Source organism: Scyliorhinus canicula, chromosome 24 (assembly GCF_902713615.1).
Source record: "Scyliorhinus canicula chromosome 24, sScyCan1.1, whole genome shotgun sequence".
Classification (NCBI taxonomy): Eukaryota; Metazoa; Chordata; class Chondrichthyes; order Carcharhiniformes; family Scyliorhinidae; genus Scyliorhinus; species Scyliorhinus canicula.
Window position 1 is genome coordinate 26,239,906 of NC_052169.1, and position 230,000 is coordinate 26,469,905.

Below are 230,000 nucleotides of genomic sequence, written 5' to 3' on the forward strand. Positions count from 1 at the left end.
AGCCTCCCTCTTCAAGCGGCTCCCACTCTCAAGGCGCCCCACTCTCAAGCCTCTCCCACTCTTCACGGCGGCTCCCCCACTCTTCAAGGCGCTCTCCACTCTTCAAGGCAGCCTCCACTCTCACGGCAGCCTCCACTCTTTAAGGCAGCCTCCACTCTTTAAGGCAGCCTCCACTCTCACGGCAGCCTCCACTCTTCACGCAGCCTCCACTCTTCACGGCAGCCTTCCACTCTTCAAGGCAGCCTCCACTCTTCAAGGCAGCCTCCACTCTTCAAGGCAGCCTCCACTCTTCAAGGCGCTCCGACTCTTCAGGCAGCCTCCACTCTTCAAGGCAGCCTCCACTCTTCAAGGCAGCCTCCACTCTTCAAGGCGGCTCCCACTCTTCAAGGCAGCCTCCACTCTTCAAGGCAGCCTCCACTCTTCAAGGCAGCCTCCACTCTTCACTGCAGCCTCCACACTTCACGGCAGCCTCCACTCTTCAAGGCAGCTCTCACTCCTCAAGGCAGCCTCCACTCTTCAAGGCAGCTCTCACTCTTCAAGGCAGCCTCCACTCTTCAAGGCAGCCTCCACTCTTCAAGGCAGCTCCCACCCTTCAAGGCAGCCTCCACTCTTCAGGGCAGCCTCCACTCTTCAAGGCAGCTCCCACTCTTCAAGGCAGCTCCCACCCTTCAAGGCAGCCTCCACTCTTCACGGCAGCCTCCACTCTTCAAGGCAGCCTCCACCCTTCAAGGCAGCCTCCACTCTTCACGGCAGCTCCCACTCTTCAAGGCGGCTCCCACTCTTCAAGGCGGCTCCCACTCTTCAAGGCGGCTCCCACTCTTCAAGGCGGCTCCCACTCTTCAAGGCAGCCTCCACCCTTCAAGGCAGCTCCCACCCTTCAAGGCAGCTCCCACTCTTCACGGCAGCCTCCACTCTTCACGGCAGTTCCCACTCTTCAAGGAGGCTCCCACTCTTCAAGGCGGCTCCCACTCTTCAAGGCGGCTCCCACTCTTCAAGGCAGCCTCCACTCTTCAAGGCAGCCTCCACTCTTCAAGGCAGCCTCGACCCTTCAAGGCAGCTCCCACTCTTCAAGGCAGCTCCCACTCTTCAAGGCAGCCTCCACTCCTCAAGGCAGCCTCCACTCTTCAAGGCAGCCTCCACTCTTCAAGGCAGCTCCCACTCTTCAAGGCAGCCTCCACCCTTCAAGGCAGCCTCCACCCTTCAAGGCAGCTCCCACTCTTCAAGGCAGCCTCCACTCTTCAAGGCAGCCTCCACTCTTCACGGCAGCCTCCACTCTTCAAGGCAGCCTCCACTCTTCAAGGCAGCCTCCACTCTTCACGGCAGCTCCCACTCTTCAAGGCAGCCTCCACTCTTCAAGGCAGCCTCCACTCTTCAAGGCAGCTCTCACTCTTCAAGGCAGCTCTCACTCTTCAAGGCAGCTCCCACTCTTCAAGGCAGCCTCCACTCTTCAAGGCAGCCTCCACTCTTCAAGGCAGCTCCCACCCTTGAAGGCAGCCTCCACCCTTCAAGGCAGCCTCCACTCTTCAAGGCAGCTCCCACTCTTCAAGGCAGCTCCCACCCTTCAAGGCAGCCTCCACTCTTCACGGCAGCCTCCACTCTTCAAGGCAGCCTCCACCCTTCAAGGCAGCCTCCACCCTTCAAGGCAGCCTCCACCCTTCAAGGCAGCCTCCACCCTTCAAGGCAGCTCCCACTCTTCAAGGCAGCCTCCACTCTTCAAGGCAGCCTCCACTCTTCACGGCAGCCTCCACTCTTCAAGGCAGCTCCCACCCTTCAAGGCAGCCTCCACTCTTCAAGGCAGCCTCCACTCTTCACGGCAGCCTCCACTCTTCAAGGCAGCTCCCACTCTTCACGGCAGCCTCCACTCTTCAAGGCGTCTCCCACTCTTCAAGGCGGCTCCCACTCTTCAAGGCGGCTCCCACTCTTCAAGGCAGCCTCCACTCTTCACGGCAGCCTCCACTCTTTGAGGCAGCCTCCACTCTTCACGGCAGCCTCCACTCTTCAAGGCAGCCTCCACGCTTCAAGGCAGCCTCCACCCTTCAAGGCAGCCTCCACCCTTCAAGGCAGCCTCCACCCTTCAAGGCAGCTCCCACTCTTCAAGGCAGCCTCCACTCTTCAAGGCAGCCTCCACTCTTCACGGCAGCCTCCACTCTTCAAGGCAGCTCCCACCCTTCAAGGCAGCCTCCACTCTTCAAGGCAGCTCCCACCCTTCAAGGCAGCCTCCACTCTTCAAGGCAGCCTCCACTCTTCACGGCAGCTCCCACTCTTCAAGGCAGCTCCCACTCTTCACGGCAGCCTCCACTCTTCAAGGCGGCTCCCACTCTTCAAGGCGGCTCCCACTCTTCAAGGCGGCTCCCACTCTTCAAGGCGGCTCCCACTCTTCAAGGCGGCTCCCACTCTTCAAGGCGGCTCCCACTCTTCAAGGCAGCCTCCACTCTTCACGGCAGCCTCCACTCTTTAAGGCAGCCTCCACTCTTTAAGGCAGCCTCCACTCTTCACGGCAGCCTCCACTCTTCACGGCAGCCTCCACTCTTCACGGCAGCCTCCACTCTTCAAGGCAGCCTCCACTCTTCAAGGCAGCCTCCACTCTTCAAGGCAGCCTCCACTCTTCAAGGCGGCTCCCACTCTTCAAGGCAGCCTCCACTCTTCAAGGCAGCCTCCACTCTTCAAGGCAGCCTCCACTCTTCAAGGCGGCTCCCACTCTTCAAGGCAGCCTCCACTCTTCAAGGCAGCCTCCACTCTTCAAGGCAGCCTCCACTCTTCAAGGTAGCCTCCACTCTTCACTGCAGCCTCCACTCTTCACGGCAGCCTCCACTCTTCAAGGCAGCTCTCACTCCTCAAGGCAGCCTCCACTCTTCAAGGCAGCTCTCACTCTTCAAGGCAGCCTCCACTCTTCAAGGCAGCCTCCACTCTTCAAGGCAGCTCCCACCCTTCAAGGCAGCCTCCACCCTTCAGGGCAGCCTCCACTCTTCAAGGCAGCTCCCACTCTTCAAGGCAGCTCCCACCCTTCAAGGCAGCCTCCACTCTTCACGGCAGCTCCCACTCTTCAAGGCGGCTCCCACTCTTCGAGGCGGCTCCCACTCTTCAAGGCGGCTCCCACTCTTCAAGGCGGCTCCCACTCTTCTAGGCAGCCACCACTCTTGAAGGCAGCCTCCACTCTTGAAGGCAGCCTCCACTCTTCAAGGCAGCTCCCACTCTTCACGGCAGCCTCCACTCTTCAAGGCAGCTCCCACTCTTCAAGGCAGCTCCCACTCTTCACGGCAGCTCCCACTCTTCACGGCAGCTCCCACTCTTCAAGGCAGCTCCCACTCTTCACGGCAGCTCCCACTCTTCACGGCAGCTCCCACTCTTCAAGGCAGCTCCCACTCTTCAAGGCAGCTCCCACCCTTCAAGGCAGCCTCCACTCTTCACGGCAGCCTCCACTCTTCAAGGCAGCCTCCACCCTTCAAGGCAGCCTCCACCCTTCAAGGCAGCCTCCACCCTCAAGGCAGCCTCCACCCTTCAAGGCAGCTCCCACTTTTCAAGGCAGCCTCCACTCTTCAAGGCAGCCTCCACTCTTCAAGGCAGCTCCCACCCTTCAAGGCAGCCTCCACTCTTCAAGGCAGCCTCCACTCTTCACGGCAGCTCCCACTCTTCAAGGCAGCTCCCACTCTTCACGGCAGCCTCCACTCTTCAAGGCGGCTCCCACTCTTCAAGGCGGCTCCCACTCTTCAAGGCGGCTCCCACTTTTCAAGGCGGCTCCCACTCTTCAAGGCGGCTCCCACTCTTCAAGGCAGCCTCCACTCTTCACTGCAGCCTCCACTCTTTAAGGCAGCCTCCACTCTTCACGGCAGCCTCCACTCTTCAAGGCAGCCTCCACCCTTCAAGGCAGCCTCCACCCTTCAAGGCAGCCTCCACCCTTCAAGGCAGCTCCCACTCTTCAAGGCAGCCTCCACTCTTCAAGGCAGCCTCCACTCTTCACGGCAGCCTCCACTCTTCAAGGCAGCCTCCACTCTTCACGGCAGCTCCCACTCTTCAAGGCAGCTCCCACTCTTCACGGCAGCCTCCACTCTTCATGGCGGCTCCCACTCTTCAAGGCGGCTCCCACTCTTCAAGGCGGCTCCCACTCTTCAAGGCGGCTCCCACTCTTCAAGGCGGCTCCCACTCTTCAAGGCAGCCTCCACTCTTCACGGCAGCCTCCACTCTTTAAGGCAGCCTCCACTCTTCACGGCAGCCTCCACTCTTCACGGCAGCCTCCACTCTTCAAGGCAGCCTCCACTCTTCAAGGCAGCCTCCACTCTTCAAGGCAGCCTCCACTCTTCAAGGCGGCTCCCACTCTTCAAGGCAGCCTCCACTCTTCAAGGCAGCTCCCACTCTTCAAGGCAGCTCCCACTCTTCAAGGCAGCTCCCACTCTTCAAGGCGGCTCCCACTCTTCAAGGCAGCCTCCACTCTTCAAGGCAGCCTCCACTCTTCAAGGCAGCCTCCACTCTTCAAGGCAGCCTCCACTCTTCACGGCAGCCTCCACTCTTCACGGCAGCCTCCACTCTTCAAGGCAGCTCTCACTCCTCAAGGCAGCCTCCACTCTTCAAGGCAGCTCTCACTCTTCAAGGCTGCCTCCACTCTTCACGGCAGCTCCCACTCTTCAAGGCAGCTCCCACTCTTCACGGCAGCCTCCACTCTTCAAGGCAGCTCCCACTCTTCACGGCAGCCTCCACTCTTCAAGGCAGCTCCCACTCTTCAAGGCAGCTCCCACTCTTCAAGGCAGCCTCCACCCTTCAAGGCAGCCTCCACTCTTCAAGGCAGCCTCCACTCTTCAAGGCAGCCTCCACTCTTCAAGGCGGCTCCCACTCTTCAAGGCAGCTCCCACTCTTCAAGGCAGCTCCCACTCTTCAAGGCGGCTCCCACTCTTCAAGGCAGCTCCCACTCTTCAAGGCGGCTCCCACTCTTCAAGGCGGCTCCCACTCTTCACGGCAGCCTCCACTCTTCAAGGCAGCCTCCACCCTTCAAGGCAGCCTCCACCCTTCAAGGCAGCCTCCACTCTTCAAGGCAGCTCCCACCCTTCAAGGCAGCTCCCACTCTTCAAGGCAGCCTCCACTCCTCAAGGCAGCCTCCACTCTTCACGGCAGCTCCCACTCTTCAAGGCAGCCTCCACTCTTCAAGGCAGCCTCCACTCTTCATGGCAGCCTCCACTCTTCAAGGCAGCTCCCACTCTTCACGGCAGCTCCCACTCTTCACGGCAGCCTCCACTCTTCAAGGCGGCTCCCACTCTTCAAGGCGGCTCCCACTCTTCAAGGCGGCTCCCACTCTTCAAGGCGGCTCCCACTCTTCAAGGCGGCTCCCACTCTTCAAGGCGGCTCCCACTCTTCAAGGCAGCCTCCACTCTTCACGGCAGCCTCCACTCTTCAAGTCAGCCTCCACTCTTCACGGCAGCCTCCACTCTTCACGGCAGCCTCCACTCTTCAAGGCAGCCTCCACTCTTCAAGGCAGCCTCCACTCTTCAAGGCAGCCTCCACTCTTCAAGGCGGCTCCCACTCTTCAAGGCAGCCTCCACTCTTCAAGGCAGCCTCCACTCTTCAAGGCAGCTCCCACTCTTCAAGGCAGCTCCCACTCTTCAAGGCAGCTCCCACTCTTCAAGGCGGCTCCCACTCTTCAAGGCAGCCTCCACTCTTCAAGGCAGCCTCCACTCTTCAAGGCAGCCTCCACTCTTCAAGGCAGCCTCCACTCTTCACGGCAGCCTCCACTCTTCACGGCAGCCTCCACTCTTCAAGGCAGCTCTCACTCCTCAAGGCAGCCTCCACTCTTCAAGGCAGCTCTCACTCTTCAAGGCTGCCTCCACTCTTCACGGCAGCTCCCACTCTTCAAGGCAGCTCCCACTCTTCACGGCAGCCTCCACTCTTCAAGGCAGCTCCCACTCTTCACGGCAGCCTCCACTCTTCAAGGCAGCTCCCACTCTTCAAGGCAGCTCCCACTCTTCAAGGCAGCCTCCACCCTTCAAGGCAGCCTCCACTCTTCAAGGCAGCCTCCACTCTTCAAGGCAGCCTCCACTCTTCAAGGCGGCTCCCACTCTTCAAGGCAGCTCCCACTCTTCAAGGCAGCTCCCACTCTTCAAGGCGGCTCCCACTCTTCAAGGCAGCTCCCACTCTTCAAGGCGGCTCCCACTCTTCAAGGCGGCTCCCACTCTTCACGGCAGCCTCCACTCTTCAAGGCAGCCTCCACCCTTCAAGGCAGCCTCCACCCTTCAAGGCAGCCTCCACTCTTCAAGGCAGCTCCCACCCTTCAAGGCAGCTCCCACTCTTCAAGGCAGCCTCCACTCCTCAAGGCAGCCTCCACTCTTCACGGCAGCTCCCACTCTTCAAGGCAGCCTCCACTCTTCAAGGCAGCCTCCACTCTTCATGGCAGCCTCCACTCTTCAAGGCAGCTCCCACTCTTCACGGCAGCCTCCACTCTTCAAGGCAGCCTCCACTCTTCACGGCAGCTCCCACTCTTCAAGGCAGCCTCCACTCTTCAAGACAGCCTCCACTCTTCAAGGCAGCTCCCACTCTTCAAGGCAGCTCTCACTCTTCAAGGCAGCTCCCACTCTTCAAGGCAGCTCCCACTCTTCAAGGCAGCCTCCACTCTTCAAGGCAGCCTCCACTCGTCACGGCAGCTCCCACTCTTCAAGGCAGCTCCCACTCTTCACGGCAGCCTCCACTCTTCACGGCAGCTCCCACTCTTCAAGGCAGCTCCCACTCTTCACGGCAGATCCCACTCTTCACGGCAGCTCCCACTCTTCAAGGCAGCTCCCACTCTTCAAGGCAGCTCCCACTCTTCAAGGCAGCCTCCACTCTTCACGGCAGCTCCCACTCTTCACGGCAGCTCCCACTCTTCACGGCAGCTCCCACTCTTCAAGGCAGCTCCCACTCTTCAAGGCAGCCTCCACTCTTCAAGGCAGCCTCCACTCTTCACGGCAGCTCCCACTCTTCAAGGCAGCCTCCACTCTTCAAGGCAGCCTCCACTCTTCAAGGCAGCCTCCACTCTTCAAGGCAGCCCCCACTCTTCAAGGCAGCTCTCACTCTTCAAGGCAGCTCCCACTCTTCAAGGCAGCTCCCACTCTTCAAGGCAGCCTCCACTCTTCACAGCAGCTCCCACTCTTCAAGGCAGCTCCCACTCTTCACGGCAGCCTCCACTCTTCACGGCAGCTCCAACTCTTCAAGGCAGCCTCCACTCTTCAAGGCAGCCTCCACTCTTCATGGCAGCCTCCACTCTTCAAGGCAGCTCCCACTCTTCACGGCAGCCTCCACTCTTCAAGGCAGCCTCCACTCTTCACGGCAGCTCCCACTCTTCAAGGCAGCCTCCACTCTTCAAGGCAGCCTCCACTCTTCAAGGCAGCTCCCACTCTTCAAGGCAGCTCTCACTCTTCAAGGCAGCTCCCACTCTTCAAGGCAGCTCCCACTCTTCAAGGCAGCCTCCACTCTTCAAGGCAGCCTCCACTCTTCACGGCAGCTCCCACTCTTCAAGGCAGCTCCCACTCTTCACGGCAGCCTCCACTCTTCACGGCAGCTCCCACTCTTCAAGGCAGCTCCCACTCTTCACGGCAGCTCCCACTCTTCACGGCAGCTCCCACTCTTCAAGGCAGCTCCCACTCTTCAAGGCAGCTCCCACTCTTCAAGGCAGCCTCCACTCTTCACGGCAGCCTCCACTCTTCAAGGCAGCTCCCACTCTTCACGGCAGCCTCCACTCTTCACGGCAGCTCCCACTCTTCAAGGCAGCTCCCACTCTTCACGGCAGCCTCCACTCTTCACGGCAGCTCCCACTCTTCAAGGCAGCTCCCACTCTTCACGGCAGCTCCCACTCTTCAAGGCAGCTCCCACTCTTCAAGGCAGCCTCCACTCTTCAAGGCAGCCTCCACTCTTCACGGCAGCTCCCACTCTTCAAGGCAGCCTCCACTCTTCAAGGCAGCCTCCACTCTTCAAGGCAGCCTCCACTCTTCAAGGCAGCCCCCACTCTTCAAGGCAGCTCTCACTCTTCAAGGCAGCTCCCACTCTTCAAGGCAGCTCCCACTCTTCAAGGCAGCCTCCACTCTTCACAGCAGCTCCCACTCTTCAAGGCAGCTCCCACTCTTCACGGCAGCCTCCACTCTTCACGGCAGCTCCCACTCTTCAAGGCAGCTCCCACTCTTCACGGCAGCTCCCACTCTTCAAGGCGGCTCCCACTCTTTAAGGCGGCTCCCACTCTTCAAGGCAGCCTCCCCCCTTCAAGGCAGCCTCCACTCTTCAAGGCGGCCTCTACCCTTCAAGGCAGCCTCCACTCTTCAAGGTGGACACCATTCTATAAGGAGGCCTCCACTCTTCAAAATAACTCCGCTCCACAAGGCGGCCTCCGCTCCACAAGGGAGTCGTTGTTCATTCCTCAAATAGGCTACTTTCTTAGCAATACTCTGCTGATATTGCCTGATCAAACTGCAGAGCTGATGCTCATTGCACCCAGTCCTCATCAGTTTGCCATGTGACTTCTTTTGGCCATTCTGAGAGGGGAAGCGCTTGTCCAGAAAGTAGAGTCCCTGCTAATACCACAATGGACACCAGCACGTACCCGTTGGACTGAATTTCCTGTTTATATGTTGTAAATATGTAATTTCTTTGTAATCCTCATACTCTGACAAGTGTGGTTTCTTGTGTATCTCGGGTTTCTGTTTCTCCTCTATTGTACTCCAGCTACCAAAGTTCTAAAATCGATAATTTCCTCCCTGAACCAATTTGCTCTATCTCTCTCTCTCGCTTCTCCTTCAAAGGACAGGGGCTGGATTCTTCGTCAGGGGGATCCTCCGATTCAACGGGAGCACACTCACCCCGCAGATTTCCCGACGGCGTGGGGGTGCCCACAATGAGAAACTCCATTAGCCGGCTGCCGGGATGGAGAATCCCGCAGCTGGCGGGAGCGTGTCGCACCGGAAAATGTGTGCAGTAGAACGGAGAATCCCGCCCCATTCACCAATCATTTCGCCAGTGTAGCAGATTAAGTTTATTGTTATGGTCATCAGATAGTGATGTGTATCATTGTGTAAAAATGTGGGATCAGCCTGTACATGAGAGAGATGTACTTATCCACTTTCTTATTGTATATATAGTGGCAATAACGTCATTTTGAAGTAATGTATCTGACTCAGACCTGAGTCAATTCATGAGAAGAGGGTAATTTTCCGAGTATAGATTAGGCCACAAGATAAAGGTCACCAGTCTAACATCAATGTGACGTCATTAGCAGAAGTGGAAGAAGACTTAATTGAAGGAAGAATCTCAAGATTTACCTTGGTGGAAGGCACACTGGAAATTGTTCGCGATGAACTTTGAGCAGATTTTCCACAGACACGATCAAGATTCCTTCGCACTTGCGAAGACCATACGGATACCTTAGTGTCCAAATTGCCCTTAGTGTTGGGTTGGGTTATGGGGATAGGGTGGAGGTGTTGACCTTGGGTAGGGTGCTCTTTGCAAGAGCCGGTGCAGACTCGATGGGCCGAATGGCCTCCTTCTGCACTGTAAATTCTATGATAATCTTTGATAATCATGGCCATCCAGACCCACCATCATTGTGTGAATCTGTATTCATCAAGCTTATGAACTCGGCAACTCACGTTTGAGGTCAGTTTGAACAACACCATGTTGCCCAAATAGATGGCGGATTTATGGCCCCTCGAGAACCAGCTATCACATATAACTTCGTTGAGTTCCATGAGAAACATGTCTTTGATGGACTGGTACCTAACTTCCTATCCCTTGCATGTTTCTGATATGTGATATGTTTGCTATATTTAAATCTGTAGCAGCATACGATAATCTCCTTGTGATGCGACCATCAATTCACTTGAGACATGAGTAGAAGTAAACCGTGGCTTTAATCAACTTAGAACAGTGCCTGCCTGTGACTGAACCAATGCTGAGAACTGCCTACAGGTCTTTATCCCTCCCTTCAAGGGGAGGAGCCATGGGCGGAGCCCATACATGCCCCAACATGTGCCCCTATGGATAATCCCATACAATGGTCCATAGGAGAAGCTCACAAGGGCAACAGCATATCACAGATACAAATACAAGGGCAACAGCACAATAACAATACACTGGTGGGTTATTGGTATAATACATTCACCACATTCACCCCCTGTTAAAAAAATGACGTCCGGTGGGGGTGACGGGTTCATAAGTTCAGTCGGTCCGGGGTACGGATTGTGCGCCGTGATCAGCGGAGCTCTGGCGTTGTTGCTGGCCCGGGTGTTGAACTCGTCCGTGCTGGCATCGGTAGTGAGGGCGCCGGTGCAGGTACAGACATCGACTCCGGGAGCGTCTCTTCTGGAGCTTCTTTCCTGTGGATCGGTGAAGGGGGGTTGGGCGGGAGGGAGCGCGGGAGCCATATATGGGCGGGGGCGCTGGTCGTGGTAGGTTGGGCGGGATATGGTGGAGTGGCGGTGGTGGTGGTGGTGGAACCGGCGGGCGCCAGTTCCCGGAGGGAGACCATATCCTGTCGGCCATCGGGGTGTTCGATATAAGCGTACTGGGGCTTGGAGTGTAGGAGCTGGATCCTCTCTACCAGAGGATCGGTCTTATGGCTCCTGACGTGCTTTCTGAGTAGGATTGGCCCCGGTGTCTTCAGCCAGAGCGGAAGCGAGGCCCCGGAGGTGGATCTCCTAGGGAAAACAAATAGGCGGTCATGAGGGGTCTCGTTTGTGGCCGTGCAAAGTAGGGAGTAGAGTGGAGCGCATCGGGGAGGACCTCCTGCCAGTGAGAAACTGGGAGATTCCTGGACTGCAGGGTCAGCAGGACGGTCTTCCAGGCCGTCGTGTTCTCCCTCTCCACCTGCCCGTTTCCCCTGGGGTTATAGCTGGTAGTCCTGCTCGAGGCGATGCCTTTACTGAGCAGGTACTGACACAGTCCGTCGCTCATGAACGACGAACCCCGGTCACTGTGGACATAATTGGGGAAACCAAACAGGGTGAAGACGCTATGTAGGGCTTTAATTACGGTGGACGTGGTCACGTTGAGGCAAGGGATTGCAAAGGGGAAGCAGGAAAATTCATCAATAATATTGAGGAAATATGTATTGCGGTTATTGGAGGGGAGGGGCCCTTTGAAATTGATACTGAGGCACTCAAAGGGCCAGGATGCCTTTACAAGGTGGGCCTTATCTGGTCGATAGAAGTGCGGTTTACACTCCGCACAGATCTGGCAGTCCCTGGTCATGGCTCTGACCTCCTCGGTGAAGTAGGGCAGTTTGCGGGCTTGATATAGTGGATAAGCCTGGTGACCCCTGGGTGGCAGAGGTCATCGTGGATAGCGCGTAGTCAGTCATCGTGCGCACTGGCGCATGTTCCGCTGGACAGGGCATCTGGGGGCTCGTTGAGCTTCCTAGGATATATTATTTTGTAATTATAAGTGGAGAGTTCGATCCTCCACCTCAAGATCTTATCGTTCTTGATTTTTCCCCACTGCGTATTGTCGAACCATGAAGGCTACCGATCGTTGGTCGGTGATGAGGGTAAACCTCCTATCAGCGAGGTAGTGCCTCCAGTGCCGTACGGCTTCCACGGTGGCTTGGGCCTCCTTCTCGACTGAGGAGTGCCGAATTTCGGAGGTGGTGAGGGTGCGCGAAAGAAACGCTCCCGGTCTGCCTGCCTGATTGAGGGTAGCGGCGAGAGCAACCTCTCAGGCGTCGCTCTCCACCTGGAAGGGGACGGACTCGTCCACCGTGCGCATCGCGGCTTTGGCGATGCCCACCTTGATGCAGATGGTGAGATTGGCCAAGTACGGCAATGTGGCCCGCAGCCCGTACTGGTCCACCATTCGGTCCATTGTTCTTTGGAACACCGAAACCCCATTCGTGACACCAAAGGGGAACCGGAAGAAGTAAAAAAGGCGGCCGCCTGCCTCAAAAGCCGTGTAGTGGCGGTCCTCCGGGCGGATTGGGAGCTGGTGGTATGCAGACTTCAAATCCACCGTGGAGAACACCCGGTCGTGTGCGATCTGGTTAACCATGTCTGCAATCCAGGGAAGGGGGTACGCATCGGGTTGCGTGTACCGGTTTGTGGTTTGGCTATAATCTACAACCATCCGGTTCTTTTCCCCGGTCTTGACGACCACCACCTGAGCTCTCCAGGGGCTATTGCTGGCCTCTATGACTCCTTCACGCAAGAGTCGCTGGACCTCGGAACTGATAAAAGTCCTGTCCTGTATGCTATACCGTCTGCTTCTGGTAGCGACTGGTTTGCAGTCAGCGGTGAGGTTTGCAAAGAGTGGGGAGGGTCGACTTTTGGGAGGCAGCATATGGTGAGTGGGGGTAGGGGCCCCCCGAACTTCAGGGTTAGGCTCCTGAGGTTGCATTGGAAATCTAGTCCCAATAGGAGAGGAGCGCAGAGGTCTGGGAGCACATATCATTTAAAATTGGCGAACGCGGCACCCTGTATTACTAGGGTTGCAGTAGTGCACCCTTGGATTTTCACCGAGTGCGGCCCAGAGGCGAGGGAAATGGTTTGGTGCGCCGGGAAAATTGTGAGTGAGCAGCATCTTACCATGTCCGGGTGAATGAAGCTCTCTGTGCTCCCGGAGTCAAAAAGGCAAGGTGTCTTGTGCCTGTTTACCCGGACGGTCATCATAGAGCTCCGGAAGTGCTTGGGTTGCGACTGGTCCAGGGTGACCGCGCTGAGTTGCGGGTAGTCGGCGTGGTCGGAGGTGCTGGGGCGGCTCCGCGATGGCTGCTCTTGTTGATCGTATGCGTTGAGCGGCGTAGCAGACGGCGGCCAATATGGTGGCCCCTGTTGGTCGAGCGTGGTGGTTGGTGAAGAAGATGACGTCCAAAATGGCGGCCCCCATGGATTGTACGTGGTCGGCTGTGTGGGGGAAGGATGGCCAAGATGGCGGCCCCTGTGAGTCGCATGTGCTGTGAGGGCTGGAAGATGGCTGCCCCCGCAGATAGAACGAGGCTGATGACATGTCTGCAGGGGGCGGAGTCTGCAGACACGCTGTCACATTGCGGGGTCTACGGCCTGTGAGTCTGAGGATCGGGCCTGTGTGTTAGAGTTCTTGGACATGACCAGGCAAACTTTGGCGAAATGTCCTTTTCTCCCACAGCTGCTGCAGTTCGCATTACGGGCCGGGCAGTGCTGCCGGGGGTGTTGGGAATGGGCGCAGAAATAGCAGGGTAGCCCCCCATGATGGGCGGGCGGCTGTGTCGCACAGGCCTGGGGTAGTCTTTGGTCGGGGGTCCACAAGGGGGTCGCGTGGTCAGCCGGGAACGCGTTAAGGCTCTGGAACGCTACTTCCAGAGAGGAGGCTAACTTTACCGTCTGATCCAGGTCCAGGACTCCTTTTCGAGTTGGCGCTGTCTCACATAGTTGGACCGAACTCCCACCACGTAGACTTTTCGGAAGGCGAGTTCCATATGTTGAGTGGCCAAAACAGCCTGGTAGTTGCAGCTGCGTGCGAGGACTTTGAGGTCGCGTAGGTAGTCGTCTAGCTCTTCCCCGGGACGCTGGCGGCGAGTAATGAGGATGTGTCGCGCATAGACCTCGTTCACGGGCCATACATAGAGGATTTCAAGCATCACGAGGGCGTCTGCGTAGGAGGAGGCCCCGTCCAGTTGAACAGAGATTCGATGGCTCACCCGTGCGTGGGTGAGGCTCAGCTTCTGTTCGTCAGTGACGGAAGACGTGGAGATAGCTGTGAGATAGGCCTTGAAGCAGCGGAGCCAGTGCGAAAAAATTTCTATCGCCTCCGTGGCCTGTGGATCGAGTTGCAGTCGGCCAGGTTTGAGGGCCAATTCCATAGTTGCGTTTAAATTGATTAAATTGATGTGACCATCAATTCACTGGAGACATGAGTAGAAGTAAACCGTGGCTTTAATCAACTTGGAACAGTGCCTGCCTGCGATTGAACCAATGCTGAGAACTGCCTACAGGTCGACTGCTCTTTATACCTCCCTTCAAGGGGGAGGAGCCATGGGCGGAGCCCATACATGCCCCAACATGTTCCCCTATGGATAATGCCATACAGTGGCCCATAGGCGAAGCCCACAAGGGCAACAGCACAGATACAAATACACTGGTGGATTATTAGTATAATACATTCACCACACCTTGTATGTCTTCATTTTTAACAAACAATTTTATTGAGGTATTTTTGGCATTGTAAACAGTAACAATATACATGAGTGTGCAAATATCAATGACAAAAAACATAGTGCAAATAACAACTCCGCTCTCGCAAATAGAGCCGCCTATTCTTCCCGCCTACTCTACACTATTGTACCCCACCCCCCCGCTGATGATTAGTTCCCTGCGAAGAAGTCGATGAATGGTTGCCACCTCCGGGCGAACCCCAATAATGATCCTCGTAAGGCGAACTTGATTTTTTCCAAGCCGAGAAAGCTTGCCATGTCCGACAGCCATACTTCGGTCCTTGGGGGCTTTGAGTCCCTGCAACCCAACACTATTCGTCGCCGGGCTACCAGGGAAGCAAAGGCCAAAATGTCGACCTCTATCCCTTCCTGGACTCCCGAGTCCTCCGAAACCCCAAAATTTGCCACCTCCGGACTCATCGCCACTCTTGTTTTCAGTACCCGGGACATGACATCCGCAAATCCCTGCCAGTACCCCCTGAGTTTTGGACATGCCCAGAACATGTGGACATGGTTCGCCGGTCCTCCCCCACATCTAGCACACTTGTCCTCCAGCCCAAAGAATTTACTCATCAGGGCCACTGTCATGTTGGCCCGGTGGATGGCCTTGCACTGAATCAGGCTGAGCCTGGCACATGTTGCGGTTGCGTTTACCCTCCCCAGAAGCATCTGCCCATATGCCGCCCTCTAACTCCCCACCAAGCTCCTCTTCCCACTTGAGTTTCAGTTCCTCGGTCCCTGTGTCCTCCGCTCCCATAAGCTCCTTATAAATATCCAACACTCTCCCCTCTCCTACCTCACCCCTGGAAACTATCCTGTCCTGGATCCCCCTTGGTGGAAGGCGTGGAAAGGACGGAACCTGTAAACGTACGAAATCCCGCACCTGCAAGTACCGAAAGTCATTTCCCCCCCCGCCAGCCCGAACTTCTCCTCCAGCGCCCTCATGTTCGAGATGCTCCCTTCCAGGAACAAGTCGTCCTTGTTCCTACGCTCAGCCTCACCTTGGAAATGAAGCAACCAAATGAGCTGCATTTCCTTGATGTGCTGCTTGAGGAATCTCCCAGTGGGGTTCTCTGCCATGGTCTCTCGCAGGCCCACCCTCACTGCTCAATGCGTATGTTAGGATTCCTACAATATGCCATGGATAAGAGCATAAGAACATAAGAACTAGGAGCAGGAGTAGGCCATCTGGCCCCTCGAGCCTGCTCCGCCATTCAATTAGATCATGGCTGATCTTTTGTGGACTCAGCTCCACTTTCCGGCCCGAACACCATAACCCTTAATCCCTTTATTCTTCAAAAAACTATCTATCTTTACCTTAAAAACATGTAATGAAGGAGCCTCAACTGCTTCACTGGGCAAGGAATTCCATAGATTCACAACCCTTTGGGTGAAGAAGTTCCTCCTAAACTCAGTCCTAAATCTACTTCCCCTTATTTTGAGGCTATGCCCCCTAGTTCTGCTGCCACCCGCCAGTGGAAACAACCTGCCCGCATCTATCCTATCTATTCCCTTCATAATTTTAAATGTTTCTATAAGATCCCCCCTCATCCTTCTAAATTCCAACGAGTACAGTCCCAGTCTACTCAACCTCTCCTCATAATCCAACCCCTTCAGCTCTGGGATTAACCTAGTGAATCTCCTCTGCACACCCTCCAGTGCCAGTACGTCCTTTCTCAAGTAAGGAGACAAAAACTGAACACAATACTCCAGGTGTGGCCGCACTAACACCTTATACAATTGCAACATAACCTCCCTAGTCTTAAACTCCATCCCTCTAGCAATGAAGGACAAAATTCTATTTGCCTTCTTAATCACCTGTTGCACTCGTAAACCAACCTTCTGTGACTCATGCACTAGCACACCCAAGTCTCTCTGAACAGCGGCATGCTTTAATAGTTTATCGTTTAAATAATAATCCCGTTTGCTGTTATTCCTACCAAAATGGATAACCTCACATTTGTCAACATTGTATTCCATCTGCCAGACCCGAGCCCATTCACTTAACCTATCCATATCCCTCTGCAGACTTCCAGTATCTTCTGCACTTTTCGCTTTACCACTCATCTTAGTGTCATCTGCAAACTTGGACACATTGCCCTTGGTCCCCAACTCCAAATCATCAATGTAAATTGTGAACAATTGTGGGCCCAACACGGATCCCTGAGGGACACCACTAGCTACTGATTGCCAACCAGAGAAACACCCATTTATCCCAACTCTTTGCTTTCTATTAATTAACCAATCCTCTATCCATGCTACTACTTTACCCTTAATGCCATGCATCTTTATCTTATGCAGCAACCTTTTGTGTGGCAACTTGTCAAAGGCTTTCTGGAAATCCAGATATACCACATCCATCAGCTCCCCGTTATCTACTGCACTGGTAATGTCCTCAAAAAATTCCACTAAATTAGTTAGGCATGACCTGCCTTTAACGAACCCATGCTGCGTCTGCCCAATGGGACAATTTCTATCCAGATGCCTCGCAATTTCTTCCTTGATGATAGATTCCAGCATCTTCCCTATTACCGAAGTTAAACTCACTGGCCTATAATTTCCTGCTTTCTGCCTACCTCCTTTTTTAAACAGTGGCGTCACGTTTGCTAATTTCCAATCCACCGGGACCACCCCAGAGTCTAGTGAATTTCGGTAAATTATCACTAGTGCATCTGCAATTTCCCTAGCCATCTCTTTTAGCACTCTGGGATGCATTCCATCAGGGCCAGGAGACTTGTCTACCTTTAGCCCCATTAGCTTGCCCATCACTCCCTCCTTAGTGATAACAATCCTCTCAAGATCCTCACCTGTCATAGCCTCATTTCTATCAGTCGCTGGCATGTTATTTGTGTCTTCCACTGTGAAGACCGACCCAAAAAACCTGTTCAGTTCCTCAGCCATTTCCTCATTTCCCATTATTAAAACTCCCTTCTCATCCTCTAAAGGACCAATATTTACCTTAGCCACTCTTTTTTGTCTTATATATTTGTAAAAACTTTTACTGTCTGTTTTTATATTCTGAGCAAGTTTACTCTCATACTCTATCTTACTCTTCTTTATAGCTTTTTTAGTAGCTCTCTGTTGCCCCCTAAAGATTTCCCAGTCCTCTAATCTCCCAGCAATCTTTGCCACTTTATATGCTTTTTCCTTCAATTTGATACTCTCCCTTACTTCCTTAGATATCCACGGTCGATTTTCCCTCTTTCTTCCGTCCTTCCTTTTTGTTGGTATAAACCTTTGCTGAGCACTGTGAAAAATTGCTTGGAAGGTTCTCCACTGTTCCTCAACTGTTCCACCATAAAGTCTTAGCTCCCAGTCTACCTTAGCTAGTTCTTCTCTCATCCCCTTGTAATCTCCTTTGTTTAAACACAAAACACTAGTATTTGATTTTACTTTCTCACCCTCCATCTGTATTTTAAATTCCACCATATTGTGATCGCTCCTTCCGAGAGGATCCCTAACTATGAGATCATGAATCAATCCTGTCTCATTACACAGGACAAGATCTAGGACCGCTTGTTCCCTCGTAGGTTCCATTACATACTGTTCTAGGAAACTATCGCGGATACATTCTATCCGCGATCAGTCTTATCAGCAAACTGGCCTGAGCTATTTGATCACCGTACAAGCTGATGCTGAATAGCTGCACCACAGACATCCTGTGGGATAATGGCTAACCTGATCAGATTATTTTGCTCTGTCTATCACTCAAACTCATGAATAGGCCGAAAGCCGCCATCTTTAGCCCTGAAAAGTGTCCAGTTTACCTCAGATTACCCTGTGAAGGGCAAAATATCTCAAATGTTTGGGCAACAGGTGAAGCCAGCTGCGCTAGCCGCTCCTACTATGCAATAGTAACACGAGTGGGGTTCGCCACCAACAGGATACTGCAAGTCAAAAAGACGTTCTGCCTATCCCACAAATAAATAATGTGCTCTATGAATTTCAGTGACAGCGTGATGCAGATTTGGAGGCCATACATCATAAAGATTGGCTGATGATATCAAACAGCATATCCCAACTGCTACTCAGAACGGGCAAAGTACAGACTGTACCCAGCCAGCTCGTGCTTCCAATACTAAAAAACAGTGTCCAACATTTGATGTGTTTCTGTGATTGGAAACATTTGCTCTATGTGCATAAATTACACTGACAACCAGTCAAAGATTGTCAGTCGGGCCCAAGGGCAGCAGGGTAGCATGGAGGGCAGCAGGGTAGCATGGTGGTTAGCATAAATGCTTCACAGATCCAGGGTCCCAGGTTCGATTCCGGCTTGGGTCACTGTCTGTGCGGAGTCTGCACATCCTCCCCGTGTGTGTGCGTGGGTTTCCTCCGGGTGCTCCGGTTTCCTCCCACAGTCCAAAGATGTGCGGGTTAGGTGGATTGGCCATGCTAAATTGCCCGTAGTGTGCTAATAAAAGTAAGGTTAAGGGGGGGGTTGTTGGGTTACGGGTATAGGGTGGATACGTGGGTTTGAGTAGGGTGATCATGGCTCGGCACAACATTGAGGGCCGAAGGGCCTGTTCTGTGCTGTACTGTTCTATGTTCTATAGTGTTGCTCACGTACACATACTAGAAGCTATATATTAATAAACAGGACGCTGCTGTTTGCAGACAGAAAGAACATAGAACATAGAACCTAGAACGATACAGCGCACTACAGGCCCTTCGGCCCTCGATGTTGCACCGACGTGGAAAAAATCTAAAGGCCATCTAACCAACACTATGCCCTTATCATCCATATGCTTATCCAATAAACTTTTAAATGCCCTCAATGTTGGCGAGTTCACTACTGTTGCAGGTAGGGCATTCCACGGCCTCACCACTCTTTGCGTAAAAAACCCACCTCTGACCTCTGTCCTATATCTAGTACCCCTCAATTTAAGGCTATGTCCCCTCGTGCTAGCCACCTCCATCCGCGGGAGAAGGCTCTCGCTGTCCACCCTATCTAACCCTCTGATCATTTTGTATGCCTCTATTAAGTCACCTCTTAACCTTCTTCTCTCTAACGAAAACAACCTCAAGTCCATCAGCCTTTCCTCATAAGATTTTCCCTCCATACCAGGCAACATCCTTGTAAATCTCCTCTGCACCCGTTCCAAAGCTTCCACGTCCTTCCTATAATGAGGCGACCAGAACTGTACGCAATACTCCAAATGCGGCCGTACTAGAGTTTTGTACAACTGCAACATGACCTCATGGCTCCGGAACTCAATCCCTCTACCAATAAAGGCCAACACACCATAGGCCTTCTTCACAACCCTATCAACCTGGGTGGCAACTTTCAGGGATCTATGTACATGGACACCGAGATCCCTCTGCTGATCCACACTACCAAGAATTTTACCATTAGCCAAATATTCCGCATTTCTGTTATTCTTTCCAAAGTGAATCACCTCACACTTCTCCACATTAAACTCCATTTGCCACCTCTCAGCCCAGCTCTGCAGCTTATCTATGTCCCTCTGTAACCTGCAATATCCTTCCGCACTGTCTACAACTCCACCGACTTTAGTATCGTCTGCAAATTTACTCACCCATCCTTCTGCGCCCTCCTCTAGGTCATTTATAAAAATGACAAACAGCAACGGCCCCAAAACAGATCCTTGTGGTACGCCACTCGTAACTGAACTCCATTCTGAACATTTCCCATCAACTACCACTCTCTGTCTTCTTTCAACTAGCCAATTTCTGATCCACATCTCTAAATCACCCTCAATCCCCAGCCTCCGTATTTTCTGCAATAGCCGACCGTGGGGAACCTTATCAAACGCTTTACTGAAATCCATATACACCACATCAACTGCTCTACCCTCGTCTACCTGTTCAGTCACCTTCTCAAAGAACTCGATAAGGTTTGTGAGGCATGACCTACCCTTCACAAAACCATGCTGATTGTCCCTAATCATATTATTCCTATCGAGATGATTATAAATCGTATCTTTTATAATCCTCTCCAAGACTTTACCCACCACAGACGTTAGGCTCACCGGCCTATAGTTACCGGGGTTATCTCTACTCCCCTTCTTGAACAAAGGGACTACATTTGCTATCCTCCAGTCCTCTGGCACTATTCCTGTAGCCAATGATGACCTAAAAATCAAAGCCAAAGGCTCAGCAATCTCTTCCCTGGCTTCCCAGAGAATCCTAGGATAAATCCCATCCGGCCCCGGCGACTTATCTATTTTCACCTTGTCCAGAATTGCCAACACTTCTTCCCTACGCACCTCAATGCCATCTATTCTAATAGCCTGGGTCTCAGCATTCACCTCCACAATATTATCTTTTTCTTGAGTGAATACTGACGAAAAGTATTCATTTATTATCTCGCTTATCTCCTCAGCCTCCACACACAACTTCCCACCACTGTCCTTGACTGGCCCTACTCTTACCCTAGTCATTCTTTTATTCCTGACATACCTATAGAAAGCTTTTGGGTTTTCCTTGATCCTACCTGCCAAAGACTTCTCATGTCCCCTCCTTGCTCGTCTCAGCTCTCTCTTTAGATCCTTCCTCGCTTCCTTGTAACTATCAAGCGCCCCAACTGAAACTTCACGCCTCATCTTCACATAGGCCTCCTTCTTCCTCTTAACAAGAGATTCCACTTCTTTGGTAAACCACGGTTCCCTCGCTCGTCCCCTTCCTCCCTGCCTGACTGGTACGTACTTATCAAGAACATGCAATAGCTGTTCCTTGAACAAGCTCCACATATCCAGTGTGCCCAACACTTGCAGCCCCTATTTCTCCAACCAACACATCCTAAGTCATGTCTAATGGCATCATAATTGCCCTTCCCCCAGCTATATCTCTTGCCCTGCGGGGTATACTTATCCCTTTCCATCACTAACGTAAAGGTCACCGAATTGTGGTCACTGTTTCCAAAGTGCTCACCTACCTCCAGATCTAACACCTGGCCTGGTTCATTACCCAAAACCAAATCCAATGTGGCCTCGCCTCTTGTTGGCCTGTCAACATATTGTGTCAGGAAACCCTCCTGCACACATTGTACAAAGAACGACCTATCTAATGTACTCGAACTATATCTTTTCCAGTCAATATTTGGAAAGTTAAAGTCTCCCATAACAACTACCCTGTTACTTTCGCTCTTTTCCAGAATCATCTTCGCCACCCTTTCCTCTACATCCCTAGAACTATTAGGTGGCCTATAGAAAACTCCCAACAGGGTGACCTCTCCTTTCCTGTTTCTAACCTCAGCCCATACTACCTCAGAAGAAGAGTCCCCATCTAGCATCCTTTCCGCCACCGTAATACTGTCCTTGACTAGCAGCGCCACACCTCCCCCTCTTTTGCCCCCTTCTCTGAGCTTACTAAAACACCTAAACCCCGGAACCTGCAACAACCATTCCTGTCCCTGCCCTATCCATGTCTCTGAAATGGCCACAACGTCGAAGCCCCAGGTACCCACCCATGCTGCCAGTTCCCCTACCTTATTTCGTATACTCCTGGCATTGAAGTAGACACACTTCAAACCACCTACCTGAACACTGGCACCCTCCTGCGAAGTCAAATCTGTGCTCCTGACCTCTCTACTCTCAATCTCCCGTACCCCAAAACTACAATCCAGGTTCCCATGCCCCTGCTGAATTAGTTTAAAGAACATATACACACATTGCACTTGTTTCAGCGAAACAAAATAAGTGATAGTTCATTGCTCAGGGCCATACTTTGACTAACCAGAGTCAAGCTGCCTGGTTTAAATTTCAAACAATGCTTGGTAATTAATGTCAGTCACGATGAAATGGCGCATTTTCCATGCCAACACCTCTGCCAATCAGAGTCCACTTGCCAACCAATCAGCACTCTCTTCTCGTATAATGTAAAGTTGTCTCTGCTGACATCAGTACTCTTGCGATTGTCTGGATGAGTGCATGATGAAAACCTTTGACAAAATGTCATTTTTCAGCAATACTCAATCAATGTTACTGAAGTCCAGAGGTTCCTTGGAATGGTCAGTCAGCTTGGCAAATTCAATCCACATTTAGCTACTATTACTAAACTTTGAGAGACTTTTTAAAGGAAGGGCCAACAGTAGTTTTAGGTAATTGAACAAACCAATGCATTTCAGAGGACATACTGGAGTATTGTAATCCCAAATTTCACAAGGGTGGCCAGCGATGCATCCTTACTGGGCCTTGGAGCCATACTCATTCAGACCTAGAAGGATAATAACAGAAAGCCAGTCTACTTTACACCCAGGGCATTGGCACAAACGAAGCAAAACTATGTGACAATAGACCATAGTATTGGCAGTGACCTGGGCATCAGAGAGGTACTCAGATTATTTGATGGGATTACCATTTCAAATTGAGACAGACCCTAAATGCTTGGTCCCCCTTCTGAATTCCACAGTGATCATCAAAATGCCTCGCTGCATCCAACATTTCAGAATTAGACACATTAGCAAAGCAAAGCTATCATGTGCCAAGGAAAATGCAGAGCGTAGTGGACGCACTATCTAAAGTCACAGTTGACCAAGCCGTAACCCATGACTTAGTGCTTGCTTTCGAGGTGAAGCATTCTCATCAATCATAATAGGTTCCCTTCCAGGCTTTGAGGAAAAATTCTAAGAAGTCAGGGAAGCACAAAAGTGAGATGGGGATTGCACGCAGGTGATGAAGGTTTTGCCAATGACCAGTTTTTCCATAAGTACCACAAACAGAGGAATCATCTGATGATAGAGGATGATTATTCTAATATTCAACCGGCGCTTGGTAATATCCAAGAACGTGAGAGAATAGATTTTTCATAGAATCCAAGGTGGTCACTTAGATGTGGCAAAGTGTAGAGCTTGTACACATCAATCTGCCAAGCATTTCAAAGGTAATTTAAGACTTTGTCTTGTCCCACCACATTTGTATAATTAATATCCAGCCACCCATTGAATCTGTCTAGCTTTCCAGATAGGCTTTGGAAACAATCAGGGCTAGATCTCTTCAACTTTTGAACAAAGACGTATCTCGTCACAGTAGATTATTATTTAAGAAGGTGTCATGTCCATAAGATGTGAAGAAGATCATAAACTGTAAATCAAACATTACATTCTGCTTATTTAAAAATTGACTTTGTTTGACAGGGCTACTGTAGGTCACATGTTTTGCATGTTGGTTACAGTTCTGGAAACTTCCAATAGTAATTACAGATCAACCCTCAACCTTGTAGAATCTCACACCTATCATTGTGTGGATGCATTACAAGCCATGAAACAAGGGAGCAGCTGGCGGCTTGTTGCCCCAGCCTGGATTTACAACAAAGAGAGTGCCACTGAAACATGTTATACCTACAGAAATAATAAAAGCCATCATCTATCTCCAATGGTGAGCATTGGATTTTTACCACAGACACAGAAACTGTTTTTTAACATGAAACTGGCTCATCAATGGGCAACTACGCCACAAGACCCAAGCCACTTTGGTTCTTGGGCAGCATGGTAGCACAGTGGTTAGCACTTTTGCTTCACAGTGCCAGGGACCCGGGTTCGATTCCCGGCTTGGCTCACTGTCTGTGGGGAGTCTGCACGTTCTCCCTGTGTCTGCGTGGGTTTCCTCCGGGTGCTCCGGTTTCCTCCCGCAAGTCCTGAAAGACGTGCTGTTAGATGAATTGAACATTCTGAATTCTCCCTCTGTGACCCGAACAGGCACTGGAATGTGGCGACTATGGGCTTTTCACGTCATTGCAGTGTTAATGTCAGCCTACTTGTGACACTAATAAAGATTAGAATAAAGTTTTAGTGTTACATTCCTGGATTCTCAGGGAAGATTGCTGCTAAAATCCAGTCTGTCAACACCAAAGCAGAATTCCAGGCTGAAACAAAGTCTAGCTTCAGTCTAAACCTCCTTAATGGCTGTGTAAAGATCTTTCCTGTTTATTCCCTTATTTATTCTTTCTTTTATTTTGGCATTATTATTTTTGATCCATCTGCAAGTATAACTCATCTAGTTCTGATCTGTGTTTTTTTTCCCATAGTCCTGCATTTTGTTTATCCTCAAATAACTGTCCAATTCTCTTTCGAAAGGTACAGTCCACATCAATCCTGGGTAGTGAATTCAAATCCCCAACCACACGCTGCGGAAAAACCTTTTCCTTCTGTTGCCTCTGATGCCAATCACCTTAAATTATCGTCCTCTGGTTTTCGATCCTTCGGCCAACAGGAACACTTCCCCCCCCCCCCCTCCCCCCCTCTGCTCTATCTAGATCCTTCATTATTTTGAACACCTCTATTAAATTTCATTTTAATCTTTTCTCCAAAGAGAACAGCCCCAACTTCTCTCATCTATCTATGTAACTGAAGCTCTTTATCCTTGGAAGCATTGTCGCAAATCTTTTCCGATGCCTGCACAAGTTTCCAAAAATGTAGTGCCCAGAACGAGACACAATACTTCATTTGAGGCAAACCAATGCTTAATAAAGGTCTATTGTGACGACTGAGAGATGTTAGAAAATTGGATCGAAGATGTAGTGAGAAATTTAGGGGTTAACAGCCTGAGGATAAAACTCTAGCACTGAGTCAGAGGTATACTCATACACCTGGCCTGAGTTACATGAATGAAATCAAAATGAAAATCGCTTATTGTCACAAGTAGGCTTCAATGAAGTTACTGTGAAAAGCCCCTAGTCGCCACATTCCGGTGCCTGTCCGGGGAGGCTGGTACGGGAATCGAACCGTGCTGCTGGCCTGCTTGAAAAGCCAGTGATTTAGCTCAGTGAGCTAAACCAGCCCCTGGTACATTGTCCCTTTCAGACAAAAACTTGTTCATGTGGATAACAGAATATCCCTGTTTAGCTGGGGTGATTCACTCAAGATCCATTGTCCTCCAGGACACTCTTGGCTGACCAGCTATTGGCTCATTACAGAGTCTGATGGCTTTTTTGGAGGTTAGTTCATAGCATGGCCCTGTTCTTGTGTGTTCGGCAGCATGTAATCAAAAGTCCAGATAGCGATGATAAGTTCAAGTCGAGACACATCTGGATAGAACCATCTTTGAGGGGATAGGCGGAGCTCAGAGAGTTAAAAAAAGTCCTGTCCGAATTGGTGGGGGCAGAAGGATTTGGAAAACAATCAGGAGAGGCCATGAAAAAAAGCTTCCACAGAGACAGGCTTTTGGACAGGTCTGACAGAGCTTCACCACCAGCAGGAATATGTTCTGTCATGCAAGTGTCATTTTTGCCGTACTGTGTAAGTGGAGTTGAGAGCTGTATGTTCATTTTACGTACAGTCAGTGAGGTTGCCCTCCTTGCTCTACGTACCTATATTGTATTGCTCAGAGTTGCCAGGTATCAAATGATACCACCACAAGGTTCAACCGGCTATCGATCAAAGAGGCAAACACCAGTTAGTTACTTTCTTACTGTGCTCACCCCAGTCCAACGCCGGCATCTCCACATCACCAGTTAGTTAGTTCAAGGTCAAGGGTACTTTATTTACACACACAACTAGTCATGCAACATAAACACTACTAGTTAACTACACCTATCGACTAAGACAACCTGTACTTAACTTCAGGCACCCGGCTTAGGTCAGAGGAGCAGTGGCCGTTGTTCGAATCTGGGTCTATCAGGTCTGTAGAAGTAACTGCTGCTCAGCTGGGCCCATCCGTCTGGTAGCGGGCGTTGAACTTGAAGTTGCTTCTGGTGTTGCTGCAATTGGAGGTGGACGTTGCCGGAGCGCCAGGTCCAAGAGAGGCCAAACACATAGTGGACTCTCTTTTTATTCTTGGGGATTTTCGCGCTCTTTTGGGCAGCCCTTCAGTTTGGACGCCACTAATTGGGCGATTCCTGATCACTGTGTTTGATTCAAACCAATAAAGGGGCGGGTGCCTTGATGGCTGGGCATGTCCCAAGCGATCATTGACCCTGTTGTTTACGCTTCCCTAGTGCAGGGAGTGGCGCCAAAATGTCTGGGACTGTACCGGTCATTCAAGTATCAGTCCTTTGTCTGGCGGAGATGGGCCATCAAAATGCTATTTGGTGGGAGTTTCGATACCTTCTGGATTCCTCACTCGCAAATATACATTTCAGGCTCTGAGCCGGCCAGAATCTCACATTGTCCATTTTTCCAGCTATGCTTTGCGACCTTCCCTGTTCCTGGTTGTAAGTGGCCATCCCAGATGGCTACACTGTTTAATGAAACCATGCATTAGGGTTAAACAATACGTGTAAGCTGTTCTTCTTCGGTTCGAAGTTTAAAAGTTTAAATAATGATTTTCTTTTGTTAGAATAAAGTTTTTTTTGCAATCACTCCTGGAACGAATCAGTCCTTCCGCAGTCTTAAAAATAATTTTTAAAAGTTGCAATTCTGGTCTAGTATTTTAGCCACTGTTGGGTCCTTGGTCTGGCTTCCCTAACACTAATGGAATTTGTTTCCTTTTGTATTCTATGCCACTACTTATAGAGCCAAGAATGCTGCATGTTCCCCCAGGTTGCTCCGCTCCAAAACCCTATTTTGAATTGCACCCTTCACTTTATATTGCTTTTCCTCATTCTTTCGACCAAATTGTTACATTTCACACTTCTCTGCATCAAATTTCATCTGCCAATATGTCTTTCTGAACTTTATCACTATCGTCCTGACACATTAGAAGATAAAATTTTATGTCATCCACACATTTTGAAATTTAGGACATTTGAGTATATGTCATTAATATAGAACATAGAACATAGAACAGTACAGCACAGATATATGTATATCAGGAAAGCACGGGGGCTAATGCTGGGGAATCTGACTGTATTTCTTCCCCTGGTCTGATGAAATGTACAGCGTTCAATACGTTGTCTGCACTAGATTTTCGTTTCAATCACTAACTGGACAGAAAAAAACAAGAATTCAGATCTGGGAAACTGTGGGGAAGGTTGGAGTTTGGAGGGAGAATGGGCAGGGGCTAAGCATGGATTTCTGGCTGTGACATCAGACTTCCAGGAAAAAAACCTCAGTATAGAATCATAAAATCCCTACAATGCAGAAGGCAGCCATGCGGCCCATCGAGTCTGCACTGACCCTCCGAAAGAGCGTCCTACCCATGTCCACCCCCCTGCCCACACCTGTACTATTCCCGCAACTCAACTTGCACACCCCTGGACACTAAGGGGCAATTTCGCACAGCCAATCCACCTAACCTGCACATCTTTGGACTGTGGGAGGGAATTGGAGCACCCGGAAGAAACCCACACAGGCACGGGGAGAACGTGCAAACTCCGCACAGATAGTCACTCAAGGCGTGGATCGAATCCAGGTCCCTGTACTCAGAGGCAGCAGTGTTAACCACAGTGCTTTTGTTAGGGAACTGGAAGCTGAGTTGGAAATCCCCCAGGATTATTGCTGTACCAGGGGCTGGTTTAACACAGGGCTAAATAGCTGGCTTTGAAAGCAGACCAAGCAGATCAGCAGCGTGGGTTCAATTCCTGTACCAGCCTCACCGAACAGGCGCCAGAATGTGGTGACTAGGGGCTTTTCACAGTAACTTCATTTGAAGCCGACTTGTGACAATAACTGATTTTCATTTCATTTTTTCATTTTCCTTTCTGACAAGCTCTCACATGCCTTCCTACTATGTGGTTACTGTTAGGGTCCCATACGCCTCCACCACAAGGTGATTCCTTGCATTTCTTATTTTAAAATTTTTTTAGAGTACCGATGTGCTATCAATGAATACACGACGAGTGGTGAACGTAACTGAGGCTTTAACAGACTAAACTGAAAGCCTCTTGGCCTCAGATCCTGAACTGGATCGCAGGCGGAGACCAGCCACCTTTATACCGGGCCCGAGGAGAGGCGGAACCATCGGGCAGTGGTTTACCACATTATCTATAATACAGTGGCCATTTACCAAAATCCACGTATTATACATTACAGTGGTTTACTACATTCACCCCCTGTTAAAAACAGAGTCCAGCGGGGGTGAAGTGGACTTAAAGATCAATTCTGTCGGGGCCTTGACATTCCGCCGTGATCGCCTCAGTCCTGGTGTGGGCACCGGTGTTGAGACCCACGCGTCCGGGAGGGTGTTTTCCTCTTCGTCACCCCGTTGTTGAGTCACTGGAGGGGGGGGGGGGGGGCGGTGTATGGGCGGGGGTGGTGGTGATGGTCGCCGGTGGGCCTGCGGATGCCAGTTCTTGAGGTAGTGGGCAGAGGCGGGGGAACACGGTGTAGGGTCGGGGGTGGGGGTGATGGTCGCTGGGGAACCTGCAGGTGCCAAATCCCGGAGGGAGACTGTGTCCTGTCGCCTGTCATGATGTTCCACGTAGGCATATTGTGGATTGGCATGACCTTTTTGACGAGGGGGTCTGATTTATGGCTCCTCGCATGCTTCTGGAGGAGGACGGGACTGTCAGCTAGGGAAGGCAAACATACGTTCGTGCGGGGTCTCGTTGGTGGCAGTCCACAGGAGTGACCGGATGGAGTGGACCGCATCGGGAAGGACCTCCTGCCAGCGGGAGACTGTAGGGTCAGGAGGATGGCCTTCCAGACCGTCACGTTTCCCTCTCTACCTGTCCGTTTCCCCGGGGGTTGTAGCTGGTTGTCCTGCTGAAGGCGATGCCCTTGCTAAGCAGGTACTGACGCAGCTCATCACTCATGAAGGAGGAACCCCGATCGCTATGGATGTAGGTGGGGACCCCGAACAAGGTGAAAAGACTGTGCAGGGCATTGATGAAGGTGGCAGAGGTCATGTCAGGGCATGGGATGGCAAAGGGGAATCTTGAGTATACATCAACTATGTTGAGGAAGGGGGCAGCATGGTGGCACAGTGGTTAGCATTGCTGCCTACGGCGCTGAGGACCCGGGTTCGAATCCCGGCCCTGGGTCACTGTCTGTGTGGAGTTTGCACATTCTCCCCGTGTCTGCGTGGCTTTCGCCCTCACAAACCAAAGATGTGCAGGGTAGGTGAATTGGCCAGGCTAAATTGCCCCTTAATTGGAAAAAATAATTGGGTACTCTAAATTTAAAAAAAAAACTATGTTGAGGAAGTACACGTTACAGTCGTCGAGGCTGAGGCGCTCAAAGAGGCGAGAGGCCTTTACCAGGTGCACTCTTCTGGCCGATAGAAGTGCGGTTTGCACTCCGCCCCGACCTGGCAGCCCCTGGTCACGGACCTGACCTCCTCAATGGAGTAAGGCAGGTTGCAAGCCTTAATAAAGTGAAAAAAACAGGTGACCCCCTGACAGAGGTCATTGTGGAGGGCCCGGAGACGGTCTACTTGTGCGCTGGCACATGGATAGGGCATCTGGGGGCTCATTGAGCTTCCCAGGTTGATACAAGATATCGTAGTTGCAGGTGGAGAACTCGATCCTCCACCTCAGAATCTTGTCGTTCTTGATCTTGCCCCGCTGTGTGTTATTGAACATGAAGGCAGTGAGGAGAGTGAATTGCCTGCTGGCCAGGGTAATGCCTCCAATGTCGCACAGATTCTACAATGGCTTGGGCTTCCTTTTCGACGGAGGAGTGTCGGATTTCAGAGCTCTGGAGGGTATGGGAGAAGAAAGCCACTGGCCTGCCCGCCTGGTTGAGGGTTGTGGCCAGAGCAAAGTCCGACGCATCGCTTTCCACCTGGAATGGAATGGACTCGTCCACAGCGTGCATCGCGGCTTTGGCAATATCTGCCTTGATGCAGTTGAAGGCCAGGCGGGCCTCAGCCGTCAGGGGAAAAATGGTGGATTTAGTAGGCGGCCGGGCCTTGTCCGCATAATTGGGGACCCACTGGGCATAGTAGGAGAAGAACCCCAGGCATCTCTTCAGGGCCTTGGGGCAGTGGGGGAGTTCCATGAGGGGGCGTATGCGGTCGAGGTCGGGCCCTAGGACCCCGTTTTCCACAACGTAGCCAAGGATGGCTAGGCGGGTTGTGCGGAAAACGTATTTTTCCTTACTGTAGGTGAGGTTCAGGAGTTTAGCGGTGTGGAGGAAGTTTTCGTCATGGTCCTGCTGGTCATGGCCGCAGATGATGACATTATCTAAGTACAGGAACATGGCCCGCAGCCCGTACTGGTCAACCGTTCGGTCCATTTCTCGTTGGAAGACCAAGACTCCATTGGTGACGCCGAAGGTAACCCTGAGAAAGTGGTCGAGGCTGCCATCTGCCACAAGCGTTGCATCGTCACCCACCAATTGTGAGCTGTAGACTGGTTAGTTATAACGACGTGTCCGGAGACCGTCTACCCTTTATGTACAGACATAACAGTCATCATATGATCACAAAAGGTTTTTGAAACGGAACGTGTATTAACTACTAACAGTCACGAACTAACTATATACAATAGGATCGATAGATCGTCTCGCACATCCTGGGAGAAGATCTTCCATCGGTCTTCACCCGACCTTTCGGACAGTGACCTTGGGTTGGGAGGGGGAGGAGGGAAGGAAGAGGGGGAGGGAGGAAGGAGAGGGGGATGGGGAGGAGAGTGGGGAGGGGAGGAGAGGGGGGATGGGGAGGAGGAGCGGGGGAGGAGGGGGAGGAGGAGCGGGGAGAGAGGGGGAGGAGGAGCGGGGAGGGAGGGGGAGGAGGAGCGGGGAGGGAGGGGGAGGAGGAGCGGGGAGGGAGGGGGAGGAGGAGCGGGGAGGGAGGGGGAGGAGGAGCGGGGAGGGAGGGGGAGGAGGAGCGGGGAGGGAGGGGGAGGAGGAGCGGGGAGGGAGGGGAGGAGGAGCGGGGAGGGAGGGGGAGGAGGAGCGGGGAGGGGGGGGGAGGAGGAGCGGGGAGGGAGGGGGAGGAGGAGCGGGGAGGGAGGGGGTGGAGGAGGCGGGGGGAGGGGAGGAGAGGGGGATGGGAGATGGGGGGAGGAGAGCAGGGATGGGAGGGCAGGGGAGGGAGAGGGCAGGGGAGGGGAGGGGAGGAGAGGGGGGGATGGGGAGGACGAGGGGGGGATGGGGAGGAGGGGGGAGGGGCGGAGAGGGGGGGGGAGGAGAGGGGGGATGGGGAGGGAGGGGGATGGGAGGGGAGAGGAGGGATGGGGAGAGAGAGGGGGGGAGGGGGGATGGGGGAGAGGGGGAGGGGGAAGGGGAGGGGGGGAAGGAGGAGGGGGAAGGGGGATGGGGAGGAGGGGGATGGGGGAGGAGGGGGAAGGGGGATGGGGAGGAGGGGGATGGGGAGGAGGGGGATGGGGAGGAGGGGGATGGGGAGGAGGGGGAAGGGGGAGAGGAGGAGGAGGGGATGGGGAGGAGGGGGAAGGGGAGGGGGAAGGGGGGGGGATGGGGAGGAGGGGGGATGGGGAGGAGGGGGGATGGGGGGAGGGGGGGGAGGGGAGGAGGGGGGATGGGGGAGGAGGGGGATGGGGAGGATGGGGAAGGGGAGGGGGGATGGGGAGGAGGGGGAAGGGGGGGGGGGATGGGGAAGGGAGGGGGAGAAGGGGGGGGAGAAGGGGGAGGGGAGAAGGGGGAGGGGGAGGGGAGAAGGGGGAGGGGGGAGGGGAGAAGGGGGAGGGGGGAGGGGAGAAGGGGGAGGGGGAGGGGAGAAGGGGAGGGGGGAGGGAGAAGGGGAGGGGGGGAGGGGAGAAGGGGGAGGGGAGGGGAGAAGGGGGACGGGGGAGAAGGGGGAGGGGGAGGGGAGAAGGGGGAGGGGAGAAGGGGAGGGGAGAAGGGGGAGGGGGGAGGGGGAGGAAGGGGGAGGGGGAGGGGAGAAGGGGGAGGGGGGGAGGGAGAAGGGGGGGGGGAGGGGAGAAGGGGGAGGGGGGAGGGGAGAAGGGGGAGGGGGGAGGGGAGAAGGGGGAGGGGGAGGGGAGAAGGGGGAGGGGGGGAGGGGAGAAGGGGGAGGGGGAGAAGGGGGAGGGGGAGGGGAGAGAAGGGGGAGGGGGGGAGGGAAGAAGGGGAGGGGAGAGGAGAAGGGGAGGGGGAGGGGGAAGGGGGAGGGGAGAAGGGGGGGAGGGGAGAAGGGGGGAGGGGGAGGGGAAGAAGGGGGAGGGGGGAGGGGGGAGGGGGGAGGGGGGAGAAGGGGGGGGGGAGAAGGGGAGAAGGGTGGGGGGGAGAGGGGAGAAGGGGGAGGGGAGAAGGGGTGAGGGGAGGGAGAGAGGGGGAGGGAGTAGGGGGAGGGAGGAGGGGAGAAGGGGGAGGGAGGAGGGGAGAAGGGGGAGGGAGAGGAGGGGAGAAGGGGGAGGGAGGAGGGGAGCCAAGGGGGAGGGAGGGGGGGAGAGGGGGAGGGAGGAGGGGGAGGGAGGAGGGGAGAAGGGGGAGGGAGGAGGGGGAGAGGGGGAGGGAGGAGGGGAGAGGGGTGAGGTGGAGGGGGAGGGGAGGAGGGGGGAGGGTGGAGGGGAGGAGGGGGGGAGGGGGAGGGGAGGAGGGGGAGGGGGAGGGGAGGAGGGGGGAGGGGAGGAGGGGGGAGGGGAGGGAGGGGAGGAGGGGGAGGGGGAGGGGGAGGGGAGGGAGAAGGGGGAGGGAGAAGGGGGAGAAGGGGGAGGGGAGAAGGGGGAGGAGGGGAAGGGAGAGGGAGGAGAGGGTAGGAGGGGGAGGGGGACGAGGGGGGAAGGGGAAGGGAGGAGGGGGGAGGGAGGAGGAGGAGGGGGGAGGAGGGGGAAGGGGGAGGGGTGATGGGATGGGAGGATGGGGAGGAGCGGGGGGAAGGAGGGAGGAGGGAGGGGGAGAGGGGGAAGGAGGAGGAGGAGGGGAAGGGAGGGGGAAGGAGGAGGAGGAGGGGGAGGGGGAGGAGGAGGAGGGGGGAGGGGGGAGGAGGAGGGGGGGAGGAGGAGGGGGAGAGGGGGGAGGAGGAGGAGGGGGAGGAGGAGGAGGGGAGAGGGGGGAGGAGGAGGAGGGGAGAGGGGGGAGGAGGAGGGGAGAGGGGGGAGGAGGAGGGGAGGAGAGGGGGGGGGGAGGAGGAGGGGAGAGGGGGGAGGAGGAGGGGAGGAGGGGGGAGGAGGAGGGGTGAGAGGGGGGAGGAGGAGGGGAGGGGGGGAGGAGGAGGGGGAGGAGGAGGAGGAGGGGAGAGGGGGGAGGAGGAGGGGAGGGGGAGAGGGGGAGGAGGAGGGGAGAGGGGGAGGAGGAGGGGGGAGGAGGAGGGGAGAGGGGAGAGGAGGAGGGGAGAGGGGGAGGAGGAGGGGAGAGGGGGGAGGAGGAGGGGGGAGGAGGAGGGGAGAGGGGGGGAGGAGGAGGGGAGAGGGGGAGGAGGAGGGGAGGGGAGGGGGGAGGAGGAGGGAGAGAGGGGGGGAGGAGGAGGGGGAGAGGGGGGAGGAGGAGGGGAGAGGGGGGAGGAGGAGGGGAGGAGGGGGAGGAGGAGGGGAGAGGGGGGAGGAGGAGGGGAGAGGGGGGAGGAGGAGGGGGAGGAGGAGGAGGAGGGGAGAGGGGGGAGGAGGAGGGGAGAGGGGGAGGGAGGAGGGGGAGAGGGGGCGGAGGAGGGGGGGGAGGGGGAGGGGAGAGGGGGAGGAGGGAGGGGAGAGGGGGGAGGAGGAGGGGGGAGGAGGAGGGGAGAGGGGGAGGAGGAGGGGAGAGGGGGGAGGAGGAGGGGGGAGGAGGAGGGGAGAGGGGGGAGGAGGAGGGGAGAGGGGGAGGAGGAGGGGAGAGGGGGGGAGGAGGAGGGGAGAGGGGGAGGAGGAGGGGAGAGGGGGGAGGAGGAGGGGAGAGGGGGGAGGAGGAGGGGAGAGGGGGGAGGAGGAGGGGGGAGGAGGAGGGGAGAGGGGGGAGGAGGAGGGGGAGGAGGAGGAGGAGGGGAGAGGGAGGAGGAGGAGGGGAGAGGGGGAGGAGGAGGGGAGAGGGGGAGGAGGAGGGGGGAGGAGGAGGGGAGAGGGGGAGGAGGAGGGGGAGAGGGGGGAGGAGGAGGGGAGAGGGGGAAGGAGGAGGGGAGAGGGGGAAGGAGGAGGGGAGGGGAAGGAGGAGGGGGAGGGGAAGGAGGAGGGGGAGGGGGAGGGAGGGGGAGGAGGAGGGGGAGGGGGAAGGAGGAGGGGGAGGGGAAGGAGGAGGGGGAGGGGAGGGGAAGGAGGAGGAGGGGGGAGGGGGAGGGGAAGGAGGAGGAGGGGGATGGGGAGGGGAAGGAGGAGGAGGGGGGATGGGGAGGGGAAGGAGGAGGAGGGGGGATGGGGAGGGGAAGGAGGAGGAGGAGGAGGGGATGGGAAGGAGGAGGAGGAGGGGGATGGGGAGGGGAAGGAGGAGGAGGAGGGATGGGGAGGGGAAGGAGGAGGAGGAGGGGGATGGGGAGGGGAAGGAGCAGGAGGGGGGATGGGGATGGGGAGGAGGAAGGGGGATGGGGAGGGGAAGGAGGAGGAGGGGGGATGGGGAGGGGAAGGAGGAGGAGGGGGGATGGGGAGGGGAAGGAGGAGGGGGGATGGGGAGGGGAAGGAGGAGGGGGGATGAGGAGGGGGGATGGGGAGGGGAAGGAGGAGGAGGGGGATGGGAGGGGAAGGGGAGGAGGGGAGGGGAAGGGGAGGAGGGGAGGGGAAGGGGAGGAGGGGAGGGGAAGGGGAGGAGGGGAGGGGAAGGGGAGGAGGGGAGGGGAAGGGGAGGAGGGGAGGGGAAGGGGAGGGAAGGGGAGGGAAGGGGAGGAGGGGAGGGGAAAGAGGGGAGGGGAAGGGGAGGAGGGGAGAGGGGGAGGGAGGGGAGAGGGGGAAGGAGGGGGAGGGGAGGAGAGGGGAGAGGAGAGGGGGAGGATGGGAGGGGAGGGGGAGGATGGGGAGGGGAGGGGGAGGATGGGGAGGGGAGGGGAGGATGGGGAGGGGAGGGGGAGGATGGGGAGGGGAGGGGGAGGATGGGGAGGGGAGGATGGGGAGGGGAGGGGGAGGATGGGGAGGGGAGGGGGAGGATGGGGAGGGGAGGGGAGAAAATGGAGGGGAAGGGGAGGATGGTAGGGGAGGAGGGGGCGGATGGTAGGGGAGGAGGGGGAGGGAGGGGGGAGGGGAGGAGGAGGGAGGAGGGGGGAGGGGGAGGGGGAGGGGGGAGGGGGAGGAGGGGAGGAGGGGGGAGGGGGAGGGGGGAGGGGGAGGGGAGGAGGGGGGAGGTGGAGGGGAGGATGGGGAGGGGAGGGGGAGGATGGGGAGGGGAGGGGAGAAAATGGAGGGGAAGGGGAGGATGGTAGGGGAGGAGGGGGAGGATGGTAGGGGAGGAGGGGGAGGGAGGGGGGAGGGGAGGAGGAGGGGAGGAGGGGGGAGGGGGAGGGGGAGGGGGGGAGGGGGAGGAGGGGAGGAGGGGGGAGGTGGAGGGGAGGAGGGGGGAGAGGAGGGAGGGGGAGAGGAGGGGGGAGAGGAGGGAGGGGGGAGAGGAGGGAGGGGGAAGAGGAGGGGGGGAGAGGAGGGAGGGGGGAGAGGGGAGGAGGAGGGAGGAGGAGAGGGGGGAGGTAGATGACGAGGCATTTGGCTATTTAAATACATTCATATGAGTGCCTTGTCCGAGTCTTTACGTCACTCGTCGACGGTTTGTACTACCACCTAGTATGAAACCGCAGCCAAGGGCTGTGTGGTGGATCAGTGGGTCTATCATTCATCCTCAGGTCAACAAGCGTTGTATCGTCACCCACCAATTGTGAGCTGTAGACTGGTTAGTTATGCGACGTGTCCGGAGACCGCCTACCCTTTATGTACAGACATAATAGTCATCATATGATCACAAAAGGTTTTTGAAACGGAACGCGTATTAACTACTAACAACAGTCTCAAACTAACTATATATAGGAGCGATAAATCATCTCGCACATCCTGGGAGAAGATCTTCCATCGGTCTTCACCCGACCTTTCGGGACTCAGACAAATGGGATTGTCAAAGCAATATTAATGCTCAGTGAGGTTAACGAAACCTCTCTGAATGTTGGAATTCCTGCCACCATCACTGAATATTCGCATTAGTTCCAGCGTCAGTGAGATGGTGAGTCGTGCTGTCATTTGGGCGAATGACCGGTATCTTTCTATGCCGAAGAATTTGAACAAGGTGTTATTTAATTCCAGCCACTCATCGCACCATCACAAAGCCAAAGTGTTTGAGTTCAGAGCCTCCAGTAAGTTTCGTAATCTCTGACCCAAGGTGTCGGTACGTCAGTCTCTTTTCCTGCCACACCTTTTCGAGCGACAGGTTATCGTCTTCAAAGCGTACTGTGACATCTACCACGGCAACTTTATTATCCTTCTGGAAGATGATGTCAGGCTTCCAAAGGGTTCCGTTTCCAGCCACTAGTCTTGGCTCTAGGTAAGACGTCCAGTATTTTGAAACAAATAGGCGTAATTGGTCTAGGACTTTATTATGTCTCTTGATCCTAGCCATTTTCACGAAAGGGCAACAACCAGAAATGTGAGACAGTGTTTCCCTTGGTGCTTCGCATCTTCTGCATATCTTAATGAAATTCGGACGTCCCCTTGATAGGGTAGTCCTTGTGGGGTATAAATTTGCTCTGAGCAATAAATTATTTATTAAGTGGCGAGATTTTAGTTTGCGAAATGGTTTGATCCATGTGCTAGAAATCTTATCATTGCGATAGTAAGAAATTCCAGCTCCTTGGCTCATCAAATTTTTCCACTCATGGAATTCCCACTCCCTCCACACAGCGTATCTGTTCACCGGTCTTTCAGCTGCCTGATTTTGTGCTCTTAGTCCCGGCCATGCAGCAGCAATCATGTTCATAGAGTTATCCTCATCTTGGTTGTTATTAGAGGTATCCTCGTCCTGGTTGTTATTTTGAGTACTAGGAGAGAATTCCTCAATCTCCTTAAGCACTTTGAGCATTCGCAATTTACCAATGGTATCGGTGTTATCTTCGTTTCCGTACTGAAACGATGCTCTAATGATCGTATCCGAGGACTTTTCCATTGCTTCACGCTTTCGGATGACCGCAGATGGAATTAAAACTTCGAGCTTCGGCATGCCGAGTCCACCATTCCTGTTTGATGAATACAGGATCCCATCAGAAACGTGCGGTGGAAGGTGTAGGATCTCCTTCGTGGAATTTCTGATTAGTTGATCCAGTTTGCAGGCTGTGTTCTGCAACACTTCAGACAGGAGCAAATGGAAGTACATCCTTGGGATGACATGGGTCTTTAAGACCTCTATTTTCTGTGCTGGTCGGAGAGCCACCGCCTGCAAAGCAACAGTCCAGGTTTTAAGTTTCTCCAACCACTCCCCTTCCGTCAGTCCAGCCCATGGATCTATTCGGGCTCCCAGGTATTTTTCGGTGTCACCTGGAGGGATGTAGGTGATAATATCGTTCCCGAGTCTCCAATTCTCACGGTGATTGTATATAAAGGTCTTCGATTTATACGTAAAATGGAAGCCTTTTGTCTTTTTGACGTTGATAGCCAAATGATCGGAGAATCTTCAGGTTTTGATTCATCCCAGCGTGCGAGTCACTTAGAAGGGCAATGTCATCTGCGAAGGCCAAAGCAGAGCAATTGACTCAATTCTCTCCCAGGGGTAATACAACTCCTGAGTTGGCCTCCTCCAGGGTGCAAACCAGTGGGCCCAATGCGATGTTAAATAGAATTGGTGAAAGCAGGTCTCCTTGTTTGACCCCTCTCTCAATTGTTATTGCCGAGGTTTTGGTATTTCTACCTTCAACCATGGTAGTGTTACCGGTGTATAGGTGTTATCATTGAAATAAAGAGGGGGAGGGGAGGGGGGGGGGAGAGGAGAGGGAAGGGGGGAAGGGGGAAAGGGGAGGAGGGGGGAGGGGGAAAGGGGAGGAGGGGAGGGGGAAAGGGGAGGAGGGGAGGGGGAAAGGGGAGGAGGGGAGGGGGAAAGGGGAGGGGAGGGGAGAGGAGGGGGAAGGGGGGAGGGGAGGGGGAAGGGGGGAGGGGAGGGGGAAGGGGGGAGGGGAGGGGGAAGGGGGGAGGGGAGGGGGAAGGGGGGAGGGGAGGGGGAAGGAGAGAGGGGGAAGGGGGGAGGGGAAGGGGGAGGGGAGGCCAGACACCTCCCAGGGGCCACGTGATGCTGTGGTAAAGCGGAGCTTCCGGTACGTCAGATGCTGACCAATCGGCTGGCGGGGCCGGGGTGGACGTCATGCCCCGACCCTCCAGTGGCACATGCGCAGACCGCCTCCCCTCCCCTGGTGGCAGCAGCGACATCCCGCCGCCATGGCCAAGACCTACGATTATCTCTTCAAACTGCTGCTGATCGGGGACAGCGGCGTCGGCAAAACCTGCCTCCTGTTCCGCTTCTCCGAGGATGCCTTCAACACAACCTTCATCTCCACCATAGGTCAGTGCGGGGCGGGGTCCCGGCGGGGCGGAGAGGGGGGGTTTCCGGCGGCGGGGCGATGTGGGGGTGGGGGTCCCGGCGGGGCTGCTGCTCCCTTCCCAGACGACCTGACTCCATGAGCCGAGAGTAACATTCCGCGCAGAAAGAGGCCCTTCGGCCCATCGCGCCCCTGCTCCTCCCTATTCTCCATCCCATTTCCCGCACCTGTTGTGGGTGACCTGCCGCCTTTCCAGGGCTCAGTTTGGTGAGGGTTCCCGCCCCCCACCACCTTCTGCCTGGGTGAAAAAGCCTCCACTCAAATCCCCCTCAATCCCCCTTCAAATCCCCCTCAATCCCCCTTCAAATCCCCCTCAATCCCCCTTCAAATCCCCCTCAAATCTCCCTCAATCCCCCCTCAAATCTCCCTCAAATCTCCCTCAATCCCCCCTCAAATCTCCCTCAATCCCCCCTCAAATCTCCCTCAATCCCCCCTCAAATCTCCCTCAATCCCCCCTCAAATCTCCCTCAATCGCCCATTAATCTTCCTCTCCCTCCCGTAAATCCCCGTCTCCCTCCCGTAAATCCCCGTCTCCCTCCCGTAAATCCCCGTCTCCCTCCCGTAAATCCCCGTCTCCCTCCCGTAAATCCCCGTCTCCCTCCCGTAATCCCCGTCTCCCTCCCGTAAATCCCCGTCTCCCTCCCGTAAATCCCCGTCTCCCTCCCGTAAATCCCCGTCTCCCTCCCGTAAATCCCCGTCTCCCTCCCGTAAATCCCCGTCTCCCGCCCGTAAATCCCCGTCTCCCGCCCGTAAATCCCCGTCTCCCGCCCGTAAATCCCCGTCTCCCGCCCGTAAATCCCCGTCTCCCGCCCGTAAATCCCCGTCTCCCGCCCGTAAATCCCCCCCTCCCGCCCGTAAATCCCCCTCAATCCCCACCTAAATCTTCCCCCCCCCCCCCATAAATTCCCCTCAAATTCTCCAGAATGACGTGCCTGTTGGGTGAATTAGAGTTTCTGAATTCTCCCTCTGTGTATCCAAACAGGCAGCGGAATGTGGCGACAAGGGGCTTTTCACTTTGGGCTGCCCAAACTGGGCTACCGTGCAGCACGGTAGCATGGTGGTTAGCATAAATGCTTCATAGCTCCAGGGTCCCAGGTTTGGTTCCCGGCTGAGTCACTGTCTGTGCGGAGTCTGCACGTCCTCCCTGTGTGTGCGTGGGTTTCCTCCGGGTGTTCCGGTTTCCTCCCACAGTCCAAAGATGTGCGGGTTAGGTGGATTGGCCATGCTAAATTGCCCGTAGTGTCCGAAAAAGTAAGGTTAAAGGGGGGGGGGTTGTTGGGTTATGGGTATAGGGTGGATACGTGGTTTTGAGTAGGGTGATCATTGCTCGGCACAGCATCGAGGGCCGAAGGGCCTGTTCTGTGCTGTAATGTTCTATGTTCTATTGCAGTGTTAATGTAAACCTACCTGTGACAGTGATAAACCCCATTTAAACCCCCACTAATATCCTGCCTCCCTTCCCTTAAATCTATCCACCCACCCTGCAGTTACTGTATAAACCCATGCGCCCACCCTCAGGCTCAGTCTGTATTTAGAGAGGAAATTAAAGTGCTGGAAGCTGTCAGTAGGCCTGACAGCACCAGTGGAGGGAGAGCCAGAGCGTCTGTTTCCAGTTGCAGACAGGTCTTCATTTGATCGAGTGCATTCCACTGGGATCAGCCCATCCCAACAGAAGCTCCAGGAGTGGACCTACTGGATTTGGTTCAATCAGATCAATGGCTGATTTGTCTCCAGTCCCAATGAGAGAAGTGTTGGCGATGCTGCAAAGCAGAGAGATGCAACAAGGTCCCATAAGCAGTGCGGATTAATGTTTTCTTGTTTGCGAGATAAAATGTTGGTAAGGACATGGATACGCAATAAAGGGCAGCATAGTGGTTAGCACTGCTGCATCTTAGTGCCAGGGGACCCGGGTTCTATTCTGGCCTTGGGTGATATGCTTGTGGAGTTTGCACGTTCTCCCCGTGTCTGCGTGGGTTTCCTCCGGGTGCTCCAGTTTCCTTCACAGTCCATCTTTGTGCAGCTTAGCTGGATTGGCACGGGTAAATTGCTCCCAAGTGTCCAAAGGTTATGTGGGGTTTCGTGGATAAGGCGGATGTGTGGGCTTAGGTAGGATGCTGTTTCAGAGGGTCAGTACACACTCGAAGAGCCGAAAGCCTCTTAGAGCGTAGGGAATGTTGAAAATTATTGCAACGTAGGTGGAGGCCATTCACCCATCATGTCTGCATTGGTTGTTGAAATGAGCAATCCACTCAGTGTGCTCTCTCCTTCTTCCTGTATCCTTGTACATTCTTCCTTTTTAGATAAATGTCAAATTTCCTTTTGAATGCCTCACTTGAACTCCACCATGAACTCGGGCAGTGCATTCCAGACCGTAACCACTTAAAGTTGGGTGACAGTGTTTTTCCGTTTGTCGCTTTTACTAATTTCTTTAAATTTGTGCCCTCCTGTTTTCGATCCTTTCATGACTGGGAACAGTTTCCTTCCCATCAACTGTGTCTGGATCCCTCATGATTTTGAGCACCCCTACCAAATCTCCTCAACCTTCTTTTCTCCAAGGAAGATAGTCCTAATTTCTCCAATCTATCTTCATAGCTCTTCATCAAAGAACAGGAACAGGCCCTTTGGCCCTCCAAGCCTCAAGCCATGATACCACCCTTGGCCAAAACCCTCAGCACTTCCTAGTGCCAGATCCCTCTATACCCATCCTATCCATGTATTTTTCGAGATGCCTTTTGAACGCAGTTAATGTGTCTACTTCCACAACCTCTCCTGGCAGCGCGTTCCAGACACTTTTTGTGAACCTTTCTCATGAATCTTTTCTGCACCCTTTCGAATACCTTCACATCCTTCCTAACTTGCAGCACCCAGAACTGGACACAGTACTCCACCTGAGGTTGAACTAGTGTTTGCACAGCCTTCTCTATGCTGCACAAATAAAGCCCAGACTGCCATATGCTTTTTTAACTGCGCGCTCAACCTGGCACATGCACCCAGGTCACTCTGCTTCTGCACAGGAATTGCGCCCCTTTATGTTACATTGTTTCTCCACCTTCCGATGAAAATGAACCCCATCCCATTTTTCACACTGGACTTTCATCTGCCACCTGTCCGCCGATTTTACCAACCTGTCCTTTTGAAGTTTGACATTATCCTTCCACAGTTCATAACATTTCCGTATCGTTCGCAAACTTTGAAATTGTGGCCTGAGCACCAAGGTCTCGGTCGTTGGTATGTATCAGGGAAAGCAAATGAAGCAACAGTTATATCTGGTGTACTCTACTACAAACCTTCCTCCTGCCTGAAGAACCTCCATTAACCACCACTCCCTGTTTCCTATTCAATTAGCTAATTTGCTATCCATGTTGCTCCCGTTTCTTTTATTCTAGGAGCTTTGCCCGCAGGTTTGTCATGCGGCACCGTAACAAATGCCTTTTGGAAGGTCATATACATCACACTCTTCAGCAACTCCCTTCTGGCTTCAAAACAAAAGCCAGCAAGCGAGTTAAATATGATCTTCCCTCGCTGGCTTTTAAAAATTAAGCCATATTTGTCCATGTAACTATTAATTGTGTCCTGAATTTACCCCCACTGAAGTTAAACTATAATTGCTGGGCTTGAACAAGGGTGTAACATTTGCAATTCTCCGGGCCTCGGGCCATAGTCTAGTCCAAGGATGGCTGGAAAAATATGATCATTGCCTCTGTAATTTCCACGCTCACTTCCCTGAGTATCCTTGGATGCAATCCACAGGATCCTGGTGCCTTATACGTTTCAATACAATCTATCCGTTACCACCTCCATATCCATTTTAAACCATTCTAGTGGCTGGATTACCTCCTCTCTGTGGTCAGGGTAGCATCCTCTTCCGTGGTAAAGGCAGATGCAAAGTGTTTGTTTAATAACTCAGCCATGCCCTCTGCTTTCATGTGTAAATCTCCTTTTTTGGTCTCCAATTCTCCCTACTCTTCCTTTGGGATTCCCTCTTATGTTGGTTACCAGTATCTTTTTGCTTCTCTTATTTGCTTTTTCACTTCCCCTCTGAACCTTCTATGTTCAGCGTGGTTCTCAATTGCATATTTTACTTTATATTTATATGTAGCACACCGTTTCTTTATTTTAATTTCTGTGTCCTTTGGGATCCAGAGAGCTCTGGCTCTGATTGCTCTACCTTTTCCTTTCGAGGGTATATGCTTCGACTGTGCTCGGATCACCTCTTCTTTGAAGATAGCCCAGATCAGCTACTGATTTTTCTGCCAACTTTTGACTCCCAATTTATTAGGCCCAGTTTCATTCTTACTCATTGAAGTTGGCTTTCCCCCAGTTAATTATTCATAGAATCCCTTACGGTGCAGAAGGGGGATGGGAACCAGATTAGGAAGTTAGAGGGCAGTAAAGAAGCAGCAACTAAAGCCAGTAAGGTATGAGACAATAAACTCAATGTGACTAAGGGGAAGAGTAGACAGGGAAGAGATGATGAACGCAAAGGGACAGGTGGTCTGAGGTGCATTTGTTTTAATGCGAGAAGTGTAGCAGGTAAGGCAGATGAACTTAGGGCTTGGATCAGTACCTTGGAATATGATATTGGTATTACTGAGACTTGGTTGAGGGAAGGGCAGGACTGGCAACTGAATATTCCAGGGTATAGTTGCTTCAGGAGGGATAGAGAGGGAGGTAGAAGGGGTGGAGGAGTTGCATTACTCGTTAGAGATGATAACACAGCTGTGATTAAGGAGGGCACGATGGAGGATTCGAGCACTGAGGCAATATGGGTGGAGCTGGGAAATAGGAAGGGTGCAGTTACATTGTTGGGACTTTACTACAGGCCTCCCAAAAGCGAGCATGAAGTAGAGGTACAAATATGCAGACAGATTATAGAAAAATGTAGGAGCAATAGGGTGGTTGTGATAGGAGATTTTAACTTCCCCAACATTGAATGGGATTCGTGTAGTGTTGGAGGCGTAGATAGAGCAGAGTTTGTAAGGAGCATCCAGGAGAGTTTTTTACAGCAGTATGTAAATAGTCTAACTCTGGAAGGGGCCATACTGGACCTGGTATTGGGGAATGATCCCGGCCAGGTGGTTGATGTTTCAGTCGGTGATTACTTTGGGAAAGCGATCACAATTCCGTAAGTTTTAGAATACTCATGGACAAGGACAAGAGTGGTCCGAAAGGAAGAGTGCTAAATTGGGGAAAGGCAGAGTATAACAAAATTCGGCAGGAGCTAGGGAATGTGGGTTGGGAGCAGCTGTTTAAGGGTAAATCCACATTTGAAATGTGGGAGTCTTTTAAGGAAAGGTTGATTAGAGTGCAGGACAGACATGTCCCTGTGAAAATGAAAGATAGAAATGGCAAGATTAGGGAACCATGGATGACTGGTGGAATTGTGAGACTAGCTAAGATGAAAAAGGAAGCATACATAGGATCGAGGCACCTCAAAACTGATGAAGCTTTGGAGGAATATCGGGGAAAGTAGGACGAATCTCAAACGCGCAATAAAGAGGGCTAAAAGGGGTCATGAAATATCTTTGGCTAACAGGGTTAAGGAAAATCCCAAAGCCTTTTATTCGTATGTAAGGAGCAAGAGGGTAACTAGAGTAAGGATTGGCCCACTCAAAGACAAAAGAGGGAATTTATGCGTGGAGTCAGAGGAAATGAGTGAGATTCTTAATGAGTACTTTGAATCGGTATTCACAAAGGAGAGGGACAAGACAGATGTTGAGGCTAGGGATGGATGTTTAAATACTCTAGGTCAAGTTGTCATACGGAAGGGGGAGTTTTGGGTATTCTAAAAGACATTAAAGTGGACAAGTCCCCAGGACCGGATGGGATCTACCCCAGGTTACTGAGGGAAGCGAGGGTTGAAATAGCTGGGGCCTTAACAGATATCTTTGCAGCATCCTTGAGCACGGGTGAGGTCCCGGAGGACTGGAGAATTGCTAATGTTGTCCCTTTGTTTAAGAAGGGTACCAGGGATAATCCAGGGAATTATAGACCTGTGAGCTTGATGTCAGTGGTAGGCAAACTGTTGGAGAAGATACTGAGGGATAGGATCTATTCACATTTGGAAGAAAATAGACTTATCAGTGATAGGCAGCATGGTTTTGTGCAGGGAAGGTCATGACTTACAAACCTAATAGAATTCTTTGAGGAAGTGACAGAGTTATCTGCATAAGATAAAGATGCATGGCATTAAGGGTAAAGTAGTAGCATGGATAGAGGATTGGTTAATTAACAGAAAGCAAAGAGTGGGGATTAATGGGGGTTTCTCTGGTTGGCAATCAGTAGCTAGTGGTGTCTCTCAGGGATCAGTGGGCCCACAATTGTTCACAATTTACATAGATGATTTGGAGTTGGGGACCAAGGGCAGTGTGTCCAAGTTTGCAGATGACACTAAGATGAGTGGTAAAGCGAAAAGTGCAGAGGATACTGGAAGTCTGCAGAGGGATTTGGATAGGTTAAGTGAGTGGGCTAGGGTCTGGCAGATGGAATACAATGTTGACAAATGTGAGGTTATCCATTTTGGTAGGAATAACAGCAAACGGGATTATTTTTTAAACGATAAAATATTAAAGCATGCTGCTGTGCAGAGAGACCTGGGTGTGCTAGTGCATGAGTCACAGAAAGTTGGTTTACATGTGCAAAGGTGATTAAGAAGGCAAATGGAATTTTGTCCTTCATTGCTAGAGGGATGGAGTTTAAGACTAGGGAGGTTATGTTGCAATTGTATAAGGTGTTAGTGAGGCCGCACCTGGAGTATTGTGTTCAGTTTTGGTCTCCTTACTTGAGAAAGGACGTAATGGCACTGAAGGGTGTGCAGAGGAGATTCACTAGGTTAATCCCAGAGCTGAAGGGGTTGGATTATGAGGAGAGGTTGAGAAGACTGGGACTGTACTCGTTGGAATTTAGAAGGATGAGGGGGGATCTTATAGAAACATTTAAAATTATGAAAGGAATAGATAGGATAGATGGGGGCAGGTTGTTTCCACTGGTGGGTGAAAGCAGAACTAGGGGACATAGCCTCAAAATAAGGGGAAGTAGATTTAGGACTGAGTTTAGGAGGAACTTCTTCACCCAAAGGGTTGTGAATCTATGGAATTCCTTGCCCAGTGAAGCAGTTGAGGCTACTTCATTAAATGTTTTTAAGGTAAAGATAGTTTTTTGAAGAATAATGGGATTAAGGGTTATAGTGTTCGGGCTGGAAAGTGGAGCTGAGTACACAAAAGATCAGCCATGATCTCATTGAATGGCGGAGTAGGCAGATGGCCTACTCCTGCTCCTAGTTCTTGTGTTCTTATGTTTAGTAAGGCGTTTGATAAGGTTTCCCATGGCAGGTTGATGGAAAAAGTGAAGTCGTATGGGGTTCATGGTGTACTAGCTAGATGGATAAAGAACTAGCTGGGCAACAGGAGACAGAGAGTAGTGGTGGAAGATAGCGTCTCAAAATGGAGAAGGGTGACTAGTGGTGTTCCACAGGGATCCGTGCTCGGACCGCTGTTGTTCGTGATCTACATAAATGACCTGGAGGACGGTATAGGTGGTCTGATTAGCAAGTTTGCAGATGATAGTAAGATTGGTGGAGTTGCAGATAGCGAGGAGGACTGTCAGAGAATACAACAAAATATAGATAGATTGGAGAGTTGGGCAGAGAAATGGCAGATGGAGTTCAATCCAGGCAAATGCGAGGTGATGCATTTTGGAAGATCAAATTCAAGAGCGGACTATATGGTCAATGGAAGGGTCTTGGGGAAAATTGATGTGCAGAGAGATCTGGGAGTTCAGGTCCATTGTACCCTGAAGGTGGCAACGCAGGTTGATAGAGTGGTCAAGAAGGCATACAGCATGCTTGCCTTCATCGGACGGGGTATTGAGTACAAGAGTTGGCAGGTCATGTTACAGTTGTATAGGACTTTGGTTCGGCCACATTTGGAATACTGCGTGCAGTTCTGGTCGCCACATTACCAGAAGGATGTGGATGCCTTGGAGAGGGTGCAGAGGAGGTTCACCAGGATGTTGCCTGGTATGGAGGGTGCTAGCTATGAAGAAAGCTTGAGTAGATTAGAATTGTTCTCGTTGGAAAGACGGAGGTTGAGGGAGGACCTGGTTGAGGTCTACAAAATTATGAGGTATGGACGGGTGGATAGCAACAAGCTTTTTCCAAGAGTGGGTGTGTCAGTTACAAGGGGTCACGATTTCAAGGTGAGAGGGAGAATGTTTAAGGGAGATGTGCGTGGAAAGTTTTTTACGCAGAGGGTGGTGGGTGCCTGGAACGCTTTTCCAGCGGAGGTGGTAGAGGCGGGCACGATAGCATTTAAGATGCATCTAGACAAATATATGAACGGGTGGGAACAGAGGGAAGTAGACCTTGGAAAATAGGAGACAGGTTTAGATAAAGGATCTGGATTGGCGCAGGCTGTGAGGGCCGTAGGTTATGTTCCTGTGCTGTAATTTTATTTGTTCTTTGAGTCTGCACCCTACTTAGGCCCACTCCCTCCTGCCCCACCCTCGTAATCCCACCCAACCTTTGGACACTTACAGGCAATTTAGCATGACCAATGCATTTAACCTGCACATTTGTGGGACAGCACGGTAGCAAGGTGGTTAGCATAAATGCTTCACAGCTCCAGGGTCCCAGGTTCAGTTCCCGGCTGGGTCACTGACTGTGCGGAGTCTGCACGTCCTCCCCGTATGTGCGTGGGTTTCCTCCGGGTGCTCCGGTTTCCTCCCACAGTCCAAAGATGTGCGGGTTAGGTGGATTGGCCATGCTAAATTGCCCTTAGTGTCCTAAAAAAAAATAAGGTGGGGGGGGGGGGGGGGGGCTGTTGGGTTACCGGTATAGGGTGGATACGTTGGCTTGAGTAGGGTGATCATTGCGCGGCACAACATCGAGGGCCGAAGGGCCTGTTCTGTGCTGTACTGTTCTGTGTTCTATGTATGGACTATGGGAGGAAACCGGAGTACCCAGAGGAAACCCACGCAGACACGGGGAGACACGTAAACTCCACATTCAGTGACCCATGGCTACAATGAACCTGGGTCTCTGGTGCTGTGAGGCAGCAATGCTAAACACTGTGCCACCCTTTTCCATTGTCATTTTAAACCTTCTGATACAATGATCTCTGTCCCCTAACTATTCCCCTAATGATACTTGATCCAGTTGCTGACCTCATTCTGAACCAAGTTTGTAAATGAGAGGCTTATAGAGCTGGGAATATACTCTTCTTGCAAATTCTTCTGAACACACTGTAAGGATTCTTGCCCCTCTCTGCCCTTTACACAACCACCATCCTATTATATATTAGGATAATTAAAGTGCCCATTTAACTACCCAGAATTTTTGCAGCTCTCTGAATTCCTTGCAGATTTGTTCCTCTACATCTTTCCCAAATGTTGGTGGCCTATAGACATTGCCAAGCAACATAATTGTAGCCTTTTTGTTCTTTAGCTTCGGCCAAATAGATTCCGTGCTTGACTCCTCTGGGGCATCCTCTTTCCCCAGCAGCTCTGTGAAGCTCTCCTTAATCCACCTCTCTTCCCCTTGCTGACAGAAAATTTCCCTGCTGTTCTTTTGAGATCTAAATTGGAAGACATGATGCCATGATGCCATTAGACATGACTTAGGATGTGTTGGTTGGAGAAGTAGGCTGCAAGGGTTGGGCACACTGGATATGTGGAGCTTGTTCAAGGAACAGCTATTGCATGTTCTTGATAAGTACGTACCAGTCAGGCAGGGAGGAAGGGGTCGAGCGAGGGAACCGTGGTTTACCAAAGAAGTGGAATCTCTTGTTAAGAGGAAGAAGGAGGTCTATGTGAAGATGAGGCGTGAAGTTTCAGTTGGGGCGCTTGATATTTACAAGGAAGCGAGGAAGGATCTAAAGAGAGAGCTGAGACGAGCAAGGAGGGGACATGAGAAGTCTTTGGCAGGTAGGATCAAGGAAAACCCAAAAGCTTTCTATAGGTATGTCAGGAATAAAAGAATGACTAGGGTAAGAGTAGGGCCAGTCAAGGACAGTGGTGGGAAGTTGTGTGTGGAGGCTGAGGAGATAAGCGAGATACTAAATGAATACTTTTCGTCAGTATTCACTCAAGAAAAAGATAATATTGTGGAGGAGAATGCTGAGACCCAGGCTATTAGAATAGATGGCATTGAGGTGCGTAGGGAAGAAGTGTTGGCCATTCTGGACAAGGTGAAAATAGATAAGTCCCCGGGGCCGGATGGGATTTATCCTAGGATTCTCTGGGAAGCCAGGGAAGAGATTGCTGAGCCTTTGGCTTTGATTTTTAGGTCATCATTGGCTACAGGAATAGTGCCAGAGGACTGGAGGATAGCAAATGTGGTCCCTTTGTTCAAGAAGGGGAGTAGAGATAACCCCGGTAACTATAGGCCGGTGAGCCTAACGTCTGTGGTGGGTAAAGTCTTGGAGAGGATTATAAAAGATACAATTTATAATCATCTAGATAGGAATAATATGATTAGGGACAGTCAGCATGGTTTTGTGAAGGGTAGGTCATGCCTCACAAACCTTATCGAGTTCTTTGAGAAGGTGACTGAACAGGTAGACGAGGGTAGAGCAGTTGATGTGGTGTATATGGATTTCAGTAAAGCGTTTGATAAGGTTCCCCACGGTCGTCTATTGCAGAAAATACGGAGGCTGGGGATTGAGGGTGATTTAGAGATGTGGATCAGAAATTGGCTAGTTGAAAGAAGACAGAGAGTGGTAGTTGATGGGAAATGTTCAGAATGGAGTTCAGTTACGAGTGGCGTGCCACAAGGATCTGTTCTGGGGCCGTTGCTGTTTGTCATTTTTATAAATGACCTAGAGGAGGGCGCAGAAGGATGGGTGAGTAAATTTGCAGACGACACTAAAGTCGGTGGAGTTGTAGACAGTGCGGAAGGATGTTGCAGGTTACAGAGGGACATAGATAAGCTGCAGAGCTGGGCTGAGAAGTGGCAAATGGAGTTTAATGTGGAGAAGTGTGAGGTGATTCACTTTGGAAAGAATAACAGAAATGCGGAATATTTGGCTAATGGTAAAATTCTTGGTAGTGTGGATGAGCAGAGGGATCTCGGTGTCCATGTACATAGATCCCTGAAAGTTGCCACCCAGGTTGATAGGGTTGTGAAGAAGGCCTATGGTGTGTTGGCCTTTATTGGTAGAGGGATTGAGTTCCGGAGCCATGAGGTCATGTTACAGTTGTACAAAACTCTAGTACGGCCGCATTTGGAGTATTGCGTACAGTTCTGGTCGCCTCATTATCGGAAGGACGTGGAAGCTTTGGAACGGGTGCAGAGGAGATTTACCAGGATGTTGCCTGGTATGGAGGGAAAATCTTATGAGGAAAGGCTGATGGACTTGAGGTTGTTTTCGTTAGAGAGAAGAAGGTTAAGAGGTGACTTAATAGAGGCATACAAAATGATCAGAGGGTTAGATAGGGTGGACAGCGAGAGCCTTCTCCCGCGGATGGAGGTGGCTAGCACGAGGGGACATAGCCTTAAATTGAGGGGTAATAGATATAGGACAGAGGTCAGAGGTGGGTTTTTTACGCAAAGAGTGGTGAGGCCGTGGAATGCCCTACCTGCAACAGTAGTGAACATGCCAACATTGAGGGCATTTAAAAATTTATTGGATAAGCATATGGATGATAAGGGCATAGTGTAGGTTAGATGGCCTTTAGATTTTTTCCATGTCGGTGCAACATCGAGGGCCGAAGGGCCTGTACTGCGCTGTATCGTTCTATGTTCTAAGTTGGTTCTTGGTTTAACACCTCATCCAAGAGATTGAACCTCTGACAGGACGATCTCAGTGTCAGCCTGGGTTCTGTGCTCAGGCCTCTGGAGTGCAACCTTCAGGTTCAGATTCACTGGGGCACATTTCACACTAGGGCACTGAGTGTGAAACATTTGCTGGAAATTAAGTAATACCCTGAATCAAAAATACATTTTGAAAAAAAATGTGCGACAACACTGTAATGTTTCGAGATATTGAGATAAAAGCTTCAGTTGAGGAATTATTCTCTGAGTGGGTTACTTGGTTTAGATTGTGGTACAATTTGAGGATCTCTTCGTTTTTTTTGGTCAATGTTAAATATCAGGAAAGCAAATTGCTTAGTGCATTTGAAAGATAAATTTAATTGTATTATTCAGAAGTTCCATTTTGATCAGGTTGGTTTTGGACAGTGCAAATCTCATTGCAATGTTTGTGTCTCAAAAACCTGTGGACAATTTGTCTTAAAAATTGCTTCATTTAATTGGTTTGACAAAACTTTTTCACACTAGTTTCCCATCTCACTGCTACTTACAATTCTCAATTAAAATGGTTAATTAGAATTTTTCAATGTAAAAGCTGACATTACTCATTGGAGGTGGACCATAGTTTCTGATTTTCGAATGTGAAATACGTACATTTTGTGTTGATTAGCAGAGCACTTGTTTAAAACCAGAGTGAATATGTTTTAATTAAAATAGATACTGTAAAATAGCCACACAAAGTTTTCATAAATTGTTCAATTGATCAGTGAAAAAGGTCCATTTGTTTGTCCGGATGAAGCCCAGATGTTGATTATGGTGAATGCATTAAGAAGTCGTTAATCTAAAATGTTAATACAAGATGTATGTACGTTAATTTTACCAATGTTTCTTCTGCAATTTATTGTAGGACCATTTAATATATATTAGGAGTACTGATTAGACTATCATGAACTATGAATTTGATAGATATGATGTACGTTGGCTGCACACTTCAGATCTGTTTTAAGATACTATTGACAATTAACTCAAGCACGCTCATGCAAAGTAGCTGTGGTTTGTACAAAATCTGCAGTTGCAATGTAAATTCAAAGATGGGTTTAATCAGGTGGTGCAGAGGAAGTGGTTAGTGTGAGACTCTCTCATGTAAAATAAAACAACAAAACTTTTAATGTTTTACATTAGCTGCAGGTGCATTGAGTGTGCTGGTCTTTGCCCCCGAAATGCCTACCACTCACTTCTGTTGCTTCCACACGAGCAAAACAATGAGGTGCAGGCATGTTGGTAGCAGCTAAAACGAGTTAATTTGTGCAAAGTGAAGGAAAAGGAGAGCTCGGAATCTGTTCTTTATATTTCTTTAAAAAAATCAATATCTTATGATGTAGAGTAGGATTGAAGAGCAATTGCGATTTTCAAGTAACGTGGGGCTGGAGGGCATTCATTAATTGACTAGAATGCACAGATCTATTTTAGGCCCCAATTTAAAATCTCTCTCGTCATTGTTTTAATGTGATATTTATCGTGCACAAAACTTGTGACAATTTTGAACACCAGAGAAACTGAACAAAGAAATGTATAGCACAGGAACAGGCCTTTCGGCCCTCCAAGCCTGCGCCGACCGTGTTGCCCGACTAACCTTCTACACTTCTGGGGTCTAAAACCCTCTATTCCCATCCTATTTATGTATTTGTCAAGGTGTCCCTTAAACATCACTATGGTACCTGCTTCCACCACCTCCTCTGGCAGCGAGTTCCATGCACTCCTCACCCTCTGTGTAAAATATGGCAGCACGGTAGCATAGTGGTTAGCACAAATGCTTTACAGCTCCAGGGTCCCAGGTTCGAATCCCGGCTTGGGTCACTGTCTGTGTGGAGTCTGCACGTTCTCCCCGTGTGTGCGTGGGTTTCCTCCCGGTGCTCCGGTTTCCTCCCACAGTCCAAAGATGTGCAGGTTAGGTGGATTGGCCATGCTAAATTGCCCTTGGGGTCCAAATTGCCCTTAGTGCTAGGTGGGGTTACTGGGTTATTGGGATAGGGTGGAGGTGTGGGCTTGGGTGGGGTGCTCTTTCGAAGAGCCGGTGCAGACTCGATGGGCCGAATGGCCTCCTGCACTGTAAATTCTATAACTTCCCTCGCACATACCTTCTAAACTTTGCCCCTCGCACTTTAAACCTTTGTCCACTATTGACTCTTCTGCCCTGGGAAAAAGTTTGCACCCATGCGCTCTATCCATGCCCCTCAGAACTTTGTCGATTTCTATTGAGTTGGTTTTAATATCGGAGTTTGGCTGCAGTGGGGTTGAGGTGCTGGGACGTGTTTAGAAGCTGTGTCTTGAGGGATTTTGCTCGTATAACCTGTGGACATTTCTTTTAAAACTCGAAAGTAGTACAAAAAATGTTCAGATTTAACCATCAAACTCTCCTGCACAGTGTAGGATTCCTCCAGGTGCTCCGGTTTCCCCCAAAGTCCAAAGACGTGCAGGTTAGGTGGATTGGCCATGATAAATTGCCCTTAGTGACCAAAAAGGTTAGGAGAGGTTATTGGGTTACGGGGATAGGGTGGAAGTGAGGGCTTAAGGGGGTCAGTGCAGACTCGATGGGCCGAATGGCTTCCTCCTTCACTTTATGTTCTATAACTACACCCCAGGGTTAACATAGAACATACAGTGCCATTCGGTTCTAAAAGACATAGCTGAGGAGATTGTGGAGGCATTAGTGATGATCTTTCAGGAATCACTGGAGGCAGGAAGGGTCCCAGAGGACTGGAAAATGGCCAATGTAACACCACTGTTTAAGAAGGGAGGGAGGCAGAAGATTGGAAATGATAGGCCTGTTAGCCTGACTTCGGTCATTGGTAAGATTTTAGAGTCCATAGAACAGTACAGCACAGAACAGGCCCTTCGGCCCTTGATGTTGTGCTGAGCAATGATCACCCTACTCAAACCCACGTATCCACCCTATACCCGTAACCCAACAACCCCCCCCCCCCAACCTTACTTTTAAGGACACTACGGGCAATTTAGCATGGCCAATCCACCTAACCCGCACATCTTTGGACTGTGGGAGGAAACCGGAGCACCCGGAGGAAACGCACGCACACACGGGGCGGACGTGCAGACTCCGCACAGACTCCGCACAGACAGTGACCCAGCCGGGAATCGAACCTGGGACCCTGGAGCTGTGAAGCATTTATGCTAACCACCATGCTACCGTGCTGCCCCAAATCCACTATTTAATCCATTATTAAAGATGAGATCGCTGAGGACTTGGAAAATGATAAAATAGTTCTGAGTCGGCATGGCTTCGTCAAGGGGAGTTCATGTCTGACAAATCTGTTACTGTTCTTTGAGGAAGTAACAAGGAAGTTAGACAAAGGTGAACCAGTGCAAACATGACACAATGCTAATGTAATGGAGTGCACTTTTCAAATCCATTTATTTTATATTAATTTGTCTGTCTTGGGAAACGATGGACTGCGCCCGGGGTCTATGTCACTGCTGGATTGCATGCAGCCTGTTGTGCCCGTAGAGTCCGATTTGTAAAATTTGTAAGACTCTGTCTTAAAGTTCTGTAGCTGGAACAGATGAACAGCGTTGGCCTGAGGTCGTCTGCTGTTTCTCTCCTTCCGGCGACCTCTCTTTCCCCTCATCATTCCTTTTATCCTCTGTTGTTTCTACTCCTCCCTAACCTATTGTCCTTGGGCACTCTGGTGAACTTCCACATACATTGACTCCAATCCCAGTCAACTTGAAGTCTCGCAGACAGACTTCCTTGTACGGCAGATGTTGGGGACCTGTTGGCCTTTGAGGATGCAGCTGTTGTGCATTCGACTCTCGTGTCCCGAATATGGGAATTGCCGCTCAAGGGATTAACCATGTTGGGGATTCCTGCTTGCTGGTGTAGTTCCCCTATCTGCTCCTCTATCTCCTGCTGGCTGTTGGGAGGCCTGTAGTAAACCCCCAACATTGTGACTGGACCCTTCTTATTCCTGATCTCTACCCATATAGTCTCGCTGCCCTCTCAGGTGTCCTCCCGTAGTACAGCTGTGATATTCTCCCTAACCAGTAGCGCAACTTCGCCACCCCTTTTACATCCCCCTCTATCCCGCTTTAAACCTCGAAATCCTGGAACGTTTAGCTGCCAATCCTGACCTTCCCTCAACCAGGTCTCTGTAATGGCAATATCATAGTTCCAAGTACTAATCCAAGCTCTAAGTTCATCTGCCTTACCCGTAATACTTCTTGCATCAAAACATATGCACTTCAGGCCACCAGACCCGCTGTTTTCAGCAACATCTCCCTGTCTGCTCTTCCTCAGAGCCGTACTGGCCCTATTCCCTAGTTCTCCCTCAATACTTTCACCTGACCTATTGCTCCGGTACCCACCATGGATAAAAATGGACTTCAGTAAGGTCTTTGACAAGGTCCCTCATGGGTGAGATGGGAGGACTGGCAGGAGGCAGAGGCCTGCAACCTGGAATTAATGACGTTTGCTGAGAATTATTGAGCTATTGAAGGCTGCCTGTGGGTGGCCCTTAATCATCAATCAGACTGGTACAAAAGGTGAAGTCACACGGGATCCGAGGTGAGCTGGCAAGATGGATACAGAACTGGCTGGGTCATAGAAGGCAGAGAGTAGCAATGGAAAGGTGCTTTTCTAATTGGAGGGCTGTAACTAGTGGTGTTCCGCAGGGTTCAGTGCTGGGACCTTTGCTGTTCGTAGTATATATATATATATATATATATAAATTATTTGGAGGAAAATGTAACTGGTCTGATTAGTAAGTTTGCAGATGACACAAAGGTTGGTGGAATTGCAGATAGCAATGAGGACTGTCAGAGGATACAGCAGGGTTTAGATCGTTTGGAGACTTGGGCAGAGAGATGGCAGATGGAGTTTAATCCAGACAAATGTGAGGTAATGCATTTTGAAAGGTCTAATGCAGGTAGGGAATATACAGTGAATGGTAGAATCCTCAAGAGTATTGAAAGTCAGAGAGATCTAGCTGTACAGGTCCACAGATCACTGAAAGGGGCAACACAGGTGGAGGAGGTAGTCAAGAAGGCATACGGCATGCTTGCCTTCATTGGCTGAGGCACTGTGCATAAAAATTGGCAAGTCATATTGCAGCTGTATAGAACCTTAGTTAGGCCACACTTGGAGTATAGTGTTCAATTCTGGTCGCCACACTACCAGCAGGATGTGGAGGCTTTAGAGAGGGTGCAGAAGAGATTCACCAGGATGTTGCCTGGTATGAAGGTTATTAGTTATGAAGAGAGGTTGAATAAACTCGGATTGTTCTGACTGGAACGACGGAGGTTGAGGGGCGACCTGATAGAGGTCTACAAAATTGAGGGACATAGACATAGTGGATAGTCGGAGACTTTTTCCCAGGGTAGGGGGGCATAGGTTTAAGGTGTGAGGGGCAATGTTTAGAGGAGATGTACGAGGCAGTTTTTTTACACAGGGTAGTGCGTTCCTTGGAGGAGGTGGTGGAAGCAGGGACAATAGTGACAATTAAGAGGAATCTTGACAACTACATGAGTAGGATGGGAATAGAGGGACACGGACCCCCGGAAATGTAGAAGATTTTAGTTTAGACGGGCAGCATGGTCGGCACAGGCTTGGAGGGCCGAAGGGCCTGTTCCTGTGCTGTACTTTTTTTGTTCTTTTCCTCTTTGCACCAAGGATGCTCTTGCATGCTGTTACACAAAGTGATGAGAAATATCCTTTTTTGTTTAAGTATATCTGTTCCTCTTGTATTAGCAGGCAGAGAGGCATATTGGTTAGAATTATGATTTTTGAACGAATGAAGCTTACCTCAATAATGTGATGCTTTGCACTGCTTGGTGACAGCATCTTTGCATAGTCAGGACTGTAGCAGCTGACGGCTAGTCTCAGGCAGACGTCAAAGTGGTCATCTGCAGAGTGGACCTGGATTTGAATTTAATGATCTTTCTCTGAGAAATCTAACTCAAAGGTAGATGGATCTGAAAAATCCTGCACATTGTCGATTTTCACATATTTAGCTATTTATTTCTTGATCAGGTCATAAACGTTTCTCCCCCGAGGCCATGGATTGATTTGGATGTTGTTTTGCAAAGTCAAAATTTTATTCTCGACTGCCGTTTTGCTCACGGGAGATAAAGGTGCAATTTTTGATACTGTTTTGTCAATATCAATATCTGCACCGAATGGGAAGCACAGAAGCGTCACTACAGGCTCCTGAAAGCCTCTGTTGAAGTGAAGCCCGAAATAAGGTTTTGCACCTGTTCAATGTATCGACCATTGTGGAGCTGGGCACATTTTCTTTTGACGTTCTAACTCAGACTTATTACTTCTGAAATTCTACAGTTCCTGTCGCTGCAGCTGTGTGGCCAGTCATTTTAGTTTGTTTAAAAGCCGGTACACAGCTAATCACGTCAACATTCTTGTCTTTAACTTAGCAGCTCTAAGTTTAGTTCATTTAACATTGCTGAGACATCAGTTTAAAACAGCTAAGTCTAACAGCTAATCTTTGTCTCCTAACTCCTTGTGTTCTGCTTTTTTATTTTTGTGGTCAAAAATTCTTTAATTTCAGCTAACAGGCCTCTAAATGGCTGCTGGGATTTGCCTCAGCCACCTGACATCAGTGCGCAACAGGAGTTCTGAGCTCAGCTTCATTGTCTACCAGTTGAGACAGAAACAGGTACCTCTGCAGACTTCTGGCCCAAATAGAGAACACAATCTTTTTTTAAGAGTACCCAATTGTTTTTTCCAATTAAGGGTAATTTAGCGTGGCCAATGCACCTAATCTGCAGATCTTTAGGTTGTGGGGGCGAAACCCACGCAAACATGGGGAGAATGTGCAAAACTCCACACGGACAGTGACCCAGGGCCAGCATCGAACCTGGGACCTCGGCGCTGTGAGGCAGCAGTGCTAACCACTGCACCACCGTGCGGTCCTTTGAACACACAATCTTGAGCGTGATATCCACGTCATCTTACATATTCAACATTTTACCCCACACAGCCTGCTGATGAAGTGTGCAGTAATAATGAAGAAAATTAAACAAGTGGTCACTTTTGCATCGGGCAGTGAACATTGGTGCGGCCAGTCATAGCAGGTTGTGGACACAAGTTTGTGAATCGGCAGCTGTGTATTTCCAGTGAAGTCCTTGAACGCCTGATAAATGCCCCCCCCCCCCCCCGTCTTTTGTTTTAAAGATACATGTTGAGCAGTTCCTCTTGCAGCCGTATCACCAACGTGTCAGTCACATCTGTACACGCGTCAAATTCATGTATTTCTAAAACTTCAAAGCGACGACTCTGCTGCCTCGAAAAAGGCCTTTCTGACCATTCCTCCATACGAAAATGTTTATGTTTTGCAACTATGTGAATCAACCAGAATGATGCTGTTGTTGCTGCCTTTGCAAGGTGGGATGTGTGAAGATCATTGGGCTGGGGAGTAAGCTGAGACTTCAATTTGTTAACATTTCTCTTTCTGTTTGAGGAGGAAAATCACTCTCTGACCTCTTGAAATGCCTCTCCACTTTGCCTTTCTTGGTAAGAGCTACAATTATGTGGCAGACGCGCACATTTTAAATGTCATTGTACAAAAATATTCATCCACCCACTCATCGTGAAAGTGGTAAATTTTCGGTTTTTTGGTACTTCGTCTAGCACTAATGTTAAGACCGTCACCTCCAAGTAAACAAAGAAAAATTGTTGGGTTAAGTAAATCAGATTATTTTAATTGTGCCAATTACTGTTATGGATGAGTGAATGCAGTCTCCCGCTTAAATTGAACTGCCGCCTTCATAAACGACCTGCAGGAGGTTATTTGGTAATGACAGTCTGTAAAAACATACAATGTAGCTATCAAACATGCGCAGCTATATGTTCGGTGAGCTTATCCTTGATCCAGAGGAAGCGGGGAATGAGGGGAAGACTCTGCTGTGAGGGGGGCTGGATACCCATACAATTTCCAGAAAGATGGGGCCATCAATTTGTTTTGAGAATTTGATGCAGCCTACTTGAAATTAGTCATACAGCACAGAAAAAAACCATCCAGCCCATCATGCTCACCAGGCTAAATCGCTGGCTTTGAAAGCAGACCAAGTAGGCCAGCAGCACGGTTTGATTCCCGTACCAGCCTCCCTGGACAGGAGCCGGAATGTGGCGACTAGGGGCTTTTCACAGTAACTTCATTGAAGCCTACTCGTGACAATAAGCGATTTTCATTTCATTTCATTTCATTTCATTTCATGCCTGCCAGCCATCAAGCACCTATCTATTCTAATCCCATTTTAGTTTGTGATGGATGCCTTGGGCACCACTTGTTTAATAAAACAGATTACTTGTTTTTTTTTATCAAACAATTTTATTGAGGTATTTTTCGGCATTGTAAACAGTTACAGATAACAACAAAAAAGGCAAAAATGTGCAAACATCAACGTAAAATCAATACTTCAATCGAACCATACTGCACAAGCCCACTCCTTTCCCATCGACATTACCAGCCTATTTACCCCTCCTACTCTACTCTAATCCCCCTCCCCCACTCCCTGCTGACGTTCACTCTCCCGTGAAGAAGTCGATGAATAATTGCCACCTTCGGGCGAACCCCAGTACAGATCCCCTCAAGGCAAACTTAATTTTTTCCATTCCCAGAAAACTTGACATGTCCGAAAGCCGTAGCTCGGTCTTCGGGGGTTTTCAGTCCCTCCATGCCAGCAGTATTCGTCGCTGGGCTGTCAGGGAAGCATCGGCCTCTTTCTCGCCCTGGACTCCCGGGTCTTCCGAAACCCCAAAAATTGCCACCCCTGGACTCATCACCACGCTTGTTTTTAGCACCTGGGACATGATCCCCGCAAATTCCTCCCAGTACCCCCTAAGCTTAGGGCATGCCCAGAACATGTGAACGTGGTTTGCTGGTCCTCCCGCGCATCTAGCGCACTTATCCTCTACCCCAAAGAATTTGCTCATCCGAGCTACCGTCATGTGGGCCCGGTGAACAACCTTAAATTGAATCAGGCGGAGCCTGGCACATGTTGCGGTTGAGTTTACCCTACTCAGGGCTTCTGCCCACAGCCCGTCCTCCATTTCCCCGCCAAGCTCCTCCTCCCATTTGAGTTTCAGTTCCTCCGTCTGGGACTCTTCCCCCTTCATGAGCACCTTATAAATATCTGAGACTCTACCCTCTCCTCCTTCTCCTCTAGAGACTATTCTGTCTTGGATCCCTATTGGCGGGAGGTGTGGGAAGGATGGGACCTGTCTGTGGACAAAGTCCCGCATCTGTAGGTACCTGAAGTCATTACCCCTTACCAGCCCAAATTTCTCCTCCAAGCCCCTCAAACTCACAAAGCTCCCCTCCAGGAACATATCGCCCATCCTCCTTATCCCCGCCTGCCGCCATGTTCGAAACCCTCCATCCATGTTCCCGGGGGCAAATCGATGGTTATCACATATTGGAGCCCAGACAGACGCACCCACCTCCCCTACATGCCTCCTCCACTGGCCCCATATCCGCAGGGCCGCCCCCACTACCGGGCTGGTGGAGTACCTGGCCGGCGACAGCGGTATGCGAGCTGTGACCAGGGCTGCCAAACTGGTGCCCCTGCATGAAGCCACCTCCGCTCGCTCCCAAATAGACCCATTGCGGTACAGCGGTGGTTGAGGATGTGTCCTGTGATTAGCTGAGTAAATTGGGTTTATATTCTTTGGAATTTAGATGAATCTCATTGAAAGATTCTGAGGGGGTTTGATGGGGTGGATGCTGGGATTGTTTCTGCTGGTCGGGGAATCTAAAGCATGGGCATCGTCTCTGAAGAAGTGACTGATTATTTAGGACAGAGATGAGGAGAAATTTCTTCACTCAAATGATGCGAAACTTTGGAATTCACGACTCCAGAGGCTGCTCCATTGTTGAATACATTTAAGGCCGGGAGGGATAGATTTTTGGTGTCTCGGAATCGAGGGATATGGGGATCAGGCAGGAAAGTGGAGTTAAAGCCCATGATCGTGTTGAACAGCAGAGCACGCTCGGCAGGCCACATAGCCGTCTCTGATTTGAAAGGAGTTCAAGTAACTCTAGGTTTCGTTTGGAACGACCCGCTGGGGCCCTTGAAGGTTAACAGGGAGGTAAAATGGTAAATGTAGCATCAGCAGATTGGCCTGTTGCATATTATTCAAACTTTTGTATTTTATTTCACTTTATTTGCTTTCTCCTCTCCACTTCTTTTTCTGAGGGCTTACGTGATTTAAACTTTTCCTAGATATTTGTCAAGGATGCTTTGTAGCTGGGTAAGCGCAGTACGCGGAAGCTCACCCTTTTTTTTTTGCACTGCCCCCCCCCCCCCAATGTCGTGGACAAGATCAGTAAAGTATTTATTCGACATGTGGGCCCATTGACCCACGCTCCATTTTTTATGCTGACATTTAGATTTGCCTGTTGATGATCAGCTAGTAAGCTGCCGCTCTGATGGCAGAGTGAAAAGAACAGAGGCTCATTGTGAGGCTCGTCCCAGAGGATTGATGCTGCTGGGGGCGTCTTGTCCGCCTGACTCCGAGGGGAGAGTGAAACTCTGTAGTATCGGGCAAATTGAACTCAATAGACGAAAATTATAATATTTTCATTACTTTGAACCAACTGTTTCAAAATAAATTGTAAACTACTGCTGCGAATATTTGCCAGGTTTCTTCACAGATTTATGTGCACAATAATTTAATCTTTGTTTAACTTCAAGCATAACTTTGCATCCAAAACAGGGAGGATAAATATCCATGCAAACAAAAGTCACGAGTGGTTTCTACAAAACCAAACATTTAATAGCCAAAACATAGAATGATTGTGGCACAGAAGGAGGCCATTTGGCCCTTTCTGTCTATGCTGACTCGGCAATATCTGGTGCCACTCCCTTGCCTTTTAATGAACTCAGTTTCTCTCTCCACACATGCTGCCAGACCTGCTGAGTTATCCAGCATTTCTGTTTTATATTTAGATTTCCCACATCTGCCATATTTTGCTATTATAATTTTATATCTATGTTGCTCATGTTGCATTGTCCCTTTTGGAAGCTCGTCTCCATACCATTCAGTTCCTGCTGCACGGCCTATTGTCTATCCTGATGGAATCGAGAGAGAGAGAAAGGGGGCAGGAGAGGAGAGCTGCTGAGTCCGGTTTCCAAGGTGAGGTGTTGGAGAGGTTCCCAGTTGAGTTCGAGAATTGGGTGCCATGTTTCAGGAATCTTGATCTGGAAGCTGGGCAAATAAAATTCGGTGGAGCACATTTAATCCTCTCTTCTAGGTCTGGGGTTGGTGTGGCCTTACAACCGCTGGTCTGTGCTGCCTGTTCCGGATGTCAGTCGTGCGGGGGTGGAGTGGCCCAGTTGCTCGAGTCATCACCTCCCCCAGCCAGTGCCTAGGTTGTTGACAGCCTGGGTTCTGGTGAAATAGCATGGTGGAGTTCATGGTGCCTCATGCTTCTTTTGTCGAAATCCTTGAGAGATTCTGATGAGTGCTAGTTGATCTTAATCCTGCTTCAGCCTTGATTGTGCCCTCCTTCATAGACTAGTGAAAAAGTCTATTTCACTTTAGTAGTCTACTTCATAGACTAGTGAAAAGGTCAGTGACTATACTTCCTCAGGAAACTAAGGAAATTCGGCATGTCCACATTAACTCTTACAACTTTTACAGATGCACCATAGAAAGCGTCCTAACTCTGCATCACAGCCTCGTATGGCAATTGCCTGGCCCAGGACTGCAAGAAACTTCAGAGAGTGGTGAACACAGCCCAGTCCATCGCACGAACCTGCCTCCCATCCATGGACTCCATCTACACCTCCCGCTGCCTGGGGAAAGCGGGCAGCATAATCAAAGACCCCTCCCACCCGGCTTACTCACTCTTCCAACTTCTTCCATTGGGCAGGAGATACAGAAGTCCGAGAACACGTACGAACAGACTCAAAAACGGCTTCTTCCCCGATGTTACCAGGCTCCTAAATGACCCTCGTATGGACTGACCTCATTAACACTACCCCTGTATGCTTCACCCGATGCCGGTGTTACGTAGTTATATTGTGTATCAATATTGTATATTGTGGAGCACACGGAGGCCAAGAGTAAACGACGGAAAGAGAGCACGGAATCCAGAGCGTCTGATCCATCCACCTAATCACACACCAGCTGCCAAACCTGTGGCAGAGTCGGCGGATGCAGGATTGGACTATGCGGCCACCGTGGAAACATGTCATCCTAGGGTACTGGCCAAGGAGGAGCTCTGACAATCATGTGGTGGGAGGGTTGTGCTTGTCGTCCGTCCCCCCCCTCCCATCTCGCCTAGAAGGAAGATGAAATATCCTGTCTTAGGCTGTCCGTATGAGCCTGGCACCTTGGTGAGCAATCATTTTGAGATGGACCGAGTGTTGTATCCAAGGGTTATCTGTTCCTTTCTTCCCAGGGGTTGGAATGAGACCCCCTTGTGGTTTAGCTCTTGTCCGTTTTTATATGCCTTGGGTGGCAGCCCAGACAGCTCTGTCGTGTTCTTTCTCCTCGTCTCTCTTCTTTTTGCCTTCCGTTAAGTCCCTCATTTTGATCTTGGTTTTCTTCTGAGCAAGTGTGGGGTGTTAAGATGGTGGATCTCAGTGTCACGGTTAAGCGCCTGCGACTCTGCCAACGTATCTACCTCATACTCTGCAGGAAAGGATGTCTCGAGGCATGGTGCATTGGCGATATGGAGGGCGGCTCTACCGGGAAGCTCTCTATCTCCTTTCTGGCAAAGTCTCGAACCTGCATGTATCTAAATATTTCCCCCTGCTCCAGTCCATACTTCGCTCCCAGCTCCTTCAATTCTGCAAACCGACCCCCAAGAAACGAATCTTTTAGTGTCCCAATTCCTTTCACTTCCCATTTACGAAAATTTCCATCCCACTTCCCTGGCTCTAATCTCGGCATTTCCCTTGACCCTGTCCCCAACCCGAAGTGCTGGCGAAACTGCCTCCAAATTCTCAACAAAACTATGACTAGTGGACTCCCTGAGTATTTCCCCAGGGCCGTCGGGAGCGGTGCTGTCTCTAGCGCCTTCAATCCAGACCCCCGACACAAACTGGTGGGGTTATAGGGGTTACTGAAGTGAGGCGGCAGAGTGGACCTAGGTGGGGTGCTTTTTCAGAGGTTCGGTGTAGACTTGATGGGATGAATGGCCTCCATTTACAGTTGAAATTCTATGTAGTTAATAGGAGGAGCCAGGGCTGAAACAGTCAGGTGTTGAATTTTCAGTTTCTGGAAAAAACAGTTCAGTTAAAGATTTAATTGGGACAGGGCAGGAACAATTTCTCAGGCTAGCAGTTTAAACAGTAGTTTGAGGATCTGGCTCTCCCTCTCAAAGTGGTTTATCCAAGACATAACTTTACAGCAACTGGTCGCCTCATTATAGGAAGGACGTGGAAGCTTTGGAACGGGTGCAGAGGAGATTTACCAGGATGTTGCCTGGTATGGAGGGAAAATCTTATGAGGAAAGGCTGATGGACTTGAGGTTGTTTTCGTTAGAGAGAAGAAGGTTAAGAGGTGACTTAATAGAGGCATACAAAATGATCAGGAGGTTAGATAGGGTGGACAGTGAGAGCCTTCTCCCGTGGATGGAGGTGGCTAGCACGAGGGGACACGGCCTTAAATTGAGGGCCATGATGTGGAGATGCCGGCGTTGGACTGGGGTGAGCACAGTAAGAAGTCTTACAACACCAGGTTAAAGTCCAACAGTTGGACTTTAACCTGGTGTTGTAAGACTTCTTACTGTTAAATTGAGGGGTAATAGATATAGGTCAGAGGTGGGTTTTTTACGCAAAGAGTGGTGAGGCCGTGGAATGCTCTACCTGCAACACTAGTGAACTCGCCAACATTGAGGGCATTTAAAAGTTTATTGGATAAGCATATGGATGATAAGGGCATAGTGTAGGTTAGATGGCCTTTAGTTTTTCACTTCCCATGTTGGTGCAACATTGTGGGCCGAAGGGCCTGTACTGCGCTGTCATGTTCTATGTTCCTGGGTTGGCCAACTGTATTTAAAAGTGGTTTGAGACCTGAGACAGGTTTTGCTTAAGTGAAGATAGCAGTTAGCAATAATTTATTTGTCATTGCTGAGCATCGTTTAATGGGTAATTAGAATATATTTTCTTGTGTGATGTTAAAGTTATTTTAATACTGTATTAGTAATAACGTTTGTTTTAATATTTGTGCGTGGAATCAGTCATTGAGCAAAGTATCCTTTCCTCTCAGTCTTACAAATTAAATTAAACATTGGGGTTTCTGTCTGGTATCCTAGCAATTGATGGGGTCTGGTCTGGAAAAATGAGTTTTCAGTCTTTCTTAGGAGAGATGTACTTGAATTGGGGGTAGTTCAGAGAAGATTCACCAGGTTGATTTCTGGGTTGAATGTGTTTTAGGGGAAAAGGTTCAGCAGATTGGGCCAATAATCATTGGAGTTTAGAAGAATGTGAGGTGATTTTATTGAAACATGCGTAATTCTGAAGGGGCGTGATGGCTAAATGCTGATTTGTGTTGGAATCCAGAAGTGGGGAACCCAGTTTCAAAATACGGGTTCTCTCATTGAAGGCTGAGATAAGCTGGAATTTCTGCTGAGGGTTATTCATGTTTGAATCCTCTACCCCAGAGAATAGGGGAGGCTGGGTGGGTCATCATAAACTACTTTATGATGTCCTGTCGTCATGAAAAATGCTAAATAAATAAAAGTCTTTCTTTTCTTCATCAAACAAACTGTGTGCATTATAAGTGTTTGATAGTTGATGCAAGTGTATGTTATAACTGACTGAACTTTCGACATCAGAAACTCTACCATTGACCATCCTTTTCCATTTCTCGAGGAATTAAGATAACCCCTGGGTCAATAAGCTGTGTTGTGGATGCAGTTTCAGGTTTTCTTTGTGTTTCTGCTTTGTGTCTAACAACATTAGTAAAAACAGCACAAACTATTGAGGTGTCTTCTGCTGGGTACTTGTTGCTTTTTGTTATAAACCCATATGATATGTTTCCCATTGCAGTCCAGGATTCTCATGGTCATTCCAGTGAGCTAATGACCTAAATTCTGGATTTTAAATCGCGCTTACAGGAGTGGTCCGTGATGCTAAGCAAGTGAGAAATGTAAATAAAATCCCCCAAAATAAAGTCTAGCGCATTAAATTATATATTTAGAAGTTGTAGAATCCTTCGTAATTAATTATTTTTGAAAAAGGAAAACCTAATGGACAGGTCATCCATTAAGGTAAATTAAATTTGTGTTGAATTGTGTTGGGGATGTTAATCACACAATTTAGTTACATTGAATATATAGAACATAGAACAGTACAGCACAGAACAGGCCCTTCGGCCCTCGATGTTGTGCCGAGCCATGATCACCCTACTCAAACCCACGTATCCACCCTATACCCGTAACCCAACAACGCTCCCCCTTAACCTTACTTTTTAGGACACTACGGGCAATTTAGCATGGCCAATCCACCTAACCCGCACATCTTTGGACTGTGGGAGGAAACCAGAGCACCCGGAGGAAACCCACGCACACACGGGGAGGACGTGCAGACTCCGCACAGACAGTGACCCAGCCGGGAATCGAACCTGGGACCCTGGAGCTGTGAAGCATTTATGCTAACCACCATGCTACCGTGCTGCCCTGGGAATGATCATCGAATCATAGAATTTACAGTGCAGAAGGAGGCCATTCGGCCCATCAAGTCTGCCCTTGGAAAGAGCACCCTACCTATGCCACCCTGTCAGTCGGCCTGGAATTAGTTTTGATACGTTCAATAGAGGGTAAGTTAAATTCTTGTGATTTTAATTTTGCCACCAAATTTTAGTAATAAGAATCTTTATTGTCACAAAGTAGGCTCATAATGAAGCTACTGGGAAAAGCCCCTAGTTGCCACATTCTGGCACCTGTTCGGGTATACACGGAGAATTCAGAATGTCCAAATTACCTAAGTCTTTCGGGACTTGTGGGAGGAAACCGGAGCACCCGGAGGAAACCCAACGCAGACACTGAGAACGTGCAGACTCCAGGAATCAAACCTGCGACCCTGGAGCTGTGAAGCAGCAGTGGTAACCACTGTGCTACACTTTATTACCTCGCCAGGCTTCCATTGTTTGTATTAATGCCCATTGGAATATTCATTTTGAGGTCAACCCTTCATCTTTTTTAAAGAAAAAGTATATTTAACATTGGCAATGTTTAGTTTGTCGAAAACACGGCTCCCAAATTCTAGAAATCTGAAATGAAAACAGAAAATACTAGAACAGCAATTCTGATGAAATGTCATTGAGCTGAAACATTAGCTCTGTTTCTCTCTACGATGATGCTAGATAGGCCAGCTCAGTATTTCCAACATTCTCTGTTTTTATTCAGTTTGTCAAAGGTTAGAATTCAGCCTCTATACTTTGGAGGCGTGTGGTTTAAGGTTTGGAGATTTTGATCAGTGCTGCTCAGTTAGTCCCTGTTGAGCTGTTCGGGAGATTTGTTTGGGTTTGTTGGAATTTGGTGCAGGTCAGCGGGTCACTCTCCAATACATTGCGGATTATATTACACAAGGATGTTTGTGAAGCAAATTACATTGAATAATAATGCAACCTTGATTATGATACATACAAGTTACTTGTAAGAAGAACAAGGTAGCCTGCCTCAACGACTACCGACCGGTGGCCCTGACGTCTGTTATCATGAAATGCTTTGAAAGGCTTGTGATGAGATGGATCAGCGCCAACCTCCCAGATGGTCTCGATCCATTGCAGTTCGCATACCTCGGCAACTGATCCACAGCAGATGCTATCTCTCTGGCCCGACAATCAACACTCAAATATCTCGACAACAAGGACATCTACGTCAGACTGCTGTTCATAGACTACAGCTCCGCCTCCATCACCATTATCCCAACAAGACTAATGACCAAACTCTGCAACCTTGGACTTGATCCCTCCCTGTGCAGCTGGATCCCTGACTTCCTCATCAACAGACCGCAATCTGTCAGGATAGGTAACAACACCTTCTCCACAATAATCCTCAACACCGGGCCCCGCAAGGATGTGTGCTCAGTCCTCTACTGTACTCTCTGTACACACACGACTGTGTGGCGAGAGTCAAGTCCAATTCAATCTATAAGTTTGCAGATGATACGACTGTGGTGGGTTGTATCTCAAACAATGACGAATCAGACTACAGAAGGGAGATAGATCACTTGGTTGCGCACACACCCCACCTACATCAATGGCTCCGAAGTGGAGATGATCGATAGCTTTAAGTTCCTGGGGGTAATGTAGCCACCTGGGTTGGCCATTTCCCCACACAAAATGGAAGAACGCAAAGGTTGCAGGGAAAACTGGACAATTATAAAGAGACAAGCAGTTTGCAGAAGTTCATGTGTATTCTGACTGCAAAGAAAGCAGACAGCACTGAAACCAGCAGTTTGCATTTTAATGAAGCGATCCCCGGGAACAATGGATACAACGATTAGCTACAATTGGGACATTCTATGGCAGGTCAGACTTCCCGGCGCCAACGGGGTCTGAAACAAAAGGAAACAAACCAGTTAGGAAGAACCGCCCCGCGATCGAGGGACAGCCTCAGTATTGGGGGATTTGTACCAATCGATTAGGATGAGACCCAATCGATTGACAGTAGGATCGGGGTCTGCCCAAAAGGGCACGAAGCCCCTGGGACCTATAAAAGTCAGGTCCCAAGTTTAGTTCACTCTCTTAGCCGGCCCTCCCAGCAGAACACCTTTGCAGCAGCTCTCTAAGAACTTGACCGTGAGAAGGAGAAGCCTGGCCAACAGCTACACCGACAAGTAAGTGTCCAACCAACGCACGCTACGAGAATAGACACTCCTGACCCCTTAGCCCGTATCAACTGGGAAGCCTGCAGTCTCAGGACAGAACAAGAGGCCATTGTTCCCTGATCCAGTGGGTTCCCTTATCGAAGATAAATATTGGCTTATAGTGGTAGGAATAGTTTAGTCCGCTAGTATTAATTTCATGAGTATCGATTTACTGTGTAAATAATAAATGTTTGATTGAACCTTACTAACTGGTGTGTTGAGTCATTAATTTGAACTTTAACTTCGTGGCGGTATCATAAGGATACCTGGCGACTCTAGAGCTAAGGAATAAAACAGAGCCAATTGAGTGTAAAGCACACTCACCAGAACGAGCAACAGTCACCATCACCAACAGTCTGCCCTGGTCCACTCATATTGATGCAGCATTCAAGAAAGCCCAACAACGTGTCTACTTCCTATGGAAGATAAAGAAATTCGGCATGTCTGCAGCGACTCTCAGAAACTTCTACAGATGTGCCATAGAGAGCATCCTATCCGGCTGCATCACAGCTGGTATGGCAATTGTTCAGCCCAAGATCGCAAGAAACTACAGAGTGTGGTGAACTCAGCCCTATGCATCACACAAGCTTGCCATCGTCCGTGTATACACCTCGCGCTGCCTCAGAAAGGCAGACAGCATTGTCAGAGATCCCTCACACCCAGGCTTTGCCTTCTTCCAGACCCTTCTGTCAGGCAGAAGATACAGAAGTCTGAAGACTCGCACATCCAGACTTAGGAACAGCTTCTTTCCCACAGCTACAAGACTCCTCAATGACTTTCCCTCGGACTGATCTGTTCCCTGTAAGAGCAATATGCACGACGCCCTATGCTGCTCTTGCTCATGTATTTGCTTTGTTTGGCCCCTTGTTCCACACCGTAACCAATCACTGTTTGTCGATGTACCATTTGTCAATGTACTCTGTTGATTATTCTTTTTGTCTACTGTGTACGTTCCTTTGGCCGCAGAAAAATACTTTTCACTGTACTTCGGTACATGTGGCAATAAATCAAATCAAATCAGTTACTAGATCTCAACGACTCTCCCTTGGACTGATCTCCCTGAATGAACACAATTCACGACGCCCTATGCTGCTCTTGAAATGAAAAATGAAAATCGCTTATTGTCACGAGTAGGCTTCAATGAAGTTACTGTGAAAAGCCCCTAGTCGCCACATTCCGGCGCCTGTCCGCGGAGGCTGGTACGGGAATCGAACTGTGCTGCTGGCCTGCTTGGTCTGCTTTAAAAGCCAGCGATTTAGCCTGGTGAGCTAAACCAGCCCCTTGTTTGGCCTTGTTCTGCACTCTCTCTTTGTTGATGCACCACTGTCAATCTACTCTGTCGATTATTCTTTTAACTACTAGTACGTACTGTGTACATTCCCTAGGTCGATGAAAAATACTTTTCACTGTACTTTGGTACATGTGCCAATAAAAATCAATCAATCAACTTCTCATTGTATTTTTTTCCCACGGTCTGCTGTACACCAACTGAAGATGCTTGAACCTGAGGAAAATCCAGGGATATGGAGAGTCAACAGGACAGTGTAGCAAAGCATGGCCCAGGCGCAGATAGCTGAATGCTTTTGTATGTAAATTTCTTCACGACTTTTTGTGCATGCAAATCAAGTTTGTGTCTGTTGTATCTCGAGCATTCGTGTTATCGGTGCAAAATTTGTCTCGCTTGTAATTGCCTGAAATTACATTTATAAAAGATTTTTTGTGAGCAGTAAAGTCAACCTGACTTTTTTTATAATCTGACCCCTTCCCAAGAAATATTTGTATTGTTTCCAGTCTAGAACAAATGTTCTTCAGCCTATTGATGTACCTATTTGAACTGCTTCTCCACTGGCCGTACTTGGAATTAGTGACGATAAATTGAGAGACCCTTTTACTTTTGTTGCTAAGGCCCCAGCTATGCTTCAAGATTAGTTGGGGAAGAGGGGCAGACCATACTGAACAGAATGTCCACATTTGATCCAATAGTCAGCTCTTGCAGCGCACAAATATGGAGATGTGATTCTTCACCAAACTGCAGTACTGATTAACATCTCTGCTCTTTAAATATCCGCAATAAAACTCTTGTGGAGCCTGTTTTTGTACTTTGCCACTATTTGTGTCTGTATAACACCCTCTATAAAGAGGAAACTAGGCAGAGTAGATGCAGGAAGGATGTTCCCGATGGTGGGGGTGTCCAGAACCAGGGGTCACAGTCTGAGGATGCGGGGGAGACCATTTAGGAAAGGGAAGAGGAGAAATATCTTCACCCAGAGAGTGGTCGGCCTGTGGAATTCGTTGCCACAGGAAGTAGTTGAGGCCAGAATATTGTATGTTTTCAAGAAGCAGTTAGATATACCACTTAGGGGATCAAAGGAAATGGGGGGGGGGGGGGGGGGGGGGGGGGGGCAAAGTAGGATTAGGCTATTGAGTTAGATGATTGGCCATGATCATAATGAATGGCGGAGCAGGCTCAAAGGGCCGAATGGCCTCCTGCTCCTATTTCCTATGTTTCATGTATGTAAACTGACAACTTCCATGTATGGTGGTTAGCATAAATGCTTCACAGCTCCAGGGTCCCAGGTTCGATTCCCGGCTGGGTCACTGTCTGTGTGGAGTCTGCACGTCCTCCCCCTGTGTGCGTGGGTTTCCTCCGGGTGCTCCGGTTTCCTCCCACAGTCCAAAGATGTGCGGGTTAGGTGGATTGGCCATGCTAAATTGCCCGTAGTGTCCTAATAAAAGTAAGGTTAAGGGGGGGGGTTTGTTGGGTTACAGGTATAGGGTGGATACGTGGGTTTGAGTAGGGTGATCATGGCTCGGCACAACATTGAGGGCCGAAGGGCCTGTTCTGTGCTGTACTGTTCTATGTTCTATGTATGATATTAACAAGTGAAATATGATTACAGCTTAATTTCAAGGTCAATATGTTTGTACTGTCTCCAAGTCGGCTTACATTACCACTGCAATGAAGTTACTGTGAAAATTCCCTAGTCACCACACTACTATTCGGGTTCACGAATTCAGAATGTGCAATTCACCAAACAGGACGTCTTTCGGAACTTGTGGGAGGAAACTGGAGCGCCCGGAGGAAACCCACGTAGACACGGTGAGAACGTGCGGACTCCGCACAGACAGTGACCCAAGGCCGGCAATCAAACTTGGAATCCTGGCTATGTGAAGCAGCAGTGCTAACCACTGTGCTACCGTATAGAATACTCAATTTTATTCCAATTCAGGGGCAATTTAGCACGGCCAATTCACCTACCCTGCACATCTTTTTGGGTTGTGGGGGTGAAACCCACGCAGACACGGGGAGAATGTGCAAACTCCACACTGACACGGGTCCGGGATCGAATCCGGGTCCTCAGCACTGTGACCTAGCAGTGCTAACCACTGCGCCACCATGTCGTCCTATTGGGGATTCAGAAAATCTATCTGATTCACTAATGCCCTTGAAGGAAGGTAATCTGCATCAATACCTGGTCAGACCTAAATGTGACAACAGACTTACAGCAATGTGGTTGATGTTTAACTGATGTCTGAAATGGACATGAAAGTCACTCCGTTGTGTCAAACCACTACTCTTGGCCAAGACCAAACGTCAGATCGTGCCCCGGATGTGATGCAATGCTTTTCCTTGTCAGCTTGGATCTTGCATGTCTGGCTCGTGGAGACCATGAATTGGATTCAACTTGAATTGTTTTTTGGAGCAGGCAATGGGATAGATTAAGGACTTGCTCTGTCCACTCTGCGCATTGGCTTTGTCCCTTTAAGGATGGAGTAAAAACAATTTTTTAAAAAGCTACAGAAAAGTTGAAAAGAAATTAGACCAAAAACCTAGGCATCGAAAATGACCACGGTACACCCAGCCTCGTTGACCCTGCAAACCCCTAGAACATAGAACATAGAACACTACAGCGCAGTACGGGCCCTTTGGCCCTCGATGTTGCGCCAACCTGTGAAACCATCTGAAGCCTATCTGACCTACACTATTCCATTTTCATCCATATGTCTATCCAGTGACCACTTAAATGCCCTTAAAGTTGGCGAGTCTACGACTGTTGCAGGCAGGGCGTTCCACACCCCTACTACTCTCTGAGTAAAGAAACTGCCTCTGACATCTGTCCTATATCTATCACCCCTCAATTTAAAGCTATGTCCCCTCGTGTTGGTCATCACCATCCGAGGAAAAAGACTCTCACTGTCCAGCCTATCTAACCCTCTGACTATCTTATATGTCTCTATTAAGTCACCTCTCAGCCGTCTCCTCTCTAACGAAACAACCTCAATTCCCTGAGCCTTTCCTCGTAAGACCGTCCCTCCATACCAGGCAACATCCTAGTAAATCTCCTCTGAACCCTTTCCAAAGCTTCCACATCCTTCCTATAATGTGGTGACCAGAACTGCATGCAGTACTCCAGGTGCGGCCGCACCAGAGTTATGTACAGCTGCAGCATGACCTTGTGGCTCCGAAACTCAATCCCCCTGCTTATAAAGGCTAGCACACCATATGCCTTCTTAACAGCCCTATTAACCTGGGTGGCAACTTTCAGGGATTTATGTACCTGGATGCCGAGATCTCTCTGTTCATCTACACTACCAAGAATCTTGCCATTAGCCCAGTACTCTGCATTCCTGTTACTCCTTCCAAAGTGAACCACCTCTCACTTTTCCGCATTAAACTCCATCTGCCACCTCTCAGCCAGGCTCTGCAGCTTATCTATGTCCCTCTGTATCCTATAACATCCTTCAGCACTATCCACAACTCCACCGACCTTCGTGTCATCTGCAAATTTACTAACCCATCCTTCTACACCCTCTTCCAGGTCATTTATAAAAATGACAAACAGCGGTGGCCCCCAAACAGATCCTTGCGGTACACCACTAGTAACTGAACTCCAGGATGAACATTTGCCATCAACCACCACCCTCTGTCTTCTTTCAGCTAGCCAATTACTGATCCAAACCGCTAAATCACCTTCAATTCCATACTTCCTTATTTTCTGCAATAGCCTACCATGGGGAACCTTATCAAACGCCTTACTGAAATCCATATACACCACATCAACAGCTTTACCCTGATCCACCTGTTTGGTCACCTTCTCAAAAAACTCAATAAGGTTTGTGAGGCATGACCTACCCTTCACAAAACCGTGTTGACTATCGCTAATCAACTTGTTCTTTTCAAGATGATTATAAACCCTATCTCTTATAACCTTTTCCAACATTTTACCCACAACCGAAGTAAGGCTCACAGGTCTATAATTGCAAGGGTTGTCTCTACTCCCCTTCTTGAACAAGGGGACAACATTTGCTATCCTCCAGTCTTCCGGCACTATTCCTGTCGACAAAGACGACATAACCTCTTTACTAACATCTGGGGGCTTGTGCCAAAGTTGGGAGAACTGTCTCACAGACTGGTCGAGCAAAGGCCTGACATGGTCAAACTCACGCGATCATAGCTTACAGATCATGTCCCAGACACCATCATTGTCCCACCAGAAGTGGCAACACAATGGGTAGCATGGTGGTTAGCATAAATGCTTCACAGCTCCAGGGTCCCAGGTTCGATTCCCGAGCTGGGTTACTGTCTGTGTGGAGTCTGCACGTCCTTCCCGTGTGTGCGTGGGTTTCCTCCGGGTGCTCCGGTTTCCTCCCACAGTCCAAAGATGTGCGGGTTAGGTGGATTGGCCATGCTAAATTGCCCGTAGTGTCCTAAAAAAGTAAGGTTAAGAAGGGGGGGGGGGTTGTTGGGTTACGGGTATAGGGTGGATATGTGGGTTTGAGTAGGGTGATCATGGCTCGGCACAACATCGAGGGCCGAAGGGCCTGTTCTGTGCTGTACTGGTCTATGTTCTAATGGTATGCACAGTAAGAAGTCTTACAACACCAGGTTAAAGTCCAACAGGTTTGTTTCAAACACGAGCTTTCGGAGCACGGCTCCTTCTTCAGGTGAATGGAAAGGCTTGTTCCAGAAATGTTTATATAGCCACAGTCAGAGATGCCCCGGAATGCGAGCACCTGCAGGCAATCAAATCATCAAAGATGCAGAGAGAGAGGTAACTCCAGGTTAAAGAGGTGTGAATGGTCCCAAGCCAGTTCAGTCGGTAGGCCTCTGCAAGTCCAGGCTTGTTGGTGGGGGCCGAATGTAATGCGACATGAATCCCAGATCCCGGTTGAGTCCGCATTCATGCGTGCGGAACTTAGCTATAAGTTTTTGCTCAGCAATTTTGCGTTGTCGCGTCTCCTGAAGGCCTCCTTGTAGAATGCTGACCCGGAGATCAGAGGCTGAATGTCCTTGACTGCTGAAGTGTTCCCCAACTGGAAGGGAACAGTCCTGCCTGTTGATAGTCGCACGATGCCCGTTTATTCGTTGTCGCAGTGTCTGCATGGTCTCGCCAATGTACCACGCTTCGGGACATCCTTTCCTGGTATGCAGTCAGGAAGGAGTGGCCCTGGGAATTCTCAACATGGCTGTGTGGGCCCCATGAAGTCTTACAGCATCAGGTCAAGCATAGGAAACCTCCAGCTGATTACCATCTACCATTCCCCTTAAACACCAAGGGCGCAAATTTTTTTAAGCTTGTTTAGTGTTTTCCGTGTCCAACGCCACAAATGACTCGCAATTGTGCTTCATATAGGGCAGCACGGTAGCATGGTGGTTAGCACAATTGCTTCACAGCTCCAGGGTCCCAGGTTCGGTTCCGGCTTGGGTCACTGTCTGTGCGGAGTCTGCACACACTCTCCGTGTGTGCGTGGGTTTCTCCCGGGTGCTCCGGTTTCCTCCCACAGTCCAAAGATGTGCAAGTTAGGTGGATTGGACATGATAAATTGCCCTTTGTGTCCAAAATAGGCCTTAGTGTTGGGTGGGGTTACTGGGTTATGGGGTTAGGGTGGAGTTGTTAACCTTGGGTAGGGTGCTCTTTCCAGGAGCCGGCGCAGACTCGATGGGCCGAATGGCCTCCTTCTGCACTGTAAATACTATAATCTATGTGCTATCCACAATGCTAATTAATCTGCACTCCATTATTCTACCATAATCCATGTACCTGTCCAATAGCCGTTTGAAGGTCCCTAATGTTTCCGACTCAACTACTTCCACAGGCAGTGCATTCCATGCCCCCACTACTCTCTGGGTAAACAACCTACCTCTGACATCCCCCCTCTATCTTCCACCATTCACCTTAAATTTATGTCCCCTTGTAATGGTTTGTTCCACCCGGGGAAAAAGTCTCTGACTGTCTACTCTATCTATTCCCCTGATCATCTTATAAACCTCTATCAAGTCGCCCCTCATCCTTCTCTGTTCTAATGAGAAAAGGTCTAGCACCCTCAACCTTTCCTCGTAAGACCTACTCTCCATTCCAGGCAACATCCTGGTAAATCTCCTTTGCACCTTTTCCAAAGCTTCCACATCCTTCCTAAAATGAGGTGACCAGAACTGCACACACTACTCCAAATGTGGCCTGACCAAGGTTTTGTACAGCTGCATCATTACCTCATGGCTCTTAAATTCAATCCCTCTGCTAATGAACGCTAGCACACCATAGGCCTTCTTCACAGCTCTATCCACTTGAGTGGCAACTTTCAAAGATCTATGAACATAGACCCCAAGATCTCTCTGCTCCTCTACATTGCCAAGCGCCCTACCGTTAACCCTGTATTTCGCATTCATATTTGTCCTTCCAAAATGGACAACCTCACACTTGTCAGGGTTAAACTCCATCTGCCACTTCTCAGCCCAGCTCAGCATCCTATCTATGTCTCTTTGAAGCCGACAAACAGCCTCCTCACTATCCGCAACTCCACCAATCTTCGTATCATTGCAAATTTACTGACCCACCCTTCAACTCCCTGATCCAAGTCGTTAATGAAAATCACAAACAGCATAGGAACCAGAACTGATCCCTGCGGTACGCCGCTGGTAACTGGGCTCCAGGCTGAATATTTGCCATCCACCACCACTCTCTGTCTTCTATCGGTTAGCCAGTTTGTTATCCAACTGGCCAAATTTCCCACTGTCCCATGCCTCCTTACTTTCTGCATAAGCCTACCATGGGGAACCTTATCAAATGCCTTACTAAAATCCATGTACACTACATCCACTGCTTTACTTTCATCCACATGCTTGGTCACCCCTTCAAAGAAGTCAATAAGACTTGTAAGGTAAGACCCACCCCTCACAAATCCGTGCTGACTATCCCTAATCAAGCATGAACAAACAAAATGTTACATTGAGCCATGTTATGGTAGTTAACCAAAGGCTTTGTCAAAAAGTTAGGTTTAAAGGGAGTTTTAAAAGAGGAAAATGATGTGAAGATGTATAGAGAGGAAACTTCAGAGCTTACGGTCCTGGTGGTTGAAAACACGTCTGCCTATATTGGAGTGGTTAAAATAGGAATGTGCAAGAGGCAGAATTGGAAAAGTGCAGAGATCTTGGAAGCTTGTAGGACTAGAAATGTTAAAATTGCTGGACTGTGAATCAGTGGAGGCTAGCAAATGTGGGGATGCTGTGTGAATGGGACTTTGAGAGTTATAATTCGGGTCATGGGAGGTTTGGAAGTGCTGAGGTTTCTGGAGGGTGGACCATGGGAGGACGTTGAAATATCAGTAGAGGTAACAAAGACCTGGACTAGGTTTCCAGCAACAAACAGACGGCCGTAATCTGGCAGTGTTGCAGAGAGAAGGTTGGTCCTCCTTGGCGATGGTTTGTGTATGTGGCTGGAAGCTCAGCTCAGTGTCACCAAGGTCAGAAACTGGTTCAATCTCAGACAGTTGCTGGAGAGAGATGCACAGATTTGGTGGTTAGGGGATAGAGTTTTGTCAGTATTGAAGGCGATGGCTTCAGTCTTCCCAATATATAATTGGAGAAAATGTTTAGCTCATTCAGCACTGTAGTGTCACATATTGGATACAGTGGAGCGATCGAGAGAGGTGATGATGACATAGGGCAGTTGTGTAATGTTCTGTGGGCATGGAAGAAGGACGGGGTAGACCGAAACTGTGCAATTATAAGGAGCTCTTGGTAGCTTAAATAGTAGTTGGTTACTTGGGGGATTATTCTAGTGGTTTTGCTTTTCTGAGTTGAAGGGTGGTCATGAGAATTTGACATCCTGTTATGGACAAAGAATATTGAGGGATTCCCAGTAATGTTTTTTACAATAAATCTACATAATCGATATAATTTAGCTTAATATTTAAATTCTTTTTTTCTGTCCCTGAAAAAAAGACATCCATCCTTGTGTTCCTCTGTGATTTTGTTTGCTTAGAGGCAGGCAGGGCGTCAGAGATAATAATCTCTGCATTACTCCCAATGCCTGAGTGACTGTAGAAATAGGCAGATAGAGCAGATGAACGAACACATGGCTGGCGAGATGGTGCAGGATGTGGGTTCTGTACATTCCAGGGGCATTGAGACTGGACCAGTCTCCTTTGTCAGGTGGATGTACCTTTAAGAAATGGGTGTTTATCAAATAGCTGCAGTGATGTCAGTGTGTGTGGAGCTGGGCTGTGTGTCTGTCACTTTTGTTTTGAGCTGAGAGCAGCAGTGTGTTTTTGGTTTCGTTTTCAGAGTTGGAGAGCTGCATTCAAAGCAAGCAGCTGTGTTAATGATCTCTCTCTACAAGCTAAAGAATGTCTCCAGGCCATTGATGATTTCAAAGTGATACCTGTTTTCTGTAGAGCATTTAAACCTGCTGTCTTTATTTTAAAAGTGTTTTGGGCTTATGGATGTTGTTTGGAAAGTTACGAAGGGTTAACTATAGAATATTATATTTGGGCAAGTATCAGTGTTTGCAGTTGATAATATGTTTACTGTATGTTTATAAAGTGTTAACTGAATTCATGGAATAAAGATTGTTTTGTTTTAAACACACTTTAGCTCCCTTGCATTACACCTGTAAAGTGGGCCCTTGTGCTCCCCATAACCAAAATCTATTAAATGTTGTGGGTCGGGTGAACCCCATGATATACGTGGGGGTTCTCTAAATTCTGGCCCGTAATACCTTGCAAGTGGCTTGCTGGTGGGAAGATTTTAAACTGATATGGTCGGGAGATGGGACAGGGAAGGATAAGCACAAAGGATTGGGTGAGGAAAGCACTAGAGTAGGAAAGAGTAAAGTATTGGGAGGACTGAGATTAAGAGGGAAGGTGATGGGGTCTAAATTAGGTTTGTGCGTAAATGCTTGGTAATCAGGTTGGTATGCTGGAAGATGAAATAGCTACGGCATACGATGTTATGATGATAACGGAGAACTTTTCCAAAAAAGAGTAGGACTGGGTACACCATGTTCCTAGATCAGGGTATTAGGAAAGATAGGGATAGGAGGAATCATTGTAATGATGAAGGAGAATATTGCTGCTTGAGAGCAAGGATGTTCTGAAGAGATTAAGAACAGAATTTATTTTGGTTAAATTTAAGAAACACGAGAGATGCCATTTTCCTACTGGGTGTACACTGTGATGAATATAAGAAATTGTCATAGTTTATATTTTTGCAGTAAAATTATTAAAATCTAGGTTAAAATGCTTAGTGTGTCTGCTAGAGCTGTGATTAAAAGTGAGATCATCAGTAATATTTTGCAGGGGAAGTGCGTTGTTAACACATTAAAAGCCATGATAACTGTTTGCAGATAGAGAGCTAATATGTTTGTGGAAGGGGTGCCAATCGAACGGGCTGCTTAGTCCTGGATGGTGTTGAGCTTCTTGAGTGTTGTTGGAGCTGCGCTCATCCAGGCAAGTGGAGAGTATTCCCTCGCACTCCTGACTTGTGCCTTGGAGATGGTGGACAGACTTTAGGGGGTCAGGAGGAGACTTACTCCTCGTAGGATTTATTAGTGAGATGTGACGATTGCTACTTCCTTGTATACTTAAAATGTTGATGTCAGTTTGTGTCAAGGTTAAAGAAAACCCATTAAAGTTTTAGAAGTAGATTTGGATTTTGTTTATTGTCAAGTGTACCGAGGTACAATGAAAAGTATTTTTCTGCGATCAGTTCAACAGTACATGAAAATAAATGAAAATACATAATAGGGCAACACAAGATATACAATGTAACTACATAAGCACTGGCATCGGATGAAGCATACAGGGTGTAGTGTTAATGAGGTCAGTCCATAAGAGGGTCGTTTGGAGTTTGGCAACAGCGGGGAAGAAGCTGTTTTTGAATCTGTTTGTGCGTGTTCTCAGACTTTTGTATCTCCTGCCCGATGGGAGAAGTTGGAAGAGTGAGTAAGCCGGGTGGGAGGGGTGTTTGATTATGCTGCCCGCTTTCCTCAGGCAGCGGGAGGTTTAGATGGAGTCAATGGATGGGAGGTAGGTTTGTGTGATGGACCGGGCAGTGTTCACGACTCTGAAGTTCCTTGCGGTCTCGGGACGAGCAGTTGCCATACCAGGCTGTGATGCAGCCCGATAGGATGCTCCGGCGGTCGCGGAAAGGCTTCGGCCCCCATCAGCTGCCACAAACGCTGCGGCATCAGCTCCCTCAGACCCCTCCGGGAGGCCGACCATCCTCAGGTTGTTCCTGCGGGCTCTATTCTCCAGCTCCTCCACTCTGTCCAGCAGTCTTCTCTGCCGCTCCTTCAGTCCGTCAACTTCTAGCGCCGCAACCGTCTGCGCATCCGCCTGCTCCTCCACCGCCTCTGCCAGCTCCTTAACTTTAACATCTTGTGCATCCAGCCTCTGGTTCAGCTGATCCACCGCTTTCTGGATTGGGTCCAAGCTGTCCCGCTTCAGCGCTTCAAAACTGGACTTCATTACCTGGAGCATGTTATCCAGCGCCTGCTGGATTGCTGAGTCCGGAGTCAGTGTGTCTGCCATCTTAGGTTCCAGGTAAGTTTCTTCAGGTCCTTTTCTCTGTCCCTTTTTCTCTCTTTTCTTCTGCCTCCTGGACTCCCGCTGTTCCATGTGCCGCAGCCCGTTCCTCGGCACTTTCGCTGCCGCCTTCCTTCAGCTCCGTGGTCCCGCTATCACGGGGATTCAGCCCCTAAACGCCCGCCGGAGTGAGAGCCCACCGAATGTGCGGCTCACTCGGACATCGCCACCACCGGAAGTCCAGATCCAGACATTTTAAAACAAAACAATGTTAATTCTACGAATCCAGTTAACATTTTATAAACACACAGTAAACATCTTATCAACTCCCAACGCAGATCTCTTCCCCCCCCCCCCCCCATCCCCTCCAAAGATACAGTACTCTATCGGTAACCCTTAGTAACTTTCCTAACAAGATCCATAAGCCGCACACCCCTTTTTCCTACAAAAACAGTAAGTTTGCATTCCCTACAGAAACAGGTATTACTTTGAATTATCAAGTGATTTTATAAAGTGAAGTGATCTTATAAAGTACAACTACAGCAATATCAAGATATCAGCATCATTATACAAGCTTCATTTCAGAGAGCAGATGTTGGTTTATCCAGCCCCTGGCTGCACAGGGAACAAACTTCACGCTTAAAGAATTGCTAATATATAGCAATTTAATGGCAACATGCTTTTAAACAAGTTTTGTCCAAAAATAGACTGAACTCATTGCAGTATTGCAAGATGTGCTTTGTGAGCTTTGCAGACGGAAGGACTTGGAAATGTACAGATGCCATAAACTGCATCTGCAGGAAGTGGTGAGTTTGCCCTTGCGTCTTGAGTTAAGTCTGAGAGCTTACCACTTCCTGCACCCCTGCCGTCATATATCCTGTCAACTTACTTAGCTCCATGCTCTCTGTAGATTAATACTTTATCCAAGTTGCGTATTAACCTGGGTTACATTCTGACAGATTCTGCAGTCTGCAGACAATGCAGTGAGACTCAGCTTCAGGAGATGTCACAAGTTCACGCTAATTGTCACAAATTCAATCGTGACAAAATTTTGCGTAACTGACAGGTGTTAATACTCAACGGTATTTGTTCATGTCCAATACAAACCCCCCCCCCCCCCCCCCCCCCCCCCAAAATAAAACCATCAAACACATTTCACTGAAAATGCTGCATCAGAATTGATGACCGAATTTATACCTAAATTCTAATGTGGCACAGCCGTGGAGAATTCCGATCTGTTTGGAGTAGCACCATGTGGATTACAACCAGTTTCTCACACACTTGATTTGCTCAGTTTATTGAGAAAGTATGGCAAATTGTAGTTGTTGAATTAATAGCCCTCAGTTAATTTAAATACTATTTTAATTCCATCATTCCTTGCCAGGATGTTGGTGAAAGTAGTAGTTCTAATCAACATGTTTGTGGTCACTGGTTGATTTCCAGCGATCTGCACAAAACAATCTTTCATATTTCTATTTTGCTGAACGTGAAAAGACCAGAAGTTGAGATTTTTTGTCCTGTTTTGTCCTCCAATGTAGTTAAAATAACTAGTTGAGCCGCTTCTGTAACTGGCCTAATGAAGTGGTGACAAGTCAGTGCAGCAAAAGCTTGTTGTACTACTAAGCATTATAGTTGGTAAAGTAGGAGTTTTAATATAAAACTAGAGGTTCTATGCGTGTAGACGCTTGCAAACTTTTGGTCAATATTTTTCAAACCTGAACACAAGCTGTTGCAAATCATTTGACGTTTACATGGATTTGGTGTGAATATGATTAGCTGTGAAATTCAAGTATCCCATTGCTTGAGGATGGGCCAGCACCCAAAAACTTGCTGAGTTTTCTGGGCACCTGTCTCCACACTGAACAAAAGGGAAGATCAAAACTTGCTGGCCACTATCAACCTCGCGTGGAATCACAGTGGCTCTCTCTCCCCCCGCCCGCGCCCCCCCCCCCCCCCCCCCCCCCCCCCCCCCCCAAAAAAAATCCAAACTAGATTGAGTGGGCCTCAGAAGAGGTCAACAAAGTTGGCTTCAGGGACTGCTGATTAACCCAGCCGATCCATCAGAACCTCGAGTTTGTCAGCCATCCTAAGAACCAGACTCTGAAATTAGTCATTAAGCAGCTGAAGTACTGAACCTGAGAACCAACCTCCAGGATATTCAGCTGCAAGGACCCTCACAACCTCCTGTGAACCCTTAACTTTACAAAACCTTCCCTGGGATTTTAAAATATTGAAACAATTCAAGAAACCACTTGGGAGACTGGAGATCATAAATCATACACTTAATTAAATGTAATTTGTAAATGTGTGCTATCGTTGTCTGTATCCATTTGTGTGTATGTACATACCTGAGGGCAAGCGTGTGACATTGCATTAATCCGTGGTGTGTGGGGCATTATATTTTTTAACATTTTTATTACCGTTTTTCAATTTTACAGTGATACTTTTGCATAAATATTTCTTGCTATATCTTCTCCCTGTTCTCCCTCAATCCACCCTCCCTGTCCCCTCATTGGTATCCCCCTCTTCTGCCTTGGGTGTTCTAATGTTGAGCATCTGTCCTCTTTACTGTTTTTTGTTGTAGGCCTTGTGGGTTCGGAGGGGGTGCCACCCCTGACCCCCATGTTTCTCTGTGGCTCCCGTGGATTTCCTCCTCATCTCCTCCCCCTTTCCCCCTTTGTACCTCTTTGTAGTGTGTTCTTGTCTGCTCTCCCCTTCACCCTAGTCGTTGTTGGCCTCGAACAGATCTTGGAACAGGCTGCCGATGGCCCCCACGCTTTGTGGAAGCCTCGGATGGTGTGCTTAATCTTCTCCAGGTGGAGAAATTTTGCCACGTCTGCCAGCCAGCCTGCATCTGTGGGTGGTGCTGCTGATCGCAGCCGAGCAGGATTCTCCGGCGGCGGTTAGGGAAGCGAAAGCCCATTTGTAGCTCTGGCTGTTCCGATACCCCAAAGACTGCCTCTCTCTGACATGGCTTCACCCTCCCCCCCACAACCTTGGACATTGCCACGAAGAAGGCTATCCAGAACCCCGCAAGTCTGGGGCGAGACCAGAACATGTGGGCGTGGTTGGCCGGGCCTCCCTGGCACTGTTCGCATTTATCCTCTACCTCCGGGAAGAACCTGTTCATTTGGGTTCTGGTTAGGTGCACGTGCGCTGTGTGCACCACTTTAAACCATGAGGCTGAGCCTTGTGCAGGAGGAGGTGGAGTTGGCCTTGCTCAGTGCTTCTCTCCAGAGTCCCCACCCCATTTCCGTCCCCAGTTCGTCCTCCCATTTTCTTCTGGCTTCATCCAGTGGTAGTCACGCTGTCCATAGATGCTCCCACAGCCCCCCCCCCCCCCAGTTTCCTTACCCCCTGTGTTTATCAGTTCCTCTAATAGTGCCCAACTCGGGGGCCCTGGGGTATCCTGTGGTCTCCTTGTGGAGAAAGTGTTTGGTTTGGAGGTGCTTGAGTTCCTGTCCTGTCGGCAGTTCCAGGTCTTCCCACAGTTCGTTCATCCTCCCTATCGGCACTCCTCAAGTTCTCCTCTTCCTGTCTCAGCCTGTAGTTTTGTGATCGGGTTACCACACAATCAGGAAACACTCCTGCATTTAGTTCTTGCCACATCTCTGCCATTTGATTTTCCACTGGCTTTTCAACCACAATAGGCTGCACTCCCACCTGTGATCCAACTCTATAATTACCCAGGATAAATTCTACCTCCGGTAATGGTATTTCTTCTATTATTCCAACTACCATAGAACATAGAACAGCACAGAACAGGCCCTTCGGCCCTCGACGTTGTGCCGAGCAATGATCACCCTACTCAAACCCACGTATCCACCCTATACCCGTAACCCAACAACCTTAACCTTATTTTTTTTAGGACACTATGGGCAATTTAGCATGGCCAATCCACCTAACCCGCACATCTTTGGACTGTGGGAGGAAACCGGAGGAAACCCACGCACACACGGTGAGGACGTGCAGACTCCGCACAGACAGTGACCCAGCCGGGAATCGAACCTGGGACCCTGGAGCTGTGAAGCATTTATGCTAACCACCATGCTACTGTGCTGCCCTTCACCACTTCACCACTTTTCAACAGATTCTCTAACCTTACCTTGCATAGTGGCATGCTACTGCTCTCACCACCAATCCCACTATTACCACCTTTTCCAACAATGTGCCTTCCAAACCACAAAATATTCTTTTCTCTCACCATCAAAGGTTTACTTGCTCCTGTATCCCGTAAAATCTTAATCTCTTTACTGAATCCACCTTGTACACGAGTAAACTTTTACCTTTACAAATAAAGTCCGTTGAAAGTTCTGATATCTGCTTACACACCAGCCTCTGAACAGTTTGTACACTCTGTGGCACCTCTGCCACTGCGACAGTGGTTTTTCTTTCCACTTTAAACCCCACTTGGTTATCCTGTTTTGGCGAGTCTGTCTTCCCAGCACTTTTCGTAAGCCACCAACACTGCTACCTTATCCAGCTTTATAGCACACTGGGCTAAATCGCTGGCTTTTAAAGCACACCAAGGCAGGCCAGCAGCACGGTTCAATTCCCGTACCAGCCTCCCCGAACAGGCGCCGGAATGTGGCAACTAAGGGATTTTCATAGTAACTTCATTGAAGCCTACCCATGACAATAAGCAATTTTCATTTTTTCATTTAATTACAATGAAAACACTTGAGTTTTCTTGTCTCTCTACTATTATCACTGGCTTATTTTTTACTCTTGGGCACATTCTCCTTAACGTCACCACCCACACCCTCCTCTGTACGGGCCCCCTGTGAATTTCTCATGTCTCCAGTTTCTATCCTGCGCCGATGGAAATTGATGTTGGGCACTAAACTTTGCATTATGAACCAATTCAAAATCATCAGCCATTTCTGCAGCCTTTCCAGCCTTTTTAAGTCTCTGCTCTTCCACGTGAGTTCTCACTACTGCGGAAAGAGAATTTTTAAATTCCTCCAAAATAATTATTTCCTGCAGCCCCTCATACGTTTGGTTCATTTTTAATGCTCCACCTATCAAAATTAGGTTCTTTAATTCTTTCGAATTCTAGATAGGTCTGACCTGGTTCGTCTTCGTTTAAAATTTTTTTAAAAAAAAGAGTACCCAATTAGTTTATTTTCCAATTGAGGGGCAATTTAGCGTGGCCAATCCACCTACCGGAAGAAAATAGACTTATCAGTGATGGGCAGCATGGTTTTGTGCAGGGAAGGTCATGTCTTACAAACCTAATACAATTCTTTGAGGAAGTGACAAAGTTAATTGATGAGGGAAGGGCTGTAGATGTCATACACATGGACTTCAGTAAGGCGTTTGATAAGGTTTCCCATGGCAGGTTGATGGCAAAAGTGAAGTTGTATGGGGTTCAGGGTGCACTAGCTAGATGGATAAAGAACTGGCTGGGCAACAGGAGACAGAGAGTAGTGGTGGAAGGGAGTGTCTCAAAATGGAGAAGGGTGACTAGTGGTGTTCCACAGGGATCCGTGCTCGGACCACTGTTGTTTGTGATCTACATAAATGACCTGGAGGAAGGTACAGGTGGTCTGATTAGCAAGTTTGCAGATGATACTAAGATTGGTGGAGTTGCAGATAGCGAGGAGGACTGTCAGAGAATACAACAAAATATAGATAGATTGGAGAGTTGGGCAGAGAAATGGCAGATGGAGTTCAATCCAGGCAAATGCGAGGTAATGCATTTTGGAAGATCAAATTCAAGAGCGGACTATATGGTCAATGGAAGGGTCTTGGGGAAAATTGATGTCAGAGAGATCTGGGAGTTCAGGTCCATTGTACCCTGAAGGTGGCAACGCAGGTTGATAGAGTGGTCAAGAAGGCATACAGCATGCTTGCCTTCATCGGACGGGGTATTGAGTACAAGAGTCGGCAGGTCATGTTACAGTTGTATAGGACTTTGGTTAGGCCACATTTGGAATGCTGCGTGCAGTTCTGGTCGCCACATTACCAGAACGATGTGGATGCTTTGGAGAGGGTGCAGAGGAGGTTCACCAGGATGTTGCCTGGCATGGAGGGTGCTAGCTATGAAGAAAGGTTGAGTAGATTAGGATTGTTTTCGTTGGAAAGACGGAGGTTGAGGGGGGACCTGATTGAGGTATACAAAATTAAGAGAGGTATGGACAGGGTTGATAGCAACGAGCTTTTTCCAAGAGTGGGGGTGTCAGTTACAAGGGGTCACGATTTCAAGGTGAGAGGGGGAAAGTTTAAGGGAGATGTGCGTGGAAAGTTTTTTACGCAGAGGGTGGTGGGTGCCTGGAACGCTTTACCAGCGGAGGTGGTAGAGGTGGGCACGATAGCATCATTTAAGAGGCATCTAGACAGGTATATGAACGGGCGGCAACAGAGGGAAGTAGACCTTGGAAAATAGGAGACAGGTTTAGATAAAGGATCTGGATCGGCGCAGGCTGGGAGGGCCAAAGGGCCTGTTCCTGTGCTGTAATTTTCTTTGTTTTTTGTACCCTGCACATCTTTGGGTTGTGGGGGTGAAACCCACGCAGACATGGGGAGAATGTGCAAACTCCACACAGACAGTGAGCTAGGGCCGGAATTCAAACCCGGGTCCTCAGTGCTAACCACTGCGCCATATTCCGCCCTGACCTGGTTCTTCTCTTAGACTTCTAAACTTCTTGTCTGTAGGGTTTTGGCACTTAATATGGCTTTCTTCTCATCAGAATCCTCAGATACCTCCTCTGATAGGGAGGCAAACCCGCTGTTGAGACAAAAGTGTCCTGAAGTACAGTAGATCTGGGGCATCCTGTGTATTCCCAGGTCTGACTGAAACAATGTACCGTGGCCAGGTGTGAATATATCCCTTTGATCCGTGCTAGTAGTATTTTCCCTCGGCTGGTTTAACCCTTTACATTTTCTGCTGTAGAAAGCAGAACTGTAGCATTGTGAACAAAGAAAAATGCAGCACAGGTACAGGCCCTTCGGCCCTCCAAGCCCGTGCCGACCATGCTGCCCCATTAAACTACAATCTTCTACACTTCCTGGGTCGATATCCCTCTATTCCCATCCTATTCATGTATTTGTCAAGATGCCCCTTAAATGTCACTATCGTTCCTGCTTCCACCAACTCCTCCAGCAGCGAGTTCCAGGCACCCACTACCCTCTGTGTCATGTAAGAGTACCTTTACGAAATGGGCGTTTAAGCAATGTACCTTAAAAAAATGCAGTGATGTCATAGTGTGGGTGGAGCTGTGCTTCAGCTCTGCCATTTTTGAAGTTTCAGTTTTGAGAGAGAGCAGCTGAAAAGTGCCTGGCTGGTTTGCTGTGAGCTGCTTGAAAGGAGAAAGCCAGTTAGAGACTGCAGTTTGAGGAGAAAGCTGGGAGTGTCTGTGTTTTGCTGAGAGCTGCAAGAAGAGAAAACAGAACTGGTCTGTTGATGTCTGCAAATCCAAAGACTATAAATATATTGAATGTAACCTCATGTCTGGTTTTTTTAAGGTGAAGTCTTTGGATGTTTAAAAGAACAGTTTGAAGGATTATTTAGTGTTGTAATCGTTTGGGGTTATCTTTGAAGTAAGGGGTGTTAAGAGATCCAATGTTTATTTAAAAGGTTAATTTGAGTTCATGGAATAAACATTGTTTTGTTTTAAAAACCACGTGTCCATAATTTTAATACTACGGGAACAAGTCGTGTGCTTCAAAAGCTAACAGTCCATTAAAGGGGGAGGTTGGTTGAACGCCATGATATATTTGGGGTTCTGAAAACACCTCTCCATAACAATTGGGGGCTCGAGGGGGATAAAAATCTATCTAGTGGATTGGCCTTTGTGAACTTAGACAGTGAAGGATTGTTGCTTTTCAGGTGTGGTATTTTAGTTTAAGTGGGAGAGTGTTGTGAACAATGGCTCTTTCAAAGGCTCAGAGGTTTTTGAGGGTTGACACGGTAACACGTGATACCTTACTGACAGAGACTAAAAACAGACTGTTAGATTTGGCAAAAGCATTGTCCAGCAAAATACGAAAAGATGAGGTACTTAACACGGTATCTGCGCATTTACGTTTGCCTGTGATACATTCTGACTCATTAGATATGGCAAAGCTCCAGTTGCAAATTAAGCAATTGGAACATGAAAAAGAATTCAAGTGGCTTGAATATGCGATGAGAGAAAAAGAGGGAAAAAAAAGGAGAGAAGAAAGAAACAAAGAAAGAGATAGAGAGGAAAGGGAAAAAAGAGGGAGTTTGAACTTCGGAAAATGGCTCTGAAACATGAAAGGAAAGCCCAAGGGAAGCAAAGGAGGTGCATACGATTGTACAGCCTGTTCAAGAAGTAATTGTTGAGATGGTGCCAGATGTCTTTAAAGAATTTACTTGTGTGGGTAAAGCTTACTCATGTATGGAGGAGCAGGTAAAGAAGTCACAATTTTAATAGATATAGGGGCTAGTCAATCTTTAATGGTAAGAGATGAGGAATTATGTAGTTTGGGAAGAATGTTGCCAGAAAAGGTGGTGATATGTGGAATTCGGGGTGAGAGGAGTAGCGTTCCATTAAATAAGGTAAGGCTGGAAAGTCCAGTGAAGAGTGGTGAAGTGGTAGTAGGAGTAATAGATAAACTATCTTGTCCAGGAATACAGTTTATCTTGGGTAATGACATAGCTGGATCGCAGGTGGGAGTGATGCCTACTGTGGTTGATAAGCCAATGGAAAATCAGACAACTGAAGGGTTGCAGGACGAATAACCTGGGATTTTTCCGGATTGTGTAGTAACAAGGTCGCAAAGTCACAGGTTAAGACGAGGAGAAATCAAAGAGTGAAGATGAAGTTGAAGTGCAATCACCAGAAACGATTTTTGATCAGATGGCTGAAAAAGAACAAGAACAGGTGTAACAAAGATGTAGAAATAAAACGGATGTATCGGAAAGCATCTATGGAAGAGGAATCTGAGAGTATACCAGAATGTCATTACTGTAAAAGTGATGTCTTGATGAGAAAATGGAGACCTGTAGATATGCAGATGGATGAAAAGTGGGCAGAAGTTCATCAAGTAGTATTGCCGGTAGGGTATAGTAAGGAAATGTTGCAAGTTGCATATGAGGTACCAGTGGGAGGTTATTTGGGAATAAGGAAAACTCAAGCTAAAATCCAGAAACATTTTTATTGGCCTGGACTACATAAAGATGTAGTTAAATTTTGTCAATCATGTCACACATATCAAGTGATAGGGAAACCTCAAGCAGTGATAAAACCAGCACCCTTAATACCCCTTCCAGCATTTAAAAGGTTCCTAATTGATTGTGTAGGACCGCTTCCTAAAACAAAAAGTGGGAATCAATATCTTTTGACTATAATGGATGTGTCTACTAGGTTTCCAGAGGGCATTCCAGTACGCAATATTACAGCTAAAAGGATTGTGGAGGAGTTACTTATTAGATATGGACTACCCACAGAAATTCAATCAGATCAAGGATCAAATTTTACTTCAAAGTTATTCAAGGAAGTTGTGGATAGCTTGGGAATAAAACAATTTAAATCAACTGCATACCATCCAGTATCGCAGGGAGTGTTAGAAAGGTGGCACCAGACATTAAAGACAATCTTGAGGGCGTATTGTCAAGATTACCCAGAGGATTGGGATAAAGGAATCCCATTCGTATTGTTTGCAATTAGGGAGGCACCTAATGAGTCTACCAAATGTATTCCTTTTGAACTAATTTTTGGTCATGAGGTAAGAGGACCACTTAAATTGATTTAAGGAAAAATTGGCGAGTGAGAAATCAGAAATTACATTGTTGGATTATGTGTTAAATTTTAAGGAACTATTAAATAGAGCAGGTGAATTGGCTGGACAACATTTGAAAGTTGCACAAAATGTGATGAAACAGGTAGCGGACAAGAAATCCAAAGTTTTACCAGTGGGGATAAAGTTTTAGTGTTGTTACCAGTGGTGGATGAGCCTTTAAAAGCTAGGTTTTGTGGACCGTATCAGATTGAAAGGATATTAAATGAGGTGAATTGTGTGGTAAAAACACCAGATAGAAGGAAGACTCACCGAGTGTGTCATGTGAATATGCTTAAAAGGTATTTTGAAAGGGAAGGAGAGAAAAAGGAGGATGTTTTAATGATTCTAATTCAAAGTGACGAACCAAATCCAGATGACTCTGAATTTGACATACCTCAAATTAAATTGGAAAATGAGGATGTTCTTAAAAATTGGGAAGAATTGTTAAGTTACCTTCCAGAGGAAAAACAAACTGACCTGAAAGAGTTATTGATATCACATGGGCAAGTTTGTAGAGATAAATTGGGAAGTACTAAAATGGCTATACATGATGTAGATGTGGGAAATGCTGTTTCTATCAAACAACATCAGATAGACTTAACCCGTTAAAATTGGCACAGGTTAACAAAGAGATTGAGAGTATGCTTAAAAATGGCATAATTGAAGTGGGTTGCAGCCAATGGAGCTCACCCATAGTGATGGTACCTAAACCAGACGGTACCCAACGGTTGTGTGTGGACTATAGAATGGTGAATGCAGTTCCAAGAATGGACTCTTACCCTATCCCACGTTTGAAGGATTGCATTGAGAAAGTGGGACAATCTGCTTTCATTTCCAACTTCCAGACATGGAAAGAACATTTAAAACATCGTATGGAGTTCTTCGATCGACCTCAGGAGGCGGGTTTGGTGATGAACCTAGCCGCAAGTGAATTTGGAGAAGCGCGAATCACTTTCCTTGAGGAGTTTCCCATACCCTCAAGACGAAGGGGAATGATGCAATCTCTTAGCATGAATGAATTTGATCGAACCTTTGTGCAAAAGATTTGTGGCGTGGTTGCTCCACTGATGGACTTGCTAACGAAACGTCAAAAATTTCAATGGACAGTGGAATTTCAACAGACATGTGACTGCCTGAAAGCTGTGATCACCAATGCTCCTGTATTGGAGAATTGCAAGGGACTCTTGGATCAGATTGAACTAATGTATTTGACTTTAAAGAGAAATGCCGAGGCGTAGAGGAATGGATGGATCTTGCAGAGACTTTCTTGTTCAAAGAGACTGTCAATCGAGAAGGATTTTGGTTGGAGGAAGAAGAACGGGAAAGATGGACTTTGTTATTATGCATGTTTTCGTGAGTTGTTTTTTTTACAAAAACGTATATTTACGGTGTGCATTTCTTAGTGGATGGTGCAAAAGTGAAAAATGAAACCATCTTGAAGTTGATGAGTTTTTTTGGGGGGGGAGGAGGTGTCATGTACCTTTGAGATACCTTTGGCGGGAGTAACTATGACTCTCTTGGACAGGTCTCCCAGGAGGGTCAATTCTGGATAGTTACCTTTGTGGCGTTTTTACACGTTTTTGGCCACCACATTGATAGACGTGCCTCCCCGTGGCCCCGCTGGTATATTTAATAGTCTTCAGGACTATTGAGTGACTAAACGTTGAGAGTGAAAAAACGTGAGACGGCTGTGATCCGAGTGGATCTGATATAGAACATAGAACAGTACAGCACAGAACAGGCCCTTCGGCCCTCGATGTTGTGCCGAGCAATGATCAAACCCACGTATCCATCCTATACCCGTAACCCAACAACCACCCCCCCTTAACCTTTTTAGGACACTACGGGCAATTTAGCATGGCCAATCCACCTAACCCGCACATCTTTGGACTGTGGGAGGAAACCGGAGCACCCGGAGGAAACCCACGCGCACACGGGGAGGACGTGCAGACTCCGCACAGACAGTGACCCAGCCGGGAATCGAACCTGGGACCCTGGAGCTGTGAAGCATTTATGCTAACCACCATGCTACCGTGCTGCCCACTGCTACCGTGCTGCCCAATATCTTAGGATATTGATATTGAAAAAACTTTGAATAATGCTATCGATGATAGATAAATCCGGATGGGCTAAGTCCTGGACAAATAACCGCCCCGCAGAAGCGTCAGCGGTAGCGCTCTGTGAAAAGTGCCGATGCTGCACATGTTCTAGCCAGCCCGCCGGCTAGTAACAACATCTTCCTCAACCCAAACGATAGAGGATGACGAGAGACCAAATAGACGTTACTTCATACCCTATTGGGAGCTGGATCCGGGTTCCAGACCACAAAGACCAGAAGTCTCCAGAAGCTGAAGACTTTAACTATGCTATAGAAGAACCTGAGCGGACGACCCAACCGACAGAAAAAATAGTTACACAGATATTCTATAGCAAGTCATTTAAAAAAGGGAATCCGGGAACGGAAACTTTAATGAATCTAGAAACTCAAAATATGAGTGATGAGACAATTGATTCGACCGCCTTCTTGGAAGGGTTGTCATTGAACCAAGCTGTGACCGAACATCAGTAAGAACGGTTACTGTCCATTATCCCACGGATGGGTTATTCTGCGGAATATGTAATTCTGTCCTCCCCAACATGGGACTATTTAATAGTCACATGTCGAAAAGACACCAAGTCAAATCCATCAGGACTAAGTGCTCCAGATGCGATAAAACAGGTGAATACCATGCAATCGCCTGCCATTACCCTAAATGCAAGGGAGTAAAACAAACGCTCCGGCTGGGGCTTACGGTTGTAGTCTCTGAGAAGAGATTTACAACGAAAATTGGTCTCGGGCAACACGAGAGGCACGAACATCCAGCTTTACGTAATAAGAAAAGACTCGAGGCCACGAAAATCGTAGTCAGGAAGGGGAGAAGAAACCTAAAGTGGTCGGTAGAGGAGGTTGCCCTCTTAAGACAGCTTGAAGGTCAATACGAAGGAGAGAGGTGCATAAATAAATTGATTTATTAGAGGGAGGGATTCAAATTCCTGGGGCATTGGGATCGGTTCTGGGGGAGGTGGGACCAGTACAAACCGGATGGTCTGCACTTGGGCAGGACTGGAACCGATGTCCTAGGGGGGGCGTTTTCTAGAGCTGTTGGGGAGGGTTTAAACTAATGTGGCAGGGGGATGGGAACCAATGCTGGAAGTTGGAAGGTAGTAAAACAGGGACAGAAACAAAAGGAAATAAGGGGAAAAGTGCAAGGCAGAGAAGACATAGTCAGAAATCCATAAGGGCGACAGTACAAGGTACAGTGACTGAGGGGAGCACAGTGAATAAGCCCAATAATAACAAAAGGAATAAAACTGGAGATGTATTTGGAGTATTGCGTACAGTTCTGGTCGCCTCATTATAGGAAGGACGTGGAAGCTTTGGAACGGGTGCAGAGGAGATTTACCAGGATGTTGCCTGGTATGGAGGGAAAATCTTATGAGGAAAGGCTGATGGACTTGAGGTTGTTTTCGTTAGAGAGAAGAAGGTTAAGAGGTGACTTAATAGAGGCATACAAAATGATCAGAGGGTTAGATAGGGTGGACAGCGAGAGCCTTCTCCCGCGGATGGAGGTGGCTAGCACGAGGGGACATAGCCTTAAATTGAGGGGTAATAGATATAGGACAGAGGTCAGAGGTGGGTTTTTTACGCAAAGAGTGGTGAGGCCGTGGAATGCCCTACCTGCAACAGTAGTGAACTCGCCAACATTGAGGGCATTTAAAAATTTATTGGATAAGCATATGGATGATAAGGGCATAGTGTAGGTTAGATGGCCTTTAGTTTTTTTTTCCATGTCGGTGCAACATCGAGGGCCGAAGGGCCTGTACTGCGCTGTATCGTTCTATGTTCTATGTTCTATGTTCTATGTTAAGATTCAAAACAGAGGTTAAAAAAACCAACATAAGTGTACTTTACCTGAATGCTCGTAGTATTCGGAATAAAGTAAATGAGTTGGTGGCACAAATCATCGTAAATGACTATGATTTAGTGGCCATTACTGAAACATGGTTAAAGGATGGTCACGACTGGGAGTTAAATATCCGAGGGTATCAAACTATTCGGAAGGACAGAGTGGATGGTAAGGGAGGTGGTGTTGCTCTGTTATTTAAGGATGACATCCGGGCAATAGTAAGGGATGACATCGGTGCTATGGAGGATAAGGTTGAATCCATTTGGGTGGAAATCAGGAATAGTAAGGCGAAAAAGTCACTGATAGGAGTAGTCTATCGGCCACCAAATAGTAACGATATGGTGGGGCAGGCAATAAACAAAGAAATAACTGATGCATGTAGAAATTGTACAGCAGTTATCATGGGGGATTTTAATCTACATGTCGATTGGTTTAACCAGGTCGGTCAAGGCAACCGTGAGGAGGAGTTTATAGAATGTATCCGCGATAGTTTCCTAGAACAGTATGTAATGGAACCTACGAGGGAACAAGCGGTCCTAGATCTTGTCCTGTGTAATGAGACAGGATTGATTCATGATCTCATAGTTAGGGATCCTCTCGGAAGGAGCGATCACAATATGGTGGAATTTAAAATACAGATGGAGGGTGAGAAAGTAAAATCAAATACTAGTGTTTTGTGTTTAAACAAAGGAGATTACAAGGGGATGAGAGAAGAACTAGCTAAGGTAGACTGGGAGCTAAGACTTTATGGTGGAACAGTTGAGGAACAGTGGAGAACCTTCCAAGCGATTTTTCACAGTGCTTAGCAAAGGTTTATACCAACAAAAAGGAAGGACGGAAGAAAGAGGGAAAATCGACCGTGGATATCTAAGGAAATAAGGGAGAGTATCAAATTGAAGGAAAAAGCATATAAAGTGGCAAAGATTGCTGGGAGATTAGAGGACTGGGAAATCTTTAGGGGGCAACAGAAAGCTACTAAAAAAGCTATAAAGAAGAGTAAGATAGAGTATGAGAGTAAACTTGCTCAGAATATAAAAACAGACAGTAAAAGTTTTTACAAATATATAAGACAAAAAAGAGTGGCTAAGGTAAATATTGGTCCTTTAGAGGATGAGAAGGGAGTTTTAATAATGGGAAATGAGGAAATGGCTGAGGAACTGAACAGGTTTTTTGGGTCGGTCTTCACAGTGGAAGACACAAATAACATGCCAGCGACTGATAGAAATGAGGCTATGACAGGTGAGGACCTTGAGAGGATTGTTATCACTAAGGAGGGAGTGATGGGCAAGCTAATGGGGCTAAAGGTAGACAAGTCTCCTGGCCCTGATGGAATGCATCCCAGAGTGCTAAAAGAGATGGCTAGGGAAATTGCAGATGCACTAGTGATAATTTACCGAAATTCACTAGACTCTGGGGTGGTCCCGGTGGATTGGAAATTAGCAAACGTGACGCCACTGTTTAAAAAAGGAGGTAGGCAGAAAGCAGGAAATTATAGGCCAGTGAGTTTAACTTCGGTAACAGGGAAGATGCTGGAATCTATCATCAAGGAAGAAATTGCGAGGCATCTGGATAGAAATTGTCCCATTGGGCAGACGCAGCATGGGTTCGTTAAAGGCAGGTCATGCCTAACTAATTTAGTGGAATTTTTTTTTATTTTTTTTTATAAATTTAGATTACCCAATTATTTTTTCCAATTAAGGGGCAATTTAGCGTGACCAATCCACCTACTCTGCACATTTTTGGGTTGTGGGGGCGAAACCCACGCAGACACGGGGAGAATGTGCAAACTCCACACAGACAGTGACCCAGAGCCGGGATCGAACCTGGGACCTCAGCGCCGTGAGGCGGTTGTGCTAACCACTAGGCCACCGTGCTGCCCTAGTGGAATTTTTTGAGGACATTACCAGTGCAGTAGATAACGGGGAGCCGATGGATGTGGTATATCTGGATTTCCAGAAAGCCTTTGACAAGGTGCCACACAAAAGGTTGCTGCACAAGATAAAGATGCATGGCATTAAGGGTAAAGTAGTAGCATGGATAGAGGATTGGTTAATTAATAGAGAGCAAAGAGTTGGGATAAATGGGTGTTTCTCTGGTTGGCAATCAGTAGCTAGTGGTGTCCCTCAGGGATCCGTGTTGGGCCCACAATTGTTCACAATTTACATTGATGATTTGGAGTTGGGGACCAAGGGCAATGTGTCCAAGTTTGCAGATGACACTAAGATGAGTGGTAAAGCGAAAAGTGCAGAGGATACTGGAAGTCTGCAGAGGGATTTGGATAGGTTAAGTGAATGGGCTCGGGTCTGGCAGATGGAATACAATGTTGACAAATGTGAGGTTATCCATTTTGGTAGGAATAACAGCAAACGGGATTATTATTTAAACGATAAAATATTAAAGCATGCCGCTGTTCAGAGAGACTTGGGTGTGCGAGTGCATGAGTCACAGAAGGTTGGTTTACAAGTGCAACAGGTGATTAAGAAGGCAAATGGAATTTTGTCCTTCATTGCTAGAGGGATGGAGTTTAAGACTAGGGAGGTTATGTTGCAACTGTATAAGGTGTTAGTGCGGCCACACCTGGAGTATTGTGTTCAGTTTTGGTCTCCTTACTTGAGAAAGGACGTACTGGCACTGGAGGGTGTGCAGAGGAGATTCACTAGGTTAATCCCAGAGCTGAAGGGGTTGGATTATGAGGAGAGGTTGAGTAGACTGGGACTGTACTCGTTGGAATTTAGAAGGATGAGGGGGGATCTTCTAGAAACATTTAAAATTATGAAGGGAATAGATAGGATAGATGCGGGCAGGTTGTTTCCACTGGCGGGTGACAGCAGAACTAGGGGGCATAGCCTCAAAATAAGGGGATGTAGATTTAGGACTGAGTTTAGGAGGAACTTCTTCACCCAAAGGGTTGTGAATCTATGGAATTCCTTGCCCAGTGAAGCAGTTGAGGCTCCTTCATTACATGTTTTTAAGGTAAAGATAGATAGTTTTTTGAAGAATAAAGGGATTAAGGGTTATGGTGTTCGGGCCGGAAAGTGGAGCTGAGTCCACAAAAGATCAGCCATGATCTAATTGAATGGCGGAGCAGGCTCGAGGGGCCAGATGGCCTACTCCTGCTCCTAGTTCTTATGTTCTTATGATTGCTGCAGCCCTGAAAAGTAAATCTGCAAAACAAATTTCAGATAAGCGCAGAATCTTGCCGAGAGAACCCGAGGTTGCCACTGCAACAACTGAGGATAATCTTATGGAAGATATCCAAATGTCTGAAACTGAAGGGGAAACATGCAGTCTCATACGTCCGATGAAAGACCTCAAAGAGTGAGAAGACCACCGAACTCTATCCCTAAACATAGGGAAATTGATGATCAGCTCTTAAAAGCTGAAGAATTAATGGACGTACGAAATGACCCCAACAGTCGGGCTGAAGGCATTGGGATAGTGGATAGTATTACTATTTCGCTGATAACGAAGGGGAAGAAACCCCTAAAGGATAAAAGACCTTGCAGAGGCCAGGAGAGGAAAAACAAGAACAAGTGCAACCCTAATAGTGGAGCACGGAAACGGTGGGCAACAAAGAAAGCAGTTTTTAAATCAACACAACTGCTATACAACAATAATAGACGCCAACTTGCGAGACAGATTATGGGTGCTCCGGCTACAATTTCCTGTCCACTATCCATTGAGTAACTGGAACGTTGTTTTACAGAAAAACTCAACACCCAACAATAAGGCGAATTTGAGCAAGTTCGCCAAATACAATGGAACAACAGATGAGGGCGAGTTGATGGCACCAATTAGAAAAGAGGAGGTATCAAAAGCAATTGAGGGCATTGATAAGGGAAGTGCACCTGGCCCGGATGACATCAAGGAAATACATGAGAAATACACTCTAATTCCTCGGCTCTTTTCTCTTTGGTTAAAGTCTGCAACAATCCTTGACACACTCAAAAAGAGTTGGACTGTCTTGATCCCAAAGTGCGAGGATCCAGAACGCTTAAAAGACATAGATAACTGGAGGCCAATTACAATCGGACCCATGCTGCTTCGTCTTTTTACTACGATAATAGCTAAATGTCTCAGTGAGACCGTATGGATTAACCCACGACAAAAGGGTTTCCTTGCAGCAACATCCGGATGTAATGAAAACATTGCGATCCTCAAAAATATCTTTAAAGGGTGCTAAAAAGAACAGAAAAGACCTCGCAGTTATTTTTGTTGATTTGGCGAAGGCGTTCGATTCGGTTGGGCACAAACTGATTATGAAATCACTGCAAAGGATGCAGCTACCTAATAATTTCATCTCGATGTAACACTACCTTAGTGGAAGGTAGAAAGACCAAAACCTCAGAAATAAAAATCGAGAGAGGGGTCAAACAAGGAGACTCGCTTTCACCCATGTTATTTAACATCGCTTTGGGCCCACTGATTTGCACCCTGGAGGAGGCCAACTCAGGAGTTGTATTGCCCCTGGGAGAGAATTGAGTCAATTACTCTGCTTTGGCCTTCGCAGATGACATTGCCCTTCTTCGTTACTCGCACGCTGGGATGGATCAAAACCTGAAGATTCTCCGATCGTTTTGTATCAACACGGGTTTGGCGATCAACATCAAAAAGACTAAAGGCTTCCATTTTACGTATAAATCGAAGTCCTTTATTTATAATCACCGTGGGAATTGGAGACTCGGGAACGATATTATCACCTACATCCCTCCAGGAGACACCGAGAAATACCTGGGAGCCCGAATAGATCCATGGGCTGGCGTGACAGAAGGGGAGTGGTTGGAGAAACTTAAAACCTGGACTGTTGCTGTGCAGGCGGCGGCTCTCCGACCAGCACAGAAAATAGAGGTCTTAAAGACCCATGTCATCCCAAGGATGTACTTCCATTTGATCCTGGCTGAAGTGTCGCAGAACACAGCCTGCAAACTGGATCAACTAATCAGAAATACCACGAAGGAGATCCTACACCTTCCACCCCACGTTTCTGATGGGATCCTGTATTTATCAAACAGGAATGGTGGACTCGGCATGCCGAAGCTCGAAGTTTTAATTCCATCTGTGGTCATCCGAAAGCGTGAAGCAATGGAAAAGTCCTCGGATACGATCATTAGAGCATCGTTTCAGTACGGAAACAAAGATAACACCGATACCATTGGTAAATTGCGAATGCTCAAAGTGCTTAAGGAGATTGAGGAATTCTCTCCTAGTACTCAAAATAACAACCAGGACGAGGATACCTCTAATAACAACCAAGATGAGGATAACTCTATGAACATGATCGCTGCTGCATGGCCGGGACTAAGAGCACAAAATCAGGCAGCTGAAAGACCGGTGAACAGATACGCTGTGTGGAGGGAGTGGGAATTCCATAAGTGGAAAAACTTGAAGAGCCAAGGAGCTGGAATTTCTTACTATCGCAATGATAAGATTTCCAGCACATGGATCAAACCGTTTCACAAATTTAAAATCTCACCACTTAATTAATAATTTACTACTCAGGGAAAATTTATACCCTACAAGGACTACCCTATCAAGGGGACGTCCGAATTTCATTAAGATATGCAGAAGATGCGAAGCACCAAGGGAAACACTGTCTCACATTTCTGGTTGTTGCCCATTCGTGAAAATGGCTAGGATCAAGAGACATAATAAAGTCCTAGACCAATTATGTCTGTTTGTGTCAAAGTACGGCTGGACGTCTTATCTAGAGCCAAGACTAGTGGCTGGCAACGGAACCTTGTGGAAACCTGACATCATCTTCCGGAAGGATAATAAAGTTGCCGTGGTAGATGTCACAGTACGATAACCTGTCGCTCGAAAAGGCGTGGCAGGAAAAGAGACTGAAGTACCGACACCTTGGGTCAGAGATTACGAAACTTACTGGAGGCTCTGAACTCAAACACTTTGGCTTTGTGATGGTGCGATGAGTGGCTGGAATTAAATAACACCTTGTTCAAATTCCTCGGCATCAAAAGATACCGGTCATTCGCCCAAATGACAGCACGACTCACCATCTCACTGACGCTGGAACTAATGCGAATATTCAGTGATGATGGCAGGAATTCCAACATTCAGAGAGGTTTCGTTAACCTCACTGAGCATTAATAAAAAAATTATAAGTCCCGAAAGATGGAAAATCTTCTCCCAGGATGTGCGAGATGATTTATCGCTCCTACTGTATATAGTTAGTTCGAGACTGTTGTTAATAGTTAATACACGTTCCGTTTCAAAAACCTTATGTGATCATATGATGACTATTATGTCTGTACATAAAGGGTAGACGGTCTCCGGACACATCGTATAACTAACCAGTCTACAGCTCACAATTGGTGGGTGACGATGCAACGCTTGTGATCCTGAGGATGAATGATAGACCCACTGATCCACCACGCGGCCCTTGGCTGCGGTTTCATACTAGGTGGTGGTACAAACCGTCGACGAGCGACGTAAAGACTCGGACAAGGCATTCATATGAATGTATTTAAATAGCCAAATGCCTCGTCATCTAATTATCTGAGGTACCTTTACGAAATGGATGTTTAAGCAATGTACCTTTAAGAAATGCAGTGATGTCAGAGTGTGGGTGGAGCTGTGCTTCAGCTCGGCCATTTTTGAAGTTTCAGTTTTGAGAGAGAGCAGCTGAAAAGTGCCTGGCTGGTTTGCTGTGAGCTGCTTGAAAGGAGAAAGCCAGTTAGAGACTGCAGTTTGAGGAGAAAGCTGGGAGTGTCTGTGTTTTGCTGAGAGCTGCAAGAAGAGAAAACAGAACTGGTCTGTTGATGTCTGCAAATCCAAAGACTATAAATATATTGAATGTAACCTCATGTCTATTTTTTTTAAGGTGAAGTCTTTGGATGTTTAAAAGAACAGTTTGAGGGTTTATTTAGTGTTGTCGACTTTTGGGGTTATCTTTGAAGTCAGGAGTATTAAGAGACCTCTATCAGGTCGCCCCTCAACCTCCGTCGTTCCAGTGAGAACAAACAGAGTTAGCACTATGGCTTCACAGCTCCAGGGTCCCAGGTTCGATTCCCGGCTTGGGGCACTGTCTGTGCTGAGTCTGCATGCTCTCCGTGTCTGCATGGGTTTCCTCCGGGTGCTCTGGTTTCCTCCCACAGTCCAAAGATGTGCAGGTTAGGTGGATTGGCCACGCTAAATTGCCCTTCGGTTAGATGGGGTTGCAGGAATAGTGTGGAGATGTGGGGTTAAGTTGGGTGCTCTTTCCAACAGCCGGTGCAGACTCGATGGGCCAAATGGCCGCCTTCTACCCTGTAAATGTTATGGTTCTATGATATCATCATTTAGAACATAGAACATTACAGCGCAGTACGGGCCCTTCGGCCCTCGATGTTGCGCCGACCTGTGAAACCATCTGAAGCCTATCTGACCTACACTATTCCATTTTCATCCATATGTCTATCCAGTGACCACTTAAATGCCCTTAAATTTGGCGAGTCTACTACTGTTGTAGGCAGGGCGTTCCACACCCCTACTACTCTCTGAGTAAAGAAACTGCCTCTGATATCTGTCCTATATCTATCACCTCTCAATTTAAAGCTATGTCCCCTCGTGTTGGTCATCACCACCCGAGGAAAAAGACACTCCCTGTCCACCCTATCTAACCCTCTGACTATCTTATATGTCTCTATTAAGTCACCTCTCAGCCTGCCCCCCTCTAACGAAAACAACCTCAAGTCCCTGAGACTTTCCTCGTAAGACCTTCCCTCCATACCAGGCAACATCCTAGTAAATCTCCTCTGATGTTGCCTGGTATGGAGGGAAGGTCTTACGAGGAAAGGCTCAGGTACTTGAGGTTGTTTTCGTTAGAGAGGAGAAGGACCTAATTTCCTAATATCTCCCTCGCGTAGCAAATACCCACTCTTAAGGATAACAGAGAAGATGCATCTCTTCCCATACAAAACTTTGATTATGGACATTATTTTCAGACGAGGCTGGCACCATCCTCTATTATAATAGAGGTTACTGAGGTTATAATGTTATTGTTATAATGTTACTGGGTTATGGGGATAGGATGGTGTGGGCTTGGGTAGGGTGCTCTTTCCAAGAGCCGGTGCAGGCTCGATGGGCCGAATGGCCTCCTTCTGCACTGTAAATTCTATGATATGTATATAGTCAGCTCCAGTATCAGATTGCAAAACATAATGACATGTGCAATTGTCGAGATTAGAAATGGACTTTCAGTAGTCTGCGGGAAGTGGACTGATTCATCATGAACAGTTCAAGTGTCTTGGGGTGGGGGGGGGGGGGGGGGGGGGGGGAGATTAGAAAATAACTACTTCATTCAGCCTTAGAAATTATCTTTGGGTATATGTTAAATTCTGTATGGTCATTGTAATGGTAAATAAGGAGATTAATCTTTTTGTCCTTCAATGGAACATCTCGCAGAATCTGGCTGCATCGGCTCGAGGGTGACCGACATTTGGCACTGCTTTGCTATTCATTCTGAAATTTATCTTTGAAGGATTCATCCAGTATTTCTTACTTTTAAAAATACAAATACCCAATTCATTTTCTCCAATTAAGGGGCAATTTAGCGTGGCCAATCCACCTAATCTGCACATCTTTAGGTTGTGGGTTGAGACCCACACAGACATGGGGAGAATGTGCAAACTCCACACGGACAGTGACCCAGAGCCGGGATTGAATCCGGGTTCTCGGCACCGTGAGACAGCCTTGCTAACCACTGCACCAATGTGCCGTCCATCCAGTGGATTTATTTTATACTCATTCACCTGTTGATTTAATATTACTTTTGGTGACAGTAGGAGCAGCACAATTAAAGTATTTCCAAAATGTTCCCTTCCAGCAGGAAGGTTTCAGGCTTTACGTATTTCCAGATGGGCCCACGCTTTCCAAGGTCAATTGTCCCTTTGTTAAAATGTCAGCAAAGCTCAGAACAGTGATGGGCAAAGGGGTCGGGGTTGCATTGTTAGTAAGGAATTAAGTTAAATCGAGGCATAGAATCTCTATGGGTAGGGTTGAGGAATCGCAAAGGTAAAAAGACCCTGATGGGAGTTATGTATGGGCCGCCGAGCAGTAGTCAGGATGTGGGGCAGAAAATAAATCAGGAGATAGAAAAGGCCTGTAAAAAAGGCAATATTACAATAATCATAGGGGCTTCAATGTGCTGGTGGACTGGGAAAATTGTTGGTAGTGGATCCCAAGAAAAGGAATTTGTGGAATGTCTAAGAGATGTTTTTTTGGAGCAGCTTGTGATAGAGCCAACTAGGGAACAGGCAATTCTGGATTTGATGTGTAATGAGGACGACTTGATTAGGGAACTTAAGATAAACCCTTAGGGAGCAGTGACCACAATATGATAGAATTTACCCTGCAGTTTGAGAGGGAGAAGCTACAAGATGTAACGTTATTACAATTAAATGAGGGTAACTACAAAGACATGAGGGAGGAGCTGGCCAGAGTTTATTGGAAAAGGAGCCTAGCAATGCATTTTGGAAGGTCTAATGCAGGTAGGGAATATACAGTGAATGGTAGAACCCTCAAGAGTATTGACAGTCAGAGAGATCTAAGTGTACAGGTCCACAGGCCACTGAAAGGGGCAACACAGGTGGAGAAGGTAGTTGCGAAGGCATACGGCATGCTTGCCTTCATTGGTCGGGGCATTGAGTATAAGAATTGGCAAGTCATGTTGCAGCTGTATAGAACCTTAGTTGGGCCATACTTGGAGTATAGTGTTCAATTCTGGTCGCCACACTACCAGAAGGATGTGGAGGCTTCAGAGAGGGTGCAGAGGAGATTTACCAGGATGTTGCCTGGTATGGAGGGCATTAGCTATGAGGAGCGGTTGAATAAACTCTGTTCTCACTGGAACGACGAAGGTTGAGGGGTGACCTGGTATTCATTTTCATGATTGGGTCTGGTTTAGCACAGGGCTAAATAGCTGGCTTTTAAAGCAGACCAAGGCAGGCCAGCTGCGCGGGTTCAATTCCCATACCAGCCTCCCCGAAAAGGCGCCGAAATGTGGCGACTAGGGGCTTTTCACAGTCACTTCATTTGAAGCCTACTTGTGACAGTAAGCGATTTTCATTTCATTTCATTTCGAGGTCTACAAAATTGAGGGGTATAGACAGAGTGGATAGTCAGAGGCTTTTTCCCAGGGTAGAGGGGTCAATTACTAGGGGGCATAGGTTTAAGGTGCGAGGGGCAAGGTTTAGAGGAGATGTACGAGGCAAGTTTTTTTTACACAGGGTAGTGAGTGCCTGGAACTCGCTGCTGGAGGAGGTGGTGGAAGTGGGGACGACAGTGACATTTATGGGGCACCTTGACAAATACATGAATAGGATGGGAATAGAGGGATACGGACTCGGGAAGTAATAACTAGCTAGTAATATAAAGGAAGATGGGAAGAGGTATATATACCTCAATATATATAAGGTAGAGAGAGGCAAAAATAGACACTGGACCACTGGAAAATGTGGCTGGAGAAGTAATAATAGGAAACCAAGAAATGGCAGACAAACTGAATAGTTACTTTGCATCAGTCTTCACAGTGGGAGACACCAGTGGGATGCCAGAGCTCCAGGAGAACCAGGGGGCAGAAGTGAGTGCAGTGACCATTACTGAGGAGAAGGATCTGTGGAAACTGAAAGGTTTGAAGGTGGATAAATCACCTGGACCGTATAGGACCCCAGGTTTCTAAAAGAGATAACTGAGGAGATTGTGGAGACATTGGTGATGACCTTTCAGGAATCACTGGAGGCAGGAAGGGTTCCAGAGGACTGAAAAGTGGCTAATGTAACACCACTGTTTAAGAAGGGAGGGAGGCAGAAGGCGGGAAGTTAGAGGTCAGTTAGCCTGACTTTGGTTATTGGTAAGGTTTTAGAGTCCATTATTAAAGATGAGATCGTGATGTACTTGGAAGTGCATGATAAAATAGAACTGAGTTAGCACAGCTTTGTCAAGGGGAGGTCATGTCTGACAATCTGTTAGAGTTCTTTACAGAAGGAACATAAGAACTAGTAGCAGGAGTAGGCCATCTGGCCCTTCGAGCCTGCTCCGCCATTCAATGAGATCATGGCTGATCTTTTGTGGACTCAGCTCCACTTTCCGGCCCAAACACCATAACCCTTAATCCCTTTATTCTTCAAAAAACTATCTATCTTTATCTTAAAAACATTTATTGAAGGAGCCTCTACTGCTTCACTGGACAAGGAATTCCATAGATTCACAACCCTTTGGGTGAAGAAGTTCCTCCTAAGCTCAGTCCTAAATCTACTTCCCCTTATTTTGAGGCTATGCCCCCTAGTTCTGCTTTCACCCGCCAGTGGAAACAACCTGCCCGCATCTATCCTATCTATTCCCTTCATAATTTTAAATGTTTCTATAAGATCCCCCCTCATCCTTCTAAATTCCAACGAGTACAGTCCCAGTCTACTCAACCTCTCCTCGTAATCCAACCCCTTCAGGTCTGGGAGTTAGACAAAGGAGAACCAGTGGACGTGATTTATTTTGATTTCCAGGATGCCTTTGCCAAGGTACCGCATAGGAGACTGCAAAATAAGTTCAGAGCCCATGGTGTTGAGGGTAAGATCCTGGCATGGATAGAGGATTGGCTGACTGGCTGACTGAGAGTGGGGATAAAGGGGTCTTTTTCAGGATGGCAGCTGGTGATTAGTGGTGTGCCTCAGGTCTGTGCTGTGACCACAACTTTTCACAATATACATTAATGATCTGGAGGAAGGAACTGAAGGCACTGTTGTGAAGTTTGCAGATGGTACGAAGATCTGTAGAGGGGCAGGTAGTATTGAGGAAGCAGGGGGATTTCTGAAGGACTCGGACAGGCTAGGAGAGGTGGGCAAAGATGTGGCAGATGGAATAAAATGCGGAAAAGTGAGATAATGCACTTTGGACGGAGAAATGGAGGCATAGACTATATTCTAAATGGGAAGATGCTTAGGAGATCAGAAGCACAAAGGGACTTGGGAGTCCTTGTTTACGATTCTCTTCAGGTTAACGTGCAGGTTCAGTTGGCAGTTAGGAAGGCAAATGAAATGTTAGCATTCATATCGAGAGGGCTAGAATACAAAGACCAGGGATGTACTTCGGAGACTGTATAAGGCTCTGGTCAGACCCCATTTGGAGTATTGTGAGCAGTTTTGGACCCCATATCTAAGGAAGAATGTGTTGGCCTTGGAAAGGGTCCAGAGGAGGTTCACAAGAATGATCCCTGGAATGAAGAGCTTGTCGTATGAGGAACGGTTGAGGACTCTGGGTCTGTACTCGGAGTTTCGAAGGATGAGGGGGGATCTTATTGAAACTTACAGGATACTGCGGGGCCTGGATAGAGTGGACGTGGAGAGGATGTTTCCACTTGTAGAAAAAACTAGAAGCAGAGGACACAATCTCAGACTAAAGGGACGATCCTTTAAAATTGAGATGAGGAGGAATTTCTCCAGCCAGAGGATGGTGAATCTGTGGAACTCTTTGCCGCAGAAGGCTGTGGAGGCAGATATCTTATTGAAACTTCCAGGATTCTGCGTGGCCTGGATAGAGTGGACGTGGAGAGGATGTTTTCACTTGTAGAAAAAACTAGAAGCAGAGGACACAATCTCAGACTAAAGGGACGAAAGGACAAATATCTCTGCCTCCACAGCAGCACGGTAGCATGGTGGTTAGCATAAATGCTTCACAGCTCCAGGGTCCCAGGTTCGATTCCCGGCTGGGTCACTGTCTGTGCGGAGTCTGCACGTCCTCCCCATGTGTGCGTGGGTTTCCTCCGGGTGCTCCGGTTTCCTCCCACAGTCCAAAGATGTGCGGGTTAGGTGGATTGGCCATGCTAAATTGCCCGTAGTGTAAGGTTAATGGGGGGATTGTTGGGTTACGGGTGTGGGGTGGATACGTGGGTTTGAGTAGGGTGATCATTGCTCGGCACAACATCGAGGGCCGAAGGGCCTGTTCTGTGCTGTACTGTTCTATGTTCTATATAGGTTTTTGATCAATAAGGGGATCGGGTTATGGGAAGAAGGCAGGAGAAAGGGGATGAGAAAAAAAATCAGCCATGAATGAATGGCGGAGCAGACTCGATGGGCCGAGTGGCTTAATTCTGCTTCTGTGTCTTATGGTGCCCAGGACCCATGTAGAAGTCAGGTATTTTAAATACACTTAATATAGGTAAGAAGACTGTTTAAGACAGAAATATCAATTCCCAGTTTTAAAATGAAAGAACCATACAATTTCCAAACTCAGTCATGAGTTTGCAAAACACAGAAGTCTGATAAAAACATCACATTTTTCCAAGGGCAAGGGCGGAATCCATAGCAACGAGGGATAAGGATGAAGTATTGTACGGTTCTCACGCAGCTCGAGATTAGGTTGAATCATATCCCATAAATTATACAAGCTAAAAAAAATATCTTGAACTATATTGCCTTGTGATTCCAGTTTTGTTTAATTTACGGTTGCCGGTTGTTGGTGAGACATTGCTGAAACTCAGTAGAAAAGCAAGTTTAAAACTTGTCAGGTGCAAATAAGAATTGTTTTATTCAAAGTTCATTGGTTACAACTTGGAAATGATTTAAAAGGTAGTTTGTAGACAATTTGATTTTCTTCAAAAATTCACAGGAATTATCTTCTGAGACAATAGCCTGAACACAACTTTAAAAGTCAAAGGCTGAAGTTAAAGTATGAAAATGAAATAGGAATACAGAACTCTTTCTAATTCTCTTCCTTTACTCTCTCTCTCTCTCTCTCTCTCTCTTTCTGTCTTGTTCTCTTTGTCTCTCTGACTTGTCTGTCTTGTTCTCTTTGTCTCTTTCCTGTCTCTTTCTCTCTGTGTCTTTTTGACTTGTCTGTCTTCTTGCCTTCTAGTCTCTTGTCTCTAGTCTTCTGTCTGTCGTCTTCTGTCTCTCGTCTCTTCACCTCACTAAAAATGGTGGTCAAATCATCCATGGATATACTCTTTGATATCTGTATTAAGCGATCCGATCACACCCCAATATAATCCTAATTGGTTTAAGCTATATTCAAAACACATTTGATTTGATAAAAAGCCGTCCATCATGACAATGTAACGCCACTTCTAATTGTTGCTTATTGGTATGTTTCTCATGGGTGACTTCTACAACCCACTTTTGTCAACTGGCCAGGCAGGGCGGGCAGACCTTCGGCAGCCAGGATATGTTCACTTACCTTTAATGCGAAAGAGGTCCTCATGATCTCACTCCAATCAGGTTCACAGGAGGAGAGGGCAATGGACATATCAGGTGCAGACGTCAACCAGTTCCTTTGTGTCGTCCACATCAATGTGAGAACGGAAAAGCCACATGTAGGTCGTCGTGAAGGCAACTGACTCTAGGGTCTCAACCTCAAAAGGAATTTCGCACTCGCCACTTCTCGTTCAAATTGTGAAACTTCTCCTCACGTTTGCCAGTACGTCCCTGCATATAACACATGGGCTTGGCATCCTTATTTACATTGGCATAATTGACAAAACCATACCTCTAGAAATCTTCTTTATACTGCCATGTCCCGGGTTAAGGTTCTTATTTGTCGGCTGTTAACCAGAGGTCAAGGAGTTCTGTACAGAGCTAACACTAGCACTGCTCTGGACTCTCCTGAGCAGATCTGAGGCTGGTTTAGCACAATGGGCTAAAGAGCTGGCTTGCAATGCAGAACAAAGCAGCGTGGGTTCAATTCCCGTACCAGCCTCCCCGAATAGGCGGCGGAATGTGGCGACTAGGGGCTTTTCACAGTAACTTCACTGAAGCCTACTTGTGACAATAAGCTATTATTGTTATCTCTCCAGATTCTATTGTGAGATCCTGGCCTGTAGGTACAATGCCTGTTTTGTGTCTCTGGCTGTCTCTTACTTGGAAGGAAACAATCCATCGTCACAGTCCTCTTGCCTTGCCTGTTCTGTAATTTAGCGCCAAAAGCACATACATACAGGGTGATTGATGTCAAGTGTTCATGCAGGCTGCTTTTGGCCTCATTTCCTTCTTATTTAAAAGGTGGCAGCGGCCGCTATTCTCAATTAAAATGCCAGTAGCGGCCGTTGGGGCACTTCTCCCGTGATTGGGACCACCATGGGCACTCCGCAACCCTCCTGACATCCCCTATGGCCCACTCACGGTCATGACCTGCACTTTGACAAACTCTGATGTAAACAATGGAAAAGTGTTGATGCAGTAAGCACTTATGAGTTTGGGCTTAGGAAACTCTGTTGGGGCAGAGCTGAGGGGTATCATGCTGAGGTGATGAACCTGAGTGCTGACACTGACGGCAATGTGTTCCTGAAATGGGAAAAGTTTAATTTTCCCAGGGCTTTACCTTGAGCACAAAATGTAATCAATTTAAATTTTGATGGTATCGTACACTTTATTTTTCTGTTTGATCTTCCACTATTTTCCACTAGACAATTGGGCTGTCCAGATTTGAAAGTAGTACCCTTGGGATGGCATGGTAGCACAGTGGTTAGCACTGTTGCTTCACAGCGCCAGGTCCAGGGTTGGATTCCCGGCTTGGGTCACAGTCTGTGTGGAGTCTGCACGTTCTCCCCGTGTCTGCGTGGGTTTCCTCCGGGTGCTCTGGTTTCCTCCCACAAGTCCCGAAATGCGTGCTGTTAGGTAATTTGGACATTCTGAATTCTCCCTCAGTGTACCCGAACAGGTGCCGGAATGTGGCGACTAGGGGATTTTCACAATGACATAATTGCAGTGTTAATGTAAGCCTACTTGTGACAATAAAGATTATTATTAATAAAGCTGTACCATGACCGCCTGTGAGGAAATGATATGGAAGTCGCAATGACATGCTGCAGCTGATCAGTTTGGATTGTGAAAGATTTGCAAATACAGAGTGCCTTCTGAAAGCAGAACAGCTGACAGTCACGAGTTTTCCGGGGACTTGTTCAAAGTCTCTTTGTAAGCATTTGTTACAGAAATAGTTTGCTGCATCTTGCTCTTTGTGTAGCAGCAGTCCGATCTGTAAATCATTGTGCTTGACCTTTCTGACTTACATTGCTTTTGGTAGCCAGCAGTGTGGGAATGCTGTGAATTAGCTCGTCAACAATTTACTCATATTGTGCAGTGTAAGGAAATAAAAAGTTCATTGAATTATATTCAATTGGCAAGGGATGTGGGTGACTTCACTGAATTATTGCTGTGTAAAGTTCTATCAATTAGTATGCTTTCAATAGTGTCCTGTACAATTTTAAAATCTGTATCTGATTTCATTATTTAGAGTCTTTCAGCCAATGAGAGGCTACTGCTTGGGCTGTCTTTGTTTTGCAGTCTGTGAATGGAAAAAGTTTGGTGAAAGGAAAGGCCAGAGGCCATGACATATGCACGCAACCCTATTCACCTCCAGTATCTTGAAACTAACCCAGACTCATGGGATAATAAATAGTATCTTAATCCTGACAGAAAACTGGGCAGCACTGAGCTGGAGTTGCAAGTTCTGGTCAGCTCATATTGTGGGAAATACCCACTGATGTGGGTGTTTGGATGTCGAGCCATGTTGGGGCTGGGGGAAATGCATATTAAAATGACATTTAACCTTAAAAATATCATTGCCCCATGGCCCACATATAGGCCAACAGTGATATATGGATCGTGCTCAAACATTCTCTTCATTCTGCTATTGGAGGCCATACCTTCAGGCTCCTGTGATGAATGTAGGAAATGTGTTTATATATATATATATTATATATAGTATTGTGTATCTGTTGCTGTAATGTCCTTTGGTTAAGGTATCCAGATTGTATGTTTGCTAAAGCTGTGATTAAGGGTTTAACAGCTGGGTAGGCTGTGATGGCACTCATGGGGGAGCCTGGGTCGGTTTTCAGTTTCGTTTTTAGCCCTGCCCTGCGCCTATTGTTTTTAGTTTCATTTTTAGAATTCTGCTGTGGGTTCTGAGGAAAGCAGGTGTGTTTCTCGGACTGACTTCCGAAAGCTTCTCTCCCAAGGACTTTGTGAATAAATCTGTAAACGGCTGAATGTTAACTTTATTCATAAGTGGCTTTTGACCTGTGTGTGTTGATTTTACTCGATTGAAAGTTTAGAAGTAGATGGGAAAGTGAATTCAAGGATCTTTCTTTAGATTTTTTTAGACCTGTTTAACTGTTAATTGAAAAGCTGTTTTTCCTTGGATGTGAATGGGGCTGATACTGTAGTTTGTTTTAATATAAAAGATCCCTAGTTGTCAGTAGAATCACTCTTGGATTGAAGTATCCTTTCCTCACACTTTACAAACTTAAAACTTGTTGGGGTCACGTCTGGTTTTCTAATATAAATTGTGCTCTGGTCCGGTTTCTGTAACACTCCTAGCCCTAAGCCATTTTCAAACCCAGGGTCCCGATCCGTGGGTGGGTCGTAGGCGGGTGTCGGGAGGGTCACAGGGCCATGCGTTCCGGTGTTCCCGATTGCAGGACGGCCGGCTTTTAAAAATACCAGCCGTCCCACGCATGCGTACCCCCTCAGCAGTGTGCAGGCATGGAGCCCAGCGAGGCAGACCACCTCCTCCTGATGTCAACGTGCTGACCCAGGAGCAGTTTTTTTTTTAAACGATGGAGTCTTACTTTAATCGATGGAGTGGCGGCTGAGAGCAGGTACACTGACGTCACGTCCCCTGGGCTGAAGAGCGATCCCTCCATTGTTAGCAGCAAGCAAGCAACAGAACTGACGGATTTAAAATGGATTGTTTCTTATTAAGGATGAGGGCCAAGGATGAGAGGGCCAGAGACACAAACGGGCCAGGATCTCTCAACTAAATCTGGAGAGAGCAGCCAGGAAAATCCACAGCAGTAGTGGTGTGAGCTGCACAGGAGAGTCCACACCAGGACAAAGCAGTGCTGGAGAGAGTTGTTCAGGAGACAGCAGGACAAAGCAGTGCTGGAGAGAGTTGTTCAGGAGACAGCAGGACAAAGCAGTGCTGGAGAGAGTTGTTCAGGAGACAGCAGGACAAAGCAGTGCTGGAGAGAGCTGTTCAGGAGACAGCAGGACAAAGCAGTGCTGGAGAGAGCTGTTCAGGAGACAGCAGGACAAAGCAGTGCTGGAGAGAGCTGTTCAGGAGACAACAGGACAAAGCAGTGCTGGAGAGAGCTGTTCAGGAGACAACAGGACAAAGCAGTGCTGGAGAGAGCTGTTCAGGAGACAACAGGACAAAGCCGTGCTGGAGAGAGCTGTTCAGGAGACAACAGGACAAAGCAGTGCTGGAGAGAGCTGTTCAGGAGGCAGCAGGACAAAGCAGTGCTGGAGAGAGCTGTTCAGGAGACAGCAGGACAAAGCAGTGCTGGTGTGAGCTGTTCATGAGACAGCAGGACAAAGCAGTGCTGGAGAGAGCTGTTCATGAGACAGCAGGACAAAGCAGTGCTGGAGAGAGCTGTTCAGGAGACAGCAGGACAAAGCAGTCCTGGAGAGAGCTGTTCAGGAGACAGCAGGACAAAGCAGTGCTGGTGTGAGCTGTTCAGGAGACAGCAGGACAAAGCAGTGCTGGAGAGAGCTGTTGAGGAGACAGCAGGACAGCAGTGCTGGTGTGAGTTGCACAGGAGAGTCTACAGCAGGGCAAAATAGTGCTGGTGTGAGCTCCAAGGCCTCTGATGAACAGCCCATCAAGAAGAAGCTGAAAGCAGGACCAAAGCAGTATAAAGATGATTTTTTAAGGTATGGCTTTATAAATTGTGCCAATGCAAATCAGGATGATAAGCCCATGTGTGTTATCTGCAGGGAGGTAATGGCAGATTAAAATTTCACTCTCAAAACTTCAAAGGTATTTGAAGATTAAGCTCAGCAAGTTTGAGGACTAACCTCTTGATTTATTTTCAAAGATGCAGCGTGACCTTAAATCATCAGCTGAAGTCCTCAGCAAAAATGTTACATTGAATGGCAAAGTATAATTAACCTCTTCATAGTAGCTTGTTGTGTAGCTAAAGAGAAACTGCCCCACACTAGCAGATAGATTAATTGTCCCTGCAGCAATAGATTTGGCTTGTATGGTCCGAGATGCGATGTTAGCTGAAAAAGTGAAATGCATCCCAGTTCGTGATAACACAGTGGCTCACCGAATTTGTGATATTGCTGAGAATTTAGAAGCCCAGCTTTATTAGTTGTTTAAAATCAGCACAGGAGTTCTCAATACAACTGGATGAAAGTACAGACGTTTCAGATTGTGCAATGTTGCTAGTTTACGTGAGGCATGTTTGGCACAATGAATTTGTTGAAGATCTGCTGTGCTGCCTGACATTACCAACCCACACGACTGGCACAGAGATTTATGAAGCATTGAATAGTTGGTGGTTGGAAAGGGTTTATAAATTGGTTGGGTTTGTTGCAAAGGAATCATAAGTGATGGAGCAGCCAACATGACTGGCAAAAATAATTATAAGTTTGGAATCGTTGCTTTATTCACCGTGAGGTATTGGCATCGAAAGGAATTCCATCCGATCTGGAAGTGGTGTTGAAAGGAATTGTGAAAGTTGTGAATTTCGTAAAACGCAGTGCACTCAATACCAGGCTTCTTGAGATGGTGATCTGATTTGCGGGCCGAGCACATTTATTGTTCCACACACAAGTACGTTGGCTGTCAAGAGGTCGGGTACTAGTCAGAGTTTACGAACTGAGGTACGATATCCACGCACTCCTCCTCGAGAAATTGTTCTCTCTGGCTGATTTGTTTGTGGATGAAACTTGGATGCTAACTGTGTCTTGCCTTGCAGGCATCTTTTCAATTCAAAATGAACTGAACCTCCAATTGCAAGGGAAGGATGATTTTTTTTGGCACTGTGAAGAAATCAATGCTTTCCAAAAGTCATTGAAAGTTTGGCAACTGTTAGTACGAAGCCAAAACTACTACATATTCCCCCACACTGCGACGACACATCGAAGAAAACAGTGTTAGTAATAGAACCGTCAATAGACTGGCAAGCCTTATTCAGTCGCATCTGGCTTCAGCTCATCAACCGTTTTTGCCGCTACCTTCTAGAGGAGAAGTTTCAGATTTTGAGAGAGAAGAGTTGGGTGAAAAATCTTTTGAGACCCCAGAGTTAATTATTAGTGAAACTCCCACCGTAAACCTTTCCATCTCTATCTCCCTGCTTCTTTGGCTTTGGGGTAGTATCTGATTGGACTCCATATGTGTGATATTCCTGCACCTGTAATGGCAGTCATGTCTGACTTTGCAGAGATGGTTCATACAAAAAGCTTCTACAAGTATGATTGCTGCTGGGTCCACCCTGTTCAACAAATGAAGCACAACAGAAACATGCGTAGAAAATAGAAGCAGGAGGAAGCCATTCGGCCCTTCGAGCCTGTTTCGCCATTCATTATGATCATGGCTGATCATCAAGTTCAATACCCTGATCCCGCCTTCCCGCCTCCTCCTCCCCCCCCCCCCCCCCCCCCTCACCCACCCATATCCCTTGAACCTCAAGAACTATATCCAATTCCTTCTTGAATATGACAACTTAGCACTGAGCGACTCCCATTGAAAGCTGGCTCAGTAATGTAAAAGAGAATTATTTTTAAAATTCATTTCCGTGATGTAGGCCACAATTTATTGCCCATCTCTAATTGCAACTGGGTGGCCTACTGGGCCATATCAGAGTCAACCACATTGCTGTGGGCCTGGAGTCACATGTAGACCAGACCGGGTGAGGATTGCAGATTTCCTTCAGCGAACCAGATGGGCTTTTCGAACAATCTGCAATGGTTTCATGGTCTTCATCAGCCTTTCAAGTTTTATTGAATTTAAATTTCACCAATAGCAGTGGTGGGATTTGAACCTGGCTTGCCAGACCGTTAACCTAGGTCTCTAGATTACCAGTCTTGTAACAATACAATATAGACAACCACCATTAATGTTTTTTTGCCTCTTTGTGTTTCTTATCTCTACCTATAGAGATTCCACATCGTAGAAGCTGATATCCTTCCTCACTATTGTGTTAATTTCCTCTTTAACCAGCAGTGCAACCCCACCGTCATTTCCTTTCTGTCTATTCTTCCAAAATCCTGAATACCCCAGGGTTTTCAGTTCCCATCCCTGGTCACCCTGCAGCCATGTCTCCGTAATCCCGATTATATCATACCCGTTTTCATCTACTCGCGTGGTTAATTCGTCCACTTTATTGCGAACGTTTCATGCATTTAGGCAAAAAACTTTACTGCTTGTCTTTTTAATGTTCTTTGTCCCGTTCCCACTATTTTTCACTGTGACCCTGTTTGATTCTGGCCCTTGATTTCTCTGCCTATCACTTTTTTTTATTCCCCTATCTATCTTGTGCTTGTTTCCTCCTCCTTTGACTCCTTGCATTGGTTCCTATCCTCCTGCCATTTTAGTTTAAAACCCTCCCAACCACTCTAGCAAATACTCCCTGAGAACATCAGTCCCGGTCCTTCTCAGTCAGTCAGTACTGGTCCCACCTCTCCCAGAATAGGTCCCAGAATCTGAAACCCTCCCCCTCGCGCCATCTCTTCAGCCACGTATTCATCTGATATATCGCACTGGTAGTAGTCCTGAGATCACTACCTTTGATGTCTTACTTTTCAACTTCCGAACTCCCTATATTCTGATTTTAGCACCTCATTCTCTTTTTTCCCCCATGTCGTTTGTACCAATGTATACCACGACTACTAGCTGTTCACCCTCCCCCTTCTTAATCTCCTGTAGCCGCTCTGAGACATCATTGACCCTAGCACCAGGCAGGCAACATACTATCCTGGAGTCTTGTTTGTGGCCACATTAACACTTAATGGGAAATGTTCAGAATGGAGTTCAGTTACGAGTGGCGTACCACAAGGATCTGTTCTGGGGCCGTTGCTGTTTGTCATTTTTATAAATGACCTAGAGGAGGGCGCAGAAGGATGGGTGAGTAAATTTGCAGACGACACTAAAGTCGGTGGAGTTGTAGACAGTGCGGAAGGATGTTGCAGGTTACAGAGGGACATAGATAAGCTGCAGAGCTGGGCTGAGAGGTGGCAAATGGAGTTTAATGTGGAGAAGTGTGAGGTGATTCACTTTGGAAAGAATAACAGAAATGCGGAATATTTGGCTAATGGTAAAATTCTTGGTAGTGTGGATGAGCAGAGGGATCTCGGTGTCCATGTACATAGATCCCTGAAAGTTGCCACCCAGGTTGATAGGGTTGTGAAGAAGGCCTATGGTGTGTTGGCCTTTATTGGTAGAGGGATTGAGTTCCGGAGCCATGAGGTCATGTTGCAGTTGTACAAAACTCTAGTACGGCCGCATTTGGAGTATTGCGTACAGTTCTGGTCGCCTCATTATAGGAAGGACGTGGAAGCTTTGGAACGGGTGCAGAGGAGATTTACCAGGATGTTGCCTGGTATGGAGGGAAAATCTTATGAGGAAAGGCTGATGGACTTGAGGTTGTTTTCGTTAGAGAGAAGAAGGTTAAGAGGTGACTTAATAGAGGCATACAAAATGATCAGAGGGTTAGATAGGGTGGACAGCGAGAGCCTTCTCCCGCGGATGGAGGTGGCTAGCACGAGGGGACATAGCCTTAAATTGAGGGGTAATAGATATAGGACAGAGGTCAGAGGTGGGTTTTTTACGCAAAGAGTGGTGAGGCCGTGGAATGCCCTACCTGCAACAGTAGTGAACTCGCCAACATTGAGGGCATTTAAAAATTTATTGGATAAGCATATGGATGATAAGGGCATAGTGTAGGTTAGATGGCCTTTAGATTTTTTCCATGTCGGTGCAACATCGAGGGCCGAAGGGCCTGTACTGCGCTGTATCGTTCTATGTTCTATGTTCTATTGATTCTGCTAGCAATTGAATCCCCGATGACTATTGCATTCCCACACTTTTCACTTCCACCTGTGCAGCGGATTCAACCGTGGTGCAATAAATTTGCTTGTTGTTGTCATCCCCTGGGAGGCCATTCCTCTCTTTCCTCCCCCCCCCCCCCCCCCCCTCCCCCCCCCCAAACTATCTAAAGCGGTATACTATTTTGGAAGGGAATGGCCACTGGAGATTTCTGCATTGCCTGCCTATGCCTCTTGACCTGGTGGTCACCCATTCCCTTCCACCTGTGGAATCTGAGCCTGCGGTGTGACCACCTCTCTGTACCTACTATCCGTAATACTATCTACCTTGTGGTTGCTCCAGAATGTACTCAGCCGCCTCTCCAGCTCCAAAATCCAGGCTTTCAGGAGCTGCAGCTCGAGATACTACCTGCACACACGCTGGCCCCGGGCACTGCAAATGTTGCAGGCTTCCCACTTTTAGCAGGAGGAGAACACTAGCAGGAGGAGAACACCATGTCTTTGAGTTCTTCTACCATGATTTTAAATCTTTTGGAAGATAGTTAAAATCAAATAGCTAATGAACAATGGTTTCATGGTTCATTGCTGGACTTTACATTCCAGATTTTTATTACCATCTGCTGTGGTGGGATTCGAACCCAGAGGATTATCCTGGGTGTCTGGATTACTAGTCCAGTGACAATACACTGCGTCACTGCCCCCTTAGAATCCAGCTGAGACCAGTTCACATCAGTTCTACCAGTTCATAGAATCATCGAATTTACAGTGCAGAAGGAGACCATTCAGCCCATCGAGTCTGCACCAGCCCTTGGAAAGAACATACCTCTTTCACACCCTACCCTGTAACCCAGTAACCCCACCCAACCTTTTTGGACACTAAGGGCAATTTACCATGGCCAATCCACCTAACCTGCACATCTATGGATTGTTGGAGGAAACTGGAGCACGCAGAAGAACCCCATACGCACACGGGGAGAATGTGCAGACTCCGCACAGACAGTAACCCAAGCCGGGAATCGAACCTGGGAACCTGGAGCTGTGAAGCAACTGTGCTAACCACAATGCTATTGTGCTGCCCAGTTCAACCTTGAACTGACTTGTTCTGGATTTTTTAACTTCACATCTCACGTTATAAACAGCTATTTCACAATTTCCAAGAGTAGTTCCACTGTACCTTACGCAGAAACTCTTATTTGCCCAGTACATTGGGCAGTAAGCATCAGTATGATTCTGAATGTTGAATTATTGCAGGTTATTAGAAGTAGATCTCCGTCGTGACTCACTCAATAATGACTGAAATAACACTCGATTTATGTGCTGCCACCTCGATGCCAGGTGCCTTTCTTTGTGAGATTACAAGTGGAGAGATTCTGTTTGAGTGACAGGAAATACTGTTGTTAATGGACTTTCCTTCATTGTAAAACATTTCACATTTTGTATTAATTTCGCACTTTATTTGACAGGAATTGATTTCAAAATACGAACAGTAGAACTAGATGGGAAGAAAATCAAGTTACAGATATGGTGAGTAGTCGTAGCTCACAATAAAACTAATTTTGTTTTTGTCAACTTTGCCCGTTGAATCAAATGTTGGATTTACTGATCTAAATCTAAAAATTAAGCTATACAATCTTAGATTTTAAAAAATGTTGGAATTGCTCAGCAGGTCTTATTTTTTTGTTGAAGAATGAAGCAGTTAACATGTTGGCATTTTGTTCTGAAATTTGCTGTTGATCTCAATTACCCACAAGCTCAAATGAAAATGATGCTTGATTATGACAATCTGGTTGATGTAGCCACACGTTCTCACTTACTACAATGGCAAAATGCAGTGGAAGCAGAATAAGTAGAAAAAGGTCTGGCAGCATCTAGAGAGTAAAAGAGTTAACATTTCAGGTCAATTACATTTCTTCCGAATTGGGAAGGCAACACTAGGGAGGGGGCACTTCCTACACACGCTCAGTTGCTGCCTGTGTTTGTGTTGACTGGCTGTACTAAAGCAAACATGTTAGCTTGATACAGATTTACAATAAATCTTGGTTATGCATTTTTAGTTCTGTGCAGTTCTTCAAGTGCAAGTTCTTGCATTTAGTTCACTAAAACATGACTAAATAATGGAAAATATATAAAAATCAGGAAATGTCATTAAATTAAATTCTCAACTTGCAATGAGGAGAATTGATTGTAATACTTAGCTGAAAGAGATCTTTTGGTAAAAATCAGCAAAAAAGTATTTTGGTTAAAATATTTAAGGAAAATTTAATTACCTAAAGTGGGGCTTGACATGACCCTGTCTTCATAAAATAAGTCTTTCATCCCAGGAATGAGTCCAGGGAACCTTTTCTGTACCAGGATGTTGCCTGGTATGGAGGGCATTAGCTATGAGGAGAGGTTAGATAAACTCGGTCTGTTCTCACTGTAACGATGGAGATTGAGAGGCGACCTAGAACATAGAACATAGAACGATACAATGCAGTACAGGCCCTTCGGCCCTCGATGTTGCACCGACATGGGAAGTCAAAAACTAAAGGCCATCTAACCTACACTATGCCATTATCATCCATATGCTTATCCAATAAACTTTTAAATGCCCTCAATGTTGGCGATTTCACTACTGTTGCAGGTAGGGCATTCCACGGCCTCACCACTCTTTGCGTAAAAAAACCTATCTCTGACCTCTGTCCTATATCTATTACCCCTCAATTTAAGGCTATGTCCCCTCATGCTAGCCACCTCCATCCGCGGGAGAAGGCTCTCACTGCCCACCCTATGTAACCCTCTGATTATTTTGTATGCCTCTATTAAGTCACCTCTTAACCTTCTCTCTAACGAAAACAACCTCAAGTCCATCAGCCTTTCCTCATAAGATTTTCCCTCCATACCAGGCAACATCCTGGTAAATCTCCTCTGCACCCGTTCCAAAGCTTCCACGTCCTTCCTATAATGAGGTGACCAGAACTGTACGCAATACTCCAAATGCGGCCGTACCAGAGTTTTGTACAGCTGCAGCATGACCTCATGGCTCCGGAACTCAATCCCTCTACCAATAAAGGCCAACACACCATAGGCCTTCTTCACAACCCTATCAACCTGCGTGGCAACTTTCAGGGATCTATGTACATGGACACCGAGATCCCTCTGCTCATCCATACTACCAAGAATTTTACCATTAGCCAAATATTCCGCATTCCTGTTATTCTTTCCAAAGTGAATCACCTCACACTTCTCCGCATTAAACTCCATTTGCCACCTCTCAGCCCAGCTCTGCAGTTTATCTATGTCCCTCTGTAACCTGGAACATCCTTCCACACTGTCTACAACTCCACCGACTTTAGTGTCGTCTGCAAATTTACTCACCCAACCTTCTGCGCCCTCCTCTAGGTCATTTATAAAAATGACAAAGAGCAACGGCCCCAGAACAGATCCTTGTGGTACGCCACTCGTAACTGAACTCCATTCTGAACATTTGCCATCAACCACCACCCTCTGTCTTCTTTCAACTAGCCAATTTCTGATCCACATCTCTAAATCACCCTCAATCCCCAGCCTCCGTATTTTCTGCAATAGCCGACCGTGGGGAACCTTATCAAACGCTTTGCTGAAATCCATATACACCATATCAACTGCTCTACCCTTGTCTACCTGTTCAGTCACCTACTCAAAGAACTCTATAAGGTTTGTGAGGCATGACCTACCCTTCACAAAACCATGCTGACTATCCCTAGTCATATTATTCCTATCTAGCTGATTATAAATCGTATCTCTTATAATCCTCTCCAAGACTTTACCCATAACAGACGTGAGGCTCACCGGCCTATAGTTACTGGGGTTATCTCTACTCCCCTTCTTGAACAAAGGGACCACATTTGCTATCCTCCAGTCCTCTGGCACTATTCCTGTAGCCAATGATGACATAAAAATCAAAGCCAAAGGCTCAGCAATCTCTTCCCTGGCTTCCCAGAGAATCCTAGGATAAATCCCATCAGGCCCCGGGAACATATCTATTTTCACCTTGTCCAGAATTGCCAACACTTCTTCCCTACGCACCTCAATGCCATCTATTCTAATAGCCTGGGTCTCAGCATTCTCCTCCACAACATTATCTTTTTCCTGAGTGAATACTGACAAAAAGTATTCATTTAGTATCTCGCTTATCTCCTCAGCCTCCACACACAACTTCCCACCACTGTCCTTGACTGGCCCTACTCTTACCCTAGTCATTCTTTTATTCCTGACATACCTATAGAAAGCTTTTGGGTTATCCTTGATCCTACCTGCCAAAGACTTCTCATGTCCCCTCCTTGCTCGTCTTAGCTCTCTCTTTAGATCCTTCCTCGCTTCCTTGTAACTATCAAGCGCCCCAACTGAAACTTCACGCCTCATCTTCACATAGGGCTCCTTCTTCCTCTTAACAAGAGATTCTACTTCTTTGGTAAACCACGGTTCCCTCGCTCGACCCCTTCCTCCCTGCCTGACTGATACGTACTTATCAAGAACACGCAATAGCTGTTCCTTGAACAAGCTCCATATATCCAGTGTGGTGCCCAACCCTTGCAGCCTACTTCTCCAACCTACACATCCTAAGTCATGTCTAATGGCATCATAATTGCCCTTCCCCCAGCTATAACCCTTTCCCTGCGGGGTATACTTATCCCTTGCCATCACTAATGTAAAGGTCACCGAATTGTGGTCACTGTCTCCAAAGTGCTCACCTACCTCCAGATCGAACACCTGGCCTGGTTCATTACCCAAAACCAAATCCAATGTGGCCTCGCCTCTTGTTGGCCTGTCAACATATTGTGTCAGGAAACCCTCCTGCACACATTGTACAAAGAACGACCCATGTAATGTACTCAAACTATATCTTTTCCAGTCAATATTTGGAAAGTTAAAGTCTCCCATAACAACTACCCTGTTACTTTCGCTCTTTTCCAGAATCATCTTCGCCATCCTTTCCTCTACATCCCGAGAACTATTAGGTGGCCTATAGAAAACTCCCAACAGGGTGACCTCTCCTTTCCTGTTTTTAACCTCAGCCCATACTACTTCGGAAGAAGAGTCCCCATCTAGCATCTTTTCCGCCACCGTAATACTGTCCTTGACTAGCAGCGCCACACCTCCCCCTCTTTTGCCCCCTTCTCTGAGCTTACTAAAACACCTAAACCCCGGAACCTGCAACAACCATTCCTGTCCCTGCTCTATCCATGATGAGTGTAGGGCCAGGGAGATGGCGTCTGCTGTGGACCAGTTGCGGAGGTATGCGAATTGCAGTGGATCTAGGCATCCTGGGAGTATGGAGTTGCTGTGTCTCATGGCCAACGTCTCGAAGTACTTCATAATGATCGATGTCAGGGCCACCGGACGGAGTCGATGAGGCACGTTGCCTGGTTCTTTGGCACCGGTATGATGATGGTCTTCAACAAGGTGGAACAGAATAGGGAGAGGTTGAAGATGTCCGCGGACACGAAGATATCTGTTTGTGCACGCAGGATCTCAGTGCACGACCAGGGACTCTGTCAGGACACGATGTTTTCCGAGGGTTCACTTCAAGAAGGCCGACCTGACTTTGGAAGCTGTGACGGTAGGTACGGATATGTCCGAGGCTGTTGGGGCAGTTGATAATGGTTTATTGGTTTCCTGCTCGAAACAAGCATAGAATGGGTTTGAGTTCATTGGGGAGAGATACACAGTTACCGGAGATTCTACCTGGCTTTGCTTTGTAGCCCGTTATGTTGTTTAAGTGTTGCTACACAGACGAGAGTCCATGCCGTTAGTCTGTGAAGTTGAGGTTCCATTGGTGGTTGATATTTCTATTTTAATTTTATCCACCTTTTTATTTCAGGGACACAGCAGGTCAAGAAAGATTCCGTACCATCACAACAGCATACTACAGGGGTGCTATGGTAAGTACATACAGCCTGCTGGATTCTAAATGAGCTTCTCACAAATCAATTATTTCAAATTTACAATTATTTTTTGGTTTCTAAAATGTTTTTATTGAGATTTTCGTGGCATACAAAACAAGGATAAATGTGAACAAACATTAGGAGACAGAGGATAAAGAAAAATATTTACACCGGTCGGTTTCCATTCGTTGTTCTTCCTTCATTATTTACAGTGGTGGTTAGGATCTCCTGTTTTTCGTTTCCCAATAGTTTTTCAATTCTGGCTGTTTTCCCTGTTTATCTTGCCGCCTTCCCTCATCTGTTCTTGTACTCTGCTCCAGTTATGTTGGTGTGATGTTGCGCCTCATGTTTTTTGTTGGACATGGATGTTGGTTGTTGGCTACGGACAGGTCTTGGAACAACTGAGTGAGTAGCTCCCATATTTTGTGGAAGCCCTCCTCCGAGCCTCGGATGGTGAATTTAATTTTCTCCCATTTAGAGAAATTCCGATGGGTCGGACAGAAGTCTCCAGCTTTGAATGGTGCTGCTCACCGCCAGCCGAGCAGGTATCTGCGGCTGGCGATCGGGGAGGCACAGACAAGGGAATCGGCCTTCCTCCCCATGAAGAGATCTGGCTGTTCTGATAACCCGAAGACTGCTACTCTTGAAAATGGAAAAATGAAAATCGCTTATTATCACGAGTAGGCTTCAATGAAGTTACTGTGAAAAGCCCCTAGTCGCCACATTCCGGTGCCTGTTCAGGGAGGCTGGTATGGGAATACTCTTGGGCAAGGCTCCACCCTCAACCTGACGAAAAATCATAAGAGTATCATAGAATTTACAGTGCCGAAGGAGGCCATTCGGCCCATCGAGTCTGCACCGGCTCTTGGAAAGAGCACCCAACCCAAGCCCACACCTCCACCCTATCCCCGTAATCCAGTAACCCCACCCAACACTAAGGGCAATTTCACATGGCCAATTTACCTAACCTGCACATCTTTGGACTGTGGGAGGAAACCACAGCACCCGGAGGAAACCCACGCACACACGGGGAGAACGTGCAGACTCCGCACAGACAGTGACCCAAACGGAATCGAACTTGGGACCCTGGAGCTGTGAAGCAATTGTGCTAACCAACATGCTACCGTGCTACCCAAAAAGAAACATTAAAACATTCCACTGCCTGGCTATTTTTCAAAAATGTTGGCATCCTGTTCTGCGTGTCGAGCCCAGCAGAACTGTCTGATGGTTAAAATACTCCAGAAGAGGGCAGCACGGTGGCGCAGTGCTTAGCACTGCTGCCTCACAGCACTGAGGTCCCAGGTTTGATCCCGGCTCTGTGTCACTGTCTGTGTGGAGTTTGCACATTCTCCCCATGTTTGTGTTTGTTTCACCCCCACAACCCAAAGATGTGCAGGGTAGGTGGATTACCCTCATTAAATTGCCCCTTAATTGTAAAAAAAATGAATTGGGTACTTTTAAATTTAAAAAAACTCCAGAATAGTTTGTCTGCTTGACGCAGACTGTTGCTTTGCAAACCCATCACTTATGGCTTCTGGGCAGGACAGCGCAGAACATCTAAGCACCTTAATACATAGATAGGAGATAGGAGCAGGAGGAGGCCTTTTTGCCCTTCAAGCCTGCTCCGCCATTTATCACAATCATGGCTGATCATCCAACTCAATAGCCTTTGATCCCATTCTCCCCAAGTGCTATATGTAGCCGCCTCTTGAATATATTCAGTGTTTCAGCATCAACTACTTCCTGTGGTAATGAATTCCACAGGCTCACCACTCTTTGTGTGAAGAAATGTCTTCTCATATCTGTCTGAAATGGTTTATTCTGAATCCTCAGACAGTGACCCCTGGACACACCCATCATTGGGAACATCCCTGCATCTATCCTGTCTAGTCGTGTTATAATTTTATAAGTCTCTGAGATCCCCCCTCATTATTCTGAACTCCAGCAAGAACAATCCTAACCTAGTCAATCTCTCCTCGTATGACAGTCCCGCCGTCCCTGGAATTAGTCTGGTAAACCTTTGCAGCACTTCCTCGAGGGGAGGACCATCGTTCCTCAGAGAAGGAGATCAAAACTGCACACAATATTCTAGTTGTGGTCTCACCAAGACCCTGAATAATTGCAGCAACACAACCCTGCTTCTATACTCACAACCTCTTGCAATGAAGGCCAACATACCATTAGCCTTCTTTACCGCCTGCTGCACCTGCATGCTTACCTTCAGCGAATGGTGCACAAGGACACCCAGGTCCCCTGCACACTCCCCTCTCCCAATTTACAACCATTCAGGTAGTAATCTACCTTCCTGTTTTTGCTTTCAAAATGAATAACCTCATACTTATCCAAATTATACTGTATCTGTCATTGATTTGCCCATTCGCCCAACTTGTCCATATAGAACATAGAACAGTACAGCACAGAACAGGCCCTTCGGCCCTCAATGTTGTGCCGAGCCATGATCACCCTACTCAAACCCACGTATCCACCCTATACCCGTAACCCAACGACCCCCCCTTAACCTTACTTTTATTAGGACACTACGGGCAATTTAGCATGGCCAATCCACCTAACCCTCACATCTTTGGACTGTGGGAGGAAACCGGAGCACCCGGAGGAAACCCACGCACACGGGGAGGACGTGCAGACTCCACACAGACAGTGACCCAGCCGGGAATCGAACCTGGGACCCTGGAGCTGTGAAGCATTTATGCTAACCACCATGCTACCCTGCTGCCCTGCATATCTTGCTGTAGGATCCCTGCATCCTCGTCACAATTCACCCTCCCACCTAATTTAGTATCATCTGCAAACTTTGAGATGTTACATTTTGTTCCCTCATCTAAATCATTAATATATATTGTGAATAGCTGGGGTCCCAGCACCGATCCCTGTGGTACCCCACTGGTTACTGCCTGCCAATTTGAAAAGGACCCATTAATCCTTACTCTTTGTTTCCTCTCTGCCAACCAGTTTTCTATCCACCTCAATACATTTCCCCCAATGCCATGCGCTTTAATTTTGCACAATAATCTCTTAGATGGGACTTTGTCAAATGCCTTCTGAAAGTCCAAATAAACCACATTGACTGGCTCCCCTTTGTCAACTGTACTCGTTGCATCTTCAAAAAATTCCCACAGATTTGTCAAGCATGATTTCTCTTCATAAATCCAAGCTGACTCTGACTGATCCTGCCACTACTTTCTCAATGTTCTGCTATAAAGTCCTTGATAATGGATTCAAGCATTTTCCCCACTACCGATATTAGGCTTACTGGTCTATAATTCCCTGCTTTCTCTCTACCTCATATTGGAGTGACATTAGCTATCTTCCAATCTGCAGGGACAGTTCCAGAGTCTATAGAATCCTGGAAGATGACCACTAATGCATCCACTATTTCCAGAGCCACCTCCTTAAGCACTCTGGGATGCAGATTCTCAGGCCCTGGGGATTTATCCGCCTTCAATCCCATGAATTTTCCCAGCACCATTTCTCTACTAATGTTGATCTCCCTCAGTTCTTCCCTATCACTAAACCTTTCATTCTCTAACATTTCTGGGATCTGATTTTGTGAATTATGTATTCAATTGCTCAGCCATTTCTTAGTCCCTTATTATGCATTCCTCTGTTTCTGTCTGTATTTCTACATTTCTCTTTACCAATCTCTTTCTCTTCACATATCTATGGAAACTCTTACTGTCCGTCTTTATGTTCTCTACAATCTTCCTTTCGTACTGTACTTTCCCCTTCTTAATCAATCCCTTTGTCCTTCTTTGCTAAATTCTAAACTGTTCCCAATCCTCAGATCTATTATTTTTCTTGGCCAATCTGTATGCTTCTTCCTTGGATTGGATACTATTTCTAATTTCCTTTGTAAGCCATGGATTGGCCCTCTTACCCCTTTGCTTTTGTGCCGGACAGGAATGAACAGTTGCTGTAGTTCCCCCAAGGCTTCCTTGAATGTTTGCCATTGTCTATCCACTGTCATCCCTTGAAGTAACTCTCCCCAATCTATCAAGGCTAACTTGCGCTTCATATCCTCATAGTTCCATTTATTAAGATTCAGTACCCTAGTCTCTGAATCAACTACTTCACTCTCCACCTTGATAAAAAATTCTATCATGTTATGGTCGCTCATCCCCAAGGGGTCTCGTACAGCCAGATTGGCAATGATTCCCTTCTCATTACACAGTACCCAGTCTAAGATGGCCTGCTCTCTAGTTGGTTCCTCCACATATTGGTCAAGAAAACCATCCCGTATACACTCCAGGAATTCCTCCCCTACGGCCAATCTATGTGAAGATTAAAATCACCCATGATCACATTTCCTTATTACGTGCATCTCTAATTTCATGTTGAAAAAATGAAATGAAAATCGCTTATTGTCACGAGTAGGCTTCAATGAAGTTACTGTGAAAAGCCCCTAGTCGCCACATTCCGGCGCCTGTCCGGGGAGGCTGGTACGGGAATCGAACCGTGCTGCTGGCCTGCTTGGTCTGCTTTAAAAGCCAGCGATTTAGCCGAGTGAGCTAAACCAGCCCCTTTAATGCCATTCTCACTGCAGTTTAGGGGTGTATATGTGACACCCACTAATGTTTTTTTGCCCCTTGGTATTTCTCAATTCCACTCGTACAGATTCCACATTGTCAGAGCTAATATCCTTTCTCACTATTGTGTTAATTTCCTCTTTAACCAGCAGTGCCACACCACCACCTTTTCTTTTATGCCTGTCCTTCCTAAATACTGAGAACCCTGGGACATTCAGTTCCCATCCCTGTTCACCCTGCAGCCATGTCTCTGTAATCCCAATTATATCATACCCATTTGTATCTGCACGATTAGTTCATCCACTTTATTGCAAATGCTCCATGCATTAAGGCACAGAGCCTCTCAGTTTGTCTTTTTCACATTGTTTGGCTTGCTCCTGGTATTTTTCTCTTGTGCCCTGTTTGAATTTTGCCCGTGGTTTCTCCACCTATCACAATTCTTATTCACTTTTCTACTTTGTGTTTTTGTCCTTGCTCCCTCTTTCTCTGACTCCTTGCATTGGTTCCCATCCCCCTGGCATATTAACTTAAACCCTCCCCAACCGTTCTAGCAATTAGCCCCCCATGGACATCAGTTCCAGTCCTGCCCAGGTGTAACACGTCCAGTTTGTCCAGGTCCCACCTCCCCCAGAACAGGTCCCATTGCCCCAGGAATCTGAAACCCTACCCCTGACACCATCTCTTCAGCCACGTATTCATCCAATATATCCTGTCATTTTAGAACTGGGCTGAGAAGTGGCAGATGGAATTCAACCTTGATAAATATGAAGTGATTCATTTTGGAAGGTCGAATTTGAATGCTGAATACAGGGTTAAAGGCAGGATTCTTGGAAATGTGGAGGAACAGAGGGATCTTGGGGTCCACGCACATAGATCCCTCAAAGTTGCCACCCAGCTTGATAGGGTTGTTAAGAAGGTCTATGGTGTGTTGGCTTTCATTAACAGGGGGATTGAGTTTAAGAGCCGCGAGGTTTTGCTGCAGCTTTATGAAACTCTAGTTAGACCACACTTGGAATATTGTGTCCAGTTCTGGTCGTCTCATTATAGGAAGGATGTGGATGCTTTGGAGAGGGTACAGAGGAGATGTACCAGGATGCTGCCTGGACTGGAGGGCATGTCTTGTGAAGAAAGGTTGACGGAACTAGGGCTTTTCTCACTGGAGCGAAGAAGGCAGAGAGGTGACTTGATAGAGGTGTACAAGGTGATGAGGGGCACGGATAGAGTGCATAGCCAGAAACTTTTCCCCAGGGTGGAAATGGCTGTCACGAGGGGACATAATTTTAAGTTGATGGACGAAGGTATAGGGGAGATGTCGGAGGTAGGTTCTTTACACAGAGAGTGGTGGGTGTGTGGAATGCACTGCCAGCAGAGGTGGTGGAGTCAGTCATTACAGACATTTAATCGACTCTTAGACAGGCACTTGGACAGCAGTAAATTGAAGGGGTGTAGGTTAGGTTGATTTTAGATTAGGATAAATGATCGGCACAACATCGAGGGCTGAAGGGCCTGTACTGTGCTGGACTGTTCTATGTTCTACTCTGACTAGCACGTGGCACCTGTAGTAATCCTCAGATCAGTACCTTTGAGGTCCGATTTCTTGGATTGGATTGGATTTGTTTATTGTCACGTGTACCGAGGTACAGTGAAAAGTATTTTTCTGCAAGCAGCTCAACAGATCATTAAGTACATGGGAAGAAAAGGGAATAAAAGAAAATACATAATAGGGCAACACAAGATACACAATAGAACATAGAACAGTACAGCACAGAACAGGCCCTTCGGCCCTCGATGTTGTGCCGAGCAATGATCACCCTACTCAAACCCACGTAACCACCCTATACCCGTAACCCAACAACACTCCCCTTAACCTTACTTATTAGGACACTACGGGCAATTTATCGTGGCCAATCCACCTAACCCGCACATCTTTGGACTGTGGGAGGAAACCGGAGCACCCGGAGGAAACCCACGCACACACGGGGAGGACGTGCAGACTCCGCACAGACAGTGACCCAGCCAGGAACTGAACCTGGGACCCTGGACTGTGAAGCATTTACGCTAACCACCATGCTACCGTGCTGCCCAATGTAACTACATAAGCACTGGCATCGGATGAAGCAGACAGCGTGCAGTGTTAATGAGGTCAGTCCATAAGAGGGTAATTTAGGAATCTGGTGACAGTGGGGAAGAAGCTGTTTTTGAGTCTGTTTGTGCATGCTCTCAGACTTCTGAATCTCCTGCCCGATGGAAGAAGTTGGAAAAGTGAGTAAGCTGGGTGGGAGGGATCCTTGATTATGCTGCCCGCTTTCCCCCGGCAGCGGGAGGTGTAGATGGAGTCAATGGATGGGAGGCAGGTTCATGTGATGGACTGGGCGGTGTTCACGACTCTCTGAAGTTTCTTGCGGTCCTTGGCCGAGCAGTTGCCATACCAGGCTGTGATGTAGCCAGATAGGATGCTTTCTATGGTGCATCTGTAAACGTTGGTAAGGGTTAATGTGGACATGCCGAATTTCCTTAGTTTCCTGAGGAAGTATAGGCGCTGTTGTGCTTTCTTGGTGGTAGAGTCAAAGTGGGTGGACCAGGATAGATTTTTGGTGATGTGCACCCCTAGGAATTTGAAACTGCTAACCATCTCCACCTCGGCCCTGTTGATGCTGACAGGGGTGTGTGTACAGTACTTTGCTTCCTGACGTCAATGACCAGCTCTTTAGTTTTGCTGGCATTGAGGGAGAGATTTTTAAAAAAATTTATATTACCCAATTATTTTTTCCAATTAAGGCGCAATTTAGCATGGCCAATCCACCTACTCTGCACATTTTTTTTTTGGGTTGTGGGGGCGAAACCCACGCAGACACTGGGAGAATGTGCAAACTCCACACGGTCAGTGAACCAGAGCCGGGATCGACCTGGGACCTCAGCGCCGTGAGGCAGCTGTGCTAACCACTAGGCCACCGTGCTGCCCGAGGGAGAGATTGTTGTCGCTACACCACTCCACTAGGTTCTCTATCTCCCTCCTGCATTCTGACTCGTCGTTATTCGAGATCCGGTCCACTATGGTCGTAGCGTTAGCAAACTTGTAGATGGAGTTGGAACCAAGTTTTGCCACGCAGTCGTGTGTGTACAGGGAGTAGAGTAGGTGGATAAGTACGCAGCCTTGTGGGGCCCCGGTATTAAGGACTATTGTGGAGGATGTGTTGTTGTTCATTCTTACTGATTGTGGTCTGTTGGTCAGAAAATCGAGGATCCAGTTGCAGTGGAGAGCCAAGTCCTAGGTTTTGGAGTTTTGATATGACCTTGGCTGGGATTATGGTGTTGAAGGCGGAGCTGTAGTCAATAAATAGGAGTCCCAGTTTACGAGATGCTCTAGGGATGAGTGTAGGGCCAGGGAAATGGCGTCTGCTGTGGACCGGTTGCAGCGGTATGCGAATTGCAGTGAATCAAGGCGTTCCGGGAGTATGGAGGTGATGCGCTTCATGATCAGCCTCTCAAAGCACTTCATTACAACTGACGTCAGGGCCACCGGGCGGTAATCATTGAGGCACGTTGTATAAGTATAAGTTAATTTAAAAAGTGGATCTGTTGGGGAGAGCTCGCAGAGAGTTACCTTGCTCCGGCACCATCTTGGAAAGGATTTCTTAACTTCCTTCCTAGCTCCATGTATTCTGCTTTTAGGACCTTCTACCACCGGGCCGGGCTCATTCCCCAATACCAGGTCCAGTGCAGCCCCTTCCCCAGTTGGACTATCTACATATTGTTTTAAGAATCCCACACTGACTTCTCCCCCACTACCCATTTGTTATACAAAAGAGCAAATCGTCCGCATAGAGCGAAACAATATGTTCCACCCCAGCTCTCACTATCCCCCGCCAAATGTTCGATGTTCGCAGTGCCATTGCCAAAGGCTCTATGGCCGGGGCAAACAGTAGTTGGGAGAGTGGACATCCTGTCTCGCCTCCAATGCTATTTATTTAGCTTTTTTAAAAAAAAAAATATTCATCCCTCTGGATCTGAAATCAAATTAAAAATACTATTTTTAATTTGATTTAAATTACTAATTTAGGGCAGCACGGTGGCGCAGTGGGTTAGCCCTGCTGCCTCACGGCACCGAGGTCCCAGGTTCGATCCCGGCTCTGGGTCACTGTCCGTGTGTAGTTTGCACATTCTCCCCATGTTTGCGTGGATTTCACCCCCACAACCCAAATATGTGCAAGGTAGGTGGATTGACCACACTAAATTGCCCCTTAATTGGAAAAAATGAATTGGGTACTCTACATTTATTTTAAAAATAGTAATTTAAATCAAATTAAAAATTGTAATTTAAATCAAGTTTAAAAATAGTAATTTAAATCAAATTAAAAACAGTAATTGAAATTAAATTTAAAATAGTAATTTAAATCAAACTAGAAACTAATTTAAATCAAATTAAAAACAGTAATTTAAATCAAATTAAAAATTGTAATTTAAATCAAATAAAAATTGTAATTTAAATCAAATTGAAAATTGTAATTTAAATCAGTAACTCTACAGATTTTTAAATTTAGCCCAGTCTCCCTTCTAGCTAATCAGGTCACAGTCTCCTGTGATGTCACTTTACCTTTTTTTAACTATTTCAAATTTGAAACAAACAAATAGCTCACCCGGTTCCCCCGCTCCGGGGAGGTAGGTGAAGGCCCCGAGCCTCGCGCTCTCTTTATTCTCTCCCTCCCAGGAGCGGTGTCCCTTGCAGGTCCGGTTCCTCTCCACTCCCGGAAGGTAAGCAAGGAATGTAAGTTCAGTCCACTGCTTGTCACAAATCAGGAATAAGAAGGGTGCAGTCACAATGTTGGGGGTTTACTACAGGCCTCCCAACAGCCAGCGGGAGATAGAGGAGCAGATAGGTAGACAGATTTTGGAAAGGAGTGAAAGCAACAGGGTTGTTGTGATGGGAGACTTCAACTTCCCCAATATTGACTGGGACTCACTTAGTGCTAGTGGCCTGGACGGGGCAGAGTTTGCAAGGAGCATCCAGGAGGGATTCTTAAAACAATATGTAGATAGTCCAACTGGGGAAGGGGCTGTACTGGACCTGGTATTGGGGAATGAGCCTGGACAGGTGGTAGAAGTTTCAGTTGGGGAGCATTTCGGGAACAGTAACCACAATTCAGTAAGTTTTAAAGTGCTGGTGGACAAGGATGGGAGTGGTCCTAGCGTGAATGTGCTAAATTGGGGGAAGGCTAATTATAACAATATTAGGCAGGAACTGAAGAACCTAGATTGGGGGCGGATGTTTGAGGGTAAATCAACATCTGACATGTGGGAGGCTTTCAAATGTCAGTTGAAAGGAATTCAGGACCGGCATGTTCCTGTGAGGAAGAAGGATAAATACGACAAATTTCGGGAACCTTGGATAACGAGAGATATTGTAGGCCTTGTCAAAAACAAAAAGGAGGCATTTGTCAGGGCTAGAAGGCTGGGAACAGGCGAAGCCTGTGTGGAATATATAAGGAAAGTAGGAAGGAACTTAAGCAAGGAGTCAGGAGGGCTAAAAGGGGGCACGAAAAGTAATTGGCAAATAGGGTTAAGGAAAATCCCAAGGTTTTTTACACGTACGTAAAAAGCAAGAGGGTAGCCAGGGAAAGGGCTGGCCCACTGAAGGACAGGCAAGGGAATCTATGTGTGGAGCCAGAGGAAATGGGCGAGGTACTAAATTAATACTTTGCATCAGTATTCACCAAAGAGAAGGAATTGTGGATGTTGAGTCTGGAGAAGGGTGAGTTGATAGTCTGGGTCACATTGAGATCCAAAAAGACGAGGTGTTGGTCGTCTTGCAAAATATTAAGGTAGATAAGTCCCCAGGGCTTGATGCGAATACTGAAGGAGGCTAGAGAGGAAATTGCTGAGGCCTTGACAGAAATCTTTGGATCCTCGCTGTCTTCAAGTGATGTCCCGGAGGACTGGAGAATAGCCAATGTTGTTCCTTTGTTTCAGAAGGATAGCAAGGATAATCCAGGGAACTACAGGCTGGTGAGCCTTACATCAGTGGTAGGGAAATTACTGGAGAGAATTCTTCGAGACATGATCTACTCCCATTTGAAAGCAAATGGACGTATTAGTGAGAGGCAGCATGGTTTTGTGATGGGGAGGTCGTGTCTCACTAACTTGATAGTTTTTTGAAGAGGTCACAAAGATGATTGATGCAGGTAGGGCAGTGGATGTTGTCTATATGGACTTCAGTCAGGCCTTTGACAAGGTTCCTCATGGTAGACTGGTAAAAGGTGATCAGGGGTGAGCTGGCAAGGTGGATTACAGAACTGGCTAGGTCACAGAAGGCAGAGAGTAGCAATGTTTTTCTAATTGGAGGGCTGTGACTAGTGGTGTTCCGCAGGATTCAGTGCTGGGACTTTTGCTGTTCGTAGTATATATAAATGATTTGGAGGAAAATGTAACTGGTCTGATTAGTAAGTTTGCAGACTACACAAAGGTTGGTGGAATTACAGATAGCGATGAGGGCTGTCAGAGGATACAGCAGGATTTAGATCGTTTGGAGACTTGGGCAGAGAGATGGCAGATGGATTTTAATCCGGACAAATGTGAGGTAATGCATTTTGGAAGGTTTAATGCAGGTAGAGAATATACAGTGAATGGTAGAACCCTCAAGAATATTGAAAGTCGGAGAGATCTAGGTGTACAGGTCCACAGGTCACTGAAAGGGGCAACACAGGTGGAGAAGGTAGTCAAGAAGGCATACGGCATGCTTGTCTTCATTGGCTGGGGCATTGAGTATAAGATTTGGCAAGTCATGTTGCAGTGTATAGAACCTTAGTTAGGCCACACTTGGAGTATAGCGTTCAATTCTGGTCGCCGCACTAACAGAAGGATGTGGAGGCTTTAGAGAGGACGCAGAAGAGATTTACCAGGATGTTGCCTGGTATTAGCTATGAGGAGCGGTTGAATAAACTTGGTTTGTTCTCACTGGAACGACGGAGGTTGAGGGGCGACCTGATAGAGGTCTACAAAATTAATGGGGCATAGACAGAGTGGATAGTCAGAGACTTTTTCCGAAGGTAGAGGGGTCACCCTAGAATAGGCTGTCTGCTGTTTTTTTTTAAACTGGGCGATGTAGGTCATCGTGTTAAAAATTGTGTATAATCTTGTTTTTGATTAGGTTCTATTTCCACTCAGCTTTGTTAATGGAAATAACTCTTGTCACAGTGGCTGAAAGTAAACTGCAATCTTTTCCAAATATTTCCTCTCTATCTGCTCTTAATAATAATAGCCTTCATACTGATAATCAGTAGCCACCTGTGTTTCAGGGCAAAGCTGGGTGATGTTGCTGGGTGTGCACTTCCATATGCAACTATTCCATCCCTAAACCTCTTGACCTTTCTGTCCTCTTCTTAAGGCTCCTTAAAGTCTCCTACACCAAGCTTTTGGTCACCTGTTGGAATATTTTCTAACATGAAAAAATGTTTGGTAACACTTTTGTGAAGTAGCCCGAGCTATTTTAAAGATGCTGGGCTGGATTCACAGTAGCCCAACGGCGAAACAGTGATCGCCGATCGGGCAGAGAATAGATTCGGGCCGAGAATGGATTCCGACGCCTAAAGCATAATTGGCAATCGGGTGGAGAATGGATTCCGACGCCGGAATCGTGATCGGCGATCCGACACCAGTCCACCATGCTCTGCCCCCTCCAAACAGGCGTCGTCATGACGCATGCGTGCGCTGTTTCAACGCCGTTGGCACATCAACAGGCCCACTCGCAATGCTCCGCCCCCAATGGGCCAATTTCCCGACAGTGCGAGCCACGTGTGGTCCCAGCGGTCGGTAAGCCAGCTACGGACTGTGTCCAGCACCACCACACCCGTCCGGGATACTTGCCGCTGGCCCACAGGGCTTCTGCTAGGGCTGGGAGGACTGGTGGCCAGTGGGTGGGCTGTTGCGTCATGGTTGGTGGGTTAGGGTTTGAGCACGGTCGGCGCCATGTTGTGCCCTGCACATGCGCGGCCCGGGACCCGGCCCATTTTCCGCGAGACCCGCAGGAGTTTCAGGCGGTGCAGGTGCTAGCCCCTCACCGGTACCAGAATCGGTGAGGGGAGTCGCGCCGATTTTCCTGTCGTGAACCTCCCGTGGATTCTCACCCGCACTTAGCCTCAGGAACGAAAACTCCAACCCACTATATATTCTGATTCAGCCAGCATGGTGGCACAGTGTTTCTCTCAGCTGCCTCATAGCGCCAGAGGCCACTTGGGTTCCATTCCGGCCTTGGGTGACTCTCCATGCGGAGTCAGCACATTCTCCCCGTCTCTGCATGGGTTTCCTCCGGGGGCTCCGGTTTCCTCCCACAGTCCAAACATGTGCAGGTTAGATGGATTGGCCACAATAAATTGCTCCTTAATGTCCAAAAGGTTAGGTGATGTTACAGGGATAGGGCGGGCGTGGGTCTCAATAGGGTGCCCTTTCGGTGGGTCGCTGCAGACTCGATGGGCCGAATGGCCTCTTCTTGCCCTGTAGGAATTCTATGATTCTGGATGGAAGAAGCAGAGTAGAAATGTACTGAGTATAATTGGTGCCATTTGATTTGTCATTTGTTTATAGGGAATAATGTTGGTGTATGACATCACAAATGAGAAGTCTTTCGACAATATAAAGAACTGGATAAGGAATATTGAAGAGGTGAGTATGTGCTTTATTGAAGGGATTAAGATTTATCAGCATTATTCATACAGTAAATGCAGGTCCCCGCAGATTAATGAATGCATTTTGTGTTTAACTGATAAATTAATGCCATTGAAATGGATATTATCAATGGATGGAGAAACAGTTTTAAAATGTGAGCATTATCTTAAATTAGATGAATCATAGAATTTATAGTGCCGAAGGAGGCCATTTGGCCGAAATGGATTGGTGGATGTTGAGGAGCATGCTGTCGTTTTCAGCTTTGATACTGAGGTCGATCCCATACTGATTGAATGGTGCATCAGGCCTTTTGTGAAATCAGTTGTTTGAGAATCAGTGGCATAAAACGGGCAAACAAATTTCTAGTTCCACTCGCTACAGGTTTGAGAGTTTGAAACGTTCCCTGTTCTGGGCCTGCACTGCGAATGTGCAAAGTGAAAGAAGCTTTTGGAGTGAAAAGTAGATTAAAGTGTTCGATTGCTAGTTGTAGAGAATGTTTAATTATTTCATGGGATGTAAGAATTGCTGGCCAGCCTAACATTTTTATTGCCCATTCCTAATTGTCCTTTAGAAAGTGGCGGTGAACGACCTTGAACCACTGCAGTCCATGTGGTGTTAGGGAGGAATTTCTCGACTTTGACCCAACAAAAGTGAAGGAACTTCAAAACTACATAACATACAATTGCCAAATAGCAGTGAGAATTTCATTCAGTAAAATAGAATTTGGTCTATTCTATATTGTCCCTATTTACTTGATGCTAACAAGAAGCTTCAATTTCATCACATTTAACAGCCTTAGTTTGAGCACAAAGATTCACTTGTGTATAAAAGAAGTGTAATTTGTTCATCTTTTCTTCCCCGGACCTGTTTAATAACTAACGTTTCCCTTGTGGGCATGGCAGTTTACAATTTTTATCTTGCTGTCTAACTTTCATGATTTCAGAAAACGCAAGTGATATTTTAATTATATTTTAATTATGATAGATGTGTCACAGCTTGAAATCCACACCTATTAGAATGAGTGGTTTAAATGGTGTTGCCTCGCTCTGGCCCTCGTACCATTTTTACCACTGACAAAGTGAAAGCCACCTCTAATTCAACAGCTTTTATCTCGCCGCATTGTTTACTTATTTGCGTCCACAAAGCATTTGGAAATATGTCTGGCAGAGCCCCCTCTGCTTGCTGCACTCATTGGAAAAGGAGCAGGAGGAGACCATTCAGCCTCTTCAGCCTGTTCCTCAATCTCTTCAATCCATAATTTTCTTCTTACAAACTTAACTCCCGTTTGCAGCAGCCACCTTGTATTCCCATCTTCCCGATGTTTTAAATCTAAATAAGGTAGGAATATGAAATAAACGGCCATTGCCTACAAGGGGAGGAATCTGAGGATGTTATAGAACATTACAGCGCAGTACGGGCCCTTCGGCTCGATGTTGCGCCGACCTGTGAAACCATCTGAAGCCTATCTGACCTACACTATTCCATTTTCATCCATATGTCTATCCAGTGACCACTTAAATGCCCTTAAAGTTGGCGAGTCTACTACTGTTGCAGGCAGGGCGTTCCACACCCCTACTACCCTCTGAGTAAAGAAACTGCCTCTGACATCTGTCCTATATCTATCACCCCTCAATTTAAAGCTATGTCCCCTCATGTTGGTCATCACCACCCTATCTAACCCTCTGACTATCTTATATGTCTCTATTAAGTCACCTCTCAGCATTCTCCTCTCTAACGGAAACAACCTCAAGTCCCTGAGCCTTTCCTCGTAAGACCTTCCCTCCATACCAGGCAACATCCTAGTAAATCTCCTCTGAACCCTTTCCAAAGCTTCCACGTCCTTCCTATAATGTGGTGACCAGAACTGCACGCAGTACTCCAGGAGCGGCCGCACCAGAGTTATGTACAGCTGCAGCATGACCTTGTGGCTCTGAAACTCAATCTCCCTACTGATAAAGGCTAGCACACCATATGCCTTCTTAACAGCCCTATTAACCTGGGTGGCAACTTTCAGGGATTTATGTACCTGGATGCCGAGATCTCTCTGTTCATCTGCACTACCAAGAATCTTGCCATTAGCCCAGTACTCTGCATTCCTGTTACTCCTTCCAAAGTGACCCACCTCTCACTTTTCCGCATTAAACTCCATCTGCCACCTCTCAGCCCAGCTCTGCAGCTTATCTATGTCCCTCTGTATCCTATAACATCCTTCAGCACTATCCACAATTCCACCGACCTTCGTGTCATCTGCAAATTTACTAACCCATCCTTGCATGTTCTTGATAAGTACGTACCAGTCAGGCAGGGAGGAAGGGGTCGAGCGAGGGAACCGTGGTTTACCAAAGAAGTGGAATCTCTTGTTAAGAGGAAGAAGGAGGCCTATGTGAAGATGAGGCATGAAGTTTCAGTTGGGGCGCTTGACAGTTACAAGGAAGCGAGGAAGGATCTAAAGAGAGAGCTGAGACGAGCAAGGAGGGGACATGAGAAGTCTTTGGCAGGTAGGATCAAGGAAAACCCAAAAGCTTTCTATAGGTATGTCAGGAATAAAAGAATGACTAGGGTAAGAGTAGGGCCAGTCAAGGACAGTGGTGGGAAGTTGTGTGTGGAGGCTGAGGAGATAAGCGAGATACTAAATGAATACTTTTCGTCAGTATTCACTCAAGAAAAAGATAATATTGTGGAGGAGAATGCTGAGACCCAGGCTATTAGAATAGATGGCATTGAGGTGCGTAGGGAAGAAGTGTTGGCAATTCTGGACACGGTGAAAATAGATAAGTCCCCGGGGCCGGATGGGATTTATCCTAGGATTCTCTGGGAAGCCAGGGAAGAGATTGCTGAGCCTTTGGCTTTGATTTTTAGGTCATCATTGGCTACAGGAATAGTGCCAGAGGACTGGAGGATAGCAAATGTGGTCCCTTTGTTCAAGAAGGGGAGTAGAGATAACCCCGGTAACTATAGGCCGGTGAGCCTAACGTCTGTGGTGGGTAAGGTCTTGGAGAGGATTATAAAAGATCCGATTTATAATCATCTAGATAGGAATAATATGATTATGGATAGTCAGCATGGTTTTGTGAAGGGTAGGTCATGCCTCACAAACCTTATCGAGTTCTTTTAGAAGGTGGCTGAACAGGTAGACGAGGGTAGAGCAGTTGATGTGGTGTATATGGATTTCAGTAAAGCGTTTGATAAGGTTCCCCACGGTCGTCTATTGCAGAAAATACGGAGGCTGGGGATTGAGGGTGATTTAGAGATGTGGATCAGAAATTGGCTAGTTGAAAGAAGACAGAGAGTGGTAGTTGATGGGAAATGTTCAGAATGGAGTTCAGTTACGAGTGGCGTACCACAAGGATCTGTTCTGGGGCCGTTGCTGTTTGTCATTTTTATAAATGACCTAGAGGAGGGCGCAGAAGGATGGGTGAGTAAATTTGCAGACGACACTAAAGTCGGTGGAGTTGTAGACAGTGCGGAAGGATGTTGCAGGTTACAGAGGGACATAGATAAGCTGCAGAGCTGGGCTGAGAGGTGGCAAATGGAGTTTAATGTGGAGAAGTGTGAGGTGATTCACTTTGGAAAGAATAACAGGAATGCGGAATATTTGGCTAATGGTAAAATTCTTGGTAGTGTGGATGAGCAGAGGGATCTCGGTGTCCATGTACATAGATCCCTGAAAGTTGCCACCCAGGTTGATAGGGTTGTGAAGAAGGCCTATGGTGTGTTGGCCTTTATTGGTAGAGGGATTGAGTTCCGGAGCCATGAGGTCATGTTGCAGTTGTACAAAACTCTAGTACGGCCGCATTTGGAGTATTGCGTACAGTTCTGGTCGCCTCATTATAGGAAGGACGTGGAAGCTTTGGAACGGGTGCAGAGGAGATTTACCAGGATGTTGCCTGGTATGGAGGGAAAATCTTATGAGGAAAGGCTGATGGACTTGAGGTTGTTTTCGTTAGAGAGAAGAAGGTTAAGAAGTGACTTAATAGAGGCATACAAAATGATCAGAGGGTTAGATAGGGTGGACAGCGAGAGCCTTCTCCCGCGGATGGAGGTGGCTAGCACGAGGGGACATAGCCTTAAATTGAGGGGTAATAGATATAGGACAGAGGTCAGAGGTGGGTTTTTTACGCAAAGAGTGGTGAGGCCGTGGAATGCCCTACCTGCAACAGTAGTGAACTCGCCAACATTGAGGGCATTTAAAAGTTTATTGGATAAGCATATGGATGATAAGGGCATAGTGTAGGTTAGATGGCCTTTAGTTTTTTTTTTCCATGTCGGTGCAACATCGAGGGCCGAAGGGCCTGTACTGCGCTGTATCGTTCTATGTTCTATGTTCTACACCCTCTTCCAGGTCATTTATAAAAATGACAAACAGCAGTGGCCCCAAAACAGATCCTTGCGGTACACCACTAGTAACTGAACTCCAGGATGAACATTTGCCATCAACCACCACCCTTTGTCTTCTTTCAGCTAGCCAATTACTGATCCAAATCACCTTCAATCCCATACTTCCTTATTTTCTGCAATAGCCTACCGTGGGGAACCTTATCAAACGCCTTACTGAAATCCATATACACCACATCAACCGCTTTACCCTCATCCACCTGTTTGGTCACCTTCTCAAAAAACTCAATAAGGTTTGTGAGGCATGACCTACCCTTCACAAAACAGTGTTGAGTATCGCTAATCAACTTGTTCTTTTCAAGATGATTATAAACCCTATCTCTTATAACCTTTTCCAACATTTCACCCACAACCGAAGTAAGGCTCACAGGTCTATAATTACCAGGGTTGTCTCTACTCCCCTTCTTGAACAAGGGGAAAACATTTGCTATCCTCCAGTCTTCCGGCACTATTCCTGTTGACAAAGACGACATAAAGATCAAGGACAAAGGCTCTGCAATCTCCTCCCTGGCTTCCCAGAGAATCCTAGGATAAATCCCACCTGGCCCAGGGGACTTATCTATTTTTACACTTTCCAAAATTGCTAACACCTCCTCCTTGTGAACCTCAATTCCATCTAGCCTGGTCGACTGAACCTGAGTATTCTCCTCGACAACATTGTCTTTCTCCAGTGTAAACACTGACGAAAAATATCCATTTAACGCTTCCCCTATCTCCTCTGATTCCACACACAACTTTCCAGTACTATCCTTAATTGGCCCTGTTGGTGGATAGCTCAGTGAAACTCTCTGATTGTATAACAATGGAAGATAAACTGGATCTTAGGACTTGTTGGCAGAGCACAGATTCCCAAGTCATTAAGAGTGGCCACAGCATGACATTCCCATGAACATATTAAGCAGAGTCAAAAGGAGGCACCTAAACTGATGTCCAGTTAGTTGCTGAGCTTGTGCAAGATAACTCCAAAGTAATTTCTTCACCAAAATAAGCAAGCGCCATATTTAGAATTCTAAATTGAGTACATAAGTTGAACATACAGTCAGCATTGGGAATCTCCCAAACTGGCTTGACATGTTTTGCTAAAAGCAAATTTTTGTGGATGCTGGAATCTGAAACCAAAAAGAAAATGCTGGAAAATCTCAGCAGGTCTGACATCATCTGTAGGGAGAGAAAAGAGCTAACTTTTCGAGTCCAGATGGCACTTTATCAAAGCCCATAGAACATAGAGCAGTACAGCACAGAACAGGCCCTTCGGCCCTCGATGTTGTGCCGAGCCATGATCACCCTAGTCAAACCCACGCATCCACCCTATACCCGTAACCCAACAACCCCCCCTTAACCTTACTTTTTAGGACACTACGGGCAATTTATCATGGCCAATCCACCTAACCCGCACATCTTTGGACTGTGGGAGGAAACCGGAGCACCCGGAGGAAACCCACGCACACACGGGGAGGACGTGCAGACTCCGCACAGACAGTGACCCAGCCGGGAATCGAACCTGGGACCCTGGAGCTGTGAAGCATTTATGCTAACCACCATGCTACCGTGCAGCCCATGTTTTGGTTTCTTATCAAACCTGTGAAATTCAAAGTTTAATACAGCATCAATGTATTTAGACCTCAGGTTGCTAACATTTCTGCTACTTCACAAAGCAACGATAGCATTTTGTGACTGAGCAACCTTTTTTAATATTACGTGTTGGTTGAAGGGGGTGATTCTATTTTAAATCACCTACTTTTGAGTTTGTAATGGCATGTGGTTAAGTTTCTTACTGATAATTTCAAGCTCGTTCCCAACACTGGAACGTGGTGACATTGAGAGATGTGATAAATAGGCATGGCACGATGGTGCCGTGGTTAGCACTGCTGCCTTATGGCACTGAGGGCCCGGGTTCGATCCTGGCTCTGGGTCACTGTGTGAAGTTTGCACATTCTCCCCGTGTCTGTGTGGGTCTCTCCCCACAACCCAAAGATGTGCAGGGTTGGTGGATTGACCACGCCAAATTGCCCCTTAATTAGAAAAAAAAATTGGATACTCCAAATGTTTTTAAAAAGAGACGTGATGAATGTGGGAATTTCAGATATTTATTGTGTTCTATGTTTCTGCTGCAGTAATGGTTAAAAGCCTGGATTAGGGCGTGTATATATCTGCTGCATTAATGCTTTTTAAAATCCTTGTTTAAAAGGTAGACACTGTGGCTGCAGAAGGGGTAATTAAGCATCATAAAAATGAGATCATCCTTATTTCAGACCATGCTTATGTTTAAAAGTACAGGCCTAATGGATTTCTGTTATGATTTTTGGGGAGTTGGTAATTAGAGACATTGTGTTTAAACCTAAGTAATCAGGTCATGGGATTTGAGTGGGACAAGGATGATGTAACTAATGCAAGGAGCTAGGTCTGTATCAGGTCTCTAGCAATGAGCCAGTCAGTTTAGATTTGGTTGTGAACAGGACAGCAGCTTCTGGAAAGAGTTGTGAAGTTAAACATTGGTTTGACACAGACAAGAATCTAGCGGCTGTTTCCTAAAGGATCTCACTCTCTCCCCAAGGTATCTCTATACAACAAGTATTTCTGTGTTTATTAACTGTATTTAAAAGTGGGTTTTGACCTGTGATGGGTTTTACTTGTTTGGAGATGTAGAAGATAGTAGTTAGGAGTTAGTGTTTCATTTTCTTAGGCACTGTTTTACCGGAAATTGTATTTTCTGTGCTGTTAAAGTTAGTAATACTGTGTTAATAATAAAGTTCATTTTAATATACCGTATCCCTATTTGTCTGTGGAGTTACTCCTGGAGCGAAGTACCCTATCCTCACAGTCTTACAAATTAGAAATATTGGGATTTCTGCCTGATATCCTAGCAACTGTTGGAGTCTCGTCCGTGATTGTAAGAGAGGACGTTGCCCTGACACACATTTACACTAATATTGGCCAAACGTTCCACTGAATGAGAGACGATGATTTCCTGTCACCTCGTTGGCATGGCAACAATCGACATCAGTGCAGAAATATTTCTGATTTATGATTGTCGGATGGGCCACTTCCTCATTTGCTTTGGGTCTTGTGTATGAACAGCACCAACAACTAAGATCCAGTGTGAACTAACTGTTCCTGCTTTGGTGGAGGCAGGTGGGGGGGGAGATGCACCTTGTGGTGGGGGGGGGTGGGGGGTGGCAATTGCATGTGTGATCTGAAATAGCTGCACATTGTGAGGTGAGCTGCCAGAATGTAGCCTCCTTGTCTACGTTGCCTTAATCCCAACAGATGGGAGGATTGAAAATTGATGAATTGCTGGATGAGATTTAAAAGCAGAGTCTCTTTATACCTTCTCAGCATGCATCTTCGGATGTGGAAAGAATGATCCTGGGAAATAAATGTGATATGAATGATAAAAGACAGGTGTCAAAAGAGCGAGGAGAGAAGGTAAGGCTCCAAGAAATTGTTCACCATTCATTTATGACTGAGTTCTATGGCTCAGGAAAAAATTGACGTTATTCCAACTTGAGGTTTATAATCATCATTGTTGTTTTTCCAGTTAGCGATAGATTATGGCATTAAGTTCCTGGAGACCAGTGCAAAATCCAGCATAAATGTTGAAGAGGTAAGAAATCTGAGGAATTATTTGCACACTGTTCCGTGCACTGACAGATTTAAATTTTAAGCAGTCCGAACTAAACCAACCAGTTTATATTGAACATTAAATTCTAGTGCAGTTAGATTGACAAGTTTACATCGGCAGTTTCCGTTCTATGGGGCAGCACAATGGCACAGTGATTAAGGACCTGGGTTCGATTCTGACCTCTCGTGACTTGTCTCAAATGTGGATGTGATAATGCCCATAGTGGGTCACGTCCTGGGGGTGGTTACCATTGACCAGAAACTGAACTGGACCAGCCATATAAATACTGTGACTGCAACAAGTGTGATGCCTGAAATTGTGCAATGCGTAACACCCCTCCTGACTCTCCAAAGTCTGTCCACCACCTACTAGGCACCAGTCAGGAATTGATCTCCAATTAACCAGGATGGGTGAAGCCCCAGGATGATACTGCCCATTTGATTGGCGCCACATCCACCACCGTAAACCATTCTCTTCCTTCAGCATCAATGCACAGTGCCAGCTGTGTGTACCATCTACCAAATGCACGGGAGCAACTCAACAAGGCTCCTTCGACAGCACCTTCAAAACCCATGACCTGTACCATCTAGAAGGATAAAAGCAGCAGATTCATGGGAACAACTCCACCTACAAGTCCCCCCCCGTCCCCCGTCCCCCCCACCCGAGCTACACTCCCCTGACTTGGAGCTGCAGCAACATTCCTTCACTTGCTGGGTCAAAACCCTGGGACAGCACAGTGGGTGTATATCCACCACATGGACTACAGCAGTTCAAGGAGGCTTTGTTTAAGAAGGGTAGCAAGGATAATCCAGGGAACTACAGGCCGGTGAACCTTACGTCAGTGGTAGGGAAATTACTGGAGAGAATTCTTCGAGACAGGATCTACTCCCATTTGGAAGCAAATGGACGTATTAGTGAGAGGCAGCATGTTTTTGTGAAGGGGAGGTTGTGTCTCACTAACTTGATAGTTGTTTGAAGAGGTCACAAAGACGATTGATGCAGGTAGGGCAGTGGATGTTATCTATATGGACTTCAGTCAGGCCTTTGACAAGGTAGACTGGTACAAGAGGTGATCAGGGGTGAGCTGGCAAGGTGGATACAGAACTAGCTAGGTCATAGAAGGCAGAGAGTAGCAATGGAAGGGTGCTTTTCTAATTGGAGGGCTGTGACTAGTGGTGTTCCGCAAGAATCAGTGCTGGGACCTTTGCTGTTTGTAGTATGTATAAAAGATTTGGAGGAAAATGTAACTGGTCTGATTAGTAAGTTTGCAGACGACACAAAGATTGGTGGAATTGCAGATCGCGATGAGGACTTTCAGGATACAGCAGGATTTAGATTGTTTGGAGACTTGGGCAGAGAGATGGCAGATGGATTTTAATCCGTACAAATGTGAGGTAATGCATTTTGGAAGGTTTAGTGCAGGTAGAGAATATACAGTAAATGGTAGAACCCTCAAGAATATTGAAAGTCGGAGAGATCTAGGTGTACAGGTCCACAGGTCACTGAAACGGGCAACACAGGTGGAGAAGGTAGTCGCGAAGGCATACGGCATGCTTGCCTTCATTGGCCGGGGCATTGAGTATAAGAATTGGCAAGTCATGTTGCAGCTGTATAGAACCTTAGTTAGGCCACACTTGGAGTATAGCGTTCAATTCTGGTCGCCACACTACCAGAAGGATGTGGAGGCTTTAGAGAGGGTGCAGAAGAGATTTACCAGGATGTTGCCTGGTATGGAGGGCATTAGCTATGAGGAGCGGTTGAATAAACCTGGTTTGTTCTCACTGGAACGACGGAGGTTGAGGGGTGACCTGATAGAGGTCTACAAAATTATGAGGGGCATAAACAGAGTGGATAGTCAGAGGCTTTTCCTCAGGGTAGAGGGGCCAATTACTAGGGGGGCATAGGTTTAGGGTGTGAGGAGAAAGGTTTAGAGCAGATGTACGAGGCAAGTTTTTTTACACTGAGGGTAGTGGGTGCCTGGAACTCGCTGCCGGAGGAGGTGGTGGAAGCAGGGACGATAGTGACATTTAAGGGGCATCTTGACAAATACATGAATAGAAAATTACAGCACAGAAACAGGCCCTTCGGCCCTCCCAGCCTGTGCCGATCCAGATCCTTTATCTAAATCGGCCTCCTATTTTCCAAGGTCTACTTCCCTCTGTTCCCGCCCGTTCATATACCTGTCCAGATGCATCTTAAATGATGCTATCGTGCCCGCCTCTACCACCTCCGCTTGTAAAGTTTTCCAGGCACCCACCACCCTCTGCGTAAAAAACTTTCCACGCACAACTCCCTTAAACTTTTCCCCTCTCACCTTGAAATCGTGACCCCTTGTAACTGACACCCCCACTCTTGGGAAAAGCTTGTTGCTATCCACCCTGTCCATACCTCTCATAATTTTGTAGACCTCAATCCGGTCCCCCCTCAACCTCCGTCTTTCCAACGAAAACAATCCTAATCTACTCAACCTTTCTTCATAGCTAGCACCCTCCATACCAGGCAACATCCTGGTGAACCTCCTCTGCACCCTCTCCAAAGCATCCACATCCTTCTGGTAATGTGGCGACCAGAACTGCACACAGTATTCCAAATGTGGCCGAACCAAAGTCCCATACAACTGCAACATGACCTGCCAACTCTTGTACTCAATACCCCTTCCGATGAAGGCAAGCATGCTGTATGCCTTCTTGACCACTCTATCCACCAGCGTTGCCACCTTCAGGGTACAATGGACCTGAACTCCCAGATCTCTCTGCACATCAATTTTCCCCAAGACCCTTCCATTGACCATATAGTCCGCTCTTGAATTTGATCTTCCAAAATGCATCACCTCGCATTTGCCTGGATTGAATTCCATCTGCCATTTCTCTGCCCAACTCGCCAATATATCTATATTTTGTTGTATTCTCTTACAGTCCTCCTCGCTATCTGCAACTCCACCAATTTTAGTATCATCTGCAAACTTGCTAATCAGACCACCTATACCTTCCTCCAGGTCATTTATGTAGATCACAAACAACAATGGTCCGAGCACGGATCCCTGTGGAATACCATTAGTCACCCTTCTCTATTTTGAGACACTCCCTTCCACCACTACTCTCTGTCTCCTGTTGCCCAGCCAGTTCTTTATCCATCTAGCTAGTACACCCTGAACCCCATACGACTTCACTTTTTCCATTAACCTGCCATGGGAAACCTTATCAAACGCCTTACTAAAGTCCATGTATATGACATCTACAGCCCTTCCCTCATCAATTAACTTTGTCACTTCCTCAAAGAATTCTATTAGGTTTGTAAGACATGACCTTCCCTGCACAAAACCCTGCTGCCTATCACTGATAAGTCTATTTTCTTCCAGATGTGAATAGATCCTATCCCTCAGTATCTTCTCCAGCAGTTTGCCTACCACTGACATCAGGCTCACAGGTCTATAATTCCCTGGATTATCCCTGCTACCCTTCTTAAACAAAGGGACAACATTAGCAATTCTCCAGTCCTCCGGGACCTCAACCGTGCTCAAGGATGCTGCAAAGATATCTGTTAAGGCCCCAGCTATTTTGACCCTCGCTTCCCTCAGTAACCTGGGATAGATCCCATCCGGTCCTGGGGACTTGTCCACCTTAATGTCTTTTAGAATGCCCAAAATGTCCCCCTTCCGTATGACAAGTTGACCTAGAGTATTTAAACATCCATCCCTAGCCTCAACATCCGTCTTGTCCCTCTCCTTTATGAATACCGATGCAAACTACTCATTAAGAATCTCACTCATTTTCTCTGAGTCCACGCATAAATTCCCTCTTTTGTCTTTGAGTTGGCCAATCCTTTCTCTAGTTACCCTCTTGCTCCTTACATACGAACAAAAGGCTTTGGTATTTTCCTTAACCCTGTTAGCCAAAGATATTTCATGACCCCTTTTAGCCCTCTTTATTGCGTGTTTGAGATTCATCCTACTTTCCCGATATTCCTCCAAAGCTTCATCAGTTTTGAGTTGCCTCGATCCTATGTATGCTTCCTTTTTCATCTTAGCTAGTCTCACAATTTCACCCGTCATCCATGGTTCCCTAATCTTGCCATTTCTATCTTTCATTTTCACAGGGACATGTCTGTCCTGCACTCTAATCAACCTTTCCTTAAAAGACTCCCACATTTCAAATGTGGATTTACCCTTAAACAGCTGCTCCCAATCCACATTCCGCATAAAGGAAAAGGTTGGGAGCTGATATGATAGACAATGCAATGAAATGAAATGAAAATCGCTTATTGTCACGAGTAGGCTTCAATGAAGTTACTGTGAAAAGCCCCTAGTCGCCACATTCCGGCGCCTGTCCGGGGAGGCTGCTACGGGAATCGAACCATGCTGCTGGCCTCCTTGGTCTGCTTTAAAAGCCAGCGATTTAGCTGAGTGAGCTAAACCTTCAGATGATGATCCAATTCTTTTAGAAAGTTTCAATTGTCCCTTGTTGCTCTGTTTCTCTGGTTCTAAATATTACGGTGGTCAATCTAAATATAGCGGTCAATATGGTCGCCTTCCTTGATCCTAATTATTTTTGCTTTAGAGTCGCCAGGTATCTTTCTATACCGCCATAAGGTTCAAAACCGAATACTGATCAAAGAGCCGATACACCAGTTTGTTAGTTCAGTCAGTACTATTTATTGACACACACAGCAATATCTACTCATGCATAAAATACTACAAACTAAACTATCTCTAACGCTAATGCCTATACTTAGCTTCGGGTGCCCACTCAGTCAGAGGAACAATGGCCGTTGTTTGGATCTGAGGCTGTTGGATTCAAAGAGGTAACCGGAGAACAGCTAAGGTTGTCCATCTGGCAACGTTGACCTTGAACTTACTTGCTTCTGGTGCAGCTGGTGAACAGGTCTCTCCGCTTTGAGAGCCGAATCCAAGAGAGCGATTCTCTCGCTCTTATACCCGGAGGGGCTTCGCGTGCTTTTGGGCGGGCCTTGAACTTGGCCCCAATTAATTGGGCCGTATCTTGATCACTCGTATTGACCTTAACCAATAAAGGGGTGGGTGCCCTGATGGGTGGGTCCTATGCTGCCGTTGGCCTGGCTTTGTTTATGCTTTCGGTTTGGGGAACTGGAGCGAGATCTGGAGCTAGATCGGTTGCTTGAGTGTCTGTCCTTTGTTCCCGGAGATGAGCCATCAATATGTTGTTAGACCTACAGTTTCAGCCCTGTCTGGGGGCTGTTTCTTCATTACACATACAGGCTCTGTGCCTGCTTGCTTTCTTAACATTGTCAGTAGTTCCCTGCAGTCATTGCGAGTATCCATGTTGTATTCTGGAAGTGGCCATCCCAGATTGCTGCACCCTGCCTTCAACAATCTCTCAAGCAGTCATTCTAGATCCCAACCATTCACTGTGTAAAAAACATTCTCCTCGTTTGGCCGTTGCTTCTTTTGCCGGAAACCTTCGGGTTGTCTGGTGCTCAAATCCTCCACCAATGGGAACAGTTTCTTCCAATCCCGCCTGTCCAGACCCCTCATTATGTTGAACACCTCTATCGGGTTTCCTCTCTACCTCATCCTTTTGATGGAGAATAACGCCGGCTTCTCCAACCTATCCACAGAACTCAAGTTCCCCAGAAGTTTCTAGAAGCTTCCTCACCACCAAGGTTAAACTGCTGGCCTGTAGCCACTGGGCTTCTTGCACCCTTTTTGAACAAGTGCTTAGCATGTGCTCTGTTACCAGCCCTCTGGCACCAACCTTGTATCAAAGAAGAATTGGAAAATCCATCCCTATTTCCCGCCGCCTCCTGGGATGCATCTTATCCGGTTCTTGTGATTTAGAACATAGAACATAGAACAGTACAGCACAGAACAGGCCCTTCGGCCCTCAATGTTGTGCCGAGCCATGATCACCCTACTCAAACCCACCCTATACCCGTAACCCAACAACCTCCCCCTTAACCCTATGATTTCTTCACTTTAAGTACACATTTCCTATGCACGTTATCATTTTTAATCCATCAGGCGCCCTTGGTGTTGGCAGTTTTCAGATGCCTGCTGACACTCATTTCTCAAGGGTAATTAGGGCTGGACTATGTTGGGTTTGTCAGCAATGCTCACATCTCGGGGGAACACAGTGGCACAGTGGTTAGCACTGCTGCCTCACGACGGTGAGGATCCCGGTTCAATCCCGGCCCCGGGTCACTGACCATGTGGAGTTTGCACATTCTCCCCGTGTCTGCGTGGGTCTCTTCTCTCCCCCCCCCCCCCCCCCCCCCCCCCGGCCACGTTAAATTGCGCCTTAATTGGAAAAAAGAATTGGGTACTCTAAATTTATTTTTTAAAAAGCAGCGCTCACATCCCAAGAAATTTTGTTTTAAAAACTGCCTCATTATTTCCTCCTTTTGATCTTATAACGTGCCAACATCTGCAGCTGTGTATTAAATATTAAGACTTGGATAAACCACAATTTCTCCAGATCATTGCTGAATCTGAAGATTTCTCCTCAATCCCAACTTGCTGGGTGCCTCCCTCAACTGTTTCACTCCCCAGCATCCCTTGCCCAGAGATGTGGACTCTTTCCTGTTTCATCTCCCACAATCGACATGATGCAAAGCCTATCGCTTCTGCCTCTGCAATAACCTGCCTCTATTCCTTTCTTCTCAGGGCAGCACAGCAACACAGTGGTTAGCACTGCTGCCTCAAGGTGCTGAGGCCCTGGGTTCAATCCCGGCCCCGGGTCAGTGTGGAGTTTGCACATTCTCTCCGTGTCTGCGTGCGTCTCATCTCCCACAACCCAAAGATATGCAGGATGGATACATAGAAGATAGGAGCAGGAGGAGGCCTTTGGGCTTTTTGAGCCTGCTCCGCCATTCATCACGACCATGGCTGATCATCCAACTCAACAGCCTAATCCTGCTTTCTCCCCATAGCCTTTGATCCCATTCTCCCCAAGTGCTATATCCAGCCGCCTCTTGAATGTATTCAAAGTTTTAGCATCAACTACTTCCTGTGGTAATGAATTCCACAGGATCACCACTCTTTGTGTGAAGAAGTGTTTCCTTATGTCTGTCCGAAATGGTTTACCCTGAGTCCTCAGGCTGTGACCCTTGGTTCTGGACACACCTATCATTGGCAACATCTTCCCTGCATCTACCTTGTCTAGTCCTGTCAGAATTTTATAAGTGTTTATGAGATACCCCCTCATTCTTCTGAACTCCAGCCAGAACAATCCCAACCTAGTCAATCTCTCCTCATATGACAGTCCCGCCATCCCTGGAATCAGTCTGGTAAACCTTCGCAGCACTCCCTCAAGAGCAAGAACATCCTTCCTCAGAGAAGGAGACCAAAACTGCACACTATACTCCAGGTGTGGCCTCACCAAGGCACTGTACAATTGCAGCAACACATCCCTGCTTCTATACTCTAAACCTCTCGCAATGAAGGCCGACATACCATTAGCCTTCTTTACCGCCTGCTGCAACTGCATGTACCTTCAGCGAATGGTGCACAAGGACACCCAGGTCCCGCTGCACACCCCCCCTCTCCCAATTTACAACCATTCAGATAGTAAGCTGCCTTCCTGTTTTTGCTTCCGAAATGAATAACCTCACACTTATCCAAATTATACTGTATCTGCCATTGGTTTGCCCACTCGCCCAACCTGTCCATATCTTGCTGTAGGATCCCTGCATCCTTGTCACAATTCACCCTCCCACCTAATTTGGTATCATCTGCAAACTTTGAGATGTTACATTTTGTTCCCTCATCCAAATAATTAATATATATTGTGAATAGTTGGGGTCCCAGCACCGATCCCTGTGGTACCCCACTGGTTACTGCCTGCCAATTTAAAAAGGACACATTAATCCCTACTCTTTGTTTCCTCTCTGCCAACCAGTTTTCTATCCACCTCAATACATTTCCCCCAATCCCATGCCCTTTAATTTTGCACAATAATCTCTTATGCGGGACTTTGTCAAACGTCTTCTGAAAGTCCAAATATACCACATTGACTGGCACCCCCTTGTCGACTATACTGGTTACCTCTTCAAAGAATTCAAAGGTAGGTGGATTGGCCATGCTAAATTGACCCTAATAGGGGGAAAATAAAAAGAATTGGGTACTCTTAAATTTATTTTTTTAAATGTCACGACAGCAGTTTTGTGATTGGGTGAAATGGGACCTGCTGGTCTTATTCTTTTTGAAGTGTTAAAAGTAAAGCCATTCTTTACTGCCTGCTGCCTTCGAAAGAGGGCACCGGCAAGCAAGACGCTGGTTTGAAGTGTGTCTACTTTAACGCCAGGTGCATCCGGGATAAGGTGGGTGAGCTTGCAGCATGGGTTGGTACCTGGGATCTCGATGTTGTGGCGATTTCGGAGACATGGGTAGAGCAGGGACAGGAATGGTTGTTGCAGGTTCCAGGATTTAGATGTTTCTGTAAGAACAGAGAAGATGGTAAAAGAGGGGGGGGTGAGCATTGTTAATCAAGGAAAGTATTCCGGCGGTAGAAAGGACGTTTGAGGAATCGTCTACTGAGGTAGTATGGGCCGAGATTAGGAACAGGAGAGGAGAGGTCACCCTCAACGAAAAGTCGTTGGCGGATAGGATCAAGGAAAACCCTGTTGGGAGTTGTCTATAGACCTCCGAACAGTTCCAGAGATGTAGAGGAAAGGATTGCAAAGATGATTCTCGACAGGAGCGAGAGTAACAGGGTAGTTGTTATGGGGGACTTTAACTTTCCAAATATTGACTGGAAATGCTATAGTTCGAGTACTATAGATGGGTCAGTTTTTGTGCAGTGTGTGCAGGAGGGTTTTCTGACACAGTATGTAGACAGGCCAACAAGGGGCGAGGCCACATTGGATTTGGTACTGGGTAATGAACCCGGCCAGGTGTTAGATTTAGATGTGGAGGGAAAATCTTATGAGGAAAGGCTGATGGACTTGAGGTTGTTTTCGTTAGAGAGAAGAAGGTTAAGAGGTGACCTAATAGAGGCATACAAAATGATCAGAGGGTTAGATAGGGTGGACAGCGAGAGCCTTCTCCCGCGGATGGAGGTGGCTAGCACGAGGGGACATAGCCTTAAATTGAGGGGTAATAGATATAGGACAGAGGTCAGAGGTGGGTTTTTTACGCAAAGAGTGGTGAGGCCGTGGAATGCCCTACCTGCAACAGTAGTGAACTCGCCAACATTGAGGGCATTTAAAAGTTTATTGGATAAGCATATGGATGATAAGGGCATAGTGTAGGTTAGATGGCCTTTAGTTTTTTCCATGTCGGTGCAACATTGCGGGCCGAAGGGACTGTACTGCGCTGTATCGTTCTATGTTCTATGTAGGTGAGCACTTTGGTGATAGTGATCACAACTCGGTTATGTTTACTTTAGCAATGGGCAGGGATAGGTATATACCTCAAGGCAAGAATTATAGCTGGGGGAAAGGCAATTATGATGCTATTCGGCAAGATTTAGGATGTATAGGATGGGGAAGGAAACTGCAGGGGATGGGTACAATCGAAATGTGGAGCTTTTTCAAGGAACAGCTACTGCGTGTCCTTGATAAGTATGTACCTGTCAGGCAGGGAGGAAGTTGTCGAGCAAGGGAACCATGGTTTACTAAGGAAGTTGAAGCACTTGTCAAGAGGAAGAAGAAGGCTTATGTTTGGATGAGACATGAAGGCTCAGTTAGGGCACTTGAGAGTTACAAGTTAGCCAGGAAGGACCTAAAGGGAGAGTTAAGAAGAGCGAGGAGAGGACACGAAAAGTCGTTGGCGGATAGGATCAAGGAAAACCCTAAGGCTTTCTATAGGTATATCAGGAACAAAAGAATGACTAGAGTAAAATTAGGGCCAATCAAGGATAGTAGTGGAAAGTTGAGTGTGGAATCAGAGGAGATAGGGGAAGCGTTAAATGGATATTTTTCGTCAGTGTTTACACTGGAGAAAGACAAAGTTGTCGAGGAGAATACTTGGGTTCAGTCGACCAGGCTAGATGGAATTGAAGTTCACAAGGAGGAGGTGTTAGCAATTTTGGAAAGTGTAAAAATAGATAAGTCCCCTGGGCCAGATGGGATTTATCCTAGGATTCTCTGGGAAGCCAGGGAGGAGATTGCAGGGCCTTTGTCCTTGATCTTTATGTCGTCTTTGTCGACAGGAATAGTGCCGGAAGACTGGAGGATAGCAAATGTTTTCCCCTTGTTCAAGAAGGGGAGTAGAGACAACCCTGGTAATTATAGACCTGTGAGCCTTACTTCGGTTGTGGGTAAAATGTTGGAAAAGGTTATAAGAGATAGGGTTTATAATCATCTTGAAAAGAACAAGTTGATTAGCGATACTCAACACGGTTTTGTGAAGGGTAGGTCATGCCTCACAAACCTTATTGAGTTTTTTGAGAAGGTGACCAAACAGGTGGATGAGGGTAAAGCGGTTGATGTGGTGTATATGGATTTCAGTAAGGCGTTTGATAAGGTTCCCCACGGTAGGCTATTGCAGAAAATAAGGAAGTATGGGATTGAAGGTGATTTAGCGGTTTGGATCAGTAATTGGCTAGCTGAAAGAAGACAAAGGGTGGTGGTTGATGGCAAATGTTCATCCTGGAGTTCAGTTACTAGTGGTGTACCGCAAGGATCTGTTTTGGGGCCACTGCTGTTTGTCATTTTTATAAATGACCTGGAAGAGGGTGTAGAAGGATGGGTTAGTAAATTTGCAGATGACACGAAGGTCGGTGGAGTTGTGGATAGTGCTGAAGGATGTTATAGGATACAGAGGGACATAGATAAGCTGCAGAGCTGGGCTGAGAGGTGGCAGATGGAGTTTAATGCGGAAAAGTGAGAGGTGGGTCACTTTGGAAGGAGTAACAGGAATGCAGAGTACTGGGCTAATGGCAAGATTCTTGGTAGTGTAGATGAACAGAGAGATTTCGGCATCCAGGTACATAAATCCCTGAAAGTTGCCACCCAGGTTAATAGGGCTGTTAAGAAGGCATATGGTGTGCTAGCCTTTATCAGTCGGGGGATTGGGTTTCGGAGCCACAAGGTCATGCTGCAGCTGTACAAAACTCTGGTGCGGCCGCACCTGGAGTACTGCGTGCAGTTCTGGTCACCACATTATAGGAAGGATGTGGAAGCTTTGGAAAGGGTACAGAGGAGATTTACTAGGATGTTGCCTGGTATGGAGGGAAGGTCTTACGAGGAAAGGCTCAGGGAATTGAGGTTGTTTTCGTTAGAGAGGAGAAGGCTGAGAGGTGGCTTAATAGAGACATATAAGATAGTCAGAGGGTTAGATAGGGTCGACAGTGAGAGTCTTTTTCCTCGGATGGTGATGACCAACATGAGGTGACATAGCTTTAAATTGAGGGGTGGTAGATATAGGGCAGATGTCAGAGGCAGTTTCTTTACTCAGAGAGTAGTAGGGGTGTGGAACGTCCTGCCTGCAACAGTAGTAGACTCGCCAACTTTAAGGGCATTTAAGTGGTCACTGGATAGACATATGGATGAAAATGGAATAGTGTAGGTCAGATAGGCTTCAGATGGTTTCACAGGTCGGCGCAACATCGAGGGCCGAAGGGCCCGTACTGCGCTGTAATGTTCTATGTTTGCAACCAGAGGATTTATCCAACGCTGCCTCTTGTCACCTACAGGCAGAATGCAGCTGTCAGGAAGAGATCTTGCTTTTGGGGAAATGTTCACCGCAGAATCTGGATTTAACTGAGTGGAAAAATAGATGGTGGACATCGTAATAATGTGATGGGCTGTCAGGAAACAATTTCTTGTGTTTTTTGGGGTTGCAGCATGAAGCATGCAGCATTCACCCCCTGACACTATTTCCTGAGTGACCGGTGCATTGAACAGCAGTTACATGCAGATCAATAATTCATTATTTTCTTTGCAGGCATTTATTACACTTGCACGAGATATCATGACAAAGCTCAACAGGAAAATGGTATGTAAATATTTCTAAAACAGCAAGGTTTTTAGAATTTAGTACCTAGGCGCAGTTTAAATTGCTGAGAATTGGCTGTGTCAGTTATGAAGAGAGGTTGGTTAGGCTGTGGTTGTTTTCCTTCCAGAGGAGAAGGATGAGGGGGAACCTGATTGAGATGAACCGAAACTATGAGGGACATTGATAGGGTAGATAGGAAGAAATGTGTTCCCTTAGCGGAGGGATCAATAACCAGGGGACATAGATAGTTTTAGAGAGGATTTGAGGAAAATAGTTTTCACCCAGAGGGTGGTGGCAGTTTGGAACTCACTGCCTGGTGCAGGAGGGAACCCTCACAACATTTAAGAAGCATTTGGGAAAAGTACTTGAAATGCCCCAGCACACAAGGCTATGGAGCAAGTGCTGGGAATCATTTGACAGGATTTCATCCAAACTTTACAGCATGTGTTCTTCATGATTCTTCCCCCAGTTTTACAAACATGTCCTCCCACATATGAAGGACATGAGAATTTTCTCTGATTGCCTTCAGTGCTGGAGTGTGGGAAGTGAGCAGAAGCTGCTGGTTGAATAAGTCCCATTTCCAATTCTCCAAGATGACAGACTTGTTGATGTGAACAATGACTCAGGCAGTGCCCTCGTGTGGACTTGCACTGAATCACAGAATAATACAACACAGAAGAGGCCCAAGTCTGCACAGACACATGGGAAATACCTGACCTGCCTACCTAATCCCATTTGCCAGCATATGGCCCATAGCCTTGAATGTTTGAAGTGCTCATCCAGGTCCTTTTTAAAGGATGTGAGGCTCTGCTGCCCCCCCCCCCCCCCCCCCCCCCCCCCCAAGGCTCTGGGTAAAAATATTTTTCCTCAAATCTCCCCTCGGACGGCACGTTAGCACAGTGGTTAGCACTGTTGTTTCACAGCACCAGGGGCCCGGGTTAGATTACCGGCTTGGGTGACTGTGCGGAGTCTGCACGTTCTCCCCGTATCTGCGTGGGTTTCCTCCCACAAGTCCCGAAAGATGTACTTGTGAGGTGAATTGGGCATTCTGAATTCTCCCTGTGTACCCGAACAGGTGCCGGAGTGTGGCAACTGAGGGATTTTCACAGTACCTTCATTGCAGTGTTAGTGTAAGCCTACTTGTGACACTAATAAAGGCCTTTTTAAACCTCCTGCCTCTGACCTTGAACTTGTGTCCCCTCGTAAATGACCCTTCAACTAAGGGTAACATCTGCTCCCTAGCCACCCTGTCCATGCCCCTCATAATCTTGTGAACCTCGATCAGGTTTCCCCTCAGTCTTCTCTGCTGCAGCGAAAACAACCCCAGCCTATCCAACCTCCCTTCTTAGCTTAAAAGCAAATACCACTGACCGTTCCTTAAAAGGAAGTCATTGGTTACAAAGTGCTTTCCAAATTAATCAGGTGCTATTTAGATGCAAATGTGCTATTTTAATGGCTTCCCTCGTGAAGCACCCAAAGTAAATTCCACAGGTTGTTAGGTGAATTGGACATTCTGAATTCTCCCTCTGTACGCAGCAGGTATCGGAATGTGGCGACTAGGGGATTTTCACAGTAACTTCATTGCAGTGTTAATGTAAGCTTACTTGTGACAATAAAGGTTATTATTGTTTCAGTACCATGTAGGGGAATGGTTGACGAACTGTGAAGTTCTCCTTCACATAAGCCTCACAACAAGGAAATAAAGGCCACTGGCTTCATATTGCCCCAGAGACTCTCGTTTTCATTCCCCAAATTATTGGTTTCACTTCCCCCTCACACTGAAGAAAGAATGGGCATTGGTGTAAACTGAACAGTGCATATTTCTAATGGAAATAATTTGGCCAGCAATGGTCTTTGGGGGAAGTGCAGGGCTTGGAAATACACAACGCAATGAAGTGATGGCAGGAGGCCACTCAAGATTATTTTTGATTGTATGATGAGCAAGCACTCTTTATTGATATACTCCTTGTACCATCGCTAACTTTCCTCGATATATTTATACCAATGCTTTTCTCTGTTTCTAGAATGAAAACAGCCCTCCAGGAAGCAGTGGACAAGTTAAAATCACCTCAAAGAATCAGTCAAAGAAAAGCATCTTCTTGCGATGTGCGCTGCTTTGACGGACTTAGAATGACAGACTCTGCAGCAACCTTATTTGCTTCTCTGAAAGCAGGTGTTGATCAGCCTCTGAAATAAATTGCACCTTCTGCTGCTGAGAGCTCGCTGTTTGCAGATGACCCGTTGGTCTTGCTGAGTGGGCTATGCAGGTACACTCGAGAGAGAGAGAGAGGCCCCCCCCCCCCCCCCCCCCCCCCCCCTCCCCAAAGTATTGGCTTGTATTCGTCATCACCATGATGAAATGGAAATTGCAGAATTGGAGATGCGGGAATAATTTGTGTCAACTTTAACCTGAATGACCTGTTGGAAAGTTGTTGTCTGTGTCTGGAGCCATCTATAAATTTTGTACGGCCGGGATTGCCTCGCTGCTGTCCCTCCAAAAAAACAAGTTGGTTAATCGTACCCTTTTCCAACACTTCCACCCCAAAAGTACTGCTTCCGCTTTTGACCTCTTTTCCCTCTTCACCCATCCCCACACTGTCCCTCACCAAAATCAAATGGGTTTGAATCTCGTGCTCTTATTTCATTTTGGGTAACAGAGTTTGACATTAACATGAGCAGAAATGGATATTATCAGTATTAGCGCACGTTGTCCTGGCCTGGGGGAGCTTCTCGAAAACATTTTCTATTTTATAAAGAACTCTGAAGTGAAAGGTAGTCAGCTAACTGCTGACTCAATCTTTTTAGTGAAACTTTCCTTTTGTTGTGCTCCCCACCCAGTTAACTGTTCCCAGTCAAGCAGGAGTGCCACAGAATCACTGTCCGTGCCCCACATTCAGTATGGGAAAATCAGCCAAGGTTAAAGGCCGGTTAAAGCTCAGTGTGATACTCCCTGTGGCTAAATAGCCTGATTAACTGTTTAGGGCTCACACATTTACAGTCCCTACCTTGATGATGTACTGCAGGATGCTTATGAGCTAGTACTTTAGCCAGGAGTCCATACTTTGAAAGGCGGAGCAATGGAAGAACCGGTGGAATTAAGAACAGCCAAACACTCATAGTGTGGAATGAATTTGTGGGGAATGGGTGGGGGGGGGGTTTAAGGAAGGAACATAATTTGAAAGACAGCGACAGGAGTATAAACCATGTGTAACTTCTTTTGAGGATTGGCTAAGTGCAACCTGTCTCTGGTTACCCCAGACGGACTCTGATTCCCGTCTACACCACTCCCTCAGTGACTGCACCATCTCTGTTCTGTCACCTTGAGCAGCCTCTCCTCACCCCTCTGCAGGACTTTTGAAATCTCCCCTCCCCCCTCGCTCTCTCTCCCCCCCCCCCCCACCCCCCAATGGTTTACATATTGACTTTCTGGATAGCCCCTCTGTATTTTGGGTTTTGACTTTTCACTGCCTCTTGCTCCCTGCCTCTAACTGCCTCTGTCTCATCTGATGCATTGGAAAGTGCAGAATCAGAGTGAAGTGACTTTCTTTTTCAGCACCATGGTCTGTGACCACTAACTACTGGAGTGTTCCAGTGATGACTGCTTCTTTCAAACCAGCTTTGGACATTGTGTGGTGGTAGCAGAGTATCTGAGGCGTGCTTCTCACCTCTGTCAACCTGCAACAGCATGCTCCAAATCATCTTCGACAAAGTGTGTTTAACAACATTGAACTCATTTCTTTCGTTATTTTTTCCCCCCAATAAACAAACCGGCTATTGTCAAGAGCACATGTCAAATTTCAGTCGCATCTCAGGTGTCTCAGAAGCTGTAACTTCATTTGATTAGCGACTATTTATTGGGAAGGGCTTTGCTTTCGGAATGTGTGCACCTATATCTGCCCAACTCCGAGTCCAACTTTCTCCAGCCTGTAACAACTAAATCAGATGTGCTTCTTGGCCCAGCAGTACACTGGGGTAAATGCTCTGATGTATAAAATGTTTGCTATTTTCTTAAATGTAGCTATGCTAAATTGTAAATACATCACAGAAGGCGGCAGGAAGTTCACTTTCCGCATGGCAAGAGTGAGGTTTCTAAAAGAAACGATTTGCATTGATAATAAATGCTTTCTTATTGTGAACTTAATTCACAGCACTGTAACAGTAAGACTGTAAACCTGGGGTTGGCTTGCAGTACAGATACTAATTATCGTAAAGAAAGACTATTCCCTGTGGATTTTACTGAAGTAGCTTTATTTCATAAAAGGATCATTGTGTATGGTTTACAAGAGACTTGACTAGGGAAGAAAATGCATATTTGCAGCAGTATTACTGTTTCCAGTAAATAAACTTTTACTGGAAAATAAACTACTTCAGTGTTTATTTTTAATCTTGATCCTGTGGGACACAGCGTGTGACGTGTGAGTTTGTGATAATTCAGCACATGTAGTTTGTGGCCATGAAGGTATCATGTTGCATAAACCTGTTCACTTCTACACAGAAGCAACAGAGTTGTGCTTTTCTGTGGCCTTTCTGCTGAAGACACTTAACAGGGACCATCATTATTTTAGTGCATTGTGTTACATTAAATCATAACACACTCCCTCCTTTCCTACCCCTTTCAGAAAAACAGCTTCATAAATTTTCAATGTTTTTTTTAAACTCTAAGCATCTGTAAGCGTATTTCCAAGTCCCTGCCAGGATTGTAGGTTCTTGTAAATGAATGAATGGGATAGGTTCCTATGATAAATGTTTTAACATTTGAATCTGATTAATTCACGTACCGATGTTCTGTTAAGTAAACTTGATGGGTTTTAATATTCCGTGTGGACTTTTTTATAATGAGTCTGAAATAAAGATTAAATGGCAAAATGAATCCTGTTGTCTTTAGTTGGCGGTCATGTTATGGCCTTTTGGGAGCAGTGGTTTTGGGATCCTGCTCCCTGATGGCTCCATCAGGAATGTGAAGACATCAAAGTGACTTCTGCAAACTTGAGCCCAACTATGTGAATCATAAGTTCAGGAACAAAGAACAAGAGTCGGCCATTCTTTTGTGTCATGACTGGTCTGCATCTTAACTGTACCTGGCACACCTACAGTTCCATAACCCTTAATACCTTCGCTTCACAAAAAATTTATCCCGCCTCCTGTGCATCCTTGGTTTTAATTGTTCCATCAATTAGTGAGGGTGAGGTTTGAGGTTAGTGAGGTGGACGGTGAGGGTTGAGGTTAGTGAGGTGGATGGTAAAGGTGAGGGTTGAGGTTAGTGAGGTTGAAGGTGAGGGTTGAGGTTAGTGAGGTGGACGGTGATTGTTGAGGTTAGTGAGGTGGACGGTAAAGGTGAGGGTTGAGGTTAGTGAGGTGGACGGTGAGGGTTGAGGTCAGTGATGTGGACGGTGAGGGTTGAGGTCAGTGAGGTGGACGGTGAGGGTTGAGGTTGAGGTTAGTGAGGTGGACGGTGAGGGTTGAGGTTAGTGAGGTTTGAGGTTAGTGAGGTGGACAGTGAAGGTGAGGGTTGAAGTTAGTGAGGTGGACGGTGTGGGTTGAAGTTAGTGAGGTGGACGGTGAGGGGTGAGGGTTGAGGTTAGTGAGGTGGACAGTGAGGTTGAGGTTGAGGTTAGTGAGGTGGACAGTGAAGGTGAGGGTTGAGGTCAGTGAGGTGGACGGTGAGGGTCGAGGTTAGTGAGATGGACGGTGAGGGTTGAGGTTAGTGAGGTGGACAGTGAGTGTTGGGGTTAGTGAGGTGGACGGTGAGGGTTGAGTTTAGTGAGGTGGACGGTGAGGGTTGAGGTTAGTGAGGTGGACAGTGCAGGTGAGGGAACGCTATCGTGGGAGAAGGGGGAGGAGGGCGTTAGGGTTAGGGTGAAATGTGGTTCCCACAGCTGACGGCCCAGTCAACAGATTTGAGTGTGTGTGGTCAAATCCTCAGTTCAGGAAAAAAGAGATCTCTGCATTGTTGAGGGTGAAGGTGAAGCCACCGTGCTGCCCGTACCCTTAGATTCTTGACTGACCAGGGAATCATTTTAACTCGGTCTTAAAAATATTCATTGACAGGTCAGCATGGTGACGCAGTGGGTTAGCCCTGTTGCCTCATGGTGCCGAGGTCCCAGGTTCGATCCTGGCTCTGGGTCACTGTCCGTGTTGAGTTTGCACATTCTCCCTGCGTTTGTGTGGGTTTCACCCCCCAACCCAAATATGTGCAGAGTAGGTGGATTGGCCACGCTAAATAGCCCCTTAATTGGGAAAAAATGAATTGGGTACTCTTTTTAAAAAAAAAAAAAAAAAAAAATTTTAAATACTCAATGACTCCACCTCTGCTGAATGAGAATGAGAATTCCAGACTAGCCAACTTCTGAAATCTTTATTCCAATCTCCGTTTTGAATTGGAGATGCTTTATTTTTAAATGTGCCTCCCTCATTCCAGTCTCTCCCATAAGTGGAAACATTCTTTAAGCATCCACCTTGTCAAGACTCCTCAGGGTCTCTCATGTTTCAATAATATCGTCTTATACTCCAATGGAGATGAGCCCAACCTTTCTTCATAATACAGTCGCTTGATCCAGACAATTGAACCTTCTCCGCATTGTTTCAAACGCAATTATGTACTTTTCTTAAATATGAGACCAAAACTGTGCTCATACAGACTCGACGTTAACTCTGTTTCTCTCTCCACAGATGCTGCCAAACCTGCTGAATTCTACCAGAACAGGGAGGCCTCACCCTCCACATTCTGGGAAGTGCTGAGAGGGGAAATCATCACTTTCAAAGTGCGAAGAGATACGCAGGAAAGGGTGGCTAGGCAGCAGCTGGGCGACTCCATACTGAAGGTAGACCGTAAATACTCCGAGGCCCTGACCGTAGAGCGCCTGGCGGAGAGGAAAGAGTTAGAAAGGAACTTTGATCTGCTCTCCACCAGGGAAGCAGTGCATCAATTCCGCCAGGCACGTGGGACCCTATACGAACACGGAGACAAAGCCAGCTGCCTGTTGGCACACCAGCTGAGAAAGCAGGCAGCCACCAGAGAAATTGCACAAATCAGGGATACTAGAAGCACAATAGAAACGGAGCCAGAAAAGATCAGCAAAGCCTTTAGGGCCTTTTACCATGGGCTGTACACCTCAGAGCCCTCAATGGGGTAGAACAAAGAACAAAGAAAATTACAGCACAGGAACAGGCCCTTCGGCCCTCCCAGCCTGCGCCGATCCCGATCCTTTATCTAAACCTGTCTCCTATTTTCCAAGGTCTACTTCTCTCTGTTCCCCACCCGTTCATATATCTGTCCAGGTGCATCTTAAATGATTCTATCGTACCCGCCTCTACCACCTCCGCTGGTAAAGCGTTCCAGGCACCCACCACTCTCTGCGTAAAAAAAATTTCCGCGCACATCTCCCTTAAACTTTTCACCTCTCACCTTGAAATCGTGACCCCTTGTAACTGGCACCCCCAATCTTGGAAAAAGCTTGTTGCTATCCACCCTGTCCATACCTCATAATTTTGTAGACCTCAATCAGGTCCCACCTCAACCTCCGTCTTTCCAACGAAAACAATCCTAATCTATTCAACCTTTCTTCATAGCTAGCACCCTCCATACCAGGCAACATCCTGGTGAACCTCCTCTGCACCCTCTCCAAGGCATCCACATCCTTCTGGTAATGTGGCGACCAGAACTGCACGCAGTATTCCAAATGTGGCCGAACCAAAGTCCTATACAACTGTAACATGACCTACCAACTCTTGTACTCAATACCCCGTCCGATGAAGGCAAGCATGCTGTATGTCTTCTTGACCACTCTATCAACCTGCGTTGCCACCTTCAGGGCACAATGGACCTGATCTCCCAGATCTCTCTGCACATTGTTTCCCAGGACCCTTCCATTGACCACATAGTCCGCTCTTGAATTTGATCTTTCAAAATGCATCACCTCGCATTTGCCTGGATTGAACTCCATCTGCCATTTCTCTGCCTAACTCTCCAATCTATCTATATTTTGTTGTATTCTCTGACAGTCCTCCTCGCTATCTGCAACCCCACCAATCTTAGTATCATCTGCAAACTTGCTAATCAGACCACCTATACCTTCCTCCAGATCATTTATGTAGATCACAAACAACAGTGGTCCGAGCACGCATCCCTGTGGAACACCACTAGTCACCCTTCTCCATTTTGAGACACTCTCTTCCACCACTACTCTGTCTCCTGTTGCCCTGCCAGTTCTTTATCCATCCAGCTAGTACACCCTGAACCCCATACAACTTCACTTTTTCCATCAACCTGCCTTGGGAAACCTTATCAAACGCCTTACTAAAGTCCATCTACAGCCCTTCCCTCATCAATTAATTTTGTCACTTCCTCAAAGAATTGAAGTCCGGGATGAAATGGTTCCGTGATGGACTGGACATATCAGTCGTGGGGGAGGGCAGAGAACGGGGCCTGGAAGCACCACTAGCACTGGGAGAGATCATGGACAGCATTAGCTCCATGCAGGCGGGGAAGGTGTAGCGACCGGACGGGTTCCTGGCGGACTTCTACAAAAGATTTGCGGCAGCGCTGGCCCTGCACCTGCGGGAGATGTTCACAGACTCGCTAGCTAGGGGCACACTGCCACCCGCGCTAGCGCAGGCCTCAATCTCGCTGATACCCAAGGGAGATAAAGACACAACGGAATGTGGGTCATGCAGACCCATCTCACTGCTGAACGCAGATGCCAAATTACTGGTCAAGATTCTAGCCAAAAAGCTAGAACTGTTCAAACTTTTTTTCTGGGGATCCATTTTTACCAACCGGCCAACCTTTGGGACCCAATCCGCCTGCCAACAATGGAGGAAATGGTTTTGGGTCCCTTTGGCCCTCCTACACGCACCTCCAATGGAACCTGTTGGATGAAGGTGGAGCCTTCCAGTGTCGGAAAGTATGGAGTCTCCATCTGGCCAAAGTTCTGCATTTTTCCAGTAAAATTTTATCTAATAAACTTGTAAAAAAAAAGTAAAAATAAAATGAATGAAAAAAATAAAAATTAATTGAATAAAATAAATGAATAAAATGAATGAAACCTCCCTGAACTTGTAAAACAAAAAGCTGCGACTGTTTTTTTTTTTAAAAAGCGGCTGCACTGCACATGCATGACCAGACAGACCTTGTCAAAGGTAGACAGCTTACTTCGAACATTAGGTGCCTGCTTGATGTGATAATGACCCCATCCGGGGAGAGAACACCAGAGGTGATCGTCTCCCTAGTCGCAGAAAAGGCCTTCGACAGAGTCGAATGGAAATACCTCAACGAGGTACTGGAGCGGTTTGGGCTTGGAATAGGGTTCACTTCCTGGATTAAACTCCTATACAACGCTCCCACGGTGGGCATACGGACAAACACCAACTCCAGATACTTCCAGCTGCACAGGGGGACCAGACAAGGATGTCCATTGTCCCCACTGCTGTTCGCTCTTGCGATCGAGCCACTAGCAATTGCGTTCAGAGCAGCAAAATGCTGGAGGGGGATCCAAAGGGAATCAGAGAGCACAGAGTCTCACTCTGAAAAAATGAAAATGAAAATCGCTTTATTGTCACGAGTAGGCTTCAATGAAGTTACTGTGAAAAGCCCCTAGTCGCCACATTCCGGCGCCTGTCCGGGGAGGCTGGTACGGGAATGACCTGCTCCTCTACATTTCGGACCCACAAAGCAACATGGGCGGAATCATCATGCTCCTGGTACATCCACAAGTAGATGGGGCAGCACTAACGGGACTGCCATTTAAACAAACCTGACATAAATTCCGCTACCTGGGAATCCAAATAGCCCATGACTGGAAAGGGATCCACAAATGGAACCTCACCAGTCTGACAGGAAGTGAAAAAACCTACAGAAATGGAACACACTCCCACTCTCCCTCGCAGGGATAGTACAGGCGATCAAAATGAACGTGCTGCCCAGATACCACTTCCTATTCAGATCTATCCCGATCTACATCCCCAAGGCCTTTTTCTAAGCACTTGACAAACTAATCATGGTGTTCGTATGGGGGGGGGGGGGGGGGGGGGGAGGCAGGGGGGTAGAATGCTAGGATCCCGAAGAAGGTCTTACAAAAAACAAAATCCAGGCGGGGGGCGAGCCCTCCCAAACTTACAATTCTATCACTGGGCGGCGACGGCCCAGCGAATAAGGGGATGGATCAAGGAGCCAGAAGCCGAATGGTCTCCTCGCCAAGCCCCCAGAACAACATCGACCCCCATGCCCCCACTAACCACCTGCTCACGTCCCCCTGCGCTTCCGTGAACTAGCCTGGTAGCCCCGCCCATGGCGCCTAGCATGCTACCCCCACTGATTCCCCTCCCCCTTGCTCAACAATCGCACTAGTGCAAACAAAACAACCCAAGTCCAATCGAAGGGAACAATACCCCCCCCCCCATATCCCCCAGCAAAGAACAGAAACAAACCCAAAGCAAAACAATGGCCCCAAACACAGTATAACAGTGACCCAACCCAACCCCAGAAACACAGCGCATCAGAGATTTCTTCAGTTTATTTTTCTGTTTCCGCATTCGTTTGTCCCTGTTTACCTTTTCCTAGGGCGCTTCATTCTCCGCTATATTCTCTTCCATTGAGTCTTCCTCGTCTGAAGAAGTTGGGGTTGTCAGGGTGTGCTGGGGCCTCCACCTTTTGCTGAGCGGCCTCCGGTTGGTTTCCAGCATCCTGTGCTGTGATGTATTTGTCATGAGCATGCATGGACCTCCTCTGTGGTCGCCTTTTTCACTCTGCCGCTGATAATTTGTGCGTACGTAGCCCCCCGCTTTGGACAGGCCCTGGAAAGATGGCCGGTCTCCCCACACAGATTGCAGCATTTGGCTTCTTCACAGTCCTTTGCCATGTGTCCCTCCTGCCTGTAGTTTTTGCAGAAGGTGATGCAGTTGGCAGCAACATGTCCCGTTTTGCTCAGATGCGACACACTCGTGGCTGCCCCGCATAATAAAGGTAGCCGCGACTTCCTCCAGTGGTGAAACTGGAGGGGGTTGCAGGATGGTTCCATTGCCGTCTGTTCTCAAGGTCACCATAACCTGGTGTTCACTTGTCCAGATGCCAAAAGTGTCCTTCAGTTCCACACTGCTACCTTTCAGCTCGACATACCTGGCGAGAAATGTGAGCACATCAGACATGGGGATGGGGGGGTTGTACATGTGCAGTGTAACAACCCGGTTTCGCTGTGACAGTAGCGTGAACAGAGTCTCAGCAGTCAGGATGGACAGGGGCCACCTGGTTGCCATTTTCCTTAAACGCCTTCAAACGTTTGATGCAAGCTGCAGCACTTTTGAAGGTGACGTCAAAATATCCACTGTTGGGGAAGTCTTGCAAGTAGAAGACATCTGTTGCTTCAAACCCACAGCACTCGAGCAGCACCTGCTTCACGAAGAAATTCCGATCCGCAGGTGAGTGACCTCCCGACTTCTTCACTGTAACTTGGACTCCCTGGCCTGGTGCTCGAGATGCAGCTGCAGCCACAGCTCAAATGCTGTATCGGCGTTAGGCCTAAACCAGAGGCTTAAACCAGCATGGCGATCCACCAATAGCAGCAGAGCTCAAACGTTTCCTCTTCGATGTCTTCAATCCCTCCATGTTCTTCAATCCACGATCGACATCGAAATCCTCATCTTCATTTGATCAAGTCCAGATTTAAACTGATAAGAACACATACTACACTTGATTCAAGCCAAAAGGATGAGAAGCGATGCCTGCGCCGCTCTTTAATTGCCCAAGTGTCATATGTCTTCCCTCTTTTAAAGCAAGCCGACAGCATTTAAAGGCTTTTCAATGTAAGCACTTGACACTTTCACTCCTGATGTATTGCTGCTAGCCTTTCTCATTGGAACAGGAGATTCCTATTGACAGAACTTGCCTCTTTTCCTCTTTTTCAGTCAGACTGCATGACAGTTATGTAGATGCAAAGTACGCCACCAATCAGATGGCAGAGGGTGGGGCCTACTCACACGTACGTCACTGTCGCAGGTGGCTGCTGCGGAGCAAGCCTTTGAAAACACTTGCATGTCTTGCAGTGAGAATGCAGCAGCAGCAACCAACTCACCTATGTCTGGATGTGCGGGTCTTCAGACTTCTGTATATTCTGCCTGATGGAAGGGTCTGGAAGAGGGCAAAGCCTGGGTGTGAGGGATCTCTGACAATGCTTTCTGAGGCAGCGCGAGGTGTATACACGGACGATGGCAAGCTTGTGTGATGCATTGGGCTGAGTTCACCACACTCTGTAGTTCCTTGCGATCTTGGGCCGAGCAGTTGCCATACCAGGCTGTGATGCAGCCGGATACGATGCTCTCTATCGCACATCTGTAGAAGTTTCTGAGAGTCGATGCAGACATGCTGAATTTCTTTAGCTTCCATAGGAAGTAGAGACGTTGGGCTTTCTTCACTGTTGCATCAACGTGAGTGGCCCAGGACAGACTGTTGGTGATGGTGACTCCCAGGAACTTAAAGCTATCGACCATCTTCACTTCGGAGCCACTAATGTGGATGGGGGGGGGGGGGCTGTCATGCTATGCTTCTCAGGAAGTTGATGAAGAGAGTGGTTGTTTTCGGTACACCATGCGACCAAGTGATCTATCTTAAGGGGTAATAGATATAGGACAGAGGTCAGAGGTAGGTTTTTTACGCAAAGAGTGGTGAGGCCGTGGAATGCCCTACCTGCAACAGTAGTGAACTCGCCAACATTGAGGGCATTTTAAAATGTATTGGATAAGCATATGGATGATAAGGGCATAGTGTAGGTTAGATGGCCTTTAGTTTTTTTCCATGTCGGTGCAACATCGAGGGCCGAAGGGCCTGTACTGCGCTGTATCGTTCTATGTTCTATGTTCTATCTCCCTCCTGTAGTCTGATTCGTTGTTGTTTGAGATATGAGGCACCAGAAATTTGTGATTGAGTAGAGGATGAAAAGAAAAGGGTATAAAGTGTTGAATATCATGTGCGCGAGCTGTTTTTTGACTTTGAAAATGCCCATAAAGGGGTTTGTGCACGTTCCCAGAGCTACTGGGGAGACCTGAGGAGACTGGCCGTGGGGAGACCTGGGAAGGTTTGTATTTTCTTTCAAAAGGCACTTACCGCCGAGGTTTCGGCCTCATTCTTCCAGCGGAGCGGGCAGAGCGGGGGGCGATTTTTGGAGGGGAGAGCTGGAAGTTAAGCTGAGTTTTTGATTTTTAACTTACTTTTTCGGAGCAGGAAACCGGAAGTCGGCCGTGGGGAGACCTGGGAAGGTTTGTATGACCCAATAAATTTGAATGGTGAGCTAGGGCAGTGGAATGTTCCTCCTGCAGAATGTTTGAGGTGAGGGAGACCACCGGTGTCCTTGCCGACTTCACCTGCGGGAAGTGCAGCCATCTCCAGCTCCTCACAGACCGTGTTAGGGAACTGGAGATGGAGCTGGATGAACTGAGGATCATTCGGGAAGCTGAGGGGGTTATAGAAGCTACAGCAATATAGTTACACCTGAGAACAAAGGTAGCTGGCTAACAGTTAGAGGTGGGAAGAGGAGGAAATGAATTAAATGAAAATCGCTTATTGTCACGAGTAGGCTTCAATGAAGTTACTGTGAAAAGCCCCTAGTCGCCACATTCCGGCGCCTGTCCGGGGAGGCTGGTACGGGAATCGAACCGTGCTGCTGGCCTGCTTGGTCTGCTTTAAAAGCCAGCGATTTAGCCTGGTGAGCTAAACCAGCCCCAGTGCAGTCAGTGCAGGGATCCCCCTTGGTTGTTCCTCTCAACAATAAGTATTCCGCTTTGCATCCTGTTTAGGGGATTACCTAGGTGCAGTGACCGGGTCTCTGGCATGAGGTCCAGCTCTGGGGCTCAGAAGGGAAGGGGGGAGATTAGGAGAGCACTAGTTATAGGGGACTCAATAGTTAGAGGTACAGACAGGCGGTTCTGTGGGCATGGGCAAAATTCTCGGATGGTTTGTTCCAGGAGGCAACTTATCTCTGATGCAGTATATGATGTCTCCATTGGGACACATTGCGTTCTCCCACCCCAGATAACCATTGATCCCCACCCCCTTTAGTACTCAATAATATTTCGAAACCAGTCTTGAAAATGGTCAATAACTTTGCCTGTCATTCTCTCAGGAAGAGAGTTCAAATGACTCATGACACTCTTGAGAAAATCACAAGACGAAACCGCGCCATCTACTTATTAAATGGTTTTTATCGCAATGATCTTGCAAGTAGTGGATGAGGTGATGTCAGATATAACTACTGTTTTGAGGTTCAGTCATCTCTCATGCTTCCGTTCTGTGTCCTACCCAATAGTGACTGTTTTGGAAGCAAAGGAGGCTCAGTGCCTGATAGGGAGAAGATCTTCTACCCACCATAATTATTCACCATTAATATCCAAGTCGAAGTTTTCACTCAGCATTAATGAAATGAAAATCGCTTATTGGCACGAGTAGGCTTCAATGAAGTTACTGTGAAAAGCCCCTAGTCGCCACATTCCGGCGCCTGTTCGGGGAGGCTGGTACGGGAATCGAACCGTGCTGCTGGCCTGCTTGGTCTGCTTTAAAAGCCAGCGATTTAGCCTGGTGAGCTAAACCAGCCCCCTAATCTGTCTGAAGTCAATTGTTTCAGGGCCCTCCAATTGTCACCAGCCATATTAGAACATAGAACAGTACAGCACAGAACAGGCCCTTCGGCCCTCGATGTTGTGCCGAGCAATGATCACCCCACTCAAACCCACGTATCCACCCTATATCCGTAACCCAAGAACCCCCCCCCCCCCCCCAACCTTACTTTTTAGGACACTACGGGCAATTTAGCATGGCCAATCCACCTAACCCACACATCTTTGGACTGTGGGAGGAAACCGGAGCACCCGGAGGAAACCCACGCACACACGGGGAGGACGTGCAGACTCCGCACAGACAGTGACCCAGCCAGGAACTGAACCTGGGACCCTGGAGCTGTGAAGCATTTATGCTAACCACCATGCTACCGTGCTGCCCCATATTGGGGATTGTAATTTTAAAAAAAACATAATGTATACAAACAATGCAATCAATTTGCAAATTCCTGACGTTTCTTTTGACGGAGTTGCAATGTTAAACTGGTCTTAACGTTTGGCAGCCGTGATTAGATGGGTAGCATACTAACCCTGGAGATTGGTTGGGTCCTATGGGATCTGTTTCAGCAAGCATGTGCGGAATCTGGAGTCCAACACTTTGACAGCAATGCAGTCTACAACATGTGTGCTCATCCAGTGCAGTGAAAATTGTTGACGACTATATAATTGGTACTTTTGCGCATTAAAAACCGATGACTACTGGCTACAATATCTGGACAGTGCAGTTCTTCTTGCAGATAACTTACATCTGATTCCCGGTGCCTTGTCCTATATTGACTCTCCACAACCCCCCGCTTTGCTAAGCCTAATAAAACCCTAATAAAAACACGAATAGCAGAACATAATTTATGTCCTTTATTAAATACCTCTGTGCAGACTTGGTGTATTACGATCACATTGCAGATTTCTCCACTTTTCTGCAGCTCATTATAATCCACCTGAGCTGGTGTGAGGCGAATCCACCTGAGCTGGTGTGAGGCGAATCCACCTGAGCTGGTGTGAGGCGAATCCACCTGAGCTGGTGTGAGGCGAATCCACCTGAGCTGGTGTGAGGCGAATCCACCTGAGCTGGTGTGAGGCGAATCCACCTGAGCTGGTGTGAGGGGTTATGTGTGAGTCCAAATTTGTCAGGGATTTGAAACATACAACGTTCCAAATGTAGCACGAGAGTTAAATATCTTCCTTTTACCAAAGTGTATCTTTACCCTTCAATAATACTTTGGGACAAGGGGATTACTACATAATCCCCTTGCGGGGGGCGATGAAGAGAGATAGAAACATAGAAAATAGAAGCAGGAAGAGGCCGTTCGAATAATAATCTGCCTTCCTATTTTTGCGACCTGATATTTAGCCACATTAGTGAGCGTATCTACCAGGCATGTGTTCACTCACTCAGCCTGTCCAACCTCACATGAAGCACCTCTGCATCTCTGAATCATCCTAACAGCTCACACTTGCAGCCAGCTTTCTCTTTATAAATTTAGAGAACCCAATTATTTGTTTTCAATTAAGGGGTGAATTAGCGTGGTCAATCCATCTAACCTGCACATCTATGAGTTCTGTGTGTGTGACCTACGCAGAAACGGGCCGAATGTTCAAACTCCACATACAAAATGATCAGAGGGTTAGATAGGGTGGACAGCGAGAGCCTTCTCCCGCGGATGGAGGTGGCTAGCACGAGGGGACATAGCCTTAAACTGAGGGGTAATAGATATAGGACAGAGGTCAGAGGTGGGTTTTTTACGCAAAGAGTGGTGAGGCCGTGGAATGCCCTACCTGCAACAGTAGTGAACTCGCCAACATTGAGGGCATTTAAAAATTTATTGGATAAGCATATGGATGATAAGGGCAAAGTGTAGGTTAGATGGCCTTTAGTTTTTTTTCCATGTCGGTGCAACATCGAGGGCCGAAGGGCCTGTACTGCGCTGTATCGTTCTATGTTCTATGTCCACATGATAGTGGCCGGGATAGAACCGTGTTGCACGCACCACCCCCCCCCCCCCCCCCCGCCCTCCTCACCCGCGCTACCCCGCCCACCGCCTAATTTTGTACTACATACAAATTTGGAAATGATACATTTAGGTCCCTCGTCAATATGATGTGAACATTTGGGGTCCTCGTACTGTTCCCTACACTTCCCCACTGGTCACTACTTGCCAATTAGAAAAAAGACTAATTTGTTACAACTTTTTGCATCTTTTTAATTTTCCGTCCATCTCAAGACACTACCGGTAATTCCGTGTGTTTTAACTTTACATATTTATCTGCTTTGTATAACGCCTTCTTAAAGTCTAAATAAACCACATCAAGTGGTTTCCCCTGGTCAACTCTGCTGGTTACATCAAAGAATACTAGTAGATTTGCTAAGCATGATTTTCCTTTCGTAAATCCATGCTGACTTTATCTGATGACAGCACTGCTTTCCAAATGCTGTGCTATGAAATCCTCGATAATGGACTCCAGTAACGTCTCTGGTAGCTACGTCAGGCTGGCTGATCTATGGTTTCCTGTTTTCTCTCCACCTCCCAGTTTGAAGAGTGGGATTAGATTTGCTACCCTCCAATTTGTAAGAACCATTCCAGAGTCCAAATAACATCGGAAAAAGATCAATGTATCTCCAATTTCTAGTGCCACTTGCTGAAGTACTCTGGGATGAAGATTATCAGGAGTTTGAGATTTGTCCGCCTTCAATCCCATTAATGTCCCCCCAAACCAAATGTTTATTAATATTAATTCCTTTCAGTTTCTCATTAAAACGTGTGTTTCCCGGATCGTTGTGGGTACAGAAGCAAAGCACGAATTTAGTTCTTCAGCCCTTTATTTGTTCCCTCTTATGAATTCCCCTGTTTCGTTTGCAATGGGCCAACATTAGCTTTTATTAATTTGTTTATCTTTATATACCTATAGAAAAGTTCACCGTCAGTTTACATTCAGATTTTAATTTCCCCTCCTTAATCAATACCTTGGTCTGCCTTTGCTGAATTTTAAAATGTTCTCAATCCTCAGGTAGGTTGTTTCTTCTACTTAATTTGGATGCCTGTTCTTTGAATCTAATACTATCTCTAATTTTACTTGTAAGTCATGGTTTGTCCGCAGTTCCTTTTCTGTTCATGCACCAGAGAGAGGGAGAAACAAGAGAGTGAAGCGAGACGGGGAGAGAGAAAGAGAGATAGCGAGTTAGGGAGATGTAGGGAGGCAGATGAGAAGTGGGGAGTGAAATTGAGATAGCAAGACAGCCAGCGGATGCGAGAGAGAGCGAAGAGACAAGGGGATAGATAGAGAGATAGCCAGAGAGAGTGAAGTGAGAGAAAGGGAGAATATGTTTATTGCGTCTTATTAGCCGCCTTATACAAGTTATCAACCTATCTCCACCTGAATGGATGGCACCGGCAACAAACCAGAGATGACAACTCTGTCCTGGCTTGTAACTTCCAGTCTAACTCCATAAACTTGTTTATTACATCCAAACCACTTTTCCTACCTACGTCGTTGGTACCAATGTGCACAACGACTTCTGGCTGCTCATCCTCCCCCTATTTTTCCTTCCGAATCCCGATAGTGCATAAGGAGGCCATGCGCCCAATTGTGTCTGCACCGACTGATAGAAAGAGCATCCCACCTGCACCCACCCTATTCCCGGAACGTCACATAAACCTTCGGGCGCTGAGGGGTAATTTGGCATGGCCAAACTCCTAACGTGCACATCTTTTGGAAAGAAGGAGCAATTTTTGTATGACCAATGTATTGAACCTGCACATCGTTTGAACATTATCAGTCTACTTAGCATGGCCAATCGACATAACCTGCGCATCTTTGGACTGTGGAAGGAAACTGGAGCACTCACAGGAATATCACGCAGACACCGCGGAGGGGGTGGGGCATGCAACTCCACAAAGACAGACACCCAAGGTCAGAAATGAACTCGGGTACTTGGCGCTGTAAAGCATCAGTGTTAACTACTGTGCGCCTGTAATGGGCCATAATCGTTGAAATTGCCTTTTTTGAGCGAGCTTTAGAGACCAGAAAACAAGCTGTATGGTTCGCCAGGCAGATACTTTATCTGCAGCAGAGTTTGAGGTTAGGGTGGATGACAGTAAATGCCCTTTGGTCGAGAATACAAGCAATTCTTATGAAATGGCAGAACAGGCTGGCATCTTTGAATGGCATACATGTGCTCCTATTTAGACAAAAGCAAATTACTGCGGATTCTGGAATCTGAAATGAAAGAGACAATGCTGGAAAACCTCAGCAGGTCTGGCAGCATCTGTAAATGAGCTAACGTTAGCTCTTTTACAGATGCTGCCAGATGTGCTCCTATTTCCTGTGATATGCGTTAACTTATGATCAGTCTTCACATAATTCATAATTTGATTTTCTTTTTAAAAAACCTTGCTTCAATGCCAAAGTGCGACCTTTCGAATATGAGGGGAAAATCAAATTTCCGACAAAACCTTTATTATAGATGCATTGCTGTCAGTCCAATTATAAATGCACAATCACCTCGCTAAAAAGAGAAAGATAGAGACAACGGTTGGTCAGTAAGATTCTGGTTCCTGCGGGGATATCGTAGTTACATTCTGACTGAGCGCTTTGTTCAATATACTTGCAATCATGGATTTTCTTTTCCAAGGAGAGGGTCTCTATCTCAATCATTCGGGTGAAAAATAGGAAATTTTAATTGTCCCCTCTGTGCATGTCTAATTTCATCTGTTGTAGATAATCCCTTTGTTTACAGCAAAATATGAATAGATTGGAGAGTTGGGCAGAGAAATGGCAGATAGAGTTCAATCCAAATGCGAGGTGATGCATTTTGGAAGATCAAATTCAAGAGCGGACTATATGGTCAATGGAAGGGTCTTGGGGAAAATTGATGTACAGAGAGATCTGGGAGTTCAGGTCCACTGTACACTGAAGGTGGCAACGCAGGTCGATAGAGTTGTCAAGAAGGCATACAGCATGCTTGCTTTCATCCGACTGAGTATTGAGTACAAGAGTCGGCAGGTCATGTTACAGTTGTATAGGACTTTGGTTCGGCCACATTTGGAATACTGCGTGCAGTTCTGGTCGCCGCATTACCAGAAGGATGTGAATGCTTTGGAGAGGGTGCAGAGGAGGTTCACCAGGATGTTGCCTGGTATGGAGGGTGTTAGCTATGAAGAAAAGTTGAGTAGATTAGGATTTTATCGTTGGAAAGACGGAGGTTGAGGGGGGACCTGATTGAGGTCTACAAAATTATGAGAGGTATGGACAGGGTGGATAGCAACAAGCTTTTCCCAAGAGTGGAGGTGTCAGTTACAAGGGGTCACGATTTCAAGGTGAGAGGGGGAAAGTTTAAGGGAGATGTGCGTGGAAAGCTTTTTACGCAGAGGGTGGTGGGTGCCTGGAAAACTTTGCTAGTGGAGGTGGTAGAGGCGGCACGATAGCATCATTTAAGATGCATCTGGACAGATATATGAATGGGCGGGAATAGAGGGAAGTAGATCCTTGGAAAATAGGCGACAGGTTTAGATAAAGGATCTGGATCTGCGCAGGCTTGGAGGGCTGAAGGGCCTGTTCCTGTGCTGTAATTTTCTTTGTTCTTTGTTCTTTGTTCCCACCAACGGTTGTTGACATGGCCCTCAACATTGTGCGGTCTATCTCCCACGCCACTACCTTCGCCCTCTCCCCTCCCTCCCAGAACAAGGATAGAGCCCCCTTCGTTCTAGTAGTTCACCCCACCAGCATCCGTATGTAAAGAATAATCCTCTGCCATTTTCACCTAATCCAGCAAGATGCCACTACCAAACCCTTTACTCCCTCTGTCAGCATTCTGCAGAGACCGGTCCCTCTGAGATAATCTAGTCCACTCCTCCACTAGTACTTCTCCCATCAACTATCGTGGGCAGCACGGTAGCATGGTGGTTAGCATAAATGCTTCACAGCTCCAGGGTCCCAGGTTCGATTCCCGGCTGGGTCACTGTCTGTGTGGAGTCTGCACGTCCTCCCCGTGTGTGCGTGGGTTTCCTCCGGGTGCTCCGGTTTCCTCCCACAGTCCAAAGATGTGCGGGTTAGGTGGATTGGCCATGCTAAATTGCCCGTAGTGTCCTAATAAAGTACGGTTAAGGGGGGGTTATTGGGCTACAGGTATAGGGTGGTTACGTGGGTTTGAGTAGGGTGATCATGGCTCGGCACAACATCGAGGGCCCAAGGGCCTGTTCTGTGCTGTACTGTTCTATGTTCTATGTTCCCATGCAATCGCAGAAGGTGTAACACCTGCCCCTTTACCTCTTCCATGCTTAACATTCACGGGCCAAAACACTTATTCCAGGTGAAGCAGCGTTTCACTTGCACCTCTTTCAATCTGGTCTATTGCATTCACTGCTCCCAATGTGGTCTCCTCTATATCGGAGAGACCAAACGCAGACTGGGTCATGGCTTTGCTGAGCATCTTCGGTCTGTGCGCATTCAGGACCCTGACCTTCCCGTTGTTTGCCATCTAAACAAAAGACCCTGCTCCCATGCCTACATGTCTGTTCTTGGCCTGTTGCAATGTTCCAGTGAAGCTCAACGCAATCTGGAGGAACAACATCTCATCTTCCGGTTAGGCACGCTGCAGCCTTTCAGTCTCAACATCGAATTCAACAACTTCAGATAATCAGCTCTACCCCAGCTCAACCCATTTGTTTTCAACTCATTTCATTTTAATTGTCTTTTACCATTCCTTTCTTTCTTAATATGGATTTAACCACCCCACCCTTCCCCCCAATCTTATCCATCTTTCCTGAACCTTTCTCCTCTTTGCGTCCCTTTTCCCTACACCCACATCTACAGTTCATTCTCTGATGTTAGTTTCTCTGCTGTTTGGCCTTTCACAGCTTTTGTTCTCTCTGGGGACTGCCATTAGCACTCTTTCCCCTTTGTATCTGTGGCCATTAGCACCCAGTTTCCCGGGGTTTCTGTGGCTGTGACTCATCTTTCATTCTCACTCCACAGTATAAATTTCCCCCACTTTCTCAGTCTGTTACCTTTGACAAAGAGTCATCGGACTCGAAACATTGGCTCTTTTCTCTTCCTACAGATGCTGCCAGACCTGCTGAGATTTTCCAGCATTTTCTCTTTCGAAATCTACTGTAGGTCGCTGCTGGGGAGAATAAATATTTGTGGAAGGGGTGCAAATCAAGCGGGGATGTTTTGTCCTGAATGATGTCGGGGCCACTTGAGCGTCTTGGAGCTGCACTCGTTCAGATAACTGGGGAGTATTCCACCACACTCCTGACCTGTGCCTTGTCGATGGCGGACAGGCTATGGGGAGTCGTGAGGCGATTTACTCGCTGCAGGATTCCAAGCCACTGACCTGCTCTTAGCACAACAGTATTCAGTTCAAGATACTTTCAGATTTTTGGAGTCCTCATCATGAATATAACTCAGCTGCATAACTTAATCGAATGTTCATAGTTTATAGAAGTTACAGTGCAGAAGGAGGCCATTTGGCCCATCGAGTCTGCACCGGCTCTTGGAAAGAGAACCCTACCCAAGGTCACCACCTCCACCCTATCCCCATAACCCAGTAACTCCACCCAACACTAAGGGCAATTTTGGACACTAAGGGCAATTTATCATGGCCAATCCACCTAACCTGCACATCTTTGGACTGTGGGAGGAAACCGGAGCACCCGGAGGAAACCCACGCACACACGGGGAAGATGTGCAGACTCCGCACAGACAGTGACCCAAGCCAGAATCGAACCTGGGACCCTGGAGCTGTGAAGCAATTGTGCTATCCACAATGCTACCGTACTGCCCACTGTGACTACCGTCACTACCATGACTACATACAGGCAGGCAGGTTTACAGCCCAGAGTTATAGTGTGTTTTACTGGTGGGGTCATCTGATTTTTTAAAAAATGATTTTGTTTTGGATATGGCTGGGCGCCTTTGCGAGTCAGAGTGAAATGGAGCAGATGAATGTCGTTTTCAGTCTGAGCGACTGCATTAATGACTGGTAAAGTCCATGACCTGTGAAGGTCATTTCAGTTTTTTCAACTTGGGGAAATTATGTCATTGTTGGCTAGAGCCAAGGAATTGCATAGAGTCAGATTTTTGAGAAGGCTTTGGAGAGAGTAAAGTTGCATTCTGCTCTGTCACAGAATTAGTCCACAATTCTCTCATAGTAGAATAGTTATAAAAAAGTGATAATATGTGAAGCAGGGCTGCTTTGTCTGGGGACAGGGAAGAAGCCGATCACTCCAGTGGACCAGCTTTTTGAGGATATTCATCCAGAATCTCCAACAGAATAGGGTTCTGTTAGGGTTCCAACAGAAGCCAAATCTATTTTCCAACACAATTATCACACTATTCCATGCTGATTTTAAAATAGATTGAGCGCTGTATGTTTATTTTCTTGTCGATTAATCAGAAATTGAGTCGTAGTGTTTAAGGAGTAATTTTAAGATGTTCTTTTCAGGTGTGAAGTTAACAGATTTAATATTGTATGCGTAATGAAGTTTTGTTTCGAAGTACCAAAGCACTATTTCTCCAGTCCATTACTCCGAGAGTGAATAATTCTTTCCGAACAGACCGAATTTTGGAGTTACGGTTCAGTGTCCTAGCCATTGTTGGGGTCTGGGGTGAGATGGTCAGAATGGAGCTACAATAAGATCAGTCAGAATCTTGTTCAATGGCAGAGCAGGTCACATTGGCTATTGACTCACCACTACTCCCAAATTGTATGTCCCCATATATACCCACCCACGTTGACACAATGTTGCATGCTCTTGGCAACAGTGCAGTCGCAGTGCAGTCGAGATGCAACGTTGGGCCACAAATCCTCAAGTGCGCTTCATGGCGCTCAGCCTGGTCTCACCTGAACAAGTGACACCGGCGTGGCTCCTCATTGGGCACGAATTTGGGCTGGAGATCTCGAAGGGGCAGACCCACAAGAAGGGCTCGGTGCCATTGCAGTTGACGGTGCTTCCCCAAGTGCGGCCTGTCCCTTCACCAAAGTGCCCGCTGTGAGTGACAGCCACACCGGCACACTAGCTCCACATCAGGCAGATCCCACTGCAAGTCCCAGGCCGTCCCCCAACTTCCATTGCTTTAACCCCCGATCCTTCCTCAACATGGAACCTCGCCAGCAAGGGAATTCTGCAGCCTTTCTCCAGCCGAGGGTGACCTGAGTGTCGTGTTTTAGAAAATGGGACTTCATTTACAAGTGAAGAATTCCCGACATATTATGAAAACCAATATCATCCAACACGTTTCAACAGCTCTCTACCACCCTGTCTGATAGAGGCGTCCAAATGTTCAAGGCCACCGTCATAAATCCGTCAGCTGCCCCTTTACAAATCAGATTGGCCCAATCCTTACCCATGTATCGGAATATACCTCACACTAACCCGGGTGTTATACCCACTGAGCTGCTGAGGTGCCCAATCCTTACCCATGTATCGGAATATACCTCACACTAACCCGGGTGTTATACCCACTGAGCTGCTGAGGTGCCCAATCCTTACCCATGTATCGGATTATACCTCACACTACCCCGGGTGTTATACCCACTGAGCTGCTGAGGTGCCCAGTCCTTACCCATGTATGGGATTATACCTCACACTACCCCGGGTGTTATACCCACTGAGCTGCTGAGGTGCCCAATCCTTACCCATGTATCGGATTATACCTCACACTACCCCGGGTGTTATACCCACTGAGCTGCTGAGGTGCCCAGTCCTTACCCATGTATCGGAATATACCTCACACTACCCCGGGTGTTATACACACTGAGCTGCTGAGGTGCCCAGTCCTTACCCATGTATGGGATTATACCTCACACTACCCCGGGTGTTATACCCACTGAGCTGCTGAGGTGCCCAATCCTTACCCATGTATGGGATTATACCTCACACTACCCCGGGTGTTATACCCACTGAGCTGCTGAGGTGCCCAGTCCTTACCCATGTATGGGATTATACCTCACACTACCCCGGGTGTTATACCCACTAAGCTGCTGAGGTGTCCAATCCTTACCCATGTATCGGATTATACCTCACACTACCCCGGGTGTTATACCCACTGAGCTGCTGATGGGCAGACGGATGGGAGTGCAATTGGACCTTTATTTCCAAATTTGGCGTGGAGGGCGAGTGAATTTGAAAGAATTCGTGTGGCGGGTGCGTTCATTATGTGTATAATTCTTATGTTCATCCAAATTTCTTTCTGGAACAGTCGTGGCAAAAGGATGACCAGTGTCAGACCTAAAAAAACACACCTCGACCACTGAAGGAGAAAGGAACCACACACTGAGCCACTGGGACAGCCTGGCCCTCGTAGACCTGACAGTATCATGAATGCTGATGAAAGGAATATTGTTGCAAACTCGCCCAAAGACGAAGTCAGGATTCTTTCTGCGGTATTGGGAAAAACCTGCATGGTTGCATCATTGCCTATTGAGAGTCAGCCCGTTGATGACCAAACACCAGTCAGCTGCACAGCTGAAGCATTCGTCAGTGAATTGTGTCGCTTTCTAGGGATTCATGAGTCCCCTCACAGATTGATGCCACAAGACAGTGTTTTTCAAACTTTTTTTCCGGGATCCACTTTTACCAACTGGCAAACCGGCTGACCTCCACGATCAATACTGGTTGAGCTTTGCAAACCAGGCCAGCTGATCTTCGGGACCCATAGGGACAGACCTTATGCAACAGGTGAACCAGCCTGATTCTCACAATCTCACTCGCTTTGTCATTCAATGTTGAATTCATGCTGAGGACTTCAGCTGACGATTTAAGGGCGCAATTCTCCTCACTCACGACGGTGCGGAGAATAGCGGGGGTCGTAAATTTTTACGGCCACACTAGTCTGACGCCCTCCCGCTATTCTCCCCCCCTCCCCCCCCACGCCCGACACGAATCGCTGCCGCCGTTTTTTTACGGCGAGCAGCGATTCTCAGCTGGCCGATGGGCCGAAGTCCAAGCCCTTTACGGCCGTTTCTACGAACGGCAAACACACCCGGTCTGACCGTTCGTAAAAACGGCCGTAAAGTCCCGATCTTGGCAACCATGGCACCGATTGGCACGGCAGTACCACGGCCGTGCCAAGGGTGCCATGGGCCCGCGATCGGTGGGCACCATACAGCGGGTCCGATTCCCGTGCACTCTTTGTCCTTCCGCCGCCCCGCTGTATCTATTTGCGGGGCGGCTGAGGGGCATCCCGGCCCGCGCATGCGCGGGTTTCGCACAAATGCGCGATGACGTCATCTGCGCATGCGCGGGTTGGAGTCTTCCAATCCGTGCATGCGCGGCTGACATCATGTGACGCGTCAGCCATCGCAAACTCTGGCAAGTGGGCTTAACGAAATTCGTTAAGCCCGCGATGCCGGAGTTTACGGCGGCGGCATGCTAGCCCCGACCAGAATCGGTTCCCGGTCGGGGGGGGGGGAGACTGGCGTCAAACCCGCCCGGATTTGACGCCAGCCTTATGATTTCTCCCTGTTTGGGAGAATCACGCCCTAAGTACTTGCTGCATCCTTTGAAAAACATCAAGACGTTTGTCCCCGAACTCATCATGCCTTTGAGGTTTTGAGGGTTTTAAACTTTAATTTAGTGCCTCCCTGCATATAACACACAATGGGCTTTGCATCCTAATTCCCATTGGGATAATTAAGAAAGCCACACCTCAAAAAATCTTTTTTTAGACTGCTTTGTTCTCAACGGGGAAGAATCTGTTTTTGAGTCTGTTCGTGCGCATGTTCAGACTTTTGTATCTCCTGCCCGATGGAAGAGATCAGAAGAATCATAGAATTTACAGTGCAGAATATTGGGGCTGGTTTAGCACACTAGGCTAAATCGCTGGTATTTAAAGCAGACCAAGGCAGGCCAGCAGCGTGGGTTCAATTCCCGTACCAGCCTCCCCGAACAGACGCCGGAATGTGGCGACTAGGGACTTTTCACAGTAACTTCATTGAAGCCTACTCGTGACAAGCAATTTTCATTTCATTCAGCCCATCGAGTCTGCACCGGGGAGCACGGTAGCATGGTGGTTAGCATAAATGCTTCACAGCTCCAGGGTCCCAGGTTCAGTTCCCGGCTGGGTCACTGTCTGTGCGGAGTCTGCACGTCCTCCCCGTGTGTGCGTGGGTTTCCTCCGGGTGCTCCGGTTTCCTCCCACAGTCCAAAGATGTGCGGGTTAGGTAGATTGGCCATGCTAAATTGCCCGTAGTGTCCTAAAAAGTATGGTTAAGGGGTTGTTGGGTTACGGGTATAGGGTGGATATGTGGGTTTGAGTAGGGTGATCATTGCTCGGCACAACATCGAGGGCCGAAGGGCCTGTTCTGTGCTGTACTGATCTAAGGCTCTTGGAAAGAGCACCCTACCCAAGCCCACACCCCCACCCTATCCCCATAACCCAGTAACCCCACCCAATACTAAGGGCAATTTTGGACACTAAGGGCAATTTAGCATGACCAATCCACCTAACCTGCACATCTTTGGACTGTGGGAGGAAACCAGAGAACCCAGAGGAAACCCACACGCACATGGGGGGAATGTGCAGACTCTGCACAGACAGTGACCCCAAGCCGGGAATCGAACCTAGAGCCGTGAAGCACTTGTGCTAATCACTATGCTACCATGAGTAAGCCGGGTGGGAAGAGTCTCTGATTATGCTTCCCACTTTCCCCAGGCAGCGGGAGGACTGGGCTGTGTTCACGACTCTCTGAAGTTTCTTGCGATCTTGGGCTGAACAGTTGCCATACCAGGCTGTGAAGCAGCCAGATGCTTTCTATGGTGCATCTGTAAACGTTGGTTAGAGTGAATGTGGGCATACCCCAAAATTGCCCCAAAATCACGGACATATGGGGTCCATGGGGTCAGTGTATGTGCCGCGCCCATGACTTGCTCTCTGCCACTCTATCGTTTGTAGTCGGGGCCGGCATTGTGAAATGCCCATCACGGGCAGTCGTTGGACACTTGTCGCGGTATTGGGAATGCCAACACTGATCACTCCGCGACCTCCCGATACCCACCTGAAGGTGGCAACGCAGGTTGATAGAGTGGTCAAGAAGGCATACAGCATGCTTGCTTTCATCGGAAGGGGTATTGAGTACAAGAGTTGGCAGGTCATGTTACAGTTGTATAGGACTTTGGTTAGGCCACATTTGGAATACTGCGTGCAGTTCTGGTCGCCACATTACCAGAAGGATGTGGATGCTTTAGAGAGGGTGCAGAGGAGGTTCACCAGGATGTTGCCTGGTATGGAGGGTGCTAGATATGAAGAAAGGTTGAGTAGATTAGGATTGTTTTTGTTGGAAAGACGGAGGTTGAGGGGGGACCTGATTGAGGTCTACAAAATTATGAGAGGTATGGACAGGGTGGACAGCAACAAGCTTTTCCAAAGAGTGGGTGTGTCAATTACAAGGGGTCACGATTTCAAGGTGAGAGGGGAAAGTTTAAGGGAGATGTGCGTGGAAAGTATTTTTTACGCAGGGGGTGGTGGGTGCCTGGAACGCTTTGCCAGCGGAGGTGGTAGAGGCGGGTACGATAGCATCATTTAAGATACATCTGGACAGATATGTGAACGGGTGGGGAGCAGGGGGAAGTAGATCCTTGGAAAATAGGAGACAGGTTTAGATAAAGGGTCTGGATCGGCGCAGGCTGGGAGGGCCGAAGGGCCTGTTCCTGTGCTGTAATTTTCTTTGTTCTTTTCTCGTTCTTTCTATTCTGACCTGTAGACAATTTCTCACGGTTGACATTATACTGACGGCATTGCCAAAGAACAAAGAAAAATACAGCACAGGAACAACCCCTCGAAGGTTGCGCCGATCATGCTGGCCCTCTAACCCAAAACTTTCTACACTTCCGGGGTCTCTTTCCCTCTCTTCCCATCCTATTCATGTATTTGGCAAGGCGCCCCTAAAAAGTCACTATCGTCCCTGCTTCCACCGCCTCTTCCGGCAGCAAGTTCCACACACCCACCACCCTCTGTGTAAAAACTTGCCTCGCACAAGTTTGCCTCTGAACATTGCCCCTCACTGCTTAAACCTATGTCCCCGAGTAATTGACTCTTTGACCCTCGGATAAAAAGCTGATGACTATCTACTCTGTCCATGCCCCTCACAATCTTGTTGATCTCTATCACGTCGCCCTTCAACCTCTGCCATTCAAGTGAGAAAAAACCGAGTTCATCCACCATAAACAGAGTTATTCAATCGATGTTGCTCCAAGGTTTATATCTCTCATTCTCTCTCCTTTTATAAACAGAATGGTGCCTGGAACTCGCTGCTGGAGGAGGTGGTGGAAACAGATACGAGAGTGACCTGTAAGGGACGAATTGACAATGATAATCCTCCAGTCCCGTGAAACGACTCATCTACCAAAGGACAATTTAATATTGCGGTCAATGTTTGCACTGCTTGCAACATTCATCACTCAGTTACTCACAGACAGACAATCCAGACTGTGTTTATCATCTACTTCAAAGAACAAAGAAAATTGCAGCACAGAAACAGGCCATTTGGTACTCCAAGTCCGCAGTTCGGTACTCCCAGCCTGCAGTGATCATGCTGCCCGTCTGAACCAAAACTGCCTACCGTTCTGGGGACTATTCCCATCCTTTTAATGTGTTTGTCAAGAAGCTCCTTAAATGGCATTTGAAATGAAATGAAATGAAAATCGCGAATTGTCACAAGTAGGCTTCAAATGAAGTTACTGTGAAAAGCCCCTAATCGCCACATTCCTGCGACTGTTCGGGGAGGCTGGTACGGGAATTGAACGGTGCTGCTGGCCTGTCTTGGTCTGCGATAAAAGCCAGCGATTTAGCCCAGTGTGCTAAACCAGCCACTTTCGTATCTGGTTCCACTTCATCCCCCAGCACATAGTTCCTGGCACCCACTGCCCTCTGTGTAAAAAACTTGCCTCGTACTTCTCCTTTAAACCATGCCCCCTGCACCTTAAACCTATGTCCCGAGTAATTGTTTCTTCAACCCTGGTAAAAAGCTTCTAACTATCCACTCTACCTATGCCCCTCACAATCTTGTAGACTTCTCTGAGGTCGCCCCACAACCTCCGTTGTTCCAGTGAGAACAAACCGAGTTTATTCAATCACTCCTCATGGCTAATGCCCTCCATACCAGGCAACATCCTGGTAAATCGTTTCTGTACCCTCTCCAAAGCCTCTGCTTTCTTCTGCTCTTGTGGTGACCAGAATTGACCACTATATTCCACGTGCTGTATAGTAGCAGCATGACTTGCCAATTTTTAACTCAATACCCCGGCCGATCAAGGAAGCACTGCTTGGCCAACTTCAGTGACCTGTGTACCCGTAGACCCAGATCACTGTGCCTATCAATACTCTTCAGGGTTCTGACAAAGCTACATATTTTCCACCTGTGTTCCATTTTCCAAAATGCATTACCTCACATTTTTCCGTATTGAGCTCCATCTGCCAAGTCTGTCCAACTCTGTCCAAGTCTCCAAAAGATCTATATCCTGCTTTATCCTCTGAAAATCCTCATCACTATCCATAATTTCACCAAGCTTTGTGTTGTCCGCAAACTTACTAATCAAACCAGTTGCATTTTCCTCCAAATCATTTATATATATTACAAACAGCAATGTTCCCATAACTGTTCACCACTAGTTACAGTCCTCCATTCAGAAACGCATCCTTCATCGACCGTGCCAGTTCTGTATCATTCTTGCCAGCACACCTCTGATCCCGTGTGACTTCACCTTCTGTACCAGTCTGCTGTCCAGTCCCGGCAGGGACCTATTGAAATGCCTGACAAAAGTCCATCCACTACCCTACCCTCATCAATCACCTTTGTCAATTCCCCGAACAGCTCGATCAAGTTAAAGACGCACAATCTCCCCTTCATAAGTGTATGTTGCTTCGCGCTGATACGTCCACTTATTTCCAAGTGGGAATAAATCCAGTCTAGAAGAATCCTGTCCAAAGTTTCCCTAGCACTGGCGTAAGAGAACATATGACATAGAACATATGTTCTATGTTCTAAGGCTGCCCAGCCTGTCATTCCCTGGATTATCCTTGCTACCCTTCTCAAACAAAAGAACAACATTGGCCATTTTGCAGTACTCTGGGACCTCTGCTATAGCCAATATGGTTGTAAAAAAATCTCTCAAGACCCCAGCAATTCAAGAACAGCTTCTTCCCTGCTGCCATTGCACTTGAAATGAAATGAAAATGAAAATCGCTTATTGTCACGAGTAGGCTTCAATGAAGTTACTGTGAAAAGCCCCTAGTCGCCACATTCCGGCACCTGTTCGGGGAGGCTGGTACGGGAATCGAACCGTGCTGCTGGCCTGCTTGGTCTGCTTTAAAAGCCAGCGATTTAGCCTGGTGAGCTAAACCAGCCCACTTTTGAATGGACCTACCTCGTTAAGTTGATATTTTCTCTACACCCTAGCTTTGACTGTAACATTACATTCTGCAGTCTCTCCATCCTTCACTACGTACGGTTGCATTGTCTGTATGGCATGCAAGAAACAATACTTTTCACTATACACTAATATATACTACTATAATACTACACTTGTAGTGTCTCCCACCCGCCCTCCTCCTCTAACCTAATAATAAGACCCATTGGTGTGAGCAGGTAAGTGCTATATTATATTATTATTTTTTATTTGTTTTATATTTGTTTACCAGAACTTGGTTGAAATTAAGTGGGATGGCAGGGAAGGTAGTGCAATGTTCCTCCTGCAGGATGTTTGAGGTGAGGGATGCCGTTAGTGTCCCTGCTGATTTTACCTGCAGGAAGTGCAGCCAGCTCCAGCTCCTACAAGACCGAGTTATGGTACTGGAGCTGGAGTTGGATGAACTTCGGATCATTCGGGAGGCAGAGGTGGTCATAGATAGGAGCTTCAGGGAAGTAGTTACACCAAAGACTGGAGATAGATGGGTAACTGTAAGAGGGACTGGGAAGAAGCAGTCAGTGCAGGGGCCCCCTGCGGTCGTTCCCCTGAGTAACAAGTATACCGTTTTGGATACTTGTGGGGGGGGGACTTACCGGGGTAAGCCATGGGGTGCGGGACTCTAGCACGGAGTCTGTCCCTGTTGCTCAGAAGGGAAGGGGGCAAAGGAGTAGAACATTAGTAATTGGGGACTCAATAGTCAGGGGCACAGATAGGAGATTTTGTGGGAGCGAGAGAGACTCACGTTTGGTATGTTGCCTCCCAGGTGCAAGGGTAAGTGATGTCTCGGATCGTGTTTTTCGGGTCCTTAAGGGGGAGGGGGAGCAGCCCCAAGTCGTAGTCCACATTGGCACTAACGACATAGGTAGGAAAGGGGACAAGGATGTCAGGCAGGCCTTTAGGGAGCTAGGATGGAAGCTCAGAGCGAGAACAAACAGAGTTGTTATCTCTGGGTTGTTGCCCGTGCCACGTGATAGTGAGACGAGGAATAGGGAGAGAGAGCAATTAAACACGTGGCTACAGGGATGGTGCAGGCGGGAGGGATTCAGATTTCTGGATAACTGGGGCTCTTACTGGGGAAGGTGGGACCTCTATAGACAGGATGGTCTACATCTGAACCTAAGGGGCACCAATATCCTGGGGGGGAGATTTGTTAGTACTCTTTGGGGGGGTTTAAACTAATTCAGCAGGGGCATGGGAACCTGGATTGTAGTTTTGGGGTGCCAGAGATTGAGAGTAGAGAGGTCAGGAGCACAGATTTGACTTCGCAGGAGGGCGGCAGTGTTCAGGTCGGTGGTTTGAGGTGTGTCTATTTCAATGCCAGGAGTATACGAAATAAGGTAGGGGAACTGGCAGCATGGGTTGGTACCTGGGACTTCGATGTTGTGGCCATTTCAGAGACATGGATAGAGCAGGGACAGGAATGGTTGTTGCAGGTTCCGGGGTTTAGGTGTTTTAGTAAGCTCAGAGAAGGGGGCAAAAGAGGGGGAGGTGTGGCGCTGCTAGTCAAGGACAGTATTACGGTGGCGGAAAGGATGCTAGATGGGGACTCTTCTTCCGAGGTAGTATGGGCTGAGGTTAGAAACAGGAAAGGAGAGGTCACACTGCTGGGAGTTTTCTATAGGCCACCTAATAGTTCTAGAGATGTAGAGGAAAGGATGGCGAAGATGATTCTGGAAAAGAGCGAAAGTAACAGGGTAGTTGTTATGGGAGACTTTAACTTTCCTAATATTGACTGGAAAAGATATAGTTCGAGTACATTGGCTGGGTCGTTCTTTGTACAATGTGTGCAGGAGGGTTTTCTGACACAATATGTTGACAGGCCAACAAGAGGTGAGGCCACTTTGGATTTGGTTTTGGGTAATGAACCAGGCCAGGTGTTAGATCTGGAGGTAGGTGAACACTTTGGAGACAGTGACCACAATTTGGTGACCTTTACATTAGTGATGGAAAGGGATAAGTATACCCCGCAGGGCAAGAGTTATAGCTGGGGGAAGGGCAATTATGATGCCATTAGACATGACTTAGGATGTGTAGGTTGGAGAAGTAGGCTGCAGGGGTTGGGCACACTGGATATATGGAGCTTGTTCAAGGAACAGCTATTGCGTGTTCTTGATCAGTACGTACCAGTCAGACAGGGAGGAAAGGGTAGAGCGAGGGAACCGTGGTTTACCAAAGATGTGGAATCTCTTGTTAAGAGGAAAAAGGAGGCCTATGTGAAGATGAGGCGTGAAGTCTCAGCTGGGGCGCTTGATTGTTACAGGGAAGCGAGGAAGGATCTAAAGAGAGAGCTAAGACGAGCAAGGAGGGGACATGAGAAGTCTTTGGCAGGTAGGATCAAGGAAAACCCAAAAGCTTTCTATAGGTATGTCAGGAATAAAAGAATGACTAGGGTAAGAGTAGGGCCAGTCAAGGACAGTGGTGGGAAGTTGTGTGTGGAGGCTGAGGAGATAAGCGAGATACTAAATGAATACTTTTTCTTTAAAAAAAAACAGTACAGCACAGAACAGGCCCTTCGGCCCTCGATGTTGTGCCGAGCAATGATCACCCTACGCAAACCCACATATCAACCCTATACCCGTAACCCAACAACTCCCCCCCTTAACCTTACTATTACGACACTACGGGCAATTTAGCATGGCCAATCCACCTAACCCACACATCTTTGGACTGTGGGAGGAAACCGGAGCACCCGGAGGAAACCCACGCACATACGGGGAGGACGTGCAAACTCCACACAGACAGTGACCCAGCCGGGAATCGAAACTCGGACCCTGGAGCTGTGAAGCATTTGTGCTAACCACCATGCTACCGTGCTGCCCCCAGTATTCAATCGTCAGTATTCACTCAGGAAAAAGATAATATTGTGGAGGAGAATGCTGAGACCCAGGCTATTAGAATAGATGGCATTGAGGTGCGTAGGGAAGAAGTGTTGGCAATTCTGGACAAGGTGAAAATAGATAAGTCCCCGGGGCCTGATGGGATTTATCCTAGGATTCTCTGGGAAGCCAGGGAAGAGATTGCTGAGCCTTTGGCTTTGATTTTTAGGTCATCATTGGCTACAGGAATAGTGCCAGAGGACTGGAGGATAGCAAATGTGGTCCCTTTGTTCAAGAAGGGGAGTAGAGATAACCCCGGTAACTATAGGCCGGTGAGCCTAACATCTGTGGTGGGTAAAGTCTTGGAGAGGATTATAAAAGATACGATTTATAATCATCTAGATAGGAATAATATGATTAGGGATAGTCAGCATGGTTTTGTGAAGGGTAGGTCATACCTCACAAACCTTATCGAGTTCTTTGAGAAGGTGACTGAACAGGTGGACGAGGGTAAAGCAGTTGATGTGGTGTATATGGATTTCAGTAAAGCGTTTGATAAGGTTCCTCACGGTCGGCTATTGCAGAAAATACGGAGGCTGGGGATTGAGGGTGATTTAGAGATGTGGATCAGAAATTGGCTAGTTGAAAGAAGACAGAGAGTGGTGGTTGATGGGAAATGTTCAGAATGGAGTTCAGTTACGAGTGGCGTACCACAGGGATCTGTTCTGGGGCCGTTGCTGTTTGTCATTTTTATAAATGACCTAGAGAAGGGCGCAGAAGGATGGGTAAGTAAATTTGCAGACGACACTAAAGTCGGTGGAGTTGTAGACAGTGCGGAAGGATGTTGCAGGTTACAGAGGGACATAGATAAGCTGCAGAGCCTGGCTGAGAGGTGGCAAATGGAGTTTAATGTGGAGAAGTGTGAGGTGATTCACTTTGGAAAGAATAACAGGAATAAGGAATATTTGGCTAATGGTAAAATTCTTGGTAGTGTGGATGAGCAGAGGGATCTCGGTGTCCATGTACATAGATCCCTGAAAGTTGCCACCCATGTTGATAGGGTTGTGAAAAAGGCCTATGGTGTGATGGCCTTTATTGGTAGAGGGATTGATTTCCGGAGCCATGAGGTCATGTTGCAGTTGTACAAAACTCTAGTACGGCCGCATTTGGAGTATTGCATACAGTTCTGGTCGCCTCATTATAGGAAGGACGTGGAAGCTTTGGAACGGGTGCAGAGGAGATTTACCAGGATGTTGCCTGGTATGGAGGGAAAATCTTATGAGGAAAGGCTGATGGACTTGAGGTTGTTTTCGTTAGAGAGAAGAAGGTTAAGAGGTGACCTAATATAGGCATACAAAATGACAGCGAGAGCCTTCTCCCGCGGATGGAGGTGGCTAGCACGAGGGGACATAGCCTTAAATTGAGGGGTAATAGATATAGGACAGAGGTCAGAGGTGGGTTTTTTACGCAAAGAGTGGTGAGGCCGTGGAATGCCCTACCTGCAACAGTAGTGAACTCGCAAACATTGAGGGCATTTAAAAGTTTATTGGATAAGCATATGGATGATAAGGGCATAGTGTAGGTTAGATGGCCTTTAGTTTTTTCCATGTCGGTGCAACATTGAGGGCCGAAGGGCCTGTACTGCGCTGTATCGTTCTATGTTCTATATGTGACGAGAATAAATTAAACCTATTTCCTGCCTTGCTTCTGTCAGTATTCTGGCGCATATCCCTTCCCGCCCGATGGACCTGTCTGCCTGAATGGTTTTCAAGACCCCCAATACTTCTCCTTTTAGATCTCATCATGACACAAACTATCTACACACCCTTCCACAGACTCATCATCCACCAATTCCTTCTCTTTGGTGAAAAATGGCACAATGTACTCATTCAATACCTCGCCCAATTGCTCTGGCAATTCCAATTCCAATTCCCTCCCCAGTCCTTCAGTGGGCCAACCCTCTCCCTGGCTATCCTCTTGCTCTTTATATATGTATCAAAATCCTTGGGATTTTATTACTCCTGCTGGCCTATGACTCGAGCTCTCGTGACTGCTAGATTAAATTTCGTTCTACTTTCCTTCTATTCCGCATTTGCTTTGTGTGTGCCAGCGTCCTTGCCTTGGCAAATACTCCCTTTTTTCGTTTTGACTTCCTTGTAAGATAAAACGTTTTGGATTGAAAATGGTTAACAAAACATGTTTGTTTAGTGACTGTAATTCATGCCATTCTCCATGAATCATAATTGTGCCACTGGGGAATTTTCCTCTACTTTTAATAAGGTGTTGCTTTCGATGTGTTATCCCAAACAATCCCATCAACTCCAACGCGATCAGAGGTCAGCGGCAGATCGAAATCTGAGAACAATTGATTGGAACGTTCCAACATTGGATCAGAATCTCAGAACAATCGATCGGAATGTTACAGCAATGGATCTGTATCTGAGTGCAATCGATCGGAACATTACAACAGTGGACAGGAGTCTATACGAGGGATATTACTATGTTTCTTCCAATTATTTACCATGGCGGATCAGAGGCGCACTAATGATTATTCAAGTGGGTTACTATCCTATCCTGGCTATTGTTGGTGTATCTGGTAAGTCTCCAGGGCTACTTATTCACTGTATAATCTACTGTAAATATAATATTGTTCTCATCATTTACATCTTTGAAAGATGCAATTCATTTTCTTGGGTCCCAGTCACGAATGCCAGCCGCTATCCAGTGTCTCCACTCCGCTCTCTTGTTGATATCAGAGGCTATTCACAATCCATACCTCCTTTGATACTGTAATGATTTATATCCAGGTTTGGTCGATATTTCCAATCGTGCCCACTTGCCATCGCCACCCCTGCCTCACCTGAGCTGCAGAATAAACCATCATCTTTGTCATTGTTTAACCGAGAATCGTCTACTCCCATGATATTCTAGTCACACATTTCCTGTGACCAACCTTCATGGAGCACAGATCATCCACAACTCTGCTGTGCATACCCTAACTCTCACCCAATCCCAGTCGCCTATCATCCCGGTGCTCACTTATCTCCATTGGTTCCCAGTCTGGCACCATCTGAATATCTACAATCTCAATCTGTGACTGAGATTCTCCACAGTCTCACCGCCAATTTATATCACCCCCATGTCCAACTTCGATGAATGTGAACATTAATCATGTGCTATTCCTTGTCCAGTTCTCTTATTGGAAAGTTAGTAGAGGTGCTGTGGATGGGCTTCTGGATGTTTTATTCTGAGCTGCCGCATACATTTAGGGAGAACAAATGATTTTGTGATCCAACTCGGGACGCGGTATGAGGTCTGTAGTTACAGTGCATCTGGAGCTGTCACTTGGCCAACAAATGGAGCAGCTGCTGCAGAGAGTGGCAGCTCTGTGAGGGGAGATGAGGAGGGGGGAGGGGGGGGGGGGGGGCTGTCCTCCCAACCCCAGGGTTTACCAGAACGATTTACCAACTTATACCTGACCCAGGAACAGAGTACGACTGGCCTCTGATTCAATAAGGAGCTGTTCACAGAACTGTGTCACCTCCTTCAACAGGACCTGGAGCCTCACACCAAGTGTGAGTATAGAGCTGTCTGTGGCTGTTACCCTGGAGCCTCACACTAGTGTGAGTATAGAGCTGTCTGTGGCTGTTACCCTGGAGCCTCACACTAGTGTGAGTATAGAGCTGTCTGTGGCCGTTACCCTGGAGCCTCACACTAGTGTGAGTATAGAGCTGTCTGTGGCCGTTACCCTGGAGCCTCACACTAGTGTGAGTATAGAGCTGTCTGTGGCCGTTACCCTGGAGCCTCACACTAGTGTGAGTATAGAGCTGTCTGTGGCTGTTACCCTGGAGCCTCACACCAAGTGTGAGTATAGAGCTGTCTGTGGCTGTTACCCTGGAGCCTCACACCAAGTGTGAGTATAGAGCTGTCTGTGGCTGTTACCCTGGAGCCTCACACTAGTGTGAGTATAGAGCTGTGGCCGTTACCCTGGAGCCTCACACTAGTGTGAGTATAGAGCTGTCTGTGGCTGTTACCCTGGAGCCTCACACTAGTGTGAGTATAGAGCTGTGGCCGTTACCCTGGAGCCTCACACTAGTGTGAGTATAGAGCTGTCTGTGGCTGTTACCCTGGAGCCTCACACTAGTGTGAGTATAGAGCTGTCTGTGGCCGTTACGGTCGCAGTTTTATTGCCCTTCTCTGCCCCTAGAATTGAAAACTCGTTTCAGCAATGGTTGCGATTAAAGTGGAGTCTTTGAGGCAACACTCGGTGGCTTCTTGTGTACATAACGGATTTATTGAGAACAAGGAAAGGGTTAAATGTATACAGGGACAGCGGTCTCTGGAACAACCTTTTACTCTAGGGTCGCGAATCGCCTCTTCCCAGCTGCTTTCCCCTCCTCGTTTCCCCCCATTCGTTGGGGTTCGCACTGTCATCCAGGATCGATCCAACACTGGTTACATGGATGGCAAGGGATTGCCCCTTCAAAGCGCTTTCACACTCCTTAACATCCCTCAGTAACATTTATACAACAGGAGTCCATTTCAGTCAACTATGTACAAGAAAAGGTTGCGGTCTGACAGGGGGACGGTCAAGAACAGTCCTCAATAGATTTTTTCTGTCAGCAGCTTCTAAGACATGACACATCGCCTATAGTTTTTACCTCACCACTATCCTTAGAATTCTCCCTATACCAAAAAGGGTGGGTTTATTCTAGATGGTGAGCAGGGATTCTCACTCCCTGACTCCTACGCAGACTTTGGTGGGTGATATTCAGGTCAAACTAGTGTTTCAAGTTATCCCCGGTACAACCCGTATCTTCGTAGAAGAGTTTTATTTACTTCCCACTTAGTAACTTACACACGGGTCCAGCTTGCTAAGTGAAGTAAAGTAAACTTTTTAAAGAAAATACTAATAACCACTTTTTCAGGTTATCAATTTGAACTTAACTTTATTTTCAAGTTAAAAGAGAATAACTACTTTTACAGAAAGGTAAAAAGATATTTTCTTGTTCGGACCAGTTGCAGACGTTCATGTCTTCCTTGACAGTCAGTTTTCTTTAACTTTTGGTCTTCTGTTCGTTTCTCTGGGCTGCTCGGTCTGTCCATGTTGGTTGTCCCATCACCGAGGAAGATAGGACTTCTCTGCTCATCTCCCCCAGTTTTTATAGCAATTTGGGGGCCCTTAATCTCTACACCTGGCACCTTTCAGACTGCCTGCTTGACAGTTTGAAAGTTAAGTTTTAGCGATTTAGAAGCGCGGCGATGCCTTAACCGCAACAGTTCAGTTTCCTCCTCACCAGCTCGCCATTCCTGACTCTAACTTTCTCGCTTTGCTTGACATGTAATGAATTTGTCTGTGTCTTAGTTAGCATTTCTTTTGGATTTATGTCTTTTTTAATGAGTTTTCTTAGATTCGACTCGGGTCATTTTTGGGTAAAGCTAATGTCATGTTAGGGTTATCCCTTCTGACTCTAACTTTATCTGCCTTGTTCATCTTCTACAAGGTTTAACTTCAAAATTATATAAGCTATAGTGTGGCCTTGTCACCTTTTAATTTTCTGAATTTGTAAATCAGTTGTTTCACTTTATTACCGGTATCAGAAACTTTTCATACTTGATAGTTGTTCCTTATCTTTATACTTTAGATTCTGACTGCCTTTCTTAATTGTTCAATAAAACCCATTGCGTCAAGATTTGTGAAATACTGTTTCCTTTCATATAACTATTAAGAGTTTAAGTCAATCAAAGGACTTTTCTAATTTGTAGATTATAATGAAGATCCTATCTGTTTTATTCCCTGTCTGTGAAGTTGTCTGCTTTCAAAACAGGCTGCTGCTGTTAACTCCTTGTGGGACTTCTCCCTCTGATTCATAAAGCCTCAGGAACTCTCAGTGTTACTTTCATGTTTCAAATGTCATATTCTTCCAAGTTTTCACAACACGCCTCATACCCTCATTCTGCTCCCTAACCAGTGAGATAGTGTCTTTGTCAGCAGCAGGAGATTGACTTCAGGATCAACCAGTACTTCTGAGCCCCCCGCCCCCCTTTCCAGCTCCCTCAGAGATCATTGGCGGTTCTCTACTGAATTCTCCATTACTTCTGGTCTGCTTTGCCACAGGGGCAGTGGTGATGCCAGCTGTTTCCAACTGTTCTGACAGAAGGAGTGTGGCCCTTCAGCATCTTACATGGTCAATGTCTTCACTTGGCTGTCTCGCAAATGCACCATGTGCAGGACTGGACCAGCCTTTAACAAATTAAGTTCTTTACCCGTCAGTCTGGCCTCAATAAAACACGAGAGGGATCTGTCGGTATAGTATTATTTATTTTTAAACAACTTGCAAGGCTGACCCTCTCTATAGAGATTCAGAACACAGGCAGTCTTCTGAAGCCCCAGAACTGAGTGAAATCGGAGACAAAGAGAACTCTACACATATCATTCAAATGGCATCAAGTTTCACATACAAAATTCCCATAGGTCATCCTATACACCTCCTGAACTGGCCATATATCCTGATTGGCTCACTTCGCATTCCTCACCCTGGGCCTCTTGTTACCCAGCATCCTTTTCCCCGTCCTCCACGAGGCTCCCCTCCCCCCTTCCTGGCCATGCTTTGCTGAATCCCTTTGTTCTGTGTCTGTGAACTCACTACCATCAGACAGGCTCTATCATCTACATTATTCAAACTAATAATCCAATTTTGTATCACATTCTTTTGTTCAATTCCTCACCTTCACCAAAATTCTGCCGGGTTACCACAGTGGGCCTGAAGCAAAGTTTTTTTCTGACACCAGGTCAACAACTTTAAATAACCTGTCTCCCTTTGCCGAGTCACGCTGCTGGTATCGGGAGCCTCATGCGCCTTCTTGACAAATTGGGGAAAACGAGGGCTAATCAAATCTATTGGTGCCGGCTAATTAATAGGTCTGGCGGTGTGAATTCCGTAGTGGTCAGGGGTGGCGTGGAACGGTCTCTGAGAGATGGAAATTGGCCAACTTGATGCGGAATGGTCTGTTGGGTTGCTTCATCATTACTAACTGAATGGCTCAGCTGTCCTCTGCTCAACCGCCCTATGTCGGGTGCGGGTGATTGGGGGCGGTTTGTGTGTGGTGGATTACATTTGGTTTGACAAACCACTACTTGGTGATGCAGCGCCATAATAAGTCACCAATAGGAGGTCCGTGAACCACAGTCATTCAATGTTGAGTGTGCATGGTGGCTGCTGAGGGTATCGTCCCCATCTCATGAACATCCCACCACTTGGAGTGGGCGTCACTGGGATCAAGAACATTGTGCCAAGCAAAGCACCAGCAAAATCAAGATGTAACCTTGTCAACGGACGGCGCGTCGTGGGTGGAACCGTTTGCTGTGCCTGGCAGAAAGCACACTGATGCACCAGTTGTTCAATGTCCTTATCAATGCTGAGTCGCCAAATGTTGTTTCTGGCCAACATTTCCATCTTTGTTTGGACAGAGACTTCACTGTATAACTCCTGCTTCAGCGGCTGTATTGCTGGCGGTGAAAGTGCCATGCTGGTAAGCGCCGAGTAGGACTCTGTCCTCACAGTGGAGTCCATGTTTTCTGATGAGGCATGGTCGAAGCTTTGATTTATTTGGTATTTATTGTCACATGTACCGGAGTACAGTGAAAAGTATTTTTCTGCATCCAAGGGAACGTACACGGTAACTACAGAGTAGACAAAGGAATAATCGACAGAGTACATTGACAAATGGTACATCACAAACAGTAATTGGTTACAGTGCAGAACAAGGGGGCAAACAAAGCAAATACATGAGCAAGAGGAGCATGGAACGTCGTGAATATTGCTCTTACAGGGAACAGATCAGTCTGAGCGGGAGTCGTTGAGGAGTCTTGTAGATGTGGGGAAAAAGCTGTTCCTATGTCTGAATGTGCGGGACTTCATACTTCTGCATCTTCTGCCTGATGGAAGGGGGCAAAACCTGGGTGTAAGATGTCTATGACAATGCTGTCTGCCTTCCCGAGGCAGCGGGGGTTCCTGACAGAATCAATGGGAGGATGGCGGCTTGTGTTATTTGCAAGCTGGTCTAATTTGTCATGTTTCACCCTGTCACGGCCATTTGCTTCATCTTGCAAAGGGATGAGTGGTCTTCAAAGAATCAGACAGTACAGAAAAGGCGCTGCCAAAGAATGTTGCAGCAAAAATAACTAATGTAACCCACACTAGTCCCACTAGTCCCAGCTCTTGACCCTTGTCTTGAATGTTATGACATTTTAGTGCTCAGCCAAGCACTTTTTTATTTTTTTTTATATAAATTTAGATTACCCAATTATTTTTTCCAATTAAGGGGCAATTTAGCGTGGCCAATCCACCTACTCTGCACATTTTTGGGTTCTGGGGGCGAAAACCATGCAGACACGGGGAGAATGTGCAAACTCCACACGGACAGTGACCCAGAGCCGGGATCGAACCTGGGACCTCAGCGCCGTGAGGCGGTTGTGCTAACCACTAGGCCACCGTGCTGCCCCCAAGCACTTTTTTAAGATTGTGAGGTTTCCTGCCTTAACTCACCTCCCTGGCATTGCATATTACTCTTTGGGTGAGACGAATCTACCTCAAATCCCCTCTAACTATGATGCCTTCCACCTTACAATTATGCTCCCTTGTTATTGGCCCTTCATCTAAGCAGAACATCTGCATTTTACCCACCGTGTCCATGTCGTTGATAATCGAATACACCGCAATCAGGTCCCCTCTCAGCCTATCAACTCAAAATAAAACAACCGACGCTTCCAAAAGTGCTCGTGGACAGGGATAAGAGTGGTCCTAGTGTGAATGTGCTAAATTGGGGGAAGGCTAATTATAACAATATTAGGCGGGAACTGAAGAACCTAGATTGGGGGCGGATGTTTGAGGGTAAATCAACATCTGACATGTGGGAGGCTTTCAAGTGTCAGTTGAAAGGAATTCAGGACTGGCATGTTCCTGTGAGGAAGAAGGATAAATACGGCAAATTTCGGGAACCTTGGATAATGAGAGATATTGTAGGCCTTGTCAAAAACAAAAAGGAGGCATTTGTCAGGGCTAGAAGGCTGGGAACAGGCGAAGCCTGTGTGGAGTATGAGGAAAGTAGGAAGGAACTTAAGCAAGGAATCAGGAGGGCTAGAAGGGGGTCACGAAACGTAATTGGCAAATACGGTTAAGGAAAATCCCGTACATAAAAAGCAAGAGGGTTGCCAGGGAAAGGGTTGGGCCACTGAAGGACAGGCAAGGGAATCTATGTGTGGAGCCAGAGGAAATGGGTGAAGTACTAAATGAATACTTTGCATCAGTATTCACCAAAGAGAAGGAATTGGTGGATGTTGAGTCTGGAGAAGGGTGTGTAGATAGCCTGGGTCACATTGAGATCCAAAAACACGAAGTGTTGGGCGTTTTGAAAAATATGAAAATGAAAATGAAAATCGCTTATTGTCACGAGCAGGCTTCAATGAAGTTACTGTGAAGAGCCCCTAGTTGCCATATTCCGGCGCCTGTCCGGGGAGGCTGGTATGGGAATCGAACTGTGCTGCTGGCCTGCTTGGTCTGCTTTAAAAGCCAGCGATTTAGCTCAGTGAGCTAAACCAGAAGGAAGATAAGGCCCCAGGGTCTGATGGGATCTATTCCAGAATACTGAAGGAGGCAAGAGAGGAAATTGCTGAGGTCTTGACAAAAATTTTTGGATCCTCACTGTCTTCCGGTGATGTCCCGGAGGACTGGAGAAAAGTCAATGTTGTTCCTTTGTTTAAGAAGGATAGCAAGGATAATCCAGGGAACTACAGGCCGGTGAGCCTTACGTCAGTGGTAGGGAAATTACTGGAGAGTATTCTTCGAGACAGGATCAACTCCCATTTGGAAGCAAATGGACGTATTAGTGAGAGGCAGCATGGTTTTGTGAAGGAGAGGTTGTGTCTCATTAACTTGATAGAGTTTTTCGAAGAGGTCACAAAGATGATTGATGCAGGTAGGGCAGTGGATGTTGTCTATATGGACTTCAGTACGGCCTTTGACAAGGTCCCTCATGGTAGACTGGTACAAAAGGTGAAGTCACACGGGATCAGGGGTGAGCTGGCAAGATGGATACAGAACTGACTAGGTCATAGAAGGCAGAGAGTAGCAATGGAAGGGTGATTGTCTAATTGGAGGGCTGTGAGTAGTGGTGTTCAGTAGGGACCTTTGTGCTGGGACCTTTGCTGTTCGTAGTACATATTAATGGTTTGGAGGAAAATGTAACTGGTCTCATTAGTAAGTTTGCAGACGACACAAAGGTTGGTGGAATTGCGGATAGCGATGAGGACTGTCAGAGGATACAGCAGGATTTCGATCGTTGGGAGACTTGGCCGGAGAGATGGCAGATGGAGGTTAATCCGGACAAATGTGAGGTCATGCATTTTGGAAGGTCTAATGAAGGTAGGGAATATACAGTGAATGGTAGAACTCTAAAGACTATTAAAAGTCAGAGAGATCTAGGTGTTCAGGTCCACAGGTCACTGAAAGGGGCAACACAGGTGGAGAAGGTAGTCAAGAAGGCATACGGCATGCTTGTCTTCATTGGCTGGAGCATTGAGTATAAAAATTGGCAAGTCATGTTGCAGCTGTATAGAACCTTAGTTAGGCCACACTTGGAGTATAGTGTTCAATTCTGGTTGCCACGCTACCAGAGGATGTGGAGGATGTAGAGAGGGTGCAGAAGAGATTTACCAGGATGCTGCCTGGTATGGAGGGCATTAGCTATGAGGAGCGGTTGAATAAACTCGGTTTGTTCTCACTGGAACGACGGGGGTTGAGGGGCGACCTGAGAGAGGTGTACAAAATTATGAGGGGCATAGACAGAGTGGATAGTCAGAGGCTTTTCCCCAGGGTAGAGGGGTCAATTACTCGGGGGTATAGGTTTAAGGTGCGAGGGGCAATGTTTAGAGTAGATGTACGAGGCAAGTATTTTTACACAGAGGGTAGTGGGTGCCTGGAACTCGCTGCCGGTGGAGGTGGTGGAAGCAGGGACGATAGTGACATATAAGGGGCATCTTGATAAATACATGAATAGGATGGGAATAGAGGGATACGGACCCAGGAATTGTAGAAGATTGGAGTTTAGTCGGGCAGCATGGTCGGCACAGGCTTGGAGGGCCGAATGGCCTTACTGAAGTCCATAAAGGTGAATGGCATTAAGGGTAAAGTAGTAGCATGGATAGAGGATTGGTTAATTAATGGAAAGCAAAGAGTGGGGATTAATGGGTGTTTCTCTGGTTGGCAATCAGTAGCTAGTGGTGTCCCTCAGGGATCCGTGTTGGGCCCACAATTGTTCACAATTTACATAGATGATTTGGAGTTGGGGACCAAGGGCAATGTGTCCAAGTTTGCAGATGACACTAAGATGAGTGGTAAAGCGAAAAGTGCAGAGGATACTGGAAGCCTGCAGAGGGATTTGGATAGGTTAAGTGAGTGGGCTAGGGTCTGGCAGATGGAATACATGTTGACAAATGTGAGGTTATCCATTTTGGTAGGAATAACAGCAAACGGGATTATTATTTAAACGATAAAATATTAAGGCATGCTGCTGTGCAGAGAGACCTGGGTGTGCTAGTGCATGAGTCACAGAAAGTTGGTTTACAGGTGCAACAGGTGATTAAGAAGGCAAATGGAATTTTGTCCTTCATTGCTAGAGGGATGGAGTTTAAGACTAGGGAAGTTACGCTGCAATTGTATAAGGTGTTAGTGAGGCCACACCTGGAGTATTGTGTTCAGTTTTGGTCTCCTTACTTGAGAAAGGACATACTGGCACTGGACGGTATGCAGAGGAGATTCACTAGGTTAATCCCAGAGCTGAAGGGGTTGGATTATGAGGAGAGGTTGAGTAGACTGGGACTGTACTCGTTGGAATTTAGAAGGATGAGGGGGGATCTTATAGAAACATTTAAAATTATGAAGGGAATAGATAGGATAGATGCGGGCAGGTTGTTTCCACTGGCGGGTGACAGCAGAACTGGGGGAAATAGCCTCAAAATAAGGCAAAGTAGATTTCGGACTGAATTTAGGAGGAACTTATTCACCCAAAGGGTTGTGTTTCTATGGAATTCCTTGCCCAGTGAAGGGATTAAGGGTTATGGTGTTCGGGCCGGAAAGTGGAGCTGAGTCCACAAAAGATCAGCCATGATCTTATTGAATGGTGGAGCAGGCTCGAAGGGCCAGATGGCCTACTCCTGCTCCTAGTTCTTATGTTCTTATGTTCTTATGATAGGTTTACTTGCATCAAAGTGGGCCAAGAAGATGGATGATTATCGGGCCTGCTTGCCGTGGTGGGAATCCTGTACTTGTGGTTCTATAAGTGGTGTTTCTTTAACAGGAGGCGATAGAGGCAATGTCGTTGTCAGCTAGGGGATGAACTGATCACAGTCGTTCACAATATTTATTTCAGCCACATTATTCGGTTCTGGGACTTCTTTTCTGGCCCGCAACATGGCCTCAAGAGGTTTCATGCAGTCTGAAGCCATTTTACTTCATTTTACGCTGGCCAGGACAACAGCGAATTTCAGTACCAGGGAAGCTGCTAAAGTCCATCAACAACGATTTCATATCGCTGCAATTTAGAAAGCACGGCTGCACGGTGACACGGTTCTTAGCACTGTTGCCTTACAGCGTCAGGGTCCCTGGTTCATTTTCAACTTCAGGTGGCTGCCTGTGTGGTATTTGTACTTCTGCCTGTGTCTGCGTGGGTTTCCTCCAGGTGCTCCGGTTTCCTCCCACAGTCCAAAGGTATGCACGTTCGGTGAATTGACCATGCTAAATTGGCTTAGTGTCCAAAAGGTTAGGTCTGGTTAATGTTTACCAAGATAAGGTGGTCGGGGCATGGGCCTCGGTAGGGTGCGCTTTACTCGATTGCAGAGTAGGCTCCATCTGCATTGCAAACCCCATGACATAATCAGGCAAAGTCAGCATGGATTTCCAAACGTAAATGATGCTTGACAAATCTACTGGAATTGTTGACGATGTAATTCGTAGAGATGACCAGGGAAAACTGTGGATGTGAATTTTTTAAACTTTTAGAAGGCTTGCGACAAGGTCTCAAAGATGAAGCCCATGGGACTATGGGTAGTATCTTGAGATGAATAGAAAACCCATTAGTAGACAGGAAACAAAGGGTTGGAACAAATGGGTCTTACTCCTGTTGGCAGGCAGTGGCTAGTGGTGTACTGCAGCGATCTGTGCTGTAACCCAAACTGTTCACATTATATGCAAATGATTTTAATCAGGGAATTAAATGTATTCTCTCCAAATTTGCAGACAACACAAAGTTAGGTGGAAGGTCAGCCGTTATGAGAATATCATATTAGGAGACACAAAGTTGGCTATGATTACATAGAACACAGACCATAGAATATACAGTGCTGAAGGAGGCTATTCGGCCCATCGAGTCTGCACCGACGCAGTTAAATCCTTACTTCCACCCTAACCCCGTAACCCAATAACCCCATCTAACATTTTTGGTCACTAAGGACAATTTCTCATGGCCAATCCACCTAACCTGCACGTCTTTGGACAGTGGGAGGAAACCGGAGCACCCGGAGGAAACCCACGCCGACACGGGGACAACGTGCAGACTCTGCACCGATAGGAATCGAACCTGGGACCCTGGCGCTGTGAAGCCACAGTGCTATGCACTTGTGCTACCGTGCTGCCCTAATATTAATTGGAGTTCAGACGAGAGGGGGAAATCACATAGAAACTTATAAAATTTGAACACGATTAGACAGGATAGATAAAGAAAGAATGATATCTATGGTGTGGGAGACCAGAACTAGGAATCATAATTTGAGATAAGGGGTAAACCATTTAGTACCGAGGTGAGGAGACATTTCTTCACCCAGAGAGTGATGAACATGTGGAATTCACTGCGTGAAGAAGAAGCTGAAGCCAAAACGTTGTGTAATTTTCGGAAGCCTTAGATACCCTGTTGGAGCGAAATGCATCAAGAGTTACAGGGTGAGGTGGAATCAGGATATTGACATTAATGACCAGCCATGATCATACTTTGTGGCGGAGCAGGCCTGAAGGGCCTCCCGCTTATTTTTTCTATGTATCTTTCTATGCATACTTGACATGCTACCTGATGCCAGCATCTTTGAAAATTATTAGTCCTTCTAAACCTGCTAAGTGTTTTTTTTGTAACTTGCCTCTCGCCAAAATGTCATCCAGGTCGACAACAACATTGCCTTGGAACAGGTTTCGCACTGTGCAGGCCGAATATATTCCAAAAGGTAAGCTGGTGTATTAGAAAAGGGCTTTGTGCATATTATTAGCGGGATACTGTGGGAAATCCGCGTTGAGTTCCCACTGTAAGTAAGCATGACTAAAGTCAAGATTTGTACACGTGAGGAACCCCACCAACTTCATATAAAGGTCTACTCACTGGGGACTGGGATATTTATCAATTTGGGCCGCATTGTCAATCATACATATCTTGTGCTCCAAGATTCTAACAGAGTGGTCAGGCTTTAACACAGGGATGATGGGGGCTGCCCACTCAGTAAACTACACATGCTTTACGTGTCAAAATCTTCCAAGATGTTTAACTCGGCTTCAATGTTTCTAAGTAAAGTGCAATGGATAGGCCTCGGCTGAATAACTTTCAGGGTTGTCGTGGATCTTGTATCTTACCTCGTATATTCGGCCAATCTCATGCTGGACCACATCTTCATACTTGCACCTGACATCCTGGAAATCTCCATCCAATACCTACGAACTTTCCAAACAACAAACTTGATTTCGCAGAGCCAATCTCAACCTATGAAACTCGGCCATTTCCCTTCCAGAACGACGATATCTAACTGGGAATCCTGTTGCTGATATGATATTGACATTGTGATTCTTCAAAAAATCTTCAAGGTCTCCCTTGCTTCCGTCACCAGTTGGTGGTTGTACTTCTCAAATTCCAAGGCAGCTTTCCCTTGAAGATATTTCAATGTTTGTTTTCCCATCACAATAGTGGAAACCCCTCTGTCCAACAATAAACTTACTGGTCGCCCGTTAACAATGGGAACAATTTTTATTGGAGCTGGTTTACTCACTTTCGTCGCATTCACACATTCAGTCTGTTCATTTCTAATTCTTCATCGGATTTCTTTCTTTATGGACCTTCTGAAAGAGCATCCTACGCAGCCCCACACCCCGACCTTATCCCCGCAACTCAATAACCCCACCTACTGTTTTGGACACTGAGGGGCAATTTGGCATGGCTAATCTACCTAACTTTTTCATCTTTCCCTTTGTAGGTTTCCGATGTAACCACTACTTCACGCCGCAATTTTGGTCCAATTTATAGGCATCACAAATGTGATGCTTGAGGGAATATTGCAATGGCTTCCTGTGAAATCAAAAGTGGTTTATTCAGAACAAAGTTCCATCAACAGGTCTCCACTTAATACCTCACGGGTCCACACAGCCCTGGCCGCTGCTCCCAGGGCCCCGCGTTTCTTCCACATTGGTCGGAATTCACGCGCTCACACATGCTGACCCCAGGCTAGGCACGAAGAACCTGAGTGATCGCTCCTTTAAGGGGCTCCTTTATCACAGAAACTATCATCGATTGTTGTAAAAACCCATCTCGTCCAGTTATGCCTTTTAGGGAATGAAATCTGCTGTCCTTACCCAGTCTGACCTACATGTGTTTCCAGACCCAGAGCAATGAGGGTCAATCTTAACTGCCCTCTGAAATGATGCAGCCAGCAGCTCAGTTCAAGGGCAATTAGGGTTGCACAAAAGTGCTGGTCTTGCTGGTGACACATACATCCTACTAAAAACGTAAAACAATAAAATCTGGAAATGTCCTAGCAGGAGCGGATGACATATCCTTCATATCCCAGTGTTCAGTCCATTCATGTATTCATTGGATATGGGGACCATCTCTTCCGGGCGAGGTGAATATTGATTGATTGATTTGTTTTATTGTCACATATACCGAAGTAAAGTGAAAAGTATTTTTCTGCGGCAGAAGGAACATACACAGTACGTACATAGTAGACAAAAGAATAATAGACAGCGAACATTTCCAAATGGTACATCGAAAAACAGTGATTGGTCACAGTGTGGAACAAGGGGCCAAACAAAGCAAATACATGAGCAAGAGCAGCATAGGGCGTCGTAAATAGTGCTCTTACAGGAAACAGATCAGTCCGAGGGGGAGTCATTGAGGAGTCTAGTCGCTGTGGGAAAGAAGCTGTTCCTATGTCTGAATGTGCGGGACGTAATACTTCTGTATATTCTGCCTGACGGAAGGGTCTGAAATAAGGAAAAGCCTGGTTGTGAGGGGTCTCAGACAATGCCATCTGCCTTTCTGAGGCAGCCGGAGGTGCAGACAGAATCAATGGGAGGATGGCTTGCTTGTGTGATGCGTTTCGGCGGGAGCAGGGGCCTGTCGGGAAGGTGAGTGCCTGTAACAAGCCGGGCGGTTGCTAAACCCGAGACACTACGCTTACAGTGTCCCCCACCCTTCTACCTCCTCTAGTTGGGAAGCGGGAGCAGGGGCCTGTCGTGAAGGTGAGTGAGTGCCTTTAAATTTGCTTACCTTTCAGCGGGAGCAGGGTTTGAGGGAATATCAGATAAGCTCTTCCTTTGTTTTTCTTGTTTTTTTTATCTAGAGGGGATGGCAGGGAAGGTAGGACAATGCTCCTCCTGCAGAATGTTTGAGGTGAGGGACGCCGTCAGTGTCCCTGCTGATTTCATCTGTGGGAAGTGCACCCATCTCCAGCTCCTCAAAAAGCATGTTAGGGAACTGGAGCTGGAGCTGGATGAACTTCGGATCATTCGGGAGGCAGAGGGGGGTCATAGATAGAAGCTTCAGGGAGGTAGTTACGCCAAAGAATAAAGATAGATGGGTGACGGTGAGAGGGGCTGGGGGGAAGCAGTCAGTGCAAGGACCCCTGTGGCCGTTCCCCTTAGTAACAGATATACTGCTTTGGATACTGTTGGGGGGGGGGGGGGGACTTACCAGGGGTAAGCCATGGGGTACAGGTCTTTGGCACAGAGTCTGTCCCTGTTGCTCAGAAGGGAAGGGGGGAAAGGAGTAGAACATTAATCATTGGAGACTCCATAGTTAGGGGGATAGATAGGAAATTCTGTGGGAACGAGAGAGACTCGTGGTTGGTGGGTTGCCTGCCAGGTGCCAGGGTCAGCGATGTCTCGGATCATGTTTTCGGGATCCTTAAGGGGGAGGGGGAGCAGCCCCAAGTCATGGTCCACATAGGTACCAACGACATAGGTAGAAAAAGGGATAGGGTGGTAAGGCAGGAATTCAGGGAGCTAGGGTGGAAACTTAGATCCACGACAAACAGTTATTATCTCTGGGTTGTTACCCGTGCCACGTGCTAGCGAGACGAGGAATGGGGAGAGAGAGCAGTTGAACACGTGGCTGCAGGGATGGTGCAGGAGGGAGGGTTTCAGATTCCTGGACAATTGGGGCTCATTCTGGGGTAGGTGGGACCTCTACATACGGAATGGAGGTTCCTGGACCAGAGGGGTACTAATATCCTGGGGGGGAGGTTTGCTCATGCTCTTCGGGAGGGTTTAAACTAGTTCAGCAGGAGATTGGGAACCTGAATTGTAGCTCCAGTACACAAGAAGCTGAGAGTAGTGAGGGCATGAGTAAGGTTTCAAGGTCACTGGAATGTACCGGCAGGCAGGAAGGTGGTTTAAAGTGCGTCTACTTCAATGCCAGGAGCATCCGGAATAAGGTGGGTGAGCTTGCGGCATGGGTTAGTACCTGGGACTTTGATGTTGTGGCCATTTTGGAGACATGGATAGAGCAGGGCGAGGAATGGTTGTTGCAGGTGCCGGGGTTTAGATATTTCAGTAAGCTCAGGGAAGGTGGTAAGAGAGGGGGAGGGTGGCATTGTTAGTCAAGGATAGTATTACGGTGGCTGAGAGGACATTTGATGAGGACTCGAATACTGAGGTAGTATGGGCTGAGTTAAGGAACAGGAAAGGAGAGGTCACCCTGTTAGGGGTTTTCTATAGGCCTCCGAAAAGTTCCAGAGATGTAGAGGAAAGGATTGCAAAGATGATTCTGGATAGGAGCGAAAATAACAGAGCAGTTGTTATGGGGGACTTTAACTTTCCAAATATTGACTGGAAACACTATAGTTCGAGTACTTTAGATGGGTCCGTTTTTGTCCAATGTGTGCAGGAGGGTTTCCTGACGCAGTATGTAGATAGGCCAACAAGAGGCGAGGCCGCATTGGATTTGGTACTGGGTAATGAACCCGGCCAGGTGTTAGATTTGGAGGTAGGCGAGCATTTTGGTGATAGTGACCACAATTCGATTATGTTTACTTCAGTGATGGAAAGGGATAGGGATATACCGCAGGGCAAGAGTTATTGCTGGGGGAAAGGCAATTATGATGCGATGAGGCAAGACTTAGGATGCGTCGGCTGGAGAGGAAAACTGCAGGGGATGGACACAATGGAAATGTGGAGCATGTTCAAGGAACAGCTACTGCGTGTCCTTGATAAGTATGTACCTGTTAGGCAGGGAGGAAGTGGTCGAGCGAGGGAACCATGGGTTACTAAAGCAGTTGAAATACTTGTCAAGAGGAAGAAGAAGGCTTCTGTGAAGATGAGACGTGATGGTTCAGTTGGGTCGCTTGAGAGTTACAAGTTAGCTACGAAGGGTCTAAAGAGAGAGCAAAGAAGAGCCAAGCGAGGACATGAGAAGTCTTTGGCAAAAGACAACGTTGTCTTTTTCCTGTGCGAATACAGATGAAAAATACTCATTTAGCACCTCTCCTATCTCCTCGAACTCCACGCACAACTTCCCACTACTGTCCTTGACTGGCCCTACTCTTACCTTAGTCATTCTTTTATTCCTGACATACCTATAGAAAGCTTTAGGGTTATCCTTGATCCTACCTGAAATGAAATGAAATGAAAATCGCTTATTGTCACGAGTAGGCTTCAAATGAAGTTACTGTGAAAAGCCCCTAGTCGCCACATTCCGGCACCTGTTCGGGGAGGCTGTTACGGGAATCAAACCGTGCTGCTGGCCTGCTTGGTCTGCTTTCAAAGCCAGCGATTTAGCCCTGTGCTAAACAGCCCCATGCAGTCATGTTACAGTTGCCGCAGGTATTCACAGGAAAATGACAAAGTTGTCGAGGAGAATACTGAGATACAGGCTACTAGACTAGAAGGGCTTGAGGTTCATAAGGAGGAGGTGTTGGCGATTCTGGAAAGTGTGAAAATAGATATCCCTGGGCCGGATGAGATTTATCCTAGGATTCTCTGGGAAGCTAGGGAGGAGATTGCTGAGCCTTTGGCTTTGATCTTTAAGTCATCTTTGTCTACAGGAATAGTGCCAGAGGACTGGAGGATAGCAAACGTTGTCCCCTTGTACAAGAAGGGGAGTAGAGATAACCCCAGCAAGTATAGACCAGTGAGCCTTACTTCTGTTGTGGGAAAAGTCTTGGAAAGGTTTATAAGAGATAGGATGTATAATCATCTGGAAAGGAATAATTTGATTAGAGATAGTCAACATGGTGTTGTGAAGGGTAGATCGTGCCTCACAAATCTCACTGAGTTCTTCGAGAAGGTGACCAAACAGGTGGATGAGGGTAAAGCAGTTGATGTGGTGTATATGGATTTCAGTAAAGCATTTAGAACATAGAACATAGAACAGTACAGCACAGAACAGGCCCTTCGGCCCTCGATGTTGTGCCGAGCAATGATCACTCTACTCAAACCTACGTATCCACCCTATACCCGTAACCCAACAAGTCCCCCCCTTAACCTTACTATTAGGACACTACGGCAATTTAGCATGGCCAATCCACCTAACCCGCACATCTTTGGACTGTGGGAGGAAACCGGAGCACCCGGAGGAAACCCACGCACAGACGGGGAGGATGTGCAGACTCCACACAGACAGTGACCCAGCCGGGAATCGAACCTGGGACCCTGGAGCTGTGAAGCATTTATGCTAACCACCATGCTACCGTGCTGCCCAAAGGTTCCCCACGGTAGGCTATTGCAGAAAATACAGAGGCATGGGGTTCAGGGTGATTTAGCAGTTTGGATTAGAAATTGGCTAGCTGATAGAAGACAAAGGGTGGTGGTTGATGGGAAATGCTCTGACTGGTGTCCAGTTACTAGTGGTGTGCCGCAAGGATCTGTTTTGGGGCCGCTGCTGTTTGTCATTTTTATAAATGACCTGGAGGAGGGCGTAGAAGGATGGGTGAGTAAATTTGCAGATGACACTAAAGTCGGTGGAGTTGTGGACAGTGCAGAAGGATGTTACAAGTTACAGAGGTACATAGATAAGCTGCAGAGCTGGGCTGACAGGTGGCAAATGGAGTTTAATGCAGAAAAGTGTGATGTGACTCATTCTGGAAGAATAACAGGAAGACCAAGTACTGGGCTAATGGTAAGATGCTTGGTAGGGTGGACGAGCAGAGAGATATCGGTGTCCATGTCCATAGATCCCTGAAAGTTGCCACCCAGGTTGAGAGGGTTGTTAAGAAGGCGTACGGCGTGTTAGCTTTTATTGGTAGAGGAATTGAGTTTTGGAGCCATGAGGTCATGTTGCAGTTGTACAAAACTCTGGTGTGGCTGCTTTTGGAGTATTGTGTGCAGTTCTGGTCGCCACATTATAGGAAGGATGTGGAATCATTGGAAAGGGTACAGTGGAGATTTACAAGAACGTTGCCTGGTATGGAGGGAAGATCATATGAGGAAAGGCTGAAGGACTTGAGGCTGTTTTCGTTAGAGAGAAGAAGGTTAAGAGGTGACTTAATTGAGGCATACAAGATGATCAGAGGATTAGATAGGGTGGACATTGAGAGCTTTTTTCCTCGGATGGTGATGTCCAGCACGAGGGGACATAGCTTTAAATTGAGGGGAGATAGATATAGGACAGAAGTCAGAGGTAGGTTCTTTACTCAGAGAGTAGTAAGGGCGTGGAATGCCCTGCCTGCAACAGTAGTGGACTCGCCAACACTAAACGCATTCAAATGGTCATTGGATAGGCATATGGACGATAAGGGAATAGTGTAGAGGGACTTTTGAAGGGTTTCACAGGACTACGCAACATCGAGGGCCGAAGGGCCTGTTCTATCTTCTATGTTCTATGTTGGGCTGAGTTCACAACACTCTGCAGTTTCTTGCAATCTTGAGCCCAGCAGTTAGAACATAGAACATAGAACGATACAGCGACATGGAAAAAAAACTGAAGGCCATCTAACCTACACTATGCCCTTATCATCCATATGCTTATCCAATAAATTTTTAAATGCCCTCAATGTTGGCGAGTTCACTACTGTTGCAGGTAGGGCATTCCACGGCCTCACCACTCTTTGCGTAAAAAACCCACCTCTGACCTCTGTCCTATATCTATTACCCCTCAATTTAAGGCTATGTCCCCTCGTGCTAGCCACCTCCATCCGCGGGAGAAGGCTCTCGCTGTCCACCCTATCTAACCCTCTGATCATTTTGTATGCCTCTATTAAGTCACCTCTTAACCTTCTTCTCTCTAACGAAAACAACCTCAAGTCCATCAGCCTTTCCTCATAAGATTTTCCCTCCATACCAGGCAACATCCTGGTAAATCTCCTCTGCACCCGTTCCAAAGCTTCCACGTCCTTCCTATAATGAGGCGACCAGAACTGTACGCAATACTCCAAATGCGGCCGTACTAGAGTTTTGTACAACTGCAACATGACCTCATGGCTCCGGAACTCAATCCCTCTACCAATAAAGCCCAACACACCATAGGCCTTCTTCACAACCCTATCAACCTGGGTGGCAACTTTCAGGGATCTATGTACATGGACACCGAGATCCCTCTGCTCATCCACACTACCAAGAATTTTACCATTAGCCAAATATTCCTTATTCCTGTTATTCTTTCCAAAGTGAATCACCTCACACTTCTCCACATAAACTCCATTTGCCACCTCTCAGCCCAGGTCTGCAGCTTATCTATGTCCCTCTGTAACCTGCAACATCCTTCCGCACTGTCTACAACTCCACCGACTTTAGTGTCGTCTGCAAATTTACTCACCCATCCTTCTGCGCCCTCCTCTAGGTCATTTATAAAAATGACAAACAGCAACGGCCCCAGAACAGATCCTTGTGGTACGCCACTCGTAACTGAACTCCATTCTGAACATTTGCCATCAACTACCACTCTCTGTCTTCTTTCAACTAGCCAATTTCTGATCCACATCTCTAAATCACCCTCAATTCCCAGCCTCCGTATTTTCTGCAATAGCCGACCGTGGGGAACCTTATCAAACGCTTTACTGAAATCCATATACACCACATCAACTGCTCTACCCTCGTCTACCTGTTCAGTCACCTTCTCAAAGAACTCGATAGGGTTTGTGAGGCATGACCTACCCTTCACAAAACCATGCTGACTATCCCTAATCATATTATTCCTATCTAGATGATTATAAATCGTATCTTTTATAATCCTCTCCAAGACCTTACCCACCACAGACGTTAGGCTCACTGGCCTATAGTTACCGGGGTTATCTCTACTCCCCTTCTTGAACAAAGGGACCACATTTGCTATCCTCCAGTCCTCTGGTACTATTCCTGTAGCCAATGATGACCTAAAAATCAAAGCCAAAGGCTCAGCAATCTCTTCCCTGGCTTCCCAGAGAATCCTAGGATAAATCCCATCCGGCCCCGGGGACTTATCTATTTTCACCTTGTCCAGAATTGCCAACACTTCTTCCCTACGCACCTCAATGCCATCTATTCTAATAGCCTGGGTCTCAGCATTCTCCTCCACAATATTATCTTTTTCTTGAGTGAATACTGACGAAAAGTATTCACTTAGTATCTCGCTTATCTCCTCAGCCTCCACACACAACTTCCCACCACTGTCCTTGACTGGCCCTACTCTTACCCTAGTCATTCTTTTATTCCTGACATACCTATAGAAAGCTTTTGGGTTTTCCTTGATCCTACCTGCCAAAGACTTCTCATGTCCCCTCCTTGCTCATCTCAGCTCTCTCTTTAGATCCTTCCTCGCTTCCTTGTAACTATCAAGCGCCCCAACTGAAACTTCATGCCTCATCTTCACATAGGCCTCCTTTTTCCTCTTAACAAGAGATTCCACATCTTTGGTAAACCACGGTTTCCTCGCTCTACCCCTTCCTCCCTGCCTGACTGGTACGCACTTATCAAGAACATGCAATTTCTGTTCCTTGAACAAGCTCCACATATCCAGTGTGCCCAACCCTTGCAGCCTACTTCTCCAACCAACACATCCTAAGTCATGTCTAATGGCATCATAATTGCCCTTCCCCCAGCTATAACTCTTGCCCTGCGGGGTATACTTATCCCTTTCCATCACTAACGTAAAGGTCACTGAATTGTGGTCACTGTTTGCAAAGTGCTCACCTACCTCCAGATCTAACACCTGGCCTGGTTCATTACCCAAAACCAAATCCAATGTGGCCTCGCCCCTTGTTGGCCTGTCAACATATTGTGTCAGGAAACCCTCCTGCACACATTGTACAAAGAACGACCCATCTAATGTACTTGAACTATATCTTTTCCAGTCAATATTTGGAAAGTTAAAGTCTCCCATAACAACTACCCTGTTACTTTCGCTCTTTTCCAGAATCATCTTCGCCATCCTTTCCTCTACATCCCTAGAACTATTAGGTGGCCTATAGAAAACTCCCAACAGGGTGACCTCTCCTTTCCTGTTTCTAACCTCAGCCCATACTACCTCAGAAGAAGAGTCCCCATCTAGCATCCTTTCCGCCACCGTAATACTGTCCTTGACTAGCAGCGCCACACCTCCCCCTCTTTTGCCCCCTTCTCTGAGCTTACTAAAACACCTAAACCCCGGAACCTGCAACAACCATTCCTGTCCCTGCTCTATCCATGTCTCTGAAATGGCCACAACGTCGAAGTCCCAGGTACCAACCCATGCTGCCAGTTCCCCTACCTTATTTCGTATACTCCTGGCATTGAAGTAGACACACTTCAAACCACCTACCTGAACACTGGCACCCTCCTGCGAAGTCAAATCTGTGCTCCTGACCTCTATACTCTCAATCTCCCGTACCCCAAAACTACGATCCAGGTTCCCATGCCCCTGCTGAATTAGTTTAAACCCCCCCAAAGAGCACTAACAAATCTCCCCCCCAGGATATTGGTGCCCCTCAGGTTCAGATGTAGACCATCCTGTCTATAGAGGTCCCACCTTCCCCAGAAAGAGCCCCAGTTATCCTAGAAATCTGAATCCCTCCCGCCTGCACCATCCCTGTAGCCACGTGTTTAATTGCTCTCTCCCTATTCCTCATCTCACTATCACGTGGCACGGGCAACAACCCAGAGATAACAACTCTGTTTGTTCTCGCTCTGAGCTTCCATCCTAGCTCCCTAAAGGCCTGCCTTATCCTTGTCCCCTTTCCTACCTATGTCGTTAGTGCCAATGTGGACTACGACTTGGGGCTGCTCCCCCTCCCCCTTAAGGACCCGGAAAACACGATCCGAGACATCACTTACCCTTGCACCTGGGAGGCAACATACCAAACGTGAGTCTCTCTCGCTCCCACAAAATCTCCTATCTGTGCCCCTGACTATTGAGTCCCCAATTACTAATGTTCTACTCCTTTGCCCCCTTCCCTTCTGAGCAACAGGGACAGACTCCGTGCCAGAGGCCCGTACCCCATGGCTTACCCCTGGTAAGTCATCCCCCCCACAAGTATCCAAAACGGTATACTTGTTACTCAGGGGAATGACCGCAGGGGGTCCCTGCACTGACTGCTTCTTCCCAGTCCCTCTTACAGTTACCCATCTATCTCCAGTCTTTGGTGTAACTACTTCCCTGAAGCTCCTATCTATGACCCCCTCTGCCTCCCGAATGATCCGAAGTTCATCCAGCTCAAGCTCCAGGTCCCTAACACGGTTTTTGAGGAGCTGGAGTTGGGTGCACTTCCCACAGATGAAATCAGCAGGGACACTGACGGCGTCCCTCACCTCAAACATTCTGCAGGAGGAGCATTGTACTGCTTCCCTGACATCACCTCTAGATTAAAAAAAAGACAAGAAAAAGAAAAAGAAAGGAAGAGCTTACCTGATATTATCTCAAACCCTGGTCCCGCTGAAAGTTAAGCAAATTTAAAGGCACTCACTCACCTTCACGACAGGCCCCTGCTCCCGCTTCCCAACCACCGTGGGGTGGGGGGGTTGGTTAGAGGAGGAGATAGGGTGGGAAACACTCACAAAGTGTTTTGGGTTTAATTGTCACTTGCCAACAGCTCCTCCACAAACCACCTTCAACTTAGGCTGACCGCACTGCACGTATGCAAATTCCCTCAGAACAGCTGATCAGTAGCTCTGCTCTGCTGCCCTCTGCTGGATGCTTGTCTTAACTCAAACTCCTTGGGTCTCCTTCGCCGGTTCCCCTTCAACTTAGGCTGACCGCACTGCACGTATGCAAATTCCCCCAGAACAGCTGATCAGTAGCTCTGCTCTGCTGCCCTCTGCTGGATGCTTGTCTTCACTCAAACTCCTTGGGTCTCCTTCGCCGGTTCCCCTTCAACTTAGGCTGACCGCACTGCACGTATGCAAATTCCCCCAGAACAGCTGATCAGTAGCTCTGCTCTGTTGCCCTCTGCTGGATGCTTGTCTTCACTCAAACTCCTTGGGTCTCCTTCGCCGGTTCCCCTTCAACTTAGGCTGACCGCACTGCACGTATGCAAATTCCCCCAGAACAGCTGATCAGTAGCTCTGCTCTGCTGCCCTCTGCTGGATCAGGCTGTGATGCAGCCGGATAGGATGCTCTCTATGGCACATCTGTAGAAGTTTGTGAGAGTCGATGCAGACATACCGAATTTCTTTAGCTTCTTTAGGATGTAGAGACGCTGTTGGGCTTTCTTGACTGTTGCATCAACGTGATTGGACCAGGACAGACTGTTGGTAATGGTGACCCCCAGGAACTTAAAGCTATCGACCATCTCCACTTCGGAGCCATTGATGTAGACGGGAGTGTGTGTCGTGCTACGCTTCCTGAAGTCGATGATCAGTTTCTTGGTCTTTCCAATAATTAGAGAGATGTTGTTTTCGGTACACCATGCAACCAAGTGATTTATCTCCCTCATGTAGTCTGATTTGTTGTTGTTTGAGATACGGCCCCGCAAATATCCACAAACCTATAGATTAAGTTGGAGTTAAATCTTACCACACAGTCAGTTGTGTGTATAGAGAGCACCGTCGAGGACGGAGCACAGATCCTTGCGGGGCTCCGGTGTTGAGGATTATTGTGGAGGAGGTGTTGTTACCTATCCTGACAGATTGCGGTCTGCAGGTGAGGAAGTTGAGCAACCAGCCGCACAGGGAGGGGTCAAGTCCCAAATTGCAGAGTTTGGTTATTAGTCTGTTGGGATAATGGTGTTGAAGGTGGAGCTGTAGTCGATGGACAGCAGTCTGACGTGCCCTTGTTGTCAAGATGTTCTAGTGTTGATTGTAGGGCCAGAGAGATAGTATCTGCCATGTACTGGTTGCGGTGATAGACAAACGGCAGCGGATCGAAACCGTCTGGGAGGCTGGCAGTGATCCGTCTCATGACTAGCCGCTCAAAGCATTTCATGATAACAGACGTCAGGACCACCGGTTGGTAGTCGTTGAGGCAGGCTACCTTGTTCTTCTTTGGTACTGGTATTATGGTGGCCTTCTTGAATCAGGTGGGGATCTCAGAACAGAGGAGTAAGGTGTTTAATCTAACTGCGAATATTCTCGCCAGCTGGTCAACGCAGGCTCTGAGCGCTCGCCCAGAGACTCCGTCGGGGCCCGTCTCTTTCCGCGGATTCACTTTCAAGAAGGCAGCTCTGAGGCTGAGATCGTGGGTATGGGTGTGTCCAGGGCTGTTGGGGTGGGTGGCACAGATACATTGGCTGACTGTTCAAACCGGGCAGAGAACTTCTTCAGTTCATCGGGGAAGGATGCTCCAGCCCCAGATATGCTGCCGGGCCTTGCTTTGTAGCCTGTGTTCTCGTGCAAACTGTGTCTTAGTCGTTATGGGACTCCAGTTTGATGCGGTATTGTTTTTTGGAAACCCGGATGGCTTTCTGTACGTCGTATCTGGATTTATAGGTCAGGGTCATCAGACTTGCACGCTTCCGTCCGGACCTTCAGCTGGAGTAAACCCTTTGATTGAGCCGGCGTTTCCGATTAGGGAACATCCGTATTGTCTTCTTTGATACACAGTCCTCGACAAAATTACTGATGAAGTATGTTTCCTCCCTCAGCCAGGAAAATCAGGAGAAGAGATCCCATGGAGACAAGGAGAGTTTGATGCCAGATGGTGCCTGCGCCTCTTCAGGGTTCCCGTGTCAATGGGAAGAGGCAGAGGAACTCAATGAACTCTAAGTAAATTAATGTATAGCTGGTGATCTGTAGTGCATCATGTTGGTGAGTCTCCACTATTAAGGCAGAAGTCTCCATACCTTCATTCGGAGACAGTCGCCCCTAACATCTTCAGATCCCACGGCAGCCAGATGGAATTTCTCAGATGCAGAAGGAGGACATTCGGCCCACATAGTCAGCACCGAACCTCTGAAAGATCATTCTCAACTATACCCAATCCCCACTCTAGCATTGCAGCACGGCCTAAGGACAATTAGCATATCCAGTCCACCTAACCTGCACATCTTTGGACTCAGGGAGGAGACCGGAGCACACGTAGGACACCCACGCAGACACGGGGGAAATTGCAAGCTCCCACCAGATAGTCAGATCGAACCTTGATCACTGCTGTTGTGAGGCAGCAGTGCTAATCACCGTGCTACCGTTCAGTGACCATGAAGACTTCCCCCTAGATACATGTTGGAATGCCCCACCCGCTCCCCACTCCCAACTGCCAACCTATTATGTAAAAATAACACGGGCATGCAAGAGCAATGGTTACATCAGGGACACCATTGATGTGATGAAACAGCACTTGTGATTCCTGATCCGCTAGGAGTGAAGCATCCAGTACAGCTGGAGCAGAGGTTCCAGTTCATGGTGTTCTGCTGTACCCTTAAGATCATCCCCATCGTGAGGACACAAAGTTATTTTATATTTCACAGGATGTGTGTGCTATTGTCCATCTCATAATTTCCACATCACCTCCTGTGTGCAATGGCATGGAGGATGAAACAGTACAAACCTTTGAAACCCATTATGGTCCAGAGGTTCCACTTCAGATGGTACATTCGGTAAAAGAAGACAGGAAGCCCTCATACTGACGTGACAAATGATTATTAATGGCCAGAGCATGGCATCACCAGCCTGGCAGCAGTGTGGCAAAAAGCTTCAGAACTTCACTTGATCGCTCAATGCGAGTGGATGCATCTGTACCATTGTTTCTCACACTTTTATTTTCGGCGACCAATTTTAATACAATATCTGACTTTAGCGACAGACGGCACATTCATAAAAGATTCTCCTCAGTTACTTTAAAAAACGTCAAACTGATTGTTGGCATTTCTGTATTATTTAATGTAAAAATTGTAAATTGCACTGCTGTTTCACCATGGAGGACAGTTCTATCCAAATACATTGTATCTCCGCAGTATTTAATTATTTTATAACTTCAACCACATTGTTAGCATTCAGAGAATTGTGTTCAAGAGCTGTGACAATTATCAGGCTCTATATTTCATTTTTAACAACGTCACGGATGTTCAAAGCCTAACATGACCTCTGATAGGAAATTAAACATCAAACTTCAACTTGAGAAACTAAGTGTTGAATGAAGAACACAGTCAGACAGAATGTCACTGGATGCCTGTCAGTACCGTTTCCCAGGTAATTATGTAACAGACTGAAAGCATGAAAAAACAACGCTGGGCAGACCTGAACAAAGCAAAGAACAAATAACAAAGAACAGCACAGGAACAGGCCCTTTGGCCCTCCAAGCCTGTGCCTACCCTGCTGCCCGTCCAAACAAAAATCTTCTACACTTCCTGGGTCCGTATCCCTCTATTCCCATCCTATTCATGTATTTGTCAAGATGCCCTTGAGCTGACCAATATGAAAAATGTGCAGACACATTCCATTCCAGACATTTGTAACAATTTACCTGCTCCTGTACACAAGTGAACTTTGTCGCCAGCTGATGCCATCTTTGGCGAACAATTTGCGTTTGATAAAGCGGGAAGCAAAAGTCCTTGCTGCAGAGGAACCGATTCAGCTGATGGAGTCCATGTACCCACACGGCAGAGACGGAGGCTTCGGGATGAGTACCTGGGAAGAGCGGGTGGATAGCGCCGGGAGAGGTGATAAAGAATGAACCTTTTGAAGGAGAATTTTGCAGTACGGTGGTGCAGTGGTTAGCACTGCTGCCAACAACACTGAGGACCTGGGTTCGATCCCGGCCTTGTGTCAAAGTCCGTGTGGGGTTTGTAGATTCTTCCCTAGTTTGCGTGTTCCCTCGTTTCCCTCCACAACCCGAAGATGTAGGTGGATTGGCCCGCTGAATTGTCCCTGAATTGAAAGAACAAATAATTGGATAGGCTAAATTTATATTGAAAAAAGGAAGAAAAGTTTGTTGAAGGACAAGAGTGCCAGTGTGGAGAGGCAGTTCAGAAATTGAAGGAGTGGACAAAGTGGCTTGCTGGTTGAAGGAGGCTGGAGGTCAGGATTAACTGAGAGATTGATAAAGCACACAAGGGGTTTGTTAGTGACACAAGAAATGATGCAGAACTACACTCTGAACATGGAAAGATCACCCAAAAATAACTTTACGGATTACTGTCTGCAAACTGCACCAATAGATTTTCGCTCAGGGAGGCAAGGACGTCCATTGCCTCGGGTACTGCATGAGCTCCGTGTGGTCGGAATCTGTACTGCAATGAGATTTTACCTGGAGAGAAAACGGAAAACTGCCGAGGCAATCTTTGAGGATAATGTTTGGTTGACTTTGGGCAATCCATCCATGGGTCACGACCACCATTTTGGAAAACAACGGGATTAGCGCATTATGGTCAGCCATTGCTGTTTGGCTGGCAGATTGCACCCTGTTATTCAACATTGTGTTATGGGCCAGGGTTTAGAGAACCCAAAAGTGTATCATGGAGTTCACCTGACCCACAACTTTTAATAGATTGTGGCATGGGGAGCACACGGCCCACTCTACAGGTGTGTGCAGCAGAAATGGAAAAGTATTTTGGAAGCAAAACAATGTTAATTCTATGAACTCAAGTTAACCTTTTTAAAACATACAGTGAACATTTTAGTAACCGTCAATTCAAATACAACCCCTAAAGAATACAACACTAAGTAATTCTCAATAACTTCCCAAATAACATCAAGAAGACAGAAGTAACACCTTGTAGCAGAAGGACATTCGCTTCTGAGAACATTTATAATTCTGAATTCACCAAATGATCAAGAAATAGTCTTTTCAATGTAGAGAGATCAGCAGTACACCTACTGTCTGGCTTCAGCTCCAACACTGAAAACGAAACTGTCTGTCTGGAGTCTGCATGTTCTCCCCGTGTCTGTATGGGCTTCCTCCCGGTGCTCCGGTTTCCTCCCACAGTCCAAAGATGTGCAGGCTACGTGAACTGGCCATGCTAAATTGGCCTCAGTGCCCAAAAAGGTTCGGTGGGATTACTGGGTCACGGGTGAAGGCGTCGGTCTAAGTGGGGTGCTCTTTTCAAGGGCCGCTGCACACTCGATGGGCCCAATGGCCTCCTTCTGCACTGTAAATTCCATGATTCTGTGATTGTATGAGGACTAGCAGGGTTATGAGACGGTAAGAAAGGTTAGCGAAGACAGTCAGCACAGACTTAAGCAGAATTCCAAAGGATTAAACGTAAACATTTTTACAGAAGCGATACCATTGGGGGATGAAACTACATTTGAGGCTCTCAGAGAGTTCCACCTCTTAGAGGAGCTGATGTGCGTGGGTGTGTATTCGTGTGTGCGTGTCTGTGGGTGTGAGAGTGTATGTGGATGTGCGTGTGACTAGGTTCTGCCTGCACATTGGCAAGTGTGTCAATTTGTGTTTGTGTGTGCGTGCGCATGTGTGTGTGTGTGTTGCGGGGTGTGTGTGCATGTGAGTATTTGGGTGTGTGGGGCGTATGGTGATGTGTGTGGGTCAGTGTCTCTCTGCGGGTGTGAGTGTGGATGTGTGTTTGTGCCTGTATATTTGTGTGCACGTAATTGAGAGAACGGTTCACTGTGTGAGGTATTGCGCCTGTGCATGTGAGAGTGAGGGTGCATTTGTGTGTGGGGGTGTATAGGTGTGTGAGCCTCTATAAGTGTGCGTGTTTGCTGTGTGTGTGGGTACGTTTGTGCGTGTGGATGTGGACGTGTGGGTGGAAACAAGTGAAATGAATGAAATTAAAATGAAAATGAAAATCGCTTATTGTCACGAGTAGGCTTCAATAAAGTTACTGTGAAAAGCCCCTAGTCACCACATTCCGGCGCCTGTTCGGGGAGGCTGGTACGGGAATCGAACCGTGCTGCTGGCCTGCTTGGTCTGCTTTAAAAGCCAGCGATTTAGCCTGGTGAGCTAAACCAGCCCCTTGTGAGTCGGTGCGGTAGTATGTATGCATTTGAGTTCGTGTTTGTGTGAAGCTCGGTGTGTGGGTGTGTGTCTGGGAATGTGGTGTATGATTGTCTGAGAATTTGAGGGGGAGAGAGAGAGTTCGGGGGCGGGTGTGTTTTTATGTGTGGGGCCGTTTTATGCCTGGGTGTGAGTGTATGTGTCCGTGTGATTGTGGGTGCGGATGTGTGTGTTTGTGTGTTTTATTGTTGATGTGTGTGTATGTCAGTGTTTGTGTGTCGGTGTTTGCATGTGTATATGAGTGTACGTCTGTGGGTTTGTATACTTACGTGAGTATGCGTGTGTGTAGATGTGTTTCTGTGTGTGGCTGTGTGAATAATATAATTACAGTGCACAGTAGGTCTTTCAGCCCATCGAGTCTGTGCCAGTCCTTAGAAGGATCTCACTTCTTAAGTCCACGCCTCCACCCTATCCCCATAATCGAGCACCCCTAGGGAACATTGGGACTCTAAGGGGCAATTTATCATGGCCAATCCACCTAACATGCACATCTTTGGACTGTGGCAGGAAACCTGAGCACCCGGAGGAAACACATGCAGACACGGGGACAAAGAACAACCTCAACATAACAGGCATCCCAGGCCAGATTGAACCTGGTTGCCAGGATCTGTGAGGCAGCCGTGGTAACCACAGTTGTACTGTGCCGCCCCTTTGAGTGGGGTGTGATAGTCAGTGTCCCCGTGTTTGGGTGTGAACGTGTGTGGGTGTTTGTGTGGTTTTGATAGTTTACGTGGGGGTGCCAGACTTTGCATGTGGGTGTTTGTGTGTCTGTGTGTGAGTGTATGAATGTTTGGTTGCGACTGTGCATGTATGGGTTCATGAGTGTGTCTTTGGGTGTGTTGAAGTGTGAGTGCCTGCAGGAGAGTGCATGTGTTTGCCTGTCTGGATGCTTGTGTAGATTATGTGTATAGGATATGCGGGTGTTTGTGTGTGTGTGGCTGTATGAGAGAGAAAGAGCGAGATAATGTGTTGGTGAGTCTGACAGAGAGAGGGTGCTTGTAAGTGTGTGTTTTTGTGGGTGTGAGTCTGTGTGTGGGTAGGTGCATTTGTGTAACTGTGTTTGTGAATGTGTGTAATTGTGCTTGTTGTCTTTGTCGACACACCTTATTCAAACTGGTTATCTCTACACTTGCCTCATGTATAATTTTATTGTCTATTTCCTTTCCTCACAGTGAACCTCATCACAATTGTGATCCTGAAAAGAAAAGAATGTGGACTGTCCAAATGTGTCATTTGTTACCTGGTGGCTATGTCAGTGGGGGATCTACTGGTCATTATTCTCGATCTGATATTGAGACACATTCCCATTGCTTTTAAAAATCAGTTTGCCTTCCTATGGTACATCCCCGTGTGTAATATTCACGCCATCCTGCTTTATGCAGCCACTGACTGTTCTGTCTGGTTCACCGTCACTTTCACCTTTGATCGATTTGTGGCCATTTGTTGCCCAAAGCTGAAAAGCAAATATTGCAGAGAGGGAACGGCGTCTGTGGTTCTGGGAACAGTGACTGTGCTGAGCTGTTTGAAGAACATTTTCTGGTATTTTATGTTAACAAGTCGTTATTGGAAAACAAACAGACCCTGGTTTTGTCAGATTACAGAAGATGTTCTGTTCTCTCGTGTCTGGGTAACAATTGAATTCGGCCACACCATTCTCACTCCGTGTCTTCCATTTGTCCTGATTCTGCTGCTCAATGTTTTCACCGTCAGACACATTGTCGTGAGCAGCAGGGTCCGCAGAAGACTCATGTTTCACACCAGTGGGGAGAGACCCAGAGATCCAGAGATAGAGATGCGAAGGAACTCTATTATTTTACTGTTTATTATCTCGACCAATTTCATCCTTTTATGGTCAACGTTCATGGTTTATTCGATTTGGATGCGGATGAGTTTTTATGCATATACTACTGTGTTTTTGGATGATTATGTTCAGGAAATAGGCTTCATGCTGCAGCTCCTGAGCTGCTGTACAAACACTGCGATTTATGTCATTACACAGGCTCAGTTCAGACAGCAGTTGAAGAATATGCTGGAATTTCCATTTGCGCAAATTTTTAAATTCACTAAATCCTGTGTGGAAAACCCATCCACATGCCATCTCTCTTCGACCATTGGTATGGTCAAATGTCCACAGTCACAATCACTAACCAACCTCCTGGAATGTCTGCCCTTCATTGGCCGGACTCGTGTTCCATGAGCGGATCGCGGACACTGATTGGACAGAAACATCAATCACTTGATAATTCACTGAACCCATTGACCAGCAGGCCTGATCATCGTCAACAACCCTCACACGGAGGGAGGGTTATGCTAGAGTGCAATAGGGACAAATGGAATGCGGTGACAGATGATGTGCACACAGCGTTGTGAAGCAGCTCTCGGAGCAGGGGAGGAATCAAAGGTCAAAGGATTAGGAAAAAAACGTGGTTTGTTATCACTAGAACTTCGGAGACGGGGGGCGACCTAATAGCAGTATAAAAGATTATCAGAGGTGTGGGCATAGTGCACAGTCTGAAGTTTTTTCCCAGGATGGAAGAGCCAATTCCTCGGGGCATAGGTTTAAGATGCAAGTGGCAAAGTTGTAAGAGGATGTACGAGACAAGTTAACACAGCGAGTGATGGGTACCTGGAACGCGGAGGGGGTCGTGGCAACAGATACCATAGTGACATTTAAGTGGCAGATACATGAATAGGATGGGAATAGAGGCATATGGTCCACGGAAGGGTAGACGGTTTCAGTTCAGAGGGGCAACGTTGTCGGTTCAGGCTTGGGGAGACGAATCATCTATTCCTGTCCTGTAATGTCATTTGTTCTTTGTTCTTTGTCGTCAATCATGGTCATTATTGGGGGACAGAAAGTGCGACAGAGATAGAGAGAGAAACAGAGAAGAGAGAAATTGTGAGAGATCAGGGGGCAGAATGAACAGGAGGGAAAGTGACAGAGGAAGAGACGGAGAGTGTGTAAGTGAGAGAGACAGAGAGGTTGAGACATTGTTGAGATATAGAGAAAGACACACAGACAGAAGGTGAGGCATATCGAGGCAGAGAGGCAGCGAATGCCATAGAGATCGAGGCAGTGAGTGAGGCGGAGAGCGAGGCAGAGAGCGAGAAGGTAAGCCTGAGAGATAATAATCGGGAAACTCGGGCAGCCGAAGTGCGACCAAGGTCGAGGGAAACCAGTGAGAGAGGCAAAGAGGAGAGAGAGAGCGAGAAACAGAGCGAGAGAGGGTGAGCGAGGGAGGGACAGCAAGGCAGAAAGTGAGACACAGAGATGTAGTGATGGAGGCAAGGATAGAGTCCGAGGCAGATAGTGAAACATAGAGCGAGGCAGAAGAGAGAGGGAGAGAGAGAGACAGAAAGTGTGACAGAAAGATGTAGAGATGGAGGCAAGGATAGAGACCCAGGCAGATAGCGAAACTAGGAGTGAAGCAGAGAGTGAAGCAGAGACAAAGGCTAAGAGCGAGAGACTGTGTCAGTGTGAGGCAGAGGTTGAGACAGAGGGAGTGAGAGACTGAGAGGGTGAGGCAGAGAGCTGGACGATAGTGAGGCAGTGAGTGAAACAGATGCCATGGAAGAGAGTGAGAGGGTGAGGCTGAGAATGAAGCAGAGCCAGAGAGCGACGAGAAACCATAAGATCATAAGGTATAGGAGCAGAATTTTGTCACTTGAGCCATGGAAGCTGCTCCGCCATTCAATCACGGCTGACATCCTTCTCATCTCCAATCTCGCTGGCTGAAGAAATTACTCCTCCTCTCTGTTTCAACGGATGGTCCCTTTCGTCTGAGATTGTGCTGTCTGGTTCTACATTTTCCAACTAGTGGAAACATTCTCTCCTCATCCACTCTATCCAGGCCTCGCAGTATCTTGTAACCAACCAGGGAGCAGGATATTCCGGATTTGAAATTATGTAATGAGGAGGAATTAATTAATGACCTCATGGTTCAGGATCCTCTGGAAAATTGTGACCATGATATGATGAAATTCAAAATTCAGTTTGGTGCGAGTAAGTTTAGTCCTACACTTGCATTGTGAAATTAAGCCAAGGAACATCATATAGGCTTGAGGACAGATTTGGCCTGAGTAGAGTGCACAGCAATGTTAAAAGATCGGACAGCTGCTGAGCAGTGGCATTTGTTTAAGAAAATACTTAAACCTCAAAAGTAAAATGTATAGGGCAGAGGGCAGCAGGGTAGCATGGTGGTTAGCATAAATGCTTCACAGCTCCAGGGTCCCAGGTTCGATTCCCGGCTGGGTCACTGTCTGTGTGGAGTCTGCACGTCCTCCCCCTGTGTGCGTGGGTTTCCTCCGGGTGCTCCGGTTTCCTCCCACAGTCCAAAGATGTGCGGGTTAGGTGGATTGGCCATGCTAAATTGTCCGTAGTGTCCTAATAAAAGTAGGGTTAAGGGGGAGGTTGTTGGGTTACGGGTATAGGGTGGATACGTGGGTTTGAGTAGGGTGATCATGGCTCGGCACAACATTGAGGGCCGAAGGGCCTGTTCTGTGCTGTACTGTTCTATGTTCTATGTTCTATCCCAGTGAGGCAGAAAGATGTTAAGATGTGTAAAAAAACCATTCATGGCTAAACAAGGAGGTCAAGGACATTACAAAGGCAAACACTGAGGCATATTGTATTGCAAAGGCCAGTGGCAGGCTGAAAGATAGGGAAACTTTCAAAGAAAGCTAGAGGGGGGCATGAAAAAGCCTTGGCGAGAAGGATTAGGGAAAATCCCAAGGTGATCTACAGTATGTGAGAAATAAGAGGATGATCAGAGTGAGAGTACGGGTGTTCAGGGATAGTGGAGGGAACTTGTGCCTAGAGTCTGAAGAGATGGGGAGGCCCTAAATGAATACTTTGCTTCAGTATTCACTAGAAAGACGGACCTTGTTGCCCATGAGAACAAGTGAACCAGGTTAATAGACTCAAACAGGTTGATATTAAGGAGGAGGATGTGCTGGAAATTTGAAAAGCATCAGGATAGATCATTCCGCTGGGCCTGACGGGATATACCCAAGGTTACGACAGGAAGTGGGGGAGGAGATTGCTGAGCCTTTGGCGATGATCATTGCGTCTTCACTTTCTACTAGAGTAGTACCGGATGATTGGAGGGAGGCAAATGTTAGGGTTCCCATATTCAAGAAAGGGAATAGGGAAATCCGTGGGAATTACAGACCCATCAGTTTTTCGTCTGTGGTGAGCAAAATATTGGAAAGGAGTCTGAGAAATAGGATTAATGATTATTTAGAAAAACATAGTTTGATTAAAGATAGTCAGCATGGCTTTGTGAGGGGCAGGTCATGCCTCACAAGCCTCATTGAATTCTTTGAGGATGTGACAAGACACATTGATGAAGGTCGGGCAGTGGATGTGGTGTATATGGATTTCAGTAAGGCATTTGATAAGGATCCCCATGGCAGGGTCATTCCGAAAGTTAGGGGCATGGGATACAGGGAAACGTGGCTGCCTAGATACAGAATTGGCCGTCCGAAAGAAGACAGCGATTGTTAGTGCATGGAAAGTATTCCGCCTGGAGGTCGGTGACCACCGGTGACAGGTGTCCAGCAACGATCTGTTCTTGCTCAGGTAGGTTCTTTACTCGGAGAGCAGTAAGGGCGTGGAATGTCCTGCCTGCAAAAGTAGTGGATTCGCCAACATTAAGGGCATTTAAATGGAAGCACGGTAGCACAAGTGATTAGCACTGTTGCTTCACAGCGCTGGGGTCCCAGGTTCGATTCCCTGCTGGGTCACTGTCTGTGCTGAGTCTGCACATTCTTCCCGTGTCTGTGTGGGTTTCTTCCGGGTGCTCCGAAAAAAATTCTAAGTCCAAGTGGTTAATGATTTGCCACCGGCAGGAAAGTGGTTAATGATTTGCCTCCGCAAATGATTCTAAGTCCAAGTGGTATAGGATTTGCCTCCGGGAGGAAAATGGTTAATGATTTGCGTCCGTAAAAAATTCTAAGATCAAGTGGTTAACCAGTTGTCTTGCTTGAAGTTGGTTTATGAGTTGCCAAAAGCGGATTGGTTAATGACTTGCCGCTTAAACTGGCGGCTGCAATTTGGCTTGAATATTTGGTGGCAGGTTTAATACACATCCCCGTGGGTGGATTTCAATGGGGTACCCGGGCCTGGGGTGTCGTTGGTGGGGTTAATGGTCTAGGTCCCCATCGTTCCCGGTCCCGATGGGAAGGGCGTAGGTATGATCCCGAGGGTGCACCACATTAGGGTTAGGGTTACCTGATAGGGTTAGGGGTAGCGCTGGGTTTAGGGCCATGGTTAGGGGTAGGGTTACTGGATAGGCTATGGATAGGGGTAGGGCTGGGTATAGGACGTTCCTGGGACGGGGTAAGGGTTGGGGTAGGGCTGGGTTTAGGGTTAGGTGTAGGGTTAGGGGTAGGAATAGGGTTGGGGTTGGGGTTAGTGTTGGGGTTAGGGTTAGGATTAGGGTCGGGGTTAGGGTTAGAGGTAGGGTTGGGGTTGGGGTTAGGATTAGGGTTAGGCGTGTGGTTAAGTTTGGGGCTAGGGTTAACATTAGGGTTGGGGCTGCGATTGGGGTTGGGGTTAGGATTAGGGTTGGGGTTAGGGTTGGGGTTAGGATTGGGGTTGGGGTTAGGGTTAGGGTTGGGGCTGCGGTTGGGGTTGTGTTTGTGGTTGGGGTTAGGGTTAGGGTTGGGGTTGCGGTTTGGGTTGTATTTGTGGTTGGGGTTAGGGTTAGGAATTGGGCTTTGGGTACATTTATGGGTAAGGTTAGGGGTAGTGTCAGTGTTAGAGTTAGGGCTAGTGGTAGGGCTGGTTTTAGGGTTAGGGCTAGGCTTAGGTTTACTCGTTAGGACTAGTGGCCGGTGTAGGGCTCTGTTTAGAGACTTCCTGGGACGGGCGGCGCCATATCCCAACGCACCCGCCGCTCTTTTCCGGGCAAAAGGTGCTCGTCGGCCGGGCGCAGGGGTCGCTGCCGGGCCGGATGGGCCACGTCCCAACGGTGCCTTCGGTGGCGTGCCGGTCAGCGGCGGCGGCGGGGCTGGGGTCTGTTCCAGCAGCCGTCCGTTAAGTCCGTGGCCGGCAGGTGGCACTCTTGGGGGGGGGGGGGGGGGGGGGTGCGGGGTGGTCGGCGGAACGCGGGAAGCGTCCCGCGGTCCAGCCCTGGGGCCCCGGTCCGCCGCCGCGTGGTCTCCAGCGCTGACCGCCGGAGCTGACAAGTGGTTAACCAGTCGGGTGACAAGTCATTAACCAGCGGCGCTGACAAGTCATTAACCAGCTGGCAACATTGGCCGCGGTGCCAGGCGGCGGCGAAGCGGCGCACTCGGGGGCGGGGGGGCGATCCGAGGAGGGGCGCCCGTCCGGCCCTGGACGCGCCCGCCGGCGGGGGCCGGGGTCGCCGTTTTGAAAAAGAAGCGAAATCCGAAAGGGGTCGAATCCACCCACCTTATGCCGAACCCGAGACCTCATTCCCGGCATGACTACCGGTGGTCCGTCCCGCTGGTCAGCCAATTGCGTTTGGCGTCACGAGGGGTTGGCGGGGTACCTGCAGATTGGTAGGAGGTGGCAAGTCGAGAAATGGACTTTGGTCGGAAAGGTCCCCTCGAGCCTCCAGGTCTGCGGAGACCGACCCGGGCCGCCGCCCCGACGGCCGCTCGGCCCGATCGGGCGTGAATTTTTTCCTATTTTCGCCCTTTTTTCGGGTTTTCGGCCGGCGCTCCAAACGGCGGCCCGACGCCCCGCCGAGGCCGGGGACGGCTCCCCGACGCGCAAGGGACCGGATTTGCCCCGGTCGGAGCCCCCCGCGCAGGCGAATGAGGGTGACGGCGACCAGCAGCCCCCGACATTCGTCAGCCCCCCTCCCCGGAGGACTGGTCGGGACGGTCGAGAAATCATTAACCACTACTCGCGCACTTAGCCTGAGGAGGCTGGTCGAGGCGGTGGGAAATCATTAACCAGTCGGACTTAGCCCTGGGGAGGCTGGTCGAGGCGGTGGGAAATCATTAACCAGTCGGACTTAGCCCTGGGGAGGCTGGCCGGCCGAGGGAAATCATTAACCAGTCGGACTTAGCCCTGGGGAGGCTGGCCGGCCGAGGGAAATCATTAACCAGTCGGACTTAGCCCTGGGGAGGCTGGCCGGCCGAGGGAAATCATTAACCAGTCGGACTTAGCCCTGGGGAGGCTGGCCGGCCGAGGGAAATCATTAACCAGTCGGACTTAGCCCTGGGGAGGCTGGCCGGCCGAGGGAAATCATTAACCAGTCGGACTTAGCCCTGGGGAGGCTGGCCGGCCGAGGGAAATCATTAACCAGTCGGACCTGGCCTCGGGCTATGAGGTCCTGTGCAGCCGCTTTACCGGGGCCAAGGTTGCAGGATACCGGCAAGGAGGAGCGGATTGGTCCCGCTGACGGGGCACGTGCATATATGAAAAGTGCTCCCGGCCGTTAGTTCACCAGTTGCCGTTGGAAGTGTATAAGGTCGTGTCCCGCCGATTTACCAGGGACGAAGTTGAGGAGTTCCCGCAAAGAGTAGCGGATTGGTCCCGCCACGTTGCCACTTGCATTTGTGGTCGAGTGTGTCGACAGCTGGTTAACCAGTTGCCGTCAGTAGTGCCGATGAGGTTGTGAAAAACCCGATTTGCGGGGATTTGGAGCGCAATCCTCGGATGGACTACCGGGCCGCCTCCCGCCGATTGACCACTTGCGTTTGGCGTCACGAGGGGTTGGCGGGGTGCCCGGAGATTTTCGGGAACACGATTTTTAGAACATTTTCTGGCAGCGGTAGCACTTTGAAAATACCCAGGAAAGTGCCACTTTGAGCTACGGCCCCGACTTCAAATCGAAGGCCTTCTCGATGAGCTCTCGGAAGTCCACAAGGGACCAATTCAATACCAATTTTGACGGACTTTTCGAACTCAGTTGCCGGCCTAAAAATCGGTCAGAGTCCGGGCCGGCGGTAACTCTGATACAATGTGTGTTACGGTGGGCACGAGAGACACACACATTTAAAACAGACAAAGTGTTCTTTTCTGTGGCAAGAGAGAAAACACTTTAAATTGGCGAGAAAACAAAAAGACACACAATTTTCAAGAACAAACAGAAGTCATGTATAAATCGTAATACCATGAACAGTCTGTCGAGGTTTTGTCTTGTTTTCGGGCACACCTACGTGACGGGGTGCCCAGCTCTGTTTTAAGGCACTGCGGGGCGGCGACGTTCCCGGTGCCTGGTTCCCTTGGGTTGCACTCGAATGTGTCTCGTTGACGCGCTGCAGCGGAGAGGCACGTGTCGGGGCGTTCCCAGAAACCTGAGTGCATGTCAGGCGCCGCACGCCGGCTGGTTGCAAGTGCCGTGCGAGCGCCGAGAATGCCTTGGCCGAGAAGACTCTCGGGCTGGAGAGGTCGCGTCGGCCGGTCGCTGTTGTTTCCTTCTGTATACGGCGGCGTGCCTCTCTGCACCACCTCGAACGATTAGGCGGGTCGTGTCCGACGT

The 230,000-nt window shown here is 47.6% G+C and overlaps 1 protein-coding gene and 1 long non-coding RNA gene across 2 annotated transcripts in view; both read left to right on the plus strand.

The window, feature by feature from the left end:
- The first annotated feature begins 38,019 nt into the window (after window positions 1-38,019).
- On the plus strand, window positions 38,020-157,351 carry rab8b (RAB8B, member RAS oncogene family). The gene is made up of 8 exons (XM_038784121.1): window positions 38,020-38,213; window positions 117,566-117,626; window positions 121,945-122,005; window positions 135,130-135,207; window positions 142,942-143,031; window positions 143,144-143,209; window positions 155,088-155,138; window positions 157,163-157,351. The coding sequence occupies exons 1-8, from the start codon at window positions 38,039-38,041 to the stop codon at window positions 157,256-157,258; spliced, it is 678 nt and encodes a 225-aa protein (XP_038640049.1). The 5' UTR covers window positions 38,020-38,038; the 3' UTR covers window positions 157,259-157,351.
- Window positions 157,352-229,188: 71,837 nt separating this feature from the next.
- LOC119956835 overlaps window positions 229,189-230,000 on the plus strand; it is a 17,963-nt gene continuing 17,151 nt past the window's right edge. The window contains exon 1 of the long non-coding RNA XR_005458689.1: window positions 229,189-230,000. This exon is cut by the window's right edge and continues 1,950 nt beyond it. This is a non-coding gene — a long non-coding RNA (uncharacterized LOC119956835).

Bases quoted from the DNA above. Each gene is read 5' to 3' on its own strand.
- rab8b (XM_038784121.1), top strand. From the start codon at position 38,039: ATGCGCAGACCGCCTCCCCTCCCCTGGTGGCAGCAGCGACATCCCGCC. The intron at 38,214-117,565 runs GTCAGTGCGGGG...TTTATTTGACAG, and splicing joins AACCTTCATCTCCACCATAG to GAATTGATTTCAAAATACGA. The intron at 122,006-135,129 runs GTAAGTACATAC...ATTTGTTTATAG, and splicing joins CATACTACAGGGGTGCTATG to GGAATAATGTTGGTGTATGA.